The sequence below is a fragment of the Cololabis saira genome, chromosome 9, assembly GCF_033807715.1.
Source record: "Cololabis saira isolate AMF1-May2022 chromosome 9, fColSai1.1, whole genome shotgun sequence".
Taxonomy (NCBI): domain Eukaryota; kingdom Metazoa; phylum Chordata; class Actinopteri; order Beloniformes; family Belonidae; genus Cololabis; species Cololabis saira.
This window is the reverse complement of record NC_084595.1, coordinates 30729253-30968934: the sequence shown is the minus strand read 5'-3', so window position 1 is coordinate 30968934 and position 239682 is coordinate 30729253. Positions and strand designations below refer to the sequence as shown.

Sequence of the window (239682 nt, the reverse complement as noted above, 5' to 3'; positions counted from 1 at the left end):
ACTCATGAAGTATAACCTTGTTGAAAAGAATACTGTATGTATATTTTTGTTTATTTAACTACTTTTTTGCCATCGTTTTTCTCTTATCATGCATTGTTTTAATAGAACTGGCCTTTTCAGTAATTTTGTTTCTTACATGTCAGTAGCGTATCTTCATTGAATTAAATCAATCATTGGAGTCTGTGTGAAGTGTCCAAGTTTTGAATTTGAGGAAAAAATTCAAAGCAGGACACAGGCCAGTGATGTTACTGATGGTCAGATGGGGCTAGGATTTTATTATAACCTTTAGTCAAATATGAATGAGTATCTATCATCAGCAAGCATCAGCATGTGTGAGATGCTGCAGGATATATTTTTCTCTCAGTTGTTTGGGTCCAATGATAACGCTTTCCTTTTGCTTCATTGTCATACACAAGCTGCAGACGCATGGACTTTATTTCCAAAAAGAGTTTTACAGCTCTAGGTGTTTTTCATGCATTTAGTTCCTCATTAGACCTTCGGTTTTGCCTTTGAACATGATCTTTGAATCAATTCTGTTCATCTGAACAACCCAGCTACGTGTGTCCGGCGTAAGTTGCGATTTTGTTGCATGCTGCTTTTATGCTTACAATATATTTATGTTGTCAACTGCCTAAGTGCAGAGGTTGTACCGAATGTGATGTGTGAAATTATGAATTAGCCAGTAACGGATTATATTTTGAGTTATTTTATTGTACAATAAGTCTTAATTTTTTCCTGTACTGTCAAAGTTAATATTTGCACTGATTACTGAACTGTGTAGACCAAACTATCACAGAATAGCTCTTTGACATCACCAAACTAAACCGGATATAATTATTCCTCTTTCATTCCAGAATCCCAGCAATGCACTTGTGGTCTTTGGGGTCTCGCTACCCTTTCTTTAATTTTTTTTAAATAACTGAGATAAAATAAGTCTTTTCAGAAACGCAGCTGCCTTGAGAGTGAGGCTTGATGCTGATGTGTTTGGATGTTTTAATAGCCTACAGAACAGTCCGTGGACATGTGAGACATGTCTCATCTTTGAAGGTGTTCGGTGTACAAAAAATAGTCGCTCAAGGAAGGTGTCACTCAGTTCAGTGGATCATTGCAATAGTGTGTGGAATTTCAATATAAATATGATATTGTGCTCAAGGTACTCCTGAGATTTAGAATGATATGAGATTCTTACTATTTTAGACACTGAAAAGTGTTCAAAAATATTTTGAACGCAAGTTCTCTTGCGTCCTGAAAACACTCTAAAGGCTCAGAGGAAGAAGTTTCCTCTGAGAAATTGTGGAAGACACAGCTGGCTGCAGATCTGTTCGTGTACTGCTCAGATGCTGAATGATACTTCATCTTTCTGTCTGTGTCTCTTGGCGTTAGATTGAATGCTCTGCACAGATTATATTTATTCTGTCTGGAATGTCTTGAGTGATTTGTAATTCCTTTAGTGTGCCGTCCTCCCTCTTTTCATTCCTCTGAGTAGCCTGCCTTTTTATTATATGTAGTGCCAATAATGTATTTTTTTTTTAACTTAAGACAATTACATGCAACATGATTTTAAGTAAATGCATAGGGATTTTTTCTTATTCTAAACATTTCTTTACTTGAGTCATGTCAAAAGCCAAAACTTCTGTCTGCTGTTGTGTACTTGTGTGTTGGAGTGTGTTTTGATGAAAACCTGGAAAGTGTCTCTTTTTGTGTCAGAGTGAAAATGAGGTCCAGATCTGAATAAACACCACAGTACTGTATGAATAAATGGCTCCATTTTATACTTATTTAATGATCCGAAGGGGATGATGGTTTACTTTGCATGCTAGTTATTTAACAGCAGTATTAGTTTAAAACAACAACTTAACTAATACCTTAACAGTAAATCAGGATGTAGGTTTAGAGAATAGTGGTCCGTAAACTACGTTTAGAAGGAATCTTGTGAATTTCATCAACAACTGCCAAAACTATAAAATGAAGATTCATTCATACATTTTTGGAGGTGGCTTTTCTATCACTTTATCTACCACTAGGTGGTGCTGATTAATCTTGAATGATGACTCCCCCCAAAATAAAAACTTAGAAGGGGGACACTCATTTCTGGTACTAGTCTTGCCACAAATATTTGTTTATTTATTTATATATATATATATATATATATATATATATATATACATACACACACACACACACACACACACAAATAAATTTGCACTGCCTGACCAAAAAAAAAAAAGCCAGCACCTGGAAAAGATAGTTAACATCTTGCAAGTTATTGTGCACTTTAAAGGGGACATATTATGGCATTTAATGTATATTTTAAACAGGCCTTGAATGTCTTAAAAACAATCTAAAGCTTGTTTTTTCTACATAAATCAGAAATTCAGCCTGTGACCCATGTCTATAGTTTTACCGCTTCTAACCCCTTTTTCTGTGCTTCATTCTAAGGGAAGGGGGGGGTATGATAATGAGGCTCTGCACTGATTGGCTGCTTGAATGACGTGTAGCAGGGGAGGAGAATAAGCCTTGCTCCAGGGAGAAGAGCAGCCGGCTACATGTCCCATGCCAGGGAGCTTCTGCGACAAAATAAAATCCATTGCTTTATTTTTTTTGTATTGACTGTCCTAACTGGCCGCGAGTTTAACGGTTTCAGCGGGGACAGAGAGCATCCGATGTCACACGTGATAGTCGGACGCTCGCATTCAGTTACACGGTGTAAACGGATCTTAGACCCCGTCCACAAGTGGCCGGGTATTTTTAAAACCGAATATTTCCCCCCTCCGTTTATGAAATAATTTGTATCCACATTACATCGTTTAAAAAAAAAAACCCTTCCACACATAACCGAAGATCTGCGTTTTCGACCACATTCATAAGCATTCCAAACCTGTAGATCTGCCGCCGCTCCCGGGGAAGCTGCGCCTCCGCGGCGCAGCTTCCCCGGCAGGCGCGTCTGCTTCTCGGTTAACGAGCCCCCGTGTCCCGCCACGGAGCTGCCGCGTTATCGACGCAGCCCTACGCCGTAGGGTACGGCGTAGGGCTGCGTCGGTGTAACGCAGCAAACGGTGGTCAAGAGCAGAGACCATTTATTTAATAAATAGCTTGGAGAACAGATGGTGGATCATCTGTAGTTCTGTAGTAAGTAAGTAAGGTAAGTGTCGATGCAAAATCTCATTTCTACTCTCCCTCGCTGTTCAAACAGCCACCGCTTCTAAACAATGGCGGAGCTCGAGCCGGCGGAGAGAGCTGGTTGTGGGCGTGGTTTCAGCAGCGGAGGCTGAACCTATGGAAATCTGCTCCTGTCGTGACTCACGACGGGAGCAGATTCTAATCGGCTCAAAAAAAATCACGTGACACTGGGGGATTCTGTCGGGCGGGGGTCAGAGACCTTGCAGAAATTCCTGGGATTTTGTCTCCCCTATGCTGGCAGGGTGAGGGGAGACCACTTTATATATGTTAAAACAAGAAAAAACATGTTTTTCATAATATGTCCCCTTTAAAGGAGCTTGAGGCTCCTTTTAAGAAATGAGACTCTCTAGCGCCACCCTTCACCACGACGGCCGTTGGGGTTACTGCAGCCAACAGTGAAGCCGGCACGGGAGAACGGGGAGAACGTGCATGCAGCGTCATGTGACGTCACATCCGCAGCCCAGCGCGGGAAATTCGGGACCGAATTGCAGCACATTTTGCAGCACACAGCCTGTTCAAGGCAAAGGAGAGATACACTGGAGGAATCATTCTTTTGGGTTTGGAACGCTTCATCTGACATTATTACTAGAAAACTTAAAATGTATACGGATTTTTTTCATAAATCTTGCCACAATCCGGCCTCATGCTCCTTTAAGTTGATTTTATATATTTCATTTTAATCATTTAAGTGTTAAAAACAATCCGATCTGTGAGTTTTTTTATCCGTTGCACCCCTATTACACATTGCAGCTGCAGTAATGATAACAGCATTCCTACAGGTGTGGAAATGAAGGTTATAAGGTATAGGGTTGTGATCAGAGTACAAACTAGCACAAGGAGCACTAACAGAGATCACATTCTGTGAGATTATTTATTCCTTTATCAGGTATGAATGAGATCAAATCAAATCAGTAGGCAAGATTTAAATTGAAAATGATCAAACATTTCAACTGCTCTTAATCATTTTATTCTATTTTATTGGAACTCCTCCGTTTTCCTGCCAAGTTAAGATGCTTCATGTTTGTTTAAACATTTTGGGACAGCATGATTATTAGTATTAAGGTAATACTTTAGTACTTAAAACTTGTAATACTTATTCAGTTCATGCAATCTGTACCCAACGACAATGTGTCTGGATTTCTAAGTGAAGTTCAATAAATGAAATAAACAACCAGCAACGGCATTTACACTCAGAGACTGCAAGTCATCTTTATTTGTAAATAAATAAATGTTTTTCACTCAGTTTTATTGTTACTGTTTATTTTATCAAATATAAAATTATTTGTAATTTGCTTTTTCATTTTAAACTAAAAACAAAGTAATAGCTATGAGCACAAAACAAAATCTATCAATGTTTTATCTTAAAAATATTAAAATCTGCCCCTGCGGTTTAATGTTGAAGATATTAATGTGGTCCAACTCTTGACTGAGTAAAGCTACAATATCAGTTCAACAAAATAAGCAGCCTAAACACATTCCTCATTATTTTCTTTCAGTGACTTCACAGCTTGTTTTAACAAACAAACAAAAAAACATTTTTGTCTGATTGTACCTAGAAAATATAATTCACAAAAAACAGTTAAGATACTCTTGTCTTCAGGTTGTCGGCTGTGACTCGTGTCACATATGACACTTGGGTGTCCATTATTTTCAGGGAACCAACAGGAAATCCCTCCCCAGAGGACTCCAGGCATGATCAGTCTCCTCAGGTAAAAGGTTAATAGACTTCCCTCCACGTGAGAAGCTATTAATCAGTAGGCCTCCATGGGTGTGTTGACAGACAAAAGGTGCAGTTTTTAACCCGCTTTTTTTCACTTCTTTAGTCACGCACCTCTTCTTTTCGTCCTTCACATTATGGCAGACTAGTAAAGCAAAAATCTCTCTAGTAATATAGAAAACAGTAGAAAAAGAGAGAAAAAAAAAACATCCAGTGATCTTGTTTTGACAATAACTGGCCGCTCGAAGGTTAGCTTTATGTGTCACTCCAGGTTCTGCTGAGATGTCAGAAACGCGCCACCACTCTAATGTCCAGGTTTCCTGCACCGCCGGAATCGTTACCGGGACCCTGAGCCTGCTGGGATCCCCACTCCACTTGGACATGGTGGAGACCAGAGTTGAAGCTGGCACACAAAAGAGTGGTAGAATCGCTGGGAACCAGAGAAACCAGCGGACCTGCGCCGTCTAATGGCAACGTCCCCAAACAGACTGAAATGAGGATAGCAGAAGACAGGATGGAGGAATATTAGTGTTAAAAAAAAAAACCTGGATGTGTTTTGTTTTTTCCCCCTCAACAAGCTGGAGGTATTACCTGCTGTATTCTGATCCCAGATTTTGATGGAGCTGTCATGGGAGGATGTTGCTACCCTAGCTGTGCCACCACAAGACACGGGTAAGAACATACAGCAGGCTGTGGTCTGGAGATGACCTCTGTACTCCACCACTTTACAGCCAGGCTGACGCAGATCCCAGAGCTGCCAACACAAGAGACCAAACATCAGATGGCATAAAATACGATGCTTCTTAAGTCTAGTTAAGGCTTTCAACATCAAGTTAATAAAGCCCAGACAGACATCCGTTATTTGTACAGCTGACCCTTTAAAGCCAACAACCGCACAAAGATCTCACCGTAGCTTCACAACCCTGGCCTCCAAAGCCGTTGCTGCTGGATACCAAGTAGTTACCGTTTGGAGAGACATCACAGTGGGTCTGGATGTATTGCTTTGCTGGAAAAGTATTGGTAACCTGCCATGTACGGCTATCCCACACCCTACATGCAAAATAAAATGCGTTACTGTAGAAGGACACATGTAAGACACATGCAAGAATGCATCACGCTTAGTTACACATTTATACTGTATATAGACTGAATATATAGTAAATTTACATTCCATTTTCAAGTTTTTAACAAATGATATGTAGAACAGAACCATGCCTGTCAATGTGCCAAAGTTATTAAAAATGTAACAAGATTGATTAATCTGTTTGGTACAAGGACGAGAGAAATTCAATACACCGTTTATTTTTATATAAAAGGATGAACTTTCCACATTCAGTCTGGAAAAAGAAATGCAAGATTGGATCAATATAAGCCCATCTACTGATTACCAAAGCTGCACTTACCAGAAGACAGTCTATAAATGTTTTAAATTCCTGAAATACCCAGTTTTGTGAAGTGCTGAACACAAACTTGAAGTCATGAATCAAAGGTTCAAATTGTGAAATCAGCTTATTCTTCTGAATATTTTAAGTCCATCCCTCCCTGTAATTCCCAAATTGTACTTAGAAAGAAAATGTCTTAGCACCAAGTTTATTAGTAATATTGGATCCACTTGGTTACCAAATCAGGACTATTCCATGTCTAGTACTAATTGTAATGTATGACTAGTATCACAACCCTTAAACATGATTTTGTCATTGAGCATATTTCACAGCAAAGTCACCAGATTTCTAACAAGTTTTCATAATAGTATATATACTTCTACACTATTAACTGTGGTACCTTATGGTTTTATCCTCAGAGGTCTGGACTACAGAGGAGCTGGCTGGAACCCAACAGACATGAGTCACCTAAACAGACACACATGCAGTAAATTCCCCCAAAAAATGACATCTTGCAAGACATGAATGGAAGATCTAAAGAAACTGATTAAAATATTTAGGGATTTTGATTATTTTTTCCTTTCTTGCTAAACAACCTAAGGTGGCCTTGCATACATGTGCTCACATACGCATGAACGACGACTCCCACTACTCTTACCAGGTTTCTAGAGACGTTTTGTCTCTGTTCACATTTTGCAGATTCTATATCCCACAGGCACATCCAGTTGTCACGAGAACCAGTGCACAGCTTCCTCCCATCTATGAAACATTAACAAGCATGCATTGCAGTTTATGGATCTGAAAGAGTTTCAGTGTAACTTAGATGACCAGCTTCCTAACAATCAGCTGCATCTACCGACAGCTCTGTCAGTAATCAAAATAGAAAAAGATTAAACCAGAGATTAATTTTGTCAACTTGAGACAACATTTTTCCCCCATTACTTATGCCAACACGTTCCCTTCTCTTTTTTTTAGATATTTTTATTGCTATGCTGAGAGGCAGTCAACAGGAAACAAGACGTTTAAATAAATTTGCAGCTGATTCGGCTGATCTCGTTATGTGATGATCTAATTGAACTGCTGTCTATGATCTGTGTTGATTTTGAACATGTAATTATTGTTAGTCATTTTAACACCCATGTGGACAACCCTCAGGATAAAGGGACAAAAAACCTGAGCAACACTCTGGACAGCTTTGGGCGGACTCAGCATGTAACAGAGGCCACGCACAATAGGGGAAACACTCCTACTAATCTGGTCTGAGCAATGTTACTGTGTCTGATGTGCGCCTGTCTGATCCTTCCTGTGTTTTCTTTGAGAGTCCAGTTTCAGTGCACACAAATCTTTCAACAGAAAACGGTGTATATCTGAACACAGCAGTAAGATTTTTAAGTTGTTCCTCTCTTTAACACCTGTCCTGTCCGGGGGTTCAGTCAGTGAGATTGTCAATAGCTTCAATGCTAAAATGTTAAATGTTACAGACACTATTACTCCCATTAGGGTGAAGGATGGAAGGAAGAAGACTCCATGGCGAAATACCATACTGGTGAAAAAGGAAAAAAGGGAGTCGGAAAGCACAGATGGAGAAAAACAAACTTCCAGGTTCATTATGACATCCATAAAGAAAAATGTACAACTGATTAATGCAAGGAAGTCCTACTTCTCTGACATCATCACCCAAAACAGTCATAGTGCTTGGGTCTTATTCGCTACAGTTGACAGGCTATCAAACCCTCCTGCGTCAGTGGCAACTGAATTTCACTTCACCTTGGCCTTCAATGACTTTGCCAAATTCTTCACAGACAAATCCAAAATATTAGACAAGCAGTTAGACCATCAACAGCAGGTTCAGGATATACTATGTCCACTGAAAACTGGTTCAAACACCATGACACAGTTTCATCCCATTTCATCCCGGAATAAAACTTGGAGGACATCTTACATCAACTGAACTCCTGCTCTTACTGTTTAGGTCTTACAGGTCTTTTTCAAAAAATCTCAATGATTTTGGAGTCAGACCTGTTACAGTTTGTAAACTTGTCTTTAACATCATGTGTGTTTCTAGAGCCAATGAAAACAGCTGTAATTAAACCCCTGCTGAAAAAGGACAATCTTGACAAGACACAAATGAACAACTATAGCCCCATCTCAAATCTCCCAATTCATATATAAAAATTATCGACAAAGCGTTTTTTTCAACAGCTAAATTACTTTTTTAACACAAAATAACTTCTATGATCCCTTCATTCAGGTTTTAGACTGCACCACAGCACAGAGACTGCTCTGACCAAAGTGTTTACTGACATGTCTGAATACAGATGGTGGAAAAATGTCGGTCTTAGCTTTACTGGATCTCATTGCAAAATTTGATACAGTTGACGACAATATTTTACCCAAACTCAGGTCATCTGAATCCAGTTTTTTTATCAGTTCCCAGAGTCAGAACCAGATATGTAGAAGCTGCATTCAGCTTCTATGTTCCAGATGTCTGATTTAATATTGAAAATAGGATGTCTGGAACAAGCCTCAGATCAGCTGAAATACCTAGTTTATTTAAATCCAGGTTGATAACACACCTGTTCCCAGCTACATTTGAAGAAAGTTCCAAATCTCCACTGTTAATTTTAAGTTTGAGTTTCAAAAATGTATCATATTTTAACCACTAGTTTTACCTTGTTGTACATTTTTTTATTATGCTTTTTATCTCTACTATGTGATGTTTTAATGCATCTGTAAAGCACTTTGAATCACCTTGTTGTTGAATTGTGCTATACAGATAAACTTGCCTTCCCTAGAACCAAGAATTGAGATAATGAATAGCTATAAATAAATCTTCTGCTAATACAGTATGAGAAGTTGGGAAAAAAGATATGGCACTACCTGATATAGCATGATTTGATATGTGATATGGCATGCTGCATATCACAAAATAACAACTTCTTTACAGAACAAATCTTCCAAATAACAGTTTAATATCTAGTAATGACTGAGGAAACGCTGTGTCTGTTTGTGTCTGTCCTTGTGTATGTACCAGGGCTGATGGCTATTCCATTGACAACCAACTCATGTCCACAAAATTCCTGAATAGGTTCATCTCCCTGGTTGAGGTCCCACATCAGAACAGTCTTGTCTCGCGAGCCACTAAATATCCATGTACTGCCTGGGTAACAAACCACCTGGAAGACAGATGAGGGCAGGATTTAGAGGAGATAAGACCAGAGGATGTGTACATGTGAAATGTGTAACAGCGTCACACCTCTTTATCAGTTTGTGCACACACAGTATTGACGTTACCTTGGTAACCTCTCTGTTGTGACCCTGGAAGGACTGACACATCCGTCCTTGTTTCCAGTCGTACACAACAACGGCCTACAGGGGCAGGGACACAGATTCACACATCCACAAACATGTTCCACATTAATCAAGCCAATACCAGGGATTTTTTATGTAAAATATATTGATATAACAGTGTCTAATATTTTTATACATGGCTAATCATACTTTCGCATTGTTAAAATGAAGATGTAATTTGGAAATGTTCAGTCTTACTTGCATTAATCATTTTACACAGAACTTTAATCATTTTTTAAACATTTCCACAGCTCAATATGGGACTTGTAAGGTCAAACAAAAAACTATGCACTGATTAATAATCAACCATATGATAGAATGTTGTGTTCATGCATTAATACAAAATAAATAAAAATCTACTAATTTAACAAATGCATATATTAATTCACCTGGTCACTGCCACCAGAAACACACAGGTCTGGGCTTAGATTGGTCACAGTATTGATGGATCCGTTATGGGCAGGTTCATACTGCAACACCTGACTGTCACAGCTGTTATCAACTTTCTCCTCCTGAGATGCTCTGCACAGAATTGCAATGCTTAGGATCAATAAATGTTCCCATTATATGCAGAAATACTTGTATTAATGCAACACTGAATGCATGATATATATCATATGAAAATATAAATCATATTCCAAATTTCCATATTCTGATGTCAATAATGTTTTTTTTTCTGATTTAATATTGAAAATATACTTATGCCTTAATATAGTATGTCTATATTATTCCCCGAGTATATTAATACTTATATTATTATTATTATATTAGTTAAGATAGATTAATAATGAGTGAAAATGGCACTTAACAGACTTCATTACAGATTTTCTGGGTAACTCTTGCAAGCAAGAATACATGAAGCAGACATACTACCTGTTAATATAAAGTAGTCAAATGTGTCTTTGTTGTTGTAAAAACTATTGTGGGAGCTCCAAGACAACATCTCTCATAGAGCTTTTATTCTTTCTCCGTTCTCTGTGTAATGAAACGGTGATTATCCTGTTTGCCACCATTTCTCACAAAGTTTTAATACCCTGTATACAATGCAAATACATAAGGATGCACAGATTTCCAAATGATAAGTTGGGACAGGGCAGCAAGGTATTGCTTCACGTCACTATTTAGGAACTGAGGGGATCAATGTGCTGTTGTTTTGTAAGTTTTGCATTTCATGCAAGGCCAGGTGACCGCCTCAGTTCCAACTAACATAGAGCATTTGCACCATTTTGGAAATAGAGGCATATGAATAACAAAGAAGGATAAAAAGATCTCACCTGTAGAGCTCAGATCTCTTACGAAACTTGCTCTGTAGTTTCCCCATCTGTGCCTAGGAACATGCAGCCACACTGACACACAAACAAAAACACTTTCAGAGTAGGAAAGCAATGTCACATCACCAGAGATGCAATAACCACTAAACTGCACCCCAAGATGTTCCAAGCCCTGTTGTAACCCCACAACAGCTTGGCTCGTTTCAAAAGCTCAGTAAGTGACATTCCAACACAGCATAATCGCATTAATCGCACAAACTTGCAGTACAAAATCTGCAGCGCTCTGGATGCTCATTATATCATTGCAACTCTGCTCTCTTAGTGAGATTAAACCACTACTGCACAAACAATACTTTATCACAAACCCACAGCAGAAATCCCGCCCTGGTTATCCCGAACTCCTCTAACAAGCGACAGGAAGGAGAGAGCTGCAATCCTATTAGCGCCGCTTCATTACCGTCACAAGGAATTAAGCCTGATTTATGCTTCCGCGTTACACCAACGCAGAACCTACGGCGTAGGATACGCGGCGACGCGCACTCTACGCCGAACCCTACGGCGTAGGGTCTGCGTCGATTTAACGCGGAACCATAATTCAGGCTTAAGTCACTCGAAAACCCCTGCTTCGAACAGTTATCGTTATACAACTACTCCCGCGGGATTTTAACCTCAGTGAGCAAAAAAAGTAATTCCCGACTGCTGGTGCTGAGGGTCATTCAGACGTGTGGATGGGCATATCTTACCTGACCCTGCAGGTGTGGTCGCTGATGGCGAGGGCGAGTCGCTAGATCGCTGTCATGCTAACTAATCTTTATCTGTCATGCTAAGAAAAGATCAACCCTAAAACTTGGTTGCACAAACGTTAAAAGTTCGTAGAGTTGTCTTTGAAAGGACAGCAAATCGTTTCCCACAAACTGCCATGGTAGTTTAACGTCCTAACAGCCGGAGAAGGAGCACAGAAGTGTATTTCAACTCCAGTGCTGCAGATTCTCTCCCTAGCGACGGCGGAGCGACGCTCTCTGGTATCCAGGAGAGCCCGGGTCACGTGACACGGGAAAGGACGGGTCGGAAGCTTTTATTTTTTAACAAAATAAAAGTAATTTGCCATTACCACTATTCAAAAAGAGCCATGCCACTGTTTCAATATTTTATAGTACGTTTAAACGGGCCAAGAACGGCTGTGGTGGTGAAATTAAATAAAACTGATAAATACTTAAACAACCACATACATTTGGACAACCAAATGCATGTATATTGTATCCACAGTAATCAGCATAATGGTAGCACAATGTCAACTGAAACAGTTAAGGGGTTGAATTGTGTTCAATTTCAGTAAAGTAAAAGAAAAAAGAAAGAAATCTATGCAAATACTTCGAAGTTTTACTTTTTCAAAATAAAAGTATTTTACGACGCATGTAAAGCAGATTTATAACACATCTGGCTGCATTTCAAATTTGCATGCGTTTAACTGATGACGAATCACGAGTTGTGAAACATATTGTGCTATAATTCTCAGGCTACAACATCATCTATTTAAAAATAACCTCTGTTCAAAATGATTATGCTGTACACCTCACTGCATAATTTTTTTTTACTAAGAATGAGGGTCTATTTAGACAGATGGTTGGATAATGGATGATCTTCATAGTGTAACAGAGGCTAATAATAGAGGCTGAATGACAAATCAAAGAGGTCATAGGACAGCTAACATTATTTCTGCTGGAACAATTTTTCTTTCTTTTTTATGTCATGTGTCCAGGTTCATGCATGACTGATGTTTTCCCTACCTGATAGATAATGTGAGCAAAGGTAAGACCAGGTTATCCTTCGTGAGCTTGATAAAAAAAAAAAAACATTACATCCAATTAAGCACAAGGTAACTGGGGTGTCCCCATTTTAATGTTTTAAATGGGCCACTTAGTTGGATTAAAATCAACACAGTTCAAAACCTATGTGAAAGGACCTGAATTCAAACTTCTTGGTTGTAGCAAAATCTTAAAACTGTTGAAACCAAAGATAAACTTCAGAATACAAATAATATCGACAAAGTTAATATAATTTATTAAACTTGCACACTTAATTCAATTTTGTGGTAATGAGTTCACTGAAGTATAAGCAGCTGATAAATGGTCTTTACATTACTATAAACATTAGCTCAGACATGTTAAGATGAAGATAATGGTCAACTGTTACACTGTTGAACATGACTATGGTTTAACCAAGGGGCAACATCCGGTTTTCAAAGCATAAGCCATATAGAAGATATGAAAGCTGCATTTCATAAAACAACCAGTTGGAGCTTCCTCCAGAAATGAGTCAATCACCATGACTGCTATGGTTAAATGTCATACTTTACAGCATACCTAAACATATTTACAGACTTGTAAAAATAAAAATATTTTAGACTTTATAGCTAAATTTTACTTCCATGATAAATGTTTAGGGGGTGAATCTATATGTACCTCATCAGGCGAAACAATATAATGCTACAAATGTATGCATAATTAGACATGTTGTTTTTTGGGGTGATAGCTATATTGCTATGGTGTTCATGGGTACAGCCATCACATTACCTTGTTAGCTATGAATTAGGAGCTAAGAAAGCATAAACACGCTTATTTTAGAGATAATGTTCTTAAAGCGATGTTAACTACAGTAAACCCTAATGTTGCCCACAAAACCTTCCTGGCCAACTTGAAATAGTCTGGGCTCTGATTGTAATCTGAGTTTTGATGCATGATAGCTGGACTGAGCCTTGGTCGTCTGACAAGCGATAGATGGCTGTGGTTGGACCGGTGCCCGTCCTCATTTCAATTAAATCTCAGAAGTGTCATCTTTAAAAAAGGGTCATGGACAAAATTCAGTGCTAACTTATTCTCCAGAGTGAATGTAATTTCAATGTCACAATTAACTGCAAAGTTGTTCATTTCATCAATCTGCCCATTTTTGGGTTAATCCAAGGCTGAGAGGAGTCAACTTTGGCCAGTATTGCATCCTTCATAACTCAAAAAAAGAAAGATAAGAAAAACAAAAACAAAAATAATTTTACATCAACCAACTCTTTCCCTGCATGTCTTCTTAAACCTGAACCAGGTAAGTTTTAACAAGAGTCAGGTTGTGTATGAAATCCTCTCTTACCCACTGGGTAGGAACAGACTGAACATGCACAAAGAAAACAAATTGTGTGCACAATAGAAAAATACAATTGAGGTGAACTGTAGGAGAAGGAGGAGACACAGGACAATACAGTGTAATAAATACACATTCAATGGCCAAGAAGAAACAGATGGAGATAACGTAAACAGAAGAAATTAGGTAAAAAAAAAAAATATGGAAATGTACTTTAAAAATAAAACTGGAAATAAGGTAAAAATTTAATTTAATTCAAGAAAAAAGGCTTTACAAAGAAAACTGAGAAATACGCAAATAATGTAGTGCTGCAATCAATAAAACCCTGTTATATTTACTCAGAGAAAGATAAGTTATATATGCAAATGATTAAAGATGGATGGATGAATGGATGTTTAAAAAGAAAGCTAATCCACTATTTCAACATTACTAGTATTTATTCCTCATGGTAGTTCATGAGGAAGATTTTATGTCCACAAAGTGCAATCTGGTCCTTGAGTTGACATGGACATCAAAACCTGTCTGAGAACACCATCCTAGCTATGCAGTAGGGAGGTTGCAGCATCATGCTGTGGAACTGCTTTGTTGGGGGCAGGACTCATGCACTTCACAAAATAGAAAGCAAAATTGTGTGGATATACTGAAGCAATGTTTCTTAATGGTGGACCCCAGGACTCACTGCCCTACATGTTTTAGGTGTTTATCAGCTCCAACACATCTGATTCAAATGAACTGATGACCTCATCACCTTTGCATCAATATCTGCACTAATTTTTAAGGATCCATTTATTGGTGACAAATGTCGTGCAGCAGGGTAACATACAAAACATCTAGGGCAGTGCATCCATTGGAACCAGGTTGAAACAGCATCTCAAGACATCAGCCACAAAGTTAAAGCTTGGGCATGAGTGGGTGTTCCATGCCACCAAATTAGTTGCAAACTTAAAGCAAGAGAATGCATTATATAGTGACCATTACAAAGGCCCGACCTTAATCCTACAGAAAAGCTGTGGTCAGGTCTGAAAAAGCATGTGTGAGCAATAACACCCACATACTTGACTCAGCTCTACCGGTTTGGTCAGAAGAAATGGCCCAGAATTCCAGCGACATACTGTAAGAAGCTTGCGGAGAGCTACCCAAGATGTTTGAGCCAAGTTAAACAGCTTGAAGGCAATTCTACCACTGTTGCCTCACAGCAAGAAGATTACTGGTTTGACCCCCACCAAAGGTCTTTCTCTGTGGAGTTTGCATTCTAGCCCAATGCTTGTGTAGGTTTTCCCCGTAGGAGTCCAGCTTCCTCCAAAATTTGCCACAGAGTGATTTGCTGTCTTTCATAACCAGTAGTTTTACTAACTTAGTTGAGAGATTTTTTTTTCCAGAAAGAAAAGACTTCTCAGAAAATGATTGTGGTCGTTCTACCACTTTTATCTTAATGTAGGATTTAAATGCTTTGCATTCGTTGCAGTCTGTTTATAGAAATAGAAAATAGAAATAGAAAGCCTTTATTATCGTCATACTTCTACAATGAAATTAGGCAGCAGCTCCGTCAAAGTGCAAAACAAATGCAAGACTATATAAGCAAGTACTGTAAACAACAAAAATGAACAAAAAAAGTAAACATAAATATATATATATACACTATAAGAAAAGAGTGAATGGGAGAATAAAATAAAAATGTACATGAATGGGTGGAAGAATATTGCACTGAAAGGATGGAAGAGTATTGCACATAGATAGGTAAGGAATATTGGGACATTATGGACAGGAAATAGAAAATATTGCACAGTGTGAGGTAGCTTATGAGTTCAGAAAGTTCACAGCTTTGGGGAAGAAGCTGTCCCTGTATTATATTGCCATTCTACTTATTTTGGAACTTCTTTTTTGAAACAGGGTGGTACAGGCAAGGAGCTGGTGGTGGTGACAGGCAGTAAAATTTAAAAACATACATAGGGTTCTTGCACTGAGTTACACAAACAGAAAATAAGGCAACAATTGAATGCAATAAAGCTGACTTAATGAAGCAACAAAAAAACAAAAACAAAGTCACAACCCAAATAAATGTGTCAGAAGAATACAGCAATACCCTGTGTTGGCTGTAGACTTAATTATACACTTCTCTGTCTCAATAAAAACAGAACATGACCTTCACAGTTCAGTGCGGTGCTGTTCATACTGGCGCACTTGTTACTGTTTCACGCTGCTCGGGGTTTAACCTCCACTTGACCGTCACCGGGCAATAATAACAATTACATGTGAAAGGCAAAATGTTTTTTCCACTCATCCATTTCACAGTTACTGGCACTAACCGAGACTGCGAGGCGCGTCAGCCCACGACTACAGCAACAGTTTGAGGTGATTTATGCAGTGGCGTCAATTCAGTCAAAGCTAAGGTATGGCAAGGTTACGAGTCACAGAACTTAACTAGAGTATCAATCAACACGTCCAGCAAATACTCATCACAGAAGTCTGCTATGGAGCTTATCTGTGTGGTCAAGGAAATTGGAACTTTTTCAAATGCAGTCTCGCTCACTGCAAAAACTCAAAATCTTACCAGGAATAGTTGTCTTATTTCTAGTTAAAATGTCTAATTTTTAGTCAAAAAATCTCATTACACTTAAAACAAGAGTCATTACCAGAAAAATAACTTATTTGACCATTTTCACCTGTTTCAAGTAAATTTTCACTTGAAATAAGTAGAAAAATCTGCCAGTGGGACAAGATTTATCTTCTCATTACAAGCAACACAATCTTGTTCCATTGGCAGATTTTTCTACTTATTTTAAGTGAAAATCTACTTGAAACAGGTGAAAATGGTTGTTTTTGAGTCTTGTCTTAAATGTAATGAGATTTTTTTTAAAAAGAGACTAAAAATTAGACATTTTAACTAGAAATAAGACAAATATTCTTGTTAAGATTTTGAGTTTTTGCAGTGTATAATAACTAGTGAAATCGATCATGTTGTTCTTATTTGCATTTGTAGTTATTACATAAATTTATTTAAAAAAACCAACATTTACATTTAACCCTTGAAGCAAAGGTGTGGCGGCTGCCATACCTTGTCATACCCAATTGACGCCCCTGGATTTATGGTTCCGCGTTACACCAACGCAGACCCTACGGCGTACCCTACGGCGTACTGGCTGCGTCGATTTAACGCGGAACCATAATTCGGGCTTTTAACTCGTCCATTCACACGCATTTTCTGTTCCTCAGGTCGGGGGTGGTGGTGATGTTGGTGGGGGGGTAAATACTTGTGAGTGGTTTCTTTTGACGTGACACTCCCCCCTGGTCGACGGGAGGTCGACGTCACCCTGCCAGCGGAGGAGTGGATGGTCTGTGTAATAAAAACACATGAAGAGAATTGAGGAAAAGGAGAAGGCTGGCCGGGTGGGGAGAAAGGAAACAAGGCGGCGGTTCTTCCTTTCTTCTCGCCCCGCTGCGGAGCCACGGACACCGGGCTCTCTGCAGCCCCTCCGGGATACATTTCTCTCCCCCCGACGGGACTGTGGTGTCGGCACGGGGCTTGTTGTGCGGGTCTCTGAGCAGATAACCGCGGCGTCTCCCAGCCCGGTGGGTCGGAGTGAAAGTCCGCCATATTCTGCCTCACCACGCCCGGGAGCAGCTGGATCTCACACCACAGCTGGATCTCTTGGAAACCAGTGATTTTTTATTTTCTTTCTCTTTCTTGTGGTGTTTGAAAGATTAAAAACACATCAACATTGGGGACTTTGAAAGACAGGCTGGCTGGGTACGGATGACAATGCTTGAGGAGATCACACAGAGCAGCGCGGAGGATGTGTCTTAAAAATATCTGTTGATCGCACTGAGACAGAAAAGCAGATTACACCAAGATTGCACAGATGTTCAACTATTGACACTTTTTTTAAGCGGTCGGGAAAGGGAGAGGGGGTCAACAATTTCTCAAATATTGTGATTTGCCTGCTCATCCCACAGTGGACGCTCCCCGGACTGTTTTGAAGGATTCACGCCTGTCTGAGTTCACCCCGGCGAAAGTGAAATCTGAATGACTCGGTACAGAGGAGGGGGTGGAAAGGCGGAAAAAGTGCGTTTTCATTTCTGTGAACAACAACAAAAACACACCACAGAGGAGGGAGAATGACCCTGGAGTCCATCATGGCGTGCTGCCTCACCGAGGAGGCGAAGGAAGCCAGACGGATCAACGACGAGATCGAGAGGCAGCTCCGCCGGGACAAGAGGGACGCGCGCCGGGAGCTGAAGCTGCTGCTGCTCGGTAAGCCTACGCGTAGCCTACGCAGACCAACGCAGACCAACGCAGGGCCTACGCCGTAAGCTCTGCGTTGGTGTAACGCGGAACCATAAATCAGCCTTAAGCCCAAATTCCTCCCTCATCAGAAATACCTGGGTCCGCTAATGGGGCTTCCCACCTGGCTGAAGTGGGTGCTTGAAATGTCTCTGTGTGTGTTATGAGTCGAGACTCGAGTGCACAGATTTCAATCAATCAATCAAATTTTATTTGTATAGCAACTTTCATCTAGGTACATGAAATACAAAGTGCTTAACATTTTGACTGAAAAATAAGCATAATAAAAATAAAAACTAGGAGACCAATGCACACTGACATACAATATATTTAATTAAAATGAAATAAATAATGATAAAAGTTCAAGAATTAAGGCAGTCCACAACAATAAAATATAATAATAATAATAATAATAATAATAATAATAATAATAATAATAATAATAATAATAATAATAATAAAAACATGACAAGAAATAGATAAATAAATAAAACAAATACCTCTAAAAAATGTTAAACAGAATAAAACTATAACATTTGATGCTACATAAAAGCCAGACCAAAGAGAGTTTTTAGTCTACGTTTAAAAATGTCCACATTTCCAGCTCCTCTCAGATCCTCCGGCAGGCTGTTCCACAGTTTTGGAGCATCGTGGCTAAAAGCAGCATCACCAAATGTTTTAGTTCTACTCTGTGGAACAGCTAAAGAGGAAGAGCCAGAGGATCTGAGGGGCCTTCCTGGTTCATACAATAAAAACATCTCTGAAATCTACTCTGGTGCAAGCCCATGTAGCGCTTTATAAACTAATTAAAAGAACTTTAAAATCAACACGAAAACTAACAGGTAGTCTGAGTCAGAACTCACGCTGCAGCGTTTTGAACCAGTTGCAGCTGATTGATGGTATTCGGGTAGACCAGTAAGAAGAGCATTAGTCTATCAGTAGATGATCAGTACTTCTTGTCCTGGTTTAGCAGTAAAAAATTCTGATTTGGTAGAAGATGATGCCCAGCGAGGCCTCCCAGCGTAAAAAAACCAACAAAACAACCTGATTTGGATAACTGTATCCTGTTACGATCGAAAAAACAAGTGCTGATCACTCTTCATAGGTGCGGTGTTCCTATTGTTTTAAACTCTTCAAGCTTTCAGTGGCCTGGCGACAACAAGTCGTGGAGCGAGGCCCCAGAGGGCCCCTGACAGTGTTGGCTGGGCCAAAGTCTGCGCTTTATTGGCCGTAATTAAGACGGTTTTGCAGCTTAACTCTCAACCCTGACGATAATTATCTCAGCTATGGAAAGAAGCATGCTCAGTGAGGCTTGCTGTCATGTGCGGAAAGGCGTGTGTGTGACTTCATGCATATTTATCATTCTGAAACTTTTTGAAATCCACCATGGCAGCATTATGTTCCGTTGACAGATACAGCAAGCAAGTTGGAAGGATGATTTCCCTTGACCTATTTTCCTGTCTCTTGACTTAAGATCACAGTTACAGGAGGAAAAGCTTCACTTGTAATCTTGACACATGTGGATTTCAGTGTGATATCAGGCAAAAGGGTGAATATTTAGCTGAAGTTCTTGTCATAGTAGAACAATGCAGGGAAACGACTCATCTACTTGACATCTTAGTTTTTAATTAGATTCTCAGCTAAAAAGCCCATTAGATATGATGAGTGCCATCCTGCGGAGTGTCACCGGAAACCTCTTCCAGAAACAACGTTCTCCTCACTTCGCTCTTGGTGTAAAGACAACTGGCCATTTAGATGACTACATCGTAGGGTTTTTTTGAGATGTTGAAGATGATTTCTTTTAAAAATAAACAACATCAATGCAATGAAGGAACATTGATTAGAAAGAGCTGACTGTCAACACGCTTAAGTTTAAAAAAAATAGCTATTGCCATTTCATTTCTCAACATTTAGCCAATTAAACCCTCCAACAGTCATATAAGAATGGGTGATGAAACTCAATTTCTCAGAAGGCAAATATGATACCTTTTGAAACAATTTGGCTCTTTAATGCTGTACACAACATCTGACAGTCACCAAATAATTCATGACTGATTTTTGTGTGACTGATCAGGTTATCAGTTGGTGCTAGGATATTGAATTTCATAGGACGTTTACAGTTAATGACTTCAGGTATGCAGTGTTGCAAAAACCTTCAACCTTCACCGCAAACCCAGTTTGTTTTTAAGAAAGTGAGTTTCACTACACCCGACTTTGTTTTGGGCTGTGATTTCTGCCGTGTGGCGTCATGGTTTGTGTTTAATGTTTAAGGGGTTTGCATGGAGAGGCTCACAGGACTGTAAATGGGAAAATGTAATATGCTCAAGGCTAAATACGGACAATGGACCTTATTGACATATACAATAGAAAAACGTGTCTGACCTGCCAAAACAATCAAGACCAAGTGGGCCATTTTGTTTCAGAGCCCAACAGCTGTATCAGCTGCTCATCTGTGAATTCAAGATAAAATTGTTTGCCTCTGCTGGCATGTGTCATTATTCATCGCTGCTTCTACTTCAAGAGGTTGAGTTAACTAGAGGAAGCTCTGTGTGTGTGTGTCTTTTGTGTATGTGTGCGTGTCCTATTTGGTTTCAATAACCCATATTCCATAAGTGCATTGTGGGCTTTTAAACTCGTTAATTGCCTCATCTCCTGTGGCTCTTGAGCACAAAACTTTCCAGTAAAGTTAGGAAGTTGTCCTTTTGATTGGCCATCACAGAGTTGCTTGGGAATCATCTTGGCTTTTAGACCTCACTTCTGATCTTTCAAAGCCAATAATGGATTTATGTCCACAGGAACGGGATGTGTTGAAGCACACACAGACACACTGCAATAATTGAAAGCCATGCAGTCATGTATCTCATCCACCCCCTGTATCTAATATCCATTAAAAGGTTGTAAATTAATGATGGAAATGCGCTGAAATAAGCGCTCATTTAACTGGGACAAATGACTGAAAAGATGTCACTAGCAATAGTGGAGAAGAGTTTTTGCTGCGGCAGGGAGGGTTATGGAGATTTACTAAGATTTAATTTAATGCTTGGGTCAAAGACGTATAAGGCCTTTGAGTAGCCCATTTTTAAAATACTTAAAATAAAGATATTTTTGGCCATTTTCCAAACATTTGAAATGTAGTGTACACATACATGTATGTGAAAACCTTTAAACCGTCATTTGGAGCGACCATTTATCTCAAAATTAATAGATTTCCATAACAAAATTTATATTTTAATAAGTATCAGTAATTAAATTAACTGTTCAAGAAAGATAGACACATTTTTCTTTTCATTTTTTGAAAACCATTTTTAAATACATTCTATCCATAATGGCAGTGTCACCCTCTTACTTACTCTAAAATTCATAAAACTGATTTAAAATGTGTACAAGGTGTATCCACTTATGCATGCTATACCAATAATTTATATTTGAACCAAAACTGATAGACATTCAATTTTGAATTTGATACAGAATTGCCATTTGTTGGTCACCCCACATGATGCTTTCAAGTTTAATCAAATATAACAGGCTAACAGTTAGCTATATGATCTAAGCTAGCTACTTCTCACCACATATCACTAACAAATTTACCTTCAAAATATAGATTTGCAAATAAAACAAATGATTTACAGTTTTAGGGTGGTCACCCCACATGATATCAAAATGTGACGTATACACTGCAGCAGTTAGAAAGAGGATTGATTTGTAAAGGAGAGAGAGACTACTGACCTGCAGGTTGTCTCTCTGGGACCCTCATAGAGTAACTGGCTGATGCAACATCCTCTTTGAGATGATTGTCAATATAAAAGTCCCTCAATTGTATTTTTTTCATGGTCACCCCAGATGATAATTCAGACAATGAACATATTCGGACAAGATTAGTTTGTGTATTATGATTGAAATGTGTGTACAAATGTTCCATAACTTTGTCAATAAATCTAAAACAAGTTTGAAAGTATGCCCAATAGGGCAAGCATTATTTTTAAATTGTTTTAATGTGATTTAAAACCAGTTGTCCAAACAGAAGTCAAGGCTGGACGGTCACCCCACATGATGTTTTCAGATGGCAGAAAATGACCAATAACCAACATGTTTAAATAAAATAAGAGTGGGCACATGTAGAAGGAACGTATTAGACATACATGTTATATTTTTTATCCATTTTTATGTTTATTATTAGGTAAAAAGTTCCATCGGACAGAAAAAGTAAGCGTCACGTCTTTGACCCGCTTGCTAAAAAGTCCCCCTTTTCATAGTGTCTATTCAAGGTTGGGCCAGTGCACAATTGTAGTGTCCTGTGAGTAACATGCAAAGGTAAAAAGGATGTCAGTTAGTTGATGCACTTCAGAGTTGGTAGTAGAGGTATCCAAAGAGTGAAGACTTCAAAAATCTGTTTGGTCAGTGTGAACAAGGAAAAGTGGACAATAGAGGCTTTTTCAGTGATATACAGTAGTGTGAGGGCTATCATCTACAATGTGGAGATGGCTCAGGAAAAATAAACCACTTTAATTTAAACATGTTTACTAAAGCTTAGGAAGGGCAAAGTGAAGCATGTCGACAAAAAACAAGTAAAATCAATCGTCAACTGTAATATAGTAAAAAGGGGGGAAAAAAAACAACCTTCATTCAAGGTTAAAAGTGTAGTTTGTCAGATTTATTTTTCTTTACTGTATAAAACATGACCAGTGTTTGTTGAATGGTGCTTGTCAACAAATGAGGGATGGGGGTTGGGGTATTGCAGTACAGAGCGACAGGCCGGGACTCGAACCTGCGCCGTTTGTACAAGGACTACAGCCTCTGCAAAGGCGCCCGCTCAACCTACTCAGCTATCCCGGGCTCCGAGAGCTCCATAGTTTTATTCAAGTGATGGTTCATCTTATTGAGTCACAAGTCAGCGTCATCATGTGGAGTTTAGTCACAGAAGGCTTCTTAGTAATCCAGCACATTTTATTGTTTTTCTTTTGGTTTGCCACACAGGATCAATTGTTTAATTATTTCACTATCATTATGCAGCACAGTAATCCAGCAGAGTTAATCGATAGATTCTGATATCCATCGAGTTTACTCCAATGGGACTGACCATCAAACTAACGTGATGGTGGTGCTACAGCAATGCTCAACACACTCGTCCCAGTTACACCCTGCGGATTGTACAAGATCATTTGTACTGCAGACTGAGGATTGTCTTTTTACCCCCCTTAAAACGAAAAACCTGTAGTGATTTTGCACATGTTGATATACAAATTACACATACTTTTCCTTAAAATCTTCATTGAAATAAATTTGTACCTTCTGATCAGCCAGTTATTTTTAATGTCTTGTGAAAACCAAGAACTTTTGGGTAATTGATGGCCAAGAAACCGTCAAATACAGCAGATATTTTAACTCCCTTATGGCCGCAGCACGACAGACTGAGTAGTCAAAACTGACTGCTTAAGGAGAGTTTTGGATCATGGTAATGCAGCTGTGAGGACACATTTCATGAGAACGCTTCCTTTTTGCGTTGAGAGATGCTCCTGACATCTGAGAATCAGAAGTCTGATGCTGGACAGCAACAGCAGAATTGCTGTGGTCAGCTCACCAGACTTTAAGGTTTGCCTCGTGACATTCAGATGTGTATTGTTGGTGTGAGTGTTACAAGTACAGTCGTACTACTGCCACATACTGAACTGAAACTAACGAAGAAGTATGTTCACAAAGCATGTTTTTCTGGTTAATTTAGTTAGTTTTCTGTCATTTTTTGAAGGTATCCACACATACAAAACTTCAATCGCACTTTTTGTTGATGCTGCGTTAACCAAAGTTTTTCAGTTTTCCCCCTTTAGCACAGTCAAAATTACTCGTGTGCACATGCTGGTTACGCCTGACTTCATGAATTATCACTGAAGTTTGAAACAATTATCAGCCTAGTCTGCGTCTGAATTAATTTAAAAATTGCTCAATTACAAAAGTGGCACTCCAATCCTTGAGAGACCACTGGTCCTAGTTTTTGTGGCCTGTCCCCCTTAGATAGATGAGATGATTAGATGTGAGGACATGCCAGATTCAAAACATCAGAAGAGGCCATAACGCTTCTAACTGACTTGTGTAATTGCTTTGGTAGTGACTAAAAATACCTGCTTAACTGTGTTAATAGATTGCATCATCGCCATTTGTTTAGTGTCCTACTTTTGAAGTTTCAACTCTCAGATTTGACATGTTATCTGTTACAAACGTTTGTATTTATGTGGATCTACATAATCTCGGCCAGCTGCTTTTTTATCAGTCAAATAAACACTGAGAACTTTGTTAACTGACCAAAGTCCACCTCGATTTCTAACAAGCCTGCTAAGGCAACAGTGGAAAATGCAGAATTTCAAGAAGTCACAATTCATCGTAGGCCTAATGCAGCTCATGCTTAACATACGAAATTTGCCTTGAAATATGTTGTTGCTGGTTAAAATTCAATTTTTTTTTTTCAATTCAATTTTATTTATATAGCGTCTAATACAACAGAAGTTGTCTCTAAACGCTTTCCAGAGACCCATACCCAGAACATGACCCCCGAGCAATTATTAAACAATGGCAGGTAAAAACTCCCCTAGTGGGAAAAAACCGTAAGCCAAACAGTGGCAAGGAAAAACTCCCCTTTAGGAGGGAAAAAACCTTGAGCAGGACCAGGCTCATAAGGGGGGACCCTCCTGCCGAGGGAAAAAGTGCCTGAATGTCACACACAGTAGATTTAACACCCACTGGAGCAATCTTCTTTATGAAAAAGAAAAAAAACAAAACCAGCTCAGAAGTTTTAACTAAAATATGAAGTTCATTACTCAAGATCAAATGTTCTATTATTCCGTTGAAAATATTGAGTGTTGTAAAACCCCTGTTTGGAAATGTATACATCCAAATTCACTAAAGCATGAAATATACTGCTATAACTCATTTGTAGGTTCCAGTCGGTTTACTCTGTGGTCATCCAATATTCATATAGGGACTGTACAGTAAAGCTAGTTGTCCCTGTCCAATCAGAACCCTGCAACGCTTGACATTTTTTTCAGTTCTGGTCAGGAGTTGATTGAAGACAAAGACAATGAATGTTGAAAAGTAATAAATCTTCTATATTGAAAAAACAAAATCTCAACAAAATGTCTCTCTTCTGGCACAATTCTCGTGTTAAGGAGTAGATGCGTCTTGTTTGTTCTTTATTCATACATGGTTTGAAGATCTGTTGCAGTCATCTCTTTGCATCGCCAACACATGCACTAAGGTGGAATTAGAAGGTGCTGAAATGCCTGGCTTGCAGGTTGGAAGGCTTGGCATTGTCTTTAGATGTGATTCTTATCTGCAGTGTTCAGCGTCACGGACCAGTTACCCCTGGGTTGCTGCACTGGTTTGGACGGTGACTTAGCAGCCTCTATAGGCCAGCACACACTCATACTCGGCATGTTCGGGCTTTTTAAGTGGTACTCTTTGCTATAACAGGAAGGATCCACCAGGACCCAGATGTGGTCAAGCAATCCTGAATTACTTCTGGGAAGCTCTTAAGCAATGCTGTAAAACCATCAGATTTTTCTGTTGCCCTAAGGTTTCCTGTATGAAATGCCACAGTCTCGGAGGAGTCTGGCGACTGACAGAGTCGTTATGTGGTTGCAGAGTCAAGAGGAGATCAGAACAGTTACCAATCCCAAATTCAATGCTATACTTTATTGAGACACCCTCTTCTTTGATAGTTTTTAACTTTGTTAAAGTCTGTTTTGTCTTGGAAGACAAACCACGAGGGACAAAAAAAAAAAAACCCTAGTTAAAACCGTGCACGAGACGCTCCAGCATCCATCATACTAACAGCAGTCTTAAAAACGCGAATTCAGACATGTATGTGTTCAATCAAAGAAACATATTCCATCATGAGGTGGAACTTGTCAGTGCTGGCTAAAAGGTTTATCTCACATCAGTATGTTTGCACAGAGTAGCGATCAATCACCTGCAGGCAGGTACGGGCTGCAGATAAAAGCGGAGCCAATGTGCATATTCATAGACATTTATACAGCCAATTGAATTTTACTCAGTGCAAGGGTTATTTTCGTGAGGGGGGGGGCAATATTTCATTAGGGACTAAATAAACATCTTAAAAAAAAAACCCCCGGAAAGACAACTTTGCTGTAAATCATTTAATCAACTTTTTTTTTTTTTTACAGTCTTAGTGAAGCATCATTTACCATTGGGGTAAATGTTATAGTTATTATGCAAGATATATTCACCTAATGATACAAGCTGAAGGATAAACTACTGTATGTCTCTATATAATGAGCATGTAGCAGCAAGGCATTTTAAAATCTGATTCATAATCAAAATGTGTGACCAGGTGTGAGGTTTACCTTGAGATGTGGAGAGAAGAGAACATTGCAGTATATTTAGTTTTTAATTGGATTTACTTTAATGCACGAGCAGTGTAAGTTGTTGAGCATAGCTGAACTAATATTTCATCAACACTATAATCCTTAAAATAGGCAAATACAATTAAATGAATTTCATTTTGTGTATATTTTTTCATCTTAAATGATAAAATGCAATATTTTAAAGCTTTAAATGCAACAGTCCCAAATTACGTAATGTGTCTCTCCTACAGTAGATGAGTCGGAAGACGAATATCAAAAACCTCAGGGCTCAATTAAGTGTGCGTGTTAATGCTAAAATGAATTGTGCTGTCCACAAAATGAGAAAATGTATTGCTTTCTTTCTTTTTGACCGATTTCTAAAACAAAAAGGGTTTGGCCCCTGTTAGCACCACAACACGGGGCTCATATGATATCAAATTGTTCAGAGTTGCTGAATGTAGCTTGTTCTCCCAAACATTTTGCTGAGTATTCCAGTTTATTTTTACCTTGAAGGTTGTAGTAATAGCTACAACTCAGAAAAATGGACAAAGGTGTAAAATGTCCCAGTTTGAGTGCGTCACTGAGCAGTGGTGTGTGCATAGCTGCTGACAGCATGGGGGTTATACTTAGAAAATAATAGGGATGGCTGTTTTGATGTGCGGTATTCAGTGGCGGTAAATTTTGGCCTTAAGACTGAAGTGCATGTCAGAGGAGCACTTCACGGGTAATTTTGCGAACTCCAGTTTCATCATTTCAGCTTTCTCTGCTCATGTCAGCCTTCTTAAACCTTACAAGAGCGGCCGAGCACCAGTTTGGACTGCAGTTAAACTTTGTGAAGTTCATTGTCGTTCTAATGGTCTTAAAGCGGAGAGGTTGTGTTTGATGAAATAGATGCAGTCCAAAGAAGCGAAACACAACGCTAGAAGAAACTGTTTATTACACCGAACAGCAGCTCATGTCTCCTGACCGCTGCCATGCACAGCACTCTCCTTTCTGCCAAAGTTATTCAAAAGTGGCAGTGTTGAGGTGAGGTCGGCTGTGCAGTCGGCCCGCCTGGATTCTCAGTGAACCAAAGAGAAAGTACACCCCCAGTTCTTCACACCCAAATAGTTCCTGTCATCTCTGAGGGAGAGAGACGTTGTTCTTGGTCTGTCACCAGACTCACCAGTGAGAGAGAGTTGAATAAGTGCAACATTTAAAAGAGTAACTTTTTTTTTTGTTGATAAAATGAAATATAGAAGTGAATGAATTTGAGAGTTGCAGCATAATCATGTGTATTTATCATCCACGCAGCAGACAGAATCTCACAGTAAAGAATTGTAAAATTATAATGTTTCCTAAGTTACCATAGAGGTCCAGGAAATGTCTAAATTACTGGCTGTCCATCTCAGGAGCATGAGTGCTGACACAGTAGAATACATGTGTTGTGTGGCTGGACCGGGCACAGACCTACTAAATAAATAAACTCGTTGTCCTCTCTTTTTTTTTTTTTTTGCTGTCTACTTTCCCAGGCACTGGAGAAAGTGGCAAGAGCACATTCATCAAACAGATGAGGATCATCCATGGCACCGGTTACTCGGATGAAGACAAGAGGGGTTTCACCAAGCTGGTTTATCAGAACATCTTCACATCCATGCAGGCTATGATCCGAGCCGCGGAGACGCTCAAGATCCCCTACAAATACGAGCACAGCAGGGTAATTTAACTCCTCCCACTCAAGTCATGTAAATGTCCCAACAGTGATGGCAACTGAAGGGTGACAGATAGTTTGAGAGAAAGTGAGTCAGCCTCTATTAAGTGGCCAGAAAATGCTTTCATATTTTAAGAGGGCCATGTATCTTATTCGGAACAGCTGTCCATAATCATTTCCTTTCCTGTTTTACACTTCCTGTGTCCTAAGAGCACTCCAGTTCCATCACATCCTTTGTATATTTGTGTTTGCTAGCTTGTGTCTGTGAAGTTTAAGGATACAAATACAAATAAGCAAATGCACAAGAGAGATCTGTCTAACAGAACTCACCCAAAATTGACCCCAAGGTCCTTTTCTCTAGCTTGCGTGTTGCTGTCAGAGCTTTGGGAGCTGCTGCAGTGACCTCTTAGTCACAGTTTATTCCCTGTGTGAGGGACAAAAGAAAGGAAATGGATCGTAGGAGTCATCACCTTGGCAACACTTTTTATTAATCAGACCATTTCAGGTGTCAGCAGACCACGTGCGTGGGTTCTACATGCCAGGCAAACAGCCTTGTCAGATGGGGTTTGTGCAAAGGTGTCTTAAAGAGTCGGTTTAGAGGGTTGTTTCACGGTTTAGTCCGTTTTTAGTATAGAATCCTGAATTCACATTGCCATCTTGGGTTGTTAAGATTTTCACTTCAGAATGCAGTGTGCAAGGTGATGTGAATATGTTTGTGTGGATATCACAATACTAACACAAATGTGTTTCTCTGACATGTGTTATTCGTTTTTTTCAGTTCAGTTATACTTTAAAGGAAAATATACTATGACAGTCGGTCATCAATTCAACATAAATAGTCATTATCAAAGGTTTTACATTTAAAAAAAATTATAAATATGAAAAATCCATACAGACTGGTTGCCAGTGGCTACCATTAGCTGCTATAGAGACTGACACTCATCAAAAATCCCTCACTTATTCACTTTACCCTGTCATCAGGAGGGAAGGTAGGCTGGAATATTATACCAGAACAGCGTTCCAGTAAAAGAGTATTTTAGGTTCGGGTAGAACATTTGTCGGAGCGTAGTTCCAGTAAAGAGAGCAGCCGTATATTCAAACCAGACAGTCGTGCTTTCATTAACAAGACACAACTGTTAATATTATACCACTGTAAGCAGCACATTGTCTCATTATTAACTGCTTCAAAGATGTTTAAATTACCTCTGAGTCTTCGTCATCATATTTCATTCCAGGTAGTTAAAGGTCTTTGGGATTTCAACAAGCATGGTCTTTTCACAGTGACCGGTACCCTCAGTCACAAGAACTGTTGATTTACGTTTCCTACACTGTAGAATGTGTCTCGGTTGCAAAGATATTGTATTTACCTTTGTTCTCACATCAGGGCATGCCTACTAGGGACCTCACTCCCCGCACATGCACTTATGGTGCAATAAAATCTCCACCTACACTAAAACTGTTAATCATAGAACATCTGTGCAACTTCACATCCATAACAAGAACAGATTAGATTATGAGTTATTATCTTAAACCCATGAGAATAAAAACACAGTCTAGGGCATGCTGGGAAACTACACCCAACATGCTAATAACTAAGCACTTCAGTGTTTTTCTTTCTATTTTTTTCTGGATATGTGAAGCTGAGACTAAATCAACAATTGTAGAAGTTTCAAGAAAGAATATGAAATCCACTACTCATTTTTATGCAGATGGCTGTTTAGAGCCATTTTGGATGATAATCAGATCTTTTTTTGGTGTTGTGATGACATCAGGTATATGGTACTTACTGTAAGTGACCGGGTGACTTTCAAATATCAGCTTTATTTTTCCCCAAACGAACATTTTTTGGGATGATTTTTAAGAGATGTGTTGGGTTTTTTTTTTGGGGGGGGGACCCCAAATCTTGTATTTGTCATGAGCATATGAGGAGGAACAGACTACTAAATCTGCTATTCTGTACTAGGTTGTTCTTTCCCACTGAGTATAAATGAACTTGAATCTTCCCAAATATTACCACAACAGGATTTGGTGCTGCTTCAAGTGAAGTTTGTCATTGTGAATCATATTTCCTGGCTAATGGACGTGGTCTCTACGCTGTTTTTCTTAGTTTGTTGGAAGATACAGTGAGTTCACTATAAAAGGTATGGGGAACATCTGACAAAACATTCAGAAAGTTCGTAAAAATGGCAGACTGACTTTAACTTTGATTCTCTATAGATGGATTACCGAGTGTTTGTTTTGTTTTGGGACATATCTGGGCTGTGGTTTATTGTCTGCTGGGATATCGCTTTACCACTGATTCTGAGTCAAAATGGCATTGCACTCAATTATAGCACAGATGAGAACTTGTCTTTTGTTTGTTTTGTGTTTTTCAAGTATTTGATTGAGTTCTAAATCTGTAGGGGAAATCTTAAATGGCAGGTTTCTGAAAGCTGTTGCACAGTTCCAAAAAGCAAATAACACTAATTATTGATATTGGCTGAATTTCATCTTCCCTTTGTTGACAGTTTATAAGCAGCTCAGCTTTCAGTCAGTAGATATATATTTTAAATTGTGGAAATGTGAAAAAAGAGAGGCTGAACTTTCTTGCATATAAGCTGCAAATTAAGTATCAAATTCACAATAAAGTGCACATCTTTATACTATAAACAGTTTGTAACAACTAGTCAAACAGGAGAGATGAACCTCAAACATCTGTCCACCAAGTGTGCATTACATAAGAGCAACAGTACGGTGAGGTTTAAAATAAGAGCTCAACTTGGACTGAGCTGAGTTTCAGTCTGTTATTGTGGAGGATCTGTGCTCTCTGCTGCTGCTTTCATTTCCCTTTCCATGAAGACAGGCTCATGACAAATGTGTGTTGTTCATTTTAACCCATTCTTTTATTCCTTTAAATACAATTAAAACGTCTGTTTTTTTTGGATAAAGTATTGTAACGTGTGTAAAACCTTTGCATCAAACAGAGACAGCAGGGGACACAAGTAGCTTGTCCATAAATTATGTTAAAAAACACAAGAAAAGTGTGGTGGAGAGTCTGCCAGGGTAATCGCCACATGGGAGATTCACTCAATTCATGGTGCCAAATCATTTCAGAGGTATTTGTTAAATGAAACCATACAGCAGCAACACTGAACAATTATCATTTTTTATTTAGGATCCAACACACGTGTGATCTCATATACACAAGATGTTAAAATAGGAACTATCTTTGTTCAACAAAGGTCACTGACGTCACAAAGGAAGTGAAAATGAAACCTGACGGTCATGTTTTTATGGTCTTCCTTATCTTTTAGTTGTTCAGGCTTCTCTGCACACATGATGCAGACTCAACCATAAAACGCTTGGTCTCCTCTGTTGGTCCTTAAAGCCAAAATGAACAGGATAAGGACGATGATCATGCGCATTCACTGTACAACTACATGCAGAAGGTCATTTAGGAAAGAGAGTTTACATGGAAAAACTCACCACTGAGGCTTTTTGTGACAGTGACTTCTATATTATGGTTAACTTTTTAAAATAATTTCATGCCAGTTCCACCGTGGTGCAGTTAAATCTGTATTCTAGGTTATTCAATAAGTTTTTGTGTAAAATGAGGTTGATGAGTCAGGATTGGAAGTTGATGCTGTAGATTGCTGTCATGTACCCATAATTGATAATAGGCCTTTATACTACTGTATTATGATGACAGATATTTAAATGGCTAAATACAACACTACATTCCAGAAATGTTTTTGTTACTGCACATGTGGGAATCATGCATATTAAATGCATCACTGTTTTGAAGAAAAAATAAATACAAATAATTCTACATACAGCAGGTTAAAAGGAGTTACTTCTTTTTAACATCACTACGATGTCTGCTCCATATGTGTGAAGCCGTTTCCACACACAGGCTTGTGTTGATCTCTTGTGTCTGGGACACAAGGGACCTTTTAATGGGAATCTGGGGCAGCAAAAGCTTCCCCTTGATATCCTTAAAATCCCCAGTGGGGTCGGAGATTCAGATATTTGGTCCATGAGCCTGGGGCTCAACATGGACCCAAGAGATTTCTGGATGTGGAGTGGATGAGTGAGAAAATAAACCACTGATAATTAGGACTGCACAACGTACAATGATTTCTTATTATGTTATTTAAAATGTCGTAAGATTTGATGATTCAGGTTTTTAAGTTTAGCTTGAGGCTGCTGAATAAAAGTGTGTGAGTGTAAATCATAGCAGTGGTTTTCGGTGTGTTTTCCAACAGGCTAATGCCAACATTGTGAGAGAGGTGGACGTAGAAATGGTCACCATGTTTGAGAATCCTTACGTAGATGCAATCAAGAGCTTGTGGAATGACCCGGGCATCCAGGAATGTTACGATCGAAGGAGGGAGTACCAGCTCTCGGACTCTACGAAATAGTGAGTGATGCAGGGTGCAAAAAAAACTCCCCAAATTCTTGGAGATTGAATTGAAGCCTTTTTGCGTCTGTTTTTCATGTTGACGAATCTTGATAATTGTTATTCCTCTCCTGTGTAGTTATCTCAACGCCCTGGACCGGATCGCTGGTATGTCCTATCTTCCCACCCAGCAGGACGTGTTGAGGGTTCGAGTCCCTACCACTGGCATTATTGAATACCCATTTGATCTTCAGAGTGTCATATTCAGGTAGGATGGTTTTAAAGAGGAACTTAGGATGTAGTACAGTCAAGTCCAGAAGTATTTGGGCAATGGAAGAGTTTTTATGACTTTACTTTATGACCAAGAAGTGATCAATGTGAAGACTTTTAAGCTTTAATTTAAGAGGTTTCTCAAAAAACGTTGCATTTACCGTGTAGGAATTACAGCCATTTTAACCCACATACCTCAGTCTCCAGGGGCTCAAATGCATTTGAACAAAGTGACGTGATGGTAGACGTGACCATAACGTCTACTGCAGTTTTTGCTAGTTTGGGGGGAGGGGGGATTCCAGTTGGTGTGGATCTTCTTGTACCCTCTGTACTTGCATTTATGGAGGCATCTCTTAATTGTAGATTTTGATGCTTGCCTTCTTCTGAGGGCTCTTAGCTTCTGTTGATGATATGAAGGAAAAGCTTCTACAATCTTCCGATTTGGCTGTTTTCCGTGGTCGTCCAGACTTTTGGATGTTGTCAAGGTCTCCAGTGCTTCACTTTTTTTTTTCCATTTATGAGCATACTGATCATCTACTACACTTGCATTTAGATCTCCTCGCTTCCTGTTGAGATCTCCATTCAAGCAGCTGCAAAATGTCAACTCAATACCTGATATCAGCCTCAGACCTTTTTTATTTACGTTTCATTTATGTTAAAGTAACGAAGGGGTGGGCCATGTTTGAAGAATTAACTTCCCTTCGGCCAATTGTCCAAATACTTTTGAGCCCCTTAAATTGGAGATACTTTGATCAAAACGGCTGTAATTCCTACATGGTAAATGCCATATTTTTGTGAAAGCTTTCAAGTTAAAGCTGAAAATCTACACTGAGATAACATTTTGATTGTTTTATTACACATTCATGATGGCGGTGTATAAAGGAAAAACAAAAAAAAACCTCTGGATCTAACCTTTTTGCTTTCATAGGCAGTCTAATTTCAAATGCCACCTTCTCCTTATACAGTTGTCTCTTTTATAACATTGTTTCTTCGAAGTAAAAAAGCTTCATATAAGAATTGAAAGTGTGTGTGAATAAGATGAAATGTAACTTTCAGTTCTTGACTACATTCTTCAGCAAATTCCCCCATCTTCGGTAACAGTTTAGTCATCCAGAAGATCTCCGATTCAGGACATTTGATTCCTCTTTGGCCTTTCTTCTGAGAAACAGTTGTGTTTCCTTTAAGCTGGCCCGGAGCTCACAGAAGAGGTCCAAACATGCCTGCAACAGTACGACTGCTAACATGCTAACAACTTCTCTCCTGAATGCTGCTGCTCTGGCAGGATGGTGGATGTCGGCGGTCAGAGGTCCGAGAGGAGAAAGTGGATCCACTGCTTCGAGAACGTGACGTCCATCATGTTCCTGGTTGCGCTCAGCGAGTACGACCAAGTTTTAGTGGAATCAGACAACGAGGTGATTTTTATTTTTCCCTTCTGAGGATCAAATTGTTTATTGAAAACAATGGAAATCAGATTCTCATCCCACTTAGACACGCACCACTTCTTTCCCCACTTGGGAGTCCTTCGTAAATGATCAGCCAGCTGTTCTGAAAGCTGCCTCAGGACACGTCTCCTCATTACGAGAATTTAATGTGTCTCAGTTTGCTCAAAGTGTATTAATGAGCCCATGTGCGCTCACGTGCGTGTCATCTGTCAGTTCTTCTCCGTTAGGACGAGCCTGCACATTATTACACAGCAAGAATACTGACCAGCTGTTTGCCTTCTGTATTCTGACGTCGTTGGGTTATTTTTATTTATTTATTTTTAAAATGAAATGCAGAAGACATTTTGTGAGGAGTTTTTAATACGCTGCATCACTGCAGTGCGTGTGAGGCTGCTCTCAGAACGGTTGTTTCCTTCAGTTAAAGGTGACCTATTATGGCATTTAATGTATATTTTAAACAGGCCTTGAATGTCTTAAAAACAATCTAAAGCTTGTTTTTTCTACATAAATCAGAAATTCAGCCTCTGGGCCATGTCTTTATTTTTACCGCTTCTAACCTCCTTCTCTATGAGGGGCGGGGCTATGATAATGAGGCTCTGTGCTGATTGGCTGCCTGAATGACATGTAGCAGGGGAGGGCACAAAGCCTCTCCGGCAGAAGAGCAGCGGCTGCGTACTCAAAGCGTGTCCCATGCGAGCGAGCTTCAGCGACAAAATCAATTCCATTGCTTTATTTTTATTGTATTGGACTGTCCTAACTGGCCGCGAGTTTAACGGTTTCAGTGTGGACAGAGAGCGTCCGATGTCACGCATGCAGTTATGACACGGTGTAAACGGATCTTAAAGCCTGAATTACGGTTCTGTGTTAAATCGATGCGTACCCTACGCCGTAGGCTCTGCGTTGGTGTAACGCGGAAACATAAATCAGCCTTTAGTGACCTGAAGAGGGACCGGGTCACCTCGTCTTCACACTAATTCACACAGGAAGATTGAATTGAATTCTAAACAGGTACACCACAGTTATTTACTCCGATTCCTCATCATTTAATTTCTTGTGTTACAAGACAAATGAATCATGTTAACTGTAAAGAAATCACAACACTGAATGTTCACAAATGACAACTTTATTGTTAAAAAAAAATAAAAGAACATAAGTTGTATATAAATAACATTTATGCACTATTGCTGGCTCAAGGAAGGACCATGCATTTCTTCTGAAGGTGTCGTTGAACAGCTTCAGGTGCTTGGAAGATCTGAAACCATGAACAGAAAAAAATGTATTACGGTACTAATAGAGCTCCAGTGTTACCTAACGAGTGGGTGCCTCCGTTAGGGGAGCACCGGAGCTACTCACCAGTCCGGTCCGGTGAGCAGCTCCGGTGCTCCGGAGCTAAGCTAAATACTTAGCCCATGCAAAGATCATACTTGTAACCAAATATAAATAACATAAAAATATAACGTCACTTACCGCTGACTCGTGTGCAGTTGCCGGGTCCGTACCTTTGGTACTGATCCTTTTATGAGGGTAAGTGTTGATGCAAAAACTGTCCCTCGCTGTGGAAACAGCCACCGCTTCCAAACAATGGCGGAGTTCTTGTCCCGGCAGAGTTAGTTGTGGGCGTGGTTTCAGCAGCGGAGGACGACCTATGGAAATCTGCGCCTGTCGTTACGTTACGACAGGTGCAGATTCTGAACGGCTCGTAGAAGTCACATGACACTGGAAGCATCCTCCGGGCCGGGTGTACAGACCCTGCAGAATTTGGTGGCTTTCCATCTTCTCTGTGTTGGCAGGGTGAGGGGAGACCACTTTATATATATATATTATATATTACAAGAAAAAACGTGTTTTTCATAATAGGTCCCCTTTAAACATTGAAATGGAGTTCAGGGTAGATATTAATGACATGGCGGCCCCCTGTCTTCTCTTAGCCCTAGTGCTCTCCCAATGGTGCTGTGAAACATTTATTAAAGTCTGCTTTTAATGAGTATGAAAGACTGTGGTTTGATTAAGCCATTTAGCATATCTCTCCGTCTTTCTCCTCTGCCACGTCTTCCCTGTGCTACACACACATCCTCTCTGCAGAACCGGATGGAGGAGAGTAAAGCGCTGTTTAGGACCATAATCACGTACCCCTGGTTCCAAAACTCCTCAGTCATTCTGTTCCTGAACAAGAAGGACCTGCTGGAGGAGAAGATCATGTACTCGCATCTGGTCGACTATTTCCCAGAGTACGATGGTGAGTAGTAGCACAGACAGTGGTTTTGTCTGATTAACAGTGTTGGGGCATTTCAACAGAAAAACCTTACATGCTGTGGTTTGTTTTTGTTTCATTGTTTTATGACCATAAATATAGAGGACCAAAACTGAAAATGATTAAAAATAAAGGCAGAAATGTGTATATACACATTTTGTTTTTCCTTTTCCTTGTATGTGTATTTTTGCGAATACATTTTTATAATTTCTTTTTCTTTTCCTTACACATGCATTCGTCCTTCGTCTCCTCTTTTTACAATACCTTGTGCATGTCTGATTATGCAGCCTTCCTTATAAATAAGGAAGGCTGCTGTTGGTCAATAAACGGGAAAAAGCAAGATCGGGCCAAAAGACTATTGTGCAACCTAAAGACTAAAACTAATAATAATAATGTGCAGATTTATAGTTAATATACACTAGCTTCTTTGTTTTTATTTTATAATGTCCCTTTGACCACCCCTACACCACATAACATTAATAGATCATTTTAGAAATTCATCCATTAAACAATATTCAGTCTTCAGTGAGGGCTGATTGTGTAAACAGAGGTAGTGAGAGCAGCATTATACATAAACTTCAACATATGTGGGGGGTATGTATGTTTATCCCAGTGTCACCGCCGGTTGAGCAAAAAAAAAAAAGAATAATAATAATAAAACAAAATATATAAATCACTTAGGCGAAAATGCACGTATAAGGAAAAGGAAAAACTAAATATATATATTTGTGCTTTTATTTTTAAATGTCAGTTTTGGTCCTGCATATATCTACGCTTCATATTTTGCACAAGTTCACAAAAAACAAAAACGCCTGCAAGCACAATCAGCAGTGTTCACACATAACAGGAAAAGTAATTCAATTCAGTTTGTTTCTTGTTCCTAAGTTGACATAACTTGCAGTGGAATGTGAAGACTTCATCCAATTTTCTTTCAAATTGCCACACGGCTGCTTGCCAGTCAAGTCGCCCAACAGATCACCGGTCTGATTTCTTGACTGATTGTTATTGTTACTCTTAATATTGAGCCTGCGCATGGCTGGTGTTAACACACTACCGATCAGCCTGTTCGGCCTCCAGCTCCATGAATACAGGATATTTAGGAGACACTGGCAATAAAGAGCAGCCTTTTAACAACGACTCGGCGAACTCTGATGTTATTAAAATTGTTCCCAAAATTGCAACTCTACCATGTCAGATGGAACAAAAATCAAACACAGCAGCGCCCCCTTTTATTTTAGCCAGAGTTGTTTCACATGGCTTGACCAGACTAATCCATTATCATCAGCCTCCTTAAATGTAAATGTTATCTGCCTCTGACACTGGTGCAAATAAGGGTGCAGAATAATTCTGAGTTGTTGGTTCTAATGGGGGGAATGTTTAAGATAGAAAAAGATTGTTGTTTTCTTTGTTTTTTCCCAACCTCATTATTTCACCTTTGTTTTAGGCTGCTGTTATTTATTTTGTTTATACTTACTAAAACCGCAAAATAATTAGGAAACAGTCCTTACGTAAAATGTGAAACAGTCTGAGGTTATTGCGCTCAATAAATGAAAGTAATGAAGTGGTAATAGTATAACAAGATTATGGTCATATTAATAATGATAGTAGTATTAGTAGTAGTAGTAGTAGTAGTAGTAATAATGATAATAATACATTTCTGCTCTGCACCAAGAATTCCTTTGCCCATCTCTCCATCAGCGCGTGATTTTAGTGAAATCCTGATGAAAGACAGAGTTGATGATGAAAACAAACTGCTGCATGGCTCTGGAAGACGAGTCAATATATCAGATAAACTAGTTTAGTGTGAGGAGGATACTTTTACAACATGAATCCTCAATTATTAGGATGGCGGCTGTAAACGAAGATTTGTGTTTTAAGATATCGACTGGCTGAGACCCTTGCATTGCAGGTACTCGGAGTGCTTTGATCAATTGGAGCTGAAAACTAAAGATTGCTTCGGCAGAAACCTTGAGCGAAGATGTTAGTTCATAGCCTTGAGGATTGTTTGACAGGTGGACTGGTGCTCGACCAATTAAAAGACGAGGAATATAAGTTTAAAATGTTGGATGGTAGAGACGGATGGATATGACGGATATGAAAGGAAAAAGTCTTGAAACGTAGCAGCTTAGCTTTCTGGCAGTGATCTATTGATCGTTCGCCATCATATAGCCAAAATAATTAGTTGTGATTTGTACATGATTTGCTCTTCTCCAGGTCCACAGAGGGATGCACAAGCAGCTCGCGAATTTATCCTCAAGATGTTCGTGGACCTGAATCCAGACAGCGATAAGATCATCTACTCTCACTTCACCTGTGCCACCGACACAGAGAACATCCGCTTCGTCTTTGCCGCCGTCAAAGACACCATCTTGCAGCTAAACCTAAAGGAGTACAACCTGGTGTAGAACGTGGCAGGGTTTCTGACTGCAGGCCCTCGACACACACTGACTGACACAATCTGTGAAAAGATAGATCACACAAACACACACATAGAAGTACGTCTGAGGAAAACAAAATCTAACGGTTGCAAAATACTAATTTATTTGCCATTTGTTGACCTCTTGGTTTCCAAAGGGGTGAGCAAAGTAAATGTTATATTTAAGGAGTTGATGGGGAAATGGGAGAAGGAGCAGGATGTTCCCAAGAGCTGGGGAAGGTGCTGAAATGAATGCAGCGTGCTCTGTCCAACCTGCCCTTTTATAAATGAGGAAGAAAAGCTTTTGATTCCCTTTGTTTGTCCTCCCTCCTTACCTGTCGTTTCATTCTGAGGCGTCCGCATCCCATACGCGGTCTCCCGACAGGAGGTGGAGGAACACACAGCTTCAGTTTTTCTTTTAGTAGTCCATTTGGCAAATCTCTTATGAAGTAGGCGTAAACTGTGACTTTTTTTTATTAATTCAGACTGATTTAATATTGATCGACTTTAGTTATTATTATTATTATTATTATTATTATTATATAATTATTATTATTACACTGCATCCACTTTGGTACCATTGAATGAGCAGAGCGCTTGTGACGGTGTGTGATGGTGTTTTAAATCTCCACCATCGAAAAAGTGTGAATTTAAGGACAGCAAAAGATAAGAAACCCTCTCTGAGGCTCACAGCTGCTCTGTCATGTCAAAAGGAAATCATGCTGATGGCAGACGCTTTACACAAAGGAGATGAAAAATTATGAGATAATGTTGTTATTAAATTTATTATGTTCAACTGTGCCACATAAACGCGTTGTATAATGGTTATATATACACATATATGTTTACCGCCGATGCCAAAACGACTCAAGCACCAGACTCCACTTTACGCTGGTTACTGCTTCAGTGAATGGATGAGTATTGAGGAAAGGAAAGGGCAGGGCTCTCTGACGTGACTGACCGACGTGCTGATCAACAAACCCATTCCTGCAGGTTTTGAAGGACTTGACCAAAGTCTGCAGTATTCCGCTCCCCCCACCTGTGGTCCGCGGCCACACCGGGACACTGAACTGCTCCACCCGTCCAATCACCACTTTGCACATGGCTACAACCGCCCCCCCACCTCCTCTCCCCTTCCGCCTGAAGACTGTCCGGACAGAGTTAAGCTGCGTCTTTAAGTGTCCACGGCCCGGCTGTCTTGACTGTTGTAGTTGATTTAGCAGTGGAGAATAAATTCAGCTAGTTGCTATGTAAAAGGGCAGAGTGTTGTTGTTCTGTTTGTACCAAAGTAAACCCTTCCTGTTCATAATCGGCACATCTGAACTTGCAATCCCAAGGTAATTTTTGTAAGGGTTCCCTTGAACATAAGCCTGTCATTTACATTTATTGAGGCATAGTGCAATTATGAATGCTATAATCACTGTACATACATCTCTCTCTCTCTGCTGTGTGTGTGTGTGTGTGTGTGTGTGTGTGTGTGTGTGTGTGTGTGTGTGTGTGTGTGTGTGTGTGTGTGTGTGTGTGTGTGTACACATGCATATAAAGAAAAATATATGGCAGTTTCTTTGTTGGCTTTGTAATCATTACGTTTTTGGCAGATTGAATGTGCAGTATTCGAAATATGTATCTATGTAATTGTATTGTTCGTCTAATGGTTAATTCATTTTTGGAAGAAAAAAGATGTTTACATGTTTTTTTGTTTCTTTCTTTTAAGAGGAGAATGTTAATTTTGTGTTTAGCCTGTTTTATTTTTCAGCAAAGAAACATTCAGCTTCACAAATGCAACAGGAATATTAGCATCCATCCTCAGATCAATTGGTATGCCAGTGCTTACACAGTTTGCTCAGCACTTTTGTATGAAAAACTGCAGACTGAATTTAATCTACAGGGCTAAATGTAATAGTTTGGTTCTTAAATGGCTTCAGAAACGGAGCACTTGCCACATGAGTATAATTACATTAATGATTCTTACATCTTTAATTTAATTACACTGCTTTTTCCATAAATACAGAAGAACTCAGAGTCCTAAGTGTACCCTGCACACCTTGGTCTTGAGGGCTCCCCACCCCAGAAACTGCCACATTTGTACAACAAACGGTTTAGTTTCACAAGTGTTTCTTGTCTGCTTTAAAAGGAAAAAGACTCATACAAACCTTATATTCCCCCCACAAAAAAAACTAAAATATTTTGATATTTGGTCTAATTTGGATGAAACATTCATAGGTGCTTATTTTTTTAATTTGTTGTACTACTTCTCCATCTTAATTGCCAAAGTATCATTAAAATGTACAGTATTCATTTAGTTTATTTAAGAAACAACAGCATTAGAGGAACTACACAGCAGCTGACCTGTACATATTGCCTTACTGACTGAGCTGTGGCTCTGAAGGCCCAGGCGGGCTGCCGGGCCAGCGGGCTACCGGGCCAGCGGGCCGTCCTGCTGAGCCTCTCTGCGCTTTGCTGCTGTGATACAAGAAGGCCCGGGGGCAGCTTTCAAGTGCAGCCCATGTAGCTAATATGACGTAATTACAGGACATCAGAAACACGCCATAAGAGAATTGTAATCAGCGCTCACTTTCTATTGATTTTGTAAAGCTTTGGCGTCAGATGCATGTCTTAAAACCCTTACCAGAGTGCATTATAATACATTGAACTGCCTGATGTGATAGTGTTTAACAGCGCTGCAACACACCGGGGAAGAGCACAAGGTGCTTGCAAGGTGTAGCAGTCTGTACTCAAGACCTGCAGCCACCTGCTGGGTGTTTTTCTTTTTCATATTTGGCTGTGTTTTGACCTCCAGCGGCCTTTTGTCTGTGGCAGGTAACCAGCTCACAATCGGAGGTCTTTGTTGTTTTCAGATATTTCAGCCGGCCTCTTGGTGAAATTGCACTAAGGATGGTTGACTTTCTTCACATTTTTTTCCTTTTTCTTTGGCAGTAACAGCCAATGCAACAAGTCCCAGTCCAAACCACTGGGTACCTGAAGGAAGGTTTTCCAGCGACCACTCAACAATCGCAGGGCCGACTGTTGAGATGGCACGGATGCGGTTCTGCTTGTTGTTTTGAAACGTGACTGCAGTTTGAACTTATCAGTGTTGATGATCCGCTTGTTGAGGGCTTGACGTAATCAGTAACTTGTGTCCCTGCTCTTGTAAAGTGCTATTTACACTGTCCCTCTTACTTAAAAGGAAAATCCTTGCGTAAACAATTCACATGCTGCACCTGAGCAGGGATTACACACTTGTTTGTGAGTCCCAGTAACGGCTTCACAATAACCTTTCTCATCTGAAATAAAATGACCAGGATAGTCAAAAAAAAAAATCTGGTCCGCTTCAATAAATTCTTTGACTATTTTTTTTTTTTAATAAACACACTTAAAACATTTTTTTTGCAATATATATTTAATTACATTGAGAAAATGCAAAGTAAAGCGAGTAGGCCTACTGAGAGGTGGTTCTGGATTTTCCATTTAAGCAAGCGTCGGGTGCAGCAGGTGGCGCTGCTGTTCACATTTCATAAAAAATGTCACAGAGAGGTTCATTTTTACGCGTTATACGTCGAGAACTGCAACGTTTGAAAAAAACGAGCTTCCCATAAACTGGTCTTGCTTATTTGATTGCTCTCAGCTGTCCTACTTTTGGATTTGTTTGCCTCTGAATCCTGAAGATGTGTAGTTTAATGACTCGTTTTAAAAATGGTATTTATGAACTTCAAACTTAATTGTGTAAAATGTTTCCTGTATCCATAAACGCGCACTCCAACGTTTCTCAATGAAGCAACGTGTTTCTTTTCAACGCTTGTGGTCTCATGTTTATTTGATTTCGTCATATTAATCCAGGTATTAGTAGTGATTTGGTTTGGTTAAGTAGCCTAGGTACCGCTGTAGTAGCCTACACTACAGGTAGGCTACATGTCCAATTTCCATCGTTTTTCCTGCATTACCATAGCAACGCAAGCTATTAAAAACACAAAAAAATGTAATAACCCTTTTTTTAATAAAAAAAAAGTTGAAAATTAAATATGTAGGGTGAAGCTGCCTAAGATTAAGAGATCATTTTTATGTTTTGTATATGTACAAAACGGCAAGAAAGTCCATTACTTTAATAAGAAAGTAGTGAGAACTCAATATTAAACATTTTCAAAAGCCAGCCTTTTCTTTTTAAATCATAAGATGTGTTTTGCCTTAAAATAAAGTAGTTTGCACATGAAAATGAGCAACAGGTCAACCATTATTTCCACAACAAAAAACATGAAACCTTTGTATTGAAGTCTCACTATTAATACAAACTGAGCATCTGTAAAATGATGTCATTAAAAAGTTGGTTGTTTTTTTTTTAAATCAAGTCTGGAAAATATGGTTTAAAGGGGACCTATTATGGAATCTAATACATATTAAACTGCCTTAAATGTCTTAAAAACAAGCTTTTGATTGAACTGGATTAGTTGGATCAAATCTATAAATGCCAACTGTGGTTTTGTTGCAAGGATTAAAAAGTGAAGATAAGATGGATTATAACACCTAAAAGAAGATTCTTGACTCTTCTTCAATTACATGTCAAGCACAAGTAAAACCCAGTGCTTAATAATGAAGTGTAAGCACGGAAATGAAGTATAAAAGACCACAAGATTAACACAAGCAATTTTCAAATAGGACATAATTGGCTTGCTTTTGCCTGAATGTTAGTATTAATATGCAGCTGATCCAGGTCTTTATAGCTCTGGGACAAGCCCACAACTCAACTAATTAGTTCCCCAAGGTTTTATAGACCTGGGTGCAACCAGCATATTAACTTTTTAAGCTCCAGCCTATTCTCAGGCTTCTGCTCTTAAATGACATGATTTTAATTAACAATTAATAATTGATATTATTCTCTCGTGATGTACAGTGTGAACAGAACTGGTTCTTGTCCAGAACCCAGTAGTTTGTGTATAGAGGGCATATTATAGATTAAAAAAAAACAAAAAAAAAAAAACTTACCGGATACATGTGATTGTAACCATCTCAATGCAGTACCCATGATCTCAATGATACATTAAAATCTTTCTAACAACATGTTATGTGATCAGTAGTGTTTAAAAGGACCTGCTCCAAGATAGAATCCTTTTCAGTCTACAATGGGTTTTGGCTGTTATATGTGTTATAAATCAGTCATTAATGGATCAGTTGGTTAATCTATTTTTTAAGGGCATTAAAACATCCTGATCCATGTTTAATTTCTTTTTTTTTAATTGTCACGAAAGATGGGAGAACTGATCCTTCTACTTTAAGCTCACTGAACTTCACATTTTTCTGTCAAGTGAAATATCATGTGATAGCATTACTGCTTGTGCTTTTGGTGAACCAGTAATAATAATAATAAATAATAAATAACTTTATTTATCCGTTAGGAACTTCGTTTGTGTAAAAGCATCAGCATCAGGACAATACAAAAACAAACCACACAATCAATGTAAAGCAACATTCATTGGGCAATCACAAGTACTGCTTAGACTTAGATGCTGTAATCCATAGCATAGATAAAATAAGAGAGAACAAAGAAATAAAAATAAGTCCCCCATTAAGTGCATAATAAATACAATGACTTCAAAAATATCTTTAAAAGCGGGTACAAAAAATAAATAGGTAAATCAGCTGTTTATGAGTCTGATGGATGAGGGCACAAAGCTTGACATGGCTCTGTTTGTCCTGAAAGTTAGTGATCTGTATCTGTGACCTGATGGGTCAACTTTATCATTATTCTCCTCCCCACAAGTACAAAAAGTTCAAAGTTTTCATGAAGGCAGAATGTAACTCAAATCACTCCTTTTTGCCCTGTCAGGCGGCCATGCTGCCCCCTAGCGGCCGGTGGAGGACAGTGTCGGAAGATGCGCTCAAGTGCGCTCAAGTGCGCTCCGCTACCCCACTCCATCCTGAATTATGGTTCTGCGGTAAATCGACGCAGGCCTACGCCGAGGGTTACGCCGTAGGCTCTGCGTTGGTGTAACGCGCAACCATAAATCAGCCTTAACCAGCACAGCTAACCAGGATGTTTTAGCTCCAGTAATTAAATTGTGACGCTTTTCTGTGCCACAAGTCCCGCGAAGACGTGCATTTCCCTTGCAGTTCTCAGGGTGGCATGCTGGGATGTGAGCATTCGAGAGACTGCGGACTTCCCATTTTATCCTCGTCTATTTGCAGCCGCTGCCACGCCCTCCCCATTCACCAGGAAAAAGTTCAGCAAGTCAATTTCAGGTTCAGACTAACCCCCCTTGCACTTTTTCCCGAGGGCTGCTGAAGGAAAGAGCTTCTTTAAAAAGAAGGACTCTGTTTTTAGCAAAATCACCTGTTGATAATCTTTCTCATTAATAAACTGCTTTTCTCAAGTTGAGGAAGGGGACATCCTGGTCCTGAAGATGCTACAACTGTGAGGTGCAGAGCTGTGTTATTCCTTTTTCTTTGTTTTTCTTTTCTTTTTGCATTGTTTTTTGTTTGCATTATCTATCAAAGACTGGGAGACATTCCTATTTCGAAAGAGAAGGATAGGTTGGAGCTGGTGAGTCTGATGATGGGTGCATGTTGTGCCTCGGCGGAGGACCGGGAGACCAGGAGGATCAACGACGCAATCGAGGAGCAGCTCCGGAAAGACAAGAAGGACTCTCGCAGAGAGCTGAAGCTGCTGCTGTTAGGTGAGCATCACTCACCTGCATGGGGAGGCCTGCAGGTTCCCACCTGCAGGGTTAGGAAACACGAGCATGTCTAAGTCTGCCTTAAATACATTTATACCAAATGGATTTGCGCTTAATAATACAGATTAATTTATCTTTTATTAACATTTCGAGGTGAATTATTAAAGCTTTTAATGACTCATTACCTCACTGCTTCCCAAGCACACCTGGAGACAAAACAAAAACACAAAAAAATATAAGAATAAAGTCCCAAATTTAAAAAAAAAAGAGGAAAAGTTGCTCCCCTGGATTTTGAGATGCTTGATTACTTTATGTGGCAGCGTATCAGGGATTCACATCATGCATTACATTCTAAATATCAAGTATTATTACTTAATATTTATAATGACACTTTCAGGACCATTTTATCCTTTTCTGGTTTGGCCACATTTCCTTTCTCTTCCTGAAGACTGGCTTTCTCTGAACATCCGGGGTGTGCGCATGCTGCGCGTAAAAGTTTGGTTTTACGCACCATAGAAAAGCTCAAATCCTCGATTTCTTCGATCTTTGGTACAAAAATAAATAAGAAGGCCGAGCCATTTAGATAAGACATTGGTCTTGAAAGAATTATTACTCATTTTCTGAACATAAACTCACTTAAAATTGCTATAAGCAGGAGAAATGTTTGAATTTGCTCCAGGGAGAAGTGGGGGCAATGTCTGGTCTCAGTACAGCCCTTTTTCAATATGGCATGCCTTAAAAGAGAGGTGTGGGAATTCTGTCGTGATCAAAGAAGTGTTTAGGTCTGCACATCTCTTATCATAGCCAGTGTATGCTTTTTTGGGTTTGTATGCAGTTGGACGCTGCTGATCGATGTTGTCATAAGGACCGTTTTATACTCGTGCACGCAGCTTGTAGTGGAGCCTACGCCGTAGGGTCTGCGTCGATTTAACGCAGAACCATAATTCAGGCTTTGGTGTTGACGCCTCGCTCTGTGGTGTGTTTGAAAGCCATAACTAGCTGCTCAATGCGCGCCTCATGCAAAAATCATGCAAATCCAGCAGGGAGCAGAACACGAGCCGCATGTTTGCACCCACTGTTCGCTTAGAAATGGCTTACACTCAAAACATAGACTTACCACAACAGCTAAACCCACCTTCAATATACTGTAACTCCACTGGCTCTTATTAGGGATCATGCGCCTCTTTGCTGCATCAGTTCATCAGTAACACACTCACTTCTGCTATAGGAGTTCAAACCAGAAACGAGCAGATGAGTACACTGATACAAATATTGTGCTTGATCTACTTAAAAAAAATAAGTAAACTTTTTGCATGAGATTATTATGTAGATCAAGAAAGACTAGTCTTTGTATAAACTACTTAATTTTATGTATGTGAATAATACATTTTGCAAGTACAGTCAACTTAATTGTGTTGTTTACTTTATTTATCAAAATTAAGTTGACTTTAAAAAGAAAAAAAAGAAGAAAGAGAAAAAAAGGAAAAAAAGAGGGAAAAAAAAGAAAAAAAGGAAAAAAATAGAAAGAAAAAAACTTAAGTTGACTTTACTTGCAAATGAATTTTGTACATACTAAAAAGTAAGTAGTTTATACAAAGACTAGTCTTTCTTGATCTACATAAAAATCTCATGCGAAAAAGTTGCCTTCATTTTTTTAAAGTAGATCAAGTAAGATATTTTTTACTGTGGTGTTCTACCTAAACAAATAAAGCATGTTTCATCTAAACATTGGTCAATCTGCCCAATAGATTAAAATTGTTAAAGGAAAAGTAAATATGTTGTTTGTGTGTAAATGAAAAGATTGCCTGGATTACATAAATACTGCTTGTTAAGGAAAAAATGCACAATGTCTTGTTTTTTGAACAAATGCAGATTAAGTTCAAAACTAGATGTATTCATGTAAAGCAACAAACTTAATTTTTAATTGTTAATATCACAGATTTAAATATGTTATATTTACATGCGCTTAGATTTATTTTTTTCACTGTAGGACCAGGTGTAACAGTCCCACATGCCCACATGTTACTATTCACGTCACAACTTTGAAATAAAAAGTGATCCTAAAGTCCAATTTGACAGTGAAGACACAAATTCTGAACTTTAAAGTATATGTTATGTTTCAGAAACGGCTCCTTTACATGTTAAAGTTTGTAAGCAACTCAAAGTAATATGATCATTAAGGTAATTTAGACCACAAGTGATTAAAAACGGAAATTAAGTAATGTGTAATCTCTTCATCTTGGAAGCGCTTTGTTAATAGATGAATTGACCTGCAGCCCCTGGAGGTTCTCAGTGGGTTTCATTAATTTGGCCACCATGGCCGTCGGTCAGGCCCACAGAGAGCCTGAGCGGAGTGTTACCTGACATTTGTTACCTGCCAGAGTGGCAGGACAGCAAACAGGTTTGGCCCCAAAATAGGGATAATAGGAAGAAATAATGAATGAAAGAATGAATGAAGCTTACAAATGAAAAACATGTCAAACAGGGAGGAAAAAAATATCCTTCATCCAGCTGGGAATGCCCCGTTGACATTTGAACCTGTCGTCCCTACTAACATGAACAAAGCACAAAAAAGAGAACATATTGTATTCATTTTTAAGCCTTTACAAGTGTATTATTAATTTCAACAACACAGGAAGACAAAGGTGAAACTAAGGGTGAAATTAGATTGTATTAAATTAATGGAATTTAATTAAAAATTCAGCATTAATAGTATAGTTTATTTTCTTTGTTTTTTTTTAAACTGTGAAACTGTGTCCAGTGTAAGTAAAACAAAGGCAAGGTGCATTCCTAAGGTTTTGTGGTGTTCATAGTTCATATTTATAGACAATTCAAAGTATTTTATAGCATATACAGAGTTACAAAAACAGTGTAATATAATATAATATATATATTATATATATATATATATATATATAATATAATATTAATATATTAGACGAAGCGTACAAGTATCAAAGCTGCTTTTTTATTTCAAATTCAAAGGTATTATTCAAAAAAAGAAAAATCCCTGGTCACAGACTTTCACATTTACAGACTCTGTTGTGAAACTGATAATTTGCTTCCAAGAACCTTTTTCTGTGTGATTTTCTCTACAGGTTTCCTCTCAACCACGTTAAAAAATGTAAAGATTCCTTTTGAGCAATGACAAATGAAGTAGCTACAATTACATTTTAAATACAAATAATATTAATTTCAGCAGAAAGAAAATCCATTTGTTTCCAGACCTTTTGGAAATGTTATTTGATCTGGATTCATCTGTGCACCCACTGTTCACCTGTGACCCTGGACTAGATGAAGTGATGATAAAGAATAAAACCCCAGCCTGAAATAAAAAAAGAAAATTATTCATCAGTCAATCGGAGAAAGCAGCTCAAAACAGTTGTGCTTTAAGTGTTGATTTAACACTGGCTCCTGTTGGGGCGTCTAGCATGTGTTCTTGAGGCTGATGTGAGAGCTCAGTATCATAGCAACTCTAGGATTTTAACCATTTTTATCCTTACTGTAGGTATTGGATCAGTAGCTTTCTTTCCATAGATCTAAGATATCTTACAGTCTGCAAATGCTGACCACAAATAAGAAACAAGTAAGTAAACTGAGAGTATGAAGAGATTAACAGACACAGACCCAGGCCCCAAAGAGCAGAGGGCCTTCTTTTTCAGATCCTGTTTTTAAAAGTGACTGTTAACATGCCTTGTATGTCAGTCAGAACAGCAGAAAGAGGCAAAGATTAAATGGGATGCAGTTAGACTCAAAACACCCACAGACAAGTACAAAAGAGGGTCAAAACAACTGAAAATAACAACAGAGTATAGTTGAGGCTCACATTTCTTCAAAACAAAGACTCAACATGACTAAAAAGCAACTACAAACAGTTTAAATGATACACGTTTAAATATTGCAAAGCAGAAACACAAATCAACATAATTAATCAGGCAAAAAAATCAAACAAACAATTAGGAAATAGATGAATTAAAAGTTGAAATGAACATTGTTTAGGAAGAAACACACATGAACACAGAAAAGTAGCATAACCAAAAGGTGATTAGAAAGACACCCATCTCATCTGAAGAGCTCCGTCATACATCTGTGCTGAGGGGCCTACATGTCTGTGCAATAAGGCAGAGGCTCTAATTTACATATTTTTTACAGCTGTCTGCATAAATATAAATGTTTGGTACCATGATTTGGTAAAACCTTTATCAGTAAATGCATAAACCTATATGCATTGGAATCTTGCAGAAGAGGTTTCTTAAGGTGCGTGGGTGTGTGTGAGAGGGAGTGTGTCCTTCTCCAGCCTTCTATTACGGTCTGATCTTACATATTTTATTAACGTTTGAATACCTGATTATGTCAGAGAGGTCTAAAATCACCAATGTGAAAACACAAAAGGGCAAGCGGGCTAAAAAGTCAAGACAGTGATGAGTGCAGTTTGTGTAGTGTGGTGGTTACTGCAGTGTTTGTGAGATGTGGGTTAGTAAACGAAAGTGTGGAGGCAGTGGGTTCAAATCGAGAAAAACAGTCCAGATATTCTGTCAGCGTACATTCAGATGAAAAAATTAGTGTTTATTTTTGTGTTTTAACAGCAACACATCTGTTAGTTATATGTTAATTATACACTTGCCTGTAAACCCGTACCTGATAAGGCAGTTTTAGCTGCAAACCCACAGATGACGGGTGGTAGTAGTAGTAGTAATAGTAGTGGTGGTAGCAGTAGTTCTGATCTCTGTGACATTAATACCACTTTCATTCACCCCGATGGTGTCGGGTCACGTCATCTAGGAAGCGTATAAAGATGTGAGGTTGTGTTTATGGTCAAATCTGTAAATCTGCTAATGACAAACTACAAGGACATCAACCAGCACTGTGAAGTTTTATTTTATTTAACATGTACTACATTCAGCCTGTTCGACTGATTAAATCCAGACTCTTCCAGTGAAACACAACACTGCAGAGGATGCAAGGTCTTGATTTGCCTCTGCTCCAAGTTCCCTTGCCTTTCTTGCCCTGCCTCACCTCATCTCCAAGAAACTTGACTTGTAAACTAGGTGCATTCAAATGCGGGGAATTTGTGTAAACCTTGTTTGCTAAGATGGTAAAAACGTGAGTTTTCATGAGGCCATGCAAAGCAGTCAGGATGCTGCACAAAGCTGCCGGCACCCCTGAGAGGGATCCCAGCTGAGAGGCAGCCATACGGCTGCACAGAAGTGACACCGTCACCCACATGCACAGCAGCTTACTTGAAATTGCATTTGTTAAACAAATAGATTTGGCATCACCTGAACTGAAGGAGGAAATTTTGTGCCAGATACTGGCAGTCTGAGAGGGTGTGTACCTGAATCTAATGAAAACAATGAAAGTATACACAGTCAGACAGCAAACTGATACAACTAAGAAATATGTGGTTTTTGTTGCTGTTGTAGCCATTAAGAATTTAATGCCATAAAATAAGCTGACAATCCATCTTTTGTTGTTTAGCCAGGATGTGTCCAAACGCACGCTGCTGACACAAAAAGGAGCATGGTGCAAGTCTCACACTCGCATATTGTTCTGATTGTTTGAGGAGTGATAAAAACTAAACACTTCTGAGGGAAAGTTTGCATCCCTCTTGTCATAACCAGTCTTGTAGGGCATGGAAAGCTTTTGCAAAATATAACTAACCAACAAACAAACATGCAAAATGTGACATTACTTGCTTCAGCTTTCTCCACGAGAAGCTTTAACTTGTCAGATGTATTAAACATCATTCAGAAAGGTTGACTGAGACCACGTTTGTGTAGAAGCACCAATTAAAAACAACGTTTGGAGGAGCCAGTTAGACCCTTGGACTGTGGTGGCCACTTGACACTAAACAAATATGGAATTTATGAGAGAAATCAGCTGATGGAAAGCGCTGTTAAATGAATATGTGAAACGCTGGAGATTTAAACAGAGTACACCGTGGAAGTTGTCAGTAATTCACTTCCCACACCCAGATATTAACAGGCAGGTGTACTTTTGACAGTCAAATTTTCATTCAAATGTTTCAGTTTGCGTGTGCATTCCTGCTTGGACAAGATAGCAGTCAAGCGTTGAAATAAAACTTACTTAAGGTTGATGGGGGGTGTTTTTTTCTCTTCTTTTCTACATATTTTCAACACTTAAGAAAAAAATGATTTGGAGTGGAAAAGGTAGCAGTTACTGTAAGCCCAGGGAGGCAATGCAGTTCAGTCAAAGTAAAAATGTTGTTTAATATCTCTGACAAGACTCAAAAATGTCATTCCACTTAAGCGATGGTGTGGGCAGGGTCTCCACAGACAAACTGAGGTCATTCTAGATTTGTGTGTGAAGAGAAAGTGTATGAAAAGGATTGTTCAGGCTTGTTCTTAAGTTTGTGTAAATCGCCTACTGATGTCATACAAACTACCGTCAACAGACACAAAAGGAGAGGCTGTGGCCTCTGCATCCATAGAACTGGATCAGAACTTTGATATTTTTGACTAAACAGCTACATCTGCGCCTTTTGAGTAAATAGCAGTAGAGATGGCAGTGACTGGTTGGAGCTTCCTGTACAAACTGCCCTTTTTATACCCTTTTCAAACTATTTTAATGATGTCGTTCTATCTGTATGTATCCTCTATCATTTAGATGGAATGACATTTTTAAGTCTTGTCAGACGCTAAGAATTGTACGGAGCCCCTAAAGGGACACAGATTTTTTTTTTTTATATAATGAGTTTTAAGCGTGCGCGTGAAACCTTTAAGTGAGCACGTAAAGTTGTTTACGTGAGCACGTAAAACATTTATGCACTCACTAAAAACTTTCACGCGCTCTCGCAAAACTTATAAGTGAGCGCCTAAAAGTTGTTCTACGTGAGCGCGTAAAAACAAGTACATGGGAGTTTTGCTGGAACAGGAGACCATCCAGTTGCGCCCTGCTCTGTTTATGAATGGAAATGACATTACAGGATTGAGCTGAGCTATATTTTAACCTGGGACTCCATTATAAGGGCATTACCACTTTGCCTGCAAGTAAACAACTTTACGTGCTCACTTAAAGGTTTCACGCGCGCGCGTAAAGCTCATTATAAAAAAAAAATAAAAAATCCGTGTCCCTTTAGGGGCTCCGTAGAATTGCAATTTATTGTCTCCCATGCAAACATTTATTGCGTTTTTGCTGCAAACACATACATTGTTTTCTCTAAAAACTTCTTTAATTTATTTTGCTTTTGTCCCTTATGAAAGTTTATGCTGCGTATCATCTAATATGGGACATAGAGCTGTTCTACCTCCAGAATGTTCCTTTAATCCAGCTGTAGGGCAGCTGAAGTTCTATTTATACTTTATTGTTTAACTCCAGTAACTTTTAGAGAGAAATGTACTTTTTTTACAACATTTTTCTGACATCTGTAGTTTCTGTTTTATACAAATACGTAAGATGGTTTGAAAATACAACATATTTTTGAAGATCAAACCAGGAGTTTCCAAACTTAGTCGCCTCTGACATCTTACAAAAGGTTTTTGTTGTCAGCACTTGTCAGATGTGTGTGTGCTTTTAACTGCTCCAACATGAAGATTTCATTCTTGACTTCTCATTTCATGAATCAGAGTTCAAATCATCCAACATCCCACCAAAAAGATAAAGGTTTGGAGAAAAAGGCCCCAAAAAACTGGCAACAGATCAGCGACTCAGAGCGCCTCTTGCATAATCACCACATTTAAGAGAGTCAGATTTAGTAGCTCAGTGTATAAAGTTAATGTACAGGATCTGAAAGCAGGTCCAGCATGAAAAAATGACATTGGCCCGGTTTCCCAGATCAGTTAAGTAGTTCTTAACAGCGAAAGACTTCTTTCAAACCATCTTAAGGAGCCTGTGAAAGAACTACTTAACTGATCTGGGAAACCGGGCCATTGTTGGCTGTAACCTTCACCGTCTTACAGGCACCGGTGAGAGTGGAAAGAGCACCTTCATCAAACAGATGAGGATCATCCACGGAGGAGGATACACAGATGAGGACAAGAGGAGCTACGCCAAACTGGTCTACCAGAACATCTACACGTCCATGCAGACCATGGTCAGAGCCATGGGGGCTCTTGGGATATCGTTCTCTGATCCTCTGAACCAGGTACGGCCTTACTTCCTCTTTCAATTTGGATTTATTGTATAATTTGGATGAATAGACATGAGGTGGGACGTTAATCTGAGTTTTCCGTTATCGCCAAAAACATTGAAGACATAGGGCAAACTTTTTCCCTCATTTGGTTCCGTTGGGGCTTCAGAGGTGGACGATGTCTTTCTGATTGTTTCTTCTTGTGTCTTCGTTGGTCCACAGAGTAATGCAGACTCAGTCCTGGAGGTGGAAGTGGACAAGGTGGAGGAGTTCGATCAAAACCTTGCAGTAGCCGTAAGGAATCTGTGGGATGATGGTGGGATACAGGAGTGCTACGACCGCCGCAGAGAGTACCAGCTGTCCGACTCCACCAAATAGTGAGTCTTCATTATGTGCAGTGGAGTGGACACACTCTCCTCTGCTTTATTTAGAAATGCAAATGAGATCAAAGATACTTATATTTCTTAACTGCAGCAAGTGTTTTAGCTTATGGTTGGCATTTCCCTGGAAAGTCTCCATTATTGGTTGAACCGTCCCAGATATGATTTCAATACCTTCCGACCTCATCTGCACTTTATATCGGTATTCTTTCCGTTCATGTTTAGTCCTCCGCTTGTTCAAAAAAACCTTTTCTCTATTAATCACTTGATTTTGTTTCTGCACAGCTATCTCACTGACCTGGATCGGATTTCACAGCCTTCTTACATACCTGATCTCCAGGACATCCTCAGAGTCCGAGTCCCAACCACAGGTATCATCGAGTACCCCTTTGACATGGAGAACGTCATTTTTAGGTGAGCTACAGGAGCTGCTGGAGGAGGCATTGGAGCGCTTTCCACACGTCACACTGCTGGTGTTGATGTCACACTGTCTTCTCCGTCGTGTTGCGTGTTTATTTCTTGTTCTTGGGCAGGATGGTGGACGTAGGGGGCCAGAGGTCAGAGAGGAGGAAGTGGATCCACTGCTTTGAGAACGTGACCTCCATTATCTTCCTGGTGGCGCTCAGCGAGTACGATCAGGTCCTGGCTGAGTGTGACAATGAGGTGAGAGTCCAGCTTGACAGCAGATGTTGAGAAGGGGGTTTGATCCCTGCAAATGCGGGTCCACCGTCACCTGGTTCTGTGTTTCAAATCTGCCCTAGAACCGTATGGAGGAGAGCAAAGCGCTGTTCAAAACCATCATCACTTACCCCTGGTTTGAGAAGTCCTCCGTCATACTTTTCCTCAACAAGACGGACATCATCAAGGAAAAGATCATGTACTCTCACTTAGCCACCTACTTCCCTGAATTCGCAGGTGAGTTTAGTTTAGTTTATTGTTTTGCACAGTTTTTAAAAAATATACAGGACATATCAATGATAAACACTATAGGTGCAGGAAGAGGCAAAAGACCCAATGGGCTTATTTGAAGCCTCCACCGAAGATATTAAAATTTCATTTCAAGATTAACATACAAAAAAACAGAAAGTAAAACTATGGCAAACTAATAATGCAATATATAAATAATAAAGACAAAAAATAAGTGTGTGTGAGTGTGCATGGGATATTGTTTTTACAACTTATATTATATTGACTCCTGAGCAAATAAGACTGTACATGTCACTATGAGTGAAACACAAAAAAAAACAAAAAAACAAAAAGAACATGGATACATAAACAACAATACATTGGGAAAACAGTTACAAAACAGCAGTCAAGTGGTCCTTCAAACATCTTTTGTAATATTTCAGAGAGGACGAGCTCTTTGCCAAGTGGGAAAAATCATTCCACAATTTAGTGCCCCTAAATCTCACCGAAAATTGACCTCTGCAAGTGAGAAATTTAGGAGGATGAAGATCTGAGGATTGTCGAGTTGAATAAGAATGAATCTCTGAGTTTAATTTAAAGTAAGTCTTGAACTGTCCAGGAATATTACCTTCACTTGAATTTAGCTTATAAATAAAAACGCATATCTGAAAAATATTGATATCATGAATAGTAAGAATCTGGAGTTTTTGAAATAAAGGAGTAGATGAAGCGAGTGACTCTGATCGAGTTGCAATCCTAACAAAACGTTTCTGTAGGACCAGAATTTTGTGAAGATTTGTAGGAGTTCATGTGAATGTGAGGACGTTGAGCTCTTTCATGAATCATAACTGGTTCAGTCTAACGTGTGGATTTAAGTGGTGTGCGTTTGTGATCTACACAACTGGATTGAATGAAAACACTGTAAGGTGGTGTTGCTTCGTTGCAGGACCTCAGCAGGACCCGGTAGCAGCTCAAGAGTTCATCCTCAGAATGTACCAAGAACAAAACCCGAACAAGGACAAGAAGCTGTACTCACACTTCACCTGCGCCACAGACACAGAGAACATCCGCTTCGTCTTCGTGGCCGTCAAAGACACCATCCTCACAGCCAACCTCAAGGACTTCAATCTGGTGTAAGGAAAAATAAATACAAGGAAAATTGATAGAAAGATGAGAAATGTCACCTAATTGTTTACAAACTTGACAAAAATTCTAAAAATTTTCCATTACACATATTTTAATTTCAAATCAGTGAAATCTGATGCCTCAACAGACACAGTCAGAGAGTACAAGACTACTAATGTGTAGCTTACCGTGACTAAAATATAACTTTGTATAGATGTAGCTTTTATTCTCACTTTTACTGCATACAGATATGCTGTAAACAACATTTTAACAAAGTAGTGTTTGTGAAAAAGTGCGATGTATCTGAGTGACTCATCCACTGTGTGAACTACTTATGATAATACACATTAATTTTATCTGAGTGCTTTAACGTAAATAAATATATGATCTTTTAGCTGTTCCAGTTTTCTTTTTTTTTTTTCACTTGAAAACGTCTTATTTATCAGGCACTGTCACAGTTTCTTATGTTTAGATGTAAAAGCAGACACGTGTGTTTTGTCCGTCATGAAAGAAAGACAAACCCTCTAGGTTCACTGACGTGACCTGAAACTAACAAAAGTGCACTATATTGAAAATTAACCAAAGAAAATCAGATATTGTTTTTAAATTGAGAATCATTTAATCTATCCTTAAAAAAAAAAGAGTAATAACATGGGCCGAGACATGTTTAAAGTCAATCACTGCAATCAAGAGATTTCTCCAACGCTCTGAGACATCTGCACCTGTAGGCAGGTATTTTAGTCCACTCTTCATGAACAAACAGCTCCAGCTGTCTCAGGTTTGAAGGGTTTCTTTTCCAGACTGCTTCCTTCAGCTTTTCATATTAGTCATGAATTGCCTTCAACAGCGTCATCCACTCAGACAACGCTGGTGTGATTTTAAGCTGATGTACCTTGGCCTTCATCTTGAAAGTTGTTCTGTTCTTTAGTTACCGTTCCTGTTATGCGTCTCTTCGGTTTGACCTCAGTTTTGCTCTTGCAGCCACCTCTAGGGAGGTTTGCTCCAGTCTTGTGGACCCTAAACGTCTGAATGAAATTTGCAGCTGGTCCTCTAGCCTTCACCTTGAACATGCTTGTGTATGTCTTGTGTATAATTCTCCTGATCCTCTCCTCAGAGAGCTCCCTGCGTTGCTTTCTCTGGTCCAGCAGTGATAACTAACTTACAGGACACACTTTAACATGTCACTGTGGTCAGATTATTTTATTATCTTTTCTAAAGTGTATCGACTGATTTGTTCAGGTGACTGTCATGATTATTATTTTTCTCATGATTCTGTTAAACTACAATTTAAAAGCAATATCGGATTTTCAGTTATTCATTTTGTCAGTTTCAAGTTATGCAAGTGTCCATTGTGGGTCTTTCTTTAATGAAAAGGTACTAACAAGTTTGTCCAGGTGTGTAAATAATCCACGCTGTTCTTTGATAAATCACATACATGTTTATTTATGGAGAAACTGTATTAATAGTCACTTTCATTAAACATAGTTGTGTAATAAAATGTACAACACCATGTGTGCCTGAGATTTTCTTACAGGGTAATTGAAAAAAAAAAAAAAATAAAAAAAGAAAAAGATGGCACTGACACTTGAAGCACATTTTTTAAAATGGCTTGGAAAAAACCCACCACCCAAAAAAAAAAAAATTGTCATATTAAACTTTGACATTCCGCAGACCAAAATCAAACATTTGACACAATCATTAGAGCAGACAGCAGCAGATAATTTGTATTTCTTTGTTTTAAAGGCACTTTATGTAACAAAACTAATTCTGACCACGTGAAGGCATGAAGCTCTGCTGTGTTAACAGTCCTGTCTTGTCATTCCACTTCATTGAACCAGTTACATGCTGCCATCGTGTGGTCAGAGGTGGTATTGCTACACAGAGCAGTTTACTTTGATTATACTTTTTTCCTTCTTCAAATAGTTGGCATTATGTATATGAGGTATAAAAACATAAAAGTCACATAATTACAATCTGCTTCACAAAGAATGAGGTGAGCATGGATATATGCAGATAAACTGTTATATTAGAGGAATATACAGAAACTTGATGTACATAAGTATAAAAATAGCATGCTTCTCTAAATCATTTACTGAACAGTCTATTTTTCAGAAATATTAAAAAAAAAAGGAAAAAAAACTGGACAGAGAAATGAAAACAAGGACAATCTGAATTATGAGTATAATTAATTTATACTTGCACTACTATGAATTTGTTTCCATTTTATACATTAAACAGTGTTCGACATCAGATGTGCTGCAACATTTGTAGTTGATTTTGGCCTCAGTGTTATTCAACAGATTTACAAGCTGCTGCAGTGAAACTTCTACACCCAAATACAACTTGAAATATTGTCGCCGACGTTGAAACTGGCCTAAAGTTGTTCAGGAATAGGAATGAATAACTCTGGCAGACTAGAGTCGAGGAGAATCCCCCAATATCACCAGCCTTTTAGATTTAAGCCGATATTATAAAATGTGTTCGTAAACTCTAGACTTTAATGTTATTTTGCATAAAATAAATCAACATTTTATTGTATTTGTGCAAAACGATGAGTGCAAACAGATAAAAGAGGGTAAGATAAAGTTTGGTTGAACGCAGTCTGATCTTCAGTGAATGTTGTTTAATCGTTCATTTATAGCACTTTTGTTAATGTGCACACACACACGAGCGTTCAGTCTTTCACACCCAACATACAACATGCAGCATCGTTTGTTCACTACTCGCACACGGAGGGCAACAAAACAGACATGCAGGAAAGAACAAAGGCACTGACACACAGATTGTGCGTGTGTTGAGCACATGTTGGACTTGTCATGAGTCAGAATTTGGGTAAAGTCTCTCTGGCGTCCTCTAATTTGGCAAGAACCCACTGAAAGTAAATGAAATAAGAACAAATTAGTTGTGCTACATTCATGTTTTGAATGAAGAGCCGCTGAGCTGAGATGGGCAGTTTACCGTGGCGATCTCAGGAGTCCTGAAGTTTATGATCTTCCCAAACTCTTTGGCGTGGAAGACTGATTTCACTCTCTCCTGCAGTTCACAGGACAAGACTTGGAGTTTAAAACAGAACTGTTTAAGCACCGTTTTAATTAAAGAATAAAAAGAACAAAAAATAAAATAAAAGATGATTGCTTTTGTACCTTGGCCTCAATGCGAAGTCGACGGTCCTCTACGATCATTGGGTCCTTTGTGAATTCGTCAAACAGATACTGCCACTCACAGGTCAGCTGCCCAAATGTGCCCTTGGTCACAAAAAATATTCCCCTGGAAAGCAGGTATAGGGAAGAAAAGTTAAATAAAAGATTATCACATGGAGGAAGTATTTTATTGGATAGCCTCACAGAGCTCCAACACTGGTTTTGAGGTAATTTAACCTCAACAATTCCTACTGACACATTATTTTACACAAATACATTTTTTTATGAATAATATATCACAGTTCTGCATAACGCTTTCCCTAAAACTCATAACTGCTCATTTCACATGATTCTGAATATGAGAAAGAGCCAAGAAAATGTTATTTCTCGCCTGATGAAGACACTCACCTCTTGGTTATCATGAAGAAGTCAGAGTCGTTCACCTTGGCATGAGCGAAGTACCTGTACTTGGCAAAACGCCCATTTTCAATTTTCTGTAAGAAGACAGTTATGAGAAGAAAAATATACATATATATTTAGAAACAATAGAAGTTTCCAGGGTCTTCTACAAAATGAGTGAATGAATATGTGAAATGAAAAATGAGAAAAGGCTGATGGTGAGAAAAGATGATTGAAACAGACCATGTTTAAAATGTAAAATGTTTATTCAGAACAACAGGACAGTTCATGAAAGATTTATGAAACAAACATTTAGAAAGAAAATGATTGTGATTTTTGAGGAAGAAATAATGACAAATGAGGATTTTTGAATGAGAGAAAAAAAGGAAAACAGAAAGGAGTGGGACAAAACATTAATGATGGAATTAAATACAAATATAGACTCCAAAGAAAAAACAATTGACAAACAAGTTAAAATAAAATACACAAAACACTTCCTTCCATTCCTCACAAGGGTTTCTTTTAGTTTGTTTTTTCAAATCCTAAATGTGTTAGATCTAAGATAAATTACAGACTACAAACGAAGCCCCAGTGCAACACAAAGTCTCTTTTAGCTGCTTTACTCATCGTTCTCATCCTCTGAGCCACTTTTATGCCGTTGACTGTAAGCCGATCGCCTCTGTGGACACGACAAGAGAAGAGTGAAGGTCAAAGATTGGACAGCCTGAGCTGAGACAGGAGCTGCGGTGAATGGAGAGAGCTCGGGGGGGGGGGGGATTGGAGTTTTAGTTGAGTGTTGAAACTAGCTCCTTCAAATCTCTGAGGCACCACTGCTCAGAAGATCCACCCGACTCAGAGCTTCTCCGTTTAACAAACAATACCAACTTACTGGAAGCTCTTACGTCACAACTGAGAAGTTTAAATATAAGAAAGAGTGATATAAAGCAATGGAAAACGTCCTGTTTAGCCAACTACTACGACCTCATTTGGCATAAAAGGGTTATCAGTAACACCACAGCACGAACACAGAGCTAACCTACAACTTGTAAAGCTGGGGACAGAGACGAGTGACGGCAGAACATTAAGTTGCTTCCACAAAGGGCATGAAGGGTCACCAAGCGGCTTGATGACAAATATGTGAATGAAACCAGATTCAGCATTTTTAACGTTGCAGACGCTTTTTAAAAGAGTGCTGCAGCTGATTGTACAGTTTTTTTCAAGCGAGCACCTTAGCGAGACACCTTCAGTCACTTCTCTGTACATTTTAGGGAGACTACCACGCAGGATATTTAATGTCAACTCTGTAACTACTGCAGCTCTGACCTGAGACTCTTTCACCCACTCCAGCCAGATCAAGTGCTGAATAACAGCACAAAAAAAGAAATCAGTGATTCAAAAGTGTCAGACTGATCTGACTGAATTCAGAGTAAACTCTACAAATGAAGCAAAATCTAAATGAATGTAACACTGAACTAATTTTATTAGAGAAATCGGCAAATACTAATACAGCGAGGCTGCTGCATTACACACAAGAACACTCCACCGAAGCCAAATTGCTTCTAATAGATTTCTGCAAAGGCCGATACAAGACAGAAATCTCTGCAAAATTTGAACCGTCTTACCTGGAGCATCTGACTCCCGATGCCCTCCAACTGTTTATAAGGTCGTATGACGCCGTCCTCGTGTATGAAGCGCGGAGGACGCAGAGATGCGATATCTTGAGAAGTCTCTGTTGCCCTAAAAATGAGATGAAGAGACAGAAATTAACCGTGCGACACACAGTCTTAATTGATGAAATAGCCCATAACTGACGGCTACAGTGAGTCATGAGGAAAGACTCTCATGCAGTATGAGAATGAGACCCAGATATTAACATTCACCCTTATAAAAGGCTTGTTGCTCTGTTCTGAGTCACCACAGATCTCAACAGAGCTCACCTACAGTTAGCAAATCTATAAAAGGTAAGAAATCTATCTTCCCAGACAGATTACCTCTTGATCCCTTGGAAAGTACTGCTGGCCATGTCAATAATGCCTCCTGTGGGTCGAGCGACTGCCCCAACCAAGCCTTTGCCAACCCCTTTAAAGAAGCCCGCCGCACCTTCCTTCTGGGCTCCTGCACCAACACACAACATCACTTTTCTGGGAATTCTTTCAGTAAATACCTGATTCCACAGCAGGCATAATGTTATTAAAATGACTCTCTTCACTTATTGTGTGGTATTCAACTATCTCTTGATAATACCGTTTGCTTTATCTGTACTTTGTCTTTTTTGCTTTAGATTTTCATGCGGGTTCCGGCTCAACTCACCTTTGATTGGTTTGGTAACAATTCCAGTGATTCCGCTGACAAATCCCTAAAGAAAACAAATAAAATGACTTCCAAACTAATGACTCATCATGTCTGACCTCCTCATGGTAAACGTTCAGATATTAGATACTCTTAACATACAGAAACAAGTCCTTTTCCACCCCTGGCCAGTCCCTCTTTCAGGCCGCTGGGCTGTTTGTTCATCGTTTCTCTCCTTTTCTGCTGATAATCCTCATCCATGGTTATCGCAGCGACACCCTTGGCCATGGCGCCAGTTATCCTGGAGGCTGCACCTGCTATACCCCCTATATAACACATCTTAAGTTATTGTACAGCATAAAATATGATTAATGGAAATGGGGTTAAAAGAACGCTTTCATCCTCTAGTTTAACACACAATGCTCTATAATAACATTTAGACCAGGGGTGTCCAGGGTCCTGCATGTTTTAGAAGTGCCTTTTTTATCAAACCGTGATACAAGGAGCTAGTGCTGGGCGGTATGACCAAAAATTTATATCACAGTATTTTTCAAAATTATATCGGTTTCACGGTATATCACGGTATTTTTTTTTTCATGCACAACTGGGTGTTAACCACATTTTCTAATGATTTGGAAAGGAATTGCTGCAGTAAATTGGTTTAGAATGGCCCTTTTTTACTGTCATGAGGAGGAAATATTGTAGAAAAACATTAATGTCCACACTAGTATAAATACAGGTTTGCATGGCCTCACAAAATGATGCCGTTTACAATGAGGTGGCGGCACTTATGATTCTAATGAAGTGAGAGAATCAGTCAGACAACACTTAAAGACTTTAAGTGTTGTCTGACTGATCTTTTACAAAATTACAAGGTAGAAAATATTTATTGAACACAAAAAACTGAAAATCTTTTAATTTCCCAGCATTGTGTTGTTTTGGTTCCACCTCCTGGTGAATGTTAGGTAAAATTCTTATGTGGTTACGTTTTGGTTGGCCAACGATTTATGATTGTGGTGCAACAGTTACGGGAGGGACCAGTCTATTTCCTTATATTACAACGCCGTTATTAATTGTTCCGTTTTTTCCCACTTATTCCACCGAACACCGAAAGTGTTTTTTTTTGCTATTTTCGGCCGAACAATTTCGGTTACCGAACAATCGGTGCATCACTACTGCTAAACAGTCCCCTCACAAACAGTGTCCAGCGGCGCTACGTTCCCAACGTTGTGTACGCTACTGTACATACTCACCGGTATTACGGTATATGAAAAATTCATATCACAAGAAAAATAAACACCGGTATTCGGTATGCACCGGTATACCGCCCAGCACTACAAGGAGCTTGGTCATCAACAGAACTATCCAGACTTTGATGACAAGGTGGTGACGGTCGTTAATTAGAATCAGGTGTGTGCAGTGATGCAGGGAAACAATTAAAACATGCAGGACTGCGGTCCTCGACGACCGACTTTGGACACCCCTGATTTAGACCCTCACATGGTCAAAACAGTTCAATACGCCGGCAAAAGCAACCAGGGAAGTTTCAAAAAACAGCCGGTTAAGGTGAGTAAATACTGATATTTGACTGATATCTAGTTCTCTTATTAACATGTTTATTTTTTGATTCACACATCCAACTTTGCAGTAAAACACCTTATGTACAGTTGATATGAGCGCAACCAATCACCGGACAAATCTTCAGGCATTGCTGAAGTCACTCAAGTACAGATGACATGGTGCTGAATTCTAAAACCTGATAATCATCTTACACTCGTCATGGTAAAATTCAAAAGTGTATGGCTGTTTGTTCTTCTTTGTAATTTTAACTGGTTTTCATGCGTACCTACAGCTCCTCCGACCAGAGCTTTGACACCGAGGGCCATTCCTTCGACAAACTCCTCAGATCCCTGGATGGCTCCCTGAAAAACCCACGTAACGCCACCATGAGGCTCAGCTAAACATTTGAACTGTCCAATTCTGAAACAATACTCATCAGGAGCAGATGTCTATTCTTTGTATTTTGTTCTTACCTGATAGGGCTCATAGAAGAAAGCTTCCACACCCTCTGACAATCCTCTAATCAGCCCAAAGGGGTTTCCAAGTACATCCAGACCCAGCACAAGCACATACATCTGTTTAATAGCCTGGAATATACACAAATATAACTTTTTACACATCAGACCCTTTGACTTTCTATTCATGCTTAATGCAAGAAAAGAAACAAATCGCATGAAAAAAGACAACACATGTAGTCGTTTCTGTGGTTTAGTGTAGCTCTGTCTTTAGTTGTGGTAACTAAACACATAAAAAAAAGCAACAAAACAATATTATTTACATGATTTTACAATTCCTAGCTGAAGCAATACTTAAAAATGAGCAGAAAAACTTGGCCAGTGTGAATTACCTGCTTGGAATAATGTCTGATGACCTCCCACTGTAGTTGCTGAGTGGTACAAAACTGGAAGGTCAACTCAAAGAAGGCCAGCCTGAAAAACAAGACCAGATTAGGTCAAGAAGTATAGATTCCTCGAATAACAAATCACAGGAAAAAATTCAGTGCCGTTGTGCCGGTTCAGTACTTGAAGACGACGTCCTGGACATCAGTGAGAGTCGCTCCGATGCTCTTCAGCAGCAGGTTCAGGGACTGGACCGGGATGAGTTCTGTGTCCCTCTTCTCCTTCAAGCCATCTTCTCCTCCCGTGCTCAGAGAGAAACTCAAATGCAGCTGCAAATGCAAAAAATAGGTAGCAGCAGGTATGTCAATTTTTTTTTTCCAATTTAAAGGGGACCTATTATGAAAAACATGTTTTTTCTTGCTTTAACATATATAAAGTGGTCTCCCCTCAGCCTGCCAACTCAGAGAAGGAGGAAAGCAACCAAATTCTGCAGTGTCTGTACAGCCGCCCAGATGAGCCGTCCAGTATGATGTGGCTTCTACTAGCTGTTCAGATTCTGCTCCCGTCGTTACGTAACGAAAATGCGAATTATATAGGTTGGCCTCCGATGTGTGAAACCACGCCCACAACTAACTCTGGCCGGCCGGAGCTTCTGCCATTTTTTCGTAGCGGTGTATGGCGTCATTCAGGCAGCCAATCAGCACAGAGCCTCATTATCATAGCCCCGCCCACTCAGAATCCCTCATAGATAATGAGGTTAGAGAATGGGAAGATAAAGACATGGCTCAGAGGCTGAATTTCTAATTTATTTAGCAAAAACAATCAAAAGCTTGTTTTTAAGACATTCAAGGCCTGTTTAAAATGGGTATTAGATGCCATAATAGGTCCCCTTTAACTTACATAAGAAATACGTACTGTAACATTCATCTTGCAATAGTATTCTAATATTGCTCTATACTTGATTTACTCGGTAAAACATTTTCTTTGTTTAACTTTTTATGACACCAACATCATTGTTGACAGACAAGACAAAGCTTTGATAACTTGAGATGTTTAACTATCTGATAACGTTTGCATTTACAGACCTTGATGGGGGAAATGTGGAAGTACTCATAGAGGCTGATGGGAGACGTATCCGCAGTGGATTCGTGGTTCAGTTCTGTCTTGATATATTCAATGTCCTTCTCAAACAGTTCCACCTAGAGGAATAAGACCAGCACAAATAAGACTGAGGAGTAATGAGCACAGTTTCACTATACTCGTGAATGTGATTTCCTGGTCTAACTGGAAGGTACGGTGGGACAACCTCCTGTTTTAAACTCATGTTGCTGGCATGCTCAGGGGTGAACAAGTCCAGGATGGCGTACAGGAAGCCCAGATCAAGCTTCAGATCCATCTCCTGAATCAACACCTTGAAGTATCTGAGATGAACAGATATTTTAATGGAAACTCAGGCACAAAATAAAAACTGTAATTGTATAGGTGTTGGCAGCTAAGATAAGTGATGCGAATGACAAATATATATGTACTATGATCATTCATATGATTACTAAATTGATTATATTTATATATGAATAATACATGTCATATAGAATCAATGTGTACATGTTTTTCCATTTACAAACACGAAAAAGTTACTTGGACAAGCACTTTACGAGAAAGAAGTGAGAGAATAGTTACTTGATGCGAGAGATGTCCGAGTGTCCTGCTGCTCTTGTGACGATGCTGATATCAGTCAGAGGTTTGGGTTCTGCCAGAAAAATAGATAGTCATCTTACAGAATGAAAAACTGGATCATAGAAACAAATTTTTGTAAATGAAAGATAACATAGGTGGTGCATTAACAGACCTGATTCCATCGTGATTGACTTTGGCAGTTTCACGGGGTAAAAAACGAAGGGGAAGATGGCCCCTGGCAGCTGATTCTGGATCTGCAGGAAGAAAAGGTCTTCATGTCAAATATGTGGATTAAAAGAAGCTCAAAATTTACTCATAAAAAAAGGACCTTTGGCAGACATGTACGTATAAAGGGCAGGTGGAATCATAGAGCTTGTTTTATAATTGTATTCTGCAGTCCACAAGTTGACATGACTTGAAAAGGATCATTTTATGCCTTTATTTTCAAATTGCAGAGGAATCCACCCTAGTATACAGACAATTACTGGGACTTGGGATGTTTTGTTTTTGATAAAGAATTTTAACAGTTAATCTTTTTACACCTTCATATTGGATTTTATTTCAGTTTCGAAGTAAAGTGCGAGAGCCTCATTTCGAACATCACTGCGTTCTACCTGTATGCGGTGGATTTGGACGCGGTAGGCTCTCTGTCGGGATGAAATGCAGTACTCCACTTTCACTCCAGGCAGGAAGTGCCTCCTGAGAGGAGCATCACATGGCTGCAGCATTCGCATATCCACACCACTGGGAGTAAAGGACACCTGGGGGACAATCAGGAAAAAGAAATTAAGCCTAGAGATACACACACTGCATCACACATGGGTATTCATAAATATACAGATTACAAGGTTAACTTTAAAAAGGATCAATCGAATGTTATTTTCCATTGTTTTTAAAACATGCAAAATGCATATTGTAACCTGGAAGTTGTTCTCCAGTTCGACGATGGTTTCAATAAGGGAGCCAGATTCAATGAACTCTCTGAAGCGGTTTTCCAACATCTCCGTCTCGCTGGTGCTCATAGTCTTCCACCGGTTCTTCTTCTTAGGCTTGTATTCCCACACCACATCAGAACTGTGACAACAAAAAAGACACCAGAGAGTCAAGTCTATGATTTACAGTTCAAACTTGAACATTTAAAGGAGCATGAGGCAAGATTGAGGCAGGATTTATGAAAAAAATGTGTATACGTTTAAGTTTTCTAGTAATAATGTCCGATGAAGCGTTCCAAATCAAAAAGAATGAGCCCTCTAGTGTATCTCTCCTTTGCCTTGAACAGGCTGTGTGCTGCAAAATGTGCTGCAATTGTGGGGCCGAATTTCCCGCGCTGGGCTGCGGATGTGACGTCACATGACGCTGCATGCGGGTTCTCCCCGTTCGCCGTCGTGGTGAAGGGTGGCGCTATAGAGTCTCATTTCTTAAAAGGAGCCTCATGCTCCTTTAACACTCTACCTTTCGCTGGTATAAAAAGGATCTATGGCATTAATCACTCATGAACATGTAGGAACATAACACATACATACTAGAATGTGAAAAAAAAAAACAAAAAGGAATGTGAAAAACTAGCATCAGCCAGCAGATGTTTAACTATTAAGATACAAAAGGTATGAAGAAGATGCTTTTTTTTTTTAAGACAATTCCATCTCATTTAGGTTTACTCGGAGGGCTAGATTATTATCCTAAATTACAATTTTAGTTGTTAACGCACACACACACCTTGTGATGCCTATGAAGGAAACTTCCTGGCTGGTGGTGTTGTTGACCAAAGACACCCCCATGTTCTTTAGCGACAGGATGATTTCCTGTTCAGCCAGCTGCACCTTCTCATTCTCACAGAGGAGCTTGTAGACCCGCTGATCCTCAGTGAACAGCACAACCCGCTGCAGACCTTTGCATCAACACCAAAGACCAACATGAGATTCACAAATGCTGGTAGAAATGCTGTGATTCATTATGTAATCAGTCAAGAATGACCATCAACGAGGACGGGGGAGACAGATTAGCTTCAGGTCCAGTTATCTCACCAGTGCAAATGTCTGATGTCTTGATACTTTACCTTCATAAAATGAAATCACAAAAAGTTTCCCTTCATTGTTCATGTCCACACGCAGGTCCTGAAGCAGACAAGACATACTACTTTATTTGAATATTTTTAAAACATTTCACATCTAACATCTATAAAACTAAACGTTTGTTCTTATCTAATGTCCTGGATGAAAATAATAACAGAAGACCTTTAAGTGCAGAAGTGATTAGAAATGAAGCGTGATTCTGACGGAGGTACAGTACCTCCTCACTTTTCAGCCTGCCATCATAAGAGCCACACTTCCAGTAAAGCTCTCGAGACCCGGTGGGAGCAGTCCAGGTGTAGTACACGGCTTTCCCAGCCTCCAGTTGTTCCTTCTCCTGCTCCACCTCCTTCTGAGAGCTGCAGGCACACAAAATGAATCCAAGCAGACAGTGTGTTCGTTTCAGTGATGTTACTTATAACTGAACTTCAAAAATGAAAAACTTCAATGCTCTGAAATGACAACAGGAAGGAGGAAAATAGAATAGCTTTAAAACAGAGGACAATATGGCAGAACCCATGCACCAAAAATGTCATCCAAAGAAACTTCTTTCAGCCTGAATGAGCTGATCAGGGAAAATACGACAGAAGATGGCAAGGACCCCAATGCCTTTCCTGGAAAGATACGTTTTAAATAAGCAGCATCAGAGCAGACCTTAAGATAAACAAAACAAAGCAGGAAAACAAGAAAAGAGAAATTGGGAATCAACAATCTACAGCCATAAACACAAAAGTATGGTCAAACTAGTATTGGAAGAGAGCGGCTGCAAGAGGCAGAAAGTCGGATTCCTTCGGCAGAACCACATTAAGTTGGCAGGTAAAGAGGACAACACTCAAAAGGGAGATCAGAGGAATAGCAAATGGCTTTAGATGTCAAATCTGCTCCTTTTGTTCATCTCCTGTGACATTTAAAGTTTGAATGGGTGCTGTAAAAAAAATGGTGCTATAAATCCTTTCAAAATAATTTAGTCGTGAATGTTAATGTAACTGCGTCAGCTACAATAACGTTGTCTGAGTAGTAGTAGCGTAGGTAGATCCTGATATGCATTACAGCAAATGTAACAGTGATGTCATCTCTGAACACAAGGAACAGTCTATGTCTACTTGCCTCTGCCTGCAATCTTCATCTGACAAAACTCTGTATTCAAAAGTGGCAATGCTTTGAAGCCACTGTGACAGCAACTCTTTCATAAATGCTTAGTTATTTGGGCATTTCTGCCCCAATGCCTAGTAAAACAATATTTGGCTCTTGCTCGATTAGTTTACAGGCTGTACTTTATTTGTCTACGTGATGTCATTCGCAGCTCTTCAGTCCTTTTTCCCTACTACCCAGCATATATTGGAGATTGCTTAATTTAGCGGGTATATATGCTTAATTTACTGTTGTGTGTTTACATCTAAATGTGTACTAATTTCTAGATCAGAGTGTCTGTTTTCAGTTTCTTTGAATCATGTGGCACATTCAATACTTAAAGTTGCATTTTTACAGCCTTGCTCTCATTCTTTATTCCCATCTTTTGTTACCACACGTGTAGAGTGTCAGAAGGAGATGTTCTCCATCCCAGATTTTGTCTACCTGTCCTCCTCCATTGAGAAGGAGAGGTCAAGCAGCTCGTTAGCCACCCACGAAGGTTCTGTCCGGGCGCTGCATGACCAATACCACAGACAAACACAAATCACTGTCAGCAAAAAACAACTTATGTTAGTTATGAAATAAACTTGCATGTATTATTACTCAAACTGCACATAAATGGATATAAGTTTGTTGTTAAACATGAAAAGTGGCATTTGCAGTTAAAAGGAGTCAAGTAAAAGACAAAAACTGTGGGGAAACACAATGAGAGGGCCGTGCTTCAGGCCGTCGTTGTCTGCGATTCGGCCTCCAGGTCCCCACGCGTGTTCACGGACAAGATGAAATGCTCATCGGTGTGGAGATGATGGAGCGTGCATACACCACATAATTACCATGTAAAGGATCGAATAAGAAATGCAAGAAATGTAAAACTCTCAGTAGAACCTAATCAGGTTTTCAAGTACTTTTGCAATGCTTACAATTTAAAAAAACAAAAGTTAAATTGTTAGATTTAAGTGTCTAAACAGTTGATTTTTGCAAAAAAAAAAAAAAAAAAAATACTAAAACCGTTTTACTTGTGAATGGACACATCTCCATTTGAAAACAAATGTTGTACATCCATAACAAAATTCAATTAAAACTTTTCAAAGGTGCTCACAAAGAACAAACTAAATCAATCAATGCGAGAATCAACACAAGCACTGAATAGGTGCCACCACTCACCATCTTTGTCAATGATGAATTACATCCTATCAAATAAGAATTTACTGCTGAGCTAAAACTGCATATTTTGAGGGGGTATTTCCACATTAAGTGGCTTTTAAGTTTTTAATTTGCCCATATTTTCCTTTTCTTTCGTCTTACCTCTGACAAAAGAGAAGAGTCTGGTCTTTGGTATGATTAATGATGAGAAAGGGGGCTGCGCCATCGTGGTACTCAGAAAATCTGATCGTGGCCGAGTGCTCCGAGAGATTCACATCTACAATGATCCCACCCACCTGCAACCAAAGAAATAGAGATCAGTCGCAAATATATGATAAAGTAGGCTGTCCCAAACACACACTGGCAATCAGCTATCACACCAATGAAATTCATCTTTGTGTGGTACTTCAATGACAAACAAATACATAATTCTTGAATACATTACTCACAGAGTTGTCCAGATGCAGCAAAAGGCAGTTCTCAGGTCGAGTGAAGTCAATGGTGAGAGGAGGCGCTAGACAACCATCTACTTTGATCTGGAGACTCTTGGCGTCGTTCTCAGGCCAGAATGGGACGGCTGACTAGAAAAAGAAAAACAAGGACAGTAAATAAGGAGATAAGACTGCCAAGAAATGTTTAAAAATCTAATCCTCCAAAAAGGAAAGTTAAATTTTAACATTCTCAGTTTTTACTCCATTATAATTTTAATATCAGCGTAATACAGCTGCAAATGAGACGGTTTCTGGATCGAACGATCAATAAATCAGAATATTTGACTATACAGGGGTAAATTCAAGTAGACGTTTCAGAATGGCATTCACTTTCTATTCTTTTTATTGTTTTTAACAATGTTATAAACATTTGTTTGCTCTTGTAAAGATGGCTAACCTGTTCTGATGATGAATGTAATATCACAGAATCGGGCTCCTTAAGGTCTTTATCTTAACTACCACGCAAGCACATGAATTTACAGGATATGAAGACATTGCAGCATCCTACCGGGAATACCGGAAAGCTCAGAAGTCTTCATTTTTGAAAAAGTTGCATTTGCAAATTAAACCGAAAAGCATCTGGGTTTTGCCACGTAAATAGTTTGATCTGGGTAATGCTGCAATTGTGAGCAGACGTGTCTGTCAGGCTTTAAGTTTTTATTTGTGTGTGGAGGCGTCTGTGTGTGTTTGTCAGTGTGTCTGTATTTTTTCACCGTCCTTATCTAATTTGCATTTTGTTCACTCGAACAGCAAGTCTCTCGGTGAGCCGCAGATCACACGCGAGCCACAGTTCGTGGCAACCCGCTGGCCGCAGTGATCCATACCGCTCACCCTGCCCATGCTGCCTACGTTTTTGTTTAGAAATAAATTGAATGCAAGTTGGAGAAACTTTTCAAACAAAAAGTACTTGAGTATGACTTGTCAAATGTATTTCAGCCAGTGTTGTTTGCAACACTGGCTGCAAGACACTGGCTGCAAGAAAAGCAAGAAAAAGTAAGAAAGAAAAGTAACAAGAAAGAAAGTAAGAACTCATGTCCTACAAGTTTAGTCTTCTTTTTTCATCGTCTACGATATGGCATTATATATTTAATTATCGTTATCGTCACAAGACCAGCATTTTCGTTGAGTCTTCTCTCATTTTCCTCAGCTGATAAAGGTTTGTTGACAATGATATTTAGTCATAATTTTCATTGACGTAAGCAACTTTAGTCATCACAGAGTTTGCATGATTTGCCATTTGTATATAATTGTACTGGGTGCTGTAGGAGAAAGGAATAAAGTGGTGCTAGATGTAAAATGGAAGTCAAAAATGCAGTTTATGCTTAAAGATACAAATTAACTTTCTTTTCTTTTTCTTAAATGTCACAATTTCAACCCTCTTCCTTTATCTAGTAAGACAGTGCAGTGTCATTTAATAATTATTCAAATATTTACATTCATTACAATAATACATTAATTATCTCCTGTTCCAATTACATTATACTTGTACTGTATTTGCAATCATATTGAGGATGTCTATGAAAATCCTGATATTGAGCAACTATGTATAGTTTTATCCTATTGTTGTTTTTTTTATTATTTATTGATCGTATTTTTTTATTGTGCAAAACAGGTATCTCTTGAATATAAGTTTCTATAAGACTAACCTTCATAAATGAATACATTTATAAATATATGAATAAATAAATAAATAAATAAATAAATAAATAAATACTCAGTAGCGCGGGGCGAGGACATGATCAGCCAGCGGTGGCTACGCAGGACGTGCTGGGGTGAACATCTCCAACTCTGGACCGAGCATGGAGCAGCTGCAGCCGAGCGCCGGGCTGCATTGAGAGTGCTTTGGTACTGGAGAGGGGCCCACGGACCTACCAGTGTCTCGCTGACAAACGAGTAAAAAAAAAAAAAAAAATACATGCCAGCGTCGCCAAAAATCTGAGACCTGAAGAAGTCGCTAGATTTGTAACTCGTCATTTCTTTTGAAAAAGAAACTAAACAGTCGCTAGAGAAGTCTGAAGAGTTGTTAAGTCAGCAAGACGGCTCACAGCTGAGAACGAGGTTAAGCTAACTTTTGTATCATGTTATGAGTTATTTTCTGTCAAGGCTCATCCTCTCCAAAACGAAGTAGTCTCTCCCGCCCGTCTATGCCGTCTTCTCCATCTGGTTTACACCTGCTGATCACGTCATTGGTTCCTCACAGGCACATGTACAAACAGCCCAAGCAAATTTGTTGTAAAGTACCACCCTAGAAGGTTTAGTTCTGGACTCTGGACTTTTACATTAAAAAAAGCAGGTTGCCTAACATCCCTTTTCTGAGAGAATAAATGGTGCTCAGCATTTTCTATTTGCAGCAAGAGTGTTCATGGTTGAACTTGCTCATTATATCTTAAACCTTCTAGTTGAATATAACGACTGGCTATAGCAGGACTGAAGAACAGCACGTGCAACAAAACACAAATATAAGTAAGACGTGTTGATTCCGACCTGTTCTGGCTTCGCCTCAGTCCAGTTTTCTTGCTTCTCCTCACGTATGAAGACGTGGTGCTTGGTTCTGTTGACCAGCATGTAAAATGGCACAAAGGTCACGATGCGTGTAAGACTGAAACTGGTCGCCTCAATTTTCACACCAACCTGAGAGCAGAGGGGGAAAAAAAAAAGTGAAAAACTAGCAGGTTTAAATATGCTGTCCGATTTATACAGAAAAATGAACAAAATATGAGGGCTGACTCCATGGCAAAGAAGCTGTTGAGTAAGAATGTTGTTGACTTTTGGAAAGAAGTGAGAGTTCTCAACAACAGTAAAGCATCCTTACCATGTACTGTAGATGGAACATCAGGTGCACACAATATACGTAGCTGAGTTGTGGCGGCAGCACTATAGTACTTTGTTTAACTGTATTAACAGTGAATCTTATAAGGTAGATGACATCCAAAGTAAGGACTGTATGGGTATCACTGCTCAGGAGGTGTATAAGGCAATACACAATGTATCTAATAACAAAGCAAGTGGCTTAGATGGCATTGATGCTGAGCACCTTAAATATGCCAGTGTGAGAACATATCCCCTCCTTGCATTGTGTTTTACTGGTTTTATGTATCATGGTATGCTTCCTGACTCCATGCTCTCTGTTTTATTAGTCCCAGTTATAAAGACAAGACTGGTAAAATTAGTAGTATAGACAACTACCGACCTATAGCTTTAGCGAGTATAGTGTCTAAAGTGATGGAAATGATTCTGTTAGACAGATTAAATAAATATATCTACTCAACAGATAACCAGTTTGGATTTAAATCCAAGCATGGCACTGACCTCTGCATTTATGCACTAAAGGAATTGTAAACAAATATAGGGGGCAAAATTCATCAGTCCTTATGTCCTTTATTGATGCGTCAAAAGCTTTTGACCGCATCAACCACAACAAGCTGTTTTTTTAAAGTTAACTCAAAGAGGGGTACCTGGGAGCATAGTAAAAATCTTAGCCTACTGGTATGCAAACCAGGACATGATATTTAAGTGGGGCAATACTGTATCACTCCCTTTCGGTGTCTCCAATGGTGTTAGACAGGGGGGAATTTTGTCTCCTATACTTTTTAATTTATACATGGATGATCTGTCTAAACTCTTGAATGCCTGTAAAACTGGTTGTATACTGGGTGATAAACTAGTAAATCACTTGATGTATGCAGATGACCTGGTGGTGCTAAGCCCAAGTAGCGCTGGTCTCCAGCAGCTCCTCAACATATGTACTGAGTATGGCATTGATAATGATATAAAGTATAATGCCAGTAAGAGTGTTGTTTTAATCTGTAGAAGTAAAGAGGACAAGGGGCAAATATTTCCTGATTTTAAATTATCTTTTAATGGTCTCCATGTTTGTAATATGGTCAAATATCTCGGCCATTTTATCACAGAACACATGGATGATGATGACGATATCCACAGACAGTGCCGCAGGATGTACGCACAGGCTAACATCCTCGCACGCAAGTTCAGCATGTGCTCAGAAGCTGTGAAAATTCATCTCTTTAAAGCTTATTGTTCACCACTCTACACTGCTCACTTGTGGTCAAGCTATAAAAAAGTAAGCTTCCACAAACTTCAAGTTGCATATAATGATGCTATGAGAATCTTACTCAAAAGGCCTAGATGGTGCAGTGCAAGTGAGATGTTTGTAGCTGCAAGAGTCAATACTCTCCAAGCTGTTCTTAGAAATGTAATGCACAGTTTTATGTGCCGTTTGGATGAGTCTGTGAATGGCATCATTGTAAATATAAATGACCCTGGGGAGAGCTGTGTCAGATACTCCTCTTGTCTCAGGAGACATTGGCTTAAAAGCCTGTATTTGTAATTCTCCCTGCTGGACAGGTTTTATGTTTTGTATGTATTTTGTCCTATGTTATATTTTTGTATGGACCACGAGTCTGCAATAAACTTCTACTAGCATCAGCCAGCAGATGTTTAACTATTAAGACAGTTGATATTTATATTTTTGTTGTTGTTTTTTTTCAATAGAGCAATTCCACCTCATTTAGGCACACTCGGAGGCTAGATTATTATCCTAAATTACAATTTTAGTTGTTAATTACATCTGTAATTTTACCATTTAACACACGCGCACACACACTCAACATTTCCATATAAAATGTGTTCCTGGGTAAGAGTTAGCTAAACTGGTTGGACAGCTTGTCCCATGTATGGAGGCTGTTCTCATGGTGAAAGGCCCAAATCGTTCAAACTCTTACCAGATAATCTTTGTATCTGCCTTTACATTTCACATCTCCATGGCTGCCAACTGTGTCCAGCGAGAAATCATCCGATAGTTCGCTTTCTGAGATCATGAGGCGGACCTGAAGACAAATCACAATTTAATCACACTCCTACCGAAAGAAATGGACAGGAGTTTTGAACTTCAAATATAATTTCTCTTCTAACTCAGAAAGATGGATGAATTACACATATATATTGATTTCTTTTAAATAATTTCAGAACATGTTAAAATATATCAAAAAGGTTAAAAAAAACACACACACACAACAAAAAAACTAATCCTAGGACATCTAGGTTGAATTTTGACTCAGCTGAGGCGCTTCTTCATCATACCTTGTTGTTTCGGGAGAAGTTCCGAGGTTTGAAGGAGAAGAGCAGAGGCAAGTCGTAGTCCAGGGGGTGTTTGCGGTGTATATCATCAGCCTTATACTGCAGCAGCCTGTCAGTCTTATTCATCATCCAGTATGGTGAGTGGATGGCAATAACAGTCTCTCCTGAATCATATTTGACATGCACCGCTATGTCCAACTCAGCCTTCTTCCTCTCTGTCCTTTCTCCATCTTCTTCCTCATCTTCTCGTAGAGACTGGAACACAATGAAGGTGATTTCTTCCTGGTCACTCTGGAGACTGCAGGACAGGAACAAAAATGTATTCCCATTTAAAATGTAACGGCAGATAGAAACGCATAACACATTTTTCTCTCTGACAGCATGTTTTAAAGTTAGACAAACAAGAAAAATGAAAACAGTCACAACAGATAAGATTAGAGGCAGACCTGTACTCAGAGGTCCAGTCCTGAGCCAAGTAGTCTAGCAGGCGGAGATCTAGACTTGACTGGTTGATGACAGCAGTGTGAAGTTGAGCAGCGTGGCCAGGGTTCAGAGTGGCCTCGGGCCCTGAAGCTCCACTGTCCTGATGACCAACAGGCACAAAGGAACAATTACTACAACAGTTAACCTGATGCATCACATGTCTCTAGAAACCAAGAATAAAAACGAGTCCAATGAGAGATTATGTTAAACAATATGTTTGACACAATGTCTGGATTTCTGACGTGTGTCTGCACATCATTACTAAAACAACAGCAACAATTATTATTTCTGTGTCAACATCCTTCTTTGTTTTAGAGGGATCTTCACAGTAACTTTACCCATTTTAACTTCAAAAATGCATTCCTGCTAACCATTTTTAAGCTTTTGAACTTTCAGCTTTTAGTTCAGTTCATTAGTGCTGCACAGCAATGGAGCTTTAATGTAACCCATTATGCAATAACACATTAGCATTTGGGATCTGGGAAAAGTATTCACACAAATTGAAACACTGGCACTTTAATTACTTTAAATTAAATGGTTACGCATTTAGATCTTATATAGATCTTATATAAGTATTAATTATAAAAAGCAAATTACTTTTAACATGAAAATACAGCAACATTTTGTCAAGAACAGCTGTTTTCTTGGAGGGGGGGTTGTAGTAAATAACCTGATAAAGTCAAGGCTTAAAATTATGCAACATTTCTGCCAACATAACGATGGACTACAAGCTTCAAAACAGCAGTCTATGAAGCAATGAGTGATATCATTGTGGTTTCCTTCATCTTTTATACAAATCAAGGGTTGTAACAACCACTTTCATGCTGCCTGTCACACATCCTACCTTTAGTTTGTAGGTGATGGCGTAAGGCAGCAGGTTGCGTAGCAGGACAGACGGCCAAAGGTGAAGGACAAATGGTACATCAAAGTTCTCCCCTGCACCCCCAGTGTCTTTGGATGTCACTGCATCCCTTAATGGCACAATGTTGATTGTCATAACACCACCCTGATCCCCAAGGCGCTTGCAGCTCTGCTGGAGGCGTGTCTCAGGGTCTTTGTTGCTGACATCCTCATAACTGAAGCCTTCAGAGTTCTCAAACTGCTCACCAAGATCATCGTCTTTGTCATCCATTATTGGCTGAAGACTCAGTTCAGACCTGAGGGGGGCAGCAAAGATTTAAACGTGTGTGATCAAATTTCTCTGTGCAGATTTCCAACCTTGCTTTGCTCACCTGTATGAGTCCAGAGGCACACAGAACTCCTCAGTTGGAAGAGCTTTACCCAGGCATGTAGATCCTTCAAAAACTTTGAATGGAATTGAAAAATGATTGATGATCTAAAAGCAAAGAGACGGAGCAACATGAAGATATACTCCTGGAAAGTGTACTTTATATCAGGGATTTCAAATAGGAAAAAACTTGCTTCACGTAAGCTGATCAGTGACGGTACCTGAAACGGAGAGCGGATCTTGATGTACTTGCTCCCCTCCACGGAATAAATCTGACAGACCAGGAAACGAGTGACTCCGGAGTCTTTGTGCATTACGCTGTACATCCCTCTGCCCACCTTGATCAGGGGGATCACGCTGGCTGAGGTGTGGCCCACAGGTGCTGGAAAGAGCAGGAGAAATGAAAGCAGTTTTTAACAGACACGTTTGTCCACAGGGTTAGAAACATTATTGCATAATAAACTTTGACTATATTGAAAGATAGGTTAAAATAACTTAAAAAAAAAAAGAGGGACACAGTTTTTCCCCACTTCCATTATGCCCAGTCTATTTTATAAAGCAGATTTAGTTTAAGAACAAATACAACATTTGCTTAAAATGACAGACAACACACTGTTAAAGTTAACACATGTGAAGTGACGTAGGCATTCATTTGTTCAAACATGGTTTAAAGGAGTTTTCTGTTATTGCATCCCTGTGGTAAATTGACTAAAACATGTCACAGACTTTCATTAATAATTCAATAAAATTATGCAAACTTTTGAAAAACATGCATATGTGTCATTTAAAAGAGTCCCCGAAACCTTGTAAAAAAAAGTTCTGCTTATAACCCAATTTAATGGACATTTAGGTGAAAAGCCATCATTAAAAAATAAAAGACTACAACAACTTAATAATCAACATACTGAATATCAGATCACAATGATTCAGAGGAAAACATATATTAATTCTGTGAAGATCATCATAAACGATGGCAACAGGTGGCAACAACTGTTGTACAATTAGCAGCAAAAGAAAGAACTATGAGAATGAAGTGCTTGTAATCCCATCTGCATCATCAGTAACCTGTGTTTTTGATGGTTATCTTTTGGGCTGCCTCAATCTTGAAATCGACAATACCTGAGGGAGCAAACAATTTTGTTCCATAAACCAAAGCAAGAAGTAAGCTCTGTGTGTGTGTGTGTGTGTGTGTGTGTGTGTGTGTGTGTGTGTGTGTGTGTGTGTGATCTGGACTGGCATCTTGTCCAGAATGTAACCCTGTCTTTCCTCCAACAGAGCTGGGAAATGTTCCTTCAGACCCCATTGGTAATGAATATCAATACGCAGGTATAGATAATAGATGGATGGATGTTATTTCAAAACATATGAACAGGTGACTGGAATCATTAATTCACATGAAAACTAATCCCTTAGTTTAAAATGCAACTCACTGGCTTGTATGTAGTAGTCTTTTCCACTCAGGGAGGTCATGACTGAGAATTGATCTGAGTCAGTTGTGGTGGAATAATCCATTTTGAGGTTTTCATCATTTTGCAGCTCCACAGTGTGGTTGGTGCTCTGCTTGCCAATGGGAGAAAATCTCTCACTGTGGCGGACAGATACTGGAAGGCCAAGTCTGTTTTTCACTACGAATGGTGCTTCATCCTTTTGAAAGCATTCTGCAGTCTGTTTGGCAGCCTCGGCAAATGCCTGGAGAAAGACAAACACACCGATTACATATCCCTTCACAGCCTTAGATGGTTCTTTCTGTAAAATGGTGACACGCCCCCGCCTCCTCCCTTTTCTTACTGTGCCAAGGTTGCTGAGCATGGCCAGTCCACATTTGGAGAGAGTGATATTGAGCTGGTCTTTACTGGTGAAGGAAATCACTGTTTTGTAGTCCGGGACATTGGAATCCACTTCATCTGAGAAAGCGTAAGTCACTGGCTTCTTCTTCATCTAGCCACAAGAAAGTAAAAGTGTTGAAAATACTTTGTATGTATGTGTCCGTGTGTAACTATGCTACATGTGTATAAAGATTGATGTGTGTCAGGACCTTAAGGTCGAGTGTCCATGGTCTGAAGCCATCTTTTGTGTCATCCTCTAAGGGTTCCAGTAGGGGCTCCCACACACCCATCATCTCGTTATAATAGTGAACCTAAAGAAAAAGAGTGATTTAAACATCCTACAGTAATATGAGTTGGAGATAGTTGGTAAGTAAATAAAGAGTCCAACATGATCTTGTGTTTTGGCTTATTGTAAAACTTCTCTGCTCGTGTGCTTTACCTCCAGGTTGAGCTCGCTGTGCAAGTTAATGAGTGTGGACCAGTTTTTCACATTTCCGTGAAAGGACGACTTGGCCAGAAGCATGGGGACAGTAACGTGTCCCACTCCTGCCTCCAGAGTCAGACAGATTGATCGTATGATTACCTGCAGTGGGACAGTCAGTTAAATATGTAGAAACTGTGCTTTAGCAACAAACTGCAACTTGTCACTTTTTATCTTTTAAACAGAACCACTTTAAAAAAGAGATTGTGTAAAATAGATGAGAAGACTTCATTATTGAAAAACTTTATACCTTCAGGGATTCTCCCTGTGGTATCATTGGAGTCAGTGCCTTTATGCCTTCATCCCCCTCCTCTTCTAAGAACCACAGCTTGAGGTCCATCCAACCTCGTTTCTCCCAAAGGTCCAAGGGAACAGGGCTGTCCAGTTCCTCAGGCGTCTCTGCCTGGGGGGTCAGTGCTGACTGGATGGTGATCACTGTATTGATGATGATTGGAGATACCTGGACAGAGTCAGACAGAACAGATGTAAAACAGCTATAAACAAATTACAGAGCTCAAAATATAATTTCTCATTCTTTACCTTAGCTTGAACTTGATATTACAATTCTGGCCATAAAGTGTGAACACCAGTTTATAAAAAGTTAAAAGATAAGCATTGCCAATGTGATGAATATTAGTATATATATATATATATATACATACATATATACATACATAGCTGTATATATATATATATATATATATATATATATATATATATATATATATATATATATATATATATATATATATATATATATATATATATATATATATATACATACATACATATACATAAAAAAACTGAAGGGAACTACAACATGAAATGAAGCCTTACATTATCATACTATATCATTCCGGTAATCAATCAGGTGTAATCAAACAGTGAATTGACTTGTTGTCTATTAACCCTAAGTGGATTCATGCACAGTAATTGGTTAAGCTGGAAACAGGTCGATGCTTATTTTACAGTAAAGAATTTGAGGTAAAAAAAATCTGTAAAATGTTAAAAAGAAAAACCAATACCTTCAGTGAGAGAGCACTGATGGACACCTCCATAGCCTGAGGGGACGTTGGAGTCTGGGTGCTCTGAAAAAACACCTGGCACGGCTGCAAAATGGTGGTCACGTTGTTTTTCCTCTTTTCTCTTAAGAAGGGACATGCCTCAACCTATAAGAATCAAAACCAGATGCATACACTTACATGGTGGTTTTCTTTTATCTATTATTTAAAAATCAAAGTTTGGCCCCAAATTGAATTGACAATACAAACCTTTAAGTCCTTTATGACAGCAGTCATCAGTGATCCCTCTGCATCGCTTTTCATCAGCAGCTCACAGTGTGTGTTCATCACTAGGGCCGGGGCGTCGGCACGTGTCAGGTCAGCCACAAACACGATCTCTGGGTTACGCACCACAACATTCATCTCCGTCTTTGACACGACGGCTGGAGTTGTACCTGAGAGCGGCGGAGGGTAAATCATTAGGTCACATATCATCAGGTGGGTGAATTCTACCCATTCCCAACTCAGAAATCAGACTCACGTTACTAATTTATTCATTTTATTAATGTATTTATTTAAACATGACACATCCCCTCAACATAAAAAAAACGATTTGACGTTTAACAGTGTCTGTGGAGGAGAATATTCAGTTTTAATTTCCCCTGATAATTTTAACTGTCAACTTACTGGAGTCTTTCGAAGTGACAGAAGAGTTAATGTTCTTTTTCTCCCCGGGACCAGAAGTATTCTTGGATTGTGGAGCTTGGGCGAAACCTTCCTGGGTGGCCTTGAGAAAAATATCTGCCACTGTCAGCAGGAACTCCATGCTGGCACACAGGTACACATCCTGCACCAGGGTGTCCACTGTGGTGCCATCTCGCCCCTGGCGGTAGTTCACCTCCACCATCATGTTCTGCTCCGCCCCAGGCCGCATGGCCATCATCCTGGGAGAGCACAAAGTCAAGTAAAAGGCAAAAAGTAGAGTAAAAGGGCTGTGAGTAAAGATGAAGTGTTTGACACAATGTGATACTCTTTTTTTCAATACAATGATCAGTAGAGTTAAACTATAATCCAAGAATGCCACAAAAGCCTTTACATGTTACTTTTATTACATGACAGCAGGTTTCTGGTTTTCACATATGAGCCTTTTTTCAAAATATCAAGAATTGTCCTGAACCTTGGGGTGACCATCTTGATTCTTGGTCTCTTGTCATCTACGAGGCATGCAGAAAGTCGGACTGCAGCCTTCATGGCACCGTCAGAAAACATGTTGAGAGAGGTGGAGATGGTGCCCAGAGTAAACTCCGCCAGCTTCAGCTCCTCGTGATGCGGGTCTAACAGCTGAATCTGTTAAACAAAACACTTTATTGGCTACAAGGCTTACTTTACTGCGTTTGCATGTACGTGTCAGTGTTTTGTTACCTCATTTTCGTTAGGGCTGTACAGGACAAGCGTCATGGAGTCAAACTTGAAGTCTAATTTGAGCGTGGTCTTTACTTTGCCTTTTTTCTGGGTCTCCACAACAGCAGCCGTCACCACTGTGTTATCTGCAGCAACATCATCACAGAACAAAGCACATTTTTGGGTTACAATAATGCAAAATATTCATTCTCAGACTTCAGAAGCAACATGAGGTTTTCATGCTTCTGATCTGCCAAACTTTCAGCTAAAATAATGACAGTTATAATTCTGTTCACAAAACTAAATATTCTGTTGATATTTTTAAAGGAGCTGTATGTAAGAGCAATAATGAAACGAATCATAAAATGGCCCCGATATGTCAACAGACATTTAAAAATCATGTTCATTTCAAATACTTATGTCACTGACAACAGCACTCAAGCCAGGATATTCCAGTTTAAAAAGAGGAGTTGCAGCCCTCAACTGATGTTTATGTTGTCATTTTTTGTTTTGGCCTGAAGCTCCACCCTCCACCTATCTCCCAATCACCAAGTCAGTATTGTTTCTGAAGCTCCACCCTCCACCTATCTCCCAATCACCAAGTCAGTATTGTTTCTGAAGCTCCACCCTCCACCTATCTCCCAATCACCAAGTCAGTATTGTTTCTGAAGCTCCACCCTCCACCTATCTCCCAATCACCAAGTCAGTATTGTTTCTGAAGCTCCACCCTCCACCTATCTCCCAATCACCAAGTCAGTATTGTTTCTGAAGCTCCACCCTCCACCTATCTCCCAATCACCAAGTCAGTATTGTTTCTGAAGCTCCACCCTCCACCTATCTCCCAATCACCAAGTCAGTATTGTTTCGGCATCCGGGTTGCCAGGTCGGCTCTAATTATGGCAGCCATGGCAGCCTACGTTCCTGCTGCATTCTGCAGCCTACCTGGCAACCTCTGGTCGGGGGGAGGAGGGGGAGGGTACACGCCGCTCAACAATATTTTGAAAGTGACTGCAGTACCAGTTTTGGCCATTTCTTACAGACGGCTCCTTTAAATATGCGACCCACACAACTACGACCACTACTGCTTACTGCTAGAAGGTCCTGTGGCTCCAGATCCCTGGGACTCTTTGTTGGATGCAGAGTCAGAGGAGCGGTCAGTGCTGGGCAGAGCAGCTGGAGGTGGAAGAGCATCAGATTTCTCCGAGAGGTTCTCGCTCAGAGTCCTCAAGACCACAATCATGTCATCTCGGCAGAGGATCAGCTATTGGGTGCAGACATGAAACACAATAAACATTTCTTATTAAAACCTTTTAAAATGTACTTTCACACTGCAAGCTTCATTTCTAATCCAACAATATGACATCATAAAAGACAAATAGACTAAAATGAATGATAAGCTGGCTACTGATATGATAATGTAGCTGACAGACAGTTTAATAGTTAGTTAATAACAGATCCCTTAATAAAATAAAGGAAGAATAATAAAACTGAACAGCTGGTTCCAGTGCTACTTACACTCATGGGCTTCAGATGAGCAGTGATCTCGATGTCGGGAATGCTGTGGTACCAGTTGGACGACAGATTTCGGTGGATTTCCAAGTCGAGGCTGACCGGCTTCAGCAGTTGAGTTTCTCCCTGAAAACCCTCATCGATGTAAGTGGTTCTGGAATAAACAACAACACAGCAGTCATTCAAAAAAGATTTAGAAAAATATCTGATATTTGTAAACCCCATGCATATTTCTTTGGTGTAATTCCCACCAATGCCTGATTTCTGACCTGTACATCTTGAGGTCAGTCAGTCTGACGGTCATCATATCCACAACAGGTGGGATGGCAGCTTCACTTTTATAGGGCTGCTTGACAAAATGGTTCTTGACAGACAGTAGCCCAAGATCAGCTACAATCACATTTGAAGAAGAGGAGGACTGAGGGAGGAAGATGATGGGTGCATTGAAGTGGACGTTGAGGGCAATCCGCATGCTCCGCTCTGCCAGCTCCTTCACACCTGATGCTGCCTTTTCTGCAGCCTGGACTGTCACCTCAGCCAGAGCCTCTTTAGCCTCCTGGAAATTGTTAATGAATGCCTGGGAAGAAAACATTACTTTTAAGAAACTGAAAAGCATTACATAAAAGAAACTTAATGAGCATGACTATCACAACTCCTAATACAACTTATTATTTCAGGAAACGTGTTTCTTACCAGTATGGAGGAGACAAATTTGTTAAGGAAGATGACCTGAATGCATCCCACTGTCAGTGTAACGGAGGTGTCGACCTTAGACATGTCCAGATAGGCGTCTCCTTCTGTTGCATCTGTATAATTTACCATCCGGAAGTCAAATACTTCTCTATCTGCAATAGACACAGCCTAAGAAAAGAATGAAAAATATTAACCTGGAGTTAGTAAAAAAAAAAAAAAAAAAAAAACAGAGTGGCATGGGATCAATACATGAGTCATGATTAATGAACTTCTCATCCAGAATTGTGCCAATGAGGTCAAAACAGAACACGAAAAACAAAAAAAGAAAAAAAAAAAACACAAGAATATGGATATTATCAGTTCTGTAATTACAATCAACAGTCCTTGATTAGGCATTTGCATGTCTTACTTTCTTGTAAAAGGCCTCTTTGTTGCAGTCTAGGATTATAATGCTCTTCAGGTTGGCCTGAACCTCCATCTCCTTCTTCCTCATAAGGACCTCAGAAACTAAACCTGGAGAATTGAGAGGGTCCCACAGTGAGAAAGATGTTTTTCATACCATTTACTTATTTTTTTGTCAATTTAATGGGTTCCCAACAGGATGCATCGAATTCTCATGCAGCTGTACTGGTGCAAAATAAATTCCAGTTTGCCTCCAAATCTTCTTTAGCATGTATATTAGTATTACCTGTGCACATTTTTTGCATAAACATGAGAGCTGTTCATCTAAACAACTTCAAAACACATTGGTGTACTTGCACTTGCAACAAACTTGCCACTAAACAAAACCAACTTATTGAACAGCTGGATGTGAAACAGGAATGTTGAAAGGAGAACTGTCTAGTAGTGCAATACCTTCAATGCAGATCTCTGAGATCCTGGCTTTCTGTCCTCGTATGAACACTTTCAAGCAGCGGAGATCAGCTCTCACATGCAGATTAACCACATCTGCGAACTTTGACTTTTTTGAAGCTGTGGGAAGAAGGAAAAGGAGATTACAAGGGAGGTTTTAACACAAATAGCCTAAGGCAGATATTGAAGTCAGATAGAGATTTTTTTTTTTTTTACCTTTTTAGTGTAATACAACATTTAAAAGTGAATATACTAGATCAATTACTACAGTAATCCTCTCAATGAGGTTAGTGGAATGGGAAATAGTGTCTAAAGATGGTCCAGTTACGTTTTTTCTTGGTTGGGACGGCCTCTTCCTTCTTTTCGTCCTCCTTGTCAGCCTCCGCCTCATCCTCCTCCTGAATGGTGGGGAGCTCCTCTTGTCCGCCATCCTTCTTTGCTGATGGAGGAAGGAGGCTACTGAGGAAATTCATAGTGTTGAGGAGAGCCTCCGTATGGAGATGAACATCCAAGGATGAGAAGGTCACCTAATGAAAAAGAAAAAAGTAAACACAGGACTGTTTAAATGGCTACTGTATGTAAGACAGTAAAGTTTTCATTTTTGAATAAAGAGGCAAGAATTTTCAGCACTGAAATCATACTTTCTACAACAACACAGCATGTGAGATAATAGAAAAAGCCAAGACATGCCAAACATTTCCTCTAGCTCTAAACAAAATATGGTCGTCAAGAAACTTTTAAAATTGTACTTTATAGCTGATTACTTTTTTATCTCACCTTAATGAGCTGCTCTGTGTTGTTATGTAGAGACTTGAACTCAGGACCAGTCTTATCAGCCTGGAAAGAACACCAAATTCTAAGTGAGAAAAGAATGTACCAACAAATATTTACTGGAATAAATGAGAAATAAGTCAATTTCCATCTAAGGAAGCACAAGTACTTTGACATATTCCAGGGTGAGCAGATCGACTTCAGAGTTGTCTAGAGTGGTGATCAGCTGAACTGGATTGTCTTCAGAATCTGCAACGGGGTGGAAACAAAGTGAGACAAACAGTGAAACTAGGACTATACTAACAAAACTGCAGAACTTGTGCAGAAGTGCACAAGTTTTTGTTATAAGGAACAAACTGAATCATCTGGAAAGTTAAAAAAATAAATAAAAAAAAGCAACCTGTTGGCGTCTACTCACCCATGTATTCAGGACACTTCAGGCAGATCTCTCGCAGGTAGGTGTTAGATGTCATGTCAAATGTGCGCAACTTCAGCTCGGTGCCCAAGTGCTCTATGTCCAGATGGAGCACTGTAACCTCCTGACTCCCAGACATGCGGCACAACTGAACAGAAAACTGGTGGGGGGATAAAAAATAAAAAGAATGGCGAAAGAAAATATCAGTTTGAAGAAGGGTAATACAATTTTATTTTTTTTATAAATTGTACAAGAGATAAAGTTTAGTTTGACAAGAAATAGGACCCACACTAAGATTGATCATAATAAGTACAATTTCCAAAACTGAACCAATGTGACATCCAAGATTTGAGCACCTGAAACATTTCAACTAAAATAAAAACCATGAAATGATCAAGCAGCAATACTAATTAAAATTGTAACCACTAAAATTGTTGAGGGGGCGAACCATATACACAGGCTACTGCCCCTCGTGCATGTGGTGCGGGTTCGGGTCCCAGCCTATTGCTCTTTGCTGCATGTCTTCCTCCCCTCTCTACCCATTTCCTATCTGATTACTTTCAAAATAGGTTGCAGGTTGCAAGGGCCACAAAAATCTGTGAGAAAAAAAAGGCCTTTCTGTACCTCACTGATCTCAAATGTCAAGATGAAGTCTGTCATGTTCTTCTGCTCTTCTTTTAAGAGACTTTTTCTCTTGCTCGCATCTGCATAGCGCAGTGGCATAGGGTTGTCAGGGAAAAAGGAGTCGTCTCCAATGGGAGAGCTGGGAGCATCGAAGAATAAATCTTCCTCTGAACCTGCAAAATTTTAAAGAACAAAAGTACACTGAGGTTGTGTTTCCATTCAATTGTCACACTAATTTCAAACAACTTTTTAAAAGAACCATTTCATTGAAAATGTACATCAGGTAAATTTGCAGTAATTATAGGACACTGTCACTGTCAGCAGGAGGCAGTAAGGTGAAATAGAAACTTTTAAAAAGATGCAGGGCGTAGACTGGCCAGTGTAAACATATGAAAGAAAAGAAAAAGGAAGTTTGTGTGATCAGTCATGAGTAAAATGTATGACTTGTTAGAATTGATTTTCAGTTTCTTATGTGCACCAGTTGCAAAAAACTGCAACATTGAGGATTTGTTTTTCTAAACCCTTTTTTTTTTCCATCAACCTTTGACATTCAGTTTCTAAATGAGTATTACAAATATGCTGATACACCACTTGAGACATTCCTTATAAAGCAACATAAAGAAGATGTGAGGCAGAAGAAACAATCCAGAGCAAAATAGGCCGTTTATGTCTAGTATGTCCAAATGTGTCTCACCCAATGAGGTGATGCTGATGGTCTCACATGACTCAAAAATGAGAGATGACCGCTGGTCAACTAAGCTCAGCGGTTTTCTGGGAGTGAGCTGAGGGGTGAACGTCTGCTTTGACTGAGGAAACATCAAAGTTTGAATCACACAAGTAGTAGTAACACAGAAATGTTTACAATACAACAGTCAAGTAGATCAAGTATAGTATGGCAGTATAAAAGAGACCCTATTAAACATTAGAGGAAAATGTAGAATAATCTTATTTTTCTTTATTAATTTTCCCCGTAAGTCATTTTTATTGTTCCCACCAGTTGAATCCACAGATTCTCAAAAAATATATGGAAAGTCATTTGCAAGACGTGTAGTTCTCACCTTTGGATTTAGGGATGTAGCAGCGTTTTGTGGAGCTGGCCTGCTCTCGGGCAGTGGGATACTATCTACCAGCTCCAAGACACTTCGAAGTTTGCTATCAGAAATTTTGAGGGACAACAGAGGAAGTTCTCCAGACATCTTATACCTAAAAAACAGTGAAAGAATACACAAGTGTGAGTATTTCCTGTGACAAATATATCAGTATGAGGGGGGGGGTTCAAAATATCGATATACATGTGTAGGAACGATTATCGATGCATAAATCCAAGTATCCATTTATTTATTTATTTTTTTTTTTTTTTTTAATCCCGATTTTATCACCCAGTGCTCCTACCTAAGTCAGTCCTGGACATTGCTCCCTCTACCAACCCTTAGTTTTTTTGAGAATCCCTTCCATTGCCAAAGCAAAATTGGTACAGTATTGTAATTAGAATATCAATATCGAATCGTAACGGAAATCGTATCGACTTGGGACCTAGTGTATCGGAATCGTATTTTTGGCGACGTCAACTAATCATTGCAGCACTTGTGCCATCAGTGTGGCACTTGTCTGACTCTGAAGAGATGAAGATGACTAACAATCTTGCTGCTTTGTTTATTGTTATGCCGTTTATCTGTAAAGGCTCATTCTTGCTCGACGCAAAAGAAGGAGACGCAGACGGATGGACCCTTTCGTTTATCTCAACCATCGTTTCCAAGCATAATTTGGTCTGTTTTCATGGCCCTTGTGGATCCATCGCTTGATGTGGCAAACTGAGCAATACCATTGGAAACCGTGGGGGCAGTGTTGAGCAGTATAGCTAACATGTGACCAGCAAAAGAAACAAACCAGAGAAGAAGAATAGGAAAAGCAGGAGGAGGAAGAAGAAGACAACAACTACAACCCTAGACATTGCTGGAGCTTTGCGGGAAGAGAGGCTGTGTGAGCGTGTCCGCAACTGCAGCCATATCTACGACATCACGTCGCCTGGGAAAAGGAACAAGCAGCTATTAAATAATAATAATAATAACTGGGAGGAGATTGCTCGTGATTTGGGAGTGAGTCCACAGATGGCGAAAGACAAAGACAAATTTGTACGTGCACACAACAAAGCACTGTGGATGAACTGACTAATGTAAAAGATTACTGGAAGCATGAGGGCGCGACATTTGACAACGCTTGAAATGTGCGTGCCTATTTACGTACTAAGGGGAGCATGAATAAGCCTTAACAGAACTGACTGCACTGAACCCAATATCTACTGCTGCCTGCTGTAGGGCCACACATTTTGAACAAGCCGCATACTTACTTTGCCATACGAGAGTCTTTGACCACCATTGCCCTGCTGAAAACCACTTTCAAATCCACAGGCTCCAGGATGTGAAGTGGTGATCTTTTTTCCTTACGGGCTTTTTTCCAGTCACCATCTGTGGGTAATGAAACTGTTTTATACTTCTGTTGACTCCACACTGATACACACAGGCAAAAACTGAAATTATTGATGCGGCGCATTATCTTCTTGGTGAATAAACCATCAGGAAATCAAGTAAAAATTTCTACCTTGAAGCCTTGATTTCTACCTTCTTAAAGGAGCTGTATGTAAGAGCAATAATAAAACGAATCATAAAATGACCCCGATATGTCAACAGACATTTAAAAATCATGTTCATTTCAAATACTTATGTCACTGACAACAGCACTCAAGCCAGGATATTCCAGTTTAAAAAGAGGAGTTGCAGCCCTCAACTGATGTTTATGTTGTCATTTTTTGTTTTGGCCTGAAGCTCCACCCTCCACCTATCTCCCAATCACCAAGTCAGTATTGTTTCTGAAGTTCCACCCTCCACCTATCTCCCAATCACCAAGTCAGTATTGTTTCTGAAGCTCCACCCTCCACCTATCTCCCAATCACCAAGTCAGTATTGTTTCGGCATCCAGGTTGCCAGCTCGGCTCTAATTATCGCAGCCATGGCAGCCTACGTTCCTGCTGCATTCTGCAGCCTACCTGGCAACCTCTGGTCGGGGGGAGGAGGGGGAGGGTACACGCCGCTCAACAATATTTTGAAAGTGACTGCAGTACCAGTTTTGGACATTTCTTACAGACGGCTCCTTTAATGCCAAACTGAAAGATTTTAGAATAAACCATTTCTTTCCAATATCAGTTTGAGTTCAGTGATTTCATAACAGTGGCTTGAACAAACTAAAATAACATGTCATACTTCAGGTCATGTTTATATTTCTGGATTGTGTGTTACCTGGTTTGCTGTAAAGAAACTGCAGGCTGCTAAGCTGTACATCAAAGTTATCATAAGCTCTTGACATGATGTCTTCAATGTTGCTGGAACATGCCGAGAGCTGTGGGAGGTGCTTCTTACTTTGACTGGACATCTGAAAAGTCAACATGAAAAGCCTGGGAGTGAAATGTCTAAACAACCTGTAGAATACAACTAGTGAAAATCAGCCCGGTTGAAGATGTGTGGGTCACTATCGTCTTTGTACTTTGACATTTTCTAACCTTGAAATGACCAAGATCTAACAGCAAGATGTTCTGGTTCCCATTGTAGAAGCCACTCTGTGGAATGATGACGTAGGATGCCATTAAGTTCACCCTCAGGTCCAGAACTTTCTGTGTTTCGATCACATACATTAAACCTGAAGAAAGAAAATGTCATTACGTTGTGGCTCACACCTTTAAAAAGTTATATATTTCCAGGAAAATACAGCAAATTAACTTATGAGACTTGTGTATGACCTTTTTTCATCTCGGTGAAGAAAATAAAGTGAGAATTGGCAGTTTAACTTTGTCTAATCTGATCTGATCTCATTCAGTAAGGACTCGCAGATAATGATCACAGATTTATTCAAAACCTTAGTTTACATTCTGGTCGTATTTAGTTGAATGCAATACATTTCACTCACTAAGTAATGTATCAATTTCTTGTCTGATCCGGTCAACTCTGACCCCTTACAGACTTATAAAGATTTTAACTGCTAAATGCACACCAGGAAAATGAGTTTGTCCTGAAACGTCAGCAAAGATCTGAGGAAACAATCAGTTTCATCAGAGTAAACAGGAATGCCACAGTCTGATTATCTAAATGGCTGAGACATATTGCATGTGTGTAAGTATGTAAACAATGATAAGACAGTTCAGATCAGGCTCACGATACTAAAGATCCTTCCTTACAGTAGATCTGTGTAAAAACATGTACAACTCACCAGTGGCAGTGCGATCTTTAAACTGCTCCAGTTTCATCAGGGTTGCATTGGTGAGTTCATCCAGCTGCAGGTCGTCAGGAGGCATGAAGAACGCTGACATGCCGTTCACTGTTAACTACAGAGAAATACAGACCAAAAAAAAAAGATATGTTGCCTTTTCAAGTTATCTAAACTCAAACATGCACACAACCACACACCACTCACAGCATCGTAGATGATCTCCAGGGGTTGGGACTCAACATGTAGCCGCTGGTTAGCACTTTCATCCAATGGATTGGTCTCAAACAGGATGCAAAGCAACGGGGTCCCTGCTCCTGTGGCTGCCTTCCTCGATGAAAGGACAGTTGGTGCAGGCCTATTACTGGCCAGACCGCTGACTTCGAACAAACTGAGCTGGGCTGTGAGTCTGACAGAAAGAGATACTGAATATCAGTGCCAAGATCTTACAGGGATGGAATACCAGTATTACTGAGACCAATGTTGGTAAATGAGAAAAAAAGAAGCAACATTTTAGTCATTGTCTGATTTTCATATGTATGAAATTAAGTGAATTTTGCATTTGCAAAATAAACATACAGCAACAACACTAACAAAGAAGAAGCCGCACTAAAAACAAAGGATTTTGACAAACTTGATAGCTTGTGCTCCAGGTCTCTGTGTGAGCGTAGACTTGAGCTCTCCAACAGTTATCTTGATTATCTCATTTATGTCCTTTTTGTCTTTGATGGATACCGAAAGTCTCTCCATGTGGAAATTGATCTTCATATCCTCAAACTAAAAAAAAACAACAAAATGATTTGTGACATTGTATTTATATCTTGAAAAAAATTAATGTATCTGTACATGCAACTTGAAGAGACACACAGCGTTAAAGAGAAGGTCCATGAGTGACTCACATTTTTTGGCAAATTGGGATTAGCAGCAGTTTCACTGTATCCAATGGCAGTGTAGAGTTTGGACTTCTCAGTGGAGGTTAACAGCTCATCAAAGCCTGAGACACAGAGAAAAACATGAGTCACAAAGCACTGGCATGAGCTAACACAACTCTAATTTCTACAAAAATATACTACAGACATTTGATTCCGTGCCTCTACAAAAAAAAAGAAATCAATATGTTCTCTTTGTTAAACTCAATCTTACATCCATGTTTTACCTCCAGATTTGGCCTCTTTTGTTTCTGTATCCGTTTCTCCTCCCCAGTTCCACATCCAGCTTAACCAACCCTGAGACTCCTCTTCCTCCATCTTCATCCCTGGACGATAAATACGCAGCCCAGCCTTGCTTGCCTGGGGGAGCAACAGAACATCAAAAGCTGATATTTTTCAATTTGTAAATAAATAAAAAAACATTACAAATTCAGAAATATCATGATCCTTCATTTTAGTAACTCTGTACAGAACAAGCGAACTTACAGTCTATGTCACAGCATTGTTCTGTGTTTAACTTATTCTTTGAATCCACATCATCTTTTATTTTGAACATGTAGTTTAACTTTTGACATGTAAGAGTTGTAAAACCTGGACTAAATACAGTGTCTAAAATGTGCCGCAACCTTTACAGTTTATTTCAATTCATGTGTGAGATACAAGTTGAACAAGGTAACTACTAAAGCCTGAATTATGCTTCTGCGTCAAAACGACGCCGTGTCTACGGCGTGTGGTTTTTGTACACGCAGAGGACACGCCGTCACATGCGCCGTCAGTGACGTGCACCTCCCGAAAATTGTAACTACGCGTCGAGGAGACGCAGACCACACGCAGACAGAGAGGGCTGTGATTGGTTCGTTTGAAAGCGAAGCATTTCCGGTTTCCGGTTTGAATCAGTAGTGAACTTCCAGGGCTTTTTTCTTCGTTTATATGGGATTTTTTTTGTTTTTGTTTTTTGCACAATAGTTGTCCTTATTTCTTTGATTTACTGTGACCGGAAAAAGTCGGATAAACCATTCAGAAAAAGATCGCTAACTAGTGGCCGCGGGGGGTACTGCACCGCGACCAAATGGAGAGACGGAGAACTCTGAACGATTCGTGACGGCCTCACGGGTGCGCCGTGTGCTCTGCGTGTGTGTGATGCAGAACCATACCCGCACCTTAAGCAGGAAAGCTTACCTCCACCTCAGCCTGCTGTCTGGCCAGGGTGATGTTGAAAATATCCAAGGCCTTCTCTTTTTCCTGAAAGTAAACACACAAGAAAATTAATAAGAGCTTATTTTGTTATTATTAATATTGTTTTACTGCTCATTTCCAAAAAAAACTGGCAATCAAGAAATATGTCTTGTCAGTGACAAAAAGGAAACTTTATTCAGGTACTTCTGACATTTTTATTTTGATAAAGTCAGTTTTACGAATCTCCCAGTATACTTTCTGTTTATCCTCCTTTACACCTCCCTTTAAACTTTGTCTTGAGTCCAGTTCAGCCCAATCCCACCTCCAGCTGCTTTAGAAGATCCTCACTGGGCTTCTTGCTGGTGATCTTCGTCTTGTACAACTCTCTGTAACACCTGCACATCTGACGGTGCGAGTGAATGTGTTGCCATGACCACATGTGGAGCTGTGGCTTCACATCCACCTCCAGGATGCCCGTGATCACGTACTTCCACCTGAAATCCCAGAACATATAAGCACATAACCAATTTCAATGCAACACATGCAGCAATACAACACTTAAGTTGTTTCCTGACCATATGAAAGCATTGCGGTGAACATGGACCACGGGTCTGTACTTCCTGTACGGCAGGTTTCGTGACATCATATCCACTGAGCCCAGCAGCTCCAAGATGCTAATGTACTAAAGAGACAGGAAGTCAGCAATTACTCGGGAGCAGAGAGTAATGTGGTTCAGATATTATCTCACACTGTTCATGTTAAATTTCTTTGTTTATCTTTGCATTTCCAAAAAAGCTTTCTTTCATTCAGACTTTTGCAGAGATAGGACACACGTACACGCGCACACGCACCTGAGGTCTGTTTAGTTCAATGGCCACCTCACTGAGATTGACCATCAGGTCCACCTTAGGAGAGGAGAAATCCACATCTGACCTGGGATTCATCCGTAGTTTTGCATCCGCTGAGATTGGACGAAAAACTGGGGACCAGGATCAAGAGTTTTACTTATTTCTGCCATGTTTTGTCATTTTAAACATATTTTTATCCAATATACTTTTTTTTTTTTAATTACATTAACAAGACAGAACCATATGCACTAGAGACTACAAGTGGGAAAAAAAAAAAAGGTGTTCAGGATATACAGTGGGACAAAATAGTATTTAGTCAGACACCAGTTGTGCAAGTTCTCCCACTTGAAAAGATGAGAGAGGCCTGTAATTTTCATCACATGTATATCTCAACTATGAGAAATGACAAAATTAAGAAAAAAAATAAAAATAAATCCAGAAAAACACATCGTCTGATTTTTAAAGAATGTATTTGCAAATTATAGTGGAAATACGTTTTGGTCAATAACAAAAGTTAATCTCAATACTTCGTTATATACCCTTTGTTGGCAATGACAGAGATCAAACGTTTTCTGTAAGTATTCACAAGGTTTTCACACACTGTTGCTGGTATTTTGGCCCGTTCCTCCATGCAGATCTCCTCTAGAGCAGTGATGTTTTGGGGCTGTCGCTGGGCAACACGGACTTTCAAATCCCTCCAAAGATTTTCTATGGGGTTGAGATCTGGAGACTGGCTAGGCCACTCCAGGACCTTGAAATGTTTCTTACGAAGCCACTCCTTCGTTGACCGGGCGGTGTGTTTAGGATCATTGTCATGCTGAAAGACCCAGCCACGTTTCATCTTCAATGGCCTTGCTGATGGAAGGAGGTTTTCAATCAAAATATCACGATACATGGCCCCATTCATTCTTTCCCTTACATGGATCAGTCGTCCTGGTCCCTTTGCAGAAAAACATCCCCAAAGCATGATGTTTCCACCCCCATAATTCACAGTAGGTTTGGTGTTCTTTGGATGCAACTCAGCTTTCTTTCTCCTCCAAACACGACAAGTTGTGTTTCTACCAAAAAGTTCTATTTTGGTTTCATATAACATTATCCCAATCCTCTTATGCATCATCCAAATGCTCTCTAGCAAACTTCAGACGGGTCTGGACTTGTACTGGCTTAAGCAGGGAGACACCTCTGGCTCTGCAGGATCTGAGTCCCTGGCGGCGTAGTGTTTTACTGATGGAACCTTTGTTACTTTGGTCCCAGCTCTCTGCAGGTCATTCACTAGGTCCCCCGTGTGGTTCTGGGATCTTTACTCACCGTTCTTGTGATCATTTTTACCCACGGGGTGAGATCTTGCGTGGAGCCCCAGATTGAGGGAGATTATCAGTGGTCTTGTATGTCTTCCATTTTCTAATAATTGCTCCCACAGTTGATTTCTTCACACCAAGCTGTTTACCTATTGCAGATTCAGTCTTCCCAGCCTGGTGCAGGCCTACAATTCTGTTTCTCACGTCCTTTGACAGGTCTTTGGTCTTGGCCATTGTGGCAGGGTGGAGGTGCAGCCACTCAGGTGATTCATCAACCACTCCACCCTGCCTACCTTCATAAGGCGTGGCTGCACAGCAGCAAGAGGTCTCCCTGTGAAGGTGCTGGTGTATGTGTGTCTGCAGTGAAGGAGTGAATAAACGAATAAACCCTGTGTCCTCTGTCCTGTCGGTCGGCCCCCGTAGCACTAGCCCTGCTACAGCCATAGAGGTGCCATTAATACAGGTAACGAGTGGATGACAGAGGAGCCTCTTAAAGGAGCTTGAGGCCGGATTGTGGCAGGATTTATGAAAAAAATTCGTATACATTTTAAGTTTTCTAGTAATAATGTCAGATGAAGCGTTCCAAACCCCAAAAAATGAGCCCTCTAGTGTATCTCTCCTTTGCCTTGAACAGGCTGTGTGCTGCAAAATGTGCTGCAATTCGGTCCCGAATTTCCCGCGCTGGGCTGCGGATGTGACGTCACATGACGCTGCATGTGCGTTCTCCCCGTTCTCCCGTGCCGGCTTCGCTGTTGGCTGCAGTACCCCCAACGGCCGTCGTGGCGAAGGGTGGCGCTAGAGAGTCTCATTTCTTAAAAGGAGCCTCAAGCTCCTTTAAAGAAGAAGTTACAGGTCTGTGAAAGCCAGAAATCTTGCTTGTTTGTAGGTGACCAAATACTTATTTTACCGAGGAATTTACCAATTAATTCAGTAAACATTCTACAATGTGATTTCCTGGATTCTTTCCCCCCATTCTGTCTCTCATAGTTGAAGTGTACCTAAGATGAAAATTACAGGCCTCTCTCATCTTTTTAAGTGGGAGAACTTGCACAATTGGTGGCTGACTAAATACTTTTTTGAACCACTGTACTAAAAATCCATTAAACAGAGATAGTGATTTAAGCTGTGTGATCCGCATTCTTCTGTCCAGGTGCTGTAGTACCATTACGTTATCATACAAACTAGAAATTAACCTAATACTTGCAGAATACTGCTCATTCTTGTCATGAATTTAGCTGTTTTTTTAAGACCTGGTTGGAGCATAAAATGACATTAAGGAAAAACAGATACTCACTAAAGTCATGGGTGACAGATTGAGAGTCATGGATTATCATGCTTCTCTGAAGAGATTGCTATGAAAAAGGAGATCAACAGGACATTTATTTACATTTTACTTTTCAACTGTTTTTCGTTTAATACTGTATTTAATAAATATATCACAATGTTTACAAATAAACCCTTCAATATTGTTCCTTAATAAAAGAACATAGATCAGTCATAATAAGACTGGGCTAAATCCAAGCAGATGGACATAATGTACAATACACAAATAATTTAGTGACTCACCAAGGCCTCATCTGCAGTGTAATTGGAGAAGAGTACTGAGTTGACATTCCAGTAGGCAAACAAGTTGTCAAGTTGAACCAACTGAAAACAAGCAAAGCACAAAGCGATTAGGGCCATAAAAGTGGATGCTGGGACACTGAAACACTCAAATATCCTGTTAACCCCTAGGGATTTTGGAGGTGAATTTCAACTAAACAGGCCTATCCAAATTAAATCAAAAATATCTCCACAGTTATAAGGACAATATGCACAATCTTGGTCTCAATGGATAGCTAAGACCTCACAGCATACATTTCCAGTGTCAGAAAAATTGTGAGTGTTCACATGCCTGAATAAATTGTGATAAACCAAAGAAAAAAATGAAATCTTTATCCGTCTAATTTTTCTTAAAATGGCTTTAAAATACTTTGATGATACATGATTTACTAAATGTAAAATTCCAATCCAGAAATCACTGCGCTCTGTGCGGGTTTCCCTGTGGGTGTCGCTCTATGGGCTGTGCAACTGTGCGTCACTGATCCAAGATGGCTGCCGCGCTCCAGAGTTGACGCTCAATGGTAGAGGCCTGATGGATGAAGTCTCGTTCAAGTGTAATATTAGGTTTGAAAGCTCGCTACATGTTAAATGTCAACAAAGTTTACGTAAATTCCCCAAAGCCACGAGAAGTCAACAAAATCGCCATGATCGGCAGGATATGAAATGACGGCGGATGAAGCAGTTTCACTACTATGAAGGATTAAGCCGTTCATTTTGGTCAAAGAATGGTGTGGATAGACTGAAAATGACAACGAAACAGTAAGGAAATAAAATATACTGCTTTTGGTGGGAATAACTTTGGGATTTGCTGACGTAGTCTGTGATGAACAGGCAATCTGATGTGCTGGCTGCGAAATGTGAATTTTGGCTTTCTGTTTGTTTTGAGATTGGCATGAAGTGGTCGGCCCAGAAAAGATTATGTTCGGTATCATCTGGAAGTGTAGCTTTTCTAGTTTCATATGATACCCACTACGTTGGGGTGGAGAAAATTGATCTTGCGTTCTGTTGCGAGTGTTGCTCATGTTGGTGGCCCAATCATTTGTTGCATATGTATTTTTAAGTTTTTATAAATCAAATACTTTCCTGAAAAAACGTACTTGGAGTTTTGACATATTGGCTTTAGGGCTTCTTTCTTGAGAAACAGTTGAAAGAAAATACCCTGACAGCACTTGAATACGTTTTTTCACACATGAACTGGTTCATACAGCTGCTGGACCCGGTACCAGGTCCGTCGGGGGGAACAGGATATATACTAGTTTGGATCAGGGCCCAAAAATTTTCAAAGATGCAAACTGTATGGTTTAATTTGTCAATTAATTTGTGTTGCTGGCAAAATAAGAAAATAATTGAAGTGTTTACCTTGAAGAAAAGCCTGGAATTCTCATCCAAAAGACTCGGTCTCCAGTTCTCATCAGCTGTCTGTAAAAACAAACAAGCAGTGAGGACTCCGTGTTTATTCATGCCTATATAATTAAATCCAGAGTATTAGTATAGTGACATAGGACATGATAAATGTATATTTAAAAAAAAAATCATGACCTGAAGACTGAGGTTTTTCAGTGACACTCCAAATGACAAAGGGCAGTTGGGATTAGTGACCTGCAGAAAACAAACAAATGTATAAATTGAGCTAAACTTAGGAGGCAAGTTCATTGTAACATACAGTAAGTGATGCACAATAAACTAATTTACTTTATCTATTCTGTATGATCCACTGTTATCATCAAGGTGAAATATAAATCTGTAACCCACTTGTTTTTTTTGTTTGTATATTATATTCTTTAAAAATGAAACTGTGTAATCGATTACACAAGTTATAGAAACAACTTTGAACATGCAACGTATGATAAATCGGCTTAAATACTCACATCATCTTCATAGCGAATATGAATGTTAGAGATCTTGACCTGCAAGTTTTTGATGACCTGTGTGACAAGCTTTTCCATAAACGTATCCTGCTTCTCTAGCGTAGGGTTTTCTGTCAAACACAAACAAATATTTATTGAAGAGCCAAACTTATTAAGTTTTAATCTCCTGCATCTTGAAACCAAGTTGAGGAACTGAGGGACTTTCCAGGAGCAACATTATAATTTTCACAACAAACAACGAGGACTGAAAAGCACTGCACAGTTTCTGCAGCTGTATAGAATTATTACGTCTCACACTATACAACTTGCAATTTGCTTAATTTTAAGCAATGTGAAGAATGGTCTGCGTAGACTGTACAATGACAAGACCTGGAGGTGCAGTTGTAGAAAATCATCTTCTGTTGGACAGTAAACAAACAGCAAACCAAGAAAATGAACTGCACTTAATTTATGTGTGCCTGAAAATACTTTTTTAAAAGAAGAGGTACAGGAAGAAAATCTGGGTTAGATGGGAGTTTTACAAAGGAGTTTGAGGTATCCATTCATCTTCTAAATCTACTCAATCCCATTCAGGGTCACAAGGATCTGCAGAAGCCTAACCCAGCTCATTAGAAGTTAAGGGGTACACCCTGTACGGGTCACCTGGCAGGGCTGCATAAACAACCATGTTTTTGGACTATGGGAGGAAGCTGGTGTGTTCTTGCTGTGAGGCAACAGTGCTAACCACTAAGCCATCATGCTTGCTTCAGGTAAATCACATTAATTCAAATGCCATTTCATGCTCCGAGACGGTCATTGCCAAATAAAAAACATACACTGTTAAAGCATGAGGCTGCCCATTTGGGGATATGACAGAAGATATCGCCACAATTCTATCATGACATGACCATTATCTTTCTTCTGTGAAAGCAGAGATTGGTTCAGTCTATACCAGGAATAAACTGTAACGATATGTTTAACATGGTTTGTAATACCAATTCTTATCAATGCTGCAGCCAGGAAGGATTATCAAATGAATTCAACTGTTAAAATTGCTCCTCACTTATTGTAAAATACAAAAAAGTGTCTTACTACAAGTTGACATATTTTTTGTTTCTTTTTTTTTTAAGAAAAGAAAATACAAATTTTAATGGTTTTTCCACTTTCCTTCATTTTTTTAAGGCCTTCAAAAATCCCATACAGCACTTATTCTATCAAATTGCAAAGAAAGAAAAGGAGGTATGAATAATAAACATATTGGTAGTAGGATCCCTGGCTTTTCCAGTCATTGTCTAGCTTTGTGTGAGTGACCAACTAAATCCTACAGTGTTGTTGACGCAGCCATCGGTATGTGTGTGTGATAGAAATATGAAAACCCACTCCACAGTTTACACTTTGTAGTCTCATCTGCCTTTCTACAACAAAATGCTGCTGCCCGTTTTCATTTAAAGCTCAGAATTTCCCTCAAACCCATTAGAAACTTTGTCACACAAAAATGCATATTTTCTGGATTCACATGTCGATACAAATAGACAGCCAAGTAGAAACTTAAGTCTGACCTTGCTCAGCCGCCTTCTGCTTTGTCTCCTCTATCCGGTGTAACTCCCTCTGACGAGCTTCCTGTAGTTGCTTCTCCTCCTTTTCTGCATCGTATTTTATACCTGAAAGCAAAAAAAGAAGAAGTTATAAAAATATACTGAGGATCTTAGTAACATAAAATAAGTATCCTGATATTGTTATTGACAGGCAGGTTAATATTGTTCAGCTAATCTTGGTGTTTTTGAAGCACTTTGAAATGCTAAATTATGATATGATGTCTTAAGACCTGTTTTAAATATTGTGGTGGACACCAATGTTACACTTACTTGCTGTGGGAACGATAAGCAGATAGACACCATCCAGCGTTGCCTCCACTGATTGTGTGTAGAGGTTCTTCCATGGTATCTTCAGCTCAAGCCGTCCTATTAACATTAAAAACACAAAGTAATAAACTGTTTATCGCTGCCTTTTTATCACAGTTTGAAACTGACTTATAACTTACAACCGTACCTATGTGCCCTGCTTTCACTTTAAAAGGAATGTCAAGTTGACTCTGCAACAAAGGAACAGTCCAGATGAGTTATAACACAAATCTTCAACATCAGAATTGTATTCATCAATATTGGTTGAGCCCTGTGTAAATTCAACTTACCAAGGCATTTTCCTTTATTTCAAGATTCGTAAGAACAGCATCACCTGTAATGGCAAGAATCCTTGTTTAATTACATACAAACTACATACATTTTCACAGATATCTTTATCTTGTTTACCTTATGATAAGCCTTGTTGGTGCTGTTGAATGATGTTGCACATTTAAAAAGTCACAACCACTAATATATTGATTACAACTGTTACTGGTATTAAGAAAGATTCACTTCGTTTCTACTAGAAGGCTCTTTTCTAAACTTCCCATTTGCCCAACTGGTTTCTGGCATTGTGGACTTCTTGGCAGAAAGTATGAAAGGATTTTCTTAGAAACAAACCAGCGAGTTATAACCTGGCTGTTAAAAGGGTGTGACCCTGAACTGGTGGCTTCTCATAAACTTATATCAAACAGAGTTGCAGAAGTAAGGTAACTCATTAAAGCTTTAGCAGTCAGAAAAAAGGTGTCTTCATACAGATAAGTATTGTGATGCATTCGTCTGCTCACAGTGTACTTCAGAACTAGATGTGTGTCGGGCTGAAGTGACACTGACAGCTGACACTGTTCTGCTCACACGCCTGCTGGCTAACGTTCGTTAGCATGTAGCTCGGCAGCTTTGGCGAAGGGAGCGCAGAAAAGCAAACAAGTTCACTTACCTCCCCATATGCCAAGCTTTAGCTGCGAGCAGTCAAGGTTGACAACGTAGTCCCCTAAAAAGCGGTTGAGGACATCGACCACCAGGCTTTCGAAGACCATTTTGACGTAGCTTTCATCTGTGTGTCACCATGTTTACATCTAGTGAACTCACTGGCGCCCCCTACAGGGGAGTCCCTTTACTACAGGTGTTTCAGTCATGTGGGCGTGGTTTGACTGTACGCAGCAGTGCACGCTTCAGCAAGCCCAAGTAGAGGAGTAGAAAAAGAACAAATGCCTCAAATCTGTAAAAGTAAATGACAATTTGAATGTGTTTTAAATAAACTGTTGATATTGCATATCATGCCGTAATGTTAATTCTTTATGCATTACTTCTATGCTGCTTTTCATATGTGGGTATATTCCTATATAAATATAGGCTACACAAAAGGATTTGAAACTGTCTTTCCTCTGCTAACTTAAGGTGAATTATTAATATATCCTGATGGGAGTCATTTGTGTAATTATTGCACAAACGTATTTCTATTAAAATGCATACAATATGATAAGTGGGGGGGGGCGGGGGGGGGGGCACACGTTTGAGAAAGAGAACACAGCTGATCATCATAGTCTAATTTTAGTCTGCATGTACTATTATTATTATGCATCCGTTTGCCCAATTAAAACATGCAGTAACCTACAGTTGTCATTGCTGTACATTATTATTATTATTAAGTCTTACTGTAATACATTTTACACTGTGACATTTTATAATATTGAAATATATACTATAATGTAACCAGACTACAATTATAGTACTCTCTGCTCTGCGTCGATTTAACGCGGAGGAGTTAAATCGACGTTAAATCCAATGCCGTCCATTGGACCCATGCGTCAGCGCAGCCGCCATCTTGGGCCGGGAGAAGCCAGCGTCGATCTACCGCACTAGTCAACAGAGGCAGAGATCTGTCGATGATTACTGTAAAACCATCAGGAATCACTTAATATTTCAACTGATTTTCAAGCCTTGTTTTTTTTATAAATGTCAGACACATTTATGATGCAATCAATATCACATTTCACTTACTTAGACACACACCCACATGCACACTGAGTTTTTGCTATAATACTCAGATAAATGATATGGATGCTGCTGATAGTAATATGAAAAAAACTGATGAATAATATAAAATAAACTGTATATAACATATAATTAATAGATAAAGATTAGTGTTAGAGCAAACATTTAATTAATAACATAATGAGTTAAAAAACAAACAACAAATAAATAAAACAGAACACACACACTCACAAATAAAAGGAATGCCTCAATTAAAAATGTAGTAAAATAACCTCAAAAAGAAACCCTCTACCCTTTTGATAGAAAATTCAAACCATTGAAAACTTACTACTACTACTACTACTGTCATTTATCAAACCTAATTAGAAAACCTGATCTACTAATATCCCTGCAACAACAAAACTTTGCACATCTTGTTTCTAAAGCTGTTACTCTGCATTTGCAGATTGTGGAATATTAAAGATTATATAATATACTGGTATTTCAAGATAACTCATTCATGTGATGTTGTTTTAAAAAAAGTCTTCTCTGTTAGTAGAATTGTGCATTTTAACATCAGGAAGGTGACAATAATTAACTACATTTTAAGTGTTTATATGAGGGTTAATTCAAAAGGAACCATTTTTAATAATGTGTTTTATTATCATTTAGTGGGCACTGTGTTGTGTCACTGCCCAAAATGCAGTGCCCACTAAATAATACGAAAAATATTATGAATTATGAATTGTCATGACATTAACTTTACAAGGATGGTCAGGAAAATGTAATATTGATGGTATCAGTCCTTCCATTAAACAAGTTGACTGTCCAGTCCTGTCAAAGTCCTTTGATGTGAAACGAGAGCTGCAGATGACTGAACAGTCCTGTGGCACAAAGTCTCTCCTCCTGAGTGCTGCCACCCACCTGCTTCCTCCATCGATCTTTTGGAAACCTAAACACAAAACCATGCCATCTGAACAACCCTCAATTCTCCATGCTTATATAGCTGCAATTCAGGTACATAACCTACGTTAGCAATTTACATTAATGTTGCCATGAAACTGATTTAATAGATTATTTAGGAATAACATGGCCTACTTTGCACAATAACATACAATGGCTAATTACCAAATATCACTTTCATCATCTTACTGATGTCTTGAAAAGTAAAATCCTCACTAGAATATCTGTGTTTCATTAGTTAATATGCTCACATGTAAGGAAGCGCACCTAAGTAAAAGGGAAAAACAATTATCACGAACAATATCTTTTTCAAGTTTGTACAATATCTTATCACATAATTACAATATTATTTTTCATGTTTGAACAATATTATATCAGGTTATTACAGTATACATGTTTATCAAGTCATAACGCAAAACCTTTTCAAATTTGTACAACATATGATCACATTATTACATTAAATTTTACAAAATTACGTTTTGTAAGAAAGTAATTTTTTTTGTAACAAGATAAATATGTATATTGTAATAACCTAATGATATATTATTCAAACATGAAGGATATATTGTAATAACGTGATAAGATATTTCTACAAATGTAAAAAATATATTATTAGAACATTAACATTTCACATTATAACGTGATGGCTTTAATTTTCTTTCAAAGATGGTGGCAATTCTACGTTTCCATACACACGACAACTAAAAAAAATAGAGAAATGTGTATCCTCACATAGAAAGGTATAGAGTATAGTATAGAAACCCTAAAGGGACATACATACATACATACATACATACATTTTTGTGTGGCTGCAGAGGGTGGCAAACACAACACGGAAGATCATCGGCTGCCCTCTGCCCTCCCTGTCTGACATCTACAGCTCCCGCTGCCTCAACAGGGCAAGGAACATTTTAAAGTACAACACCCACCCCGGTTTCCACCTTTTTGACCTGTTGCCCTCTGGGAGGCGCTTCAGGTCCTTACGAACCCGTACAAAAAGATTCAGGGACAGCTTCTTCCCCAAAGCTGTGAACTTTCTCAACCTATAAGCTACCTCAAATTTTCTGTGCAATATTTTTCTATTTTTCTACCTTCTATCCACAATGTCCCAATATTCTACTATCTATGTGCAATACTCCCATCCTTTCAAGGGCAATATTATTCTTCCATTCATTTAAGTGCAATATCCCCCCACCCATCCATGTACATTTTTTATCCTCCCATTCACTCTTGTTTATAGTGTGTGTGTATATATATATATACATTTATGCTTCCTTGCTTACATAGTCTTTGCATGTGTGCACTTTGACGGAGCTGCTGCCTAATTCCACTGTACATGTACAATGATAATAAAGGCTTTCTATTCTATTCTATTCTATTTTATTTCCTCTGTTTTCCTGTGATAACAAGATTTCTGGCAATGGCATAGATGACGAATTGTGGTTGTTTTGACCCGTTGCACATGAACCAAGGTCCAATAGGGAGTATACTAGATAGATAGATTTGTTCTGCTAACTCTGATGGCAAAAGAGCCTGCTATATTCACAGACTCTGAACCTTTTTTGTTGGAAAAAACAGAACATTTACAGAATTTATGAACAATATGACAGGTGAAACAAACTGTCTTTTTATTTAATGGTTCTATGTAAAGTTAACCTTGATTTATTCAATATTCAGATTTCTGTTCTGAAGATGGGAGTGTACTGTGCTTGATAATATCTCATATGTATTTTTGAAATAATGTTTTCTAAAAACTTGTAAATAAATATATGACATGATAGTATTGTTATGTTAACATTTTTAACCGGTTAATGGGTTAAATAGAGTTTAGGGTCCATAATAACTTTGTCTATAGTTGTCAGTTAGCAATTAAAAACAGCAAATGATGCTTCAATGAACTTCTATTACAGTACAGTGGCAGTATTACAGCACAGACACCACAGAATTCTGAACAGTGAATATTAAATGTATGCATTAAAATAATAAACAGGTTGAAAGTGTGTTTATCTCTTTTTACTTATTATAGGTTCATGTTGTTGTCCACATGAAGACTAAATCCTACAACACTACACGCAGCCCTCGTCATGGGGCCCTTTTCAACCATTTACTTTTTTTAATGTAATAATTACCTCAATAAATCCAAATTTTACTACATTCAGTTGTGACATATCATTAAGTTGAAATAATATACAAAAAGTGCTACTCTTCCACCCATTTGTTAACAGGGAGTAACTGAGAAAGTGGCTTGTTAACCACACCAATCACTGTCCCTCTCCACAGCGTTCCGGCTGCAGGTTTATCCAACACTTTCAACCGGAGGTGCAGTTCCAGCAGATCCTCGTGACTCAGCTCTGTGAAGAAGAAGTCTTCATTGAACACGGGGTTGCGGCAATTCCTGATGGTGGCGCTCTCCTGCTGCTGCTGCTTACCCGGTGTCAGACACAAATTTACTGCACAGTTCAGGCTGAGATGATCAGTGTGATCCCACAGTCCTTCCACAGACACCACACGCACCCTGATTGTGGAAAGGGTCGAGGAAGGGCTGTTGGAGAACGCAGTGTGCTCAGCAGAGAGACGGACTTTGCCGCGGCCCTGCAAAGGAAGGACGTGTTCACGCTGGAGTCTCTCCTGGCACTGCAGAACATCCAGTGGATAGAGAATAGGGGGGGATAAGGTGTGTGACTTCTTTTCAAAGCTCGGGGGGGTACAGGGAAAAGTTTTTAAACTTAAACCGACCTTCTCCCTCCTCCCTCTCTTCCCTTTTGTGTCAATCAGTGAAGGACAGGATACTGTTTCCTTGAGACAGCCAGTTCTTGTTGGGATAAAGTTTGAGGACTTGGCAGTGTAAGGGGAACAGAGGGGAGAGGAATCACTGGAGGAAGGTGTTTCACCTTCCATGCTTCCTGCTTCAGACAGGCTTTTACATGAAAACAGAGGGAGAAACCCAGATAAAATTTTCTTGGATGGATTCGTCTCCTTTCTCAGGCTGGGCGCTGCAGAAGGAACGCTTCTTTCAAACAAGTAAACAGACGATTTTGAGTGGAACAAAGATTCTTTCCTTCGGGTATTGGGGCTCTCATATATCCCAGACAGGCCATAAACTTCTGCAGTGAAAGGCAAATGTTTCTTTGCGGTCTTCCAAGGCTCTAAAGCATTATCCTGCTTTTTCTTCTTCTTCTTCACATCCCTTATCTTCGTTTGTGCAATGTTTGAAGAAGGGCCTTTGTTTTGTATTGGATTCTGAAAGTGCAGACTCGCTGGGGTCTTTTCAGCCTCTGGGAGTGGACTTCTCTTACAAAGCTGTGGCGGCAGGCAGAACTCTGGGATGTTATCTGGAGTAATGATGTTGCTGTGCAGATTATGAGAGATGCTGGTCGTAGAGGGTGGAGAGATAACTGCTTCGTTCTTTCCCATGTAACGATTTAGTTCAAGAGGAATATTCTCCACACTGTCTCTAATCTTCCCAAAGACCCACATTGTTATTTTAGAATAATTTGACAATCCAATATACCCTGCAACAAAAATAAAAGTGTCATCTGAGTAAAATCATGCAAAAAAAACTTTGTTGTGAAAAAAAGTGAATAAATGTTTTTCTCTCACCTTTGACGTTGTGTTGGGGTCTTCTCTCTAAAGAGGGTTCTGCATCTGTGTGACGCATGTTTCAATGACAGTTTTTAAAGGTTACAGTGAGGCTCCACGTCATCAGTCTGCCACCCACACATGGATCAGGAAATATTCAGTAAATAAGCATACGCAAGGATGCACGTAACAGTCACTGTGTATTGGACATCTCAGTGCACCTTGGAAATTGGGTGGGTGGAAAATCATATCAGGTGCAATGAAGTGTGTTTAATTGGGATGCCAGTGGATTTTTGTTTCACATCAATACTCAGATGTCCTTTATACAATATACAAACCCCTGGAAAATGTTAAACTATAAAAAATGACAAATTTAATAATCCACCAAAACCCTTCTATTTCCTAAGAGATGAGCCAAGACTGGAAGATTTGTGATCCCCACACTACATATAACGACAGTTCAGTTGTTGTCTCAAAAGGAAAAAATGCAGGCACTCTGGTGGCTTGAAAAAATTAAAAAACCTTTATTGGACTGGGTTACATAGTAAAAAACACCAACGCGTGTCGGTTTTCGCCTTCCTCAGGGTGTAGTTCAGTTGTTGTGTTGACATTTAGATGACACACAAGACATGTGTGTTGGCATAGATATCATGTACTTTTTGAGAGAGGTGACATTTAGTTTAAAGGCAATTCAAGCAAAGGCATCCTGAGCTCACAGACAGCCCCCGCCACCTCAAAAACCTGGTGACCTTTAAACCAGACAGAGATCAGACACACAACTGACCTGAAGTCCAGTAGACAGCGTTGAGTCAGTGTGTATTCTTATCAGGTCAAACAAAAAGTATTGCAAAAAAGATACAATAATGCTGATTCATTATGATCATTTAACTATAATAGCAATAATGATAATGATAATAATGATAATGAAATCTGATATATCATATCATTTCACAGTTGCAAGACGTTAATACAGGTGTTTCTTTACTTTTCCAGCCTTTTGTTGCCACCATGTTCTGTGGATGACACCACTGTAGTGGGCCTCTTAAAGGATGGTGAGGAGGCTGCGTACAGACCTGAGGTACAACAACTGACAGTATGGCGCGGGTCCCACAATCTCTTTCTCAATGTGGATAAGACCAAAGAGGTTGTAATACACTACAGGAGGTTTAAACAACAACACACCCCTCTTCACATTGCTGGGACTGCCGTACACAGTCAGTGGTGTGTGAAGTACCCTGACCACCACTTTTACTGCTGTCCTCAAAAAGGCACAGCAGTGCCTCCACTCCGTTCAGAAGCTAAGGACAACTGGACTTACCTTACCACGTTCTATAGAGTCACTATAGATAGCCTATATAGATAACTATAACCTTCTCCTTCACCTCCTGGTTCTGATCCTGCAAGGTCGAGGAGAGGAAACAGCTGAGCAGAGGAGTGAAGATGGGCAGCAGGTTTGTAGGCGCTCCCCTCCCCTCTTTGAAGAAACTATACGAGCGGCGCTACATTCACAGAGCCTCTGTCATCATTATGGACCCCCATCACCTATCCCATAAAACCTTCTCCTTTTACCATCCAGGAGAATATAGAGGAGCATCAGCTGCAGGACCAACAGGAAACTAAACAGTTTCAATCCACAGGCTGTCAGGTTTATTAAAACTCTGTGCCCCCTCCCTAAATACAAGCCAATACACCACCCCACAGACACTGACCCTGGCAGCACTCGTCTGGACTGGCCTGTAGGAGTATAACTGTTTATATTTATTTATTTTTATTATTTTTATATTTATCTTTTATGTTTTGCATTAATCCATTTTCTCACATTTACGTATGCACAACCAAAATGACAAAATCTGAATACCTCTTCCAACATTTTGAGATGTGTTGCTGCCATAAAACTAAAAATGAGCAAATATTTTCATGAAATGTTAGAAGGTCTCACTTTCAACAATTGTTCTATTATGTGTAATATGGGTTAATGAGATTTTCAAATAATTACATTTCGATTGACATTTATTTTAAAATACTTTTTTGAACTGAGATACTAAATATACTAGTAAGCACATGTTTACAAGGGCCCGGTTTAACACTGAGCTGATCAAAAGATAACTATAATTTCCTATTGTTTGTATGTTGATTTGGCAGCACGGTGGCTTGGTGGTTAGCACTGTTGCCTCACAGCGAGAAGGTTCCCGGTTTGACTCCCTGGCCCAACGGGAGTCTTTCGGTTTGCATGTTCTCCCTGTACTTGCATGGGTTTTCTCCGGGTACTCTGGCTTCCTCCCACAGTCCAAAAACATGCATAGTAGGTTACTTGATGATTCTAAATTGCCCGTAGGTGTGAGTGTGTCTGGTTGTCTGTCTCTTTATGTGGCCCTGCGATAGACTGGCGACCTGTCCAGGGTGAACCGCTGCCTCTTAGCTGTTATTAGTTGGAATAGGCTCCAGCAGACCCCCGTGACCCTGCAATGGATAACGCGGGTATAGAAAATGGATGGATGGATGTTGATTTATTTCTGCCTTTAAGTTGTAAGGTTTCACAGGCATAGTCTTGCGGGATCACGTCTCAAGAAAGCCCCAGAAGAAATGTAAAAGGCTATTGCAACAAATTGACGTTTAGCTTATTTTCAAGCTGTAAAACCTCTTTCACGACAAGCAGCCAGTGAGGTATTTCATCACTTACTTTTTTTTCCCAGCTAAAGCTTCATTTGTTTGTTAATTGTTTTGCAGTATGTTTAAACATGTTTTGTAGTCTGTGTAATCCAAATTCTTGCAGGATGGAGGCATGATTGAGATGAAACCAGCAGACGGCGTGCCTGTGCAATAAATGCCCGTTGCAAGGAATCAACCTGTGTCTGTGATGTTGTGAAGGGAGCTACACTAAGTATGCACACATTAACAATCAAATAAAATATCAAGAAGTAATTCTTATCAAAATACTATTTAAAAAAATTACAGAAACAGTTACTGGTAATTTAGAGAACTAACGTGTCTAACGCCATAACTGAGAGAGAATCCAATTTTGTGACATTTTCATAAGTTATCGATGAGAGCACAACCAAATTTTTTTTAGTGACCTTAAAACAGATTTGTCTGTCATACCACTGAGAAAGTCATAAATATATATGTATTTTATCAATAGTTGCACAAAGACACGCTTAGGGATGAAAGACAGGATGAAAAATAGCTGCATTTGAATAGCCTTACAAATTCTTATGTGGTGCAGGATCTAGGAACCTACAGTCTGAAATGGGCTGTATTATATTTCTAGGGAAGTAAATAGAGAACCACCGTGATTTTTATCGAGGAATGCTGGAAAATCACGTGATATGATGAATTGCACAATTACAGTTTTTCTCAGTCGCTTTGGTACATTTCTCAGATCATCCTCGACATTTGCAAAACAGTACGTGCATTTCTCAAAACAGTTCGTACAAATAGCAAAACACCATGGATTACCTGCAAAAGCCAGTCTCTTGCTCAAAATCCTTAGTTCATCTCTCAAAATGTAATATCTGTGTCAATGAACGTGTCAGTGCATCAGAATCACAAGTGCTGGTGTCATTGTGTACGTCATGTTTTTTTATTCATTTTCATTCATATTTATTGTGTGTACCACAATTTGTTGACAGATCATGTATTTGCGATACAGAAAAGAAAAAGACAGCACTGCAGAGCAAAAAGACCATTGTCAGACATTGTAACATTGTGTTGTGCTCCGGCTATATGTATACTTGCCAGCTGATAGTTCATGAGATGCACCTTTGAGCTATTTCAGAAAACTGGTTGATCATTGGTTGATCTAATGCTTGACATATTTCCCTTCATTACAGAAAGTCAAGATTCACCTGGGAACAATTTACTATTTCAGGCCAGATTTAGAAACAAAGTCTAATGGAAATGTATAGAAATATGCTGACATATTATGACAACTTGTTCAACCATTTTGCATGTAAAGACTTATGCGATGAACTAATGCCTAAATGTTGTGGGGGGTGAGACTATTCAACAGAGACAGAGATAATACATTTTGATCAACATGACATAAACAACTGATAATGTAGGAAACAGCAGAAAATTGTACATTATCATTTGCATGGATGACAAATGCATTTGCAACTTGTTCAAAGAAATGAGAAACTGCTTATTTGATGTGCACAAGTGACACAATGATGTGAAGATTGAACAAGTAGTTTTGAGAATTTCAATTCTGATCTGAGAAATGTACCAAAGCGACTGAGAAAAACTGTAAGTCCAAGTCAGGCTGCCCAGCTGGAGGGCTTCTTCTGCAGTGAGTCACTTCAACCACAAGAGGGCAAACGTGGACAAGATGAAGTATTGCCACAAACTGAAACTTTAGTAGGATATATTGTAAATAATCTTTAAAACACAAAACAAAGCACACAATTAACTTTTTAACGCACACAGCACATGCACAGAGACGTTGTTTTCACTTACTATAATTAAAATGATGAGATGTGTGCATGTGTGTGTGTAAAAGACAGAGGAAGAATATGAAGATGATGAATGCATTAAATTCAGGGCCTTAAAAGGACCTTTGGGTCAGGAGGCTTTTTGTGGTAGTGAAGATCAAGTTTATTACACCAATAAAAACTCAGAGTGCTCTCTGTAATGGAGAGATAAATGATCAGGAGTCAGAGAAGGATTTTGACTTTAACTGCTGCCACAGCTGCAATTAACACTAACTAGAGAGAAGCAGACTGCAGCCAAGTGTTAAAACCTTTTTTCTACTGAAGCTTTTTAATTTTGAAATATTAGTTCATTAGATTTTGAGTTTCATTTTGTTAATACAGTTTGTAGACTATTATGTTACCTAATCAACCACAAAGCTTTAAATATCTTTTCCAATATTTCTTCTTCATTTTACATGGCCTAAACTGTACAGCTCAGACTCAAGAAGGACTCAAACTCATAATCTTGCAGCAGGGATCTTTCTTTCAATCACTGGTCACATTTTTTTAGGTGTATACAGACTTTGTGAAGGCGTCTAAAAAACACCTTCCCTTAAGAGCTGTTGTGATTATTCCACTGAAACGCCTTAGCTTGAAAATCTGTTTTCATGTACTTATCTTTCATAGATCACTTGTGGTATTTGTTCATCCCCACCTGTTGTTTAATATTGCCTGCAGATGTCAGCATGCGTTTTGCCAGATTATCTACATACCTTGTGTCCAGTTTCATAGCTTTCGTTTCTCGTGCATTTTATTTTAAGTGTATGATGTTACTTTTTTTGTTGTTGTTGCCCCTATCACTATTGTTTTCTCCTGCATTTTTTACACACCTTATCACTTTGTTATGTTTTTGACAAGCTCCGTCCTGTGAAGGTTGCCACATTAACTGATTCATTGTTTGTTTGGGTTTTTTCTAGTCATTGCCGTGGTAATAAACCTACTTACTGCATATAACTTCATAGCAATTCTAATCCATGTGTTTGAGTTTGTTTTGTGTGAATCATCATAATGAAATCTGTCCATGACAGACTGAGCTTGGTCAGACTTGACGATCCGCCCTGCAAAATCAAAGAAAACTTCTTCGCCAAGAGCAGCTTTCACCCCTAACAAAATTAGCGGCATAGTCTCCATCCATGTTGGGTTCTGCTCCTGCCTGGGTTCACCCTGCCCAAGAAGATCCATGTACTCCCTCCTAAGCCATGGATGAATAAGTCTTCTCCAGCAGCAGGTACTCTAGTACATCTTCCTCAGCCATCAGGCTTTTTTCTTCTCTGAAGAAAAGAAGGGTGAGATACTTTACCCATCAGAAAGTGCAGCCCACTGAGGAAAAGTTATGAACTCTGATGCATTCTGGATGACATGAAGCATCTTCAAGAACAAAGAAAAATCCCAGTTGCATGGCTTCAGGCATTTGAGAGAAACAGAGTTGTTCTCTGAAGTTTTGAAGATCATCAAAACTTCAACATCCCAAATTCGCTGAAAAGTGCTGGCAGCAGACTGTGATGGTTCTCTTGAGCTGGTTCTGTTATTGACTAATTTATCATGAAAATCTGTTGTGAAGCATTCACCTTTCTTAGTTTACTTCCGGTCCTTGCCCCCCCCCCCCCCCCCCCCCCTTGCATTTATATCCCCGCAGGTTTGGTCTTCTTGCAGTTTCTCTGAACCTTGTGAACGGTGTGTGTGGCTCTCCCACCTATATTCCTTGTGTGTGTTCCTTCAAGTAAGTGAGCGAAGCTTGTTCCCAGCGTTATCACTTTGCTTTGCCCATGATGTTTGTTGCTGGTTCTTGACATTCACTTGGTGTTTAATTGCCCTTGTTTAGCCCTTCCCTGGGAAGTTTGCCTGGTTGACTTCCTGGTTTTGATCCCTGTTGTGTAATAGACATGTCTGTTTAATTTTAATTTCTGCTACTGTAGTTATAATCCATACATTCAGGTCTCCTCATAGTAAATCCTCACAGGTATACTAAATATGTTTTTTTTTTTGTAATTAATTAATTTGTAAACAAAAGTGCACTTTTCTGTTATTTGGAGGTTTTATATTTACTTTCATGCATCAACACAACTGCCTAATCTGTGTTCCTCTAGAGTAGCTACAGAAAACTAAGCGACTGGCTTGCAGGTGTCGTCCACCACTGAAAGCTTCAACGAAGAACAAGCTTCTTGCTTTCATCTGAAAACTAAACTAATGACCCAAAAGAAAACAGCCACTTTGTTTAAAGTCACTCAGTCTCCATGTACATTTTGATTGATGCAAAGCATCTCTTTCCCCACCAGAGACTGTAACTTTATCTTTCTACTCATACCACCTGCCCGGGGCTGGAAGTGACCTTTTATGGTTCCTTCATCACAAAGAAGAAACAGGGTCCTCGAAGTTCAAACTTGTCCTGTGAGAAAAATGTGCGTGCCCTTGTTGTTTGAGTTCAGCTTTTTAGTGCTGGTTTATTCTCTCTGTGCTGCTTAAGCAAAACTCTCTTAATATTTTCTTTAAACTTGTCTCGTGGTGTATATTTATTCTTGTTACACACATAATATAATCTAATAGTTGTGCACAGTTTGAAGAGTATATGACAAGTTGATAAGTTACAATTGTTCCATTAAGTGGTTGCCCAAAAACATATTTTTCTTTTTCCTTCTGGTCCAAATGTGGAATTTATTGTACCTCTTCTTAAAAAATGGGCTATGTTTTCATCAAGTGCTGGAAATGTCAAAAAGATGGAAAGAATGTGTTCGGTGTAAGACAGGAAGGCTTCATAGCTGGTACTTAAAACCATCATCAGTATCCATCTCACATCAGTGATATGGTAAAATAACCCAAAGAACACTGAAAACTGAAACCTGGAGAGCCGCGGGATTGTCACAGCATGTAATCTTTAATTTCATTATACAAAAATCTTTCCTATATTTTAAATTGCCCCTCGTCTGGTTTCACAGTTCTTGGTTTTCTCTTATTTTTGCTCTTATTTTGCATTTCACCCCCAAATGGGTGCTTATTTGGACCTGACTACTTCAAGAGTAGACTGTTGAGTCATTCAGTAACTCTGAATTGCATTACTTTTGCATCTAATGCTACTGTGATCTAATGCTACTTTTTGAATAGGATTTATCTTTAAAGTTACTCATAAAAGTACTACTTCTTCCACTTTCATTGTAAAAACATTGCAACATTGTAAAAATGAGGAGATCCCATGTCAGAGTGATGGGGGGGGGATTACTTGACATCCTGCTAACAGTACATTACACTAATCTAGTCAAGAAGATACAAATGCAGCATCACTCTGGGAGAGGATGCTCCTAATCTTAACAATATAACGGAGATGGAAAAAGGTCTAACAAACCTGATTATTATGCAGTTGAAACAAAATATCCTGATAAAAAATAAGTCCAAGGTTTCGCACAGTAGCTTGAGGCCATCACAACACCATTTACCGGTAATCCCTTCCTAAGGTGTTTTAGACCAAAAACCATAACCTTGTTTTTATAAGAATTTAGGAGCAAAAAGTTAGTGTACATCCAGTCCTTGATGTCCTCAAGACTTGCCTGAAGTTTGGCTAAAGGTTCTGTTACACCTGGCTTCATAGACAAACACAGCTGCGCATCATCAGCATAATAATGAAAATGTATATATATATATATATATATATATATATATATATGTATGTACTTTATACTGAATATGCATGTTTTAATTGTCACTCCATGCCCTTCATGTAAGTTTAATAAGCCCACCAAATTCCACAGCAGTTTCGTAACTCAGATCTTTGTTGTAAGAGTATCTGTGTTTTGACATTGTGTGATGAGATTAAAAATGTCAATTTCAAACTCAGCAGAGAGTGCTTTCATTAAGACATTCTTTAATTAAGGTAATTTCCATTTCTCTTTAATCTCCCTTATTCAGGGTTCAAATAGGGCTGCATACACTATCCTTCTCTCACAAAGCACTTAACCCCTGATAAAACTGCTGTCGTTTTTTGGCCACAGAACTTCTTTGTCACGGAACTCCTCTGACAGAGTGGGGAAGTCGGAGAGGACAAACAGCGGGAAGGAGTCCAGAATGACTGAACCACTGACCTGCTTTAAATTACTAATAAAAGTATAATAATGGTTAATACGATGTAATAATTTGTGCCAATAAAGATGGATGGCAGAAGAAAGATGTTATGTGCTGCGTCAGAGGACCTTACTCCGAGAGACAATACACTTGAGCCACGGGGATGGATAAACTTTGACCCCAGATCAGTGAATCATAAGTCTGTAGGAGGAAAGGGTAGGGAGTGGCACTGGAAGTGGATGGATGAAGGCAAAGAGCAACCATGTTGGAGTGGTGGAAATGAATACAACAAAATAGAAGAAAACCTGACAAAAAGCATCTTAAAATACAGGAGAAAGGAAAAAGAATACTGGCAGAAAAGTGTTGAATAATATAACATAGAAAGAGGAGGGGAAGAAGAATGCCAGTATGCCAGTTCCCCTCAGATGATCTTTTATTATTGGCTGACAATGAATCCAGCTGACTTCTGCCAGATGCTTGTCATCTTGTCCATCTATTAGTAGGCACAACCGTGACAATGGAAAGACTAAATTAAGACCAGAGCAGATGAAGCTGTATGTGTCCACCCAGTTTCAGTGCAACCAGTCATCACAGTATAACTCATATGATGTAAGTATTATGTCAAAAGTATCATAGAAGTAATAATTTGAAATGACACGGATTGATTGAGTACTTACTTTTTTCATCTGATGATAACTAAAATGTTAACAAAAAGACATTTCTTGTCTGTTGGCTATTCTGTTTTTATTGATTGTTTGTCCTTTTTGTAAAAACTATGATAAAATAAAAAAAGGAAAAAAGAAAAAAAGCCCTCAACTGTTGAGATCCTACTTCCTGAATAAAAACACATTTGAGAGATCTGCTCATATGCTCATAAAGATGTGAACTGCTGGAATTGAATAATTTATAGCAGGTGAATGTAAATGTATTTATGTTGACTGCATGTTGCCACTGCCTCTGCTAAATGAATCTTTTTCTTCTTTGATGTTACAGACTTTTCAGAAAAGATTGTCATGTAATGTGAAGGCCTTCTCAAACAACTTTCTTTCTTTCCTTCTTTCTGCATTTAAAAGTAAATTGTCTCACCAACATTTCCAGATGGATTCTTTAAATGCTGGAACAAAATTATGTTTGTCATTTTCATCTTTAGGTCTTTGTTAAGTTCATTTTATTGATATTTTATATGAAAACCTTTTAACAAAGGTTTTAACTGTCTTCTGGCTCAATCTGTTACAGACATTACTTATCTTATATTTGTAGTGATCAAAGAATCTCTGTACGACAATTATAGGTTTAAAGATATTAGAGCAGATTTTTTCATCCAATGTTCCCAGTATATTGAATAAAAGCACTGTCTGGAACAAAGAATAATATTTAAAGTTTGTGAACGTGTGTGCTTGCCAGCGTGGGTTAGTGGGAACGGCAGATCGGATCAGATTAATTAAGCTGCTCATTATGATGGCAAGCTCTTGCTGATCATTAAGAAAAACGCATGTAGAATTTGCCACCCTGGCCCCTATGAAGTGCCGGTAATTAGCACTAATGTATCATTGTCTATGCATAAGCATAATGTTACGTTTCAGAGGACGGACAGAAATTTACCTTTGACATGAATCTTTTATTCATTCACAATCTGCTTCTAATTCATTTTAAACTCAAATTTGACACGATAAACAGTTTTTTCCCTGAATCAGGAGTTTTTCAATGTTCATTTTGGATGCATTTTTATCACACTAAAATTATTTCCTAAGACGTGAACTATATTAGCGTTATTCAAATGAGAGATAAAGTCAAATCAAATCTTCAAACACAGAGTTCTGTAAATGATGCATTTGTCAACTTTCTGAAAAACTACTGTTACTGAATTCTGTCTAATTTACTCAACGTAAGTCATAAATATTTTTTTCTTTATTTAAATGTTTTGCATTTGCAGATCATGCATTAGAAATACTTGTTCCAATAACAGCTAAATGATATTAAATGGGGAAAAAATGTTTGACTTTATTTGTCATACTGGTCTCAACAACGTTGGAATATCTTCTATAGTTTTATAGCCTACTTAACAGATTATTTTATGATTATCTTCAGTCCAACAATTTGCAATTTTTGTTAAACTTTATTATTTTGAAAAGAAATCAGCTCAGTGTATATACTAGAGAATATAGGTGTTTTATGAACATACAAGACTCTTCTTTTGAGTTAGTGGGGGTGGGGGTGGGGTTATTAATTACTTTAAGAGAAGTAATATCTGTAGAAATGCTTCCCAATATGACTCTTTTGGCACAAAAGTGAAACCATACTGCCTTACTTAGATAGATATGAGATAGATATGCATGTAAGTTAATCAAGCTGTCACGGAGACACATATTCCTGATAACTTGTTTCTAATACCTCAAACTAGAACATATAACCACAGAGTACCACAAACAAACAAAAAAGACAAAGGAAAAGGCAACTAATATTAATGTCTCTGTTGTACAACTTACTTTTGACTAAACATTTAAAATATTTTTTCTAATATAGCAGAATGCTTTGACACAGCAAGTCAAGTTCTTACCTCAAGATAAATGTGCCTCCTGTTATCTTGCACATAAACACAAGTTCACATAAGGAGACATCTTTTGATATTATCCCAGAAACATCGACCTCCGTTGTTGGGAAAACAGAGGATCATGGAGGGTAGTAATGGCTGCATTATTACTCCTCTTATTGTGTCTTAATTAGTGGCATTTAATTATGCACTAATGCAGCGAGGGCTATTAAAGACACTGAGACCTGCTGATCAGGGAATTAAAGAAACTCATAGACACACACACACACACACACACACGCATGCACACACACTTGTTGTGCTGTGAAATTTCAATGCCCTTTAAATATGAATAAAAGTAGAGAAAATGAATGGTAAGGATTAGGAAAGGATTAGGAAGAAATATGGTATAAAGTCAGAAATACAGATTAAAAAGGGAAAAGACAAGGGTAATAACTTCCATGTGTATTTTGCTCGTTAGCGGTGACATCCAAATATGTTCTAATTTCTCACTCCCACGCTTCTCCTCCACTGGTGCATCTCAATTATTTGTTCAGAGGCTGGTGTGACAATAGTGTCGGCTGTTGGAGCCTTTGGGATGCTAAACAGGGGACGGGAGGTTAAATATAAGTCATTTTCAGTGGGATGAACCTGAGGCTTTGTGTTGCCGGAAAAGAGAAGCTTCAAAGCTTCATTAAAACAGAGCAAACAAAAGAGCAAACTTGATCTGATCTCCCTGCCTGCTTTTGAAGATGTGGAGCTGCAGTCCAGAGTGTTGGCTCCTCATATCCATCATATGAAGATCACACACGTCCCCTGGACACAGCATGCACCGGCACATGCACCCCCTCTTCATCATGTCATGTTGCCCACACTCGCACAAATGGAAAGGGACAGCAGGATTTCGATTTCATCATCTCTCCGTGTAATTTTTTTTTATATAACAAATTTGAAATCCTTGCTTCTCAGTTGATTTCACTTAAGTGTTTAAATGTGGTTAAAGCCAATTTCTGATTCAGTAAAAATGCCCAAATACTACACAATTACAGGTTTTCTCCTTATGTGTATAACTTTATGTCCCTATCAAAAACTAAAATTAAAATGATATTTAAAAGAATTATAAATCATTAAATCAAATATTTGTTGCATGCAAGGACTGATCTTATAAAATAAGGTATATAATCATGCATTTAAAAGAACAGCAGACTTGGCTTAAAATATTTAATTATTATTTGTGGGTGTTTTATGGTGATAAGTGTTTAAATTGATGTGCCGAAAAATCATTTTTAAACAGAATCTTACATTCTCAGAGTAACATCATGAACAATTATATTCACGACTGGAAAAGGTTTTTTATCTCTGTTGAAATTCACCTCACATTTTTTCTTTTGGCTTTATGTGTGAAAAAAAAGGATCCCCAAAAAGTGTGGAATATGGCTAAAATGAATAATGATAAATAATTACAACACAATGATTCAGTTTCAACTTCTTTATAAATATCTTAAGTTAAATATTGTTATGATACAAGATTAATAACATTTTCAATTCACTGTTAAGTAACACACAAAAAAGTGCAACAGGCCTAATTTGAAAGACGGAAAAGAATAGTAAGATAAACATGTATTTAGTTTACAGACCTGACAGTAAGAATAAGTTAGATAACAGCAAAAGAAAAATATAAATAAACAGCTGTTGGTTTGCTTTTGGAAAGAATGCCAGACTATGCTTCTCCTATAAAAGCTTTCTTTGGGTTTATACTTATCTGATTGTATCTATCAGTGCCACATTATAGTGTGTGGGAATTGCCCTTACAAAGTGTGCAAATAAATTATGATTTCAACCAACAAAGGTCCAATGGAAAAATGCAGTAGCCTACACAGAACAATAGTTTTTACAGTTGCACTCAACTTAAACTATATAATCTCTCTGATAGGCCTGTTCTGTTTTATTTTGTGTTGACACAATGTCTCTCTTTTTTGTTTGATTTTTCCAAGAAAAAAATCAAACATGCGATTTACCAGATTAGGACAGCAGAAGAGTCGGGTGAAGAGGGTTTCCTTTCCCCTCCAGCAGATCGCTCTTCTCCAGGACCGAGGCCGGCGCGCAGAGCTGGGACGGACTGGACTGCAGCCCCGTCAGACCCGGTACCGGACCCAAGGACGGGGTGGGCTTTATTGGCATAGGAACGGCGGGCATCGTTTGCCCGTTGGCGTTGTGGTAAAGGCCCTTAGCTGACATGCTGAAGGGCGCATACTCGGAGGAGACTGCTGGCACAGATACGCCACTCATGGACTCTGACAGCACACCAACGTGCGGCCACATGGAGTTGACCACGCTGCTGAGCTGAGGGGGCACGGGGTAGCCCAGGTGGTGCATGACCGAGGTGAGGGGCAGCCCGCTGGCCACCACACCCTTGTAGTCCCGTCCTATGATGTTCTCGATGGCAAACGGGTGTTTAAACCCGCCAGGCTGCGCGCAAGCGATGCCCCCGTAACCCTGGAAGGGAGGGAGCCGACCCACGCCCGCCGGGCCGGCGGGGTGCTCGTGGTGGCTGGAGGAGGCTGCGCTCAGCTTCCCCCCGGGGTGGTGGTGGTGGTGGTGGTGGAAGTAGTGCATCATCGGGGAACTCTTGCAGGTCATATGCTCGGCGCGCAAAACCTTGAAACGTTTCCTTCTCCTCAGGAAGCTGCCGTTTTCAAACATGTCCCCGCAGTCCGGGTGCAGAGCCCAGAAGCTGCCTTTCCCCGGCTGATCAGGCCGGCGAGGGATCTTGATGAAGCAGTCGTTAAACGAAAGGTTGTGTCGCAGTGAATTTTGCCACCTCTGGGTGTTTTCTCGGTAATATGGAAACCGATCCATGATGAACTTATAGATGTCACTCAAAGGCAGCATCTTTTCAGCTGAGTTCTGGATCGCCATCGCTGTCAGTGATATATAGGAGTACGGAGGCTTTTGGTCGCTGTAGGAGTTTTTCCCAGGACGGGGCATAACTATTCCTGACTTATTGAAGTTTGACTTATCCTATTAAATAATACACCGTTTATTCTAAACGCTACTATACGTAGATAATCTGGCAGTATTCACATCAGTCTCCATCTGTCTGATCTGCTCCAAAGTTCAGGGCCATCGGATTAGATGACCTGCATTATGTTAATTAAAAGTTCAACACAAAGGCCCGCAGTTTGCCAGGTAAGATCCTCGGGCAGCTTTGGCATCCAAAAAATAGTATCTTTGCCCTTTTTTTCGACAGTTTACGCTCTTTAAATTTGTGCGTAAAACTCAGTCTCCGTGCGTAAAAGTTGAGCCGTCTTCCGACTTCCACTTGCTCCGGCGGCAGATACGGGTGTGTGAGGTCGGTGAGCCTCGCTGCCTGCGTGTGATGAGCCTTCTCTCTTCTTGTGATGCTTTCTCTCGTAGAGCGCTGTTTTTGTAAGACCCCCGGAGGTCGTCGGCTCTGTTATCTTTTATCCAGACACTTAGGGGACACGTCAGGAGAGAGCAGGGGCTTGTGTGTGTGTGTGTGTGTGTGTGTGTGTGTGTGTGTGTGTGTGTGTGTGTGTGTGTGTGTGTGTGTGTGTGTGTGTGTGTGTGTGTGTGTGTGTGTGTGTGTGTGTGTGTGTGTGTGTGTGTGTGTGTGTGTGTGTGTGGAAAACGGGAAGAGATGGGGTCTAAGAAATGAGAGGAGGGGCGATCCGTGCTTCCTTCTAATCTAATCTGCTGTTTCCCAATCAAGAAGCTCTTCAAAGCATACGAACACAGATTTACAGAATTAGAGTGACAGACTTCAGCTGTTTTTGAGCCCCATAAGGCGCAACTGCTCCATCAATTCTGTTTTGTATGACCCGGACTTTGACCTCTCCTGCCAAGAAAAAAAAAGTTTCCATTCCATAAGAAGTTAAAGGTTCCAAGTTATTTGCTTGCAAAGCAGCGGTGCCATTTCTGGAAACGCACCTTTCTGTTCTAATTGGAGTAACTGACAAAGATCTGAATTAAAACCTTGCTCATTTCAACTTCGGGAAGTATACTAAATAGAAACGGGTGGGGTGTGTAAACACGGGCTCTCTGTTAAATTTGCTCGACTGCACTTTCAGACTTTCAAAGCAATAAATCACGTCTTCCTTTGCGCACAATAATCAGCGCGCTCCGCTCTCAATTACACGAGCGCGTTCGCGCAGAAACACACAGAAACACACAGAAACACACCGAGCGGGAGAGAGAGGCACTGTTGTTGATTAATTGCTGAGAGGGGAGTCCGGCGGCTGTCTGTCTGTTCAAACACTCTCTGGTGAATCCTACAAGGATGTAAACAAACTTCCTCCCCAGCTCCGAATTGTTCAGCGGAGAACAACAAAAGCGGCTTCTCTTCCCGACGCGTTTCTTTCTGGCCAGGTGTCATGACTGGGTCCTTGACGGCTCCTGTCTTCGCCGGTGCCCCCGCGGGCCCTCGAATACATTACAATAATTAAGCCTTCCGTGATTTAGCCTCCTCGGAGAGAAGTCCAACAATGTAATTAAGGGCAAGCTCGCTGTATTAGATATGAATATTCAAAACTGTGTCAATTAATTAGCGGGTGTATCTCCCCAGTTATGTCTGGGTCCTTAAAGCCCACTCAAAAGGTCAGCTGTGTCAACTGCGAGCATATTTTAAAGAAATTGCAAGGAAAATTAACATTTACCGTCACATCATAATGCGTGAGCATTTATATATTAAATTAAAACGGGTATTGTTTTCTGGTTATTTTTGTTTTCCAGGCGTCTGAAAATGAGAGCTGAAACTCCCGGGCCCTCGGAGGCCAACGCGGGTAAAAGCATCCTCTTAAACACCCGGGAAAGATCAATATTAAATCTGTTTTCACAAAGGGGTCTGTTAAATAGACACCGTGGTTGATCTGCATATCAAAATTAATTAGTCTACGGCAGTCTTCTCTTTCACCCAACTCCTGGACAAATAACTAGTTGTAGAGCACACCTTCTGGGCATATGGAACATATGCTAGAATTATCCTTAATTGACTAATTACATAAATTACTCATTAAGTTTACAGCACATCAATTATAAAAGATGTATCAATTAATTTTGCATAAATTACAAGCGGCAAGCTGCACGAAGAGGGCGGCGGAGGGAACGAGGGTCGCCAGGAGGGGGTCCTCTCAAAGGTGTGTGTGTGTGTGTGTGTGTGTGTGTGTGTGTGTGTGTGTGTGTGTGTGTGTGTGTGTGTGTGTGTGTGTGTGTGTGTGTGTGTGTGTGTGTGTGTGTGTGTGTTTGATGGTCGTTTGTTTGTTTCCAGTCACTAATAATTATTTGTTCAGCTTAAGGGCAAAGATATTCTTCCTCCGTCTCCCGCTCGCAAAGGGAAAGTGTGGGGGTAATGGCAATTATACCAATAATAATAATCTTAAAGACCTCTCTCCAAGTCATAAGGGGCGCATCGTCGCGGAGAGAGCCATTAAAATCAATTAGCGAGGCCTATTGTTTCCAATGGAAAATTAAGCGGGTTTAGTGCAGACGCTCTCAGGCTTACTTGTGTAATGGAGAATTATTTCAAAGAGGAAAAGACGACAGGTCCTCCAGTTTGGCCATAAAAGAGTGCACATCGATGGATCAAAGCGGCAGTGTTGCTGTCTGCATCCCACGAGAGTTACCATCCGTCAACTCAGGTAAAACAGTCCTCATGGCCGAACAGAAACCTTCAGTAAATAGTCTGCTTCAAACATTAAAAGAAGCTAATTCCAGATTAAATTATTTCATTTCTATCTCAGCTTCAATTTTTAATTGAAATTACATTTTCAATGTCTACATAATTAGATAATAATTCACTTTCATGAAGCTGCAGTTGTTACTAAAAAAGAAGAATTTTTTTTTTCAAGATTAAAACTGCTAAGTGATGCTCTTATCTAACTTCAGTGTATAAAAGTTGAAACTTTAATTTTGTCAGACACACTTGACAATTTAATTAATTTTATTCCGATTGCTTATTTCCAAGATAAGGGGGTCATTCAAACAGTAGCTAGAAATATTTTATGACTTCTGGACTCCATGTGAGTGCTTCCTGTCTGACGGAGTCTGTATCTGAGCATCAACATCAACAGTTGGAATTCAATTTACTCTAATGTTGATTATTTAAATATTACCTATTTACAGTGCACACACTTTATGGTTTAAGAATTGTCATTACTTTGTTTAAGCATTCATGTTATGCCTATTGTTTTTTTTATGTTCTGTGATTGTTATTGTTATACTTGTCATGATTATGAACCAGGACTTGAGCTACTAAATTTCATCCAATGTCTAAGCCAACAGAAGCCATTTAAATATGATGAACTTCAGTAAATTAATTAGAATACGCTCCGAAAGCATGGCAAACAGTTCCTATTAATGACAATGTAAAGATGTAAAATAATTTCTGATATTTCATACATATGTTTGAAAGTACTTCTGTTAATTTAAGTAAAACTGAAGAAGCATTTGCAGATGTACAAGCTACACACCTCTGTGTTGACCACTTGACGTTTTGGGTCAAGTGATGATTAGGCCCACTTTTGTCTTTTCACTGCACATTTCCCCTCTTGCTTTGTTTTTTTTTTGCCATCTCTTTTTTTTTCTTTTTTTAAATACTCAGAGGTACCGTAGACGGGCACGGAGTGCGAGAACCCACCAACAAGGAGCCACCCAAACAAACAAGCCCAACACTCACACCGACAAAGACATGGACAATCATTCTCTCACCACTCCCATCTCCCCCTGGAGGCCCGGCACAGCCCAGCAGCCATTTTTGCCATCTCAATAGTGCAAGGCAATGTGATTACACAGTTGTTCACTGTTTTTACAGCTTTTTTGTCGTTTCTTAATTGTATTACCTTTTTCTGTCTCTGAATTGTTTTTTTCTTCTTCTCTATTTTACGGCTTGCACTCCTATTATTTTATCTTTTATTTTCCTTCTGTAATTTGGTTTGCCTTACTTCCTGTTTTATTTTGTAGGACATGCTTCCGTTGTGCATTCTGTTTAACTTGCTTTTTTTTTTTTTTTTACCTCTGTAGCATGAACAACAGGTAACACAGAAGACGAGTTTGGTGGCAATTGTTGTGCAGGTATTTAGTTTACGTGTCCTCCAATACACAGATGTGACTTCAGGAAAACTGTGGAAGTCTTCCAACCGAAGTATGAATCTTAATTCATCTGTCTGCCTCTTGAGATACAGGAACATGACCTTTTGTATCCAACCAAGTTAAACTTTAGCCTTCCTACCCGAGGAGAATACTAAATATGCTTTAACCAAATGAAATAAGAAGATTTTTAAGAGATATTTCAGCCTTTTATTTAATATAATTTATTTGATATTTAAGAGTACAAAATTCACTAAAAAGTGTTGCTTTGTCATTGTGAAGAACTATGCTGAGGTTGGAAACATCTAGTTCTAGTTCAATGCGAGTCTGAAACTTCTCCCAAGGTAGAGAGAATCTGGGTCTGAAAACTTTCTCCTGGAACAAAACCCAAAACATAAGGCAGGATCATCAACGTGTCTTCACATCATTTTGTAAATAAATAAATTAATACATTTAAAAAAAAAGGATGCACACTTAATGTTGCATCCTGTTCAAGAAACCCATCCTGCATTACTTTCAAACCAGTATTCTTCAGTCCTGGTCCTGAGAACCCCCTTTGCTCCATTTTCTAGATGTTTTCAGGATCCAACATAATGGTTCAAGTAACTGGATCACTGTTAGACTCCTACTGGCTTCTATGAGAAGCTGATGGTGATCCTTTTATGTAAGTCAGGGGTGGTGAAGCAGACGCAGAAAAATATCTGAAAAGGAATGGGGGCCTCATTGGACTTTTATTTAAGAAGACTGACTTAAAGGGGACATATTATGAAAAACAAATGTTTTCTTGCTTTAACATATGAAGTGGTCTCCCCTCAGCCTGCCAACTCAGAGAAGGAGGAAAGCAACCAAATTCTGCAGTATCTGTACATCGGATGAACCATCCAGTGTCATGTGGCTTCTACGAGCCGTTCAGATTCTGCTGATTTTCGTTACGTAACCAAAATGCAAACCACGCCCACACCTAAACACCGTGTCCTGCGTGACATCGGACGCTCTCTGTCCATCTCCCTCCAGCTGCCACTTTATTGAGGTTTTTGTAGTGAAATGATCATAGAGATAACTTCTCATTTCAACTAACTGGGTCAGCCGTTCTCATCCATGACTGTTTCCTACAGCACTTTCAACCTGCTTTCAACTTGAGTGACAGTAGGAAAATAGAAGCAGGGCATCCGACAAATGTTCAGCTCAAAACGGCGTGTCAAACTGCGCAGTGCTGCGGCCAGTTAGGAGGACAGTCCAATAGAAAATAAAGCAATGGCATTGATTTTGTCGCTGACGCTTGCTTGCAGTTAGGACACGGACACAGTTAGGACTCCGCCGGCCGGAGCTTCCGCCATTTTTTCGTAGCGGTGTATCGCGTCATTCAGGCAGCCAATTAGCACAGTGCCTCATTATCATAGCCCCGCCCACTCAGAATCCAGCATAGATAATGAGATTAGAGAATGGGAAGATAAAGACATGGTTTGGCTGAATTTCTAATTTATTTAGCAAAAACTACATCGTCAACACAGCCACTACGGGGTCACAAGCCAGGGTTCTTATAGCCGTGTTTCCAAGCAAGGAAGGGCATCCAAAGTAAAGCGTGAGGGATGTCTGTAGCAAACCCTGAAAAGGAGAAAAAGGATAGATAGATAGATAGATAGATAGATAGATAGATAGATAGATAGATAGATAGATAGATAGATAGATAGATAGATAGATAGATAGATAGATAGATAGATAGATAGATACATAGATACATAGATAGATAGATAGATACATAGATACATAGATAGATAGTAGGGCTGGGCGATATATCGAGATTTTAATATATATCGATATATTTTCAAATGCGATATGGTACGAGACAATATCGTTTATATAGATTTGAAAAAAAAAAAATATTTTTTATTTTTATTTTTTTTTTATTTTTATTTTTTTTTATTTTGATATAGCTTATTTTGTGACAAATTGACTTGAATGTTTTATTTGAGATTTGCACAAATGTTTTGTTATTTGCACAACTGTCAACCTCAGTGGAAAAGTCTAAAAAAAAGTTACTGTCTACACTGTATTAATTGTACAGTGTATTTTAATTTAATTGTTATGCAGGAAAGGGATATTTGTTTTATTTTATTCAAGAAGCATTTTATTCTATATATGCAGGCAGTTTATTTTTATTTCATTTGTTTTATACATTTTGATATTGTGCAGACCTCTGTTAATAAAGGTACCTGTGTGACATTTGGCACGAGGCATTGTATTAAAACTGACTGTTTTTTTAAGGGTTTGCCTCAGAAAAAAATGAAGGTAACAGAGATGCTATGCTATAATGCTTTGGGGGAAACCCCAATTATGGCACAGAAAAAATATTGAGATATATATCGAGTATCGCCATTCAGCTAGAAAATATCGAGATATGACTTTTGGTCCATATCGCCCAGCCATAATAGATAGATAGATAGATGTGCTGAAATCTTTAATGAAGCATTAGCAATTAAAGGGTGCGTCACGTGCATCGGCTAAATTTCGGCAGGTTGGCGCAGAGATGGTTTATTATCGTATCGGATGAGGGCATGGATGAGGCTAGGGTGCGCGCGTTTCCATGGCGCTGAGGGTGAAATTAAGGGGGCGCGCGTCTTACCGCAGGGAACGCGCTTGAGTGAGCGAGCGCGCCTCCGCCGGATCTCCTCTCCTCTGCTCTCCTCCGCCGTCACACCCACTGCTCCGTGCTGTGGTTCACCAGCTGAGCAGGGAGGACCGGCAGCTCACTCAGCGGCAGCAAGTGCTGCAGTGAGAGCGCAGCAGGGGACTCGGAAGCGAATAAGGGAGACCCGAGAAAAAAAAGAAAGAATAATAATACACGCGCACACACACACATATATACACAGCAGCAGCAGCGTTTACTGCCGAAACTTGGTCTATGGAGAGATCTGCTGCAGCGCCGTAGCGACGCAGGCCGACATGGAAGAGTATTTGCGGAGGGTCCAGAGCAGAGTCGGGGTGAGTTCAGAGCCCTCCGCGGCGCTAACACCAGTTTGTGGCTTTAAGGGATGAGATCATGACGGGAAAGGCTGCTGTTGCCGTGCTACAGACTGTGTTCCTGTTGATGAAAAGGTGCATGGCAAAACGCCTCTCACGTGCCTTCGGTTCCCCCCCCCCAAACAAGCACCTGTAGATTGCCAGCATAAAAAGACAGAAGAGAGCAAAGCAACGCGCGTTTGGTTCAGTACAATACGCACGTTGTGTTTCCTCAAACATCAGTGTGCATTTGAATGAGGAACTGGTTTTCTAATGAGGGGAAGGCGTGACATCAACAAGTTTAGCCAGAGGCTGTCCTTCCCAATCTGGCTATCTGGCTGCTCTGCAGATACTGACACATCATTTGCATTTCATCTAAGTCTGAATCCTTGTTCAGTTTTTTTATCTTTAAGAAAATCCCACTTAACTGCCTAATATACTGAATGACAGAGCCAAGGTTGAGCTTTATCTTCTGTCATTGGGGCACACGTGTTATTGATATGCCCTATACATAGCCTATATATATATATATATATATATATATATATATTTGGCCTTACACAATATTAGTATGTCAGTGGTGCTAAACTTGCACATACGTGTGCAGATGCAAGCCTTTCAAAGATCCTGTACTTGTTTTGCGGAAATGAGGCCTTTAAAACTGCACTTCTTTAAATGGCATGGTCATATTTTCAGTTTCAGTGCACAGTCATAGTGTCTGTTTAGTACTCCCCACTCACAGGCACAAAAAGGATTGGCTTTAGTGGGTGACATGCAGAGGCACCTGTCAGTGTCAGGAAGAGCAACTGAAATTGTATGTTCTTGAGGATGGTCACTGATTTGATGTGGTCCTGTGTTTCATGTACTACAACTAGCTGGAGAAACGCAGAGAATCCTAGTGTAATATTTTAGGAAAAGTTAAGGGGGCCTTATCATGCTGTCACTGCCGTCTGATATCCAAAGCTGAGATCAGTAGGTCACAGAAAGTCCAATCAGTGCTTTTCTTGACCATGTAAGTGATTATGTGTATAATAATGGATGTGAGCACATGCTGTGAACAAAATGATTCTATTTAAGGGTTTTTTGGCGCAAATGTATGCAGATAAAAACACTGTTTGCCTGTGATGCATGCTTGCATTGAATTTTTACCCTGTAGCAGAAAAAAGCACTTAGTTTATTCTTGTAAACAGGTGTCTGCATCTAAGACTCAAACTTGCACATGCACAGCCAATTAATTTCTAAGGAGGCATTAAGAGCTGTTATCTTGGATGTACTTTCCATGGATGCTGTGAAATCTGCAACGAGGAAAAGACCAAACAGGCAGATTTGAAGATAAGACCGTAGCAGGGTAATTGAGTGATAAGGAGGACAACTGGTGAGCGCTATGGAAGTTTAAGATAAAGTCTAACACACATCCATGTCCTTTGTCATGCACACAAGCGCATGTACATTTTATCTCTATGCCTTACTCTCCAGTATAAACTTTGATGATTCACTCTTTTGCTGATCACTCTCTTTCTCCATCATTCTCCTTGTCTCTCTTTCTCTCTGGCCTCTGGATGGCTGTGATCCAGAACACCCATACCTCTAATTGGTCTGGCGCTCAGTCCTGACTAAACTCATCTCTCCTTGCTCAGTTTCCTTCCTATAGCTGCACACTATTTGGCATAAAGCTGAAGCAATGTGCTGAGTGTACTTCTAACATTTCTGCACCTCAGCCTGCATACCAAGACCTGAATGCTACTATCAAATGGCTTTTTGCTCAACTGTGATTATTCTCAGTTGTTTGTTTTTGTAAAAAAATGTATTTAGTATGTGTTTCTATGGAGCGCAAACATTTGTTGCTATTTATCCCTGCTGATGTTTACAGCAGCACCAAAGCTATTGGGACAAATATATACAGTAGATTCTGGAGAGCAAGAGTCCAAGTTAGCTTCCCTTTTTGAATGAATCCTACCAAGTGCTCTTAACCAGCATCTCTCTTAACATATCTGTTTGAAATTATACTTCAATGCTCTCAGTGAATGATGAAAATGTTGTGCGAAGTGTATTATATCAAAAATAAAAATCCTGCAGGAGGTCAAAGTGGCTGGGACCTCACACAAGACGAAGTGCTCTCACCCTCGGGTCAGCTCTTTACTAGACCAACAGGAGAGAGTGGGGCATTTGAATATGTTAAGACGGGAAGAGACGGCACTCATACTGAAAGATATCAGATGACACACACACACACACACACACACACACACACACACACACACACACACACACACACACACACACACACACACACACACACACACACACAGCTGTACTCTCCCATTGCAGTGGAACAGACTGGGCTTTTCTCCTGCTAATGCATCACTTCCTCTTCTCTGGCTAGCTAGTATTGATTTATTCTCCCTCTTATGAAGGATCTGGTCCCCCTCATCCAGAGTATCCTTCTTTCTCTTGCACAGCTTGTACTCTTTCTGATGCCTCTTCATAACCTCCTTGGCTCTCCCTTCATTTTTGCATCTTTGCACCTTCTCCTCTGCTTATTACTTTTTCTCCCTTCTTCTTCTTTTAGCTAACGTTACATTTTTCTCTGTATCCCACTGTTTCTGTTTCCTATCCCACACTTCTTCTGCATGTCTGAGTTACCCCCCTCCAATATTTGATCGTTTTTTGTTTTTTTTTCAATAAGAATCTTTAAACATCCCGGCCTCCCCGCTCCAGTCTGTCCACATTCCTTCCCCTTTTCTTCTGCCTTTCCTCTTAGTGCTTTGGTCTTTCATTTCTTCATCCCTATTATTTTTCTACGCTCTTTGTGCACAACGCCATCCTTTTTAGTCATAAATTAGTCTCTATTTTAAATTAATCTGCTATAACGAGTGTTTAGAATGATGATCATGCTTTCAGGGCATCTACTGACCTCTGTTCATATGAAGCTGCCTTCGTAAGACATGAATTTGGTTTGAAAATACAGTTTTCAAAAGGCTGGTGTCTTAAGTTCTGCCGTTCAAAAAAGAGGTTTGTTGAATGTTTGCTAGTAGAAACTATAGAGACTTCACATAAGTGTGCCGGTGTTTCTATTTCTTTGGCTTTTGAAACAACTTTTAAAACGATTAAAATGAGCTACAAATATCGTGCAGCTACAACATTTATTTTATTGACATTTGTCTTTGTGATAAGTGGTGTGGGGTGCCGGCCAGGCCTGTAGTAGTAGTGATTCAGCTTGTCTGTTTGAGATGGAGCAGTACAGACTGGTACAGGAAGAAAAAACCCAGTGTGGGCTTTACAGACTTTACCAAATGTGGTTGTTTGTTTGTTTTGGAGTTTTTTTTTTACAACCTTACAATATGTGCACACTTAACACTTAGCTCTAACTCTATGATCAGACTGTGCCGGAGTTACATCAATAATCTGATGTATTAGAAACTAGTACAATGAATGTCAAACAACAAATGAAGTGAAAGACATCATTTTCTGCCTTTTTCATCCAGATATGAATCCTTAATTTCGTAATGGATCTGTCATTAATGCTCACTTAACTAAAGTGGGGAGTGTTTGGGTTCTTTGTTAAATGAAATGAACTCATCCCTCCTCTGATAAGCCATTTTCCTCAGAGTAAAAGGTGAAAGAGATTCCTCCTGCTGACTTGGCTGGTTTTTTGTAACCATTGTAAGCACTACCATGTTAAAAGGCCTTCTCTCTTACTCATGAGATGAAATTTACAGCACCACCATTTCATTGTTAATTCATACTTTGGGTTTTAAAATGCTGCAGACATCTAACACGGTTGTGCTGCCTCGCGTGTTAACTTCTTCTCTGTGTTTTATTCTTCTTCTTCTTATTATTATTATTATTTATTTAGGAAAATCGCACAGAGTTCATGTGATGATTTGCCATGTTTGACATAAAAAAATGCACAGCTGCAGACATGCTAATCTAATTTGTGTATGTGTGCATGTGTGGGTGTGTGTCTACAGGCAGGTCTATCAGAAGGTCCAGTCCATGCTGTTTTAGGTGGACCAGAGCCTGATGTTGACACTGTGGCCTCAACACTGTGCTTAGCGCTGCACCTCAGCCAGGTAATGTGAATTATGTCTATTTGTGCTCCCTAAGTTAAACATTGAAGCACTGTAACATTTAAAGGAGCCTGGAACTTGAACTACTTCATAAAAGGTGAATTATTTTTGTCAAACTCTAATTACAGTCTTGGTGTTTAGGAATTTTGGATGCTGTATGCTGCATATTAGATTTCATGGTCTGTCGTAGCAGATCGTGCTCCAAATTATGATCTAATATTAATATGAAATTATACAATACATGCCGTTTGTCAAATATTACTTTTATAAACAGAATGAGTTTTCTTTAGGAGATGTCTGACCACATGCATAATTTAGTTAATTAACCACTAACTAAGACAGTAAGCCGAGTTGAAGATGTTAAGATTTTCTTTGGGAGTGACAAGAATGGATATGATTCAAAATGAGCACATCTCAGGAACAGCGAGGGCTAGTTGTCTTGGAGAGGAAGGAAGAGAAGCGACATTGAGATGGTTTGGACACATAAGGATGAGGGACAGTGAATATATTTCCTATAAGGAGCTTGGACATGAAGCTGCCAGGCATTGAGAAAAAGAGGGCAACAAAAGAGAAGATTTCTGACTTGATTTCTGGTTGATGTGACAGAGAAAGATGAAGAAGACGGGATAAGATGGAAACACTAGTGAAAAAGACAAAAGTAGAAGAAGAATTTAAAGGAGCTGTATGTAAGAGAAATAATAAAACGAATCATAAAATGACCCCGATATGTCAACAGACATTTAAAAATCATGTTCATTTCAAATACTTATGTCACTGACAACAGCACTCAAGCCAGGATATTCCAGTTTAAAAAGAGGAGTTGCAGCCCTCAACTGATGTTTATGTTGTCATTTTTTGTTTTGGCCTGAAGCTCCACCCTCCACCTATCTCCCAATCACCAAGTCAGTATTGTTTCTGAAGCTCCACCCTCCACCTATCTCCCAATCACCAAGTCAGTATTGTTTCTGAAGCTCCACCCTCCACCTATCTCCCAATCACAAAGTCAGTATTGTTTCGGCATCCGGGTTGCCAGCTCGGCTCTAATTATCGCAGCCATGGCAGCCTACGTTCCTGCTGCATTCTGCAGCCTACCTGGCAACCTCTGGTCGGGGGGAGGAGGGGGAGGGTACACGCCGCTCAACAATATTTGGAAAGTGACTGCAGTACCAGTTTTGGCCATTTCTTACAGACGGCTCCTTTAAATTTAACTGAAAGGTTATCAAGCGAGCATGCAAATCCAGACTTGCAGGTGTTTTACTTGTGCTCATGTTTTCACTGGTAACCTGAGTGTAAATGGCGGTCTTCTGTTGTACCTCAGTACTGCACCATTGCTCCAAATCTTCAATGCAGAACGGAGATCATTGCTAAATTTGTTTGTTTGTTAAACATTTAAACATCTACTTTGATAGAAACGGCAAAGAACAGCTGAAACTATACTTGGTTAAAGATGTCCTTATATGAAAAGCCCTGGGGCTTTTGTCAAGATTAAATTGAGGGGTTTAATCAATGCTTTAGTTTTTTAGGGTACCGTAGGTATCACAAACGTATGATAAATAACCAGAGTACTGTTTTATAACTGTCAGAAAAACAACTGAATGTTTTTGATTTTGCATTTGGTTCACTGCACATACAGTACGCTTTACATTTATATCCAATCATATTGTGTTTGTTTAGATGCCTGGGAGGAACATTTGGACTCCACATTAATTTATTTATTTTTGACATGTGCTTTGTGTCCTGCAGAAGGAACCATCAGCAGGATTGTGTGTGCCTGTCCTGAGTGGTAAGCGATGTGACACCACTTTGCCCGAAGAGACTGTGAGGTATTTGAGGAAGGTGAAGATTAGTGAGAACCTGTTGCCATGGAGGGAGGATGTAGACCTTGTGAAGCTTCACGGCACCGGAACGCTCTCTCTCACACTGCTGAGAGAAGGACTGCTGGACAGGTGAACATGCTCATAAATGCAAATCAGGTTCAGACCATTGAACCCAGGTTAGTTTATGTAACATCTCTAGTCATTTCAAGTTCCACTAAATTATGAATATTTTACATGAAAGACTAATGCTGATTAATGTGTGCTACACATGCTTGCTGACATATATGTTAAACAGCTAAAATTATTTTTTTCAGGAGTTTTTTTAAGTTTGAAATTGTGCGTGTATTTCAGGCCTGTGTCTCTGTATTCATGCAAATTCCCTTTTTTTGCAGCAGCCATCCATATCTCATTCACCCCTGTCCTCTCCCTCTCCCAGCTCTGAGTACCACACTCTGGAGTCCAGCATCCTGCAAGTGGTCCATCATGCCGGGCGGCGGGATGCAGGGGTTGATGGGGCCCTGTCCGTGGTCACGACAGTCGCCAGAGAGATTCTTCAAGAGGCAGCGGAGCACATCAGACCAGCGCTGGGGGAGGCTCTCGGAGGTGAGGGTGGCAGTGGCGGCCCCCTAGGGGGAGTAATGGGGCAATGAAGGAGGACACACACAAATCCCCTGACATGACTCGCTTAACACCCACCAGGAGAGATGGAGATGGAGTGAGATGAGGGGTGGTGAATGTGAGTAAGGAAGAGCTCAGAAAGATGTCCCATAATGTGACTGATTTAAATTTAAGTTAGTCTGTTAAGTTGTTTCTGTTTTGTTGGGTAGTTGTTTTGACCATTAAGGTAAGAAAAGTTGTCACAATAAATCACAGACATGTTGGTACACTTCGGAAAGGCAAAAAACCAGAGCCACTATTACAGAAAATTGTAAAAAAAAAAAAAAAAAACAATCTTTTACTGGACGATTTGTCCAGTAAAAGAAAACGATGTGACTATCCGTCTGTTTTTACTAGAGGTAAAACAACTCTGTCTTCTCGGGAAAAATGATCTTTCTATCTGAAGTGGAATCAAATTCCCTATAAAACATGTAAAGCAACCGCATGAAGCTGGGGCAGCAGAAATGTCTGCTCTCTTTTCAGCAATGCGCCGATGCTTTTTCTCCTTCGCGATCGCTGTTATCAACAGTCAGACAGAGGAAAAGTGAATTAAGCTGGATGGAGAAAAACGACACAGTGAGAAGAGCTAAGTACAGTGCAGACAAAAATGGATAAACAGGCCTGGAGGATGATGTACTGCCTGAAGTCCAGCTCTCACATTTCTTCATGAGAGTACTTTGTGCCGTGCAATCTCAGATTCATTGATTCCAGTCGTCCAGTCCTAAACTACACAACCTGCAAAGAGGAATATTGTGTAGGGTTCTAGATGTTTTTTAGTCATTGGCTGTTGCTTTTTTTCACCTCAAAATAATTGGTTTACAGATATTAACTCATGGAGTGCATTGATCTACAGGGGCCTCACAGGGAATAGTAGACTTTATAATACACTACTCAGTGCTCAAACTGCCATACATGCCGTACAAAATAAGGCCAGTGCTGTAATTTAATGGCACATACTCATTGACGTGCTGTGCTTTTTATTTAACCTACATTGCATTCTATAAACAAGACCCAAGACATAAATATTGATTTGAACTCTTTGCGTGTGTGTGTCTGCGTGCGCTTGTGTTTCCCCAGAGGCCTTGCGACTGCAAAGAGAAGCGCTTTGGATCAAACACGGCTGTTGGTCAGAGGAACTGGAGGAGCTTGTGAGATCCTTGGAGCAGTGGTGTGATGTCACTGTTGAGCAGAAGCATGAAGTAAAGCAACAAGGTACATTTCTGGACGTGTAGAGATGTCAGGATTTAACTAAGCACACAAAAACAAGTGACAAGAAGAAGTAAAGGAGTCAGGGTGACTCATGTTTGGAAATGCACTTTATATAGACATGCATAGACCTTCCTACTGAAACCCTGTGAAACTAAAATAAGAAATATATATATGTTGTGTCATGCTGTTTATAAACAGACTGTAGAGCACCTCACGGTCAGTTATGTTAGTCAGGGACGTGACTCGGTGCAGAAAGAGGATCCTAGAGTGGCTGAAACCATCGTAAGTAAAGATCTGGGGCCTCATACTAAAAGTGTGATCCCTGATTTATAAAACTGTGAGCACGCACACTTGCACGCAATGTTCGCTTTATAAATCACAGTCCAGCTGGAAGGTTGCTCACGTGAATTTGCCTCATACCCCGCCCTCTACACGCCCACTTTCTACCATAAATGGGCAATGCAAACTACATGATGAGTGTATTTGCATATAAATGAGCCTGCTGAGCATGCGCAGCGGCTTCCTGAAAGCCTGATTCTGCTGCGCGTCAGGATGAATGAGACGTGTCGAGCCAGGCAACCGTGCCACTAAATTTCACGGAGACTGAGATCGAGATGTTGTGGATGAGGTGGAGGCCAGGAAAACGACATTATTTGGTGGTCACAGTAAAAGTATAAATAGTATAAAATAAAGCGAGTGGCAGCACGTCGTTGCTGCGCTAAACGCCATGAGTGCCACGGACAGATCTGTTGCAGAAAAAAAAGAAGTGGTGTGATTTGAAGGTGGAGGCCAAGAGGTACGGCCCCCTAAAGGGACATTTTTTATATATATAATGAGTTTTACGTGCGCGCGTGAAACCTTTAAGGCTGATTTATGGTTCCACGTTACACCAACGTCGTTTTAACACGGAACCATAATTTAGGCTTTACGTGCGCACGTAAAAGTCATTATATATATTTAAAAAATCTGTGTCCCTTAAGGGGCTCCGTAGAGTGGCCCGGCACTCAGTCCTCAGTCACTCTACGGTTGGAAGCGGTGGGTGACGAGGAGGTTCCCAGCGTGTCCTGCACCGCGGCTGCAGCAGCAGCAGCAGCACCAGAGCGAACCAAGCGCTGACGCTGTGCTTCAAACACAGAGGGACACGATCAGCGCTATTATATTATAAGTCTGATATGTGATGAAGTATGACATGAATCTGGCTTCATTTCACCACCTCACCGCCTGCGTCGCCAGTTCCCCATATCTTCAAAATGTTTGTGCGCTAGGGTAAAGGTTTGCGTAAAGATACACACATTTTCCCGTTAGTTTTTTTTTTTTTTAAATCCCAACCTTTGCGTAGAAGGTGGCATGCGCATCTTTCAAGCCCTGTTTTGTGCGCACGCAAGCTTTATAAATGAGGCCCCTGGAGAGGTTTAGCGTTCTGTGAAAGTCTTTGGTAGGAAACGGACTGTCCAGCTTCAAAAGCCGGCATCACTGATGACATCAGGTTGGAAGCACGTGTAATCCTGAACAACTGTAAACAGTAAGGTTTTGGGGCAACATCTGCTGCCTTCTTTTTTTAAAAGGAAGGTCTTGATTATTTCACTAAAACAACATTATTTAGCCCCCCAAAAAACACAAAAAAACGATCATGTTTTTCAGTTTTTGTAAACTTTTATTTTTCAGTTTAAATGGACTGTCAGACTGGATTTTTGTCATTCAGTTTTTTTTCTTTTTTTTTTTTTTTTAGCTTTGTAATAGTTTTATCTGGTAAGTTATTGATGCAAATATTTAATAGCTTCCACTGATTTACTTTTGATGTATACATTAAAACCATATGAACACTGTAATAAAGTCATAAAACTAGTTGACATGACAGAGTTCTATAGAGTACAAGTATAAAATTGAGACACATTTTCTGTCTGTCTGCGGTTATCTGGTTTGCTCCTTTACCATCGAAACATAATCACTATAACTGCTCAGAAGGGCTCCGTAGAGTTCCCCATTAACTAACACCAGTGCCTTTTTTCTACCTTTTTAAAGCTCCACAACCAAAATGTAAGGACCTCTTCCTTTAGTTTTGTTAGTTCTCAGCTCTAAGCTCTCTTGGGAATTATGTACTCTGAGCAAACTTTATGGTAAAAAACACTAAATACAGTAAAAATAGGTGAGTGTGGGAGCTTTCAATCAAGCACTGCCTAGTGACTTGTTAACAAACTGTCTGATGAAAGAACAAGGTAGAGATCAGACTTTGAACAAATGTTAAACTACTATACTTAGCTCATGCTCTCAGCGTGTTTAGTTTTTGACAACATTGTCACGTCGCAGGACATCATCATTAGCCTCTTTGGTGTAGTTAGCTCTCACTCATGCTTATTTTCTTCTTTCCTGTCTGTTGTGAAACTGTTTTGTATCCTTTTGTGTGTTTTCATATAACTGTTAGTCTGTTTGTGTGTGCTGACTGGATGCAGACTTGTTGCAGCGGCTGACGTCGGAGCCGAAGGAGTTCTCTGATGGAGAGATGACGATAGCTCTCACGGCACTGACCACAGATGAGGAGGTACAATTCTTTTTCTTAACCTCAACTGAGAACTTTTGAACTGTGTCAGTTTTATTACAAAGTTAAATGCAAACTCCTCAACGCGTGTCCTTCGTGCAGCATTAGTGCCACTGTGTACAAACTTCTGTACTGTGCAAAGTTGGAGATTCTTATGAATTCACAGTTCATTTTTACATTTTACATTTTCGTTAATGTTGACAAATTGACTTGTGAGTGGACTTACTGTTTCAGTTAATAGCCCCATTTCTTTTCAATGTACTATGATGCAGGTTATACTGGAACATAATGGCATTCACTTTCCCAAGAAGTTTTCATAATGGCCTGCTGTCTTTTAGAAGACAGTTATAAGGGGGGAAAAAAAAGTTTAGCAAACAAAAGTGAATTAAACTATTTCACTTTTTGGAAAAGTTACTTTTGATGTCTTATTGTTTTGGTTACATCACACCTGCACTGTGTCACAATTTGGTAGGTGTTTTAGTGAAGGAGCCCCTATGATGTTGTGGTTCTCTGCATTTGGATGAGATGTAGATTGAGACCCAGAAGCTTCACACACAGTCATGTATCACCGTCCTCCCTGCTGATACCCCCCCCCAAAAAAAAGCCTGACACACACTCGCACACATTCATGGTCTCACACGCTTGAGTAATGTTAGTGTTGACTTCTGTTGCTGTCACTTTGCTTGCTCTGCTTCTTCACATTTGCAGTTCTGAACTCGCACACACACTAGCTTTAAGACTTTAAGTCTACCCCTTGCTTTTCTCCCTGCTGCAACCTCTAATGTGTTCACACCCCTCCCCAAAAAAAATCATTCATTATTTCTTTTATATCTTCTTCCCAAAGCCCATTTTTCTCAGCGGCTGCCTAGCGTGTGGTATTAGGCTATGTGTAAAATAAATGATGTCTGTAGCCGTAGGGGTATGGCTCTGCCTCCCCCAGAAAACTACCTAACGTCCAAGGAACATTAAACACCCAGATCCTCGTTTAGCGAATAAATAACCATTCATTTGAATGGCTTTGCCTGTGTGTGTGCACCGGACTTTCTGTGCATATTTTACCAGCGCTGTGCCTACATGCTGCGTGTCAGGAGGGAGACGGGGGGAGAGACAGAAAGGAGGAAGGAAAGTGAGAGTGAGAGAGGGCCCATTAAAGACTTAATATAGAATAAATGGCCAGGGGCCTGCGTGTCGCCAGCGGACCCCAACTCCACAGCGTCATGGTGGGTTACTAATGACCTGAGATCTTGCTCCAAAATGAACTCCTTATATGCATGTCATTTGCAATGTGTATATATTTATATATTATTTTTTAATTGTGTTTGAAAAGAGAGCAAAACGGTATGAGAATCATTTATTGAGGGGGGCTTAGCGAAGTTCTGCCTTAAATGATTCTTTCCAGAAAACTAAATAAATTAGATTCAATTAGTCTTTAATGGTTTATGTGCTATGTGTTTGTCAGTGTGTTCTGTATGTGTGTGTCTTTGGTAGCAGTTAAAGAGGAATGAGTTAGATTGTTGAGTAAAAAAAAAATAAATCTGGCAGTGATTACCTAGTTAGCAGAAGAAAAAGATTGTGGTGTGTAACGGCATGGATGCATCATAGACACTTGCTAATGTACTTTGGTTGACTGTACAAATATATAGTAGTGAGTGTGGAAATGCAAGTTTCCTTCCTTCAGAATCATGACGGTTGGATGCAAATGTTTCTGTCAGTTTTGCCAAGAATATTATCATGTTTTATTTTGCTTCAGACTCCCCTTAAAATGAATTTCCTAAACGGCTGTGTGCAGTGGTGTAAAGTAACGAACTACAAGTACTTCGTTATTTTACTTAAGTAAGATTTTTGAGAATTTGTACTTTTATTGATACTTTCGTTTTTCTGTACTTTTACTTTTACTTCGTTACATTTTCAAGGAAATAATCGTACTTTTAATCCGCTACATTTAAAATTGGACACGTCGTTACTCGCTACAAATGAAAGAACAGCACAGCGGGGGCTGATTTATGGTTCCGCGTTACAGCTACAGCGTAGGGTACGCGGCGACGCACACTCTACGCCGTAGCCTACGGCGTAAGGTGTGCGTTGATTTAACGCGGAACCATGAGGCGGACGGGAAGGAAGGGGGGTGCGTGAATATACCGAGAAGGAGCCGCAGCTCCCGGGGGAGTTGCGCCGCAGAGGCGGGCCGGAAGGCCGGAGGAACCGCCGTCGCGTCGAGTACCGAGGAGGACTGAAGCCTGAATTATGGTTCCGCGTTAAATCGACGCAGAGCCTCGCCGTAGGGTACGTTGGTGTAACGCGGAACCATAAATCAGCCTTGAGCGGCAGCCCACGCGTGTCCATGCGCACCATTCTTTGATTCCACCCCTTCTAAGGTGGTTTTGGCATTTAAAAGTTCAAAAGTCTCATCCTTTATCAGCTGGGGTTGCTTAATGTTGTCACTGCATACTACAGGCTGGGGGTGAACCTGTCAGCGGGGCCAATGGGGAACAGCGGCAGTGATGAGCAAAGGGAGAAATTAAAATGGGGTAATGGAAACAAACACTAAAGGGGTCAGAATAATATCACCATTATTTAGAGTTGTAAGCAAATTCTTGGATTCTTCATTTCTTTGCAATCCTTTTGAAAATAATTTTGTACTTTGAATTTTGTACTTTGTACTTTACTTTGTACTTTTTACTTTTGTACTTAAGTACATTTTAACCCATGTACTTTTTGTACTTTATTATATTTAAGTTGAGGTACTTTTATACTTTTACTTAAGTAATTTTCTTAATGGGTACTTTTTACTTTTACTTAAGTAATTTTCAAGCAGAAAATTTGTACTTTTACTTAAGTACAATATTTTTGTACTTTTTCCACCTCTGGCTGTGTGTATCAATCAACAGGCACTTCTCCACAAAAAAAGTCTGAAATTTCCCATTCATTGAAGTATTCAGACCCTTCAGTTTATGTTTGGTGAAAGAACCTTCAGCAGGAACGCCAACCCCACGTCTCCCTTAGAAGGACCCTCCAAGTAAATCTTTCCTGTGGAAGTTTTTTCCACTTTTCTTGGCAGAAATGTGCAGGCATATGCAAAGTGAATGAGGGGAAAAAATGCAGAGCAGATGGAGGATGCCCCAGACAGGGGTGGCGAGCACGGTGTACGCCCATCAAAGTGGGGTGCAGGGGCTTTGCAGGTAGATCACTCTGCAAAGCCTCCAGCCCCCTATAGGCATCACTGGAGGTCACAAAAGGGAAGTAATCAAAAGGGCAGCAAGACGCTGCAGAAAAGGCGTCAAGATGGCTGTGGATCATTAGAGGCAACGGGTGCGCTAATGCTGCTTGGATGCTGGCCAGGAATTGATCAATCCTGGCCGGGCCGTCTGGGGGAGGGGCTCTGAAGTTGAAAGATCTGATTCCCCTTATGACCCCATGTACTTCCATGAAGATGTATCCAAGTACATCAAACTGTTTCAGGGATTCCACTCATTCATGATAACTGAGGTCTTCTTTTATGAGGACTCTCAATTGTGTGCATTCAACTGCAAACAGTGTTGAATTAGTTTGCTTTGGCAGGCTCTTCGCTGTTGTTTGTAGATTTCAAAACTCCTCATGAATAACATTGAACACTCTTTGATGGTTTAGGACTTTGGAAAAAGGTCAAGTGACCTAAAAGCTTCTGTGGTCCGAAACTCCCTCGGGTGTATTGTTTTGAAGCACCATAGTCCCATCACATTTCTGTTTAGTAAGAAATTGCTTTTCACTGGTGGCTTTACCATAAAAACCTGACTGAGGTTCTTCACTGAGGGTGGACCAGAGATCAGGCTAGAGCGTCATCCTTAAGGGCCTGAATACTTTTAACATAAACGGATGGTTTTGACTTTCACCGGCGAAATGCATTTATTAAACCTCTCACCACATTTGTGCTGTATCTTTGTAAACTGTGTGTATGCTGATAGAGAAAAAATTAATATTTGAATGGATTTTAATATTATTCTCAAAAATAACAAAATGTTGAAAGATTTAAAGGGTCCAAAAATGAATGGAAAAGTTGGAACAATATAGAAAATACAAGAGGGAAAAATAATTGTAGGGATTCTTACATTTACTCTTTTAGTTCTTTACAGACAGTGCAAACCTAAAATATTTAATGTTTTTTTTTATCAACTTCTTTTCATTTGCATTCAGGACTACAACAGTTACCAAAAAAACTTGGTAAAAGGTCAATAAAGAACATAAAAATAAGGATCTAGTTTCAACAATACAATCAACAGGTGATTGTATTGATGATTTGGTACAAAAGTCATATAACTTAACACCTTTGAGGAGCAGAGCTGAGCCGAGGATCTGAACTTTGTCAACAAATTTGTGAGAAAATCATTAAAATTTATAAAAATTATGTTTCTGAAAGTAAGTTTTAAAATGCTGAAAATATAAAACCATTTAAGGAATCTTATTTCAATAATTTCATTATGTAATAGATCAGGCCCAAGCTGGATACCCGTGACCTCTAACCTCTCAGACAGCATCGAGAACTGTCTTTCATCAAAAACTACCAAAATACCAACATGGGTTAGGGACGACTTTAGGAAACCCTTGTGAATACTTATCAACATATATACAATATCAAGCTACAAATCTCATTAAAAAATGAACAGTGGAAAAATTAAGCTTTTTAAAATGCTTCTTTAACAGTGTCCAACAGCATTGTCAACATCTCTGGGCTTGGCAGCGTCCAGATCACGCAGTAGAACTAATAAAGCGGCCGGTGAGTGTACTCAGAGTTCAAAATAATGAACTCAAAACACACTTAAAAACACATTAGTCACATGTTCATGGCCAACGAGTATTTGAGTTTTTACAGGCCAGAAATTAGCACTGGCATCTGAGGGTGCAGTTGGATGAAGAGTTGCCATGCTGTGGAGTTGATGATGTGGGAAGGACAGAAGCCCAGAGCGACACTCACAGACGCATGGATATGTGAATAATGTTTTTTGTTTTGTTTTGTTTTTATAAATGTGTCAATATGGACATCTAAGTATTGCAATATGTTCTTTGAGGGTTTTTTGGGGGGGGTTCTGTATTTTTGTTGTTACTTTTTCTGACTATTTCCTATCTTTTTTTTCCTCTTTTCAACAAAACAATTTAAACTTTTGCTTTTAAATTTACCTTTCTTATAAGGATAGACTTTAATCCACTGTTCACCGATGAGACACAATAATGGTTATAATGATGTTTATCTCTGCGTAGCAAACTAAATCAATCATCGTTTGTGCAGTGTGCGTGTGGCCAGTGTGCATGGATTTGTTGTGTACATCTTTGCATTTCCATTCATCCATTTTCTGCCAGTTCTCCAAAGAGGCATGATGTTGAGCACTTTAGGCTCTAGTAGAGTTTCCGATTTGCTTTTAATCCACAACAGATGTAAAGTAAAATCTCTCTAGATGTGTCATCTCTTTGTGTCAGGTCTCCTTTAAACTTAAAACTTAAAATCCTGTCACTGCAGCCAGGATTTGGCTCCACCATGTACCCACTCTGGATGTTACATTTTCTTACCCAGTTTACAGTACTGCTTACAATTTATGTCCCTTTTTGTTTTCAGTTCATTTGGGGAAACTCATTCCCATCGCTGACAGGGTAATGCAGCATTATCCAGCAGGGAAGCATGGCCTCAGACTTTGAAGTTCTGGCTCTCATCCCAGCTGCTTCACACTCCGCTGCTAAAACCATCTCAAGTGTTTCCTGAAGGCCACAGTTTGAAGCTATCAAAAGCGCATCATCTGAAATGAGCAGAGGCACAATTCTCACACCCTTAAATCTGACACCCTCCTCCTTGCGATGCCCAGATGACTTTTCCACAACAATCACAACCAGAATATGTGGCGGCCAACACCTGCCATTACTGTAGCTTTTACTTATGCGTCAACACACCCTTTGAAGTCGGTTTACTTGTTTCTGTTCTCATATAATTAAATCAGTCCGTTTTCAACTTCATCTGTGTGCATGTGCCTTTGTGTCCATCACTCGGTCTGAGCTTTGCACTAGATTTTGTTGTCTCTCTGATTGTCTCTAATGCGTTGTTTGTTCATGGTCCTCCGGCCTTCCTGTTTGTTTATGCAGGACCAGTTCTGCCCATACGCCACTTGCACAAATAATTATGCTCTCTAATGAAGGGCCCGCAGCCACAGCACTCAGCAAATGCCTTTCTGATGAGCAGCACTAGGAGACAGCAGGTGCAGGGTGGGCCTTCCAGGGACTAAGATTGAAGAGCAGGAATAAAGGGTGCCCTGACCATCTATTTCTCTGGTTTTCTATTGGTATTAGTACTCCTTTTAGACTCTGGCTCTGACTCTTTTTCTCGCGTGTGTCTGTAGCTCATGACATACACATTGCTGTGGATTTAGATATCTAATTTCTAAATATAAATGTATAGACATTACATTACCTTTGCCTGGAACTTGTTTATGCTACTCTCTAACTTGTTTCAGCTGCGTGATGAGGCTCTTAGCGTAGTAATAAACTCACGGTACAAAAGAAGAAATATTCTAGTATGTAAATCTGTTTGACTACAACAAACATTTAACAAAAACACGACATTTATTTAAGCAAGTTTGGAAAACTGCTGCACACAGCAGTCACTCCCTTGTATCCTCAGCATCTCGCGCTGATGTTTCCTCCCCATCATCCGGCTGAAGAAAATAAAATCTTATGAATCTGTCTACTCTCCCATTTTCCTTCTCCCCCTGTGGCTTCCTTGGGCTTTGAGGGCAAACAAATAACAAAGCAAAACATTTATAGACTCAGTGCTTGCATCTTGCCCCCAAATCCCCGCACTCAGGGCTGAGTGAATGAAGCATGTGGTGAAGGCCCATGTGAGATAGTCGGGAAAAAAAACAAAAACATTTGGGTTCTTCTTATCTCCAAACTTTCATACCACCCTCCCCTTTTCCTTCTTTCTCCCCAAAAACTTCATAAGCAGTAATAGTCTTGTGTTGGTGTGTGTGTGAACAACAGTGAACAGAAGCTGATGACTGTTTATATGTGAGCACATGCATGTGTTTGTGTGCGAGTTCAGCAGTGCGTGCGCATGTGGCAAATGGTATATGCTGCACATGTGTGCGAGCATTTGCATGTGAGCGTGTGTTTGAGCAGGGTGGTGTCAGCTCGCTCCTTGCCACCCCATTTACTGTAGCTGTACCGCTGTGATCACAGACAGATGTATAAATCAAACCTCGCTTGATGGATTCATCAGGGTGGCGAAACGATCGCCTGAGAAGAACTTGCAACTCTCTTAGCATTCTGTGCTCTGACAGAAAGGGTATGCAAAGAGCCTAAATGGATGAACGCTTGATTAATTCTTTGCCGGAGATGTTGGCGACAGCAGGAAATGTGTTTTTGCTTTGACTGTGTTTGCACGGGAATTTACGCACGCGGGGCGTGAGTTATGAGGCCCGAGTTTTGTACCTAAGGCTATTGTGCATAATGACAGCAGGTTGGGAGAACTGCAAGCAGCCGCTAAAGACTTGCTACCTGTGGAGCAAAGACAACCAATGAGAGAGGGAGGTAGAGTGTGTGTGTGTGTGTGTAGTGCGGCCCAGAGAGAGAAAAAAAGATTAAGCTGCAAACTGTGTGAGAGCAAGATATGAACAGGCAAAGTGTGACAAAAAAACAGGGAAGCAGGTGAGGGAGATAAAACATCCCAGAAGATTTGGAGGAAAAGAAGGGAGCAAAAAGTTTATGGAAAAAAAAATAAAACTAAATTTTGTCCTTAATAAGGGCTCAGTCTACTTTTAATCATGGATAATGGACACAAGGCTCTGTATCAGAAACTGCAGCAGCATCAGGAAAGCTGTACGTGCAATGATCAAGCAGCAGCTGGAAACTTTGGTTGGAGGATTTGGTTTTCTTGAAACATTTCTCTCTAGTCATTTTTCTATGAAAAGTTAATCTTTTTTTTCTTTTTTTTTAAGCAATGGAAATGCACAGAAACCACATCTAGAACTCGAAAAATGTATTTAAAAATATCACAACTTCTAGAGGACCTGCTTGCGTGATCGTCATCTTCTACACCAGAAGATCCAAGTGAATCTAGCCTAAAACAATGGCGTCATCACTTTTTTAGACCCCCTACTTTTATTTGAAACTGTTTAAAGGTTTCTTTTAAAGGGCTGTAAAAAAACAAAAACAAAAAAAACATTGTCTTTCAGTCACTCCATCCATTATTGATTTTCTTATTAATTGTTTCAGTGAGGAAACAAGTGCACCTACACAGGTTTTTAGCCATAACGTAGTGGCTTTACCATCTCAAATTCCAGTAAGCACACCGCCAGCAACATCTCAGATTACAGCAGGATGTCCTGTTCAGGTACAACTACGAGGCAGCCACACACAATTGTGAGTCGCCCACTCCATTGTTGCACATCAGAAACGTGTTATCTTATGTCTTATGTCTCCTTGTTGATTGGATATGAGCATTTTTATCACCCCCATGGACTTTAGAACTGGTTCTGAGGTGGAGCTGCAGATTCTCACCTCTAAAGTAATCAAAGAACAAACATTCAAAGTTATGTTAAATGCTAAAGCAAAAAAAAAACATCTTGTATCCACAATTAAACTCCTAATATTTAGCTTAATATCTTTGTTAACAAGTTAGATTTGGACCAGCATTGACTTTAAGTTATTCAAGATAAGCACCTCTTCTCACTCGCCCAAGCAAGAAGGGTTGTCTGGTGAGACATCTCACTCATATTAATCAGAGAGGTTATGTAAATAACCTAAAGTTCTCTTTCATAATATTTCGCTCGATGTCTCACTATGGGATATGGTTGCTCCCGTATTGCCAGACAAGCTTATCCAGCATCCACCAACCCACAGGGAAAAATACTCTGTTCCAATCAGGACAGCAAAACCGCACCTACAACGCACATAGCGGAGACGTCCAGCATTTAGAAAAGGCAAGGCAAGTTTATTTGTATAGCACAATTCAACACAAGGTAATTAAAGTGCTTTACATCAACATTAAAAGCAAGAAATAATAATACAATACAATGAAATAAAATAGAATAAATAATAAATAAAATGATAAGAAAGGAGGCAAAATAATAAAAAGCACAAGTTGTTAAAAAGTAAGGGCAGTAGAGTACAGCAGGTAAGTATTTAATTTAAGAGTACGCTTGAGTAAACAGTAATGTTTTTAGTCCTGATTTAAAGGAGCTGACAGTTGGAGCAGACGTCAGGTCTACAGGAAGTTTGTTCCACCGGTGAGGAGCAGAATAACTGAACGCTGCCTCACCTTGCTTGGTTCTTGTTCTTGGGAACCACAACAAACCAGATCCAGATGAACCTCAGGGGTCTGGGAGCTTCATAGGGAACTAACAGGTCAAGCATGTACAGTATTTTGGTCCAAGACCATTCAGTCCTTTGTAGACCAGCAGTAAGATTTTAAACTCTATCCTTTGACTCACTGGAAGCCATTGTAGCGATTTCATGAACGGTGTAATATGGTCCAGTTTCCTGGTGTTTGTAAGGACTCTGGCGGCAGCGTTCTGGATCAGCTGCAGCTGCCTGATTGATTTCTTGTTAAGGCCTGTAAAGATGCCATTGCAATAATCCAACCTACTGAAAATGAATGCATGAATAAGTTTTTCCATGTCTTGTTTAGACAGAAACCCCTTAATTCTAGCAATGTTTTTTGTGAAAAAGGCAGCAAAGTCATTGCATGCCTTTTCAGTCAGCAGTTCAGGGGGGATCGAGGCTATGGGGTTTGTCAGTCTGTCTACCACAGAAAATAGTGTGTGGGCATTATTACTGTTTCTATTGATAATCTCTGAAAAAATATGATTGCCTTGCATTCTTCAGTTTCTGGTTATTGTTGCGAAGACTCTTCATAAATGTTGTAATATACCTGGAGTTTGTTTTTTCGCCACCTGCGTTCTGCTTGTCTACATACTGTACCCTTCTCTTTGCTTTAACCAGTGTGGCGTAACTCCAGGGTGATTTTTTTCGTCCCTGACAGAACTTTGGTCTTAATTGGGGCGATAGAATCAATAACAGTCATAACATTGGAACTGAAACTGTTAACAAGGTCATCAACTAGAACTGAGGGAAGGGTTGGTGATGGTGTAAAACCCTGGGTGAATAATGCACAGGTGTTATCATTTATAGAATGCTTTCTGATTACCTCGGGTGGTCATTTTAAAGCAGCACAATGTAACTTTCAGCTTTTGTTGAATTTGGCGGCCCCTTTGGACTAAAGCGGTAGTGCTTTACTAGTAGTGTGGCAGTGTTCCTACCATGCACCTCCAAGTTACATAGTGCCAGTGAAGGCGACACAGACCCCTCAGACCATGACAGAGGTGTCATTAAACCTGTTGTAAGTTGATGTACCATCACAATGACTCTGGAAATATTATATTAAGGTGGAAAAGTTACATAGTGCTGCTTTAAACAATACACAGTAGTGATCAAAAAGAGAACATCATTCACCACAAACTCTAAGATATTAAGACCTTTGGAAATAATTAGATCTAATATGTGTCCTCTGTTATGTGTTGGATCTGTGACATGCTGGGAAAGCCCAAAATTATCCAGAATATTTAAAGGTTCCTTAGCACACCCATCTTTAGGATTATCAACATTAATGTTAAAATCACCCACTAAAACAACACAATCAAAATCCATGCACACAATTGACAGTAGTTTGGCAAAATCATCAAAAAACCTTGCATCATATTTGGGGGGGGGGGGGGGGGGGGGTCTGTAGATGGTCGACAGGGGGATTTTAACTGAATGGCAACATATTCAAAGGAGTCAAATTGACCATAAGACATTTTCTTGCATTGGAAGCTGTCCTTACAACAGAGTGGCAACTCCGCCTCCTCTCTTATATTCTTGCTTCACTAAAGAAACTAAAATTTTGGGGTATTGACTCAATAAGAACTGCTGAACTATTATCCTGACTTACAAGGCTCTTAATCATGTCAGTGAATTCCAGAAATGGGGAGTCCTGACTGCCTGGAGAGAGTTGAAAGCTGGGTGGGCTCTGGGGCTGGGGAGGGTTGGGTGTCTCCTGTTGGGGGTTGGTGAGACTCCCCTCGTTGGGCTGTTGGGGCTGGTGGAGACTCCACCTGTTGAGGTGAGGATGATGACCCTGCAGTTTCTCTCTGACTCTGGTGTCCTCCATGGCCAGTCCTTATCTCAGCGTCCTCACCAGAGCGCCGTCTTAAGACTAAATTATGGTTCTGCGCTAAACCTACGCCATAGGGTACGCCGCTACGCGGGAGGCTCTCCGTAGCCTACGCCGTAGCCTGACGCGTACCTCCCAAAAAATTGAACTACGCGTCAAGGCGACGCAGACCCAACGCAGACCGAGAGGGCTGTGATTGGTTTGCTTTGTAGCAACGCATTTCCGGTTCCGGTTCGTGAAGCAGTAGTGAACTTTCAGCGCTCTTTTCTTCCTGTGTGTGACTTTTATTTTTTGGGGTTGTTTTGGTTTTTTGCACAATAGTTGTCCTTATCTCTTTGATTCAATGTGATCGGAAAGCTGGAAGCTAAACAAAGTATCAACTAGCGCTCTGGGGGAGTATTGCACTGTGGCGAAATGGAGTGACGGAGAAGTCCAACGGAGAAGTCCGACGGGTTCACGACGGCGTGAAGAGACATTCCTGTGCGATGGTAGTGCAGGCCACTCAGTGTCGTCCAAAGTCAGCTGGTGCTGGGTTCTGCCTGATAACCGTCTTTTCAAATCTGAGGGAGGCGATTTGTAGTGCTTCTGCTAGCTGAGTTCCTCAATCCCAGTCACGATAGCGCAGGCTTGTGCTGCTAATAAGCTACGCTCACAGGGCCTGATTTACTAAAGGTTTGCGTGTGTAAAAACGTGTGCAAACTTGACAGCACCCGCAAACCAAAGTGCCAGCTGATCTACTAACAGCGTGCAAAGAGGACTGCGTCTCTCAAATGCGCAAAATAGCACACGCAAGTCATTTAGTACTTTTGCCCTGATGAATAATCAATATGGGGCGTACCCGCCAGAAATCGCTAAATACTGGGAGGGGAAGATGCAAACCAGCGGGTGCTGTCTCGCTGTTTTCTTCCCAAACCCTACGTGACAGGCTGCCAAGTAAACCTTGACCATGGAGAAGGAAAAGCTGAAAAATTAGCTGGTGTGCTAAAACTCGGTACTCGAGCAGCCGTTGTGAGGCATCGAGAACAGTCCCAACCAAGCTGTGGAGGGCGTGGAAAGCACAACATTCGATCTGGGGTGACCAATGAAGCAGATAAAAAACATCCAAGGCTAGTTAGCGCCCAGTGAGCAAAGCTAAATAAGATCTGTCTGTGGAAAGTTCAGCTAACAAGCCCAGGATGTGAGATTTGCTCCGGGTAAGAAGAGGTGTTTGAATGACGTGGTATCGTCCGCACGGGATATTTAAAGGAGCTTGAGGCAGGATTGAGGCAGGATTTATGAAAAAAATTTGTATACGTTTTAAGTTTTCTAGTAATAATGTCAGATGAAGCGTTCCAAACCAAAAAGAATGAGCCCTCTAGCGTATCTCTCCGTTGCCTTGAACAGGCTGTGTGCTGCAAAATGTGCTGCAATTCGGGGGCCGAATTTCCCGCGCTGTCCTGCGGATGTGACGTCACATGACGCTGCATGCGCGTTCTCCCCGTTCTCCCGTGCTGGCTTCGCTGTTGTCTGCAGTACCCCCGACGGCCGTCGTGGTGAAGGGTGGCGCTAGAGTCTCATTTCTTAAAAGGAGCCTCATGCTCCTTTAAGGTAGGTGGTACTACCTGCGGCGAACGGACACATTTCACCAGCCAATCAGGTTTGGCGGTCAGACAAACAATAATTGAACAGAAAAGTATTTAAATTATCTGCATTACTTCAGTAGCGCAAAAATAAGCATTCATGCTGAATATATATTACCAGGTTGGCGAGTTACATTAAATGTCATTGTCTTAAGTTTTCTTCTTCTTCTTCTCATTCTTCTTTCTTTTTAAACTAGGAATATTTGAATTATATAAATTATTACTTTATGATAACAGTGAATTAGTAAACCAAAGTGAAGCACAGTTCAAAGAGCAGCATCATTAATCATGAAAATCATTTAAGCCAAGCATCTTGGCCACTATTTAACAATAATATTAATTTTATACTTTATACTTATACTTTATTTTTCTATCTGTCTTTTCTAGTATGAAGTGTTAAACAGATGAACAGTTAATGTTTCAAACAGAAGACAGTTTCCAGTGGCTGTCAGCTCTCAAACAAACTTGTCAGCTAATTAAAAGAAAGTAAAGTTAAAGCTTAACACAAAAAAATCCTGTTTCCCAGCAATATTCTTAGAGATAGTTAGCAAGTGGATTTTAAATCTAACATGTTGATAATTTATAAGAAAAGGCAATCTGTGTGTCTGGGGGTGGCAGAGGGAGGAAGAGGAGGGGCAGCAATATGAGTAGTAATTTACTCAGTTAAGAGCCAAATGGTAGACAGACTGTCGCGCTGCGTGTTATCGCAGAGATTCACCCTCTGCATGTTTTCTGACTCTGTTTCCCGTGTGTGTGTGTGTGTGTGTGTGTGTGTGTGTGTGTGTGTGTGTGTGTGTGTGTGTGTGTGTGTGTGTGTGTGGCTTTGAGTGCAATTCCACACAGTTGGTAAGTAGCTTTAGTGCCAGCATCATCTGAACATTTCTACATATAATTTACTGTAAATATTGTAGACTTCAGTGCTTTACTAGATGTTTTAAGTGTGCATACTGGCACGCATTTGTTCACAAACTGAGATTACAGTCCATAACTGCAGGTGGATTTATATTTTTAGCCGCGTGTCTAGTCACATGAGCCTTTTACTTGTGCATTTACATCCATGTGAGTGAATATGTGTGTTTTTATTGAATCTCGGGAGGCTTGTCTGCACTCATCAGGATATCTGTGTTGAGAAATGGCAGTGTCAGAGAAGTGACAGTCGTGTGTATGTGTGTGTGCGTGCGAGGATTGATAGTCCTGAGTCTGACAGCAGCCATATTGTGGTGAGAGAAGGATGGAGGGATGCAGGGTGGAACAGGGGGAGGAGTATTGAAGCCCCCTCATCCTCGCAGGTTAATATTGACACAGCCTGGGCAGATACAGTGCCTGAAGCGCTCATCAATCACTTTCAGTGGACCTATACAAATACACTCACACACACAGACACACATTTGTACTCATGCAACAAGAAAGACCACACAAGCCCTCTGTAAAAACACTGTATGAGTAAATGTTCAAACAAATGTTTTAACTTTATTGTATTATTGGAATAAGTCAGGTGAAACAAGAAAACAGCTTAAAAGAAAGGGGAAAAACTGTAATTGCCAAACTTCCATCATTAGTTTGACTACAAATATATCCTCTTTTTCTGACAAAGTTCAACTTAAATATGCACAACAATTTAGTGAACTTCTCAAAGCAAACAGTTGTACAACAAATCTAGATTAATCAAGCAAATATGTTTTCAAAAGTATCACTTTATGTGTAACCCAGCGTGGCAAATTACGGTCGCAATAACATTGTTGTTAATCATTTCAGAGGGAAATAAAAAACAAGTTCCCTTGACAAACAAAACAATTAATTAATGCAACTTTCCATCCATCAATCATTGTGCGTGTCACTGAATTACCATAATCTGTGCATGGTGGCTGTTTTAAGAGCAAACAGTTAATTTCCAAACAATAAATCACAAAGTGTGTCTGTACCCCTCTGTGCGCTTTGACAGCTTCGTCTCTCATTGCTACAGATGAAGTCTCACTTGAAACCACGTTTACTAAATTAGGTTAAATCATATGTGCAATAAAACACACAACTTGTACCAAAGTTAGAAATAGGTATTACCAGTAAAATTAGCAGTTTTTCTAATTTTTGGTTTTGAACTTTCAGGACTGGCATGGTTACGTGGAAGGGCTGAAATCGTTCATTCATCACCATGGATACGACGGTGTCGTAGTTCTCCTGTCCATCATACATAAAGTTCATTGTCCCCGCCAGCAGGTGGCTGTCTACTCAAACAACTCAGACATTTTAAATCAGGTAAAAATGAGTTTACAGATCACAAAAACTGCACAATCTGTATCTGCATACACTTTTTAATTTAATGAAATAATGTGTCTTTGGAAGGGTTTGTTTCATTTTCTTATTTTGCTGAATCATAAGATATTTCCCGTGATAGAATCAAGAGGATAGAAAAGTTAACAGAATTTGTTTGTTTTATTTGAGAGAGATCTAAGATCGCGATAACATTCTGGTGTAATATTACTTAGGAAATGGTTCATTCTTGGGTATGAATCATAAAGCCTTACATGTATACATTAAAGTTACCAGTAATGCAATTTTTCTTTTTCTGTTTTTTTTTCTCGTTTTTCTCATTCTAGATTTGTACCGAGTTGGAAGAGTCTTCCAGTTGGTCTCTCTTTGGGGAACTGGAGGACAAGGAAAGCCTCCAAATATACCACATTCCTTTAAACACCTCTGCATCCTCTGGTACTCCTCCTCTGCTGGAGGAAGAGATCGAGGGCCTCCTCAAGGACTTCGTCAACCGGCGCAGCTCCGTGTTAGCCTGCCACCCCAGCAGTAGGACTTCTTCCACAGAGGGAGTTGCGGGAAGTGTGGAGTTCTCCCAGGGATCCTCCGGCATCAATGACATGGATGGTTCTGACACAGAGAGAGCTGAGGGAGGCAATGAAGATGGTGTGACAATAGCGAGGTATAAAATGGTTTATTGATTGTTCGGAAAAGTCATAAGACTGAGTTATTTATGATTTTTAAATGATCACTGACACTGTTTGATGGTAGATATGGTTCATTCTTGTAAACAGGATGATGGCAGGTGGGGAAGAAGATACAGGAGCTGTTGGGGTCAGTGCTGGTGGGGAACTATTAAGCCCTGACAGCGGTATGACCACCATACGTAGCAGTCGGTCCTCCAAAGAGAGCTCAGTGTTCCTTAGTGATGACAGTCCAGTTGGCGAGGGTGTTGCAGGTGGAGCTGCAGCATCTGGGCCAGGAGGACATTTCCTGAGAAACCCCTCTCCACTGGGGTTCCTATCTCTCTCCCCTCCAGTCCCACCTCAGAGGAGGAAGCACCACTCTGGCAGAAAAAGGAGTGAGACCTTTGACCTGTTGGGTTTTGACCCACTTCATAGCACTGAAAATCCAACGTCAGCAGGAGGGGAACTGGCAAATTCTGGAGACGGAGGAGATGAAGTCTCACAGCAAGCACGAAGCTCTAGCTTCTCAGAACTTGATGAGTTGAGCTTGTTAGATTTCTCTGGACCTAATTCATTAAGAGGTCTTGAAAGTGGAAATTCTTCAATTGATCACCACGGACAGATGCATGGGAATGAGATGGTTGAGACTATGGTTCCTCCAACTCCAGTGAACAGCCTGGTAGGCAGCCGCCCGCCCAGCAGCTGTGGCCTCAGGTTCTTCCCAGAAGATGTAATTGAAAGGATCAACTGCCTACAGTACAAAGACAGTTTGTCTTCATCATTGTCAGAGAACTTTGATGAACTTAATTTTGACTCACAAGGAGCCTTGTCCTCAAGTGAAAATAGTGCTTGGAATAGGCCTCAAGACTCAGAAAGCCCAGAGAATATTGTGCAGGACGTTGAGGGCGAAACCTTCATGACTGAAATAACAGAAAAGGAGAGGGGGGAGGTCTTAAAGCTAGAGCATGCCCATCATTGTCCAAAGAGTCTTGAACCTCAGCTGAATTTGATCGCTGAGCAGACTAAATTGTGTGAGAACTGGAACCAGGACTCTGTACTTAAGGACAACTGGAACCCTGTTAGTTTGGCTGATCTTCAGTTGACTCCACCGGAGGATGATGTAACTGGCAAAAATAAATCTGTTATCGCTTCAGGAAATGAAAGAACACCATCTTTGTCAAAAAACAAAACAATTCTAAACACTTTAACACCAGACACATCAAAAGAAGAGGAAGATGGTGTCCAAAGTAAAAAAAGAGACCAACAAATGGAGCTCCTAGACTTCTGGACATACTCTGCTCAGAAGGGATTCCTCAAATCTGACAGCGGAACCACCACCTCTTACCCCGAATCACTTGACATGTGGAATACGACAATCTGGGAGGACAGCTCATCGCCTCTCACAACCCCTGACAATTTGTCTGAAAACTCAGGTTCCTTCAGTGGCCTGAACCCCAACGTTATGAAAGACACATCGGTGGAAAGTCTATTGGGATATTGTGACAGTGGAATGGAGATGTGGAACACCACCATACAAGAAGATAGTTCCTCCACAAACACCACCCCTGAAGGACCTGAAAAAGGAAAACACCTAAGTCAAATGGAATCGGTGGATGCTTCTCATTTACTTGAAACAGATGCTAGCAAACAGGCAGCAGAACAAAAATCTACGAAAGACAGTGATTTGTGTCAAATATTTAGTCAGACAACTGAAGAAGCTGACTGGAAAAGTAATGAACCCAATGTGAAAATTGTCATTGAGGTTGTAGAAGGTGGAACACAGGGTACTGAAGAAGGAGATGAAAGTATGCAGAGTGTTCAGAGCCAGTGTTCAGAGTCCGTCATGAGGAACTTGGCATCTAAACATTCAGAAGATGGGACTTTACCACAGCAGAGCACTGACATGTGGGACTTGCCTGTCCAGGGCATGGTCACATCAACCTCTGACTATGATAACGTAGGAGCTGGCGCATGGACCCACACACCTTCCCCTGACAACTGTGCTAGCTCTGTAGTAGACATGATACAGCTAGATGGGCAGTCGAGTCCTTTTATAGCTGTGAACAAATGTGTTCATAGAGACGAGATTCAAAATCAATACCAGATGACAGAATACGGAGCAGTGATGTCAGATAAAGACCAGGCAGCCGACCAAGTGTTTGTGTTTGATGGGGAGATGGGTCACCTGGACAAGAGCCCTAAAAGTCCGCTTGAGAATAAGAATGAAAACATCAGAAGAGATGGATCACAGGAGGCCGGTTGGATGGAGGAAACGGGCGACCATTCCCCATTTCTTCTGGTGGACAGCTCACCTGTCCGTCAGCAAATTTCAGAAAGTCCAGAAGACGCTGTTGAATCCAAGATCCAGACGGACCAGACATTATCTCTAAGCTGCGTGGGCAGAGATAGTCATTTATCAAAGGAATATGATGGCCCAATATCTGCTTCCTCATCTCACCTGCAAATTAAAATTTCCCATGATCAGCTTGATGAAAATGAGCTTTCTATCAAAGGCCAAGAGAGTGACAATGTGGAGCACAAAATTAAAGAAGCTATGTCACTGATCACAAGTCCAGGAGGGGGGAAAGATGCAATGAATAGTCCTGATAGCCGCCACACAGGCAGCCATGATAAACTTGGAATCAGTTCTGATGGAGATTCATTCTCAAGCTTAGAAATGGAGTACATTGTGGTGCCTGGCACTGTAAAGAAAGTTAATAAGGAGTGCTTTGACAGGCAAGAAAAAGGCATAAGAAAGCCCATGGAGACATTAAGCATGCTGTCCTACGCTGCAACAGTACTGAAAACTCATGCCCAAACTGCGCACAGAGATCACCAGGAAAACACACTCCAAAACTGTCAGCACCAGGTTACGGGAACTGACAGTGCATCCAGTGCCGTCTCAGAGACAAATAAACCTGTCTTAACCACTTATTATCAAGCTAATCGTGAAGATGCAACTGAGCATAACCCTTTGGCAGAAAAGATCAGTCCTTGTCAATCAAGTATCAGCTCTGAAGCTTTGCATGAATCAGACTCAAGACCAACAGAAGAAGGAATGTATGAAAATGAGCCAAGTACTGTCGTACGAAGTGCATCGCCATCGTTACGATATCCATCAGATCACTTCCTGAAAACTAGGGAGGAAGTTTATGTCCATTCACAGATATCTATGGAAGACTCTGATGAGGGTGGGCACTCACCATCTGCACCTCCGAGTGTTGCTCCCCTAGGGGATTTTCAAATGTGGGGGGATCACTTAGTGAGACGGGACACATCTCAAACAACATCTGAACCACAGTCCCCTGTGCTCACCAACAGTTCAGCCTCCCTCACGAGCTCTGTGATCAGCTCCCCAATAAATGAACTGTGCATGACTACTGACAAAGGGCTTGGCCTACCATTTTCTGGAGATTTAATGGAAGAGGAGAATGATGAAGAGGAGCAGGAGCAGGAGGACGAGGCTCATACAGATCCCACTGGCCACCCAAAATGGACTCCAGAAGGACTAAAAGAGAGAGAAGAGGCACAAGAGTTAGGATCTTCTGACTTACTAAGTTTTACTGAGGACCTGATTGGAGGTTACTCATTTCAACAATCAAACTTAGAAACACTTGAGCCAGAGAGGGATGGGCTTCTACTGAGCAGAGAGGACTACTACCAACAACCTTTAAGGATAGATGATTGTGAAACATGGTCTTTAGAGCAACACGCTGAAGAAGATGAGGCTTCTCGAGATATGCATTCACCTCTTTCAAGGTAAGCACCACACTATAAGTCAACTGCTTTGGTATTAATGCATTGATACACTGGTAGAGTTTTGTTTTGTTTGTATCAGGGAAGGTGAGCAAGTAGCTTTCCAGCATTCCCACATTTATTCCTGAAAGATTTTTTTTCTATCCTCACATTGCAAACACCCAGTGAATGGAACCAGTCCACAAATGTGCCCACGTGGCACACATAGTCCCTCGCATACACCTTTCACGCATCCTCCACCGTTCTCCTAGTTCTCCGCTGGGTTTTTCTCACTGGAGCCTGTCAGAGGAATATTAGCATTACTGAGCAGACTGTCAGAGCCAGGCCGGAGGATTCATCTGAGGTGTTGAGCCCGGTGATCTGTGCGTGTATATGTGTTTACGTTTTGAACGGATGAGCGACGGCCTGAAACTGACGGACACGAAAAGAAAATGTATCTGCATCTGTACTGACTACAAGACGAGATTATACATCCGTGTACATGTGAGTAGGAGACAAACTTTGCATGTGCACAGGGGTGTATTTCATGTGTTTAGCGGCAAGGTTTGATCTGCAGATCTGTGTGTGTGTGTGTGTGTGTGTGTGTGTGTGTGTGTGTGTGTGTGTGTTTATAAATCTGTTTACGCCTCATTAAATATGCATTACCTGCCTCATTACAGCTGGAGCCCCTCCATGCCTAATGGAAACAGCTCCCCTAGCTTTATTACAAGGTTCTTGTTGTGTGTGTGTGTGTGTGTGTGTGTGTGTGTGTGTGTGTGTGTGTGTGTGTGTGTGTGTGTGTGTGTGTGTGTGTGTGTGTGTGTGTGTGTGTGTGTGTGTGTGTGTGTGTGTGTGTGTGTGTGTGTGTGTGTGTGTGTGTGTGTGTGTGTGTGTGTGTGTGTGTGTGTGTGTGTGTGTGTGTGTGTGTGTGTGTGTTACTGTTAGCATAGGTAATATTAAGTGCTATAGAGAATAGTTTTTTTCTCTGTAGCTTCAACTTTATGTAAGCAGAGTAAATTGTGTCTTCCTCAACATCTAAACAAATGTATATGGAAAAATGAACATTTACTTTATGAGAAAAAAATAAATATAATATTTTTCTCTTCTGCTCCCATCTCAAATTCTAATTTCCAAGTTCATACAATCTCCCCTCCTCTCCTCATTTCCTTGTTCCTACAAGGACACAGGAGTTGAGACAACACCCATTCAACAGGAAGGGACATCCTTGGTTAGAGCCTGTCATTTTTAATGTGCCACAGCTGGATTATTTTGTTACATCCTTGTCACTGCTGTTTATCGTGCCGGCCAGATGACCACAAAGAATGTTCATGACAATTTATATATTTCTTTCAAATTAATTTAGAATATGAAGTTAATGTAGCACCACTTGGATATTGGATATGCCTCAGGTTTTGAAAAGGCTTACAAACTGTCAAAAACAAATGCATCCGTGAACCCTCACTTACAGCACCGACAGTAAGGATTCTCACTCTTCTCCCCACTTACACTTTGGGAATTGCAGCTTACTTTAGTATGCAGTATACAGAGATCCATTACAGAGATCAGGAAACCCAAAATGGAGGAATTAAGTGCACTTTCTCTCGGCTTTCTCTGAGGAATTGCTGTGTTTTCTTCACATTACTGCTATCTTTAGAGTGGTGTGTTGGTAGGGCTTTTTTATTCTTGCATATGTAACGACATGCAAAAGAGACACAGCTGACCACTAGTGGTGCTCACACATTCCACAAGCAACCTTTAATGCAAACAAGATTTTTCATCTTGTAACTGGAGGGAAACTGGTAAGATTAAAGCTGATTTGTTTTTAATAAGTGCGCCAGTAAAGAAGTGAACCAGCATATATGGATGCAGGGCCTTCATTTAGTAGAATCTTAATACACCTGTGCTTTTACTGTCTTTGCATGAAAAAATGTCTGAGTACCAGAGGATGCAGAGGTGTTTAAAGGAATGTGGTATAATGTCTACAATACAGAAAATGAGTACCCAAAATGTTAGGTACAGCTGAATGAGATGGATAAGTGTCACTTTATTCAATATCTGCTTGTGCTGATCCCTGATGCATTCCCTTATTTCCACAACAGAAGACACCATGACGTGACATCACAGCTGTCTTCTCAGCTAACCAGTGAAAATCCTCCATTCCATTGGACAGGAAGTCAAAACATGACTCAGAGTCAAACCAAGTTTGGTTACAATTACCATCACATAGACCAAAGAACTGAAAACCAGTATGCCTACCAAGCCTGCGGAGATGCCAAATCTAACGATCAGCAGAGTACCACAAATGTTTACGCCGAGTTTACGACAGATGCCTCTGCTATACAGTACAGGTCCGAGCAGACTGAGAACTACTTTGAAGCTGGAGCTAACTCCCAATACAGCCTTGATGATGCACGGTTCAAATGTCCAGCTGAAAGCCAGTACTCCATCGGCATCCCTGAGGTCCAGTACTCTCAGCACGGAGCTGATGGTGAGAGTCGGTATGAGCCTGGGGATGCTCATGTCCAGCCTGAGACTGAGGATCATGGACGATATGTACCAGAGGAATACGCTCACTTTCTCCTATCGAGGTGAGATTTCTCTTATTCCTTTTTTTAATATTTTTTTTTTTCCATTGTCTGCATATATGTTAATGGTTAATACCAACTTTGGCAACACCTGAATATATACATTTTGATCTTGCAACTGGAGTTGATTTTTTTATTTTTTTGCATGAGTGTATGTGGGAGCATGTGTCCTTCACCAGCCCTCTTGACAGTCTACCATGTTTTATTGACCTCTTAGATACATAGATACATATCGATTACATGAAAGTACCATTGGCATACTATGTAGGTATAGAAATATACACACACATATCTTTAAAAGCTGATACATCTGTCATATACTTGCAGTCCACTATTCAATTAATTATAAATGGTGAAAAGATTTTTAAAAAATTGTGCAGTCCTCAAAGACAATTGTGTAAACACCTATTTGAAAGTACATACACGTCTTTGGTTTATCATCTATTTAGATATATATTGTGTAGTTTGTACTCCATAACGATTCATGGTCAACACGCTAGTATAGATAGCTATATTTATACATAAATGTAAAAGGCGCACATGTGTGTATTATATATATATATATATATATATATATATATATATATATATATATATATATATATATATATATATATATATATATATATATGACAATGGTGGTTGATTACTGCCACGCTGGTTGTTGGTTGTACCCCTCAACCGGCGAGGACCAGCCCAGCAGGGACCCTCAGCCCCAAGGCCCCCGCCCTCCTAATGCTGCACTACTGCCAACCAGAGGCCCATGCAGGATCCCGTAGACGAGCACCGCGATGAGCCCCGATTTTTTCTGGTCTTTCTAAAAGGTTGAAACAGAATGATAGGGTTTTCACGTCCTCTCTTCTTATAGGAAAGGGAGGGTGTTAAATGGCAGATACTGTATACTTAGAATATTATAATTTTTTTCAATTTTATTTATTTTTTGTTTATTTATTTTTTTATTATTTATAATTATGGTTGTAAATAAAAGAAACAGAACATTTCTGGTCAATTTCTAGAACTTTTTCAGAAACGTTCCTTAGGAAACTGAGCTCCAAAAAGCTCCCTAAATTAAATGTCCAAACTAAAACTGTTCTCAGTTTTCAGTATTTGCTACACTGTGTGCATGTATACTTATGCACTGTGCATACGTGCATCTGCATGAGTTTGAACCGAAGTCTAATTATTCCTATTAGCAGTTTCAGCATTGTGTTCATTTTGCCCCACTTTGCAATTATGATGACCTGCCCCCTTTTGGGTTGCATGACCCTCCCCTGTTTATTACCCTGTGTGTGTGCTGAGTGCGTGTGTGCGCGCGTTTGCATACAAGCACAATAGACTTGTCCATAATTAACTGGTCATGTGACGTATTGTGGAGAGACTGGTCCGGTCTTACATGCTTGATGAATACAGGATGAGGGAAAGGTAGGTGCCAAATACACAGATTTTTAAACAGGAAAAAAACAAACAAAAAAACTTGTGAGTGTTTTAGCAAGTATGTCTACTGGTTTTTCTGTACTGCTTTTCTCTATTGTTAGCAGGCTTTATGCTAATCAGAGTCTGTTAGAGGAGCTCCGGTTGGGGGGAGGTTGCAACACTGCACTGTATTGTGTCCTCAGCCCACACGTGCATCCTGGGAATGAAGTATTGAGACAGTCTCTCTCCATCTACTTCGTCATTCCCCCTAATCTTGTATGTCTAGTGTCAAAGAACAGATTTTGAATTCTTTCAGATCCAATGTCATGAGAGCAGTTTGTGTCTGTAACTTTGGACATAGATGATTTTCTTTGCCTTGTTTGGACCAATACTTTGTGTGGTTGTTCCTCTGCTGGTTTTGGTTGTAGCCATGATCATTTATGTTGTGGATCATTATTGTATATCTGTGCCTCTGAGCAGACATTCCCAGCAGGCAGTTGGTGCAACTGAAATGATGATGCAGACAGCCTCCGGTGAGGAGCTGGATAACGCAGAAGGTAAATAAACAGACAGATAAACCAAGTCTCTACTGTTCCACTTGTTTAAAATATAAGGAAAATATATTTCTTGTGCTTTCATTTCTGGTTTGTTACAGCTTACACATAAAAGCTCTCACCCTTTGGATTTATTAATTCAGCTCTATTATTTAAGTCATATTAACGTTTGTAAGGGAAAGCTGATATAAGTGGAATCACTTAGGTTTACCAAAGGAAAGGAAACACTAACACAACTGTACCTTACTGTGGAAATGAGGTGCAAACAACAAACCACCACAAGAGTTAGAAAAATAACTTTTCACAGAACATATAGGACACAGAGCAAAAAGGAAAATATAATTTAATTTTAATTTGTCTTGTTCATTTTGTTTTCAGAATCAGAATCAGCTTTATTGGCCAGGTTCGAACATTGTCCAACAAGGAATTTGATTCGGTTATTTCGCTCTTTGGTAGTAAAAAAAAATAAACAATAAACAAATAAACAATAAACAGATGTGGTATTACTATATACATATAAACATTTTAACATTTTAAGGTGCAGCAGTTTGAGGTAGTGATAAAAGAAGGATAGTTCTGAATAAAAATAAGAATAAGTATAAGTATAACCTATATACAATTTTAACAGACAAATTATACAAAAATACAAAAAATTATACAAAAGGAAGTACAAAAGTGAGAGGTGCAGCAGAGTGAGGCAGACATGATTATTAAAGAGGGTGCTGGATGATTTTTATTGCACGTGTTTGGTTACTCTGAGACTTATTATTTGTGGGAGTTCATCAGAGCAACCGCTTGCGGGAAGAAACAGTGAAGTGGACCAAAAACACACTAACATGTAATGCCAGAAGTTTGAACGGTATCCATTCTTGACTTGACTTGACTACTTTATATTCTGATTCAATATTATGCATTCTTCTCTATTTGTGGGTGTTTTGCTGAATTTTGATGCTATAATTTCTCAACTTTGCTGTATTCTTTTTTTTTTTCCATGGTATGGTTAATGTTTTTATGATTTACACTTCACTGGTTTTTACATATAAAATCTTAACTGTTCAGAGCACCTCTTTCTTTCTATGGAGGAGTTTACATATCACGTCACTGAAAAGAAAAGAAAAAACAACACACATTAGGAAACTCTGAAGATCAGACTCACCCTCTTCAGCAGATATATCAGGCGGGTCTAATCAGAGGAGAAAGTTGGCAGCTCCTCCACTGAACGTGTCACTGGACCGCAGTGAGGGGTCCGTCCTCTCAGAAGAGGCTCTGGAAACAGAGGACGAGGCCTTGGATACGGGAGATGACCTGGATGTCAACATCGATGAGATAGACACGCCAGATGAAGCAGACTCGCTGGATTTCAATATTCAAGGTAAGACACAAACAGTCCTGCCTTAGAATAAAATCAAATTGCATATTTTTATTTTACCTGTCACTGCATGATGTAATATTCCCTGATTTCACTGACATATCAAACAGCAGACTCAGAAGATTCTAGTCTGGGAGCTGGAGCAGCTTCAGGTGACGCTATCACAGGCCATCAAGCAGCAGAAGGGCTCAAGGACAGTGGGCTGTGGAGGAGTGTGGTTATTGGAGAGCAGGAGCATCGCATTGATATGAAGTGCATTGAGCCGTATAAAAGAGTCATTTCTCATGGAGGTATGCCCACACCAATGCTTAAAATCAGTTTCTACTCTGCGTTTTATAGCTTCTGATAAGTTGATCTCATTATTCTTCATACTTAAAGGGGACCTTTTATGAACACGTTTTTTCTTGCTTTAACATATGTAAAGTGGTCTCCCCTCAGCCTGCCAACTCAGAGGAGGAGGAAAGCAACCAAATTCTGCAGTGTCTGTACAGCCGCCCGGATGAGCCATCCAGTCTGATGTGGCTTCTACGAGCCGTTCAGATTCTGCTCCCTTTCGTTACGTAACCAAAATGCAAACCACGCCCACAACTATAAAACCGTGTAACTGCATGTGAGCGTCCGACTATCGCGTCGCACTGCGTGACATCGGATGCTCTCTGTCCATCTCCCTCCAGCAGCTGCCACTTTATTGAGGTTTTTGTAGTGAAATGAGGAGGTATCATAGAGATAACTTCTCATTTCAACTAACTGGATCAGCCGTTCCTCATCCATAACCGTTTCCTACAGCGCTTTCAACCGGCTTTCATCACGAGCGACAGGAAGAGAATAGAAGCCTGTATCCGACAAATGTTCAGCTCAAAACGGCGCGCAGCGCAGCCCTGCGGCCAGTTAGGACAGTCCAATAGAAAATAAAGCAATGGAATTGATTTTGTCGCAGACGCTCGCATCGCATGCAGTTAGGACACGGTGTAACTCCGCCGGCCGGAGCTTCCGCCATTTTTTCGCAGCGGTGTATCGCGTCATTCTGGCAGCCAATCAGCACAGTCCCTCATTATCATAGCCCCGCCCACTCAGAATCCTGCATAGATAATGAGGTTAGAGAATGGGATGATAAAGACATGGCTCAGAGGCTGAATTTCTAATTTATTTAGCAAAAACAATCAAAAGCTTGTTTTTAAGACGTTCAAGGCCTGTTTAAAATAGACATTAGATGCCATAAGAGGTCCCCTTTAAGTGCACAGTTCCATGTTTCTTCTTTCTTTGTAGACTCAGACATTAACTGGATTTTATAATTTAATCCAATCATTCAGATGGTTTTCGTCCATATAGTTTCGTAGGTACCTGTTTGTATTTCTATGCATTTCCAGATTCCAGACTCCACCGGAGCTTATTTTTCAGTGTCTATGGATTTCAGATACACTTTTATATCCTTCAGCAAATGAACTGAAATACTACTCACCTCGTCTGCCTCATTTCCCTATGTAAAAAAAAAAAAAAGGAAAGTTAAAAAAATAACTGCTCCTGATAAACATCAATTTGCAACATATGTGTAGAAAAGGAAATAGCCATTTCTTCTTTGAATGTCTCAATGCCTATGTAATTGTTCATTTTATTGGATTGGATGAATCCAATCCAAAGAGATTTTGGGAAATCAGTTTAATAAATGTATTACCTTCATCGTAGACATATCGACCACTGAGTCCTCTTTCTGTCTTTGCTCAAATTCTTCAGGTTATTATGCTGAACAGAACGCCATCATCGTGTTTGCAGCGTGTTTCCTACCAGACAGCAACTGTGACAACTACAACTATGTAATGGAAAACCTTTTTCTGTACGTAAAGCTCCTCATGCAAAAAGCAATAACCCAGCAACCATCACAGCCACATCTATGAGTGAAAATGATGGACATTATTTAGCTGAAAGCACAGTTTCCACCCTCCTTGAAGGTGGACTTTCATTAGACTGTAAAGGTCTGACAGAAACCAGACTGGAGGCTTGCCTTAATAAAAACATGCGAAGGGGAGAATTCCAAAGTTTGAAAACAAGACTGAATTCGACCTACAATATTATGTCATAGCATTATTATTTTCTCACTGGAAAAAAGTACAAATAATATAAAACAGCCGACATCAAAGGTACACTCTTATAGTTGGGCCTGGAATACATTATGTTATTAATTAAGAAAATTTGGTGGACATTTTGATGCTTATGTAAGTGTTTTTCTTTTCTCTATGTGCCTAGGTATGTAATCAGTACATTGGAGCTCATGGTGGCAGAAGATTACATGATCGTGTACTTGAATGGTGCCACTCCTCGCCGGAGGATGCCTGGTTTTACATGGATGAAAAGATGCTACCAAATGATAGACCGAAGGTAAACTTTACAAGAGCCAACACAAAGTAATTTACAATACTGTACCACTTTGCTTCTCATGAACAGATTACATACATATTGTTGGTGTTAAGAATACTATGATACATTGTTCTCCAGGTTATAATAACAAATTTAGGGGGGTATAGTCATGTAAAAACAACTTCTTCCAATATTTACATATAAAGAGAGAGAAAAAAGTAAAAGAAATGGTGTTAAAATTAGATAAATACAACCTCACATTTGATTTTATATACCAAGTTAAACTGCGGAGGCAGTGTTTCATGCAGATTTAGGATAATAGGGAGCAGGCAGGTACTCGCTAATAAAATATACTGTATTTGATTAACTAATCCTCAGCAAGTGTGAAAAACTGGTGTTTTGGCAGTTTTGCTGGTCTGGAACATTCAGGTTTTTTATTAACACTGTGGCAAGAAGTAAAGACATCAGTAATGATCTTGGAGAAGCAACTGTTGCAACTGTGCCCTCCAATCTGGAGAGTGTAATAAGATCAACTCCAAACAACTGTGAGTCCATCATTCTATAAAAAGAAAATGGAAAGCGTTCACAAGTGGGGAAAAAAAACACTGAAAACAGTTTGTGCTCTTCTCAAGAATAGAGATCGCAGCAAGTTGACATCAATGTTAAACAATGCAGTGTTCACAGAAGTTACAGAAATACCTAGAGCTGTTTCAGACTCCCCAGACTGCAGTTAGCATGTTATAAGTTACAGGTCATGACAGTGCAGTTAGAAAAAGACCGAACAAGTATGGTTTGTTTGGAAAGGTTGTCAAGAGAACAGCCTCTTCAAGAAAGCATGATGTATTTGTGAAATTGCATCTGAACAAATCACAGTACTTCTGGAACAATATCATAGACGGATGAGACAAAAGTGGAGATGGTTGGACATAGTAATTTTTGGTTTAAAAAAAGATATGTCATTTCAGAACCAATGCCTCACAATATCTGGTAAACAAGGGGAGTGGAAAGGTGATGGTTTTGATTTATTTACGGCATTAGAATGGCCACTCACTGCTAAAAAATCAAAAATGAATATAAAAAGAGCTTCTTTTCCAATTATATTGTAAATGAGGAACTTTATGATAAATTTCAATTTCAATTTCAAAAGTTGTGTCCTTTCAATCTAAACATTCACAGAAGGCAAACAGAGCACCTAGGAAGTAGTTGTGTCAACATTTTTTTTTTTAAATGAACTTATTTCAAAGTACTTTCTGTCCAGTCCTTGCAGGTTTTGCTAAAGTCATGATTGTTTCCCACAGTACTTGTTTAAATAATGGCGTCCAGCTGGTGTTTGAAAGGGCCGTCCCTTCCCAGTTTGACAGGCAGAAACAGTCACTTCTTTAAAATCTTCGCTGGCATCTTTTCTTTGTAGCATTGTGTAAACACGGACCTGAACTCTCCAACATAACAAAACTCCTATTTGTGGCCACACCTGCTGTTAATCAACCAAGTGCTTTGTATATTTGATCAGCAGCACCTGGCTAATACCGCCTCTCTTAATTCTTATAAAAGCTGATATACTTAGATTTTCACACACTATTTCTGTATTTGAGCCTACTTTTTGTTGAATAATGAATAACACAGTGTAATCCCATGTGTTGTCTAACTGATAGTTTTTATTTACTTTTAGGATGTGATGAGGACCTTTTTTTTTAAACGTCCTAATATATGAAACCTTGGAATTAACAGTGGTGTATATTTTCTTTTTCTCATATTTGGATACTGTATACAGTATAATAACACGTGATTTGGAATTGCTCACACTTGTTTAAAATGTTTTAAATAGAATTACATTCCCTCAAATACTGCAGTGTATGGACTTGGCCTCTCCAACTATGCCACGACCAGCACCTTATCTTTTTTAAATTTATTAAACAGCCTTCACTCTTCACCACGATATTGCAGCTCCTAAGAGTGGAATTGTATACATTTATAACAACCACAGATATTCATCCGTAATCAGATAATCAGAACTGCTTGTAGTTGCAATTCCCGCCACTTGATGTCACTATATCCCATATAATGGATCTTTAACTTTGAAAAGCTTTGTGGCTTTGTGGCGCATTTCTGCTACAATTCTAAAGTTAATTTCACCTGCCAGCAAACACAGTATACAGGTAAGCTTCAGTTAACTACACTTCAATAATTGAATTACTTCACCCAGTTCTCTCTTCTTCTCCCACAGACTCAAGAAAAACCTAAAGATGTTCATCATTGTTCATCCTTCCTGGTTCATTCGAACTTTGTTGGGAATAGCAAGGCCTTTCATAAGGTTTCACTGTTGTAATTTAAATATACATAAAATGAATCATTGTTAACAGTGCATAAAGAGTTTTCACAATTTAAAAAAGTACAGATAGTTGACATTTGTATACGAGCTACTGGTATACCACCATGCTTACAGAGCATAGTGGAGAGAAATAAATCATCAGCAATATCATCCAAGATCAACTTAGATGTCAGTGTTGTAAACCTTTTGTGATTTTTTTAATTTACAGCTCAAAGTTCAGCAGTAAGATCAAGTATGTGAATAGCCTCCAGGAACTTGGGGAAATTATACCAATGGAGTATATCCACATTCCACCGATTATCGTGAAGTGAGTTCTTAATGTCATTGTGTGTAATTTTGTGTGCATGATCTCAAACATTTTTATAAATCGTCTCCCCCCATCCCATATTCCAGTTTTGCCACTCCTAACCAGGCAATAAAATCTGACTGTCAGGTTAATAGAAACCTTGACATGAGGTGATGAAGCCTGTGGAAAAAAACAAGAGAGGAGACCGCACACTTTTGCTTTTTATTTATTTAGCACATCAAACGTGGTGAAGCCTGTGACATATGATAAATTAAGTGGCTTTTCTTATTATGTCATCAGTGGTTGAAATACCGGTACTTTTCCAGCTGGGGAACGGAAAGAAATACACATTGAATTTGCTTACAAAAGGAAAATATATATAGTGAGAGCTTTAATTTGACATGTTAACACATATTTCACTCTGCTTTAAGGTATGACAAGGAAAGGAATTTACACAAATTTGCATGTATGAGGTAAACAAGTTAAACTGGATGAGTTGGCTCTGTGGATCGTAACCTTGAAAGCTTTGATGAGTTTTTTCATGCTTCTACTAACCTTTGACTGACCTTAGGCTATCATCTTACTCTACACATGAAATGAGCTTGATGTTGATGTTCCTTTTCGAATCAGTCCGTGATGTTGCTTTCCATGTAAAAATTGGTTTATTTACATCTCTTTTACGCAGAAAACAAATAGGATGCTGTCTTTGATAACATGAGAAATCTGAGCAAACTACCGGGTAAACACTGCTCCTTCCAACATTTGTGTTATGCTATGCTCCCAGCTTTGTGGGAACAGTTTGGAGCTGGCCCTTCCTTTTCCAACATGACTGTGCACAAAGAAAGGTCCATAAAGAAATGGAAGACAGAGTCTGGTGTAGATGAACTTGACTGGCCTGGAGTCCTGACCCCAACCTGATACAACACTTTTGGGATGAATTAGAGCAGAGACTGAGAGCCAGGCCTTCTCGTCCAATATCAGCGTTTAACCTTATAAATGCGCTTATAGAAGAATGGTCAAAAATTCCCATAAACACACTCTTAAACCTTATGGACACCCTTCCCATAAGAGTTGGAGCTGTTATAGCTGCAAAGGGTGGCCCAAGGTCATACTGAACCCTATGGATTAAGAATGGGATGTCACTTAAGTTCATATGCAAGTCAAGGCTGGTGAGCGAATACTTCTGCCAATATAGTGTACATGCTTTGCACTTAAAAAGTAAAACTTGAAAAACTAAAATTTGAGAAAGGAGAAATTACAAACAATTTAAAGGTACTGCTGAGAATTAATCTGAGTTACGACTAACAGCCGCGATGTCCCTGTTGGGACTTTTTGTTGCGAGTGCCCTGAGATGGCAGTAATGTACATGTACATTACTGAAAACTTGTCATGTATGACAAGTTTTCAGTTATCTAAAAACATATTGGCATCTACTCTGGAAATAGGTCAGAGTGGTACCCGTGGAAACTTTATAAAACCCATTTTGACTAGACACATACAGTAATGCATGTATTTACATTATGCATCTTTGTGTCTCTGCACGTACTAAGTATTTATGCATGGGGTCTGAAAACAACAGATTGACTTGGACCCAGTTCTCAGAGAAGTGTGAGAATAAAAGTATACGGTATACGGTTTTTCCATCCTATGCATTGCAGTGTCTATCGTGAACAATCTCACCAGAGCACCAATGCATCTTTCATTATACATGCTTAATATGCTAGCATTACACAGGCCACTAATTCTCATCAACTGCATGAGAACTGACTCGTCTCCTTTTAACCCCCGTCTAATTGACTATTGTGCTTCGATTTACAACCCAATGCTGAACCAGACTGGATACAGAATTACAAGACACATCAGTTAACTAAGCAAATGGTAAGCAAATATTTAGTCAGGGAATGTGTAAAGGTACAATTATGAAACACCTCAGGTGAATAGGAAACTTGATGTTAGCATGCCAACTATGCAAATAAGGAGGAAAGACTTTTCCTGTATTTATTTATCGCAGTGTGCCAAATGCCATCAGAATACTATCAGACTTTCATCCAGTTATAACATAGTCTTTTATGTGCATTTTTACTGTATATATCTGGTTAGCCTAATAACTGGTTAGCTAACAAATGACTTAGCCATTGTAACTTGTAGATTTGTGTCAGTACTTAGCTGTATTCATCTAATGCAAATGTGAACGTCAATCCAAATAAGTGTAATGCAAAATCAAAGGGGAAATACTCAAAGCTGCTCTGAACAAAGTATGGCCACACAAAGATATCCCAGTTCTCAGATAATTTATATTATGTCCCCAATTTTATTTAGCTTTAAGGGATCAATACCTCGTTCACAATCAAAATGAGGAAAGCCCAATTTCCAAGCTTTCAAGTGCTGTGATTTGTCAAACCTTTCGTCAAATGTCAGGAATTGTTTCAAAGGATTATAATCAGCACCCCCCCCCCCCCCAAAAAAAGCAGGAAAAGGCCAAACAAGAGCACAGTTTTCAGGTGTGCAATTTCGTTTCGGGACAGATTTAGAGGATTGTGGTTTGGCAAATTAACTGGAGATTAACCAATTCATTGTGCTGTTTGTAGTGAAGAATCATTTTTATTGAGTTACAGTCTGATAAAAAATCATATAAAGAATAGATGCAGTATAAGGTTGGGTTTGAGCCACCTCTAGTGCTGCTCCTGTTCTATGCCTGTGAACCTGCAGTTGGTGTAATGGTTTTTTTTTTTTTTTTAGAATAACAATCACGGGAAAGCTCTAAGGGTTCATTACATTTATGCATTTATTTATTGCATGTATTTATTGCTTCTTCAGGAAAGTTATTTACTTAAGCTCTGTCATTTACCTTATTCAAGATTCTTTATTGTTATGATTTGACAACTGTTTTTAATCTCTCATATTTATTATATGTGATATATTTTCTTTCAATGTTTAACTCAAGGCAAGATACACTTGAATTATATTTATAAATTCTTATACTTCTCATTTAAGAGTCGACAAGGGGATCTCAGTGGATTGACAAGACCCTCGGCTGCTGCCCAATTTCTCCCTGTGTTACGCTGCACTCCACCACGGCATGTCTCGAGTATAAAAGCCAGCCTGCAGCATTATGCATTCAGTGAAGAGCAGTTGGTTTGAAAAGAAGATACTGTGGTGCAAATATGTGGCTGATTGTTCATTAAGGAGGATGAATTCTGAGACTGCTCAATATACAACACAGAAACGCTGTATTTGTATTGCAGAGACCGTCACTGAGCTGAAGGAGAGATGCTTTATACTCTTTTACAGTACTTGATACATAACTTGATTATGTTTTCCATTTTGTTCTCTTTTACTTATCTATAAAAAATACTTTTATTTGTATGTATTTAATGTATTTCCAGCTGTTCCTTACAGGCTTTGCTACCGTCATGTCTTAACGTTTTTCACATCATAATAATCAACCCATGGTAATAAAACTCTGTATTTTCTAAAGCCACAGTCATAACCTAATGCACTCAAAAATAATTTGTACTGCATCTCATCTGCTTGAAAAAAAAACCTTTGTTCTACCTTAAAATTAAGGACACTGAACTGTCTGTTAAATGTTAAAGGTTTCTCCATTTAGGTTGGGGTTTTAGGCAATCATTTCCAAATATTGGATTCACACTCAACAGCATATTATCGGCAGAGCTGTGAAGTCTGTGCAAACCAGATACAGAGGAGATAAGATGGTTTATGATGTATACACAAAGGAGATATCTGTCCCAACCAAAGTGAGATATTTTAGTGTGTCATCAGGCCATTCACAGTTTAATTCAGTCTTTGAAACAGCAGGCTACTATATTAATACAAAGTGTGACTGTAAGGTACTTCAGCATTGTTTGAGGTAGCAAAACAAGTAGTTATTGGTATCTGAAGTAGTGAAGTGCATGCTTAAAATGGATACAGTTTGAGAAACTGGTGTGTGATGGTGTTGGGGTTTGGTTGGGGAGTACGAGAAAGATCGCTGGGGATTGGTGGAGTGATGTATGATGGTAAAAACGGCCACAGTGCATCTTGGGCCATGCCTTTTCTTCGTACATGTTTGTATGTTGCTTGCACTGTATTCTTTGTAGTAAAATATATAAAACCGTTCATTAAATATGTTTTCCTCTCATTTCTCTTGTCTGCTCAAGTTACATCAGTTTATGTTTGTGCAAACACATGCAAAACTGTCATCTCAAACCATTTGACAAAAAACAAGTTTAAGTCTGAAGAAAACTGAAGAATTCAGCAGAGCTGTTTCCTTTAATGTGGTTATAGCATTCTCTGATAAACAGCATACAGAACATTTTCAGAGCTTTTTTATTTTATGACAATTGAAATCCATTTTTCCTGTGCCATTTTAAAATGACCTTGTAATGGCACAGGGAAAACAAAAACAATACAAATTAAAGCTGCAAGCAGCCTTGGTCAGGCCCTAACACCAAAGGCCACAACTCCCAAAAATGCTATGTCCGCCCCTGCTCCCCTCTGCTGATTGCATACAGCAAATCCTTGTATAATGGTTAAAAAAATAATCACAAATCATCCATTCATTGAAAAATTATGAAAAAAAACATGAATCATTCTGAGATATACAGCCTTATTTCTAAAAAAGTCAAACACAAACACCTAATCTGCCACTCATTAGATTAGAATCTGTCTCCAGTCTCTGTCTAGACTCGAGAATTTTGTTTTTCCAGCGACCATGATGAACATTTATTGAATGCCTTGTTAACGCCCTATGCATTCACCTCTGTTGAAAAGAGTCAGTAAAGAGTGTAAAATGACCAGTTGGTGGTCGTATATAAGCTACCATGTTGTTATGGGGTAACTGATCATCTCACAGATCGACTGATGTAATTGGTAACATCATCAACTGCCGCAAATACATCAAATTCCCGCCTGAAATGTCCCAGTTTTCATCGTATTGTGTTTGTAATTGGGTGTGTTCAAGCTTAATGTGTCCACACTCATTTATTAATATTTTTTAAATCATCAGAAACTCATAATATATTTGATAAACGGTATGTAGCTGCAGACCCACCATGTGCTCATTTAAAGCTAAAAGTAGCAATAAATGTCCACCCTGTCATAGTTCACCCAGTCATCAATGTTTCCAGGATGGGGTGGAACATGACACAGTGGACACATTTCAACATTGTGATATATTTACATATATTAGAAAAGTTTAACACATATAACAGCAAATGCTTAACTGGTCTCTAGCATAAGTTTGCAATATTGTCTTTTTAGGTAATTATGGTAATGATGATTAACCATATTTATATAGCACTTTTAAATACAGTGTTTAAAAGTGCACATTAGCAGAAATTCCTGTACATTGAAGAATATGGGTCCTTGAGATTTTCATCGTGCAAGTCATCCATATACATAAAACTAACAATTTTCGTGCATGTAGGCCAAACTCATACAACAATTTTCAATGAGGCACTATTGAACCATTTTTTCATGGCCATTTGAGGCACCCTTAAAATATCACATTTTTCGCCAGACCTAATGGGTGTACAAAATTTGGTGAGTTTTGGAGTATGGCAAAGCTCTGAAAAAAGCACTTATAATAATAATAATAATAATAACAATAATAATAATAATAATAATAATAATAATAATAATAATAATAATAATAATAATAAAGATAATAATAAACAGCGCGATTTCAGTAGGGTCCTTGCAACCTGGTGCTCGGGCTCTAAAAATAAAAACCTGTTTTACTGGTAAACACATTTTCTACCGTAACTACCTGCTGTTCCCTCATACACCCACTAGATTTTTTCTTTCCAGTGTTTTCTTATTATATTGAACATATCCACTGCTAATAACCAAAGTAGCATCTAAATACATTTTCCACAATAAACTACATATTGATTTACTTTAGGTTTTGGAGAAGCTTCATACAACTGACACAACTGGTCCTATTACAGCTGCATTAACATTTGTAGCAATAAATAAATGCCATTGCAGGATGCCAGAAAAATAGTCAAATTATGTTATTGCATCTATAGCTTTTTTCCTGAGATATTTCTCCAAGCAGTACACAGCAATAGGATCAATGTCTGTATCAAACTTATTGGCAAAGAAATGGTGCTGCTCAATCAACCACTGCAAGTCTCCAGTGCCATAAACACAAATGTTCCTCATATGGTGGCCCTGACACGCTGGGTACACCGCATTCATTGAATCCTGTGAGCCTTCATGCGAATCCCACTTCACCAGCCGGGCAAATGCATTCATATCCGTCATGTCATGTTTACGGTGGGGCCACCGTGAGCCAGGAACACCAGGAACTCGCTGAATGGTCGCCCAGATATTTTCATCAGGACTGTAAGTGTCCTTGAACCATTCAATGAGTGACTGTATTTTGCCGTCTTCCAACACACTGCGGATGTAGCCTCGGCTAACTACTATGTAGGCACTCCCTGACATAATGGGCAGGTCAAAAGGAGGCGGATCCTTCACCTTCCCCGTATTCTGCAAACATTAAAACAGTAAATGAAAATGATGGTTAAGGTCTCAACTGTTTTTTGTGGGTGTTTTTGTTATATCAGAATAGTTTTGTACGATATAAGGTGCAGAGGAAATACCTTGATGGTCCCGTTAACTATCTGATGTACATAATTGATCCTCCACTTCTTATCTGAAGGCAAGGCTTCTGACTCCAAACTATTACCACCCCTCAGTCCTTGCAGCATTTTCACCATTTCAAAGTTGGTTTTCAGTGGGAAGTCCTGACCACAAAGGTTGATGAAGTATTTCCATTCCGTGCTGCTATTGTAAAGATCAGCCATACAGTTGAGTTCAGCTTGGACACATGGCCAAGCAGCGTAAGTTACGCTCACAGCCTTGCTGACTAGGAAGACATTGGGGAAGCAGGAAACAATAGCCTGGATGGCGGTGGACACTGAGGCCTGAGATTTTTTGTCTACATGGACACAATAAATATTTTGAGGTGCATAGATGGCTCGTAGTAGTCTTTCAAAGTTCTGCACCTTAAGTGTATAAAAAAAGAGAGAGAGAGAGAGAGAGAGAAAGAGAGAGAGAGCAAAAGAAAAACATATAGTGAATACATTTAAAAAAAAATAAATACATTAAAATTCCCTCAATGGTTTTCTGTGTCATTGGGCACATGAGATACAAACTGACAATTGACCCTAAACTTTAACCAATTATAGCAAACTATTTTTTTTATTCCAATCTTTTGGATTTAATGGTACTTGCAGTGTGAGATAATAATTTCTGGTTTCCTCATTTGTGTAACTCTTTGTTCAAAGAGGAAAATCTTGCTAATGGGTTATTACTTTTCTGGGAATAAAACAATACACTGTATTTTTCACGATGGTATGGTTAGATGCTTTTTGTCTTTTTTGCTGTATTTTAATCATTTCAAGTGACACACACCAACAGTTTAGAATATAACCAGAATAATGCTGATTTTATTTATGGCCAAAACTGAAGCAGCAAGCTTTAACATATTGTTACTCTTATATTTGCTTATATAAGCCAAGTTCCAAAGTCAGTGGATCTTTCATGTCACCTCACGCAACAGAACAAAATCTTTCATCAGATCTTTTTGCCACCACTTGAAACCATTATAATGGTGTGTCACAAAAATATGTTACCGGTGCACAATTTCTATATGGTGGTGGTACTCTTTTGTAACCAATATTAAAAATTTAAAATGTGCGTACCTTGTGATGTACAACCATGGAATAAGCTATAGGAAATTCCTCTTCTTCCTTGCTCAATGGGAATCTTATGTATTTTCTGCTTAACTTGAAGCTCCTGTAAGTACACATTTTTAAGCAAACAATATTGATTATCAATATCTAGCAGTTTGGAGTAACACAAATATCAAAACTGATGGTTTGAAGTTACACACCTGCAGTCCTGGGTTGCATTTATGTAATACTCATCAGGGAGATGAATACTGTTTTTGAAGTCTCTAGTGATGGTGAGTAATTTGGCCTGATCCAGTGCTCCTGGATCTCCCTTAAAAATTGCTGTACAGTTGCACCCTTTCTCTGGACCATCATCAGCTGTGTACTCCAACTCACTGTATCCGAAGATGTACATATGGTTGTCCTCCTCATCCAGCTGAATGAGGAGGAAAAGTATACACAGGGACCCCAGTGCAGCAGTGAGCTGCAGTAACTTCTGAGGTCTTCGTGTGTGCCACCTCATAGTTTAAAGAGGAAAATCCTCAGATAAGGTGCTTTTTTTTTAATTCAGGGAGTTCTGTAGTTTATCAGTTGGTGGTGATTTTCAAAGTTCTTCTCTTTACAAGTCGGCCCAAACAATATTGTTCCTGGAAACAAGATAAAATAAGTGATGTTCATGCTGCAAACCTTCATGCTGTCAGGAAGAAAGAGTTTACATTTTTCTAACAAATTACATAGATAGATTCAGAGCTGACAGTTCTCTCATGGATGTCCATTAAGCAAAACATAAAAGCAATACATTTTTTGTAGAGCCACATTTGTAACCATGTCTAAAACACTGTGAGAGGTTCTGGTAGCAAGCAGAAATGATCACAAGTGGACAGCAGCTGAATCACAGTACTTTTATTTGGTAGCACTTTTTGCAGAACACCACAGAGTTCCCTACACCAAGGCTGCTCCTTTCCCGTCTCTGCACCTGTGCCGTCACTAAATAGAGGGAGAGAAGGATGGTTAATGCGGCCCGGTGGGGTCCTTTGTCCCTAATTGACACTGCTCCCAGAGCCACTGACTCACCTCTCCCCTGCAGCTGAGCTGAACCACGTGACCCACCGCCACAAACATATTTGACCCAAAAAAAGGAAGACAAAGAGGGTTGAAGCAAGGGTTGTTCTGGTTCTGACTTCTTGAGCTGACTTATGGCATTAAGGGCCTGATTTACTAAAGGTTTGCGTGCGTAAAAACGTGTGCAAACTTGACAGCACCCGCAAACCAATGTGCAAGCTGATCTACTAACAGCGTGCAAAGAGGACTGCGCCTCTCAAATGAGCAAAATAGCACACGCTATTCATTTAATACTTTTGCCCTGATGAATAATCAATATGGGGCGTGCAAATGTCTCCATTTACTGTACCACACGCAATGAGATTTACCAAGCCTGAAAGTTTTTGCGGGGATTGTGATTGCGTCTGTATTTAATACGTTCGAAAGGAAGGTGCTAATCTGCCCAGCATTACGCAGGGATGCTTGTTGGTGCCTGATTTGAGGACTGGGGTGGGGATGGGTCAACTTGGTGAGGATTCTCCACATGCAAAAGGAGAAATATTTTATTTGAATGTTAAATCGAGTATTATTCAGCAAAAGGTTGCCACAGGAGGCACCTTAATTTTTTTATTTGTGATAATAAATAAATCACGTGTTTTCATGGAGAAAAAAGTGTTTCTTATTGTGCGCCTATACTTGTTCTGCAGTTGTCATACCCCGGTGTTGTGCCGTATTCAGCACCCCTGCCGTGAAAAGCACCCCCTCGTCTGACAAAAATTATATTCTCATTCCGTGTCACGTTCTGTTTAGCGTCCAGTTTTGTGTTAATGATTCATGTTTAAATGCGCTCATGGATTCCACAATAGTCACACTTTCCCACAATCACAGTCACAGATAACAAAAATCAGGTAAATGGTTATTGATGTCATTAATTAATAGCCTGCTTACTGTGTTGTCTTCCATAATATTTGTAAATATATATAATATAAACTCCTAAGTATGTGTTTGTGTGAGTGTGTATATATAAATATATTGAAGTGTCAGTGTGTTGTTTTTTTTCTTGGTCTACTTATCATTGAATATACGAGGGGGTGCTTTTCACGGCAGGGGTGCTGAATACGGCACAACAATTTGCCATTTTGCTAGCATTTTGTTAACAAGCTAACGTCGCAAAAATCCCGCTGCGCAGCACCAGGTGTACAGCATGAAAAAAATCCCCAAGAAATAAAACACACCCGAAAAAACGAGGAAAAACATGAAAATGAAGGCGATGTATTAGTATCCAGAAAAGTTTCCCTTTTCTTCTCCCGCTTATTATGGGCATGCCAAGTAGTGGCATGACCATATTACAATCATCCAAAATGGCCCAAAGGGCAATGTTGCTAGCATTTTGCTAACGAGCTAAAGTGGCAAAAGTCCCACTGCGCACCAGCGGATGTACAGCATGAAGGCAATATAGTATACAGAAAAGGTTTCCCTTTTCTTATTCTGCTTCTTCTTATTCCGCACACTTTTTTTGTCCATTAATGCAGCCCAAACAGCAACGTGCACCCATGCATGGCATACATCGTTAAATGCGTCTCCAGAATGCCTCGATACTGTGGCGCTTACTACTCGGCCGAACTTCATCATAGAGACATTGTTCAAATTTTCAAACACTCGGCCCGATTGGCACCAAAGGACCATACAACCTCATTATACCAATTATTCCACTTTTTGCGATAATTAACTTTCAGTTAAAAAAAAATTCCATTTGACTTTGGACGCTTGTTGCTACACAAGAGGTTATCGTAGAGACATCGTACGAATGTTCCCTGACTCGGCACGCTGTGGACTTCAACATATTCAAATTTCATGAAGCTGAAAATCCATGCCAAGCCTGAACCGGAATATGCACCCACACATAGCATACATCAACACATGTGGATCCATCATGACTCGAAGGGCAATACTTTTCTCAGTCAAAAGCGTGCTAAGAAGCAGAAGAAAAGGTGAAAATTTGGACGCTTATTGGTCGGCCGAACTTTATCGTAGCGTCATTCAAATGTTCCCAGACTTGGTTCGATTCGGACCAAAATGTCTTTCAACCTCATTATGCCAATTATTACAGTTTTTGAGATATTAAACTTTCAAATAAAAAAAAAAAATGTCCATTTGACGATGGACGCTTGTTGCTAGGCAACAGGTTATCGTAGGGACATGATTCAAATGTTTCAAAACTCGCCTCGCTGCGGACTACAACATATTCAAATTTCATGAAGCTGTGATTTACGTAAATTTTAAGTCAAAATGCCTGCCTAATGGCACCATCCCCAAAGGTTTATCAACAACCTTTAACGGTTTATTAACAACCCTGAACTACTTCTTGGCCATTATTAATCACCCTAAACCACACAACTCCGAAGCAGGGGCTGTGGTTTATTAACAACCCTAAACCACACCCCCTGCGGGGAGCACAGGAATGAATGCAATACAACCGTAAACACCTCAAACTGACATAGAACCTCCCCGAACACAAACACTATAGCCCCAAACCAAAGCAGCGAGAGGGGACGAGGGGCAGTAGGGCATGCCCATATCAAAATTTCCTGAAATTTTCTAGTTATTATTATTATTATTACTTCGCATTTTATATCCCATCCCCTTCTTTCCAATTTGGAATTGTCAATAAATAGATAATCGATGAGCAGGATTCATATTTTTCCTGTAAAGGTATATTGACTCCTTTTTTCCGACCAAACTGAAACAAATCTACATTCAAACCTCCTGACAAACCAGCTCCATGTTGACATCTTCACTAGGGCTGAAACGATTTCTCGAATAATTTGAGTAATTCGATTACAAAAAATTATCGAGGAATTTTCTCCCCGGACTATATTAAATGTGGCACAACGCACTGACGCCACGCACGTGAAGAAAGACGTGGCAGATATGTTTGGGTCTAGAGGTAACGATGAAGAAGGTGATGAAAGCGAGGAGAAATGCACAAAGAAAAGGAAGAAAATGTCAAAAGTGTGGGAGCATTTTAAGCTGGACACCAAGGCGAACACTGTTACTTGCATTCACTGTAAGACAGTGCTTGCATACCATAACAGCACTGCTGCAGCATCTCCACCGAAGGCACCCCGTTTACTCCGAGAGCGGAGGACCGTCACCTGGGACAAGGTAAATTTAAGTTTTTGCTATATATTTCAGTAGATGCCTGGTGACATCCTGGCCTGTGCCCCCGCCCCCACCCTCTGACCAACCCAGTGTCTGCTGTCTACATCTGCTTATATAGTCATCCCCGTAGTGCACAAGTTAGCCATTGTGTCCGTGTCTCTCCTTTCTCTGTTCTTCATTCTTTCTGTCTGTTCTCTCTTTTCCTGCTCTGCCCAGTTGGCCTCCGGCAGGAGGGTCCCCCCCTTATAAGCCAGGTCCTTCTCAAAGTTTTTTCCCTCCTAAAAGGGGAGTTTTTCCTTGGCACTCTTTGGCTTAAGGTTTTTCTCCCACTAGAGGAGTTTTTTACCTGCCATTGTTTATGTTATGTTTATGTAATAATTGCTCGGGGGTCATGTCCCCACCAGATTTTAACTTTCTATTTTCTACCAGGGGGGGCAAGAGAGGGGGCGGAACTGCATCAATAACAAAAACAACTATGTCATCCAATGCAGTTCCTTTTAACAGCTACACATCATTTGAATACCATGCTTTTGTTTTTAGCAACCCCCCAATCTCCTGCATAACGGTCTACAGACCCCCCCAGTATTCCACCTGATTTATCAGCCATCTCTCTGAACTTTTATCAATTATTCACAACTCCTACAACAGGATCTTAATAACTGGTGATTTTAATCTGCACTTAAACAACATCTCAGACCCAGTATCCAGAGAATTTTTAAACCTTTTAAACTGTCTAGATTTTAAGCAACATGTCACACAGCCAACCCACAGCAGAGGGCGCACCCTGGACCTGGTCATAACCTACGGCCTGTCCCTGGGTGCGTGCTCTGTCGTGGACCTGGCTGTGTCTGACCATTTTTGCGTGTTTTTTAACATCACCAGTCTTAACCAGCGGGAGGCCCCGGTGAGAACGGTGAGGAAACGTTACCTAACTCCTGAAGTGGCTGCAAATTTTATCCAGATTTTACAGAACACTCCTGCAGAGATTTTACCAGCACCCTGTGATTTTATCGTTGACAATTTTAACAAAATACTCAAAACAACGCTGGACTCAGTGGCTCCGATTTTAACTAAAAGAATTAGCATAAAACCTACACCCCCATGGAGAACTGAGGAAATAAAGAAACTAAAAAGAAACTGCAGGAGTGCCGAAAGAAGATGGAGGAAATCAAAATTAACAGTTCATCATGACATTTTTTGCCAACACCTTAAGTATTACAATAACAGTATTAAAAAAGCAAGAACCGCCCATTTCAAAAACCTAATTTTAAATAACAAAAACAATTCCAAATTCCTTTCTCCACAATAGATTTTCTAACAAATGGAAACCTGAACAGATCCCATAAAACAGCAACAGATCATTACTGTGAGGATTTTGCAGACCACTTCAGGGGTAAAATTGGTGACATTAGATCCAGTCTTTTATCTCAACAGATTTTAACTCTTAACACACCTGGATCAGTGCTTTTACCTGAGGAAACACTGGAGAGTTTTGCCTTGGTAGAGTTTTCTCCAAGGTAAAGCCCACAACCTGCCTTTTAGACCCCATTCCCACACCGTTTTTTAAAACACTCTATGGATTCTTTGAGGAACAGCTTTTGTATTTGGTCAACTGCTCTCTTCAGACGGGTGTCTTCCCCGCCGGCGGTAAAACGGCGGTGGTGAAGCCCCTTCTGAAGAAGAGTGGGTTGGACCCCAATGTTTTAAATAACTACCGGCCTGTATCCAACTTACCGTTTTTAAGTAAAATTTTAGAAAAACTTGTTTTTAATCAAGTGAATGATCAACACACATTTTAAAAGCTCATCAGTCCGGTTTTAGGATGAACCACAGTACAGAGACACCACTTTTAAAGATTTTAAATGACATCAGGTGTAATTTAAACTCACAGTCTTGGTTCTGCTGGATCTAACCGCCACCTTCGATACAGTAGACCATCACATTTTATTAAACAGACTGAAGCACCTGGTCGGCCTCTCTGGTACTGTTCTTAAATGGTTCACGTCCTACCTCACTGATCGTAGTTTCTTCGTAAGTATGGATACATGTTCCTCAGGAATCTATAAGATAAGGTGTGGGGTTCCCCAAGGGTCAATTTTAGGTCCAACTCTTTTTAATCTGTACATGCTGCCCCTTGGGGATGTCATCAGGAGACACGGCATCAGCTTCCATAGTTACGCTGACGATACGCAACTGTACATCGCCGTGTCTCCTGATGACACTGGGCCAATTGATGCCCTTTTTAACTGTATTTTAGATATCAAGTCATGGATGGCAGCAAACTTCCTACAGCTCAACCAGGGCAAAACAGAGGTTTTACTCATCGGTCCTGAAGGCCAGAGAGAGAAACTTTTACCAAAGTTACAGGATTTTAAACCCTCAAAATCAGTTAAAAATCTGGGCGTGATTTTTGACTCTGAGCTCACTTTTATTCCACATATTAAAAACATAACAAAGATCGGTTTTTACAATCTTAAGAACATAGCCAGAGTCCGCCCATTTCTCTCTCAGGCTAGTACGGAGGTGCTAATGCATGCTTTTATCTCATGTCGTTTAGATTATTGTAATGCCCTGCTCTCTGGTCTTCCCAAAAATAACATGTATAACCTACAATTATTACAGAACTCAGCCGCACGCGTGCTGACGAGGACCAGAGGGCGGGAGCACATTACACCTGTTTTAAAATCGCTGCATTGGCTCCCCGTACGCTTCAGGATCGATTTTAAGGTTCTTTTATTAGTTTTTAAGTGTCTTAATGGTCTTGGGCCTTCTTATTTGTCTGCACTACTTTTACCCTATCGACCCTCACGGACCCTGAGGTCCTCCGGTGCTGGCCTTTTAACCATACCAAAAGTTAGAACCAGGACACACGGGGAGGCGGCATTCAGTTTGAGACCTCCTGGCGTGGACGGCTCCCTGTTACCGTTTCCTCACCTGGATCCTCTGTGCCTAGCCATGTCTGCACCGTGTGTCTGTGTGTGTGTCTGTGTGTATAACCTAGGTCAATTGTAGTGTGCTTGTGTCTGCGGGGAGGGGGGAGGGGGGCAGGGCATTAATAAGTTTTATTTTTATTTGTTTTTGTTAAGCACTTTGTGTTGCATTATTTGTATGAGAAGTGCTATATAAATAAAGTTTGCTTTGATTTGATTTGATGTATCCATATTAATTTGTCACTTATTTGATAATGTTGCCGTGTCGCAGTTTTGCTATTGCCCTTGGTGTTAATAACTCAGCCCCCACACGCTTACGTAAGCAGCTCTTTCCTCTAGTCCAGCAAAGAGTTGGTGCTACCTTGGAACCGTTTTTTCTGGCCCAGAGCTAATTCTTTATCAGTGGGGAAAGCCCAGTTCTAAAGTCAGCACTGGCCCAGAACCAGCCCTGGAACCAGTTTGGTGGAAAAGGGGTGATAGCAATACAGAGTACCCGGCCTTCTTGGAGTCCTTGGGAGGGGTGCTTGATAGATACTTGACTGGAGACAGGAGACTCCATTGTTCTACTGGGGCACTCCAAATCTCACGTGGTTGACAACAGTGATACTTGGAGGGGGAGGAACTGCCTCCCCGATCTAAACCCGAGCGATGGACTTCTGTGCTTTTATGATGGACTTTTGTCCATCATAAAACACCATGTTCAAGCATAAGCGTGTCCATTAATGCTGTTAGCACCAGGACCATCTGAACTTCACTTACGTTTTGCCAACATATATTTTCTCACTTGATGTATTTACTTATCCCCATCATAATTAGACTTTTTTTTCTCAATAGAGACCTGAATTGATCCAGGAAGAAGCAGGATCCTTCCCGTTTATTGACCAATGGTAAAGGAGCTGGACTAAGAAGGGCACTCAAAGACGCTTTACATTAGTAAAAATCATAAAAGCAGTACACTCAACGACACTAAACACACTTTACAATAGTATAAAAATCATAAAAGCAGTACACATAGGACAATTAAATGACACAGGACATTGATCACACATTAAAAGCAGTTCTGTAAAGGTGAGTTTTGAGATGGGATTTGAATATTGGGAGGTCTGTACAGTCACGGATGTGTTTGGGGAGGGAGTTCCAGAGGGTGGGAGCAGCGTTGGAGAAGGCTCTGTCACCCCAGGTCCGGTGCTTGGCTCTGACTGGAGGGGACAGGAGGTTGGCCTAATAAGGCAGAAATGCATAAGGTCAAGTAAAATGAGAAAACAAGGGAATGTAAAAATAAAGAATAAATGTATGAGGAAAAGGAAGAACAATATATACACACATATACTGTATATGGAAACCTCACCTGAACTGGCTGGACCATTCTGAATCAGACTGGTCCGGACCACTCACTGGAAATGGGCACAAGGGCGAAAGTTCGGGGTACGCCCCAGACTGTTCACCAGTGCATCACAGGGTCATATAAAGTTTGAATACCCAAATAACCTGACATGCATGTGTTTGAACTGTAGGAGGAAGCTGAAGAGAAAATACACGCAAGCACGAGGAGGAAATGTATACTCTACTGTGAACTTTGGATTCAAAACAGAAACCCTATAGCTGTGACGCACCTTTAATAACCACCAAGTCGCCATCCTTCCAGTATAAACTAGTTCTGCCAAATGTAGAGTTACCAGTGAAGAGGTTTGGGGTCAAAACAACAACAAAAAACATGGATATTCCCTCTTGAAATCATTTGGTAAAGATACCATAGACGAATGAATGGAATTTGGAGAGTAATTTAAGGAAAAAAAGTGTGTTTTTATGAGATTGCATGACAAAATATGAACAACAATAAGAATGCATAACAAATTCAAATGCATAGACTACTACATTTACAATAGAGTGAAGCCCAATGTCCTTCAGTCTTAAACAGAAAAACTAGTTTTATTTTCAATATTTTAGTGACTTTTTGAAAGAAATTCTGATATCAATTTATGAATATCGTGAGATTAGTGTGTAACGGAGTTAATGATTCCACTTGCCATTACTAGCTGTCTGGCTATGATTTATGAGTTTCATCCATCAGCAGTCATCTGCTAGTGTAGTTGTGTTGTTTACTGTTTTATTTTGTTACTTTTACTGTAATGTCACTTGTCATTGACATTTACGACGTGAGATGTATGTACTTTAACGCCTCACTCACGAGCCTGGGGATTTGACGGAGACGCCTCATGTCGGGTCTTCAGTCTTCATCTCCAATGCTTGTGTTGAGTCGTCTTATGTTTAAGGTATTGTCCTTGATTTTGGAAAGCTAGCAAGATTTGAAAGTGGCACCTCCTCTAAGCCCCGCCCCATCCTGCCCACCCAATCAAAGTTATGGGGATCCTTTATTTTTTTATAATTTTATTTTTTTATAAATATAAAAAAATATCACAGAATATCTGTACCGTTTCTGATTGGGTCGGCACTGCGCATCATTTTTAGACACAACAATGAACGCATACCGCAAAAGTTGTGTCTCGGCGGAGGGACCCGACGTCCCAGCAAAATGAGCACAACAGAGAAGTTCAGAACAGCACACAGAGCACACACTGAAGGCTGATTTATGGTTCCGCGTTACACCAACGCAGAATGGTGCGCGTCGCCCCATACTGGGGGTCCGTGGCAGACCCCCAGTAGCGGACAACCTGCGCTGCAGAATCGCACTTTGGCTTTCTTTTTTTAGCCTTTTTAGCACGGCGAGCCGTTACATTCGACGTGACTGTCCGACCGCGAGCCGGCAGTGAAGCCGGGAGCGGCGGGGGCCCTCCGATGTCAGGCTGCGGTTGCCAGTCGGTCTGGAGGAGCGGGGGGGGGTTACACTGGGACACTCTGAACCGAGGAGGACCCGTGGGAAGTGGACACGGGGGTTGGAAGCAGAGTGCGCGCATGGGACAGAGGAGGGCGTGGGCGGGACTTAAAATGAAGGCATCTGATTGGTTCTTTCCCCCCTGCCAATCCTCTGGTCCTCTGACCAATCCGTGCCATTCGGACTGCAAAAAACAGATTGGTCAGAGTTTTTACAGGATTTAAAGCTGTCAGAGAGGTCGGATTTTTTTCTTTCCCTTTTCTGAACACATTATTCACTGGCTACTCTCAGGAGGGAAGGACCATTTCACCCAGTATAACAATAAATGTTTTTGAATACAAGACACAGATTATACCTTTAAAGGAGCTTGAGGCTGGATTGAGGCAGGATTTATGAAAAAAATTCGTATACGTTTTAAGTTTTCTAGTAATAATGTCAGATGAAGCGTTCCAAACCAAAAAGAATGAGCCCTCTAGTGCAGGGGTTCCCAACCTTTTTTGTGCCGAGGACCAGCAGAAGTATAAACAAAAAGCTCAGGGACCAGTTGACAATTTATGGCAATTTTAATAAACATTTTAGAAAAAAACAATGCATTTTAAAATGCAGGCTATCATTGTTTTACTAACTTTACAATGGTTTCAGGTGCATATATTTATCCACCCACAGGTGGCGACTCATTTTACGAAAATAACAGCCTATTTCAATTGCCAGACCCCTGCGACATTTTGCCAGCTGCTTTTTCCCCCAAAAGTTCGAGGCAGATGTATTTTGCAGCGGGCAGTATTAGCTCCTCTCCAATTGTAAAGGGCTTTTTAGCTTTTGCAATCCGGTGAGCAACGAGATATGAAGCCCTCGTTGCAGCGACATTAGCTGATGTTGTGGCCTTTAAAACTTGCTTCTGCAAATGTAACTCACGTTTTTTCCTTTCGAAAAAATCCACTGGTTTGTCTTTGAGAGAAGGATGTTTTGTATTTAAGTGTCTTTGGAGCTTGGATGGCTTCATTGCTTCGTTGCCAAGCGTTTCTCCACATAAAATACATAGTGGGTTTGGCGCCTCCAAATCGCCCGTGGCAACAAATCCATATTTTATATACATAATGTCGTACTTGCGATTAAAGCTCTTGCTTTTCTTTTTGGTAGGATTTTCCACTTGTTCATCACCATTTCTTTTACTCGAACAACCAGTAAAGAAACGGCTCATGGAGGTTTGCTGAGGTCCGCTCATCTCTGCAGCTGACTGTACCTGACCTGCATACAGCACCTGTGCATGGCGCTGTTCAGTCCGGTCGGGTACCAGAACTTATTGTCCGCCAAGCCATGACAGGGCTGCCACTCAAACAAACACATTTCAATTTATACAAGTTTTGGATGACATTATATGACAAAAAAATGCTTCAGGTGAAGAATATGGTGTAAAAGTTAACTTATTTCAATAATTCAACTAGAATATGGTGTAAAAGTTAACTTATTTCAATAATTCAACTAGAATATGGTGTAAAAGTTAATCTATTTCAATAATTCAACTAGAATTTGGTGTAAAAGTTAATCTATTTCAATAATTCAACTTAAAAGGTGAAACTAATATATTACCTAGTCTTGTTACATGCAAAGCAAGATATATTGAACCTTTATTTGTTATAATTTTGATGATGGAATTGTTTATTGATTTCATAAAATATTCTCTAATTTATTTTTTATTTGGGGTTTTCAAACTGTGAGCCATAATCAGAGAGCAGCGTCTTGCTGGTGCAGGTTCTGCTGCACAGAGATGAGTGACGGACACTGGCTGATTTATGGATCCGCGTTGCACCAACGCAGATTACGGCGTAGGGGACACGGCGACGCGCACCGTACGGCGCGCGTCGCCGCGTACCCCGAGAGTTGAACTGTTGTCAGGAATTAATTAATGACTTTGCCCAGCGGAAGGCCCAGAAAGTCAAACTGTAATTGTAAGTAATGACCCATTATTATTAATATTTGTTATAGTGATAGTGTATCACTAGTTTGTTTGTGTTTATGCGTGTTTATGATGTTTTTATTTGTGGTGTGCCGCCGTGCCACCAAATTTCAGTCTGTGCGCTGTGTGGGTTTATTCTCAGCTGTTGGCAATGCTGGTGTTCTGTCGCACACCGGCGCACTGTGTGCGTTATGCTGTTGGTTATATGTGCTATATATATGGGATTTTTTTTTAAACATATCTATCTGCGCTGTGGTTGTGTTAAGAGTTAAAGCTGTCAGTAGTGCCCGTTGTCATTTGAATGGTGATGCATCTGCTGTGAGATTGCGTCAATCACAGCATGTCTGTTTTACATTGTGATGGGCAGGGCTCGGTTTAATGATCTTGCATCGGGGCCCGGTGCTGAGTTGTTTCGCCACTGGTGGCAACCCTACTTGCAAGTCTTCTTTTATTCGCCGTATCCAGGCTAAAATGCTCCCGAACATTTGAAGTTTTGTTACCCGCAGCTGCGCTGGGACGCAAAAAAAAAAAAAAAAAAAAAGGCTGCGCTGAGAGGTCCTGCAGCAAGGCTGTCGGCAGAGATTGAATGAGGTGAAGTGAAGTGAGATGCCTCACTCCATTGGAAAAAAAACGTCTGGTGACAATTGCCGACAATTTTGATTATCGCTTTTTTGTCGACAACGTCGACGAATCGTTGCAGCCCTAATTATGATCGGAACACAAGCCATTCCACGGCCCGGTAGTAACGGCTCTACGGACCGGTACCGGTCCGGGGACCGGGGGTTGGGAATCAGGGCTCTAGTGTATCTCTCCGTTGCCTTGAACAGGCTGTGTGCTGCAAAATGTGCTGCAATTCGGGGCCCGAATTTCCCGCGCTGGGCGGCGGATGTGACGTCACATGACGCTGCATGCACGTTCTCCCGTGCCGGCTTCACTGTTGGCTGCAGTACCCCCAACAGCCGTCGTGGTGAAGGGTGGCGCTAGAGAGTCTCATTTCTTAAAAGGAGCCTCAAGCTCCTTTAAGCTCCGTTGGTAACTTTTGTAATTTTGTGTTAAGTGTGATTTATGTTTATGCTGAGTTAAGCGTCCGGTTACCATTACAAATGCTCTGTAATGATGTGAGTCGGTTGCAATTTGTGTGGGACGATTTATGGAGCAGGTCGGTGATTAAATTACCAGCTACATTTAGCTTGTGGCTAACTCTCGTGGTGTAGCTGGCTAACTCATTTAGTTTTGTCTCAGTGTGTGTGCGTAGCTGTTAACTGCAAAACTTTCTGTTGGAGCTAATGTGATGTTCTATTACCAGGTACATGTAATATATTTTTTTATTATTTTATTTTGCTTGTGTGTAAACTTTATCAGTCTTCACTCTTCATCTCCAATGCTTGTGTGTGTGTGCGGAGCTGTTAAATGCAAAACTGGCTGTTGGAGCTAATACTGTGATGTTCTATTACCAGGTTCACCTGAACAAATATGGGCGGAGCCAGAAAATGAATGTGTGTGCTTCTTCTTCAATTACACAACGCAAGAGAATGAGTAGGGGAGACCGGGGCTTCTTGTCACCCGGGTAACTTGTCACATTGCAATTATCTTCTTCACCAAAGGGGGAGTTAAAAAGTGGAATACTAGTTTTCTTCCTCTACATGGTCAGGCATCATGTCCAGTGTGAGAAGACATTAACACATTGTAAGTTGAAATGAGCACCAATTAACCATTTTTCCACCACCTGAAGTAAAAAAAATATACTTATATTTAAAATTAGGCTTCTTTCAGATAAAAATCCTAGCAGTAATAAACGTGGACTTGTTAGAGAAGAGATTAAGGTATCCTGTCATACCTCAGTCATTGCTCTGTGTTAACCAAATCCAAAAAACCAAAGAAGCAAAGCACAGGGAAGAAGCAGAGTGCAGGTAAAAAAAGAAAACTCCAGATGACTGCTCATCGGAAGAGGATGAAAGCCTGTGTGTGGTCTGTGTAGAGCCATTTGGAAATAGCCCCCCAGGAGAAACCTGGGTGCAATGCATAATATGCTAAGGATGGGCCCATGAAAAATGCACCCCTGGCAAATCAGCGTATGTATGTCAAAACTGCGACTCAGATGAGGAGTCTGACTGACTAGTGAGGTTGGGTTTTGTTTGAAACTTTATGATGTTCCAGGACTGACTGAGGTCAGGATTTGTTTTAGGTTGTTGAATAGATCTTCCAGGATTAGTTTGGGACTAGTTTAATGTTGCATAATGTTTTTATGTCAAGGTTTATTCACATTCAATTAAAAAAATATCAACAAGAATAATTTTGTCCTTGTTTTATTAATAGCAAAATCCAGTGTGACATCTTACCCCATATAGTGTGACAACTTACCCGTTGGCGGGGCAACTTGTAACATGTTCACAATCTCTATTTGATTGATATAAAACTCTGCACTGACACAAGATATGAACATGATATGAATACAAAATATATACCTGAGACTTTAGTCTTTCATCAGGTACACATTTGTTTTATATATGATGTATTGATTACAAGAAATATATAAGAGAGTAAAAAGTGTGACAAACAAGCCCCGGTCTCACAACCGCTTTTAAAAGGTATACAAAACTACAATTTTCAAAGACTGCAATCATAGTACCAGATTCAGAACAAGTAATGTGCTACACCTGAGAAGCTGGGGCTAAAACATGCAGAATGGATTCAGTTTGACCCCTGTGATCTACTATAGCAATTACAAAAGCCCACAAGAAAGCCTCCAAGCCATCCCTTATTTTTTGTTATTGGCTTTACTGAGTGTGATGTCGCAGCGGATCCTTTGTTTGCATTTGTTGCTGCAGTTATATTCTTTGTTCTTACATTTAGTTATATGGAGTTTGCAACAGTAACACGTATGTTGCAGGACCTAATAGTCCAGCGAGGACGGGGCGTACTGAGGCTGTTACAGGTGAAGGATGTTAGAGGAATGAAGCCTAAATTATGGTTCTGCGTTAAATCAACGCAGAACCTACGGCGTAGGGTACGCGGCGACGCGAACACACGGTGCGTGTCGCCGCGTAATCTACGCCGTAGGCTCTGCGTTTAATCGTGGAAACATAAATCAGCCTTAAGACTGTAAATCAAGAGAAGACGTGTATGTTGCAAACTGGTTCAGTAAACTCCACAAACTGGATTTCATGTGCGGACAGTGAATTATTTTAAGAAGATGCAACACTGGGCAAATAAAAAACTTCAGTCAGTTATCAAAATACAGTGTTAAAACATGTAAAGTGGTAAGATCCATAGCGTCCGAAATAAAGCATATTTACCAAAAGATGCTGTCTGTGCATTAATAATAAGTTAATGCAATGGGACATGCGTGAAACATAGGCTGAACAGATCTGTGTCGGAATAAGGACGATTAACTAATTACAGTAACATGAAATGACTGCGCTTGTCTTTCTTAAAAAAAAAGAACATATAAATACTTAATTTCTAACATAGACTGTACAAAGATGTATTCCTACCTGGTGTCTGGTCCTATCTTCCTCTCTTGTTATTCCCCTTTGATCAGTTGATAAAGGTTACTTACATCTAATCCTCATGAACGCAATGAACTCTCACTTGGCTGTCGAGCTAAGATTTCCCGACATCCTTTTTCAAATGAAAAGCTTACATTTCTAAAACATCTGGAACTCGCTAAATACGAAGCAGATTCACCGAGACTGATTTTAATATTGAAAACTGACGCTTTTGCTTTTGTTTAAAGCAAAAAAAAAAAAAAAAATACAATAACTAACTGCTACCAAACATTAAAGCTGCACGCTTTTATTCTGAAAGTCAAATGAGCAAGTCATAAAAACATCGCAATGACTGCAAAGCACCTTGTGAATAGATGAATATAACATCAGTATCCCGACTATATTTCAATTGCATTTATCAGAGGGGAGATTTATGACATATTAGCTAAATTCATGTGATTTAAATGCATGAAGCCTACTATCAAAGGGTTTTAAATTCACAACAACACCTAATGTTTGGACAGCCTCTCTGCCCAAAATGAAAATCTTTTCATTTAGCTCCAACATTGTCCAATGAAGTGAGTAGGCTACAAGTTCGAGGTTTTCTTCTGGTGACATTACTGGCGTAACATTGTGTTTTATTTTCTATTTTTTTAGGCCGTTCAAGACAGAAGGAAGAAAATGCTTTTCATAAAGCCAACTTATATTTCCCTGTGCTTACCATGCTCCTCTGTCACTATCCAATACATGCACTTTCAAGGAGTAAATACATTTTTCTTTCTTTCTTTGTTGTTGTTCAGCCCCAAACACTAAGAGTGCTGTAAAAACTAATTTATAGAATTTAACCAATAAATCTGAGGTAACATTGACTTTTTTGGAGTATATTTAGGTCCATATATTGAGTATAAAATAACTGAAATAAAATGCTATGAAATACTCAAATAAAAGGGTAAAATTTACTTCCAATTTATGTATCTATTCAACAGCTACTTACAAATTGAAATGAGGTAAAATTATCTTGTTTGCTATTACATAATACCTGATCATTTCTAATCAAAGTTCATTCATATCAGTTAATATCCATGACTTATTCAGACAAAGTAAGATGTACGATGTTAGGACTAAAAGACAGTTAGTCTTAGTTTTTTCAACATTTCACGATTGATGTTAAAAGGTAGTTTGTTACGTTGGTAAAGAGTTCAACTTCACAAATTATTTGACTTTTAATTCACTTATCAATAATAACATATTTGTGAAAAAAGTAATATAAAATACAGCATTTAAAGTGTCGAGCAGTTTTTTGTTTATCGATATCAATCAAACTCCGGGAATGTCTTTTTTAACTATATGGGAATCACTGAAGGCATATTTACGTGGACAGGTTATTTCATATAGTGCAAATAAGAAAAAAGTGAACAATATTCGCCTGAAAGAGCTGGCAGATGAGATTTTGGATCTAGATAGCTTATTTAGTCAATCTTCATCACCTGACTTCATGAAGAAGCGCTTATTACTCCAAGCTGAGTTTGATCTCTTATTGACACAACAGGCAATACCTCATCTCTAAATCCCGACAGGGGTGCTATGAACATGGAGAAAAGGCAGGACGGATACTCGCTCACCAGCTGCGCCAAAGAGCCTACCAGCCTACCAGACCATCCCTGAAATTAATGATCAGTATGGTGCTAAAACCACGGACAGTCTAAAAATAAATTCTTGCTTTCAAAATTTTTATCAGTTATTATATACGTCAGATTCCTCTGCAAGCCCCTCTGAACTTGAAGACTTTTTTAACCTTTTACATATTCCATCTAGAGCTCTGGAGATGGCTGAAGGAGGACCTCTCGGCCGCGGAGATAGCGTCTACAATTAGCTTTATGCAAACTGGCAAATCTCTAGGCCCAGATGGTTTTCCGACAGACTTCTATAATAAATTCTCCAGCCAGATTTCGCCCTTATTACTATCAGTTTTTATTTTTTCATTAGCATTGGAGTCCCTCCCTCCAACAGTTATCTATCATCATTATCTATCATTGTTACTAAAAAAGGGCAAAAACTCTCTAGGAACAGCTTTGTCCCTGCTTTTGTCTCTCTTTTAAACCAATCCTAACGCATTTTTGCTGAGGTCCATCCTGCTATTAACTTATTTATTTCTATTTATTAGAAACCCTGACCTTGGTTCTACCTCTATTTATTGTTCTTTTCCTTGGGGGCAATATCTACTTTTATCCTGTTCAGTGAGTACCTGCCATGTCTGTCTTGTGCTGTCTTAAATCTGTTCTCTGTATTTGTCCTGTGTCAAATTAATGTCTGTAAAGATTGTGTGTGAGATGCCTTCTTCCATCTACTGCAAAACAATATTGACAGTGGCCAAACAAATTGTAAACACAGGTCGCACACATGACGTTGGTGACGTTTCTGTCGCATAATGTGACGTTCTGAAGCCTAAATGTCCGTTTCCCTCTGTTTACAAGCAAACGTGAAGACGGAGTTTTTGCAAATCTCCACTTTGGCCAGAGTTTTCAGAAATGATCGTTTTTTGGTGACTTTGAGCTTCGTTTTCGTGTAAACGAATGGCCAAAGCGCATGAAAACACCACTGTTTTTGCTACGTGTAAACGGGGCCTATGTCTCTCGGTTGGCCTGGGACTGCCAGCCAACCTATTCTACTCCTTCACCCTCCGGTCACCCCAGCCTGCCAGCCCACCAGGCCTCAACTGCCCAAATGTTTCTATGTAATGGTTGTTACTGTTAACGAATGGGTAGCATATGTATAATTTACTCATTACTTTATAATTACTTGGCTGAGTACAATAGAGTAAATTTAATATAGTTTGCATAGATTATATTTACCACTCTCCAAAATCACTTTTTTCAGAGTGAGCTGTAGCTTTTGTACAGTCTGTTAAAATCTATCAGTTTTGTTTATTTATATATGTAAATTGTTATTACAGTTCACCCTTTTCACACTACAAAATAATAATTAAAAATTAAAGCTGCAAGCAGCGATGAACGGGCCCTCGCACCCTTGTGCACGTTCAGGCGTGCTGCAGTGGAAGCGCTTGTATGACTTGCATGTAGATGTCTTCAGGCCTGGACATTTAGCGGATGACACCACCCACGACTGTCTATGTCAAACCATTCAAAAGTTATGGCAGAAAAAAGGGACAATCAAATATCGACCAATCAGAAGAAGGTGCAGGGCTAATTTGTACCAATTATGTTCAAGGACTCAAAACCGAGTCCGATGACACCACCCATGACTCATATATCAAACCATTCAAAAGTTATAGCAAAAAGTAGGAACTATCAAATATAGACCAATCAGATGAAGGGGGGGCGCGCTTTTTCGGCGTCTATCGTTGCCACGGTAACGCTTTTGACTGAGAAAAGTAATGCACGTCGTCGCAGGATGGAGACGCACATTTTGATGTATAACACAACTGGGTGCACGTTACGGTTCGGGCCGTATTAACTGCCGAAGGAATGGCATAAATTGCGGCAAAATTACACGATTAATTGAAAATGGCCAACTTCCTATTCGGTTTCGGCCATGGTGCCAAGAGACTTTTCTTTAAGTTGCGACATGATACAGGTGTGCACCGATTTTCGTGCATGTACGTTAAACCGCATTGTGGGGCTTGAGGCACAAAGTTTTCTAGGGGGCGCTGTTGAGCCATTAGGCCACGCCCATTAATGCAAACCATGAAATATCAAATTTATTGCCAGGCCTGGCTTGCGTGCAAAATTTGTTTAATTTTGGGGCACATTTAGGGGGGCAAAAAGGCACTCATTTCGTCAGAAGAAAAACGAGGGAAAAAAAAAAAATTCCTACAGATACAATAGGGCCTTCGCACTGTAAGTAAACATAATACCACAAAAATTGACACGTCTTTTGTTATTTGAAAATCCATGAATATTAAAACAGTTTTAATGTGGAAAAAACTATGTGACATTCTGTTTTGAGATGGAGCAGAAATGCAGACAGATTCTACCTGTCTTTTCCTTAGCTTATTGATGTGATGCACATGACTTATTTTGGGTTCTCTTTCAGGTTATTTCTTACAAAAATCTATTTCAATTTCATTTTAAAGTATATTTGATTACTTTTAGGAAGTGTTGGGAGTATGTGTCTCATCGCACATCGCAGTCTCTCATCCCTGCTGTCAGCAAAACCAGCCAAAGATGCCTTGGACTCTTGCAACATCTTCATACACACACGGACAAGGAAATAAATTAAACACACATTACTGTATGTATGTGCAAAGGGTCAAGTTCCTTTCTTCTGTGAGTTTATCTTATCTTATCTTAAAAACCCATATAATGCGGGAACTGGTAGGAGGGTTAATGAACAGCTAAAACAAGTTTGTCAGGAGTTCTGAAAATGCAAAAGATGAACAGTTTAAAATTAGCTTCTGTCACAAGACTAAAATTAAGGTGAAAAAAAGAAGGGAAAAGTAAAAATTGTAAAAAAAAAAAAAAAAAAAAACTGTGTGATTTTAGCCACAATGTGTCAGTGAATGTCCATAATGATGATTCAATACAATCCAGACTAAGCAGTTGGTAAAATGGTTGAGATGAAATGGTTGTGTCAGCTACTTTTCCAATACTGTAATAACAAGTTCAATGCAAGTATTGAAGGAGACTTGAGCTCAGTGCAGGGCCCTCCCGGGGTTGGTAGAGGGGAGCACTTAGGTAGAGCACTGGGTGATACAAATGGGGATTGAGGATAAAAATATATTTTAAAAAAATAAATAAAGAAATAAATGACTCTTCAAGGTTAATCTTCACATTGCAGCCAATTTCCTGTTTCTATCCGCTTTAACCGCAGGATAGTGTCAGTGGTTGACATTTCCCCCAGTTTGTGTTTCTGTTTTGCCCCGCCTGTCTCCCATCTGCCCTGATGTGTCTCGTTACCCCCTTGTGTATATCTGGTCTTGTCTTGCCCTTGCTCCTTGTGGTTCCGTCCTGTTTCTTTCCTCCATGTGTCCTGCCAAGTTTTGCTCAAGTTTTTTTATCCCTTTTTTTGATCCTCCTAAGCAGCGCTTTGTTTTTTGTAAAATGAACCCTTTTTGTTGAACTCCTGCCTCTCGCTCTCCTGCATCTGGGTCCTCACCACACCAGCCCTGACAGAACGGAACCACCAGTATGGACCCAGCGGGAGAGACTTTCGCCTTCTGGGACATTGTGTACCGGGAGGCGGAACTCACTATTCCTGGTTGGCGGCACCCGGATGAGCTGGAATCCCTCTTCCGGGGAACACGCCTGGCTCGGGGTGGCCCCAGGAGCATTCAGGCTCTGGAGCGACGCCGACGATGGCGTCGACGCCAGCCCCAGCTAGCCGCTGTTCCGGCGGTGGTCTTGGGCGCATCGTCGGCGGTGGTCCCGGACGCATCAGCCCCTGCTCCAGTGATGGTCCCGGACCCCCCGCAGCCAGCACCACGGACCCGGGCTTCCCCGCAGCCAGCGCCACGGATCCGGGTACCCCCGCAGCCAGCGCCCCGGACCCGGGTACCCCTCAGCCAGCGCCGAGGACCCGGGTTCCCCCTCAGCCGGCTCCTCGTATCCTGTGTTCCCCGCCAAGTCGTCCAAGTTCCCCGCCAAGTCGTCCAAGTTCCCCGCCAAGTCGTCCAGGCCCCGCGCCAAGTCGTCCAGGCCCCGCGCCAAGTCGTCCAGGCCCCGCGCCAAGCCTTCCAGGCCCCGCGCCAAGTCGTCCAGGCCCCGCGCCAATCCTTCCAGGCCTCGCGCCAATCCTTCCAGGCCCCGCGCCAATCCTTCCAGGCCTCGCGCCAATCCTTCCAGGCCCCGCGCCAATCCTTCCAGGCCCCGCGCCAAGTCTTCCAGGCCCCGCGCCAAGTCTTCCAGGCCCCGCGCCAAGTCGTCCAGGCCCCACGCCAAGGCCAAAGCCTAGACCCCCGGAACTGTCTCGCCGGTCTGCCCGGTCCCGAGGACGGCCCCCGGAACTTTGGCCGTGTGTTAGCCTGGGCCCTCCTCCCGCCCCCTCCACCCGCCCTGGGTGATCTGTCAATAGGGGACATCTGGGATCTGTCCCTTGAGGGGGGGGTTATGTCAGTGGTTGAAATTTCCCCCAGTTTGTGTTTCTGTTTTGCCCCGCCTGTGTCCCATCTGCCCTGATTGTTCACACCTGTGTCTCGTTACCCCCTTGTGTATATCTGGTCTTGTCTTTCCCTTGCTCCTTGTGGTTCCTTCCTGTTTCTTTCCTCCATGTGTCCTGCCAAGTTTTGCTCAAGTTTTTTGATCCCTATTTTTGATCCTGCTAAGCAGCACTTTGTTTTTTGTTTTTTGTAAAATAAACCCTTTTTTGTTGAACTCCTGCCTCTCGCTCTCCTGCATCTGGGTCCTCACCACACCAGCCCTGACATATAGCTAAACTTGGGCATGTTGTCAGGGTGAACTAACACACAGTGGAAGGGGCCAGGGTGTGTCTGCAGCTTTTGGTTTCTATCCATTCTTTTTTGTGAAACTTCTGTTCTGTGTTTTTGTCTCCACATTTGGTCATCTTCTCAACGTCTGCTTTCACTTCTTCTTCCTCAATTATATTTGTCAGAAATCTTTTGGAGATTTTGTTACCAGGGTTTGTGTCACTGGGATGCACATTTTTAGCTGTCCACACACTTTAAGGACATGCTGAAGTGAATGAAAACAGCAACAACATAATAAGATTATAGCTTAATATGATTTTATCAAATTCTATTGTTTAATGTATCATTTAATATATATATTAACTCATCATCCTATTTGAATGAAAGAATGAATGAACAACAGGTTTCCAGCAACGTCTGCCTGATTTATCGTTGAAGGATTTGGTAAATATTTGGGGAGGACTGACCTCGTGTGGTTGCTAATAGTAAAGGCAGCCACCAACGAACTGGGTCTAATGTTCTCTTTCAAGCTTAAAACACGTTCTTTCTATGACATATTTAAGAATAATTGAAATTTAAAAAACATTTCCATAAATGTTCGTAATTCTGCGAGGGTATCCTATCATACCTCGCTCACCTGATTAACTTTGCATGTGCTTCTTAGGGTTGCCAACCGTCCCTTGAAAAACGGAATCGTCCCGTATTTATTAACTAAAGTACGTGTCCCGTATTGAGCTAAAAAGGGACGCACTTTGTCCCGTATTACTGTGAGAGTCAAACAATAAGTCATAAAATGCCAAAGGAAAATGGCATTGAGCTGTTGAGTTTTTTTCTGTTTCACTACAACTGTAGCCTGCAATCATGGCCTTTGAGGAAATATGTTTACAAGTGTTCTACAGACTTTCTGTTTGCACTTTTGTTATTGCACTAAAAATGTGCAATAACAACAAACAACAAACAACAAACTTTCTGTTGAAGAAAGATACTTATTTTATTCAGTTCATTTTTTTTATTTTGTATTAAAGTGAATTGCTGGATAGATAATAATTTGTTTTCCATGTGTTCATGGCATTCAAAAATATCCTTATTTATTTTTCAGGGAGTTGGCAACCCTAGACGCACACTATGGTCGTTTTTTCCATAGACATAAAAACGTAGACGCCCCATCGAGCGCTGAGCCGTACGTCAACGTCGCCGCCATATAGACCCCTTTCCGTGTTTGTAAACAAGTATGACGTAGGCAAGCTGCGCGCGCATTGTTGCGGCAGAAAGACGGAGTTCATGTCAGTTTACACCAGCCGATTGACGGAAAAAGATCGTGGAAATTACGTTACTAAACTAACTTTGGCGGATGGAAAGCAACTACCTTCCCGGAGGAAGATATCACAAAGTGGCCCGATGTCCAATGGCCGGATATTCATCTGTATTTGGTTGAGAAACCTAGTGTTTACACTCAGAAGCTGCGACACTGTCAGCAGCTGTCACAGCTGAAGTTTGTAAAGAATTATGACAGTCAACTGAATGTATTTTATACACTAGACATTTTAAGTTATTTTATTATTTCATATTTATTTAATTTATCTTATTATTTTTGTTAATTTACTGTGTCCCCTTTGTTTCTTAATGAGTTTCATTAAGCATTGCCTTTGAATGAAAGCCATGTCATGTGTACCTTTGTCTGTGCTGGCTGAATGAAGTTGATAGTTATTTAAAAAAAAAAAAAAAAAAAAAAATTTATATGAGCTTTATTGTCCATCCTGCATCTCACATTATCACCATTAATTTACAGAAACCTATTCCCACTAATATGATAAAAAGAAAAACATTAAAAGGCATATAATGCAAAATACTGTTTTTTAAAACTTAGTTCATTATTTTTAGGTAAATTCATTATTTTTATTTGAGGGTTTGTGGGGATTAATATATCTATAATATACCTGAGTTTGATATACAACACATATAGTGAATATATGTATATTTGTGCAGCATATTTACAGCTGTGGAAGTTGGATGTTTGTAGCTTTAAAAAGAGAAAATAATCAATACATTTACACAATCAGTGAGAAAAAACAAATAACTCCGGTAGTTTATTAGCAAAACTTTAATAGTCAAGTAAATCATTAATGGCTGATATTCAATTCATAGTCACAGCTCCAAATCACTGATGAGAAAATAAAAAAATGCCAAGACTTGATGTTATTATTCAGAACCCTTATTTCTTAGATTTTTTCGGAACAACACTTTTGCTAAGGTTTGTGAGACTAGCACACAATAACAAAGCATCTAGAAGGTCAGCCTGTGACAGTGGAATTCATGTCTGCAAAATTCTGAAGTTCTTCCATCTCCCTATAACACGTTCGACATGTATCCTGACACGTCACAGTTGTCTTGATGTGTCGACCTCCTGTGCAGAAAGTTGCTGTTTGCCTTTGGTGAAAGCTGGAATGCGAAGGGTGGCACCATGAGCTGCAACCTTAATTTCATTAACACTATCAAAAGATGATCCTGTAGAGAGAGCTTCTTGCTGAATATTTTTACACTTCCTGCAATTTTGGTGCACAACCAGTCAAAGAGCACAGATGTTATTCTAGTGATAAACAACAGTTGTACCATGTTGCACTTAATATTTGAGTATGAAAATGTAGACTTCTTCAGCTCCTCTTTAAGTCTCTCATTTTCATCTCGCAGCTGTTGATACTTTTCCTGCAGGTTGACGTAGTCACTCTTCAGCTCGGTGTACCTCAGGTTCAGGTCATTGTATTCTGTCCTCGTGACTGGGATGTCCTCTTCAGCTTTAGCAGAAAAGAGAACAGTTGAGAATTGAAGACGAGATGGATGGATGGATGGATGGATGGATGGATGGATGGATGGATGGATGGATGGATGGATGGATGGATGGATGGATGGATGGATGGATGGATGGATGGATGGATGGATGGATGGAGAGGTGTATAGAGAACATAAGAGGGGCATTGGAATCAGAAGGACAGTTGTGAATAGGAGAGGAGAAAAGGACAGGGACAAGGAGATTTTATTTGTCACATACATAGACCTAAGATTAATTGCAACTGTGTTAGTCTACACTGTGCATAAATATGGGTTGTAAAGAAAAGGATGGATGTGGAGATCAGCAAAGGGGGAGAATACTCAACATGGTTGAATCATTATACATACAATGAGACATGAAATGACACAACAGTGGCTACACTTACTAGGACTGTGATCCATGCTGGTGATTCCTCTGGAGTTCCAGGAGCAGGAGCAGGTTGGTTTGGTGGAGCAACCAGAAGTCTTTCACTCCATTTCTTTTTTCTTTGGTACCTTCACATAAAAAAACTCAAATGAACAAAACTACTGATCTCAAGCTGTAATACAATACATTCCCATCTTAATTATCGGTTATGGTTTGCTTAATACCAAAATAAGTAAACCCTTAATATTCATGAGTTAATCATGTCATTAGGTTAAGCTAAAAACACAAACAGCTAGGTCTCATTTATTGTATTTCACCTTTTGATCTTTGCATCGGGGTTTTGGTTTTGTTTAGTGTATGAAAAAATAGAGGGCAAATAAAAATCAGGACTCTCGTGGTCCAGTGACATCTCACCTGTAAAAAGAAAGATACACATTAGCCAAATAACCACTTTTCAAGTTTCTTAAGTGTTCTGAGATGCTCAAATCAGAGCAAAGACAACCAGGGCACACATCCTAAACAACAATGATACTAGAGGTTAAAGCTGTTAAGTTACGTGGAGCTGCTGTACACCCATGGATCTATAATATTAATAATATTAATTATTATTATGTACACCACACTGAAGCTCTCAGCTGTATGAGTTAGTACTAGTAGTAAACTTACAGTCTATGGTAGCAAACACTTACAATACACTTACTCTACCTACAGTTACTCAATTAAAGGCATTCAAGTAAAGCCAAACCAGATAGCCACGATAACTCACCAGATATGATTCTTGCTGATGATCCTCGGTCCAGTCGGTTCTTCTGATGCTTGCAGCCACAGGTTCCTACGGTGCTTTGAAATGGCCTGTTTCCTCTGGGAATTGCAAAAAAATTATGTTCCTCGGGATTTCGATTCGTACACCCGTACACACAACAGCTGGATGTTGTTCTTCTATAACGTTACTGCAACTCCAAAAACGCAACTTAAGAAACAAATCTTCCCTCGCTCTATTCAAACTCATGCAACTTCTTCAGCACTTCCGCCGCAACAATGCGCGCGCATCCTGTGATGACGTAGGCTGGAAAGGCGTCTATTGGATGTGGTAAGACTGCGCTGTAAACTAATACAAGTAAATGGACTTATTTTCATAAAGCGCCTTTATACAAAGAAATGTACCTTTTACGTCTCATTTATTCATTCACACACGCACTAATATACTTGGGAAACAGTTTAGGCACCAAATATAATATATTTAATTTTTTCAGATGGCAAAAATAAGATTTGATTAATCCCACATAAGAGTAATTCTCTCAATTTTCTCATCAACAAAGCATATTTTACATAAAAATATTTTAAATTTTTCAAGTAACAAAATAACATATTTGAACCATTTTTCAGATTTTTTCAGTTATTTTATTGTCTGAAAAATGGTTCAAATATGTTATTTGAAAAATGTTAAATTAGTTTTGTTGATGAGAAAATATGTTTCTCTATTTTTCTTATTTTTGTGAGGGGGGATATATATTGTTTTTCGGCACTACCTTGTTCTCTATAGCTGATATAACATGAATTACTCCTATGTGGGATCAATAAAGTTTTATTTTTGCCATCTGAGAAAATTAAATATATCATATTTGGTGCCTAACTGTTTCCCAAGTATATTAGTGTGTGTGTGAATGAATAAATGAGACGTAAAACGTAAATTTCTTTGTAGAAAGGCGCTTTATGAAAATAAATCCATTTACTTGTATTAGTTTAGAGCGCAGGTTTGCCACATCCAATATGGCGGCGTCGTTGACGTATCGATGCAGCGGGCAAGAACCATGGCAAGAACCGATTTATAATACATCCATGGCAAGAACACTCGATGGGGCGTCTACGTATATATGTCTATGGTTTTTTCCATTGATTGGCCGCTGAACGTCACATTTGCAGCTGCCGTATTTCCTACAACACCTGAAGGTAACACGCGCCTCCATCTTTGGTCACATGGCCAGTGACGTCGCCGACGTAAAGGTCGTCATCGCTCGACACATGTAACATTACTTTACCGGCTTTTCCGTGTCATTATCACCCTGCTAGAGGACCCGACTGTAACCCAGGCGTGTCTCTTCAAAGCACTGTTCAAACAGCTCACCGGGGTGGCCACATTTTAAGGAACTAACCAGCTTCTGATGAAGCTAGTTAGCATTTCTAGCATAGGTGACGGACTTTCATCCTCTCTGCTGGCGGACGGAGGTTCAACTTTGACCAGTTTAGACCAGCCAGCCAGGTAGGCGGGTGGAGATAACAGCATAGCTGAACACAAGGAGCTTTGACAGGGACAGGTCATGAGGAGCCTGCCGTACTTCTGCCGAGGGGAGGTCATCCGAGGCTTCGGGAGGGGAAGCAAAGAGCTCGGTATTCCCACAGGTGAGAGCAGAAAGGCTGATTGTTGCTCCGCGTTAAATCGACGGCGTAGGTTACGCGGCGACGCGCACCCTACGCCGTAGGCTCAGCGTTGGTGTAACGCGGAACCATAAATCAGCCTTATCCCAGCATCATTGTTTTTTGGGGGGGTTTGTTGTTGTAGTTTTCCGTGTGGTTGACGTGAAACCAAGTGGAGATGAAGCATGTATAAAGCGGTCTGCGCCGAGGTGATGTCGGAATAAACTCAATGTGAAATTTGAGGGGAGAACTTGTCATATGTGAGTCACTAGTAAGATTGATGGTAATTTGGTCGATAATTCACACTGCTGCATTGATGCCACTTTACGAAACAAGCGCTGCGTTTTTCCTTTTATAAACGTCGTTAAGGGAGTTGCGTAACATCTGTGTATGTATGTATGTAATGTATGTTATGTATGTGTGATACATACATGCATACATAATGTATGTATGTATGTGTGTATGTATGTATGTGTGATACATACATGCATACATAATGTATGTATGTATGTATGTGTGATACATACATGCATACATAATGTATGTATGTATGTATGTATGTATTTGTATAAAACTCCAGCTTTACTAACTTATGTTAAAAGACATGTGGCTTTATTTTGACCCAATATGTGACATGCAGAAATGTGCTTGAAAGAAATAAAACACTAACGCATTATTATGTCATTTATAGTCAGTCAGCCCATTTTTGGAAGAAGGTAAAAATATTAATCAGTACAGATTAGGGATGGGTGGTATGGACTAAAAAATGTATCACGATAATTTCTGGCATTTATCCCGATAACGATAAAAAAGACGATTTAAAAAAAAAAAAAACAAAAAAAAACAAAAAAACAATTCAACTCCACCTTTGTAACTATAAATCTATCACCACATTCAGTCTTTGGAGCCCCCAAATCACTGCTCTAAAAGATACTAAATGCTACTAAACTACACCAATTAAATTGAATTGATAAAAACCAATTAAATGAGTCCACCTGTACTGCAAAACTGTAACGACTCAGATCCGCCATGTTTGTAACACAAAAACGTCATCAACGGGAATCTTTCTTTCTTTCTTTCTCGTACGTTGTGCGTGGATTTAACGCTGAACCATAAATCAGCTTTACACAAAAACGTCAACGGGAATTTATCGTTTTTACCGCGAGATGAGAAATTCTTACCGTGGGGAATTTTTTTTGACGGTATATCGGGAACGGTAAAATATCGCCCATTCCTAGTACAGATGTATCTATAATACATGCAGCTCTATTAATGCAGCTGTCACTCAGTTTAGTCACCTTTTTTTTTTTTTATCCTTTTTTTCCCCAAACATGCTCTGCTGAGTTCAGGACCTTTCTAAACAGAAATACAATGCAGATTACTGAGTGGATTTAAAACATAGATTTGTGTTCAAAAGAATTGTTTCTCCTGTGGTATGAATTTAGTGATCAGACTGGAAGAAAAAAAAAAACATGACATTTTATCTCCAGGGCTGTAGAAGTAGTTGGGATTCTCCTTCAAAACCCAGTTATTAGCTGAACGCTGCTTCTGTTATATATGTTGACTTGATTTTCTCTGTCCATGTACTGACAGTTGTCTCTGATCCACAGCCAACTTCCCAGACTCGGTGGTGGACAATCTTCCAGCAGATATCAGCACAGGGATCTATTATGGCTGGGCCTGTGTCGGTAATGGGGATGTGTGCAAAATGGTGATGAGCATTGGCTGGAACCCTTACTACAAAAATACTAAGAAGTCCATGGTAAGTACTATATGAGCAGTATTCACCACAAGAAGCCTGTTCACAAGGAATATGTACATGTTCTAAATCTTTTTATAACATGCAAGATAGTCAGTTCAGTGATGGTCTGGTCACAAGTCTGCTTCTTCATCCAAAGCGTTGGAACATCACATATATCAGAGCGTTATTTGAGCTGAGTGCAAGAACTGTTCATTGAGCTTATTTGTACGTGATTACACGATTCAAACTGAACTAAACTGAGCTTTTAGTGTTTCTGGAGTCAGTTAGGGTGAAAAGTTGCTAAAACAAATTGAATTAAATGGTTTTAATTTGTCATGACCCTTAGTAAAAATGTCACAGCATGTAAAGACTTCATTGAGACTTCATGACAAGTTTTGGGAAACTCCAATCTGCTTTTAATGAGACAACATTGGACTGTTTGTATTTGCTGCAAACAGAAAGGCAAATGTATATTCTAATTAAAGATAAATAAATTAACTTGTTAAAGTTTAATTATACGGTAGCTTGTCTTTGGTCAGCACTGTGCATAAAAATATTCAGCTTAAAAGCTTTTGAAACCCAAAGACACAAAGATTTAATAAAGGGAAAAACAGAAAAAGATTACTGTTAAATATTTAAAATGAATTAAAGTAGGAAAAGTAAGTGCTGTACATACATGGTATTTAACTAAACGTTTGAATTGACAGAGAACAGCCATAAATCGTGAAAGTAAACTGATAAAACCGGGACTGTTTGACGCCCTGAATCATTATTTGGGCAAATGTTTAAATCTTTGTTATGAGCAGATTTAGTGCTCAGATGCGAGAAAGGAACCTGACAACAGTTTGTCAAGCTGACTATTGTTTACAAGAAAGTTAAATGGTGACATACAACCTAGTTCACACTTATAAAACAGGTTGTATAGCAACTTTATGAAGAAAAATGCCGTCCACAAAAACATTCACCACAAGTACCTTCAACAACAATATAAGCATTTGAATTGTACAAAGATTCGAACGTCATCATCTCTGGAAGACGCTACAAGTAAAATGTGTTGCAGCGGAGTCAAAATAATGAAGGAGTGCTTTTAGAAACAAATTTGGGGGGAAAAAAACATCTCCTGAAACATTTTCTTGAGGTATTATCAAACTCGCACCACGCAAACTTCACAGTAGTCTAAACAAGGAGATGAGTCTGTACATCAACATGAAAATATCCTAACAATAACGCACAAGATCTCACATCAGCCGGCACTACAGGGTGACTTTTGCTTGAATGTTTTACAAGTCAGATCCACAACTTGGGTTAAATAAAGATACACCGAATTAACCCACTTTATACGGACACAGAAGAGCATTCTGTCCAACAGTAGATGTTAGCATTAAATATTATATTTTATTCCTTACAAAGCTGTACGTCATATGTCGTCATGAAATGGGGCCCTGCAAATTTTAATGTTTTATTGTCTCTTTTCAAGTTTTGAAATTTAACAATAATTACTGTATCTTTGTATTTCATTAAAAATAAAGTTAGTCACATTCTAGAACATTAAATAAACATTTGAATACATCTGTAAAGACATTTACAGCTTGTGTTGAGATTTGTGGTCCAGAATGAATCAAATATTTTTTCTGGAGAAACTCAAAGTAATGATTGACTGACCTTTATGTCAGAGTAAACTGAATTTTTGGCAGGAAACAAGGCCAAAGGTAAAGTAAACATCCGGCTAAATGACATTCTCTTATGGCTCAGATAGTGACTACGTTAGCAAATTCAGTCTGTGACCTTCATAGTAACATACAGACTCTGAGCACATTCGAATCAGACATTCTTTGTTTGCCAAAAAAAATAAAATATAGTTTTTTTTATCATTTTTGTCTACCTCAAATATTTACCCCACCTACTGTGCAATTTGACATTTTGTGAACCCTATAAAATTTTCTGTATTTGAGGAAATGGGATGAAATGGCATCAGTGTTTACACAAGTTCTAGAAGTACATAAAAAAATAATCAAGTTAAACAAATGCAACAAGATTATTAGAACAATTTAATTTAGGGTAATAGTTTTTCATTTTGGGATCTGTAAAGATTTTGTGAACCGTTACAATCCCACATCAGAGGAACACTGAACAACAATGGTGTCCATGGCAGAGCCGCAAGGTCAAAAGTGGGGATATTATACTAACTTCCAGCACTCTTACATTAAGCTTTTACTGTACTCCAATCCAAAACCCATTTATTTAATATTTTACAACACAAAAGGAGAGAGAAACATGAGCATTCAGACCGACCTTTAAACACTGTTCAGTTAAAGCTATCCAACAGGCAAACGTATTTGTGCTAGATGGAATATTTAAGAACATTTAGCTACCTGTCACCTGTCTCCTAAATCTATGTCCAAACTGCTCACAGAGCTACAGGACGGTACTTACTTTATCCTATCTGTGTGAAATGGTGGTGTCAGTTTCATGGTTTGGCCCCGTGTTGCTGCACCTGGGCTAGTGTAATATTAGTGGTGTGTAAACGCAGCTTGTTCTAAAACAAAGAATACAATCAACACTGGACTGACCACTCCAGACACTTTACAACCGAGATTAACAGAGGTTTGCTATCTGCTGATATAAAATATTGAATCGTTGAATGAGGTGAATCAAATGCAAATTCCTCGTGTGTGCTTACATACCTGGCAATAAAAGCGATTCTGATACATACAGCACACCTTTTGAATTTTGGATGTTCTCTTTGTGAAAATGAATGTACATTTTTTTTGGTTGCAGGAGACTCATGTGATTCACCAATTCAAAGAGGACTTTTATGGAGAGAATCTCAGTGTTGTTATGGTGGGTTACATCCGTCCAGAGAGGACCTACGACTCACTTGGTACGCTTTTCTCTTTCCTTTTTACCTGGATTCTGAAAGTACTGATAATGTCTAGCTTCATCTCTTTAGTTGTATTAAAACTTTGTAGTGCACTACTTACTAAAAGGACAAAAGAACTGTCTGCGACACTCTCTGACACTGCTGTCCTTTGCACATCCTTACGTCTGTCCAAACAGAGGCTCTCATAGCTGCAATCAATAATGACATCGAGGAGGCCAAGGCGAAACTCGACCTGCCAGAACACAGCAAACTGAAAGAGGACAACTTCTTCACCAGTGCGGCCAGCTCCTCTTCAGTCTCACCCACAACCTCTGCATCTACGTCACAATCTATCATGAACGGTCACTGACAGCTGGCTGTGACAGCAGCGAATGCACTCAGAGAACACAAGAACACAGGTTTCTAGACGCTTAAAATGATGATTATTATTATGTGCAGCCTTATTCGTAGCTGCACATAATAATAATCATAACCAGCCAATCAGTTTAGCTGTATTTTTTTATTTTAGTGTTATTATTTTGAATAACCGTTCACCTTTCTGTATGTTTTTTTATTTTTATTTACACTACTGTAGATGGCATACCACTAAGTAGATTCTGTATATACTCACACCAGACTGCTTCTTTGCATCTCACTGGTCCTGCTGTATGTTCATATATTTAATGCGAGGTATATCCCAGACATATTACACATTTATTTAAGGCAATAAAAATAAATCCAGGCAAATTTGTAGTGACGTGTATGTAGCGAACAATCCAAAAAGACTAAACACATCAGATCATGATGTCAAAATTCCCAGCATGCACCACTCTAGAATATAGACAACACCATTTTGGCAGTAAAGCTGAATCAGGTGAAAAGGAAGTTTCTGCACCGGTAAATGGTAGAAACGATGCCAGATAGCTTTGTGTACTAGGATGCCAGACTATTAAAAAAAGTGGACCACGTAGAGCTTTTTATCGGATTGGTAAAGATCCAGAGAGGCGAGAAACGTATTTATGCCATAAAATGTGACCAAGACAGCTGACACAAGAGAAGCTCTCACCGAATCCAGCTGTGCAGTTGCATTGGGCTCCAAGCACATCACCATCCTTTCTGACCACTATCCATGCCTTCATATGAGTGTCATTTAGTCTTTGTGACTCACCTGAAAAAAATAACACCGACTGTATTGGTGTTGTGCCTTTCTTTAGCGCCTTTGTTAATTAAAATGAATTTCAGTACTGATAAAATAATCCTCTGCTGAAAGAGTCCAAAGCTGAATGTTGATCACAAATCCAGTGCATAACGTCCATTTATGCCCCTCAAGGCTTTTGTAATTTTTAAGAGAATCCCTGGAGTAGGATGAAGGAAAGTTGATCAGGTAGTTGTAGATGTCGGGATGTTGGAGGTCAGGCAGCTCTGTTGCAGTTTCAATGCTTTTAAAAGTCCCCTTAGCTTTGTAAGGGTTGGTAATATTGAGTCTTTCAAGTTTAGCAACATAGTTTTCTTAATCTTTTGGGTGTAAATCCGCTGAAAACTCGGACGCTCTGAAGTTCATGGTTATGCCATGACTATTGACGTGCACGAGGGGTTCTCTTTCCTGCCAAAATGGCGCTGTAAACAAAACGGGTCATGTGGGGTCCGGAGCTCTATATGAAGATCATGTAGAAAAACTTGAATTATAGATGGTTCATAGACTTTGCTGTTGAGTTTTTGTTTGCTTTTTTTTGTTTGTTTGCTTTCTCCCCAGCCTCAAACGGTCAAGACAGCTACAGCATTATTATAACAAAAACAGAGGTCACAAAGTAAAAGAATATTAAGCAACAAGTAAGAACACGCTTTTTAAAATGTTGCAGGATACGGAGACACAAATGTCCTGCCATCGTGAACCTCTCTCAGGTTGATAAATTGTAGATGATCTGAAGGACACTAAGACTGAATCCAATCTTAAGTTTTTCTTTTTTTTTATATTGCATTTAATGTAAACTATTGTTAAATAATTTGAAGAGGAGAAAAATGACACAAATCTTTCTACAGTACAAATAAAAACTGAATTAATCCTTTAGTTTTCACAGGACACAAATTTACTGAAGCAGACTGAAAAGTTCACTTACTTTGTTTCCATAAATGCATTTGACTTAATTTAAAAAAAAAAAATGTACTGAGTTTTTCTGTTAAACACTGAAAAAAATATTAAATAATATTTATGTGGAAAAAAGAGAGAACCACAGAAAACGATTTTCATATGGATGGGCTTTTAAACTGTATTATACTGTAATTTCCAAATAAAAATTTAACAGAGATAAAATGAATTAAAATATTTTAGAGTAAAATATTTTACAGAACAGATTTTTCTTCTTTTTCTGGTCAATTTAAATAATTAAATATAAAGTTCTTGAGCAACATAAACATTGTGATGCTCTACCGTGAAAAATAAAAGAAATAGCTGGTTGCATAATCCAAGACAGTTTCAATCTCTTTGATTAAGACAGATCAACTACTCAAACTAAGAAATAAAACACTTTAAGAAACCTTTATGAATGAATAAGGGTAAAAAAAAAAAAAGTAAAACAAAATGATTCTGATTATCTTTCTTGCAGGGGCTCAGACAAGGATCCAGTCGGAAAATGACTTCTGTTGTGTCTTGTGAAAAGCAGGTCAAGGACCCGAGGCCATCACCAAATATTTAACTATTCCTTCAACAGTTTGTAACAAGATGATATCATGATGGCACAGTCATTAAAACTCTTAAGATTCATCGAGACCTTAACATTAAGAAGTAACAAAATAGTCTGGATAGGCTTTCACCGAGGCTTTTGTGTTGCAGCACCACAGATGATTTAGTGTTACCTAAAGACTTCTACGGAGTAAAAATATCACATTCAGAACGGGATGAAAGAACGTGGGCAATCAGTACTGAACAGGTCTGAATGAAATCTTACGAAAGACTTCATAAATATGTAAAAGCTGGTGAATACATTTTCAAGCTTCATAAATAGACCAGTTTCCACCTCAAAATCCTTTAAAAAAAAAAAAGGACACTATAGATTTTTTATTTTATATTTTGTTGAAAAATATTTTTTGAAGGGAACCATTGCAGGTTAATTGAGTAGATTTCTGCATGTATGTTTGCATGAACAGTGCACGTGTAATTTATGATCCTTGGTATGAAAAGCCGAACTAATATCACCAGGACTGTTTGACGCTTGTAACACAGATTGTAAACCAACTTTATTAAGAAAAAACCATCTACAGAAATTTTTGTGTGAAATGAGTACAAAAAAAGTTATTTTCCAAAGATTGAGAAGCACAGATCAGTATTTCAAGATCGTTTGTCATTGAGCCAGCGTCCCGACAAAACAAAATTTCATTCAAGTACAGCCCGTCCAAAGGAAACAAACATCAAACATGGGTAGACAGGTGCCTGAAACTGCAGCCATGGGTAGGGCCGGCCTGTTTCTGGGAGACGATACAAGCGAGCTGCGCAGCAGGGAAGTCAAAACAGTGAGGGAGTGCTTGGAGGAAAATATTTCCAGGAAGATTTGAGGAAATCACATATCCTGAAATATTTTGCAGAGGTTTATGCAGATTCACACCACACAGATTTTACAGTAGTCTAAACAAAGTTGGGGGTGAGGTTAAAACCTGTGTAAATCAACCTGGAAATATTAAAACGGTACACTACAAGGTCACATCAGGCGTTTGCTTGGACTTTCCCTCGAGCATAAAGACAGAACAGCTTTTCTCTGATCCATGAGTGCTTCAAACCACTTCATACAAATATCCTGTCCAACAGATTGTTAATTATTATTGCAATTATTAATTAAATATGTATTTTATTGTATTTGCAAATCTGTTTTGATTTTGAAAATCAAACTTTGCAAAGATGTGTTTCTGGATATTTTTCCATGAGGAATAAAATCAAACAATAGTTATTGTATTATTGTCTTTTGTTTTTAAAAAATAAACTTTTACAGCTTCCCACGAGGTATCTGATACACAAAATGAATCTATTTCTTCTGATAATGTCTTCAAAAAAATCGTATAAATCAAATGTTCTTGGAGTATACCTGCTCGAGAAACACAAAATGAAAATGGAGACGTAAACCATCAGTAAATCTTTACGGTGACTGCATTGGCAAATTTAATATAATAAGCCTTGCAATAACTTTAGCCTGATTGGGACCTCACATTCTCTCTGAGAATCTCCCTGAATGTCACGTAGTCGCAGTGCTGTTTGAACTGTTCTGAGTCCCATAAAATTCTCTACATTTCATCATGAATTTGATGTTGAAACACCATCACATACTTGTAAACGTTTTGTATTTGCAAACAAATACAGATTATGATACAAATGTATACATTAAAGATAATTATATTTCATATATTTAAAAAATAATCTAAAACTAATTTGAAGATGAAATCAGAGTGAGATTCAGTAGTTTCACAGTCTGGAGTGTGAGCCCACCGTTAAACTCCAGGAACAGGACTGTACTAGCACCTGATCTAAACGTGTTTGTGAAAGTCTGTTATGGCAGAAAAAGAAGCATTCAAGCACAAAGATGTTCTCCCCGCTGTGACAGATGACAGTCACTATCACGGTTTGGGCTTGTTTTGCTGCATCTTGGGCCTTAATGACTGAATTATATTAGTAAATCTAAGAGAAAAATGTCAAGATAACTGAAATGAATGAATGACCCTAAAACGCAAGAAAGTAACAACGTTTTTAAAGTTTTTTCCCAGTCAAAGATAAAAAACATTGGAAAATCTTCGATGAATAGACGGCCAACTGTAATATATTCGTTAATTTGTCTTATTGGGTTGTCTTTATGTACTCTTAAGATTTGTATTAAAATGTGATGTTTCATATTTATGCCAGAATATATAAAACTGCAAGTGTCCATAAATGTAAAAGTTCCATGTTTTTTCCCATAAAGGTATTTCACCTACTGTTTTGTTGTTGCCAAATCATCTTAAAGCAATGATTAAAGAGATTTGCATCTAAACTGCCAGTTGTAACAGAAATATTAGACAAACTTAAAAAAAAAAAAAAAAATCTGAATGTGATATTACTTTCAGCAAAGAATTGGATAAAGATTGAAACATTTACAACCGGTTTAAATTTCAGAAGACCTGTAACGAAGCGCTTTCTTTCCACTCAAGGTCTTTGGTGTCATATAAATGAATAGCTTTCATCGTCATACTCGAGCTCATCTTCATCCTCCTCCAGAAGCCCGTATCTGAACTTCCTGTACACCGTTCCATCTTTAGTCATGTACACAATGCCTTCGTCTTCATCTTCGTCTTCGTCTTCCTTGTCTTGACATCTGATGATTTTGTCGCTGTACTCTCCAAATGAAGAGGATGTGGGTTGTGATGTATTGCTTTCACTGGTGTCCAGTTTTGCGTAACCTCCAGCTTTGGTTTTAGCCGTGACCCTGAGTGACCTCGATCGAGCACTGAGGAAGAGGAAGAGCCCTCCGCCCAGAGAAAGCGTGAGCAGAACCCAAGCTGTGACGAGGAGCCTTGCTGTGTAGCTCACACCAGCTGAACTTATCACAACGTTGACACCCTTGATGCACTCCTCTGGAGAAAAAGGAGTACAGCATTAGTTTCATTAAACATTTAGATATTTAGGACATGACATGTCGACGGCCACATCATTTTCATGCTATGAATCCTCTGTATCGTCCTGTTTTTTTTGTACTTCAGATACAAGTATTGGAAATCAATATTATTTGGTTGCCGAAAAATGGAAAAAGAGAGAGACAACCTTTAGGTGTTTCCTATAGCTGTCAAAAACATCTTTAAATCTGCATGAGATCTTTTGGCAAAGACAGTTTTTAGCTTTCTACAAATAGTTTCTGATGATATTTATGGACTCCAGACGTGGTGCCAGGCTGTTTTAGATAACCTTTTCAGACATTTTTATTACCGTTTGACGTTTGCTTGAGGTTATTGTCCTGCGAGAAGAACCAAGGTTTTCACTGTAAACCTGAACACATCCAAAGAGTTTTATAACTCTGACACCTCTCGGTGGGATTACTATTACAATCACGTTAAGTGAAGACTGAACACAGAACTGATGGGAATGTTTTACCGCCTATATCCAAAAAACATTATCCCTTATCAATGAAAAATAACTCATAAGGTTAAGGACATTAAGGAATTAAGGACTTGCTGTCGTAAATTATTTAATTAATTGTTAAGGTTATAACAGAGAAACAGTTTTCCAACTTTGTTCGATCTGATGCTGAAAATAAGAAAAGCATTACCTTGGAAGATGGGGCTGCAAGGAATTATGGGACAGAAATATCTCCTTCCCTTTTATAGAGGATGATACAGTGGTCCCCTTGCCAAAGGAAACAATAAAGGAAGCACTGGCACTTCTAGGTCATTTCAATCAGTTAGAAACCTTCCAAACCAAAAAAAGTCTATTCGCTTCATATTCCACCGCAGACATTTTGACTTGTCACATTGTTACATTGTGAAAAGCACAGGCGTAATTAATGGCATTAACAATGGCAAAACTCCTTTTACTGGCCCAGTAAAACGTTGGCAGGGAACCAGCATTCCTTACAGCGGGACCACCTCAAGTGGATTGCAGGTCAGAGCAGGCCAGAGTCATTTGTTGTCATGTTCAGATGTGGGCACTGTTATATTAAAATATCGGATCTGCATTCCTTCAGTAAGAAACAAAGAGGGGAAAACTCTAAGGCATTTTAAGAGCATCTTCTCTATTCTATTTTATTTTGGGCAACATAGGTTAATTTAGCGTTGCCCGTGGCAGAATCCTGTCATATCCTAGATGTGTCTCCTTGTAATTATCTGTCTGAAAAGTTTTAAATAGGATGGTTAGAAATTAGCATATTATGGCTGACTCATTCCATCGTTTTTTGTATGTTGCAGTTCCTGATGCATTTCTGCTTAAAACAAACAAGTTTCACAACGCTTCAGTTCCAAAGAGTTGTTTTGCAGTCTCTGATGCAAGTGCCCAGTGAAGGCAGCAACATGAGCAAAGAGCCTGTTTGGCAAGAGGGTGTGATTCCCACAAGAGGCAACGTTGCTGTAAAATGTGCCTTTCAGTGTGAATCCTTGTATACCTCGTGATGACTTGCAGTCACAGCACACCCACGGTATGGGTTTGTCATCGTGCTGGGTCTCATTTCCACAGCAGGTCAAGCAGCGGCCATCATCAGACAAAACCCGGCTTGCACGGCACAGAGTGCAATCCCACATGCTGGGACCACGGCAGCCCTCACAAGACGAGTGACAGGCTTCACACTTTGGTTTATCACTGCCTGGATCCTGGATCGAGAACAGAAACAGATCAGACGACAGTTCCACGATTAAGGGTTTGATCTACAGATATCTCTGGAGAAGCCTGGCCAACCTCCAGCTATAGCTCTAATAGGTTTTCCATTCATTGATTGATTCATTGATTCATTGATTGATTCATTCATTCAATAAAAGTTTACTTTAAAATACACAGTAAAACATTTTGTATATTAAATGGGACCTATTATGGCATCTAATACCTATTTTAAACAGGCCTTGAATGTCTTAAAAACAAGCTTTTGATTGTTTTTGCTAAATAAATTAGAAATTCAGCTCTGAGCCATGTCTTTATCTTCCCATTCTCTAGCCTCATTATCTATGAGGGATTCTGAGTGGGCGGGGCTATGATAATGAGGCTCTGTGCTGATTGGCTGCCTGAATGACGCGATACACCGCTACGAAAAAATGGCGGAAGCTCCGGCCGGCCAGAGTTAGTTGTGGGCATGGTTTCGCGCATCGGAGGCCAACCGATGCAAATCACATTTTAGTTACGTAACGACGGGAGCAGAATCTGAACGGCTCGTAGAAGCCACATCAGACTGGACGGCTCATCTGGGCGGCTGTACAGACACTGCAGAATTTGGTTGCTTTCCTCCTTCTCTGAGTTGGCAGGCTGAGGGGAGACCACTTTATATATGTTAAAGCAAGAGAAAACGTGTTGTTCATAATAGGTCCCCTTTAAGTAAAGATGTGCAGTGTTTCACCTGTGAGGTGGGAAAAAAGCCCACAAAACAGGGGTTGTCACAGATGCCACCCATGAAGTGGAAACCATCATAACAGGACCGGCAGGCCAGAGCGCCCCCACCTGTAAGGGAAGTGACATAACGTGCAGCACAAGATGTCACATGGGTGAACTCCAATTTTCTAAATGATAGGCACATCTAAAAGCGGAGGTATATCCTATTATGTTGATTTTTGCCGTATACATATTTTCCTGCAGAAAATGTGCTTTCCACATTTTTAAGCAGCAAAAGGTTCATGCCACGTTTGCTTACCACTGCAGGTCTTGCAGGAAGGGTGGCACTTGAGACAGGTTGTGGACAAATTGTTTTTGTAGGACCCTGGTGGGCAACTCTGCAGGCATTGCCCCAACCCTCTCAGGTAGACAAAGCCCTCTCTGCAGCTCAGACAGTTGTTTGTACCAGGACCCGTACACTGATGGCAGGAAGGGTCACATCGCTCACAAACCATTGTGGTCGGGTCGCCATAGTGACTGCAAAGAGGCAAGAGAATACTTATTGGTTTTTTAGCCGATGGACACCTGAAAATGAGTCTGCTGCGTGTCGCCTGACCTCTCTGAACAGGATTCAACGCAGCTGAGGCCCTGCTTCAAAAATCCAGATTTGCAGGTGACACACTTCAAACTGTGAGGGCCCACACAAGATTCGCAGCTGAAGTGGCAGCGCTTACACACGTGGCCAGCCTCATCGTCGAGGTAGTAACCCAGAGGACACTTTTCCAAACAGGTGCTGTCTGGTGAACATTGGTACAAAGTCAAGAAGCTTCAATAAGTGCATACACACCACTTTTGTGCGGTACTCTAACTCACTCAGCAGGAAGCGTGTCTCGCTGCAGCTGAGGCAGCGATCTCCGCCCGGTCCAGAACAGCCGTCGCAGAATCCGTGGCACTGTTGGCAATCCCCATTCTGGTCCACATACGAGTTGGGCGGGCACTCAGTATACCACACACAGTGTCCGGTGGCATCTTTGTGCCTTTTGGTATCACAGCTAAGGCAGTGTGAGGGCTCGGGGCCCGAGCAGGTCAGACATGACCTGTCACAATCTGCAACAATAAATCATTAGAAAATGGCCATCTACAAGCTGAAATGAAGGACATAAAAACTGTATAATTAAAGAGATAATAGCATTTTTATTGTTGGGTAAAAATATGTTTCCACCTCACCTCTGCATTCATTCGTATTTGTATCATGATAAGCATTGCTTGGACACTTGTGGAGACATTTTCCGTTGTAACGGACAGCTTTTTTGTCGCTACACACTTCACAGTCATCAGAGCCTGGCCCGTCGCATGAGGCGCAATCATCATGGCAACTTACACACTCCTGTCCCTGCTCAATGGCAAAGTGTCCTTCAGGACAATCCTCCACGCACCCGTCCTTATGGAGGTAGTAGTATTGTGTACATTCTGTGAGAGACAAAAACAATATGCAACATAATATCAAAGCCCAGATGAATTCATTTGAATTAAAATACTATATTATCTGATTAGTTTTCTTTAGATAAAGCAAGTAGGCTACCTTATGAGATGCTTTGTTTTTTTCTTTGTTTTGTCTCTGAATCTCTTGAAAAACAATTTTCTGTACGAATTCCCTCCCAACCAGTTTGTCCAGACTGTGACAATTTTGTCTATATTTTCTCCCTTTAATTTGTCCACATGTACTTTTGGACAGTTAAGCATATTACCTGCAGTAAAAAGCTTGACAGAGTACCCTGTCATCTGTCAACTACTGATAAAACACCAACTACTAATTAGCATCTCACACAACTCCACCTCCCTAAGCTTTACTAAGTTTTACTTGTGCAGTCCAGTCCATTGAAACATTAGGATGAATGAAGTCCAGGACCACAGATCAGTAACCAATTCTTTTATTAAATAATTAACATAAATTATAAATAACGTAACTACCTTAATGCAAACTTTACATACACACTAGCTAATTACGTGGCTATGAATGTGTTTAGAAGAAAATGGCTGAAATCACTTTACACTGACTTTAATGCGCAGTAAACTTGCTTGGTGGATGACTGGGAGTTTGGGATAAAGTGGCAGGCTGGCCAGCAGCACTACTTTTTCATAATGTAACACACATAGCTTACACATTCCCATTTACCACTGTCACCTTTTTTCTTTTCATCCTCTTCTTGTTTTTTTCTTTTCGTGTGCCCAGAGCGATATGTTCGCTTAATTTTTTCAAATTGTTCACTATTGCGTCTATGGGGGTTTCAAGTTGTGTCGCTGATATGGAGCGATATCAGCGGTCTGTTGGGACCCCTGCTATCTACTAGCCAGTGACAACTTGGAAAGGGGCCCCGTGCGGGGCATTTCTGATGCATTGTCATTGCAGCGTCTAAAGTAGTTCCATTATTTTGTTGTTGATGCCCCTTTCAGCTCGGGGCCCTAGGCAATGACGGCTGACGTCAACATAAAAAATAATGGAACTACTTTAGAACTCAAGAACTACTTTTTCTAAACACATTCATAGCCACATAATAAGCTAGTGTGTATGTAAAGTTTGCCTTAAAGGGGACCTATTATGAAAAACCCGTTTTCTCTTGCTTTAACATATATAAAGTGGTCTCCCCTCAGCCTGCCAACTCAGAGAAGGAGAGCAACCAAATTCTGCAGTGTCTGTACAGCCGCCTGGACGAGCCATCCAGTGTGATGTGGCTTCTACGAGCCGTTCAGATTCTGCTCCCTTTCGTTACGTAACCAAAATGCGATTTACATAGATTGGCCTCCGATGCGTGAAACCACGCCCACAACTAACTCTGCCGGCCGGAGCTTCCGCCATTTTTTCGTAGCGGTGTATCGCGTCATTCACGCAGCCAATCAGCACAGAGCCTCATTATCATAGCCCCGCCCACTCAGAATCCAGCATAGATAATGAGGTTAGAGAATGGGAAGATAAAGACATGGCTCAGAGGCTGAATTTCTAATTTATTTAGCAAACACAATCAAAAGCTTGTGTGACTGTTTACCTGTGTTTAAAGAGCTGCTTGAAGGAGATCCCTTTGTCTCTGTTATCTGCCTTGAAGAAGACCTACATGGCCGAAACATGTTGGCATTTTTTAACTTTTACAAAGCCATGATTAAATAAAGGCTTTTTATATTTTTCTATCTTCTTGAATGCCTCGGTTTTTCTAAATTGTTTTACAATAGAAAGCTTGTTTTTAAGACATGCCATAATAGGTCCCCTTTAAGTTAGTTACGTTATTTATCATTTATGTTAATTGTTTAATAAAAGATTTTGTTACTGATCTGTGGTCCTGGACTTCATTCATCATGATTCCTGGGGGGGCCCACGGTCTATCTTGCCGAGGGCCCCCAGGGGGTCTAGAAACACCCCTGTTAATGAGTGGGGATGCACCGACATGTCTTGGAATGCCACTTAAGCCTGAATTATGGTTCTGCGTTAAATCGACGCCGAGCCTACGCCGTAGGGTACGCCGTAGTCTCTGCGTTGGTGTAACGCGGAACCATAAATCAGCCTTAATTCCCACTAGAGGTGCATCTCCCGGTGCTGACTCATCCTTGTGTTATACTGCCCCCATGTGGCCAGAGGTGGTGTTACTAAATCAAGTAGCTTTTTTCCTGTACCACTGGATCATTTTTACTTCAATTGTACACCCTAGGTTTTCAGCTAGTACATAGTCATGTAAAAAAAAAGAAGACAAAGGAGATCTTTAGGTTTTCCATGTACAGATTCAGTGTACCTTACTTAATTCAAATTAATAGTGATATAACGACAACAAGAATAAATTTACCTCATTTTCAAACCTGGTAAAGATCCGATGCTTTCTTGTTTTGATTTTTTTTTTCCAATTGTGTCCAATCAATTTTTTATCAATCAAATTTTCTACATGTATTTTTGTTCCCAATGTGCATGCTTCCAATTTATAGGACTTTCAACCATTATCTCTCTACCCTTTTCACCTGTAGCAACTCCTTTTGTTGTTTTCCTTCTATATTCTCCAGGCAAGCTACTTTTTCAAATATGTTTCATATACTATACCCCCCACACAACTTTTAAGAGACAGAAAACAAAAAAGAATAACATAAAGAAATGCTGAAATAAAGTAAAAGTACACAGATTTTTTTAAGTACATTGGAAGGTAGGAAATACTGTAGGTGGTATATCAATCAGCTCATGTAAAACCAGCTTCAGTTGGAGCAGCAGGATCTGCTTTCAGCAGGGGGCAGAAAAACAAATCTAAATCCTGGAAATAAAATACCCCAAGAATTTGTTGAATTAGATTTGATCGGTTCTTTCTATACTTTCTTTTTCACGTGGTCCTTTCTTCTTTGCTCCTGGCACTTTTACATTAAAGCTACACTACATGCACTGCAGGAAGCAGAGAGGGGCATCCCTGCTTTTTCTGTTTATCTCTCTTCTGCAGCTTCTCTTCTATTTCTTCATCTTTTAGCTACTTCAATATCAAATAAAATCAGTCATCTAATCACCATCTTTTCAATCATGTCCTTTCTTTGTTTTCAGTCCTGTTTAACCTCCACCGCTCCACTGAGTCCACTTACTCTTACACAGGCCATCCTGGTTACACTCCATACAGTAATCTGGGCAGCGATGGCATTCTGTCATGTTGGCGTAATAGCCTTCTGGACAGCGGGGCACGCAAGAGTGGTCCAGCAACAACAAATGTTTCTCACAGCTCAGGCAGTGGGAGGGATTATCCTTGCAGGATCCACATTCAGGGGCGCATGACTGGCATATGTCACCTCGTGGAAACCCCCTAGAGAAGAAAAAAGAGGCGTCAGTGCCGTTTTGTGGTCCAAGTTCACATTCAAATTAAGAAATGAAACAATAGGAGAAGCACCTCTGACATTCAACCACACATAATCCATCTTGCAGATAGTGTCTTCTTTGACACTGCTTGCAGACATTGGCATCCTCGCAATTCATACATCCTCTTAAGCATTCCTCACACTTGCCAGTTTTCTCACTGGCAAATGTCCCAGATGGACAGTGAGACAAGCAAGTCTGTAGTGGAGTCAAAAATCGACCTAAAGTCAAAATATACAAAGAAAAAGGAAGTAGGATAAATAGGTTTTCAGCATTGTTCCAGTTTTGCTCCTCAAAGCATTTCATGATGAGCAGTCGAGATACGTGCAAATCGTAATCCCCACTCACGCTGTCAGCTACAGAAAATATGCATACATTGATGGACTCTGTTCTAGAGGTTTATGTCAACATGAAACACTTTTTAAGTTTGTAGTCTTTCCAAAATGGCACACAGACATAATAATTGTACCTGGATGGCAGCTGCTGCAATTTTCCCTCCCTGCAGCAAAGCACATCTTGCAGGAGGAGTGGCACAGCTCACATTCATCCTGACCTTATTGCCCGAAGAAAAAGTAAACATGTCAAAGTAAAAGGACAAGAATGCCATGGGAAAGAGGAAAAGTATGTGAGAAGACAAGAAAAATAGACTCAAGTATGTACCTTTTCTGCCAAGTTTACGTACAATTTATAAAAATAAACATAAACCTTTATTTTCAATTTGGGGAAACTTTTCTTGTTTTGTATTACTCTTTTCTGCAGATTTACACAGTTTAGAAATAAAGTCTACATTGTGATGTTTTTGTATTAGACGTTTCTGATGGCTAACTTCCCTCATCTCAGTTAATTGGAGGAACACGCATGGATGTATTTTGAGATACACCTATAGACATGAAAACCTCACTGCATAGCATCATAGAAAACTTGCTAAGACAACCAAGACATCAGGAAGAGATTTGTAAACCTTTTACAAGTCTGGCGGGACACTGGGTTCAATTTTCCAACTTGATGGACCAACATTCACTTGTTCAAACATTAATACTTCCCTATTGATGATGAACAACATGAATCTTACCACTCAGGAAGAAAGGGTCTCTGCACATGAGTACAAAAATAAATATTCTTTGGTCTAATGAGACTAAAATTTAAGTGTTTGATCATCATGATCATTTTTATGTTTGGAGGAAACACTAGAAAACCTGCAGGTATCAGAAAATCATTACAACAGTCAAGTACAGAGGTGGCAGCATCACACTGTGGGGCTGTTTGGCTGCAGGAGGACTGGTGGTCAGTACCTCAAAAATATTAGATCACGAGGAAAGAAGATAGTATAAATGTATTAAAGCAACACCTCAATACACCTGGCAAAAAAGGACAAATGACAACTAAGTGAATGTGTATGAAGGGGCCACCACAAACTCTCTCCATCCTAGAGAAAACTTCTGGCCTGAAAAGGCCCAAGAAGGCCTACAAACTTGAGTCAGATTCCACTTTAATGTGATTCTAACAAATAATAAGCAAGTGCATGCAAAAGTTAAACTTTATAGAAAGTAATAGAATTTCTCAAAAAAAAGAAATCTAATTTTTAAGACATTAAATGTAGATCTACAACAGGAAAATTGTCTTCAACTTTACTATCATATATGGAGGATTGTAAAAACAAAAAAAAAACCTTTTCTAAACTATAAACTTCTCGTTTCAATTATATTATTCTGTTTGTGTATAAACATACATTAAATACAATGTACTTAATCAGCCATATTCAACGGCAGGATTTCCAGTTTGATGTTTAACAGAGGAAAGATGTAGATGAGACTTCAGTTAATGAGACTTCTTAGTTTAGAGGTTAAATCTATTCATCACCAAGATTAAGTCAGTGTTGATGCCGTTTAGTAGTGAGATGAAGAAACTATTGGCCTTACTGTTTCTGAAGTTCCCCTCAGGACAGGCATTGAGCTGTCTGCCCTCCAGACACTCCCCAGTCCTCAGTGTGACCCCATCCTCGCAGGAGTCACAGTCATCATAGCGTGGCCCTCCACAGGTTCGACAGTTGGGGTGACAAGACTCACAGTCCTGCTTCTCCTCGTCCACAAAGAAACCTTCCTCACAATGAGTCACACACTTTCCATCTGGATATAAAATAAAGATACAACTTCTTCCTTTTTGCTCTAAAGATTTTCTTTAAATAAACTTTATTTCTTCTTAAAAGCCAATAAATAGAACCTTTTATTTTGAAGCAATTAAACGCAAAAAACCCCAGGATAGATGCAGTGAAACTACCCCTTTGGGTGGAGTGTGAGCACCTTGGGGTACAGTGCTCCACCCTGTCAAACATTTTTAAGGAATACCCAGCCCATAGTTTTGCTCTTAAGAGTTAGTTTGTCCTCATTCCCACATTCCCATTCCCACCACCGGTAAGTCTGAAGCTGAAATGGTTCAAATAGTTACCAAAGACAAAGAATCCTGGTTCACACCAGTAGCACTGGGACTGGTTACAGATTTGACAGTGTTTATCTTCACAGGGAGCACACACCATGGCAGCGTCGTCACTGTAGGTAGAAAGAATAGTATCAGTATGAAGGCTTACTGTAGGAATAATGTGCAGCAGCTTTACTATATAATGACACTTACTGATAATAACCATCTCCACATTTTAGACAAACTGTTTTCTGATCCGGATCTTGCAAGTTCTCTGTGGTGATGAGCAGAAATTGAAATAAATGCATTAATAACACATGAAAAACCAATGTGAAGTATTAAGAGAAGTTAGAGTGTTAGCTGCAGCGTGATCAGAGCACACTAAGTTTGGAGAACCACAGAGGGTTGGTGATACACAATCAGATGTTGCTCAGATTGATGTCACAGAGGGCTAGTTTTAAACATCTACAACAACTCAAACCTCATAAATGTTATCATAGTTTGAGAAAATTCTGAAGTATGGATTATTTTACACCACACTACTTTTGCATGGGTTACATGGACTGGGTTTTAATGGTAAAGGAAAAAAACTGTACAAATGTATATAACCGTAATTTAAAAAAGTGAAGTATATTATACAGCATTCAGTTGAACCACTATAAAATGTGTTAGGTTTGATTGATTTTATATGATAAAAATTAACTTTTCTGGTAGGATAGGATTGATTAGTGACGATCATCAATCCCATCTGAATCTCCAAACAAGATCACAGACTAGTGCAAGCGAGATATCTACTCACTGCTTTACACAGAATCACTTGCAAAGAAAAAACTAAACTAAAACTCTTTGGTGTTAGGTTTTGGTTATTTCATTTACATTTAAATCTACTTATATTTTAAAACCTATTTGACGATTTCTTACTAACCTACTTGCACGTTCGTTGTAATTTTTCTAAACCCATTTTCTCACATCACCAGCAGGGGGCACTCTAAACACACACTTGACATTCACCCAGTTCACTCTGAAATACTACCGTACTTCGATAATAATGTAATCTCAGGCCACAACTAAGAAACAAATCAAACCCAGAGGCCTTCAAACAAATCCAAAAGTTAGAGAATGTATCGCTTTTCAGTTCACATCTGCAACATCTGTCGGTTTTTCACAGAGGTCAGATGCTGCTCTGTCTTCACTGGAGTGTGTGTGTGTGTGTGTGTGTGTGTGTGTGTGTGTGTGTGTGTGTGTGTGTGTGTGTGTGTGTGTGTGTGTGTGTGTGTGTGTGTGTGTGTGTGTGTGTGTGTGTGTGTGTGTGTGTGTGTGTGTGTGTGTGTGTGTGTGTGTGTGTGTGTGTGTGTGTGTGTGTGTGTTACTATTTGTATGCTATCCACTCTTACGTAAAAGTAGAGTGGATACTAATGAGTAAATCAGAAGAGAGTGTGATACCGTTTTTATTCACACATCAACAGGGGAAGCTCATTTTCCCCTTATTACTGATTCATTCGTGCTGTCAATCAAACCCATCCAGCTGGTAACCGAGGAAGAGTCACGCCGTACATCCCTTTGTCCAAAGATGTCCAAACATCCCCAGGGACTGAGAGAGCAAGTAGTGTGATGAGAGGAAAAGAACCAGAGGATCAGACAGGAGGAAGAAGGTGAAAGATGGCTTAAAAAGACCCTCTTGCAGACTTTCCTGTGGGACATTTATCCTCGCCAGGAAAGCCTCCATCGGCCCCCACACCTCATTCCTCTTGCTGTCTCCTTCCAGCACCCACAACTTAACACTGCACTGGTTTGCACTTCAATGCAGTCGACAAGCCACTACCTGTGAAAGCAATTACTCATACAGAGAGAGAAAGACTGGGAAAAAAAGAAAGGTGGGAGGGACAGAGATATAGAAGAAGAGAGCCCGGGTGAGGAGCCGGAAATAATGCCTCCGGGCTGTGTCTATGTGAGAGAGAAAATAGCGCCCGCATAAATATTAAGTGCACAAGCTGCCGGAGGAGGGGGGGATTTTAGCTGACATACACATCCTGAAGTGTTCACTTGTGGAATGTGCAAAGACTCACATTTGTAGCGTACACGCAGTCATTATACATTACACCGGCTTTTACAGGAGACATTATATATGTGCATATAATCTCACTTTAAGGTGATTCAGTCTCGTTTACAGTAAAGCTGAAATTAGTCAAGTGTAGACGGATGAAGTAGTCACCTCAAATCATGAGTTCACTTAATTACGCGGGCATGTAGTTGCTTAATTCAACCATTTATTTGATATAGAAAAAAAGTGAATGCAATGAATCAAAACAAGCCCAGAAACGAGCTGCAGTGCATTAAACCTGCCGAGCACTGGAGGTGTGATGAGCTTAACAGCCTGTGAGCAGCGAGGATGCAGCTCCACATCAACAAAGCCACACAAAGCTGCTGTTAAGAATGATTATAGTCCTTGCAAAGATCAGTAGCAGCTAGTGTCTAAAAACTCTAAACAAATGCATAATTTGGTTTATGTGAAGTACTCTTCAGCTTAAAAGGGGATGCTCATAGGTTTGGCATCAAATAAGGGGGAGGAATACAGCTCAGAGACAAACTACAAGAAAGAAAAACCAGGACGGCTTAATTTCCACTTAAAATACAGTCTACAAGTTTGACAAGCTTTGCTGCAGGGTGGAATGCCCTTACTATCTCCCATGTTGGCCCAAAAGGTCAAATGACACGCTGTTATCTAGTGAGCCCAGAGACCACGGCATCATCATCTGACCACGGAGTGAATCCTCATGCTCCAAGGATGGCAGTTTTCTTAACATGGAAGACATCTCTCCCATCACGATTGAGATGTTTTACCATGGAACAGATCAACTTGACTTGGACAGTTTCATTTAATTTGATGCACATCTTTATGTGGTGCTACCCAAAAGCAGAAAGTAGAATAGAAGGCCAAATGGAGATCTCTCTCTCTCTCTCTCGCTCTTAAAAGAGAGCATTTATTGACTTCATCAGCTTGAGAGAACTCTTAACGCATGTGAATCTGATCCACAGAAACGTGACTGATACAGTCATAGCATATTTTCAACTTCTTGCAAGTGATTAAGAAGAGGAGTATGTTGGGAGGATTAGAGAGAATAACACTGGCTTTGATGGAGATAGTGGGACTCATAAGAGACTGCTGTGTTTAACCACAAACTGTCACGTTGGTAAACTTAAATATAAAGATCTCATATATTAGCCCTCTGCAAATCAACACATGCAACCTCCAGGCTCAAACTTGCAGATTCAATCTAAATGATGCAGCGCAAATGTCATGATTAATGTTGCCTTTTGTCCCCAAAAACAACCCAAAGGAAAACTGGGGACAAGCCAGAACAATATATAATCCTGCAAAATGTCTCCATACATAAGCTTACAACCAAATGATGACATAGACTAAAGGCACACACGCACACACACACGCACGCGCAATGGCAGCCTGACACACTCCACTGTTTCATCTTCACTTCAGCTTGAAGTATCACGTCAGAGGGCCAGCTGCCTAAAATCTCTCATCTGCTGACTGACTTGTTTAGTGAGCAGAAATGCAGCTGGGAGGCTGTGCTGGGAGCAGGAGTGAGGAAAGATATTCCAGCTAGAATGCATAATGACATAATAACAGCCCGTCTCCACCTCAGACTAGTCCACAGCACAATAACAACTTTCATCAGCATGTGATAATCATATCAGACAGAGGGAAGTCCTTTTGTCTGTGAGTCGAGCTGCAAGAATACATGGGATCAGATTTGTGTGCTGTTTAGTTCATTAAAACTTTGCCTTTTTTTCCCCACAAAACAACACAAACTTCAGCAACTGTGGAACAATTTCCTTATAGTTCCTCGGCTAAGGGCAGCTTAAGTCTATATATACCTCTGAGGCGCAGCATCAATAAATGGCAACATCATTAGTCGATGCAGCTCACAAACATACTGTCAAACACATTTAGCACAGTAAATCCTCATGTTTTGATTGCAAGTTTTCCCATGTGCAGGCCCACTCCCAAAGACCGATGGGATAAAAGTCTTTAGATAAAAGCTGTGAAAACAGTTCAGACTTGAGCAGCGAGGATCATGAACACTTCATATTATGGTGGTGTGCCACGCAGCTGCTTCTGTTCCTGAGATAAGACTGCATTTAATCTCCTTTTACCAGTGTGGTTGCTCAAGAATACGAGAATATGAGAAAATACAGGAGGAGATTAAAGTTGCAAGCAGCGTTGGTCGGCCCTTGCACCGATAGCCACTGCACCCCAGGTGCCACGACATTCTTGGTCAATATCACTACAAAAGACCTTTGGTGTTCCCAGCAAAGTCCCACATTCATCATTGACATAGAAAATAACAAACTTCACACACACAAGGTTGATGACAAGTCTGTTGACATGGATTTCCACCAGTTTCTTTCATTTGGGGTACTTCATTTTGGCATTTCCCTCATGGTGCTTCGCTAACATCAGTGAATGCAAAAAGCTTTCCTCCTTCTCTGAGTTGGCAGGCTGAGGGGAGACTGCTTTATATATGTTAAAGCAAGAAAACAAATGTTTTTCATAATAGTTCCCCTTTAAGTAGAGCGCTGGGTGATGAAAATGGGGAAAAAAATCAGGGATAAAAAATATATATTAAAAAAAAAAGAAAAAAACTTCTTAAGCATGGATGTGACCAGGTTTGACAACTCTTTGACCATAATATCAGAACAGCCTCATCGAAACATCGGGCGAGTCACTTCCTGTTGCCACTAGGAGGCACTGTGAGTATGACTAAATATGACCATGTGGACCTGTCCAGAGCTGGACTCTGATCATACACACAATATTTGAGGCCTCTGGGACAATGCAGGACCAATTCAAATTTTGATGGCGAAAGGTCAAATTTCACCACATTCCCTGGGCAAAAACTCAAAAGCTCCACAAATTAACTTGAGCAAAGCCCTTATATGAAACACACCAAATATGACGTTGATCCGATTAAACCTCTGTGAGGTCAGATACGAGGTCGGCAAATCACAAACATCAGCCCCAAAATCACAAATTAAATTCTAAATGGTGGACTTTTTAACTTAAATGTACAGGAATGTGTGTAACTATGTAATGTATGTAACTTAAATGATTTAAGACTATGGGTCCTTGAGACTTTTCCGTGCAGGTTGCCTGTAAAAAAACGATCAATTTACGAGGGGCTCGAATTCTTAAAATTTTCAAGGTGGCGCTATTGAGCCATTTTTTCATCCCCATTTGAGGCATCATCAAAATATGACATTTTTCCTCCGACCTGATGGGTGTACAAAATTTGGTGATTTTGGGAGTATTGCAAAGCTCAGAAAAAAGAGCACGTTTCATTGTGAAAAATGATTAATAATGATGATAAACAGCACCTCGCACCCTCGTGCTTTAGCCCTCAAAAAGACCAAGATGTAGTTTACTTACCGCGTTTACATTTTTCACAACCCTCATCACAGAGTAAATAGTCCTCTGCATCCGAGACCTCACCTGATGGAGAATAAAGTGGTACGTAAGTAAAACGGCATGTGGGAGATATATATATATATATATATATATATATATATATATATATATACGATTTTTTTTTTCTGAGTGTCTGACTAAACGTAAACAGGGTAATGCTGACACAAACCAGTTAATACAGTAAAGTACTGTGGTATAGGCCTATGTGTACAGTAAACAACAGGAAAGACCTGCTTCAACAGAGATAGTCACAATACCCATTTTTCGCAATTTTGGACTTCAATTGTGTTTCATAAGATATTTTATTTGTTAGATTTTCATACATCAGCGTGGAGAGAAGAGAAGAGAAGAGAAGAGAAGAGAAGAGAGACCACCAGCGTCTAAACTGCAAATTTCCAGCCGACTGTGGATCCTGTTAGAACTTGCCTTCCTCATATGACAAAAATTTGGTTTAATTCCCCAGTTGGAACTTTTCATGTCCATGTGTACAAACTGTTATCATTCCTGACGACTTTGATCTCATGCTCACTGATGTAGTAAAACCTGGCCTTTTCTTCTTTATCTCAAAAAAGAAATACATCAACAAAAAAATCTAATTCAAAACATTCCAGCACTTTCTCTGTCATTTTTCTTTCTGTTGGCATTCACATCTTGTCATCAGGCCATGACATTAGGAAATCTGTCAATTTTCACGATCTATCCAAGGATAAAAAGAAAAGGACCTAGAATAAACTGCAGAAGCAACAACATGTCAACACCAGGCAGACCTGGGTAGATAAATTAAATTCAGAGACATTCTTGACTATTCATTTATTAGTCTGAGGGGAGATTGTTTTTCACTATAAAATTATATATACCTTCTTCATTTCATGCATTATTTAGGAAATGTAACACCATGTGATGCATGGCATAGCAGTACAAAATAGATATAATCCATAAATTACATAAATATATATCAAACTGCAAAAGGATTTATTTAACAGAAACTAAGCCAAAGTGCATAAGCAGTGTGTGGACAACTAAAAACACTTTCAAGATGTAACAGTTTACAAATCACGTTTAGATGCGATAACTTAGTAGAAGTAATCATTTCCAGTGATTTGCGAGCACTCACTTATGCATAGCTCTCTTTAAGTCCCACCGCAGCAGTTCAGTTTAGGTTGAGGTCTAGACTTGGACTTTGGTATTTTGTATTTATTTTTCTTTCCTTTGCAGCCAGTCTGTTGTAGATCTGCTGTGTATTTGGATTACCTGTCCAGCTGCCTGACTCAGCCGAACTTTAACTGTTCGACAGATGGCCTCACACATGACGCTAAAATACTTTAGTAAACGGTTGACTCAACAACTGCAAGGTGTCCAGGTCTCTGTGGTTGCAAAACAGGCCCCGATCAGCCCTCTCCACCACCATGCTTAGCATGTGCTAGGAGAGCTTTGTGCTGATATTTGTGCCTGTTTTTTTCTTCGTCTTGTGTATCGTGACCGTCTCAGTGACTTTGTTCCCGACATCTTATGGTTTGCTCAGATGCCACTTTCCAGACCAAAGCCTTGCTGTGAATATTCTTTTCTCCTAGCAACCAACTAAACAAACCATACTTGTACAGTCTTTTTCTAACTGTGATGTTGTTCACATCTACAATTGAAGCCTGTGAAGTTTGAGACACAGCTTTTGAGTTTTTGTAAGAGTTTTCACAAGATATACAGTGATAGATGTACAGTTACTATAAAGGCTTTATACTTTTTATTCTTATATTGTTATTTTGCATATCTGCACTTTTTACTTGTTGCTTTAACTTTTTGTTTTTGCACTGAGCACAAGAGAAGCTCTACAATTTCATTGTACAATGTATGATGACAATGAAAGGCATTCAATTCAATTCACTTTTTTTAAATCCATTTCTCTGTGTAATGTCTAACTTTGCGAACATGCTGGAACATCCACTTCTGGCAAGACTGGAACTTTCCTCAATACGTTTTTCCTTTTTGAATAATCTTTCTAACCGTAGAATGGCAAAGAGTCAAAGAGTACTGAAAACGTGGACAGTAAAGGTGGTGTGACCAAGCAGCGCATCAGTGACCCGTCTGGACAAAACACTTGTTCTTTAAGTTCTCTCCAGCGTTGTTATATATATATAGTGATCTTCCAGCGTGTACAAGCATTAAAAGGCTTCCTAATCCTTCAGAAATTGATAAACAGCGCCTGAATGCTTAAGACCAGGAAACAGACAAAGATTTTGCCTGTATAGATGCTCACACCCACTGATGGTCAATAATCTATCCATCCATTAACCTCTACTTCTCCATGGTTGGCTCACAGGGACAGCAGCCTAAACGGAGAGACTCAGGCTTCCCTCTCCCTGGACGCCTTCAGCTCTGCCAAGGGAATACAGAGACATTCCCAGTCCTCAATTAATCAGTCAATTTGATTTTGGATGTACTTCATTTTTCCTCATGGTACATTTTCCATTTGCATTTTGGCTTTGATTTCTGTTGTTTGACTCTAATCAATACAGATATATAATACGTTTTCTATTCATCTGTTTTCCTTTCCTGCTTCTCATGGCTGCATTTCTCACATGAATTTTAAAAATACATCACAAACGTTTAAGCAAGGAGAAAGCTGTTCTTGGAATTTAGTTTTGTAATACTGTAACTACTGTACAATGAATAATTTGTGCGTTATTGAAGGACGCTGTTAGAAAGCTGAGTACGGAGACCTGGTGCAGAAGGTTTTTTTCCACCTCATTTAACCCGACTGTAACAAGGTCCAGGCACAAGCCTGTAAAATGAGGTAGGATTTGAAATAACCCAAATATCATTTCCACCCTGAGAAAAGTATAAGGGGAGGCACAGGACAAACAAGCACGAGCTGCTGAATGTAATGGACAACACAACGGTATTGATCAAACAGTGGACCGTCATCAGAGGCTTCTTCAGCTCCCCTGCAACAAGGACCGGCATAGGAGGTCATTTTGTATTTGTTGAGGAGAGAAAATAGTTGTTAGAAAGGCAATGTGCCATATAATTGGACATGCAGTGAAGATGGCATGCATTATTTGCTGTTTATTCATAATTGTTTATATAAAGTCATACTCAGTTGTGGCATCTGCAGAAGTCAACCATCTGTTCAGCACTGTTGCTTTTGAATTAATATCCGTCATTTCATGGCATCAGCAACCGATCTGCATCTTAACCACATCCCTCACCTGCGCTGCGCTCCAGTGTGATGCAGCGGCCCTTCCTGAGCTTGAGTCCTGGGCTGCAGCGCAGGCAGAGCTCGGCTGCAGCACAACTGATGCAGTCTGTAGGACAGGGTTCACACCGCATCCTCGGAGATGGGAAGAAGCCCTCAGGACACACTTCTAGACACTGACTCTGAAAGAGGAACCTTTTCACACCAAACCTATCTGGAAGGAGCCAAGAGAGAGACAGGAAGGGTTTCAAGAACAAAAAGAAAGTTGTGCTGACATACAACTCAGGTGTGCAGACAAAACGGGACGTGTGTAATAAACTTAGAACAAAACGTGTTTTAGAAAGCTGATATCTAGAGAACAGTGGGCACAATCACTCACAAATGGACAGTTTGTGTTGACTTGCATTTTTGAGAACTGAGAAAATGTAGACAAGGACATAGATAAGCAAGAATGTGAAAGAAATAATCTATCCGAACCTCATAACTCAAAGTTTTGAAATGACACTGTTTTCTATTTTTCTTTTTCTTTCTCTCTTTTCAGTTCAAGGTCTCTGCATTGGTTATGTGAAATGTGTTTTTGTGATTTGACTAATCAATTTCAAGCCATCTGGATACACATTTGAAATTTAAATGAAGAGAATTTAAATGGTTTAAACTGAGATATATGGTGTTTGCTCTGTTGTCGTCACACTTCACAGTTAGATATTCAGTTTCTGATTAAGTTCAAACTTTCCTGTGCATCTTTGCTTTCACAGGAATGAAATAGAATAAGTATATAAATCTGTGTGACTTTAATTTCATACCTGCCTGGTTTTGTATGCAAGTCTGTGTGTTGTGTGTGTGACAATATGGGCACTTTTGTATTTTTGATTAGCCATCTCTTTTTTGTTGTTTTATTTCTCTTTGTTATCATGCTTCCTTCTACACTTTTGCCTTTGAGTGACAGCAGGAATGCAAAGCTCTGCCATCAAAGGCCATTATCAACAATTATGTCCTCTGTATGTATTAAACGCATACTCGTGTATGTGTGTCTGTGTGAGAGAGAAAGTATGTGTGTGTGTGAGAGAGATACTGGCCAAGATAAGAGAGGTTGTTTTGAGAAATGACACAGACAGAGAGAGATAGGAGATCTGTTCACGCTATTCTTGTTATGTCTCATTGAGTTTCAGACAGACCTGCAATTAAATTGAACCACACTTTGAAACATAGTCTGACAAATTTTCTGGCAAATGGACAGTGTGTGAATATATATGTGTATGTGAGAAAAAGGGAAATCTGGCATTAATTTTCTCTTGGCTGTCAAGTGTCTCCAAGTGTGTGTGTAGGTCGGTGTGTAACAGTATCTCCCTCGTGTAAATACACTCGTTCTGACAGCCACAACTCTGTCTGCAACACTGCGATAAACAGAGTTATCCCAGCCACCATCAAGCTGATATTTCTTCAGCTGTGATCCTGTAATGTCATCTGAGCTTTATGATAACATGATGAAAAAATAGCGTTTTTATGGATTTTTGATGAGCCTCATATGATCCTAAGATGGAAACATTTACCAGAACATAAGACACAGACACATATTTAACAGGTATTACATAAACTATTAATTAATGAGATCCATTCAATTGAAGAAAATTCTGACACAAATGAGCCTGATCCAAAAGGATGATTTCACTACATTAAAGTAAAAGTGGTATAAAATGGATGTTCAAATAAACACCAGCAAAAATCTACCTGTGCCAGTTTACAGCCTCTCAGAAGGCATGTTTTATGACCCTTCTTCAACTTTACTCATGTACTCTCCTGTAGACAGACAGAAACATTACATCACATCTGCTGCAGACCATACCTATTGTATGATGTGGTATTTTGATTGCTGTGATTTTTTTCCCCTCTATGTTTACCAGGTTTGTTTTCTGTCATTTCACTTTTTTCTGCATGAGTGATCAGATTTGATGCTTTAATGTCTCCTAGTTAAACCAATTACCAACAATCAGTTGTTATTGTTTTAACTATTGACAGTCTGGCTCATTATCCTCCGGCTTCTGAAATGTCCTGCGCTTTTCCCCTCTCTGCATTTACTCATACAGAAGGAACATTTTCAACCTGTGTTATTTCACAGACATAGAAATAATTAGAGATTGTCATTAAGTCATACCTAAATAAATAATATTGATCATGAACAAAAACCTCTATTCAAATTTGGCCGTGCTGATGCAGGGAACATCAAACTCCCCTCGAGTTTGATGTTCCCTCCATGTTGGTGTGGTTTTCTTCCAATGTCCAAATGTGCCATTTAATTAAACTTGATGTTATCCAAAAAAATTGGATTTAAGACAAAAGAGATTGCATGCAGAGCTTTGGGGGTAAAGTACGAAGGATAGCATTGCTTTTTCACTACATGTGGTATAATCCTGGTCATGTGACAGTGATGGAGCCTCTACCCTCACTGTTGAAGTGGTGGATGGGGATTTCTGTCCATAATCCTATATATATATATATATATATATATATATATATATATATATATATATACATATATATATATACATATATATATTTTAAACCCCCTGAAAGAGCGCCCACAAGAATCATGTAGCTCCAACAGCTAGAGCAGAAGTTGTATTTGTGACCTGGTAATAGCAGTAACAGCAGCACTCTGGAGAAGTTAATTAGGGCGAATCATCTACCATCCCTCTTCTTGCCCCGGGGCCACATCCTCCGCTGCAGAAAATGCTGAAAATGTGCATATTTTTTGGAAGAAAAAGTGCAGACTGGAAATTGAGTTTTTTGTTGCCAGAAACCTCAACACCTGGGAGAGCAATCGCTGAGTCACTGCAGTCATCGAAAAGATTATTACAATCTAAGTAGGTATGCAACTCCATGCTGTGGAGCAATATTTACGTATTCAATACGGAAAAGGAAGTTAGTTTTTATCCCTTGGGAATGATGGAATTAACTTTGCTGCAATTTCTAAAAACCCTCAACTTCATGGATAACACTTGAATGCTTTAATACGGGCCAAATCAAAAGAGACATAAACTTCCTCCTGTAATACCAGTTTGGTATCAGACAAAGGTGACAGACACTGGTTTAAGCATAAGGATGCCACTTTGTGTGTGCATGCACATCCTTTAGGGCAGCTGTGAGGCAGTCTGTCCTCTCTGGCTTTCTGTGAAAAGCTCAATTGTTCCTGTGGAAGAAAAAAACAAAACAAAACAAAAGAGCTTCTTTGTGTACAAACACAACAGACTGTGGCTTCCCATTCAGCGGAGCTCTGCTGAAACCATTCAGACAGCCCCCGAATAAACGCTGTCACTCTTCCTCACACACACACAAATTGTCTTCCTGTCTTTCCATTTGTCCCCCCCGCCACCCCCCACCCCTTCACTCACGCTAACAAACAAACAGGGAGCCAAGTTCTCAGGGGACAGAAAGCCGCACAATTCCGCTCAGGAGAAACAGACACTTTGGACTCTAACTGCCAGACGGGAAAAGGAGGGAGGAGAGAAAAAAAAAAAGATGTTGTCACTCAGGTAATAAAAACTTTGCAATGGATTTGCCTGACCTTGTGGGGGTGTAGCGTTTCTGTCAGCAGAGACAACAGCGTTGCCAGGTACCACACTGACTTCCATACCTGCTTCCAAATCACAGTTCCCTGAACACGGGGAACCAAGTGCCCATACTGTACTTGGATAAAGTACTAGAATAGAATAACAAAGTATAATCTTAAGGCCTCAGGTAGTTGGGAAGATAGTACCCACATGATTTACCCTCTGGTGTGCATTTCTTGATCTACCGTATTTACTGGACTATAAGCCGCACCTGCATATAAGCCGCATCCACTCTATTTTTTAAAAAATAATTAAAAAAAAAGATATACAAGCCGCACCTGTATACAAGTCGCATCCACTCTATTTAAAAAAAAAAAAAAGATATGCAAGTCGCAGATATTTATGTTGTTAGATTAGATATTTACTACATGTACAGAACAATTTTGAACTTTGAACATGTTTGTACCTAAATAGATCCTTTCCTAACAGTGTCTTTTAACACGGCAGCAACTTTGCTGATTAAAACGGGACAGAACCAAGAGAAAATAACCGCTATTTATTTATCTATTGTTTGAAATCTGCTTCTACCTACTTCTATCTGCTAAAGAAGAAGTAGCATATTCTTCTTTGCGTTTATTTTGTCTTAGTTTTGATTCTAATTCCGGTTAGAGCGCCCCAAGCGGTGGAAGAAAATTCCACAGAAAAGCTGCACCTTTGTATAAGCCGCACGGTCCAAAACCTATGAAAAAAGTAGCGGCTTATAGTCCAGAAAATACGGTAAATTCAGATGCATCTTTCCACGCCACTTGTCACTCAGGAAGTGCAGAAAGATGCCTACAACCTGAACTAGATACAACTAGAGGTTTGAGAAAAGAAAGTTGATTGGGGCTAAACTTGGATTATTTTTTGCATTAAAATATTGATCAAGTCATCATATGCAGGATGCCGTCTTTCATTTCAACAAGAATTAACCCCTGAATAACGGCAACCGCCGACAGGTGAAGTGCGTAGCATTGATCGTCCTGGTAAGAGGCAACGTTTGGCTCAGGAACTCGGCTCACTGAACTCATTGAACTGCTTAGATCCCCAGATATGCGGGCTAAGCCGCCAGAGGTCAGACACTGCAGCCTGCAGGAACCCATGGATGCACCACCAGACACAGATGTTATTGCAGCAGTGTGGAGACCTGTACATTTCTAAGCCAGTCGCTTCAATGTTGTGGTGTAAATCTTTAAGGAAAATAAAATATTTAAATAATTTCCACCAACAATTGAAACTACGACGGAGTATTAGGGCCAAACAAAAAAACAAAAAAAGGAAATTACGAGAATAAAGTCATAATGTAATGAGAATAAAGTTGTGAAATTACGAGAATAAAGTCATAATATTAGGAGAATAAAGCCGTAAAATTACGAGAATAAAGTCATAATATTACGAGAATGAAGTCGTAATATATTATAAATATAACTTCACAAGATGCTCAATATTCCTCATTTTAACACAGGGAGAAGAAGCTCTTCCTGTTAGAGTTCTCATAAATTATATTCTCATAATATTACGACTTTATTCTCGTAATGTTACGACTTTATTCTCGTAATGTTACGACTTTATTCTCGTAATATTACGACTTTATTCTATTACGACTTTATTCTCGCAACATTACGACTTTATTCTCATTATATTATGACTTTATTCTCGTAATTTCCAATTTTTTTTGTCTTAGTTTGGCCCTAATACTCCGTCGTATGAAACTAATATGATTTGATGAAAATTCAGAACAACTCTGAACCTTGAATAATAACACATAAGTGCTATCACATGAACAAAAAAGGGAAAAAAGATTGAGGGTGACTGGGAAGAAGACTTTGGACAAGGGTTCCCAATGACAAGTCAACATTACATTTATAGCTTTATATGTTCAGTGACTAGCCACCAGGACATCCATGGACATCTTTTTGTTGAGCTAAATGTGGTCAGTCTGTCATTGCCTTTATCTTGGTCTTATTTTTGTTTTAACTTTGCATGGGTGTGTTTGAAAGAGAGCGTATCCTTCACCAGCCCTCTTGACAGTCTACCATATTTTATTAACTCCTAAAGCCCTAGTTCTGTCAAAGAGGACTAAAATCACCGATAGTGAGACACAAAAGAATAGAAAAGAAAAATTACAAAAGAGTGACGGGTGCAGTGTGGTGTGCACACAATGATTGTGTAGTGTTTGGAATAAAAGGACAGACATGCTGACGTAGGACAATATCTGTCTAGACTTGTTGGGGGGGGGGGTCATAAAAGTAACACATACATGGTATATGTATGTGGACATATACTGTATACACATCTACATTTAGGATGTTCATACATATGTGAAGATACCAATATGAACACATGTAAATGTAGTCAAATACACATACATAATTGCATACCCATTTGTGTATATACATATACAGATGTATATTGAATTAGAAAAATTGATCTATTTAGCCTGACATGTTGAAAATGACTGCTTTCAATCAGAAAACATGCTTAATTTAGCATTTACTCTGTTGTCCATCAGGGTTTTTATTTCGGTAGTCAGAATTCAGGGTGATGTCACACCCAAACTGAACAAATTTCAGTTGGAAAGCTGAATTTTTAACCTTTTCAGCATGTCTGTCCATGGAATATACAAGCATGTGTAGGTCTGTCTACACAACATAAAACACACCTGTTCATAAAAGTTAAATTAGCTTAGCATTTACTTTGTTAATGAGAGTAGCAACCACATTGGTTACTGAAGTCAGGGCAGGTGAGGTTTCTCTGACTTTTCAAGTAGGAATTCTGACTTGAAACTCGTTACAGCTGAAAATTCCAACTTGGAACTCTGATTTCTGAGTGCAAATGCAACATAGCTTTGTTGTGTGACAAGAAAATGTACATGCTGAAGAAATGCATCT

The 239682-nt window shown here is 39.7% G+C and overlaps 10 protein-coding genes and 2 long non-coding RNA genes across 17 annotated transcripts; 4 read left to right on the top strand and 8 right to left on the bottom strand.

Annotated features, from left to right (window-relative positions):
• Nucleotides 1–3960: 3960 nt before the first annotated feature.
• On the bottom strand, nt 3961–11922 carry wdr31 (WD repeat domain 31). Its single transcript, XM_061729249.1, has 10 exons — nt 11645–11922; nt 10905–10976; nt 10020–10152; nt 9574–9648; nt 9311–9455; nt 6938–7038; nt 6680–6747; nt 5806–5947; nt 5489–5651; nt 3961–5385 (listed from the first exon to the last, which is right to left on the bottom strand). Exons 2-10 carry the CDS (start codon nt 10949–10951, stop codon nt 5183–5185), a joined length of 1077 nt encoding a protein of 358 aa, XP_061585233.1. The 5' UTR covers nt 10952–10976; nt 11645–11922; the 3' UTR covers nt 3961–5182.
• Nucleotides 11923–17263: 5341 nt separating this feature from the next.
• LOC133450546 (guanine nucleotide-binding protein G(q) subunit alpha) lies at nt 17264–39477 on the top strand. Its single transcript, XM_061729248.1, has 7 exons — nt 17264–18282; nt 28175–28359; nt 32598–32752; nt 32871–32999; nt 34284–34413; nt 36526–36679; nt 38909–39477. Exons 1-7 carry the CDS (start codon nt 18147–18149, stop codon nt 39097–39099), a joined length of 1080 nt encoding a protein of 359 aa, XP_061585232.1. The 5' UTR covers nt 17264–18146; the 3' UTR covers nt 39100–39477.
• Nucleotides 39478–45345: 5868 nt separating this feature from the next.
• Nucleotides 45346–56690, top strand: gna14a (guanine nucleotide binding protein (G protein), alpha 14a). The gene is made up of 7 exons (XM_061729247.1): nt 45346–45775; nt 53695–53879; nt 54087–54241; nt 54530–54658; nt 54778–54907; nt 55006–55159; nt 56097–56690. Exons 1-7 carry the CDS (start codon nt 45652–45654, stop codon nt 56285–56287), a joined length of 1068 nt encoding a protein of 355 aa, XP_061585231.1. The 5' UTR covers nt 45346–45651; the 3' UTR covers nt 56288–56690.
• A 1006-nt stretch (nt 56691–57696) lies between these two features.
• Nucleotides 57697–102323, bottom strand: vps13a (vacuolar protein sorting 13 homolog A). Of its 4 annotated transcripts, XM_061729241.1 has the most exons (76): nt 102187–102323; nt 101540–101583; nt 101398–101440; nt 101214–101309; nt 100908–101009; nt 99370–99479; nt 99041–99100; nt 98861–98920; nt 97466–97546; nt 97194–97251; nt 94605–94732; nt 94329–94435; nt 94076–94247; nt 93757–93819; nt 92805–92937; nt 92548–92642; nt 92283–92425; nt 91856–92057; nt 91652–91766; nt 90948–91084; nt 90688–90820; nt 89742–89859; nt 88453–88597; nt 88089–88200; nt 87395–87567; nt 86774–86930; nt 86525–86604; nt 86362–86421; nt 85913–86111; nt 85588–85704; nt 85142–85245; nt 84733–84900; nt 84309–84616; nt 84046–84193; nt 83620–83791; nt 82552–82676; nt 82307–82476; nt 81817–82073; nt 81400–81584; nt 81154–81297; nt 80379–80588; nt 80087–80230; nt 79857–79958; nt 79610–79759; nt 79252–79510; nt 78043–78203; nt 77826–77929; nt 77438–77750; nt 76557–76693; nt 76114–76408; nt 75756–75860; nt 73498–73644; nt 70972–71103; nt 70685–70818; nt 69824–69892; nt 68469–68607; nt 68236–68293; nt 67896–68067; nt 67100–67253; nt 66794–66940; nt 66352–66433; nt 66183–66252; nt 65809–65923; nt 65588–65701; nt 64686–64831; nt 64511–64592; nt 64137–64250; nt 63950–64025; nt 62266–62429; nt 62125–62170; nt 61806–61929; nt 61437–61551; nt 59824–59909; nt 59419–59542; nt 59234–59308; nt 57697–59147 (listed from the first exon to the last, which is right to left on the bottom strand). In XM_061729241.1, the coding sequence occupies exons 1-76, from the start codon at nt 102284–102286 to the stop codon at nt 59097–59099; spliced, it is 9840 nt and encodes a 3279-aa protein (XP_061585225.1). In that variant the 5' UTR covers nt 102287–102323; the 3' UTR covers nt 57697–59096. The 4 variants fall into 4 exon arrangements, with proteins under 4 accessions (XP_061585225.1, XP_061585226.1, XP_061585227.1 ...); XM_061729242.1 differs by lacking the exon at nt 69824–69892; XM_061729243.1 differs by lacking the exons at nt 57697–59147; nt 59234–59308; nt 59419–59542; nt 59824–59909 and adding exons at nt 60062–60493; nt 61138–61173.
• A 4062-nt stretch (nt 102324–106385) lies between these two features.
• On the bottom strand, nt 106386–107663 carry LOC133451268 (C2 calcium-dependent domain-containing protein 4C). The gene has a single exon (XM_061730238.1). The coding sequence runs from the start codon at nt 107661–107663 to the stop codon at nt 106386–106388; it is 1278 nt and encodes a 425-aa protein (XP_061586222.1).
• Nucleotides 107664–120836: 13173 nt separating this feature from the next.
• On the bottom strand, nt 120837–121802 carry foxb2 (forkhead box B2). The gene has a single exon (XM_061730017.1). It carries the CDS (start codon nt 121800–121802, stop codon nt 120837–120839), a length of 966 nt encoding a protein of 321 aa, XP_061586001.1.
• A 6940-nt stretch (nt 121803–128742) lies between these two features.
• LOC133450542 (protein prune homolog 2-like) lies at nt 128743–173655 on the top strand. 2 transcript variants are annotated; one of them, XM_061729240.1, is made up of 18 exons: nt 128743–128900; nt 132890–132991; nt 134732–134934; nt 135242–135408; nt 136540–136674; nt 139122–139210; nt 154097–154246; nt 154588–154919; nt 155032–158682; nt 160758–161246; nt 163137–163213; nt 164379–164582; nt 164690–164869; nt 166311–166410; nt 166821–166952; nt 169156–169242; nt 169469–169567; nt 172541–173655. In XM_061729240.1, the coding sequence occupies exons 1-18, from the start codon at nt 128862–128864 to the stop codon at nt 172566–172568; spliced, it is 6264 nt and encodes a 2087-aa protein (XP_061585224.1). In that variant the 5' UTR covers nt 128743–128861; the 3' UTR covers nt 172569–173655. The 2 variants fall into 2 exon arrangements, with proteins under 2 accessions (XP_061585224.1, XP_061585223.1); XM_061729239.1 differs by having other exon boundaries at nt 164376–164582.
• A 1353-nt stretch (nt 173656–175008) lies between these two features.
• LOC133451078 (beta-1,3-galactosyl-O-glycosyl-glycoprotein beta-1,6-N-acetylglucosaminyltransferase-like) lies at nt 175009–192731 on the bottom strand. 2 transcript variants are annotated; one of them, XM_061730014.1, is made up of 5 exons: nt 192649–192731; nt 177453–177878; nt 177262–177355; nt 176158–176562; nt 175009–176044 (listed from the first exon to the last, which is right to left on the bottom strand). In XM_061730014.1, the coding sequence occupies exons 2-5, from the start codon at nt 177752–177754 to the stop codon at nt 175559–175561; spliced, it is 1287 nt and encodes a 428-aa protein (XP_061585998.1). In that variant the 5' UTR covers nt 177755–177878; nt 192649–192731; the 3' UTR covers nt 175009–175558. The 2 variants fall into 2 exon arrangements, with proteins under 2 accessions (XP_061585998.1, XP_061585999.1); XM_061730015.1 differs by lacking the exon at nt 192649–192731 and adding an exon at nt 178133–178340.
• An 8198-nt stretch (nt 192732–200929) lies between these two features.
• On the bottom strand, nt 200930–203265 carry LOC133451077 (uncharacterized). The gene is made up of 4 exons (XR_009783145.1): nt 202984–203265; nt 202535–202631; nt 202237–202345; nt 200930–201816 (listed from the first exon to the last, which is right to left on the bottom strand). It is a non-coding gene; the product is annotated as an uncharacterized LOC133451077 (long non-coding RNA).
• A 934-nt stretch (nt 203266–204199) lies between these two features.
• On the top strand, nt 204200–212638 carry rfk (riboflavin kinase). Its single transcript, XM_061729238.1, has 4 exons — nt 204200–204617; nt 206243–206394; nt 209152–209254; nt 209431–212638. The coding sequence occupies exons 1-4, from the start codon at nt 204536–204538 to the stop codon at nt 209601–209603; spliced, it is 510 nt and encodes a 169-aa protein (XP_061585222.1). The 5' UTR covers nt 204200–204535; the 3' UTR covers nt 209604–212638.
• A 786-nt stretch (nt 212639–213424) lies between these two features.
• Nucleotides 213425–224446, bottom strand: LOC133451267 (proprotein convertase subtilisin/kexin type 5-like). The gene is made up of 11 exons (XM_061730237.1): nt 224392–224446; nt 224034–224240; nt 222149–222335; nt 221850–222064; nt 218478–218720; nt 218124–218357; nt 217867–218047; nt 217570–217787; nt 217279–217379; nt 216340–216544; nt 213425–214822 (listed from the first exon to the last, which is right to left on the bottom strand). The coding sequence occupies exons 1-11, from the start codon at nt 224444–224446 to the stop codon at nt 214410–214412; spliced, it is 2259 nt and encodes a 752-aa protein (XP_061586221.1). The 3' UTR covers nt 213425–214409.
• A 142-nt stretch (nt 224447–224588) lies between these two features.
• On the bottom strand, nt 224589–230041 carry LOC133450541 (uncharacterized). The gene is made up of 3 exons (XR_009783114.1): nt 229976–230041; nt 224743–224803; nt 224589–224660 (listed from the first exon to the last, which is right to left on the bottom strand). It is a non-coding gene; the product is annotated as an uncharacterized LOC133450541 (long non-coding RNA).
• Nucleotides 230042–239682: the final 9641 nt, after the last annotated feature.

Bases quoted from the DNA above. Each gene is read 5' to 3' on its own strand.
- LOC133450542 (XM_061729239.1), top strand. From the start codon at position 128,862: ATGGAAGAGTATTTGCGGAGGGTCCAGAGCAGAGTCGGG. The intron at 132,992-134,731 runs GTAATGTGAATT...TGTGTCCTGCAG, and splicing joins TAGCGCTGCACCTCAGCCAG to AAGGAACCATCAGCAGGATT. The intron at 169,568-172,540 runs GTGAGTTCTTAA...TTCTCATTTAAG, and splicing joins ATTCCACCGATTATCGTGAA to AGTCGACAAGGGGATCTCAG.
- LOC133451267 (XM_061730237.1), bottom strand. From the start codon at position 224,446: ATGTTTGACAGGGTGGAGCACTGTACCCCAAGGTGCTCACACTCCACC. The intron at 224,241-224,391 runs GTAGTTTCACTG...TTTTATATCCAG, and splicing joins CTCACACTCCACCCAAAGGG to ATGGAAAGTGTGTGACTCAT. The intron at 217,788-217,866 runs GTCAGGCGACAC...GCCTCTTTGCAG, and splicing joins GTTGAATCCTGTTCAGAGAG to TCACTATGGCGACCCGACCA.
- rfk (XM_061729238.1), top strand. From the start codon at position 204,536: ATGAGGAGCCTGCCGTACTTCTGCCGAGGGGAGGTCATCCGAGGCTTC. The intron at 204,618-206,242 runs GTGAGAGCAGAA...TCTGATCCACAG, and splicing joins AGAGCTCGGTATTCCCACAG to CCAACTTCCCAGACTCGGTG. The intron at 206,395-209,151 runs GTAAGTACTATA...TTTTGGTTGCAG, and splicing joins AAAATACTAAGAAGTCCATG to GAGACTCATGTGATTCACCA.
- gna14a (XM_061729247.1), top strand. From the start codon at position 45,652: ATGATGGGTGCATGTTGTGCCTCGGCGGAGGACCGGGAGACCAGGAGG. The intron at 45,776-53,694 runs GTGAGCATCACT...ACCGTCTTACAG, and splicing joins GCTGAAGCTGCTGCTGTTAG to GCACCGGTGAGAGTGGAAAG. The intron at 54,908-55,005 runs GTGAGAGTCCAG...AATCTGCCCTAG, and splicing joins TGGCTGAGTGTGACAATGAG to AACCGTATGGAGGAGAGCAA.
- LOC133451268 (XM_061730238.1), bottom strand. From the start codon at position 107,663: ATGTGGGTCTTTGGGAAGATTAGAGACAGTGTGGAGAATATTCCTCTT.
- foxb2 (XM_061730017.1), bottom strand. From the start codon at position 121,802: ATGCCCCGTCCTGGGAAAAACTCCTACAGCGACCAAAAGCCTCCGTAC.
- wdr31 (XM_061729249.1), bottom strand. From the start codon at position 10,951: ATGGGGAAACTACAGAGCAAGTTTCGTAAGAGATCTGAGCTCTACAG. The intron at 5,948-6,679 runs GTACCACAGTTA...TTTTGCATGTAG, and splicing joins TCTGAGGATAAAACCATAAG to GGTGTGGGATAGCCGTACAT. The intron at 5,386-5,488 runs GTAATACCTCCA...TCCTCATTTCAG, and splicing joins CTGGGATCAGAATACAGCAG to TCTGTTTGGGGACGTTGCCA.
- LOC133450546 (XM_061729248.1), top strand. From the start codon at position 18,147: ATGACCCTGGAGTCCATCATGGCGTGCTGCCTCACCGAGGAGGCGAAG. The intron at 18,283-28,174 runs GTAAGCCTACGC...CTACTTTCCCAG, and splicing joins GCTGAAGCTGCTGCTGCTCG to GCACTGGAGAAAGTGGCAAG. The intron at 28,360-32,597 runs GTAATTTAACTC...GTTTTCCAACAG, and splicing joins ACAAATACGAGCACAGCAGG to GCTAATGCCAACATTGTGAG.
- LOC133451078 (XM_061730014.1), bottom strand. From the start codon at position 177,754: ATGAGGTGGCACACACGAAGACCTCAGAAGTTACTGCAGCTCACTGCT. The intron at 177,356-177,452 runs GTGTGTAACTTC...GTGTACTTACAG, and splicing joins AATGCAACCCAGGACTGCAG to GAGCTTCAAGTTAAGCAGAA. The intron at 176,045-176,157 runs GTATTTCCTCTG...TAATGTTTGCAG, and splicing joins TAGTTAACGGGACCATCAAG to AATACGGGGAAGGTGAAGGA.
- vps13a (XM_061729241.1), bottom strand. From the start codon at position 102,286: ATGGTCTTCGAAAGCCTGGTGGTCGATGTCCTCAACCGCTTTTTAGGG. The intron at 78,204-79,251 runs GTGAGTTGCATT...TGCTCTTTCCAG, and splicing joins AGACTACTACATACAAGCCA to CACCTGTGGGCCACACCTCA. The intron at 62,171-62,265 runs GTATGTTAAGAG...TGTTTTCTTTAG, and splicing joins GTGGAAAAGGACTTGTTTCT to GGATTTGTCAGCGGAATCAC.